Source organism: Sander vitreus, chromosome 7 (assembly GCF_031162955.1).
Source record: "Sander vitreus isolate 19-12246 chromosome 7, sanVit1, whole genome shotgun sequence".
NCBI classification, from domain to species: domain Eukaryota; kingdom Metazoa; phylum Chordata; class Actinopteri; order Perciformes; family Percidae; genus Sander; species Sander vitreus.
The window spans coordinates 12,864,289-13,152,646 of record NC_135861.1 but is presented as its reverse complement, the minus strand read 5'-3'; the positions used below and the strand labels follow the sequence as shown (position 1 = coordinate 13,152,646).

Sequence of the window (288,358 nt, the reverse complement as noted above, 5' to 3'; positions counted from 1 at the left end):
GATTCACATAACCATATACATGAAGGGTTCCTTTTTTACCTTGCAAAGTAGAGACTCCTAGCATTTCTGTTATATTATTTTCAAACAAAAACCTAAAGATCTACTTTTCTCCAGCCACTGAGGCTCAGCCATCTCCAAAACCAGTCCAGTATGTTGGATTTGCAGTGCATTGACATTTGTTTAAATGTGTTTTTTGCATTTGTTTTCAGCTGTCCAGTTTTATTTATATATTTTATGTATTAACTTCAAAACTGTACATTATTGTTTAAGTGCTTCTTAAGCCTTATACAATTTTTTTACATTGTCAACAGTCCTGAAGTTGATACCTTAGGTTGTGTGTTTTATTTATCTGTATGCATGCGAAATTCTTAAATGGAATCCAAAAGTCATACTTATATAATGGCTGGGTCTCAAATATGTACTAGCTGAGATAAATAAAGAAGAGGAAAAAGTATTGATGTCTGTACTTAAATAAATAAATTTGGCTTGATTTCAATTTTTACAGCAGTTATTCCAGTATGAAACCACAATCATACTCGCTAAATGCCATTCCCCCCCTTTTTGTATGCGCATTTTCAATTTGCAACCTGAGTTGAAACAGTGAAAATAACTTTACAGTTACTTGAAAGAAAACTTGGTTTATCGATAAAAACAGAAAGCGACAGTCCAATAGAAACGCAAATACTTTTGCGTGTGTGGAGCGATGAGGAGACTGTAACACTGCTTTAGATAGAAACTTGACTACTGATTAATTCATTTTAACTTGTTCCTGTTTATCATACTTCCTGATATTACCTAAAACGGTTCTTAATTTAGCAGAAGATTGCGTGTTCATGTTGGATCCAATCACTCACAGAAAGAAGCTGATTGAGGAAAAAAAATGTTTTGAAGGCCTTGTTTATCACAGAAATGTTGTTTGGGAGTCATAGTTGACCTTAAGTTTTTAATCACACAGGCTTGTACCTTTGACTGGTTTTAAGAGCCAGATATTTTTCTAGCACAGCTGCTTATTCAACCAGGACAGTTGGAGTGTTCCAACTATGAGTCAACTTACATTGTTTATGCAGAAAATGAATGGGACTGTTACTACTAAAAAACCTAGGCATCAACTTTACCAACCAACCATTCAGTGTAATCAGCATTGTTTTGTTAAAAGGGAAAGTGTTGTTGCCTCACATGTGAAACTGTTCAAGTCTGTTTATTCAGTTTAGAGGAAATGTCATCTCATGTTGCCCCTTTTGTATTTAACTCAGCTGCCATGACCCAAATCTTACAAACCTACCGCTTATGTAACTTCAGTCTTCTTCGTGTGACCTGTTTCCTTGGCGTATCTACACACGCGCAGGCACACACACACACACACACACACACACACACACACACACACACACACACACAGTCTTACACTCCCTTCCTCTGTCTTTCCTCTCACCACCGAAAGCACGTTTCTAAAACCTGACTTTTTGTCACACATCACATTATATCACATTGCATTTTGTCAAAAAGTCATCCATGCCTATCAAGTAAACCTTATATAACTAACCTCTTCAAGTCCAGGATGCTGCACCCTACGTTAACTACCAGCAGCAGCCGCTACCATACACACACATAAACAGTATCTACTGTACATACCACACGTGCATGCATAAAGCCTCATATCTAATAATAACTGTGTAAAAATGGTTGTTTGACCTTATTTTTCTGCGACTTAGCTCTTAGTCTCCAGTCTTTAAAAATGTCACTGTAAAATCAGGGGGCATTATGGGAAGTGAACTCATACAGTAGAATGTAAAATGAATGTTTGCAGGTGCATTGTAGTCTGCACTCAAAATGATATATACAGTGTCTACATGCATATGTACACACATTCACACTCCTAGTCCAACAAAAATAAATTTCCATTCCCTTCTCTATCCATCCATCTAATGTGGTAATAAAACTTGAAGATTCTGTTGTTATTTAATTAGATAATTATTAAATAGTTATTAGTTAGTTCATTCTTTCATTATTAATTTTGACTGCAGAAGTGTGAATTACAATGTCATTATTTAATAACAATATGATTCTATTGAAACACAAAGAATGAGGTTTAATTATTACCCCAAGGTTTTCTTAAACATTGTCCATAAAATGTATTTGATTTTTTTTAAACCAAACTTTTTCCACATTCTATGAGCTACATGTCTGCATAATTAAACACTTACTGGAAGCTAAAATATACAATGTTATTCAAATATGTTATCAAATGGAAATATCTTAGTGTTTATGTGATTTATGTAATTATTCTGGAGAGGTCTTCTTCAGTGTCCTTCCAACGTTTCACACAAACACACGCAGACACACTCACACACAATGCCGTGACGGTGTGATCCATCAGCTACTAGCAATAAGCTCATTAATCAGGCAGGGTTAGGAGTGGGTGGAAAGGAGGACACAGCAGTGAATCTCATTATCTTACTTCACAGCACTGCTAATCAGTACATTTATTGATGATGACTATTCACATTCCGTGAGGGGATGTAACTGTGTCCATAACATGTAGGAAAGAAGGCATTTGTACTTATGTATAGCTTTCTGGGTGGAAGTTTTCTCCTCTCACTACACAATTACGCACGCACGCACTCTTTCTTGAACGTGTACGTCCTTGCAGCTACAGTCATGTGAACAAATTAGGACACCCATGCTAAAGTTGACTAAAAAGAGGAATAAAAAAATCAGACTCAGACTGTTGACGCTGATCATTAAAGACATAAGGAAATTAATGTTTCCTTATGCATTGTTTGGTGTCCTGGAGTTTCAATCAGTTTGGGTGAAAGGATATGATGAGGAAAACAAACTCCCCAGACCATCCTAGGAATAACACCTAAAACCCTTTATGACAGCCTATGACTCCACAATAAGGGGAAAACATTTACCAAAATTAATGACATGACCAAATTTAGGCCAATAGGAGATTTGAAACGTCAGCATTGGTAACTTTTCGGTACATCCCCCGGCCCCAACAGAGAACACAAACTCCTTAAGGTAAAAAGTGCCAGAGTATGCAAAGTCTGAAATACACAGGCAATGTGCAGACATTGCAAGTAGTGCACAGGTGTGCAAAAACTGCTTGGGTAATACAAAAATAGTGTGTAAATAAATAAAATTAACAAAGAGTAGATAGAGGTTAGCAAAGTTAGACGGGCTGGCTGCTGAAGTGACAATCGGACTCAATGTTAGTGATCCAACGCCACCTCCCACAGGAAAGTTTTCAGAACAGATGGTTGCCTTTGTGTGCCGAGCTGGTGGCAGTGCTCCTTGCCTCTTTTATCACCCGACTGTTGCGCGTTTCGTTGATGGGCAGCCGCATGCAGCCAGTGACCCGCTAAGTAGAGCAGCCGAAAAACTGCTGAAGCTTTTCTCCAGGAGGAGAAGGGCGAGGCAGAGGTGGACCAGGCTGTTATGATATGCTAGAGACAGAGAGAGAAGGTGGTTATTTGTAGGAGAAACAAAGCCAGTGTTGAGCAGTGAGAGCTCAGGAGAAAGAGCAGAGAAATATCTCCCATCCCTCTGTCTTCCCCCCTCCTCCTCCCCAGTGGTATTAATTAGCAGCAGCAGATGAGTGGAGAACGGGAGCCTGAAGGGAGAACAGGTTCTTGTCAGGTTAGCCTGCTCTCTCTCTCTCTCTCTCTCTCTCTCTCTCTCTCTCTCTCTCTCTCTCACCCTTTACTTCTTTTCACATGTACACAACACACCCACCCACACACAATAGGAGGTGTTACAAACTGTGAAAATGTCAATTTTCCTTCATTATGGGCCAAACTATTAATTTGTTATATGCCTCAAAAATTGTGTAGTTTTTCAAAGCCCAATTTAAAACCCTTTTTTTAGCTTTAATGCGCCTTTTTTGCATATTTAAAGCCCCAGAGCACCCCAGCCTGGGACCGCTGACACTCACACCCCCTCCTCATTGACATATTGTTGCCCCAACCTCCCTCTGTCTTGTTCGTCTTTCTACATTCAACCGACATTTTCTATCGTCAGTTTGTGGTGTGCCTGATGAAACAGATACGTTAGTTTGGATCAATACATCTGTCTACATCTGCGGCATAACAGCTTGCATTTCACTCAACATGGTGCACATTTGAAAGTGGAAGGCTGCTCTGCTACTATTACTAATGCCACATTTCCGCCGCATGGTACGGCCCGGCTCTACTCAACTCTTTTTTGGTTTTCCACTAGCAAAAGTTGTGGATAGCACTTGGTACTTGTTTTGGTACCACCTTGGTCGAGATTTCCAAGCGTGCTGAGCCGTTACTAGAAGGTGGAGTTAAATCACTGCAGACCACTGATTGGTAACAGAGAACTGTCACTAGCACGACTAGGGACATCCTGCATAACCTGCCATTTTGAAATAGCCAAGCTACTGTCAATAGCAACCACAATTTTTTTGCCCCAGATTTAAAAAAAATGGAACCCCCGAAAAACTATGGTGTACACTACGCAGTACACTACGCCGTACACTACGCTGTACACTACGCTGTACACTACGCTGTAGAGCTGTAATCGGGCCTTAAAAGTTAGGCCCGAAAAGGACCGAGCCCGACAGAATTTGGCCCGAGCCCGACAAGTACATTTTGATTGACAGCTTTTTAAAAGCCCGAACCCGTTTACAGCCCGACTGTACAAAAGGCCGTCTATCAGCAGTGATAGACGGCCCGAGCCCGTGTAAAATGATAGAACTTAAGACCGAACCCGAAAGATCTTCAGCTCTACTACGGCGTACAATTGAAGTGCAGACATTGTTGCCGATGAAAGGATCCAGGGAGTGTCATGTCGAAGATGGTGTCATGGCAGTTTCCTGCGGTCTCGCTATGGCGATCAGCTGAGAATCCCACTTTCACAGAGGGGGTGTACTATCTGCAGTGGAAAACGAAATAGAGAAAAGCACCTGGTCCCAAAAGTGAGTTAGGTTGAGCCGAACCATGCAGTGGAGATGAAGCATTAAAGTCAGAAAAAAGAAATGTTTTTTGATTCTCTCCTATCCATTCATTTATCATGTGACCCCTCAGATTTATCTTGTGACCCATCTGGGGGTCCTGACTCCCAGGTTTTGAACCACTGGTATAGAGGACAGAATATCCAATCTCTCTCTTTGGAAAAAAAAGTGCTGTTATAATGAACACTATAGACTGGGACCAGAATCAGTTGATAGTATAATAATGTGACTGTAAATATAATGTACTTGTTATGAAAAATGGGTTTAGTGTTAAGTTACTCTAACAACTGTTTATCCAGTTTCTTCTTCTCTCATTTCCCTTCCTTTCTCTTTGTCTGTCTCTTCCTGCAGAATTCTATACGACACAACCTGTCCTTGAACAAGTGTTTTCTCAAAGTGCCTCGCTCCAAAGATGACCCTGGAAAAGTAAGTATTTCCTGAACAATGTAATGCGACGGAAAAGCTCAGCTTGAATTACGGTTCGACACAGAATGAGCGTTCAAGCCTATTTCAGCAAGCTTATAAAAATGGCAGCGGCTACAGCTATTACTTTTCACGTGTTTGGTCGCCCTTGTGCCGCATGCATAAGTGCACCCAAAGAGTCAAAGACCACACTCCCCTGTTCTGATTCTTTGACACACACACACACACACACACACACACACACACACACACACACACACACACACACACACACACACACAAATAGTGTCTCTGAACTTAAAAGCAATTTGTAGCTCCATAACCATCTGAATGCCTAATATCGCTTTCTCTGTTTTCTGCGGCTCTAAGGATATTGATTCTGCCAAGTAATAATGTGGTACAGAGAGTAATGAATAATAAGTATATGTAGGTACACTCCTTCAGATGCGTGGCTGTTCACGCATCTGTTATGCTTATTAGGCCCTGTTTCTCACACACACACACACACACACACACACACACACACACACACACACACACACACACACACATGTTCCATCACTGCTACTACTGTGGTTGGGAAGCAGAGTTGCCACGGCCACTTCAGCAGCACCAGCTTGAAAACAACAAATTGTCAACTCCTTGTTTGTGCTGAATCGAAGGAATTGCTCAGACGGGGCAAGTATACAATTACAGTTATTCAGAGAAGCTTGCCCTAACACGATTTTTTTTATAAACGCTCAAATGTCCGCATTTCAACTCATCACAGGGTTAATGTGAGAAGCAATCCACCACTTTTACAAAAACTGACAAGCCCAAACTTTTTATGGAGCACTCAGAACTCAGTTGAGGAGGGAGTTTCTTCAGGCTGCGGGGATTTTGGAGCCATTGAAAAATGAATTAGGGGGAAGAAGGTTTAAATAATTCAAACAAAATTCTTGGGCTTGAGTAGAGGCATATAGACTGCAAAGAGACAAAGAGAGCAGCTCCCCCCTGATTAGCCTGACTTGGACCTGACCAGCACCTTAATTCACACCGTGGATCGAAGTGGTCGATACCTCGGCATGGGGGGTGTAGGGGGGTCATCTGTGTGTAGAGAAGTTGGATGTACATGCTCTGTTTGAAGCCATAGAGAGAGGGGAGAAGCTAAATCATGCATGTGCTAACGTTAATTGGCTGTGTACTGTTCACTGATGTGGGACTGAGAGACAGGGGGAGGAGAAGAGGCAAGGAAGGGGGAGGGTGAGGAGGCTAGATGTTCAGAGAGGAGCCGCGTGTGTGTGTGTGTGTGTGTGTGTGTGTGTGTGTGTGTGGGCCTACATCTAGATGGACCTCCTGAATTAAGTCTGCAGCTTTGGACCTACCTGGGGAGGGAGAATGAAAAATGAAAGGGGGGAAAAAAACTGACCGGGAGGAAATTAAGGACCTAAGAGCAACTGATGTCCTCCTCTCTCATTGATTGTCTCTATTTTGGAGTCTGCTGTGTTTTAACATTGTGTATCAAAAGAGGTTGCAGTGGATTTTCTGGGGAAACGAAGCAGCATGCACCACAGGGAAACTAAACCCACAGAAAACTGATTGGATACAGAACTGGAAAAACAACAGATACATTGGTTTTATCAGATGCAAGGAAGATCCATCTTCTGCACTTTATCAATCTATAAATTGCAGGAACGTCTGTGTGTGTGTGTGTGTGTGTGTGTGTGTGTGTGTTATGCGCATATTTCTCGAACCGTTAATCCGATGGATTTCAAACTTCATCAGTTTTCATCAGACTCACCCTGGGTCGGGTTAATTAAGTTGCCAAAATACCCCCGCGAATCAAATCCCCTACTCCACTGTTAACCGTCAAGATACTAAACCTGTATGGAAATGAACACCTCTGCTGAAATGTCTCTCTCTCTCTCTCTCTCGCTCGCCTGCGCGCGCACACACACACACACGGTCCGGTTCTGGTGGTTGATGAACGCAGATATGTGCTGATTAGCTCTCAAAACGGGCCGGGTGGGTAGCGCGCTGCCATGAGTCCATGACGCTAATGTCTGATTACTCCAAATTTTCATTGTGATATTTTGTGATTACATTCTGAATCTGCAGTGGTCTCTGTCAGGTAAATACAGTAGTACAATGTCATCCTCTGATGTAGAAGTAGCCTACGCTGTAAGTCAGTAGTAGGCTATACAGTGGAGTTGCATATTAAGTGGTTTGGGGTCCTTCTGTAAGTCATTTTGGGGTACAATTTGGTTTTGATGAATTCTGCAAGCAGCAATACCACAGGCCAAGTAATCGCCCGTTCCAAACAGGCACATTTTCAACGGGCACTGCACTAGTGCTGTTTAATTACACTTGGTGCCCTCATTAGAGGGACTGAAACAGCTTAAATTAGAAGAAGCGAAGGGGAAAAATAAACTTAATAGTATCCACTAAAGGAGGAGATACATCTGAAACAAATGGAAATGTTGTAAAGGATGGGATGGATATCACTGTAGCACACACACAATAAACATTTTAATGAACAATATAATATTTGTGTTCAAATGAACCACCCTAAACAAGTGTGTGCAAATGAGTAAAAAGTCAAATCAAACGTTGAATAATGACAGCACAGCCAAGTCAAACAATTTAAGGGTTGAAATTATTTCCTCATAATATCTGGGGGTTCATATTGACATGAAATTGAAGTGGTCAGACAGTCTGGGTTGTGTTTCCGAAAGAAATTAAAGTCCTTCAAGGTCAATAAGAAGCTTTAATTTTTTTTTTTTTTAAATGTGGCCAGTGCAATGTTTTATGCTGTTGTATGTTGGGGTAACAGCATTACTGCCAATGATAAGAACAAGATTAACAAGTTTATTAAAGTTAGGTTAGATCTGTAATTGATTTGATTGATTTAGTTGTCTTTTGTATGTTGCCTACCGTGACCCGTCTGACCTGTGTCTCTTGTTATTTGTCACTGTGCATGGGCAACTAAAATAGTTTACCTTTTGGAAATTAATAAAGTTGACTAAAAGGGGTGGGAAACAGCTAATTACATTAACTCAACACCGTATAGGCAGTTTTTATTTATTTTATTTTTAGTTATTTTTAGTTATAGTTTGAGTAGTTAGTAATTACTTGCTACCTTTCAGATCTGGATTTTACATTCAAAACACAAGTTTATCTCCTTATTTCTTTTTTTTAGTTTATCTACTTGTCTAAAAAATTATGCGCTGTAATACTATCCAACAGTACAATTAAATTGCCAGATTTAACACCACCTAAACCGCCTACAACAAAAAAATTCTGTATTTTTTATTTTTTTTAAGATTATTTTTTGGGCTTTTCCACCTTTTTATTTGATAGGACAGTTAGGTGAGAGAGGGGGAAGACATGCAGGAAATCGTCAAAGGTCGGATTCGAACCATGGACCTCTGCGTCGAGGCATAAACCTCTCAGTATATGTGCGCCTAATCTACCCACTGAGCAAACCCGGCCACTAAATTCAGTATTTCGAACTCCTTTTATCACACAGAAATAATTGAATCATATGATAAGTATCTTTAATGTTTGACTCATGTGGTGTTTTTGTTTGAAGTGATTAATTGAGGACTTTTCCACCACTGTCTCCTTACTATAGAAAGAGAAAAAAAAAATATAAAAAGTGTACCTAAACCAACCGAGCAATCAAAAGCAAAAAGCAGTGTACAAATTCACAAACGGAGCAGCTTCCATCAAACACAAGGCTTAACTCTGTTTTTTTTGGGTCACTCTCCAGGGCTCGTATTGGGCCATAGACACCAATCCTAAAGAAGACACAGTACCCAGCAGACCAAAGAAGAGACCACGCTCTGGAGAAAGGGTAAGTACTTTTGCCATGCCTTATAAAATCCTCCTTTTAACACTTAACACCCAGTTTCCACCTGGCATTAACATATGTCCTGAGTGATCAGATCACAAGTGGACAGCTCTAAGTACAGGTGAAAACTCTCTCAGGACGCATTGAGGACGCATTGAGATCAGATCTCAAAAACTACATTTAGAGGTGGTTTGAGCCACATGTGTCCACATTCTAATAGCAGTGAGAATGGGAATGTGTCCTCTGTCCATATTAAAGACCGTCTACTAGGGTTGGGTACCGAACTCTGTACTTTTTTGGGTACTGACCGAATTATGTTGGTACAACCGAGGACCGATTCACGTTAAATCAAACGATGCCAAATTTTGGTACCAGAGAGGGCTTAAGCCCGAGCTTATCTGTCCTCTCTGCATGTTGACAGAGAGCGGAGCTCTGACACACGCACACACACAGAGGTGCGGATGGAGCAACCTCAAGCAAACTACGGCGTCGCTGCAGTTTTGTTTAAGTCACAGTGAGTCACGTCAATGCCGATAAAGCAGTGGTTACAGTTTTCGAAAACGTCAAGCGGACATCGTTCGCTGCGATATGCTATTAATGGCGATGCGAAAGCGGTCGCAGTGCTGCTAACGTTCACTTTCTCTGAGACAAGCAGGCACAACAGTGGTTTCTATGCCCTGGTGGTGGACTGACAGGCTGAGTTGGTAAGGCAAGGCAACTTCATTTCTATTTCAGCAACAAGGCATTTCCAAACGCTTTACATAAAACGTTAAAGAGACGGTAAAAACGGTCAGGAAAATAAAACAGGCTAAAATAGAATAATATACAAATACAAGAATACAAGTTACAGTGCTGTGCAAGAAATTAATAATTATTTCATGTAATAGGTTGTAGGGACAGGTTTGGGTGTTTTGTTTATTTTGTGTGAGTGTAAAATGTTCTAAATAAATAACAAAATGTTCTTAGTAAAAAGGATAAATACAGTAGGTTTGGAATATTTTTTACAACTGAAATTATTTTTTGTTATTACAGAAGTAAAGTACTGAAAAAAGGTACGGTTGGGTACCGGAAACCGAATTTTAGGTATCGGTACCGATAAAAATGTGAACAGTACCCAACCCTACCATTTACTTAACTCTAAGGAACTACGTACTCATTCAAAGTATTTCTCATGTCAGAGAAACCACTGAGTGAATCGTGTGTTTTGGATGTTTCTGTTCCTGTGCCTGCTCTCAGCTGTCAGAGTTATCTGCAGCGCTGCTGCCGGTCTACAATAACGTTATTTATAGTTTCATATAATGTCCCCGAATTCACGAATATGTAGGATATTACTACAAAACATCCTGCTCTTATGTCGTCTCCTTCTGTAATTCATTAGTCTCACAGTGCCAGAGCTACACAGTGCGGTCGGCGAACTGCAGCGGCTGAGAAACAGTTGCATTTCCTATAAGTTCTTTACAATAAAAGTCCCCTGTTATTTTGGTATTTAAATGCTTTTATTATGAAGTGGAAACATCAAGAAATGTTGGGTCTTCATCAGCAGTGATGTAACACGTGTGGCTGCTGTGCTCCTGACGACTCCTATAAGCAAACGTGAAACGTAAAATAAAGCAGTTAGAATATAAACTAAACTTCAAACCACAGAGATTCGGTTAGAAGCTTCAAATGTACTGAGAGCTGAACAAAGAGACTTTTAAAAACATATTTTTTCTCCAGCACAGGTGCCAGCTGCCCAGTCTATGGTCTGCACACAAACTGTGGCCAGCACTTTTTAATTTTTCACTTGATTTATGTGAAAGACAATTGACATTATAAACACACACAACTAGCCTATATGCAAACAGAAATGATGTTTGTGTTTATTTGCATAAGGAGCGGGGAAGTGAGATCCGATCACAAGTCTGGTCAGTCAGGACACATTTGGAGACACATTCTACTGACAGGTAAAAACACAAGTACCTAGAGCTGTCCACTTGTGATCAGATCACTCAGGACGGATGTTAAAACCAAGTCAGAACGGGGAGCTTGTTGTTTTAAAAAGACCAGACCTTCCTTCACAACGCTGCGGAGGAGGGTCTGGCTAGTCCACATAGCATTCCTGGATGGGAGAAAAACATGCTCTGGTTTATTGGCATTTCTTTAAACCAATCACAATCGTCTTGGGCGGCGCTAAGCTCAGCACGGAGCCGCTGCAAAATATCCTCGGGAAGGAACTTGTTTAGGTGGAATGTGTACATTCAAAAGTTGTTATAGTCATGTGAGAGAAAACTCAGATTGGACAGATAGTTGCGCTAGCTGTCTCAATTTACCATGCAGAGATCTGAGGAGCAGTTAATCATAGTCCTCATAAATCCACTGGAGTTTAAAATTCTAACACAAAGAAAGCAGAAGGAAACGGACATCAGTGAAAAGACATGCATCCGGCAGAATATCCTGGGCCACCGGAGCAATCCCGGAAGTGGAACGTCGGGATATGGACTAGAATTGAACTGACATCTCTACATACATCGACAAAGTAAATAAAGGTGTAAAACACTTGAGTTTTTTGCTGCCACAAAACAATAATCTCACCTCTGTTTTGTTAGTTTCAAATTTCTTAATTATTTCTCTACACCAGTTCACTTGAACTGGTGTAAAGAAATAACACTTATCAAAGTGGCAAATGATGTAGCATTGTGAGGAGGCACGTGAGCAAAAAAACCATAGATTGAGAAAAAGTTTCTCCGGTCAACTGAGATGCTACAGAAATGTGCCTGTGCTATAATGATGCCAGGTTAGACCTGCAGGCAAACAATGTCTGGAGTCTACAACCAAGCTAGCGGCTCTGTGTGGTGTAATGACCCATTTTTGATCATGTCTTACCATAGGCACGTGGTGCTCCTGCATCGTGGTTTAAAAGGGTGTAGGATTATGTGCTAGATCAGTGATACCAAGTGAAAAGCCAAGAGGATCTGGTGACTGGGCAAAGTATGGTTTATGGGATGTATCAACCACTCCCGACTCCACGCTTCACAAATTGACACTGTGCAATTTTATGTAGAGCAAAGTTAAATCTATAGCTACATGGTCAGCTACCTGCCTGACTGTAGTACAAATAAATCTCTCTTGCTGCATGTTGTGCTTGTTTAGAAAATCTCTATCAATCTAATCATCTATCATAGCAGAAAAAGACTTGGTCAGACTTTGAATAGGATTGTGTAATTATTACTCTTTAAAGCCACAAAAATAGCAAAGACCTCAATTACATTGTGCACCTTTTTCCTGTGCCGGGTTGAATAGGCAGGGTTATTCTTGACACCAGATTTGCTTTGTGCCATTTGATTGATATTGAACCGCTTATTACTGGACCTCTCCTACTGGCGAAAAGCTAGAAAACGTGCCTGTGTCTGTTAGAAATACCCATCTCCAGCACATGTGCCATTTTCTTTGTATCATGTGCCATAAGAGAACCGGAGCTTACAGTCTCAATTAAACAATGTCATGTATGTACAAACCCAGTTCCCTTTTTTGAATTGGGGTTTGTACATGTTAGCCACATGACTCCTGGATTTGCAGTTTTCAAGATGCCACAGAAACAGCAGGAACAAGCTACAGAATAGATGTGAGAACACAGAAGCAGGTATGAAAATTGGTTTTGGGAAATTGATTGACAGCTGCCGAGGCTATAAATATATGTAACCCTGCGTCAACCCGGGAGAATGCGGCTTCAATCAGCAACTTGAGGATCCGAATACAAAAGCAGTGAGCTCCATGATGTATTGCAGGTCTTGTATCACCATCAGCCTTTTTACTCTGACCGTCTCTGTATGATACAATAGTGTGCTACAGCTAATTAGCACCATCACCTGACCATCACCTCAGCTGAACTTAAATGCACCAATAACTGTGTTCCGTGCCTGACAAGAGTACACATGCTATGTATCTTTATTGGAACAAACAATAGTAAAAGTTCTGCCGTAGCAGCACACTTTGATGGCATCAAGTTCCTCTTTAAAAGGTTAAAGAAGCTCCGGGTCTCGCATTGCCAGACCTTCCTCCACAGCGCTGCAGAGGAAGGTCTGGCTAGTCCACACAGCATTCTAGGATGGGGGAAAAACATGCTCTGATTTATTGGCATTTCTTTAAACCAATCACAATCGTCTTGAGCGGCGCTAAGCGGCGTACGGAGCAAAGGAGCCTCTGAAAAATAGCCTCGGGAAGGAACTTGTTTTGGTGGAACGTGTACGTTCAAATGTTGTTTTAGTCTTGCAACAGAAAACTCAGATTAGACAAGCTAGCTGTCTGGATTTACCCTGCAGAGATCTGAGGAGCAGTTAACCATAGTCCTCAGAAATCGACCGCAGTTTAAAATGCAACACAAAGAAAGCCCAAGGTAACGGATATCCAGCCTAAATGAATGAAATCCGGCGGAATTGGAGCAATCCCGGAAGTGGAATGTCGTGGATATAGACTAGGCATTATATTATTACACCTGCAGAGTTGACATGACCAAATGCCAACTCTGCACGTGTAATAATGTAATGGCTAGTCTATATCTATTCCAGTATGCAGGTACCATTCTGTTTCTTATTGTATACTGTAGATCTTTGTATCCAGCTACTGAGGTTTTTCTGGATGTACACTTGACTATGTCTATTGTTACATTAAAAACCTTTCATCATGGTGCAGCACAGCTGGTCATCTCCCTTCTTTTGTGTCTCCGTCACTGTTTGTGTATCTTGATCATTATCTTTCCATGCGTCTGTTTGTCTGCCACTCTTTCCTCTGTCTCTCCTCCTCTCTGCCTGTGTCGCTGCTTTAGCCTTCTCCTCTCAGGGGAACTCAGGCAGGCGTGGAGCGGCAAAGTGCACAATCGCAGTTGCTCATTGGAAAAAAGAATTGAGGTAATAGTAAGAAAAGAGGGAATGGGGGAAGGGGGGGGGGCGGAAGCGGGAACAATAGAAAGAAGTGTGGAAGTGAAGATGCAGAAAAAAGAGAAAAAGACATCAAGGTAGAAAGAGCAGTGAGGGAGTTCAAGCTGCAAGGGGAAGGAGGGAAAATGGTAAAAGGAGTAAGATGGAGAGGAGGGAGGGTATTCTAGGCTTGTGTTCCAGTTAATTACCACAGAAGGCCCCGAGGCTGCCATTAGACATATTTTCTTCACCATTTTTTTTTTTATATTACAAACATTAATTAATTCAGAGCCTTGTCATCTCGTCTTACATGGATGGGCCCTTCGACCCCTTTTCGTACGCCTCACTTGCACTGCTGGCAGACACTGTGGGCTGTCACATGGGCTAAGGAGAAACAGGGAGGTTTTAAGTGCTAAGATTTATAGCAGTGTTGCCGTCTGAAAAAAAGGTGGGCTGAATATGTTGCACTGTTTTCATTGGGGTTTTGTTGCACCTAGGCAGTCAAAGTCTTTAAAGTCTCTTGATGACAGCAGCTGTGGAAATGAAAAAGATTTGAAGTTGACAGCGAGGCTAAACGTCAGCTGCATAAATGCATTGTATAAATGTGTAGACAGGCAGTGTACACTTAGCCTGGGCCCTCAGCATCACTCTCTTTCATTTCCTGTATGCCTCTCTGTCTGCCTGCCTGTCTGTCCGTCACCACTTGATTATCTCTCTACCTATTCTTCCTTTTCGCTCCCCTTCTTCCACAAGCCTTCCTCACTCCTCTCTTCACCTCTCCGTTGTCTTCTTTTTTAAGTGCCTCCACCAGGGAACGGACAACCCGTTTCACTTGGAGTTTATCATAAATTAAATATTGCATTGTTACCAACCAATCCTCTTACTGTAAGCAGTTTGGGAAGGCGGGCAAGCTGTCTTGAACCCTGAAAGGAGTCAGACAAGGAAAAAAATATTGTCCTCATTTTTATTTTTATTTAATTTTTTCCACTTTGCAGGCGTCAATTTAGCTCCTCATAGATCTTTGAATAGCTCCTCATATGCCCAGAGTCCGTTAACCCTACTTTAACTCTTTGTAAGGACAGGGGAAAATGAACTACGGCTGAATACAATTTAGATACTTGAATAATGCATGAGGACAGGTTGATTTATCTTATCAAGTGCAAGTGATGTGTCCACTTTTCAGGCTGTGTAAGTGTCCGGCAATTTTAAATGCGCCTCAACTAGTTCCCATAGTTGTGGCCTGGGGCATGGCGGTGATTCAGGAGGCTCAGTACAGAATCATGAACTTGCAGCGTTCAGAAATCTCTCATAACCTTTGTCACATTTAATTTCCTTCCTCATTTTTTATGGTTACTCAACTGTGCATATTTTCAATCAGTGGAGAGCTTACTTGAAAACCTTCTGCATATTAATTAATATGCAAGAAAACTTATTTGTACACCTATTCCAATTGACTGGCTCTATATCAGTATAAAGAAAACTAACTTAAAGGAAATACTACATACTCTACATTGCTTAACTTAACCTTTTTTGTGGTTCTTCACACCTGTGCTTTTCTACTTTGATATGTCAAAATGTGTTCTGTGAAAAAGGCCTATTGCTGGTGAATAACTGGAAGCATGGATTCATTTTGTGTCTCCATCCTCGTTTTCAGTCCTCTCTTCTCTACTTTCAGGCATCAACTCCTTACAGCCTGGAGTCAGAGTCTCTGAGAATGGACTGCATTATGTCAGGAGGGGTGTCCCCCACTCTGGCCATCAATGCTGTAACCAACAAGGTATGAGACCAGCTACTCGGTTATGAAAGTTTGGTTTGATACATCTTTAATTCACTAGCCATTAGTAAAAACTAAATACAGCAACAGAGCGGGTATAAAAGATTTATTCCACCAGACACGTAGCTCAGAGAGCAGTGCATGTTGTTTCTTCTTAACTAATACTCATTCAGTTGTAGTCAGAGAAGATACGTAACATGTGACCTGCTTGCATTTGAGAAGTGTTTGGCTGCTTACGATCACCAGAAACCTTTAGTTGTACATGCTTAACAACTGTTACTGTGTTGGCATGCTGATTGATTTAAAAACATGCCATGCTGAAAGCATCCAACCTAAAAGTATTACCAAAGAAGTATTTGTTTACGGTTGACTGCAGAGCTGCAATGATGAAGTCAATTATTGGTGAGTTGATTGACAAAACATTAATCGGCAGTAATTTTTCAAGCAATAATGGCAACCATTTCCTGTTTCCAGCCTTTCAGATGTGAATATGTGATGCTTTGTGATTGGAGTTTAAAGGCATTTGGAATACATCCCCTTTGGTTCGTAGAGTAAGGTAAAAATAATAATAATAATTTCAATATTGGAAAGACTGCTACTTAGTGGCCGTCTCATGAATATTCATTTCTTAATGATGGGTAATGATGGTTTTTGACTTAGTCAAGAGAAGAATGTGTCTTTTTTTTTTTTAGGCTATAATTAATACTTACTGGGAATAAGACGTACTTGACTGAAAGCTGTAGCAGAAGGAGTCTTTGTTTTTCTCTTTCACCATCAGTGGCTGTTTCACAGGTCCTCACTTTCACACACAACCTTATGCAATGACACACACACACACACACACACACACACACACACACATGCTGACTAAAAAGCTGAACTGGGTGTGACTCTCTGTATGAGGGTCAGAGATCAAGCAGCGACTGGGACCTCTGACTCCTGTCTGATCTGACACACACACACACACACACACACACACACACACACACACACAGAATGATGATGTGTGGTACGTGACCTCTTCGTCTGACCCCGACCAAAGAGAAAATTTGTCCCACAGCAGCAGCTCACATAACTCTTGATTGTTTGGTCTGGAAGTGATGTGAAGGTCTGGACTTGGGAGCTTCCAGTTTTCCATTCTGCTTTTTTCACACATCGTGACTCCCCATAATTTGCCAATATTAAACACTTTTGACAGTTGTATTAGATCCACAGACATAAAGAGTGTTACAAATGTGACAACAGAAAGCATGAGGTGAGCATCATTAAGAGCCAAGGACGTCAAGCCTTTTACTGTTTCCCAGGACAGTTTGGTGTGTCACGCAGGCAACGAGCAACAAAAAACTGTTAATTTACCTTATGCATGTCAGTTTGCATTAATTCTGTTTCATTAAGGGAAGACTTGACTCGTCTTAAACATCACTATACATTTTTAAAACAATGAGTCAGAGCAGGGAGAGGAAGACCTTGATGGTAATGATGCTGATTTCAATGTCAGTGATATCCACCCACATCCAGACAGGTAGCGTCCTGCAGGCACAGCAGTGCTTCAGAGCCTCTTCAATAACAATTTGCTCACTAATATTCTTTGCATTGGAGAGTGCATGCACTTCTGAAAAAGACATTCCTATAATATGATACTCGGAGCTTAGGATAACAGAAAAATATTTTCCTTGAGAGAGATCTTTATAGTCGTCATTACATTCCGATGTTTCTAATGTTTTTACTTGAATTCCTAAATTGAAGCTCCGCTAAGTCTAACAAAACAAAAAGTTAAACCCTTACTAGATACATCATGAGGTGTTTGGTCATTATCCGTTTTTTTCTTTTTTGAATGCACAGATGTAAACTTCCACTGTTCTTGTAAACCACATGATTATGTCCTTGTTACTATAGCAACACAGCAAGGAGAATTACAGGTTCACTCACATGCCACACGCCAAATACACCAAAACAGAAAAACGTTCTACTGAACAAAACAAGAGAAACCTGATTCAACATAATCCTGAGGCATTTTTTTAAAAAGCTTTGTGATCTGTCACCACAAGACGATATACAGTGCACTTCCTCTGAAGCGCAACTTTTGTCTTCATCGCTGCCAAACTCTGACAATAAAGTCATTTCCGAAGTCCAGTGGTTTCTGGGTCACGGCATTTAATCCAAATCACATTAATCATTGTTTAAGGAAGAAAAAAAAAATCATCATTAATTTAGGTCTTGTGCTGTTATGCCGGAGCAGGACCAATTTGCATATACCAGGACATTAATTTCAATATTTCCTCATGAGTTGTCTCATAAGTTAATGGTGCATGGTTAACTTCTTAAGGTGGACAGTGTTCACTCTAGGATATTATTCGGAAAAGGACAAAATGAGGGAGAGTAACAAAGTGGGCGACAAGTAACAAAATTATGAATCACTACTTTTGAAGTTTATATGGTGCGTTGCCTCAACATTTGGCCCTGTGTAGTCTCGGTTTGCCACACCTTCCTCCACAGTGCTGCCGCGGAGGGTCTGGCTAGTTCACACGGCATTACGGGATGGGAGAAAAACATGCTCTGGTTTATTGGCATTTCTTTAAACCAATCACAATCGTCTTGGGCGGCGCTAAGCTCCGCACGAAGCAACGGCGCCTCTGCAAAATAGCCTCGGGAAGAAACTTGTTTAAGTGGTTTTAGTCGTGCAAAAGAAAACTCAGATTGGACAGATAGTCTAGCTAGCTGTCTGGATTTACCATGCAGAGAACTGAGGAGCAACCGCTCACCATAGTCCTCATAAATTGAAAGAGAAAGCTGAAGGTACCCGACGTCTGGCCAAAAAAAAGACATCCGCCGGAATTTCAGGCGACACCTGAACAATCTCGGAAGTGGAACGCCGTCGATATAGACTAGGCCCTGTGTGACTGCCTTTATTACCACATTAACATGGAGTGTGTGTGTGTGTGTGTGTGTGTGTGTGTGTGTGTGTGTGTGTGTGTGTGTGTGTGTGTGTGTGTAGGTAGCACTGTATAACCACGAGGCAGAAGGCAGTGAGAGTCCTGGGAGTCTGGGCAGCCTGAGCAACAGTCTTTCAGAGCAGAGTTTGGCATCCGTCAACCTTAACAACCTGAACACCACCGTCAGCAGCGGCAGCAACGTACACAGCTACACACCAGTAAGACCTTTTTGTTATTTGTGGTGACAGTCTAATGATTGCTGCAGGATCATTTCTCAACAACGAGGACGACAACATTTGACCTGACAAACAATTGTTTAGGGACACTTCAGCAGGGTCAGCGCTTTCTCCCACTTCTGCTTTTTTTTTTACATTTAAAAAACCTCTGTCTCTGTGTTCACTTGATTCTCACATAATCTGGATGATTCAGTCACCGGTCCAGACACTCTGGGTCAGTCGATACAGAAGGTGTCTGCTGCACCCTTAGCAGACTGAGGAGGTGGTAACCAGCTAACGGAATGTACGCTGGATCTGCTGAAACTCTCATCTTCTCTTTCATGTTCATACTTAGCAAGCAAATATATTTTCACTTGGCTTTTGCAGAGCACATTCAGTGTGCTCTGCAAAAGATGACATTATTCTGTACAATATCAGTACAGTTAAGCAGATGGCATGAACAGACACATTCTTATGTCTTTTTAAGCTGCAAAAATCATAAATTTAAGTTGTGCTCTCTTACTATTAAATTTAACATTTCAGCTAAATAGCCCTTTTTATTGCTGTTGTTTTACTTTGACATGCAGAGTCGAACATTCATAAAGGTAATTTCACACTGTTTCTCCAATATAGAGAATTTATTTGGGCTCCCTAAACAAATCAAATTGCCCCCACCCATAAATATTGTTTTGCTTATCACTTATCACATAACTAAAAGTAAAGATTGATTGAAAACTGTGTTGCTTCTTGTTGAATGTTGCATTCATGTGCGCTGATCATCTAGCTTGTGAATTGAATTTTTGCTTTGCAGCCGACTATCAATTCTGTTTGCAGCCTCTCACACCCCTCAGGGTCAACCAGCACAAATACATTCTAAACCTGTGGGAAATGCTGCTATACTTTCATAGAATTGCCTCTATCGGGCACAACTAAAACAGCAGGAATCATCAGAGTCACCCCTTTGTGTTTACAGCTCATATTATTTATATATATATATATATAATATGTGATGCCTGACCACTCCAGTATTAACAAATTTGAGACAAAGGGGGGACATTGTATACAATTAAAAGCAGATTAATTCTGTTAGCCAGCAATTAAACACTTAGATTGTCCTGTCTCTGTGCCATTTCTGCACACACACACACATGCACACACGCACGCACACACACAAACAAGTTTATTTAAATCAAGGCCGTCCCATGTCGTCTACTGTTATGGTGCCTACGGTCTTGGCCGGTGTAAAGTACACCCCAGACTTGGCAGGCAACAGATATACTGAGACATATTTGGCCAGATTTGGCCAAATTTAAACTGGCTGTTTAAATGAGTTCTCATATTTAGAAAACAAGGTCTTTGGGCTATTTGAATTGATTAGTCTCAACCAGTGTGTGTGTGTGTGTGTGTGTGTGTGTGTGTGTGTGTGTGTGAGAGTGTGAGAGTGTGAGAGATGATAATAAGTTGCCGTTTTATGAAGGAGGGACCAGATTAACCAACCTTTCTGTCAGCAACTAAACTGTCCCATGCTGCGCAATTTAGATTCGGAACAAAATATTTAATGGAACAACAAACTGTTCATCACCAGCCGATCAGATGCAGAAAACATGGCCAGAGCAGGAATCCAGGACATAAGAAAGTCTTTTGACATAAATAATAACATTGATCTGACCTCTACATTTGAGATGTCACAGGTTAAGATGGAAACATGTTTTACTTAAATTGGCAGCTGGACACTCCTGGCATATAGACTATCAAAGAAATCAATATTTTACATTCAGTCATCCCTATTTCTGGATTTATTTTCCTAAAATGCTGTTGACAGTTTGGATGCATTTCACCGCACACTATGAATGAATAATGAATGAATGAGTATACATATGTGTTCATAAATGCAAACATAGTACACATGTAAATATATTAACATTCATACCAAAGTAGTTGATATTCATTTACGAAAAACTTTTAAATTATATCTTTTAAATTGAATGCAAGTTCAATGTGTAAAACATCCTGCCATTTCTTAAAGCTGTATGAACATTTTTTCCCACCTAATAGGCTGAAAACAAAAGTTGCCTAAAGACCTCAGTCAGTCAAGTACTTTGGTCCAGAGCAAGATCACTCAACAACTAAGGCCAGAATCCCTATTAAATTGGAAATGTATATTCGTGGTCCACAGAGGATGACTTGCTTTCATAGAATTGCCTCTATCGGGCACAACTAAAACAGCAGGAATCATCAGAGTCACCCCTTTGTGTTTACAGCTCACCTTTTATTGTCTCTGAGATATATATATATATATATATATATATATATATATATATATATATATATATATATATATATGTGATGCCTGACCACTCCAGTATTAACAAATTTGAGACAAAGGGGGGACATTGTATACAATTAAAAGCAGATTAATTCTGTTAGCCAGCAATTAAACACTTAGATTGTCCTGTTTCTGTGCCATTTCTGCACACACGCACGCACGCACACAAACAAGTTTATTTAAATCAAGGCCGTCCCATGTCGTCTACTGTTATGGTGCTTACGGTCTTGGCCGGTGTAAAGTACACCCCAGACTTGGCAGGCAACCGATACACTGAGACATATTTGGCCAGATTTTACACTGGCTGTTTAAATGAGTTCTCATATTTAGAAAACAAGGTCTTTGGGCTATTTGAATTGATTAGTCTCAACCAGTGTGTGTGTGTGTGTGTGTGTGTGTGTGTGTGTGTGTGAGAGTGTGAGAGATGATAATAAGTTGCTGTTTTATGAAGGAGGGACCAGATTAACCAACCTTTCTGTCAGCAACTAAACTGTCACATGCTGCGCAATTTAGATTCGGAACAAAATATTTAATGGAACAACAAACTGTTCATCACCAGCCGATCAGATGCAGAAAACATGGCCAGAGCAGGAATCCAGGGCATAAGAAAGTCTTTTGACATAAATAATAACATTGATCTGACCTCTACATTTGAGATGTCACAGGTTAAGATGGAAACATGTTTTACTTAAATTGGCAGCTGGACACTCCTGGCATATAGACTATCAAAGAAATCAATATTTTACATTCAGTCATCCCTATTTCTGGATTTATTTGCCTAAAATGCTGTTGACAGTTTGTATGCATTTCACTGCACACTATGAATGAATAATGAATGGATGAGTATACATATGTGTTCATAAATGCAAACATAGTACACATGTAAATATATTAACATTCATACCAAAGTAGTTGATATGGCTGAAAACAAAAGTTGCCTAAAGACCTCAGTCAGTCAAGTACTTTGGTCCAGAGCAAGATTACTCAACAACTAAGGCCAGAATCCTAATTAAATTGGAAATGTATATTCATGGTCCACAGAGGATGAATCATAATGGTTTTTGGTGACCCCCTGATTATTATAAACATGTAAAAAGGCCCCTTTGATTAACACTTTAGTCCATGACAGGGTATCTCAAAAATGTATTTTTGCTTTCTCCATAAAATTAGTTTTGGATATTTATGGTCCCCAGAGGATAAATACTAATGTTTTTGGTGTCCCCATGACCTTTCCTGTAGTTCCTCCATCAGTCCAAAACGTGTACACAACAAACATTAAAATGTGAAGGGCAGTTGCATTTATATTTACCTAGCACATTTGTGCTCTCAAGAGGATGAACCTTTCCCTTTTGGACACTCTTTTAGCTTTCCTTTTCTGTCATTTACAATTTCACCTGGTTATGAGTATATTCATGCTCCCAGGGGATAAACCTTTAGAAGCAGAAAGTTGCTTGAAATGCTGCTATTTTCATTTGTATATCCTTTTATTTCATCTATTTCATTCCATATTATTTGATGCTGCTCCAACAGCGTGATTTTCTCATCGTGGCCATTCAAGTTCCAATCAGTATAATCTCATTATAAGGACTTTTGATAGACTTGTAGTGCATTTGACATGTTTTTCAAAGTGTTTGTATCTTTCCCTTTAAACCAAATATAATAGAATTTGAAAGGCCAGTCATGGCCCACAAACATTTGGTCCAAAATTACAGGAGCGCTGAAAAATCCCAACTCTTCATTATTTTTCCCTTGTAACAGCTGCTCACCTTTTTACCATCAATCACTATCCGCCTCTCACCTCCCACCTGCATTAGCAAAGGTCAATGCAATCTCATCTCGTTAACCTCTCATTTCTAGAGGCCATCTTTTGTTTTCCTCCTCCCTGCATCGCCTTCTCCATCCCTCGTCCTCCTCCTCCTCCTCCATCGCTTCAGCCCTCATCTGCGGTCTGGTCCAGGGGGATCAGGGTTAGTTCTGCCTCATTACCTGGCCCAGGTGATACCCCCTTAACTGACGGTGATTACTGGTGGCACCCCCGGCAGAGATCTCAAAGACACCAAGGAAGGTGATGGAGAGGCAGCCATTACTGGGTGGAGGTAGATGTGTGGGGGGATGTGTCATGCTAAGTTGGCTTATATTTGCGGAGGCACACTGATCACAGCAAGTTGCTTGTGTTTGCTGGGTGGATGTTGAGGAAGATGACAGCTGTGATGAGATGATTGAGGGTAGAGGAAGACAGGCTGCATTCACAATATGAAGTACAAAATTGAATCAGTGGATTTTGTTTTTGTGTGTTCGTATGAAAAGAGATGAAGTGCCGGCAAAGAATTCCTTTAATTGCGTGAAATTGAATTTGGTATGATCATTACGGTAAATAATAACAAAAAAAAGATTCGTAGAAATAATTGATGTGACAATTTAAATTGAATGGCACAATTGGAAAATAAATTACATTTCTTGAAACGAAATGTGATCATTATTGAATGTTACTTTTCATCTATTTTACAATGCAGCGCTCCCAATTGAAATTCAGGTTTCTCAATTTAGATTTCAGATACTAGAAACACTGTTTTCCTGTGTGACAGGTAGCAGCCCGCTCCAATGCTGTTAGTGGCCTCACAGTGGCTAGATTCAGATACCAAAACACAGCACAGTGGCTCCATGATTCTTTTTATCAACGTTTGTTGATAGCATATGAACAAAATTTAAAAATCAACACCCAAAACCCAAATGAAACACACACACACGGGGAAGAGGTATAAATGTGACTAAAACCCATAAATGCCCAGTAGTATGCATACAAAAATAAATAAAAAGACAAGAAAATTTATAAATACAAGTAGAATCAAATTGGGTTCAGATATTGCAAAAAGGCACCCCAAGATTTATTTTTTTTACCATTTATGCTGATGTTTTAAATATTTAGTCCACAGTTTCTCCTGGTGGATCACCTAAACAAGTTCACGTAGCCAGTTTCTGAAACAAGGTGGATTTCCAGTCCTTGAGAATGAGTTTTTTTGGCTAGAACCATGCCCATCTATAAAGCTGTTTAAATGTGTAGAGGGAGGATTAAAGAGTCCCCTCAGCATCCAAAGAGAGCCAAGTATCTGTCAGGAGAGAGTCTTATGATAAACCCCGGAAAAGACAAATGTTCTTTACCAGAATGGATAAATGTAACAGCACAGTGGTTTATAATACTGTGAGAAATTTTACAATTGCGATTTTGGAGTAATTAAAATTACACTATTTACAATAATTCATTGTAATATATATAATTGAGCCTCGGTGTAGTTATTGTAGTCTATAACTACATTAATGTTCTGTATACCATCCGATTCCACTGTATATGTCCTTGTCCTATCTCTAACATGTCCATATAAACATTTGCCACTCATTAAATCTGCATACCAAGCTGCCGCAACGCTACCTGTCTTCTGCAATTTAACTCTTTCCACCTCCACAGACTCCTCCTGGATTTCCTTTAGGTGTTTCTCATGTATTTCAAATAAAGTATATGTTCATTAAATGTTGTATAGCTTTGCCAGGGGGCTGTTGTGAGGTCAGGTTCAGTCTGTTTCAAGCTTGTGGTAGTCTCGCTTTGCCAGACCTTCCTCCAAGGCGCTGCGGAGGAGGGTCTGGCTAGTCCACACAGCATTCCGGGATAGGACAAAAACATGCTCTGGTTTATTGGCATTTCCTTAAACCAATCACAATTGTCTTGGGCGGCGCTAAACTCCGCACGGAGCCGCTGCAAAATACCCTCGGGAAGGAACTTGTTTTGGTGGAACGTGTACGTTCAAAAGTTACTTTAGTCGTGCGAGAGAAAACTCGGATTGGAAAGATAGTCTAGCTAGCTGTTTCAATTTACCCTCAGAGATCTGAGGAGCAGTTAACCATAGTCCTCATAAATCCACCGGAGTTAAAAACTCCAATAAAAGAAAGCAGAACGAAACGGACATTGACGAAAAAGACATGCATCCGGCGGAATTTCCTGCGGCACCGGAGCAATCCCGGAAGTGGAACGTCATGGAGATAGACTAACCTTGTGGTGATTTGTTTCAGAGCATCACTAAACTAAAATGCATATTACTGTTACTGTTACACAGTTACCAGGAATGTGCAAGCATCGATATTTTATTTGTCAATATGGTACTTTAATGGATAATGTAGCATTTTGTTTTGTTAAAACCTGAGCCAGGATCAACTTTATCACTTGACGACTGTTTTTCCCCCAGTACTCCCATTGTACTAGCCTGGATGCCAGCCGAACTTAGCCCCGCCCTCAACATTTGAGGTTGGGAAGTTCGGTCTGGACTTGATCCGTTGTGGAGCAACTATGCTCGAAATAGAGCTGTTCGGACCAATCAAATTGTCAGGGCGGGCTTTATACGATGATGGACAGATGATCAACAATAACGTAAAGCCTGCCTTTGACTTGCAGCCTCTGTGACGTCTGTCTCCGTTGCTCTGATTGGTTGTAGGTCTATCCAATTGAGTGCAGAGGCTTTTTCTTTCCTGGTTTGGTTGAAACACGCCCCATAATCACAGCGCAATGAAGCAGTATCAGACTCATATTCTGACTAGAATCTGAGTATGACAACATCAGGCTACCATTGTACCAGCCCTGTGGCCTTGTTGGTCTCATTGACATGAATGTTGTTACGGCATTTACACTTTCAGCTGTAGTATGAAATTAGCCTTTGATGTATTTTTCTAAAACCACTACCTTCATTGATTTCCCGTTTGTCTTTTTGTACCTCTCAGTCTGTCCGTCTGTTCTCTCTCCTCTCTGTCTGTCCTGAAGGGGAGTAGCCACTCAGAGCCTTCATCCCAGTCACTGAGCCTCCAGCAGCCCGCCCAGCCGCCGCCGCCTCCACCGCCACAGCCCCAGTACGGTTTGCCCGTCCCGGAGTTGCGGGACAAGCAGCTCTGTTTCTCGAACTTTGAGGACCTTAGCGCTTCTTTCCGCAGTCTTTACAAATGCGTCTTTGAGCAGTCCTTCTCACAGCAAGGTGGGTGTCGACCCTCATTTTGTATGTGGAATATTGTGCATTCGTTCATGTGTGCCTGTCCAACATCTTAATTGACACGTTTGCAGAAAAAAAAAAACTTGTAAACCTTTATGTCAGGCTTCATGCACATAATTAACTGTCAAGCTTAAGCTCCTAATGAAATGGAAAGATTTGAACATTGCTCTCATAGCAGTAAAAGCATTGCAGTATTAACCTCCACCACACGCTACTCCTACTCTATTGTATTCTAATAAACAAACAACCCGTTGTTCCGCATATCTGCATTTTACGGCTCGCTCAGTCAAATGAGTAAAGGCAATTAAGAGGAAGAATTCAACCGAGAGAGAGAAAAAAACTCTCAAACCTCTGCAGTCGAGCACAGCAAAGGGTTCTGCAGCTTTGATAGCAGCTAATTAGATTGGTTCTAAAGTTTGTGAAGCATCTTGCTAATTGCTTCCTGAAGCTTTCAGGTCACTAGGCCCCCTTCCACTTCGACCCCCCACCGTCCTCCACCACCCTCCTATCACCTTCCCTCTCCTGCTGGCTTCTCTCCGCACACATCCACGTACGTTCTGTAACCGAGGAGATTGATGCGCTCTGTTGAGCTCTGCAACTGCTGCTTGTATTCACCCTCTGACAAGGTCCCCTTCGATTTTGGTCAGGGGTACACTCGCAGAGATAGATAGATAGATAGATAAGACGATGTGAATACTAGTTGGGGGGTGTGGGGGGGATATGACACAGACGCCTAGAAAGAAAAGTGAAGATTAAGCGGATCCTTGAAAAGGTCTCTTAAGGCGCTGACACACCAAGCCGATAATCGGCCGTTGGTTGGACAGTCTGGTGAGGTCAGTGACTCGAGTCTGTTCGGTGTGTTCCGTGCCGTTGCCCGTCAGAAGGGCCGTCGGCCTTCATTTTGGCCGATTTGACATGTATAATCGGCGGGGCGGGACTGCCGGCAGTCGGACTCAAATGACCCATCTGATTGGTAGAGTGCTAACCCGGAAACGGGGAGCGGAATGAGCATGACTTGAGTCTCTCAATATCTGACGAAAATCTTTTAAACTGACCTTTGTTGATCTGAAATGAAGACAGATTCAGCAACTGCATGGCCTATTTCTCGCTTAAAATGTTTTCAGAAACACGTTTCGGTGAACTATTTTAGTACAATATGAGATCGTATTCTGAACAAGCCGTCATGACAGTCTGTCTTTGAATTTCCGGAGAAACCAGACCCACGTGACGCGTTTGTCCAATCAGCTGCCGGTTTTCATTTTTGGGCAACAATACCGATTAGCGCCGCCTGCTGTTATGGAGACGTATTACGTCTCGTCACTTTGGTTCGTTCCGAGGCACTTTTTTGACCAACTCGGGGAGACTGATCAGTCCAACTGCCTTTTCTGCCGAGGGTCGGCCATCTGGTCAGTGTGTCTGCAGCTTTAAGTGTAGCTTAGCTTAGCAGGAAACACTGTCAGCGGTCATTGTATTTGAGAATTTGAGTCACAGTGAGTCACTCAGACAGCGGAGTTTCTCGTCTCCTTTGAGAAACCACAGTTGACCCTAATCCTAAAACCACACCCCCCCCCCCACTGTAAGTTACTCGGGTGGTGTCGGAATAATTTCCTGAGGGATCTTCATCCTCATAAATTACAGGTCAAGCAATAGAGAAAAAAATCAACATTAATTAATAAAAAGCAAAGCTGGGTGTAACATCAACAATTTGTTTTACAATCCAGATTTAATCATACATCTACTTTCCCTTTTGTCACATTAAAATCAAAGAGACTTAAATGGCATGTTTCAATGCAATCCAAAACACCTTTATTTGTTCCTGTAAGACTTGTCAGCTCTCACAACACCCATACAATACAACCAAGACAGTTAAAAACTGTGCATAGACTTCCAGTAAATCATAAATAAATAAACAGATAAAACAATGGCTACAAAGCATTTTTCAGAAAGCCGACACATGGCAGTGGGAATAAAAGAATTGGAATGAAAGATTATTTTGCAAACGCAACGACTCCCTGATGGCAGGAGTGAAAATTCTCTCACTAGGACGTGCTCGGTATGTTCATCGATTTCATTATGATTTGTTGGTCAGAAAAAGTAAAACTGTTTTGCTCTGCTGATCTTTGAAAATATCTTAACAGTACTGTTCAGACAGTCTCCATCTTTCAGTGATAAGCAACGAAACAGCAGATAAAAGAAAAGGTCAAAAGAATTGACAAAAGGGAATAAAGTGTACTTAGGGACTGTTTGTTATTTATTTAAGGGGCCACCGGAGGAGTTTTGGGACCTTTAGCCAAAAAAGACATGACCCTCCCATCGCCAGTAAAAAAAATTCTATGACCCTTCAAATTGATTTGGAAAAAAGGCATGACCCTCCCCCAACAATTTATCAATACGTTCTGTACTGGTTTGCGTTTGGCAAATATATACAGATTTCCATTGTTTTTTTTTTTTTTATAGCTGACATATGAGACTAAACCTCTGCATTCTGATCTGACGCATCCCACTCCTCTGTTATGGTGTGGTGGCCATTTCAGTAGATTTACTCACTAACATTGTTGTGGAAACAAAATAAGCATGGAAACTAAATGCACAATTCCTGCATTACTGCATTACTTCAAATACTAAGTTACTCCTCTAGTAAACTAGTATTCACATTCAGCAAGGCACTCTGGGTAATATTCAACACACAAACTAGTTGCTATGGACTCGTCACTAGGCTTTCTCCACTTCGCCGTTTAAACAAAAGTGGAATAAACGTATAAAAGTCCAAATCTACACAAAACCCGCAATTAATTAGTAAGCTGACATCAAATGTGGCATTTAGGAAACCTTTATTGCAACCGTGGCATGGTAAGATGTCCAGACATAGTACAACAGTTATTTTCGTTTTTTTGCGTCCTGCTGCTCCCATCGTCAGCCAGGTAATATTTTTTTTTACTAAAGCAGTATATGAAATCTGATGTATTACCTACCACTATTTAGTTGTTTTGTGTTATTTAAGATATTTATAAAATATCTGATCATGCCAGAATTATTCCACTCATTTTTTAAACAATGCAATTATCCGTTTCAGTCACCAGGGGGGCAGGTCCTCCTGCACCATATGTCTATGCCCTGCCCCACAGCAAACTCATGGGTCAGACCCATCTGGTAGCAAAGGGGGGCCGAGACTGAGAGTTTCATGTAAAAATATGCACCAAACAAGCCACTTTGAAATGTTGCTGTTTCATGAATACAAAAGTTGGGTGACCCCCCCTGGACTGAAAAATGTTGGATGACCCTCCCCTCAGCAAAGAATAAAAAGACACGACCCTCCCCTATTTTCCTCCGGTGGTCCATTCCATAAATACAGAACGGTCCCTTACAGGAAGGAATTAAGTTTCTGGCGAAGGTGCACTCTCTACTAGCCACACTTAATGGTCACCTTTGTCTTTACAGCCGACCTTAATTGATTGTTGAACACTGTAACAAAGTCCTTGTGAGAATAACTTACATTTAACTCAACTTACATTACATTAAGAAAAATGTAATTGTCGTACTATGGCCCAAACGCACATGTTCAAGAAAAGACAACAATGCAGCAAATGAAAATTTAACAAGATAGTTGCCTACTTTCTGCAGCTGTCAGTGTCCATGATTAAAAGTAAAAGAGATAATACACACTCTTGGGGTGAACCATTCAAAAAAACTGCCATTGACAGTCTGTTTGTCAGAATATCTAAAATCCACAACACACTGTAATGGTGTGTGTGTGTGTGTGTGTGTGTGTGTGTGTGTGTGTCAGAAAGAGATTGACCTGAAACCATTACATTATACAAGGTGTACTGTGCGCCCATTGACTATCTTAAAGTAGTTAGTCTCTGAAAAGAAGAATTAAAAACTTGAGGCAAATTAGTGTCAACTACTACTTTGTGTTTATATGTTTGCTGTCAGTTTTGTGGTTTAAAAAAAAAAAAAAAAGGACTTAAAATACTTGACTAGAGATCACTATACCTTCTTCACTATCTCTTCTCTGTGGCTGGTGACAAAAAAGCTGGAAAATAATGAGTCAAATGAAAAGAGCGACATTTACATTTTTGTGGTTTTCTTGTTTGTTGTCCACACCTTTTCATATTTAGGAGGTTTGATGGGTATGCCCGGCGATTCCAGCCAGCAGGCCCGGACCGCCTGCTCCTACCAGCACTCTCCTGGTGCGGGAAATGGTGGCGGCCACCACCATCAACACAACCACGGCCAGGCGTCGCACCACCCTCATCACCCTCAGCAGCACCTCTCCCCTCACTCCACCCACAGTCAGCACCAGGCGCGCGGTCAGCATGGCCAGCACCAACAGCACCCGGCTCATTCCCAGCAACACCCATCTCTCTCCCACCAGAATCACACTGGGCAGACCTGCCCCACAACAGGTGAGAACCAAGCCGCAGTTTCCAGGTATAAGGTGAACACAAGAAAAACGTATGCCTTCCAATATTTTAGAAGACGCCATAATAACCAGTTGCTGGCAGTTTAACAAAATAAAATCCATCATCAAAACTCATACCGTCAATGCAGCTATTTCTCTACTCTGCTGGAACCCACAAAGTGTACAGTATAGTTTACTGTTTCATATATATTGATGCTGTTCAGCACCGAACAATGATTCTACTTCTCCTGACTCCCAAAGCAACATGGGTGTAAATACAATTCACCTACAGTAATACATCCGACTAGGCCTGTCTTTGCACAGACTCATTGCATTTATATTATACTCTTTCCCCTGTAAGGTCCCAGAGCATTGGATTTTATGAGGCTAGACTGATACAGACAGGCATCTCCAAAGCTTCACCAAGGCTTTTCCTGCTCACATTCCCAGTCTTGGTATATTTTCCTTTGTGTCTCTGCAACACAGCTCTCAGGCCAAAAAAGGGACTCTTCAGACATTATTTATCTAGGTTAGTATTCCCCTCAACCAAGCAGAGGATGAATGAAAGCAATCTCTCCCTCTGTCTTTGATCTATGGCCTCAGAATGTGTTTTTGTTTAGTTTATGGCGGTGAAGGCGGTGAAAAGCATCTTCCCTCTTTTTTTTTTTTTTTTTTTCATTTTTTTTTTTCAAAAGCAGAGTCGTGGCTGGAATGTTTCTGTGTCTATGTCACACCACCTTGTGGTTGACTGCAGAACTTTACTGAGACAAATTTCACTTGTTAATCTGGATTAGGACTCATCGTGTGTGTGTGTGTGTGTGTGTGTGTGTGTGTGTGTGTGCGCTCCCAGACTGGTACCCCAACCTGGACTGGCTGAAGGAGAGCTGCCGCATTGCTACCAGCTACAACTGGGCTGACGTAGACCTCTCCCCATTTCAAGGTAACACACACACACCACTAAGAGTCCTGGTGTCATCAGTGTGAACAGCATCTGAAATGAGCATTGATAAAGCTGTCTGCTGCAGCCTGTTTCAACACAGTGAGAATTGATAAAATGCTTATTATGCTGATCAGTTACTTTGATTAAACCATTACGATTCCTCTCTGCGCTTTCATATACACTCGCCCTCGAGGCACAATATTATAACATCCAGTGTCGTAATAGTACTGGCCTAATAAAAGTCATTATCCTGCATCTGAGAGGTTGCCCTCTCTGTTTCTCTCTCTCTCTCTCTCTCTCTCTCTCTCTCTCTCACTCACACTCACACACACACACACACACACACACACACACACACACACACACACACACTGTCTCCCTCCCACCCAATTGTATGATGTGAATAATCCAATTAGGCCCCAGCTCAGTAACAGCCTCTTATCACGGTCAGCGCACAAAGCCGGCAGCATCCACACACGATGGATGACGACGGCTGGTCATCTAACACACAGGCCCCACTCCGACTCTCTCGCTCTCTTTCTCCTCCTGCAGCGCTTGACCTCCCTTACACCGTCGTAATGCCATCCTCCACCATCTCTGGCTCACCTCCAAAGAGCAGGGGCAGAGCCTCTCGTCTCTATCGCCATCAAACACAAGCCATTTAAATTAGTTTTTGGGGAATATCAGACGGCAGGTTGTGAATAGAAGCTCAGGTGTGTCTTTGTTTGAAGAAAAGGAGGTGTTATAGGTGTCATTGTCTCGTTCTATGTCGCCAAACGTGAACAGGCATGTTGTCAGGGGAGTGATGGTCTGTGGCTTGTAATTAAGGTGGAACAATAGTGACAGTAAAGTCATAGCGGGGGTTTTATCTTGGATGTGACTGCACAATGATATATGGTACATGTTGCATTTGTTGGATGTATTTGAATTGAAATGAATTAGATTTTCTGAGTTTGATATGATGTTTTTCTCTAAGATACTTTGAGTGTGTCTCTGGAATTTGGAAAGACTGTAGCATTATTAAGTCTAATAAAGGAAATGTAACCATCAATGCAAGATATGATTCAAGGCAGAATGAGATTGGCCCCCATTCATGAATCAGTGCGTACCTTATTTTCTACTTACAACAGTGTTAATGTTAGCCTGGTATTTCATCCTAATTTTTTATCCTCACACATCTTTAATTCTCCCAACATTACCCTTGTAAATCCCAGACACCCAGGATATGCACTGTTCACACTCAAAGAACATTATTTTCCATTATAGTTAAGATCCTATGAATAAAATGACGTGCAAGACAATTATAATTTTAGATTTGGTGCAACTGTGCAGCCGTAGTAAAAGGCAAATTGTAATTAACTGTAATTTAAATTCACATTTAATAAGTGTGACGTGACGCAGCTTCAGTGAAGGATTGTAACAGGCAGATTTTGCTGGTGAAGTTGTTTTAAAACAACCAAACGTTAGATAAAGTTGAAACGTTGAAGCTGCTTAAGAGGAAATGTACTGTATGTGACACGTGGAACATTCCGGTCCCTCTTTGCCTCCTCCGTCTGTCTGCCAGGTCTGAAGGAGAGCATGCAGCAGGCTGAGCTCAACAACTGGTCGCTGGACGCCGCCCAGATGGCCGACCTGTGTTCCTCCATTAACCAGTTCTTTACCGCCACGGGGGTCATCCCCCCGCAGGGTGCCGCCCACCCACAACCTCAGGTCCAACACCCGACACCACCAGGAGCACCGCAGCACCCGGCTCAGCCACACGGAGCGATGCACCCAAAGGCCAGCCAGCACAATCAGCACGGGCAACACAACCAACATAACCAACACATCAGCACGGGTTCGTATATAGGACAGTGTTTTCCACATGTTTTACTGCACTCAGTTGTTAGTCCAGCTGTCAGAGATAATGTAAATAAATACAACATTTCCCTCTGAAATGGTATTTTAGAAAATGTCCTAGTTACCTCCCACCTCTGAAAGTAGGTGTTCAGAGTCTTGCTCTCATTTCTGCAGTTGTCTGCTGTGACGGGAGTTGAATTACAGTCACTCTCCATCACTGTGTCATTGTTTGTCCATTATAGATCCACAAGGGAATTATGGATGTTGTCAGCTTTATGGCAATCAGAGTTAAGATATAAAGACGAGGGGATATTTCACCAGTGGGAAACCTGCACATTCTGTAGGATTTCTCAAGCTCTCAATATTATTATATTATGCTAATATTGCAGTAAAACTGTGCACACGATAGCAGCTTGTGTTCTGCAACGACACATAGGCATGTGTGAAAGTCTGGATAGTAATCTGACAGGGTAGTCCTTGCCCTTTTGTCTTTTCTCCCACAGGGAACATGTACATAGACTCGAGACAGAGCATTTCCTCTCTGATGGGCCCACCAGGATACCCTCACATGCCTCCCATGAGCAACACGGCTCCCACCATGACAGGTGACTCCTCCATCGCTCTCTTAACAGGTCAGCAGGTGGAAATGCAGACTCTATGTGTGTATGTAGCAGGTTTATATCCATCAGCTGTGTGTGTGTGTGTGTGTGTGTGTGTGTGTGTGTGTGTGTGTGTGTGTGTGTGCTTGTTTAACTATATTAGTGGGGCCCAAAAACCAGGAGTCCAGTATACTTGTGGGGTCCCGACAGCTTTGTGGGGCCAAAATGCTGGACCCCACAAGTTTAAAGGGCTGTTTGAGGGTTAAGACTTGGTTGTAGGATTAGGGATATAATTAGGTTAGGGTGAGGGTAAGGGTTAAGGTTAGGCATTTAGTTGTGATGGTTAAGGTTAGTATAAGGGGCTAAGGAATGCATTATGTCAATGACGGGTCCCCACAGAGATAGTGCCACAAACCTGTGTGTGTGTGTGTGTGTGTGTGCGCGCGCGCAGTTGGGAGAGAGGTTTTAGAGTGATAAGGCTGCCCATGGTCAGGAGCTATGAGGGGTCCAGTCCACACTCTGTACTTGGGCCATGCATAACTTGAACCAGTCAACCTCCGGTTCCCAAGCCAAGTCCCCACGGACTAAGCTACTGCCGCCCCTCAATAGTAATAATATGGTACTGCTATGACATCATATATATGGATATTAGAGGTGTGAATCTTCACTGGTCTCACAATTCGATTACGATTAACCTGTCAACGATTTGATATCACGATGCATTACAATGCATCACGATGCGTCACCTCCTTAATATTATTATATATTGCTACACATGGTTTTCATTAACAAATTCAAGCAGTCAGATATATATTAACTCCCTTTTTTATTGTATCTGCTCTTAAAAAAGACACTTCCTGAATGTAGCGGAGTCTGAACACAGCGGACAAAAGGCAATAACAAAAAAAGCAGCGACCGGAAAATCAACAAGTAATATCAGTAGGCAATAATGGATTATGGTCGGTCACTGCATCGATTAATATATATAAAATAATGTCACAGACTGTCTCAAGGAATGAAATACCAGGTAAAATTAAAGACTTGTTAAAGAATTTAGTATTGCACTTTTTCCATAGTGAGTTGAAGGACTCACAATAGACAGATTTGATGCTGCTGAGGCTGAGACATCCTGTTTTTTAGTCTCCAGTATGGGTCAAACTCCAAAAACACTGGATCATACATACAGGCCAGTAGTACTAACCATGACCAGTAAACTCATCTTCATGTACACAATGCGATTAAGGGCCAAGCATCGCATAAATTTTTTTTAATCGCATGCCGCCATTTATTAATTTATTTTCACTTCACTCGGCTTCGCACCGTGCCTAACAGGCTACTATTTAGACCCTTTGCCGTACTTTGCCATACTTCCTCGTAACACATCCTGCTGCTGCAGGCATGATGGAGAAAGACAGCAGCAACACAATTCTGAATGGCGCTTTTATTTTCCAAAACTCCCGGACGGGTCTAAAGCCATATGCACATTGTGTAAAGCCGAATTAAAATATCACCGAAGCACGTCGAGCTTGAGCTAGCACCTACGAGCTAAGCATCGTAGTACAGTTAACGTGACTCAGGTTGATGCTAGCGGGCTCAGGCAAAGCACTATTTTGGAGAGTGCTACTTGCCGACCTATTGATGAAACCAAATCCCAAAAAAATTACTACCACTCTTGCAAAATGGGTGGCAACTAACTGCAGACCTGTCAGCATCGTAGAGGACCCGGGTCTTAAATACTACGGTTAGCATGTTCTGACCCGTCTTATACATTGCCGTCGACGGGGACAGTAGTTTCACGCACCCATACACAGCCTGTACGACACGGAGAAAGCAGCCCAACTGGAACTGCTGCAAAGTGATGCAAGGTGATCACTGGACGTCAGTGAGTAATCTAAATTATTTAGGAGTTACTGACTAGATTCAAATGTGTGACTAGATTCACAGATTTTTCTTTTGTTTACAGTAAATAAATAAACAAATACAAATCTTAAAATCAAGTTCATAAAGTCACTTTCTTTGCATTCATTTGATTCCCAAACAAGATACACTGGTAAGAATTGCTTTCCATTGTTAATATGTACTTAAAAACAGTTCTGAAATGCAAAATAATAGAATTTTAATCATGTGATAAAACATGTGATTAATCGCGATTAACTACAGAAATTCAGCGATTAATCGCCATTAAAAAATATGTATCGTTTGACAGCCCTAATTACAACACATTTTATCCTCTATATTTATTTTGAAAGTTAAATTACAACAATGTGTCATTAAAATCGTGGCACCACAATAGAACTGTCACTTGTTTTTAGGTGAATTAGAATTTAAGGCATGGCAAATTGTTTGATGCTGTTACCAGGATTTCATTGGTTTGAGATTTTGACACAAACTGTTGCTGATGCCCGCGACACGATCAGCAGCCAGAATATTTACTATTCAAAACAACTGTTTCCTATTCTTCATCCTATTCATAAATAAATAATACCAACATATGAAACAGAAGTAGCATTAAAAGGTCACTGTGTATGTGGTCTCGCTTTGCCAGACCCTCCTCCAAAGTGCGCTGAAGGAGAGTCTAGCTACACCACATAGCATTCGGGGATGGGAGGAAAACGTGCTCTGGTTTATTGGCATTTCTTTAAACCAATCACAATCGTCATGGGCGGCGCTAAACTCCGCACAGAGCCGCTGCAGAATAGTTGTGCGAGAGAAAACTCAGTTAGTCTAGCTAGCTGTCTCAATTTACCATGCAGAGATCTGAGGAGTAGTCAACAATAGTCCTCGTTAATCCACCGAATTTGAAATTCCAACACAAAGAAAGTGGAAGGAAACGGAAAATACATGCATCCGGCGGAATTTCCTGCGGCACAGGAGCAATCCTGGAAGTGGAACGTCAAGGATATAGCCTACTGTGTGTGCAACAGTATCTTTTTTTGTTGTTATAAGGCTTCTGCTCTTCTTCCATGTTCAGGTCATCTCAGCCAGCTGAGCCAGCAGCAGCAACAACACAGGCTGCCTCTGGGACACTTCCAGGTGAGACGCATGCTCGCTGCAGACGACATCCAGGACGACTTTGACTGGGACTCCATTGTCTAAACTGAGCCGTTGGTGGAACAGAGGGATGAAGAGAGAGACTGGAGATGAGAGAGAGAGAGACATGTGATGACAGGTGAGGTATGGAACTAGCTGACCTCCTTTCACCTGTGTGAAAAAAACAGAAGACAATCCAACAGAAAACAGGAAAAATGGAAAGTCATTTTTCTGATCTTGCTGTCCTCCCCCCCCCCCCCCCCCGATACAAGTGGATGTCGAGTCTAAAGACAATCATATTAAATGAGACTTACATTGGATTGGACCAAGCCGAGATGTAAACATATCGTCCAAAGCAAAATGACATCTGAAGCTCTCTAAATTGTCTAATGTTGTGTCCCCCAGTGCCAACAGGGTTACAAGTCGCCAAAATGTTTGTCAAATCGTCTGTGAATTTCTAGTGAATTTTTAGTTTTCTTTTAGTTTTCTTAAATATTTTGTGTTTCCTGCTACAACGTGTGTCCCTTGTCTACAAAGTTCCAGCGCCTTTGCCTGAAATGAATAGAAAACCTTGTCTTCTCCAAACTTCCTGCATCCTTTTCCTTCTCAACAACGTGTGGCTGTGGCTTTTTTACAACTACGGTTAGAAGGAGGATTTATGAAGAAGAAAGTAATGACAGTGTACCTGTTTAACTTGAATCAGCAGTAGATGTGTGAAGCACCACCTGCTGGTTAAAACAGGCACTATCACTCCTGTTGTCCTCGGGTCAAATTTGACCCATTTTCAAAAAGTTTCTATATCAGAAATGTGTTTTTTTTTTTTCAACCAAACTGTCAAAAGAAATAACATGGATGGTTCCGTACAACGCTCTTCACAAGTAAATTAAATGATCAGCTCGCTACTTTCATTGAATTTGGGTGTTTTAGTCAATTTTATAGCATTTGAAAAAAGAATAATAAAAGAACGTCAGAAAAAGCACCAAAAAAAAATCCACAAAAACATCAGAAAAAGTGACAAAACTTAGAAAAAAGTGACTTAAAAGTCAAAACATTTCCAAAACATCGGGAAAAGCGACAAAAGTGTCAAAAAAGATGACCAAAACATTGAAAAAAGTTTAAATTTTTACACAGAAAAGCAAAGTTGATCGGTCGACAGGAAGACAACACAAGGGTTAATAAACAAGGGTTCTTTCTTTATGTTTGTTCTGTCACATTGGACAACAATCCTAAACCTCTATTTTATCATTTTAAATGTTATTGTGTGTGTGGAACAGTCCATGGTGCCATGTTCTCAGGGTGTTACATTCATATGCCATGCCAGACCAACACAAAGCTATTTACATCTCTGTACATGTACGTGAGGTCACTGCATGTTGTTCGGTGCTGTCAGTGTACACTTCCTGTTGGCGGACAGCGAGCCTCCTGGTGACTGTGGTCAAAATTTAAAATCTTCATTTGTCAGTTTATAAGCTAACTGATAGAACACACTGTGGAATAAGCTTTTCAGTAGCTCAAAGCAACAGCCACCAATTAAGATTAAAATGAGATGCTGGCTAGACTTGGACTTTGTCAACAATAATACATAGTTTTCTGAGATATAAATCAGTTTTATTTTCCAATTTTGGGAAAGTGCATATCAATTATGACCAGGCAGAGAAGGTCGGCCGTGATTTCAAGATGCCTCATGTAGAAGACGACGAGCAGTTTTTGCACAACACCAAACTTGATAGCATCTAGTGAATGAGAGAAATAAAAGAAAGCCGTGAACATTTTATTTCTTTGTTTCAAAAGACATTTAAAAAAGATCTATCAGCAAAGGAGCAAAGAATAAACAAATGTTTTAAATGCTCAACTTTTCTTACTGTGATGTTTAAATTTGTCTGTGTGTACAAGTGTGTATAGTCCTCTCTGAATTCCTTTAGCATTCAGCTCAAAAAATACACATAAACAAGTAATTTCTTTGTATTAAGTGGGTACAAAGTGAAATATGGGACCTTAAAGTGCTCTTTCGTTTGGAAGATCTCAGTGATTGTTCGAATGGTCTAAAAAAAAAAAAAAGAAAGAAAGAAAAATACTCTTTATTATTGCCATTAAATGCTGTATTACAGTTACCAGCATATATATCTTGTATGTTTGTGTGTTGTTGTTTGTGTCTATGTAAATAACGATATGTTACTCCTATGTTTGCCCTTGAAAAACACAGACTGAAAAGAGAAAACAGCAAATGGAGAGAAAGTATTTTGTTATTTGTCCTTCAGGAGACACAGTATGTACATATTCAGTATATTGTAAATAGTTGATGAAAAAAAATTGGCATTGGCGTTTTGTGTGTTTTAAATAATCTGTGTATGGCAGTTCAACAGTTAAAATCTGTTTCAGTGTTTATTAAAATGTCGTTGACCATTTTTACTGCACTTTCCTCACATCTGCTGTCGTTATTTCATCACCTGTCAGCATGTTCACATTAACAGTCTTAACATAAAACTTTAAATGATGCTGGACAAGTTGCTCTAGTGCCAGACTCTAAATCTAACTCGCTGCTCCAGTCTTTTGGAGTTTGTAAAAAATTAAAGTCTGATTATTTAGGTAAAACAAAACTAAGAAGAGAAAACTAATAAGACTTCATTTTTGGCTATTGAGATAACTTTTTTTCCTCCTTGGCTTTGTGCTGCTTTGACATTGGTAGCTTGTTGTCCAACAGGTGTCAGCCTAGTGCCAAGCAACAGTTTGTTTGCCTTCCATCTGCATGTAAACTCAGCAGACCACCCATGCTTGTCTGGGTGAAAGTCACACAATGTTCTAACTGTATTTACGGCTCCTTTTCACTGAGAAAACCTTTTTAAAAAGCAGCTAGTGTCTGTCAGCCACAGATGTACGCTGCCACTTCTCTTTGTGAGAACGTTGATGATCTAGAAGATCAATACAGATACTTTACAGATTCTTGTTTCATTCACTGTTTGCTTGTAATAGTAACATCTAGTGGAGCTGTGTTCTGTTGCAGGCACTTTCTTGGCTCTTAACTCTGTGATTAAGGATTATTTGAGACTGCTCAAAGCTCTGTTTACATCTCGCTCCATTCATTCTGAAAGCATTTGAAAAGCCTGTTGCTTTAGCTTTCTAATTGTATGAGATGGTCAGTTATAGTTTAAAGTGCCTTTCTTGTCTTGATAAATGACGGTCTATTTATTGGTATTTCCAAGTGTGTGTGTGTGTGTGTGGTGCTGATATTGCAGGGTTTGCAAACAGGAAGGCTGGCTGTGCACCAAATGGAGAGCGTCCTACACGGGGCTGGACCACGAGGGCTGAAACCACCTTACTGCCCCTATCCGGACTCCCTCCTCCCAACCCAACCTGCCCCTTGCTCCTCTACCCGCCCAGCCCACCACCAGTACCAACACCCCTCCTCCACTCTGAGCTCAGTCACTCACACACTCTCTCTTTTCTCTCTCCTGCTGTGTGCCAGTTCCTCTCTCCCCCTCGACTTCCTCTAAGTGGCCACAACTCCTCTCTTTTCTCTTGTCCTCTTTACATCCCTCCACCACTCTCTTTCCTACTCCAGCTATCGAGAGCAACCCGGCTCTGTCTGTTCGTCTTCACCTCTACAAGTTAAACGGATCTCAGGCTGCTACTTTCACTAACTTTCCACTGAAGACTTTATTTTCATTCTTGGTCTTTTTTATCTTTGGTCCTTCAACCTTCCCCTCTGGAGAGGCCGGTTGTGTGTCTGGCGTGTGTGCAGCAGCGTGTGCGAGGGCTCTGGTGTTGTGCTCTGCCCCAAGGGAGTCCATAAAGGTTGTGACTGGAGGAGAAAAGTTTTCACCACAATGAATGTTCAGCTGCTGCTCCTGTTGGCCCTGGTTGGCCCTTTCTGCGCCTTCACACATGCAAGTAAGTGAACCCTCTGCCGTTAGCACACTGTGTCCCCTCGCTCCCTCTGCCTCCATGTGCCACCCGACACCACTCTTTGTCTGTTTTAATCCCTTTTGATTGAACAATAAAACTCTAGAGGCTGGTTTTATAAGGTAAAATAAACTCCATTTTGATTTGTCTGTTAATTAACTAATCAATGAATGTTCAACTAATTTTAAAGACTTGTCATATGTTTTAATGTTTTCACTGTTAACTCATCACTGAAAACTGCGTCCCATGACTGCCGGCTGTAGTCTGGCCCATTTGTTCTACCTTAGCTGAGAATCCCCCTGATGGAGAAGCTCAACTATGACCGAAGGTGCTGATTTAACAAAGGGGGCAACTGAAACGGATAGTCTGTTTTGATTTTAAAATTTTTACTCCCTCTGTCTCGCTTTCTTCGTCATTTTCACACTACTCTTGAGCTTTGGAGAAAAAGTTAGATTTGCAGACAAGAAGGGGAAATGTGATGTAATAGCAGGAGCTCTGCTGCCTCGTGTCTGTAAATTCACTGGCAAAGAGAAGAAAGGTATATCCTTTGGAAGGCTCCCAAAACAGTGCTCATACACAGCGAGGGAGGGATGGGGGCTGTAAACTGTAACACACACCATACACATTTATCTGAAAGCTTATCCACTGTCTCCTCTCACTTCTCTCATTTCTCTCTCACTGTAACTACTTTAGTACTCTTCCTCTGTTTTTCTATTGCCTTTCTTTCTCACTGTTTGCATGTTTTCCCTTTCCTTCTTTGCCTTGACCAGCAGTGTTTGCCCAGGGGAAGCAGCAAGCACGGGGGTGTGGCTGAGGCCTTAGGGAACTGTAGGGCAGGGCAGGGCTGGTTTGCGTGCATGTATTAATAGAGAGACGCTCTATATTTAAGAGGGTCATATGGATGAGAGAGGAGCAAGCGACGAGAAAAGAGAACACCCGGTACGTGATGAGCTTTAAGAGGCGCCCCACCCTCTTTTACCCGCATGTTGTTAGACCATGCAGCACGCCGCCCCTTTACCCATCTTTGGTGGGGTATCAAGCTTTACCACTTAACCCCCCCTCCCCTATCCCACTTCTCCCCCATTCTCCTAACAGTCCTTCAACTCTCTGCCCCCTTCCCCTGTTCCAGCTTGATGAGTCTGGACCCTGGGTGACAGGGTTAGTGTAGGCACAGGGGGGGCAGAGTGGGGCTGGGTCTATTTTTAAACAACAACCTTTACCGGTCGGAGGCGACGTGCCTGCCCCATTTCCATGGAGATTTACTCTGGAGAATAAGTCCTTAAACTTTCAGAATGAAATCAGTCGTCTCAGTTTTCCAAAGAAAAAAGGGAAACAGAGAAATAGCTCCTTCCACATGTTTCACAAATGGGGGCTTTTAACTTCCCCAGTCCTGCTCACTTAACTAGCAAACCCCATGTATCCTGTAAAACCCTCCACCTCTTTTCTCACACTGCTGCCCCCCACCTCCACCCCCTCCGCTCTCCTTCTTAATGAGTTTTGTCTACCTCTCTGGGCCTATAACATCCCCATCACATCTGGCTGCTGAAGGGAGAGGTCAATGCCCTTTGTCCATGCCCACTTCTAGAAATGACTCCAATGTTGCGCTCCTACTCCAAATATGAGACACATGTTGGTAAAGAGGGACTATGAGGAAAGGAGCACTTCTCACGTCAACTGAGTCTCATTTTGAGTAGAAAAAAAAAGCTCAGTCATACTTCCAAAATTTTCCGCAAGGAGAAAGAAACATCTGTTTATGGAAGGAGTCTGAGGCCGTTTTAGCCGGGACCAAGCCCAAGCACTGAAGACTCAAAACTGTAACAGGGCGTCAGAGTATGGCCCAAACCTCCCTGTGGATTTGTTTTTTGGTGTGTGTCTCCTCTGTGCACCTACGTGTGCTGCAGGGTGAGACACGGTGCAAGAGAAAGTAAGAAAAAAAATTAGAGCTGTTGCTGACTAAGGAACACTTACACAACTGGGTGGGCATTTTATGATATGGGAGTTGGATTTGAAGGTTAGCGAGATTAGAAATACATTAAGAGGCTTGCTTGATTAAATTAAGTTAAATCTGGGGTGTTTAGTTTAGTTTGAAAGAAAAGAAGAGAGCTGGAAGGCTTAGAGTGATGCCACAGCATGATCTGTTTATTTTGTTATTTTTTACAGTGGTTGCATTTAATGTCATCCCTGTCCTGATTTATTACATTTTAGGAATTTAATCAGACCTGTTAGGCCTAAGATTAAAGACCCACTTGATCTAGCTCTGGACCAGTTTCTGCCCCTGGCAATAGAGTCCAGATGGGACCTGCCGCATGTCCTCCTATCTAAGTTAGAAAAGCAGTTAGTGTACGCTGTGTGTTGCGTCTGTGATAAGACTGTCTGAGAATATTCCACTCCAGCCTGTCTCCTACTTAAAATCCCCAGTGTTCAGTGAATGGCACACCCCAGTATCTCCACAGCTGACCGCAACTGGTTGAGCGGGGGAGGTTACGCTGTGCAGCATTTTGCCAAAGTGCATTGAGATGGGCAGGGCGCCTATCTCTCTCACATTTCCCTCCTCCAGTCCTGCAAAAACATTCCTGGGCTCCAAAGGTGGACACTTTCACACTCCCTCACATCGTCCACACAGACCCTTTCCCTCCTACACCGGACTGTAAATTAGTACCTCTCTCACACACACACAAACGGGGGGCCTCAGTGACAGCTGATTGTGATCGTAATGGATGGAGGATGCTACTCCCTTCTTTCCTGTCTCACACTGTATATCGTTTTGTCCCTCCCTCACTCTTTCACTCGCTGGAGGTTTTTATTTATGCCATGCAAGAGTGAAGCCCCGCATGGGTGCCTCCACCTCTTTCTCACAGCTTTTTTGTTTGTTGCTGTATTCCTGTACCATTTCTCTAACTTATAACTCTTTTTGCCTGCCTGCCTGCCTTTTACACTCCACCTCTCTGCCCCTCCCTGTATGTTGACATCCCATCACTAAACCTTATTTTAGGGACATTTTAAAACCAGTGTCATTCACAGTTACTTTCTGAAATGTGTATTTACAGACAGTGCCAACAGTTGTTTTCTGCTTGTACTTACATGTACATTGTTTAACTTTTACATAATGAGTGAAAAAATTGAGAAGATGTGTATTTCGGTGAATCAAGCCTGTAATGCTCAGTCAGTGGCTGAGACAGCCATAGGTTTACATACAAATAAACATAGGCAGTTTGAACTCACTGGCTACCGCATGTTAACTAGCAGGATGATTTCAGGCTGTTTCATGCTTCACATGGAAATGGTTGTGAGAGAGCACTTGTGGTCAAAATGATGTAATCGTGGGTAAAATGACCCAGGTGCACCACCGAACCTTTGGAATAATAAGGGCAACGCCACAGTTACGTAAACCTTTCTCAGTCTTGGATTGGAAGAATGAAAAAGAAACTTGAACTGCTTCCAGTTCTTCTGCATTTTCTTTTTTCTTAGCGGTGAATAGATCTGAGTTTCCTCGCAATGCAAAGGTTCTGAGGTTTTAATGAGTTTATATGGTGCTCACATATCTAGAGGGTCACTAACATACATGCCAACAACTACATACAGGCCACATCTGAGCAAAGACAGAGAAAGACCATGTTCACAATGAAATGACTCTTGGATGTTCCCATAGAGCTCCCCTCCACCCTTCTGCACTCCCTTTCTTTCTCCCCAGGGATTCAGCCTTCTCAAAGGTTTCAGCAGCAACAAACCTATCCTTAGGGAGTGGCAGGGTCATGGAGAGGAAGGCGGACGAGAAGTTATAATAAAAAATAAAAAAAAAGAGAGGAGAGGGGATGTAGACCGCTACAGTCTTACTGTGTTACTCACTAATGCAGCTGTATTAAACCAGGGTAGTCAGCACAGTGGGGAGGAAATACTACTCAGAGCTAATAGTGGGAACTGTACACATAATGAAACAATTGTTAGAGGGGGTTGAGGGGGCGATTACACATAGCATACGGCCATACTCTGTGAAGCATAGACCATTTTATCATCGCTTACAGACTTCCAAACAGTCTGAGTCGTCTTTTGAAAACCCCCCTTTCAGTACTCCACAGTGGGAACAAATGTTTTGTTATATTTATCCCGCCTGTTGCTAATGAACAAGCTAGCCAACACAGAATAACTGCACCGGTTGTTAGACCATTCAGAGTTATTTTTACCCTTGCAAAGTATTTTCTATTATTTCAAGTATTTAGAACAATTGGAGAAAACGGAGATGGAGAAAGCATGATGTCAGACACTAAGTTTAGAAGACTATTGAGGCTGGTTCCTGGTCTCTACAGTAAGAATGTTTTCAGGGAGAAGTTAAGTTTTTTTGTTTTTTTTTCCAAAGAGAAGAAGCGCCAACATCTTGTCAGTGGAAAGTTAACTGTAGACCGTAATTTTGGTGCCACACTGAAATCTACCTCCTTAATTTTGAAGCAGCGCTGTCCAGGCTTAAGCTTTCAGTTGTGGCTGGGAGGATGTTGAACATGGGGAGATGGAGCTAGGGTTATTGGAGGGACATGATTAGGTTGTCTTCATAGTCCAGACCTAGATGAAAGACACAAGGATAAATACATGTCTTTTTGCAGATGGTAAATGCAAAATGGGAGCCTCCATTTTACTGCAAGCACAGACGGTCTTTTGATTTCTGACAAAACTTGATTATATTATTGATTTCCTACGTCTTCCCCCTCTCTCTCGCTCTCCTTTCTCACCTGTCCTGTCCATTAAAGGCGGAAAAGCCCCAAAAAAACAGAAGCTATAGATGCTTTCAAAATATGTTACATACATTACATACATTCTATACATTTCCTCAAGTTGTTAAGTCTCCACCATTTCATCAAAACTGAACAAAACAAATCATCCAGCTGTGGTGCGTCTCTCACACCCTTCACATGTTCAGCGGCTGAGGGTTAACAAGCCTCGCAGACAGCTCACTCAACAGGAAATAAGGCAGAGGATGTGGCATGCCGGCACGCACACTCAGAGCCTTAAAGACAGGATGGAGGACTGGAGGGTATTTTATGAAGTCATGGGGTGTGGTGGTCATTCTGTCATGGTAGCCATGTGCTGGTGATGACAGAAGTGTTACGAAAGAATGTGAGAAAGAGGAAAGGTCATGTCATCACATCATTATGTCAGGGTGGAATCTAAATATGTATCTTATGGGTTTTTTTTACCTTTATTGTACCCATCCTGACAGACTGGGGGCTTTTCTGTGTTTATCGGTGTTTTTTGCCCCCAACGGCTCCTTCCACTAGGATTAGGCAATGGTTATGGTTAAGGTTAGGGTTGGGTGCCTTGGAGGCAGCGGTCGCAGCGCTGCCTGGAAGGAGCAGTTGGGGGCAAAAAACACCATCGAGCCTTTTCTGTGTCAGGTGCCGGTCTGGACTTAATATAACTGGCCAAGAGGTACAACAATGTTTAAGCACACTGTACTGGCTCATTGTGAAAAGGGCACGGTAGGACTGAGCGATCATTTAATATTGTAATTGATTGTCTCTTTCTATAATAAAGGGAGTGGTTGTAAAGTTCCCATATCAAGATATACCAATAATTTATTATAATGAAGTGTTGTCTTGTCTAAATAAACTATAACAAGTTAAAATGTAATGAATCACATGTCACAGCACCAAATCTGAATTACAAAATACATTTTGAGAAGATCATAGAATTTTGTGTTCTCGGAAAACACAACACACATATTAACTCAATGTGATAAACATTAATGGCAGGGTTGGTAACTATTTCCAATATACTGTACACAGATTTTTTTTTTTATATTGTTTAAAATGGTCTTTACACCCCAACAGCAATACCACATACCTTATGGGCTCTGAAAAAAATTTTCATAAAATTTAAAATTAGATTTTTAATTCTTTAGTAAATATTTTCAACATATCTATACATGTATACAATTACAACAAAAATGATCCACAAAAATGGCGCCCTAGCAACAGATTGTATTCTTACATTTGTACCTGCATGTGAACCATCTATGACCTCTCTCCCCAGGCCCCACAGAGATCCCTCCACACCCTGATGATGAGATCACTGAGACTGTAGCAGACATCATCTCTGAGGCCACCGAGGCTCCAAAAGAGGACCTTACTGTTATCACTGGTCCTCCTGCAACTCAACCAGCGGCGGCCCCTGAAGAAGCCGCAACAGAAGTGCCTAAAGATTTCGCAGCAGACGTTGTCACCGAGGCGGCCCTTCCTGCCTTTACTTTCAATACTGAAGAGGCTGTCGTCGAGACAGAAGCCCCTGCTGCTGCTGCTACTGCAGCAGCACCAGAACCAGAACCCCTTATCACTGACGCTCCTGTAGTGGAGACCAAAGCTCCCGATGAGTCAGCTGAGGTAGAGGGCCAATCTGAGGTGACGGAAGCCGCCAAGACGGTTGAAGAGGTGCTCGTTGAAGACAACACAGAGGGTGAGGAATGTATGGGTTTGGAAGCTGGGTTAGCGTAAAGGTGTCAGTTTCGAGTCAGGTGTTATTATTGACTGATATGATACTACAGACCCTCTGTGAGCCTAACGTGGAGGTTAGTGTGTTTGGCAACAAGGGTTTAAAAGTCATATGCAGGCCTTTAATCTTTCCAAATATGACTCTCTTTCATGTTTCACTACTGTCATTCTGCCTTACTCATAGATGGATGGCATTTTAATTCATTCTAAAGTGTGAAGATTATGTATTAAACTACATATAACATGACAACTAGTAATGTACTAGTAATCAAACTGAATTCTGAAAAATGCTCTACCTCTTGTCTTTCTGTCCCACAGAGGGCTTGAGTTCTGGCCAGGTAGCCGGCATTGTGATTGGCGCTCTGTTGGCTGTGGTCATCCTCATCGCCGTGGTGATTGCTGTGGTGAGGAGGATGGGAAAATACTCGTAAGTACCTCATTTCTACTGGTGGATACACAGACGCAGAGCTTGAATCCATTTGAATGCAGGCAGTTATATTGATGTTGTGCAGTGAGTCATCACTTTGGGCTTCCTCTACGTAAATATGGAGCGAAAGAAACAGCATGAGCTTTAAGTCATCACTGACACATCCTATGATGAAAGAACACTACTAGTGATGTAATGGGTTTTGGAGAGAGTGTTGTTCTGTGTGATAAGATGACCTGGCATGCCCAACACAAACTGCGTAGCATTTCGACCATAATTAGTCTCTGCAGTTACACATATTCAACCATCAACCTTCCATGATGAGAGTAATAGAGGTCCCATCCAAGCGACAGTGTTCCCATGACCCACACCCTCCCCTCTGAGAATACAGTCATGAGCTGCATGTCTTGCTAATGACGAATGTTTTTTTGTGTCACAGGTCTGCCAAGAGCAAAAAACCTGCGAAAAAAGACAGCGTTATGGTTTCTGTAAATGTCTCTATTTCATCTTTTCAGCTAATCACTTTAACCCCTTTAAGCCCATCATGACCCTAATTCACAGATGTAATATAACAGATGTCTTTTCCCCCAAAATCCACCGACAAAGTTGAATGCGTGTTGCTGCTTTCTGCTGACACAGTCCCATGGCCCCAAGTAGGAGAATTTTCCATTCATCGTGACAAGTGGCTCTATTTGATCTTGAAATGAGCTTCTTTATTGACTCAGTGTCCATCTATGTGGCAAATGGTCATCAAGCAGCCTGAATTATATGGACCGCTTGATTTGATCCTCAGAAACAGAGGGCTTGTGTTTGTTAGAAGTGGAGCAGCAACACAAAAGTTGTCATCTTCTGTTTGGTTTTCGTCTCAGGAACTAATTATCAGTCTTTCTATGATTGTTGGTCTATTTTTTTAAAAGGTTTATTTCACAGTATACCATCTAAGGATCTTCTCTGTCTTAAGTTACATGTAGTCCAAAGACTAATCTTGTCAACCTGGCTTTGTAACAAAATGTCACCCTTTTTAAGGTTTTCATGAACACACCTCTTATAATAATATGTTGTTTCTTTTTTGTATATATACCTACATATTTAATATTTTAATAAAATCTATAAACCAGCTTTTTTTTACCACCCATATTGTTGTCAGTGCTAAATAATTGTACACCACTGAATGACACTAAACGAAATAAGTGTACAAATTAATAAGCTTAAAAATAAATTGAACCTCAGATACAGATTAACTACTGTAGATACAAAATTCATCCTTTTTTCAACCACTGACTGACTCTCTCTTTTTTTCATCCCACAGCCCTTGAGGAAAAAGTCTGCCAAGCAGCAGGAGCGCTCAAAGTTCTGGAAATTCTGAACTACTGAACTGTGACGTCTTTTGCGATCATCAAAACAAGCACGATACCAGAACTAAACTAATCTAACCAGGACTCTGGACTTTTGCCAAAAAAGAGGGGGAGGGAGGCTTGTGTGTTAATGTATGTTCTGTATGAGTGTGAGACAAGAGGGGTACAAGAGCAAACATTCCTCCCCCCCCACCCCCCTACCTCCCTGACCCCCACAGGAGCCGCTGATATGAAAGGTTCTGTCCTACCCTACTCCCTCGGAGCGAACAAAACACGCTGACAGCAGGATGTCACAAAGAATTTCAGGCCTTTTTAAAATGCATTTTGTTATTAAAAAAGAGGGAAAGAAAGGTCCTTTAAATGAAGAAGATGACTTTAAATTCTCTCCTTTAAAGAATGACTGATTTAGATTTGCATGGACGTTTGAGAGGACATATAAATTGCCAAATACTGACAAAACAAAAGGAAATCAAATACACATGGAAGGTGGTAGCAGGAAAGAAAGCAGGAGAGACCTTTACAAATTCCACAGGAGGATGTATATACACAATGCAAGGGGTCTACAGTACATAATATACAGCTCATGAGTTTCTCATATGTTGCAGTCAGGGGCGTAGCACAAAATTCTGGACCCTGTACACAGGCATCCTCTATGGGCCCCTCCCCGCATCCACGGCTATTCATTATAGTATCTTTGTGGGCCCCCTTCTCATATGAGGGCCCTGTATACTCAGTCCCCTTTTCCCCCCCAGTCCAACGCCCCTGGTTGCAGTTGCATAGGCTAGTGTTTTATTATGGAATACACAGTACATACAGAAAGCCTTAGGCTATCGTGGCTAACAGACCTTTAAAGCACCCCTGAGCACCAGTTAAAACATTTTCTCACTTAGCTAGAATCCCTGATATGTTGGCCAACTGTATGAAGCACCGTGTGCAGAAGTTGTTTAGACATAACACACCCATGAGCTCTGAGGGCTAGCATGGGGCTTACAGAAAAGAAAAGGCACTCTCATTTGCAAGAGTAACGTGACATTCTGCCCACTTTAACACTGACATATAAAATCCTAATACATATCTGTGAAATTTAGCAGAAGGGTTTGTGCCACTGTCTCTGGTATTCTCTAGGTAGTTAGGGGGATTTTAACTTTTGAAGTGCATTATTAATGTGAATTGACTGTACTTTTTAACTGCCACCCATTCCAAAACAAAACTGCTTCGATGACTTCTGGCTCGTTCCTTATGAAGGCTTAAACACAGCCAGTGGTTATTAGACATAGTGATAGCATTGTCCTGACAATTTATTCATAGTTCTTCTGTTAATAGTTAGATTACCAGAACAGCCATCCAGTCTTTAAATTGAGCTAACCCCAGATTGCGTGCACAGGATGACATTTTATAGTTGCACTTAGTTTTAGTGCACAGTGTTAGGCAGTAATGCCCTATTTTGTTATTTTTGCAATAGTAAGTGTGCTAAATGGGTGTACAAATAATGAAGTCTCAGCTTAGCTCCGATTGCTTTACAAACTCGTTTAATATGTGCACTGAATGAGTGATGTAATGTTTAATGAATAGGCTTTAGACACTGCAAATGTTTGCAACGACATGTCTTTGTTTCCTCTCCTCTGCTTTGCCACATATTATCGGTTCTTAATTTGTGCCATCTGATTTGTTTGAACCTTTTATTTAATTGCAGTGTTTTTGTTCATACTGTTTCAATAAAAAACTGAAAACACTCTGAAAGCTCTCATTTGTCTTTTGTGCATGACATTTTTTCTCAATAGCGTTTTCAAATATCTGTTCATTGTCCTAGACATTTCCTATCAATTAGATTACGTCGTTACCGTGGCAATGCCTCAAAGTCAACACATTCTCAAGCAGCACTGTAGTCAGTCTTCTTGAGTCAGGCCAAAATACTTGTGACAGTTAAAATCTCATCACACTTCTTTTCTATTTGCAAAGGCAATTCACAAACATTAACACACTTGCACAGGGGCAGCATCCAGTCCACTCTGATTGGCCCATTCAAGTAATGCTTCAAATTCAAAAACAAAAACCTTTTCAGCAGGGAGACAAACAGCACCGAATATGGAGGAACATATGGCCTCCGACCGTTGAGTCTGTTGAGCCCTCTGACAGTTAGGTGTGTTTTTTATGTCATGTTGTGGACTTTTCTTACAGTGCTGTTAAGCTGAGGCAAGGCTCCAACAGTAGACTGTGAGTTGCACAGAGATGCTCTGTGTCTGGCTCCCTCTCCTCCGTGTGGTTTTAGGCAGAGGCCCAACACCCACCACCCCAGCCTCTGCCCCACTGGCGAGCTTCATAACTCTCTTTAGCTCACTCTCTCGCCTCAGACTACTGGGAACAATGGAGTCTTTTGAGAGTGGCAGATGGAGAGGCTATGGGCCGTGGCTGTGAAGCTGCTTGCCAGCAGCTCCTTCTCTCCCCTTCAGCAAGGGGGGATTTCTGTGCATCGCTACAGGGTGGAGTCACTTCCTGGGTGGGCCCAGCATCGATCATGTGCCTTTACACACATACACCCACATACACCCACACACACCCACACACACACACGCTTAGAAATAATCTAACAGAGACCTAAATCACTGTGCTCTCTTTGCAGATGAACACATGTTAAACCTATCATAACAGCCATGTTCCAGCTAAAAAAGTCCCAGCAGAGGCAGCTATTAAGACACACCATTAAAGTGTGTGATTCACTGAGAGAGTCTTAGTCAGCATTATGACATACACACACAGGTCTATGTCTCATACTTAATTATCAGACTCAAAACCGCCTGTTTATGTAGTGTCAGTGTGCAGGCATAAATACGAGCTGAGTGTGTGGAAGCTCTGCATATTCACGTGTTTGTGTGGTCCAGCACATGCATGTCTGGGTTGTGCATGTTATGTACTGTACTGTATCTGTAAATACATACACGATATATGAATTTGTATACATGTCAAAAAATGTAGTAATGGTTTCATCAGAATTTAAACCACTACACACATTTCCTGTGCTCTTCTACAGGTGACTGAAAAAGTGTCTGAGAGGAAGGAAGAAACTGCTCAGCTCTGGCAGACAGATGGATGAGGAAATGTCTTTCCCTTTAAATAAAACCACACCGGTGAATTTAAGAATGTGTGTTTACGTGTATTTTTCTCTTTACAGTAGCAACCAGAAATACCAGGTCACTTACGTATAGCTGACTCTGAGCTGCCTGTTTGGGATATCTTCCACACAGAAGAAACCTGTGGTCCAAAATGGTCACCATTTTTATTTGTAGGAAAACTGTTGGTGCCCACTCAGCAAATTATAATCCTACCCATGTAAAGAAAGCACAGATTGTATAACAATAGAGGAATGAGGTTTTCCTAAATGCAGGGCTTATTAAAATAAACACCAGGCATCAGGCTAATTCTCTTACATTTGTTTTTGGCAGATGACGTTGTCTGTCCTACAAGCTATTTAGCCTTGTAGCCTCTCTTTGCTCAACAGATAATTGCAAGGGAAAAAGTTAAAATTGAAACAAAATGCAACATCTTCTACTGTTCATCACATTGGATGTTTTCGTACAGTCTCTTTTTATTTTTACAGGGTTTTTATATATGATATGATTACAGACAAAATATGATACTGCACCTCACCCCATCCAGAAAGAAATAAAAATGAAAGGAAACAAATAATCTAAAACAATGAATACAATTCAGCTCGGCATTATATATCTTATATATAAATATATCTTAAAATATAAATATATTAGTGGTTTTCAAGTAAGTTCAGTTTTGGTAACTTTTGTACTTTTTACACAATGCATAATCTCCATATCAAGGGTTAATTGATTATAATTGTTACTTACATCATATAAACTTGCAATAAAACAGTGGGTGGTGGCAGTGTAGTGTTAAGTGGCTCCAGTTCTCCCTGCTTTTAAGTAGCTCTCACAACACCACTACTTAACTTTGATTAAAGAAGAAGTTGGGTTGTTCTTTTATCCATTGTAGGTATATCTATTATTGGCAACTGCTTAAAATGCCTTTTAAGCAAACATATGGAGAATCTTGCCTACACAAATCAAGTATACACAACCGCATCGATTCAATTTGTTCCAAAGAATGTCCAATTTGTTCCAAAGAATGTCCTCATCATCTCATTGGAATATTATGTTACATCAGATACCAGAATTCCTGGGGGAAGAAGCAGGAGCATATGGAGGATACACATACTACTAGTACTAGTACTAAAACTGCCGCTGGCCAGGGCCCAGGTCGTTCTTGCTATACTATAGCAGTCATGCAGCTTACAGTTGGCTGTATCACAAACAGTTTGAAAGCATCAAATTCAATTCTGTGCCTTTATAAAAAACACTATCTGGGGCATGAAGTGCCGTGAAGTGTTTCGCTCGCTGCCCACACTTGACAGCATCGCCTCATCTCGCTACCTCAGCAGAGCAAAAAACATAATAATAATAAATAATAAAGGACTCCTCTCACCCAGGCCACGAACACTTTCAGTTACTCCCCTCAGGAAGGCGTTACAGGTCTGTCAGAACCCGCACATCCAGGTTCAGAGACAGCTTTTTCTCCACAGCCATCACAACTCTAAACATTCAATTACAGAAATAGGACTTCATCATGCTGAATGATTATCTTGCCTGTTTTGCACTTTTCCAGTACTGTGATCTTTTTTTGGTGTGAGAGTACGGCATGAGTAAGTGTATGAATGTATACTACTATGCACTAGAAGCACCTGTCCCATTATGTGTATGTGAGGGTATGGTTTGTGGAAGGGTATGGCGTGTGCGTATGAATGTATACTTCTAGGCACCAGAAGGAGTAGCACTTAAATTTAACTGTGACAATGTTTTACAAGGTTTTACAATGACAAATAAAATGATCCTGATTCTGAAGTGAAGTGTTGGGCAGAATGCATTTGTGGTTTTTAGTGGATGCTTTATATCTACAGCAAGTAGTTTGATTGTTTGATTATTGTTACAGATACAAAAGAAGTGTATGTAAGAACAAGTATATATAGTATTTTATACTATACTGCTTTATTTCTCCTATAGGAGACAATAAAGGTGTATCGTATCTTATCAACTATATTACAGACAAGGAACTAGTGTTAACAAGCAGCAGTTTTCTCCATGTGTCATTAGTTTATGTCTGCTCTCTGCAGTATTCATCTCATGGTGTTGACATGAATCCTACGATGATTGGAGTAGCAGAGTGTATGTCTAAGTACGTGCGAGGATCGCCACAAGTCAAACCTGTAGAGTGCAGGGGGTTTGTGATGTCATGAGATATCAGCCCATACTGTAGGCCTGAAGGCTTTGAGTGCTGCAGACAGCTGGGTGGATGGAGAGGGTGGGGCGGGGGTGGAGGGGAATAAAGTTGGGTGACAGGCACAGTGTATTTGTGGTCGGACACCGTATGAATGATGCAAGGAATACCTGAATTTGCTTGTGTGTGAGTGTGTGGCAGCCGAGAGTCAGAGACAGTGAAAAGGGAGAAGGACTGATGGGGTGTGTGTGGTATGTAAGTGTGTGTGTACAGTATTCTTGTACTGTACATATGGCGAGCTACTTCATGGGGGTCATGGTGCAATGTGTGTATGCAGAAGTGACAAGGGGCAGTGATTCTGGAGGGCACATGTGTGTTTATTGGACTTTGGGGGATTATTAGCATGGGTGTGGTGTGTGTGTGTGTGTGTGTGTGTGTGTGTGTGTGTGTGTGTGTGTGTGTGTGCTGACAGTACATATACAGCACAGTGGGCTACAGTTGTGTGCACGTATGTACAGTATCATGTGTTCTGCAATGTACAATTTGTATTTGTGTTCCGACATGTTCACATTTACATGTTCATTCCTGCACATCTGGCGTCCCACAACATGAATCAGTAACATTTTATTTCTTCCCAGTGACATAATATGTTGTCTGATTACAGGCAAGGCTTTGTCTGCCTTGTGTGGAACACATCTTCTATAAGGGCCCCTTATTGTTTCATGCCTAAGCCCCGCTCACTGACCCGCCTGTTACACAGAGATGTTGTGGACCACCTCTCCCTCTTTGTCTCTCTTGTCCTATATGTTCATGTGGATCATGAATGTTTCATTGTGCACAAAGTCATTGGCACGAACCGGCGCCCACTGCCACAGGATACTCTACCTTGCATATGGTCTGGGCCACACTTTGTCTCAGTTTCTCTCACAATTAGTCAGTTTCCTGTTTGCTTTTAAAGTTGTCCTGTGCAGAAACACACAAGTTCCTTCCCGAGGCTACATGTTGCAGCGGCACCGTGGCTCCAGCCGGCGCTTAGTGACGCCCAAGTTTAAAGAAATGCCAATAAACCAGAGCATGTGGAAATTCACTTGGAGAGAAAAGGAACACAAATTTAAAATGGGGGAAAGGACATTTTCAAAAATGTATACACAAGACATCCAATGTTTTATCACAAAAGTGTCAGTTGCCTTGACCCTACTGTGGAGAACAATACCTCAGGTATCTATTATGTCCTCAAACGTCATTTTGAGCTTTTATACCTTTATGAATGTCCTCTGAATTCTTTAAAAATGTATTTCTGAGTTCAAACATAAAGTACCAGGGTTATTTACGGTTAAACCAAGTGAAGCATCACATGTTGACCTTAAGTTGGGCAGTTAAGCAAGTTGCCTATTTGGGTGACATAGTAGAGGATGCATATCCTTTACATGTGTGAGCAACTTTACACACATTACCACTGTACCTCAGCTCAGCATGTAAAGTTAGGGAGTCTGAGGGTCACAGCTTTTGCAGAGATTTTTGTCGATGCAATAATGATACAACAAAGTACAGTTTGTTCTCTGATAAAGCTAATGAATGGCTTTTGGTTCTAGCAAAACTCACACCTACTCTATGACAGACCTAGACTGCTTAGCCATGTGTGTGACATGGCTTCCAGGCAATCAGCACCTACTTATAAGTTAATTGGACATATGTGTCTGACCAGTAGACCCAATCGTGAACTGCTCATCATAATTCCACAGCTGCACTTGCCATCAACTGTGAAAGTCATACTGGAGCCGTGGGCATGCCCACAGTGACGCTTAGACAAGCTATAAATAAACATAAACATGATCTAGTCAATTCAAAACTAAAATAGCAATGTGTGGGAATCCTATACTGTTTAATAAAGTTTGCTCCTCAAGGTTAACATAAGTTCAACACACACCACACGGTCAGCAACTTTACTGCAAAGTTTGGGAGGTTTAATATAAAATACAGAGAAGGAGAAAAGCCTGAGTAGAGAGAGAGAACTGTTGTTTATGATCTTTCATTATGGTTCGCAGAAGTCTGGCATGTAGTTTGATAGCGAAACACCACTCAGCCCACATACAACATTACAACAAGAGACATACCATGCATGTGCCACGAGAACACCGCCCATGTGCTGCACAATGTCACAAATGTACATGTGGGGTCTGGTGAACATCTAGATCCTCTCAAAGAAGTTCTTTTATGTCTATTCTGGAGGTTGAAATAATGCTATGTGAAAACAGATGGTAGCTTTCCATCCGTGTAGGTGTAAGCTTTATATGAACCAGTGCCTTGTGATTCAATTGACAATTGTTGGACAAAACAGAGAGCTGGTCAGGGGAAGAGAACAAAATGGCTACTACTGCACATAATAAATCTTCAACTTGTCAGCTTAGTTTGGCTTCTGTTTTCTCAACAGCTGTGAAGCAGAAACTACAACGCAAAGTCAGGATATTGAGATATGGCCTGGCTATAAAACATTATATTAATATTGCCAATGAACTAACACATTTTCTTTTTAGTTAAAAAAGATAAGAGGTGTACTTATTGTAGATTAAAATAAAAGCATATTGTTTTTTAAGTAACTTTTTTGCAGATAAGGTGACTTTAATGTGTTCATCTTGTTGTCTATCATATTAAAAACAATTCTCACACTACTACTGTATTTAATACAATTGATAACAATAAAACCGTTGCACATATTATGCTCATGCCGTGCAAACAACATAGAAATATCTTTGATGTAAATTACCAAAGTTACTCTATATTCAACAGAAGTGCACTAAAGTTATTGCCAACATTTTAAGATTGAGACTATTATATGACGCCCTCTACTGGCTAATTTAATACACTGCAAGGATATAATTTGTTCAGAAATAAAATTAGATATGGCTGTGGTTTTAATATACATTTATGCGTATTTGTTAAACCCCTGACTAACGAATAATTGAAATGTGTGTAGTTCATTTGAAAAAATCAAATGTATTTTTGAGAATGTGAATAATTTGTAGATAATCAAAATTAAAAACTCCAAATTAAAAGTGTCAACATGTAGCCTATAGGTAAAGGTAGGCCTATCTGGCCCTGAGTTTATATAGTTTTACAATTTGGAGTCCTCTCACAATTGAGATAAATACAACATTCATTATGCCTAGCTAAAGAATGCATGGATATTTTTTTATAGCTTAGCTAGATTTGTAATATGTTAGCCTACAGCATTCGATTTATACAAGAATTTGCAAAAGCTGGCATTGATGCGCTAATGTTCTCATTTTTGTCTGAGGTGACAGGGGTTTTATTATACATCCATTGGTGACAGCAATGTATAAGGTATAAACCACAGACAGTATATAAGAATGGACCAACAGATCCCGTTGCTCTGGACGGAGACTAGTGAAGGCCATTAGAAGCACTTTTCCGGTGAGCGCTGAGCGTTACTGCGCAGCCTCCAACTGAGCTTGAAGACGTAAATGTGACGTGTGCAACCTGTCTGAAAGTTGTAAGTCTTCTGGTAGCTGTGCCAAGAGAAATCTCAATCATTCCCAATCTTGCAGAGACGGAGAGCGTAGGTATATGTAAGGAGATAACATGGACACATGTTAATTACTGCTAACTAAAATGCTAGTTAACATTAGTAATTAAACTTAAACAGCTAATGTAAGTCGAAACTGCCTGCGAGCTTCTCCCGTATTATACGGTAATTCCTCTACTATGCGACAGTAAGTCGCGTGGTTATGACACAATCGTTAGCCTATTTTTACAAAAACGTATACTACGGAGCCATAACGTGAGGTACAACGTAATTGAGCCTTTTATACATTGTCGTGTTTCTTAAGAAATAAACAATGGACAAATAAAGTCTTTAAACGCTTCAGATGTAAAGTTATTCGCTGTCAAAGTGACGTCAAAATGAATGGCAGTCAATGGAATGCTAACGTCGGGTGATCGCTTTGTAGCATCAAAATGGCGCCATAGGAGGTTCGAGCTCTGAAGCGAAGCTTACACCCTTGGTATAAACAGGTGACAGCTGCCTTTTGCTCCGAAGTTTTTTTTCTCTTTCCGCTTTAACAAACCTGTTGCTGATTGGTCCAAATTTGACATTCACATCCACTGACCAATCAGAACGCCATAATCTTGTTGGTACATTGGGGTAGAAAAAAACCCCCAACTGAACACAACCTGCACGAGAGGAATAAACCGTTCTACGGCAGTTTGTTTGGTTCTAACGCAAGTATGTACGAAAACTGTGGGGTGCGGGTTTGTATAACGGTCAGTGTTCGTAACGGTCGTGTCGGGCATTCTATCCTGTCTAAATGTAGCCAGGGTAAGCTAACGTTATAGCATTGCAGCTAGCAGTATATTGTCAATGCTTTAATGGCAATAACAGCTGCTTTTTTCACTTGGTAATTTAAGCCTCGTATCAGGACCTTGACGGTTATATGGATTTAATTTTGTGGGCGGCTTTCTTGTATCAGGAAGACAGCGTAGGTTATTTTAGAGAAGCCATCTGACCTTTTAGTAGACGAGCTAGCAGCCTCTGTAGCATGTGACGACGTGTTGTGTGACCAGCGAGCAATGGTGCACGGACGGGGGAGCGTCATCACATCAGGTGAAGCAGATGCGTATGAACCACATTCATGGTATGAACGCACCCGAAATCCTAGTTGTAATGATAATATAATACAGATAATTAATTGGGTTATATATCTATTGTGAGATAAGTGTAAAATAAGCCTGTTGCAGATGGATGGAAATAGAAGTTGGATATTACAAAACTGGCTCCAATTATTCAGTATGTAGGCCCTTGAATTTAGATTCTGCTAATATGTTATCGTGACTGAGTCAGTTTTTTATGCAACAGGAACGCTCCACATGATTGTCTTAAAATAGTTGAATGATACCGTGAAAAAACATGAGCTATATAAGTCTTTGTTTACATTTCCTCTTGTGCCTACGATTGCCTGAAAAGTGCTGGTAATTGAATGGTTATGTTGGATAAACAAATAAAAAATAATCCGTGCAAACCAAGCAAACGTATAATTGAAGAAGCAGTTGATTTTGATGCTATATAAGAGCTCATGGCCGTAAGGAGCAGGTGGAAGAGCACGACACATGATGGGCCTGCCATTTTGTCCTCCCAAGCAGTAGATGAATGTCAAAATGCACAAAGTTTACGTTATTACAGGTTTTCAAATAATAATTGAAAGGTAGCTATGAAAAAGATCATGATTGAGGTGTGTGGCAGTTGCCAGGTGTGAATGTAAAGTAATCAGTGTAGCAGGTAGTGTAAGGCAACCATACCAGGGTAAATAAAAATAAAAAGGTAATCTCGGTACAGATTAGCTGTATTTTGGGACGGTACTCACTGTAGGCAACAAAGCTAGTAGATAAAAAGAAAACGCATATATATACACATATGCTTGAGGGGCCCCAAGGTTTATTCAGCAGCCAAATGACAAAATGTACAATAAAGTACACTGTGCTCAACCACTCCCACATCACAGCTTTTCACTTTGATCATTTTGTGCTTCTTATCATTCAGTAGTTTTAGTTAAGTGTCATGCTTTATTATGGAATGGGTTTCATAGTTTTTTGTAATTGGTGCTTTGTTTTCTTTCTTCTTCCAACAGAAAGGTGAACACACAGGATTCTCTATCAAACAAAACATGCCTTCTACTCTGCACTGACCATTAAAATGGTAAGATGGTGTGAAAACAATTCTTTTACTTTTATTTAATGCCGACTTACTGGTTTATTCTTTAAATGCTTAGGAAATGATTTATGGTTAAATGTATGTACAGTGGCTTGCATAAGTTTACACACCCATGCTAAAGTTGACTAAAAAGAGGACTAAAAAAACATCTTTTGGAAATTGATCTTAAAGGAGAATTCCGGTCGATTTCAACACGTAGCTCTGTTGTTTGTAAATTTGGAATGCTGTTAGTAGCGAGAAAAACGAAAACAATCGGTGCTGCCTAGGCCTGCACGATTCGGGGAAAAATATGAATCACAATTTTTTTTAGCTTAGAATTGATATCACGATTCTCTGCCACGATTTTTTCCCGTCGAAGTGTAATGTTTATTGCACACATGAACCATAACAAAACAAATTGGCAGTACCAAACATAGATTTTTTTTGGCACATTGCACATCACCACAAGCCTGTAAACATAGATGCTTCAATGAATAAAGAAAATAAAGTACATACTGGCCATTTAAGTACAGTAGGCTACCAAAAATAGTGACATATAACACATTGAACTAAATATGGCCCTGATACAGGCTCTATCTGAACTCATTGAACATGTCTTTACATAATTAAAACATGTCAATCAACATGCTGCAGCTAAAGCTTCAGTCTCTAGAGAAATGGAGTTTGTCAATTGCCAATTTAAGTACAGTATCAACAACAGAATGATTTCTTAGCACATTTTTTAACTGCTCGCCTTTCATGTCTTCAGCTGTCCTATCAAAATAAAGGCCGAAAATCTATCTATTACTATTTTTGAAAATATTTTTCTATCTCTTTTCGGTGTTGTAGTTTGTAAATGGTCCCGAAGCACTCGTCTTGCCGTCTCAACAGCGGAACTAAACGGAGCTGAACTAGCACGACTTTCATGCATTTCTTTTATCTACTGCAGTCAGATTCACTGTGTTCACTCGGAAGGAATCACTTCACATGGTTAGGCACTTTTAATGACATTTTGAACATGTTAAGAGGCTAAGAGCACATTTAAAATGTGCCCTGTTTCAGTCTCCTGGGTGCAAACTGTAGCAGGAGGATAACACGGTGTAGGCAGCACCGATTGTTTTCGTTTTTCTTGCTAATGCCAGCACTCCAAATTTACAAACAGAGCTACGTGTTGAAATTGACTGGAATTCTTCTTTAATGCCTTAATAAAAAAAAAAATTAGGAAAAATCCAACCTTTAAGGACACCAATTTTTTATTTTACATTTGTATTTTTTTTTAATTATCATAAATAAATGTTCTTCCTTAAAATACAGGGGGCATAAGTGAGTACACCCCTATGTTAAATTCCCATAGAGCCAGGCAGATTTTTAGTTTTAAAGGCCAGTTATTTCATGGATCCAGGATTCCCTTGGTTTTTGGAATTAAAATAGCCCCACATCATCACATACCGTTCACCATACCTAGAGACTGGCATGGTTTTATTTCAGTTAGCCTAATAGCTGGTTTGATTTGCATTGAGAGATGATTTTATGGAAAGTACCCCATGCCAATCTCTAGGTATGGTGAAGGGTATGTGATGATGTGGGGCTATTTTAATTCCAAAGGCCAAGGGAACTTTATCAGGATGCATAGTATCCTGGATCCATGAAATAACTGGCCTTTAAAAATAGAAATCTGCCTGCCTCAATGGGAATTTAACATAGGAGAAGAACATTTTATTTATTTATTTACGATACATTATTCATTCACAAAGAAAATTGGTGTCCTTCAAGGTTGGATCGTTCCATTTTTTTAAATTAAGGCATGAAGACCAATTTCTGAAAGATGTTTTTTTTATTCCTCTTTTTAGTCAACTTTATCATGGGTGTGTAAACTTATGCAAGCCACTGTAGATCGTAACATATATACGCTACAATAATGTTGAGGGCTGATGCAATATGTCCAAACGAATAAAAAATGGACTAAAAAATACATTATGTTATGATGTATAGGATTTATACAATATCTGAATATGTACAATGTAATACTATTCCAATACAATTGTAATACAATTCAGAATGTCTGGGATAGTGGCATTAGGTGGTGGCAATTTGCTGTTTGCCAAATTGAATGAATCAAAATACAATAATTATTATTCCTATCATTAGTAATAATTGCTATGCATAATAATTTGATAAAGCAGACAACTGAAACCATAGATAAAGGTTTGGATGTGGCACATGAATTGTATGTATTCGCATGATTCTTGCTGTTTTTGGTTGGTATGATTGAATTCAACGTATTGTATGTCACTTTGGATTAAAGCGTCAGCTAAATGAATGTAATGTAATATTGATTTGCATCACAGTGTAAAGTGTGAATGATTAGACTGCAAAGTGTTTATAATGGATGTTTATGTTCATTTGATGCCATAAATAAATGGCCCTAGCTGGCCCTTCAGCTATATTATGTGTGGGTTTGCTTAATGACAATATCTTCTTTATCTATTCAATAGATGTGACAACCGTCAACAGTCTTGTGTGACAGACCTCCTTCCGAGAGCTGAATACAACCTCCACAAAAGATGGAGGACTCGTCTCACTTGTACATCTCTGAATTTGGAGACAATGAGGATATGGAGGAGGAAGAAGAGGAGGACGACTACATTTATCAAGAGGAAACTAACATGGAATCAGACATGATTAAGTCACTGTACCCAGATCGCCATAAACATCCAAACCAAGATAATGAGAGAGACTGGAACTCTTTTCCCTGCCAGCACTGTGAGAGACATTTTACCAGAAAACAAGGCTTAGAACGACACATGCACATCCACGCTTTGGCGAACAATGAGACACACGCAAACAAAAGCAATAAGAGCAATACATCTTTTGGTTCAAATCTGGGTCCGCTGCAGCATGAGAAGATGAAGCCTCTGGATTCAGTAGGCTCCGTCATGCAGCTTCATACTTCATCCCCCACTAGCTCTAATACTTCCATTTTGTCGGCTGGTGACCACACTGCTCAGCCAGACAAACTGGGAGTATTAGAGGGGCATCATGCTTGCAAGTACTGTGAAAAGATATTCACTACACATACCAACAAGCGACGACATGAGCACAGGATCCACGAGCAGCACCTGCAAGTCACTGATGTGGAAAAAACCCAGCTGCCCCAAGAGGAAAATCTCCAGAGGATACTCAGTGAAAAATCTCAACAGGAAACAGAGCTTGGTGACAATACAGCACCTGCAGCTGTTGTGGAGAATATAGTGGAACATGCAGAACAATACATGCTAGATGTCTCCAGCAATATTTCAGAGAATCTGAGCTTTTATATTGATGGAAAGATAGTGTCAACAAGTACAGTCAGTAGCTGTGAAGCAGCTGAGGTTCATTCTGGGTCTTCGGCTATAGTTGGGCTGGATGCCCTGATTCTAGACCCCACTCAAATCAGCCAGGTTTTAAATACAGATTCAGGAACAGGGAAAGAGATACCTGGTCAACCACTGGCCAAGAGAAGAACTGCAACACCACCTCTTTTACCACAAATTAAAACTGAACTGGAGTCTGAGGCGGTTGTGTCGTCTTCCTCATCTTCACTCGTATCTTCTTTGATAGAGAATCTACATCCTCAGAGTACAGAGTCTACAGTTGTGCAGAAGGAAAGAACTGTGTTTCTGTCTCCAAAGCTGAAGCAGCTCCTAGAAAAGCAGGATGGCCTTAAACCTACACTTGCCCTCATTGCAGATGGCCAGAAGCCTTGTTCACCTGTCTCTCTCGCTGCCCTGCCAGCTGGATCAGGAAGGTTTAAAAGAAGGACTGGATCTCCACCAAGCTCTCCCCAGCAAAACCCAACATCTAAAGAAGAAACACCAGACACTGGATATTGTGATGCTGCAAGTACAGGGCAGATGGAGACCCAACATAGTTCACCTTTGCACCAAACAGCCAATGTGAAGGATGACACAACTCCACCTGTGGAGGAGCCAGCACTGACACCTATCGTGACAGAGAGCTGGCCCCCCGCGACAGGCGGTAGCTCCTGTAACCAGCAGCCACTGGATCTCTCTAATACAGTCAAAAGCAGTGGAGATGTAGCTGTAGCTGATGCTGTGCTGGATTTGAGTTTGCAAAAAAAGGCCCTTTGTGATTCTGAACCGACATTAAATTTAGTTTCACAGGCAATTTTGAAAGAAGGAAAATCATGCATGGTGGAGACAGCCTTGATGAATATTGGAGAGCAAAATGTAAGCCTAGGGAATCTTGAGACCCCTTTAGTCACAGACTTCACCATATTTACAGGTCCAGATATGATGACCCAATTGGAGCCTATGGCAGAAGGACTTGTTTATGGACTTGCACTTCCCTCTGATTCTCTGACTCCATCACCTGCCTCCGTCCCTCCCACCCCTGTTGCTTTGCAGCCAGCTTCACCATGCACAATAGCATTTGCTTCCCCAGCCTCACACACAGCACTCCCTACTGCTCCTTCATTAATCACAGTTTTGGCACCACCACATATTTCTAATCCTTCAAGCCAACCAATCCAGGTATTAGCCCCAAATATATCTTCGGAGCCCCTGGTAATTTGCACCGAAAATGCATTACATTTTTCAGAGTGTGATTTAACTACTGCATTTTCCACCGCAAATTCTGCAAACCCTGTTACTCTCTCCCAGTCCTTTGATCCAAATCTAAATCTACCTGGCCATGTGTTTCTCTCTGATCCACTAGCTCTTAATCCGCCTATAGTTGAGTCCACTCCTATGTCAGAAGTGCCATTCACGCCCACTGTAACTTTAACTGATTCACTCATCAACTCTTACAACATTACCAGCAACACGGTGTTGATAGAGTGCACAATAGCTCTTGAAGCCCCAGGGAGTATAGTCCCTGCTGCAGTTACCTTACAAGAAAACACTGCTGAGTCTCCAGCACCTACACAGATGGTTGTTAATCACATAGAACAGCAACAGATTGTATCAATGCCCAATCCTCAAACTGTGGACCCCACTATTCTTATGTCCTCCATCTCAGAATCAGTAACTCTATCCACCACCGCCTCAGTGATATCTGATTGTCCTACTGTGGGTGAATCAAGTCCTGACCCAGAGCCAGTTGTTAATACTGAGTCACCAACCATAAAAGAGGAGGAACCTGCTGACAGTACTGTTTCCATACCCGAAATCTCATCTAAGACCTCACCTTCTTCTGAGAAAGCTGTAGAGGAGGAATCTTTAAACAACATACCAAGTGATGCACAACAGCAGACTTTCACTAAGAATTTTATCTGCAATGTGTGTGATAATCTTTTCCATTCGATGAAAGAACTGGGCCATCATGTAGGTGACCATGCTGATGAATGGCCCTACAAATGTGAGTTCTGCGTGCTGCTCTTCAGCAAACCCTCCGCTTTGCTTGATCATCGATTAAGCCTCCACGGCGTCGGCAAGACTTATGTTTGCAGTGCATGTGCAAAAGAATTTGTCTACCTTTGTAATCTGAAACAGCATCAGGAAGAATTGCATCCTGGCCAGCAGTGTACGCACACAGAAGATGAAAAGGGAAAACTAAGACCTCAGAACTACAATAACTCAGCAAAAGTCAACACGCAGCCCTCGGTGCCCGATGCCGCAGAGGAAGCCAAGAAGGTGGTGAAAAAGGAAGAAGGTGAAGTAGATGTGGCGGCTGAAGAACTGTTTACAACAATAAAAATGATGGCCTCAGACGGAGCCAAAGTCAAAGGGCCTGATGTTCGTCTTGGCATTAACCAACATTATCCCAGCTTTAAGCCCCCTCCATTTCCTTACCATAACAGATCACCTGCTGGCTCAGTGGCTTCAGCCACAAATTTCACCACCCACAACATCCCACAAACCTTTAGCACGGCTATTCGGTGCACCAAGTGTGGAAAGAGCTTTGATAACATGCCAGAGTTACACAAGCATATCCTGGCTTGTGCAAATGCCAGCGATAAAAGGCGATACACGCCCAAAAGGAATCCTATCCCACTTCGGCACTTTGCAAAAACTCAAAATGGAGTTCTGTCTACCACCAATTCCACTAACGGACTAAATGCTTCGAACAGGCCCAGCCAGTCAAACAGGTCCAAACCTAACCAAGAATCACCGGTGAACGTGAAGTTCAAGGTGTTGAACAAAAAGAAGAAAAAGTTGGTCCAAAGGGTCATGCCACAGAGGAACAAGCCAGTCCCTTCATCAAATAAAATGTCACCTGCACAGGTGGATGAGCAGCAGGAGATCTTTGTCTGCCCACACTGTAGCAGGGAGTTCACAATGCGTCGCAGCAGAACCAAACACATGGCAGTCTGCCCCAAGAAACCGAAAGAGGTGAAGAAAAGGAAAGAAGGAGGAATCTCCGTGACAAAGGAAAATAATAGACACCTGCATAGAGGGGTTGAAGAGAAACAACAAGCCTCTCCTCAGCATAAAACAAGACTCCAGACTTCTGGCCCTGCTAAAAGGTCCGCCATCCTACCAGTGCAAACTGTCTTTTCAAACAAAAGAAGTAAAATAATTATAAAAGAGAGCATGCAGCCAAAACAAGAGACACCCACGCTGAATGAACTTCCCATTGTTCGCACTTTCAACCCCTCTATGCGCCAGTACAGCAGAGTGCAGCATAACGTCAAAGGAATCCCCATTAAAATCACCATAGTGAAACCGCAACAGGCTGCACCACAGAAGGATGAGCTGCCTCCCGCCCATAGCCAAGAGGAGGCAACCGGAGCCGTTACCAACAGCTCTGAGCAGAGTCCTACAGCCTGAAGACTACTCAGCTACCCATTGGGGATCATCAGGTAGTTAAGGCACATTTAAGTTTACTTGCAAAATGATGATGATAATCACGTGATGTTTTTACAAAAGAAAACATCACAAACAAAGAAAAGACATGCACAGTAATTCCTCATTTCGTCCAATCGAGCCCGTCAAGATGATAAACAGTATAATTGTGCAATTAAAATGTTTGACACACCACCAATAAGATCTCAGCACTGCCATGTCCTTAAAAAAAGCTAACGTTATGTACAAAGTGACAAATGAAATAAATAAAATGTCTTAAATTACAAGCATAAATGCAACAAACAGATGATTGTAAGCAACCTCAAGTCAATATCTTTTTCAATATTTTTTTTCAGGACCCTGCTGTGTTGAGCTCCTCATACACACGTGTCACAGTGATACTACTGTAAAGGGAGGTAACTGCTAATCACACTGTAAACCCCATTGACCCAAATTGCATCATACTGTACAATAATAACTGGATTGAGGATGGATAAAATGGACGATACTTAAATGAGTGGATGTATTTAACTGCGTATTTGAATGCTTTTGTAGTAGCTTGGAGTTTTGTAGATTTCTCCTTCACTTCATACACTTTCTGTCAACGGCGTGGATTTGCACTTTGAAGTTAATCTGAATGCTACATATCACAAATTGGAAAGGAAGTGGGAGGGATAGAGCTGGAAGTCTGCTCTCATTTCCTACTTGGGTGGGTTATTTAGAGAGGATAGCAGGTGGCAGTCATTCTCAGCATGCATTTGCACTTTTCTTTATCTGTAGTCTGTGGCCTTTTGGTTTAAACTCTTACTGCATGCTTTGACCTTGTACTACAGTAACATTAAATTAGGATGGATTATGTTGATTCAATTAGGCCTTAAACACTTAATCTGATGTTTAGTCTGATTGACAATAACCAGTGTAATTACATAATGGAAGACGCATCAAGATCTAAACGCAAGACTACGGAATCATGGAAAAGTAACACTCTATAGTACAGTGTAACGTTGTCCACAAGCTACCTATCAAAACGCTTAAGAATATCGACACTGTTGATGAAAGTCGGTGTTTTCAGTTTTGGAGGGAATGTACCATTAGTCGATATATTTAAAATCAAAATTGTATATAATCTGGTTGGCCCAGTTGCTTTGTATTTGTATGAAAGGTTGAGAATAATTCCTTGAATGTGCCATCAATTGTATGTAATATGACTAAATATGGCACAAAGACATTAAAGAATAAACATAATTTGCTGTTTTTTTCATATGGGATATATTTGGCACTGCAATTGCAAACAGAAGTACTATAATCTGTAAAACCTGAATGCATCATTGACACCTTTACAATAATAAGAGTTCAACTCTAAACAGCACGGAGCCAACTTCTGGAATCCTGAAACACTGAAATAGTTCCAGTAGTCCAGTAGGCTTTATTTTTTACCCGTTTCACAAAATGCTTGTCAGAAATATGATTTTGTGTTTATTTTTTCCCATTCAATGACTATAACTCATCATATTAGATATTCCTTCTGTTTAGGTCTTTGTCATCTGTAGCATACAGGCTTATAATCTGTCAACAGTTTATTGTGTGAAGTGTGTATAATAAATTCCAACTTGTATAAATCACAAAATGGAAATGTAAGATCAATTATGGGGTACATTTTCGCTGGAACCCTGTAGTGACATGATTGTGGCAAGTTGTCACTAATCTCAAAAAGTGAGTGTAATGAATTGTATCTTTTGATTAGAGAGAGAGAGAGAGAGAGTTTTATTGCCTTTTCAACCCTCGCTGGTAATATCATCTTCATTCAGATGGACTGCAATGTGTTGGATGTACAGGGTGGTTTGAAAGACTGTTATTTAACTGTGAAAAGTGCTTGTAGCATTTCAAAGTATAAATTGAGTCATGTTTATTTATTAATAATTTAAAATCATGTTATCAATATCTGAACAGGTCCTCTGTATGATTTGCACTAAAGTTTTTTGAAGCGAGTGTTCAAAATAAATGGAGGATGTTAAAAGATTATATGTGAAGTTTGTGTGAAACTTTCTTTATTAAACAAATCAAATTAATTCATTATGTAGAAGTCAGTGGATTTCATGTTAGGAAGTTATACCATAATCTCAGTCGTTAACTCTGTTAACAGAATTAGATTCCAGACTTGCATGTAGCCTAAGCATTATGTGCCTTACACAACTGAAAAGTCATATAATGTCCATGTGGGGGCACACTTTCCTTACTTTAACCACTGGAGCAGTAGATTTAATAGAGAGGGAATTTTGTAATACCACTGCATCTCTTCTGCACTCCCACTTTCTGTTAGATAATCCATTTACAGCAGCACATGTTTTCTATTTTTAAAGCATTCTCTCTACCGCCAGTATCTTAACATTTGGAATCTGGATGCAAAAATGTCTCAATGCAAAGCTATCCAGACTAAGACCTGTGTTCTGGGAAAACGTTGAATCATTTTGTGGAGCAGCTATTAACTGGATTTGTTTGTCCCATTTTCATCCTTTATATTTACTGTAATATCTACAACAAAAGGTTTAACAAATATTGCAAAACAAAGAGACAAGTGACAGAGACATGTCTGTACGTTAAGTGCAGAGCTGTGGTTAGCCTAGCTTAGCATGAAGTGAAAAAACATGCCTAGTAACACTTCTAAAGCTGACTTATTTACACATTACACAATGGTTCTAGTTTTCAGAAACTCATTGTGTGGGTACTTGAGGCTGAACAAACGCGTTGAATACATTTCCTTCCTTATAAAACATTTACAAAGACAACTTATTGGAACATTTAAAATCCTGCATTGTTTCCATCCATGTTTTCTTCCCTGTGTTTCTTGGTGCGTTATCGGCATCTGTAGATCAGCGGAACAGTGTAAAACTATTAACAGGAATGTGTCAGGCGTCCTCGTGTGCATATGCGAGAATAAATAAAACGGGCCCACTCTAATCATTTAGTACTCCTGTACAGCATAGAAATGATTATTTTTTTACCAAGATAAGACATCTTTTAATGGCAGAAGCCTTGACAGATCAATTCACCCCTTGACTTTAATTTAGTAAAACTAAGAAATGAATGACCAATACTGTCTGTAGAGACCAGGTCCAAGTGCCGGCCTGGGTCGGCACGCTCTCTCAATCAAACATTAACAGATGAAAAGTAATCTCTGCCTAAAATTGTTCATCAACAGGCAGCACGGTGGGCATGAATTTAATTGTAATTTTGGCAGTTATGCAGAATATTTTATTTGCTACAGGCAGACAATAGAAGAGTCCAGGGGAAAGATGATGATTATGATTCTTCAGTATTATGAAAATGCATTGGAAACAGTAGCTGTGCCGTACATCAGTCTGTGACATTGACATATCACCGTAATTTCCCCCCATCCCCTTGTGTCATGGTTATATAGCCAACACTGTAATACAATGCAGAGGCACACGGGTGAAGCGAGCTGGTTCATTCTGCTGTGTGTTCTTATTGAAAGGCTTGTGGGTTTGTTCTCCCCCCTGGTGAAGCTTATGTTTTCACTCTTCAGAAGCTTTTGTGACAAATCGACACAAGTGGTTTGGATTCTTTGGATTTTCCTTCTCTCTCAGACAAGTTCAAAGTTTGTAATTGAACTGAGGAAAACCAGAAGCTGTCAGAAACTCACAGGAGTAATTGCAGATGTGTATATAAAAAAAGGCATTTTAATGCACCTCATGTCCTTTTTAGTGATTCAAAATTCAGAAAAGTCCAATTACAGCTTTTGGGAGTAAGGGACCAGCCTTCAGGTGCTTTAAGTAGCAGTGCCTGCATGGCAGAGGATTTTTAGTGACTAATTGTGCCAGTGTACCTAAAAGCGACAAACCACAGCACTGAGGTACAGGATCTCCCAGAGCTCACAAGCTCAGCAATAACTTCAAACTGCCAGGCTGCATTTGTATGCTCAACACAACTCGGGCTCTTAGCCCAGGGCCATGTTGAATTCTCACAGGAAGTTCTGATGAGGAGTGAGGGCACATGATCCGAGATGATCGAAAACAAAAACATTCATCCCAGAAGTCTGAAGAGAAACCTTTGATCTCCTTCTCATTAATTTCGTCAGCCGTTTTTTGACAACTTATTTAAGACTGAGTTCAAAGAAAAGACGAACCCGTCTCTGGTATTATGAAGGTAACCCCCTCCAAGCAGCACTGGGTGGAAGCAATATTGCAAACAGAATACTGGGATAAAGTACTTTTGTACAAGTATCTTCTTCCATCTCTGCATGCTGTTCAGGAGCCGAACAGACATGGTAATGAGGACATTAATAAAGTATGTGGATCCATTTTTAATGATCCACTGGCCCCTTTAGTTAGAAACTGATTTTCGTGTCCATGATTTTGAGTTTTCTTTGAGTTTTGCTTTGAGCGGGACTCGTGTATGTGCTTTTTTTTTGCCTGCACAAGCAAATTGCTGCATAAGACCTGCAAACACCTGACTGTTTGTGTGTGAGTGAGAGATAGAGATGCAGGATCAGTCTTCTCTGTCTATATTTGGAGGATAATACTTAGGTAGGGAAGTCAGGGGGGAAAAAGAGGGAGAAATAACTCAAACTTTATTATCCTGAAGGAAATTTGGGTTGGAGTCATTAAACACACACAGTAGATCACAGAGGAGAGAAGAAAAGGTTAAAGTGAAACTCTCGCCAAAATGCAACCTAGGGTCTTTTTGTGAATGTACCCGAGTCAAACTTTCATTTAAAAGCATATTTAGGACGGAAGCGCCACTTTTAAGATTTACAGTATTTTCGGTCAAATGGCCTTTTGAATGGGAGTAATAGGGGCACTTTTATGCTAGCCTCAAAATAGCTATTTTTAAAACACTAAGAAGGCTCGACACAACATGAAACTTTTCTTGAAGTATCACCAGGGGATCTACACCTTAACTACACCGGTGCACAAATGATATACTAAATCTGTGGCTACTTGTTTTGATTTAGACTCGTTTTGACTGCCGAGGTGGTAGTGGCCGGAAACAACAAGACCTTTATTTTTAGTAAACTCTGGGTACACAAACAATGTTGTCAATGCTTTCGTTAAGGTGTAGATCCCCTGGTGATACTTCAAGCAAAGTTTCATGTTGTGTCGAGCCTTCTTAGTGTTTAAAAAATAGCTATTTTGAGGCTAGCATAAAAGTGCCCGTAGCACTCCCATTCAAAAGGCCATTTGACCGAAAAACAAAAATACGGTACATCTTAAAAGTGGCGCTTCCGTCCTAAATATGCTTTTAAACGAAAGTTTGACTCGGGTACATTCACAAAAAGACCCTAGGTTGGATTTTGGCGAGAGTTACGCTTTAACACCAAATCAAAATCTCGTGACGGGTATGAGACCTTCATTTGGCTTTGATTGTCACAATGTGTGCATGCTGGCAAGCCAATCAACAAAGTCATGGTTGTGTCAGTTCATTTTTAGTTTGTATCAACTGTAGGTTTAGCTTTTATTTTTGAGGAATTGCAAGTCCTGTTTCATTTTCATTTTCATTTTTCGTTTATTACACAGGAACATTTTTAAAGTAACAATAAGTTACAATATAAACGAGCCTGACTCAGTTTAAAAACTGGTTTGCAGCAGGTTCCTGTTCTGCAGAAACATAAAACATTGAACATAGTTACGGCACATGAGGACAGAAACATTTGTACAGGACATTAGCATGGGCTAGACAGATGCAAACACATAAAACAACAATACAAACAGTGCAAACAAGACTTGGACAATACATGAACAATCAATGTGTGCAAGTGTAACTGTTGAGAAGGAACAGTTTGTATGCCTTTTTGAAATATGTGATGGATGGTAGTGTTCTGATGTGATGAGGAATGTCATTCCAAATTTTGGTGTATGTATGAAAAAAGGATTTCTGACCATAGTGGTTTTTGTATGGGGGGACTGGAATGAATGCCTGTGAAACTGACCTAGTAATGCGTACTGGTCTCATATTGTGTGTCGGGAGAAGTGCAGCAAGTGTTGGCGAAGTGCAGCAAGTGTTGCTATTTTGAATCTGAAAATAAAATGCAATAGCGTGGCTGTTTATGTAGTTCTGGTAAGTCAGAGCTGTTTTCACTCTCTGTGAATTCCAAGCTCTCATATGACTGCTAGTGAATGAACAGACCTCAGGCCACATTTGAGAGTATGCTGGTATTTGCTTGCAGCACATATTCAACAGTTTTCTGCCTAAGTCACATCTTGTCATGCTTATCTGTTGTGTATCTTGTCCATTTCCCAACATGTATGCCTGTCAACTCACTGTAGAGGAGTCAGATTGGATTAAAAAGAGGGGAGATAAAGAAGAGAGAGGAAACCACAGCCAGAAACTACAAGCTGCAGCTACAGTGTTAGAGCTGGCCATACACACACGTACACACATGCACACACAGTCATCTCTATTCTCACTTTCGTCAGGGGAGAGAGTCTGTCTTCTCTCTGCAGCAGGCTTCTTCTCATCGCTCTCTCCCTCCCTCCCTCTCTCTCTCCCTCTCTCCCTCCCTCTCTCCCTCTCTTGCTTTGTTCATGCTGTGTTTTCTGTGCTCTCTGTCTGAAGCAGTGCCACACTGGAGCACTAATGAGCAGGCTGAAAGCAACCCAACACAGATCTCCCAACAGCTTAGGAACAGCAGCAACTCTGACGGCATCTGAGGCTGCGAGAAACAGGACTGATCTGCAGTCAGTGGGGAGGCGGTAAGGCATAGGAGAGGTCGTGAAGTAGGCAAATTAGCAGTTGAGAGAGTGAGAGGAGAGGATTGCTCCAGTGCAACAGCCGACCTTCTCCACACTCGGAGGCTGACCCACGGTGCACTTTCTCTTCCTGAAGACGAAGGACCTTTCCCCTCCTGGAGGAGTTCAGCCATGGAGGAGATGCTCACCTGCAGCCGCAGCCCTTTCTCCCAGGTGTTTGGGCGTCAGGGTCAGCTCATGCAAGCCAGTGAGTGTAAACAGCCACCTAAAGTCTGCAAAATATCAAAGTTTTATTTACCTTGCTTGATCCTGATTTAAGTTGTTTAAGTTTATCTTGATTGCATGAAGTGTTTCAATAATGGGCGCACCCACTGTTCTTTTGTATTTATTGCTAAACTCATTGCTAAGAGTGTTTAAAGAAGACTGAATAGAAATTAAAATCCAGCAATATTGGTATGCAAAATTAAGACATTTAGGGAGGCAACAGTTGAAGATGCTTGTCCCAGTTTCACCCAAAACCGTCAGGTAATAAACTAAATGTATATCACTTTGCTTTTAAAGCAGCTTCTGGTGCAATTTATCATTCAGTTCTCTCAATATTTGTAATCATGTTTCCCTTTTATCTTTTATAAGGTTTTAATATGTTTAGTCTGTCTTCTGAAATCACTGTAAAAAGACTATATGCATCATGGCTTTCTCAAAACCTTGGGTTTTACATTTTTCAGACGAAACATGACATAAGAAATTGTGATTTTTACATCAATATTGAATCATTTCTAGTGCAATGCAGTTTGACACAGCGATGTGTCAATGTTAAATAGACTGTGATGCTCCACTACGCACAATAGAGATGTGAAAATATGTGCACTGTGTTATAGAGAAGTTCATTTGTTTGTCCAGCTGCTCGACAAATCATCAGAACGCAATGCTGAGTCCCAGTAAACTACGAATTTGCATGTTTTATTCAATTTCAATAATTTCCACAAACAAATGCTTCTGCATTAAATGCTGCACCAACACTACACATTCATTTTTTGTAGATTTAGTCTTTGCAAATGTCTGGGAGTTAATTAGCAATGAAAAATAATTGATGTTTGCATACTTTAATGAGGCTTTTTATTATATTATCAATATTTGAAGGGGTTTTCTGCAGTATGTGTGTCAGACACCCACAGCCCCCATGTAAACTCAGCTTATGTGGTTGCATATATGCATTATTTATAATTTGTATGTGTGACTTGTGTCAGTGTGAATTGTGTGCATGAGCTTTGAGGTCCTGTGGCTTTTTCTTTTCAGGATCAAACCTCACAGCATGACACGATCTGCCTCGGGTGTTCTGTCACAAGTTGTCACTTAATTCCTAAAACAGAAAATGGCACCTTTTGGCCAAGGCTGACTTGATGTGAAGCATAGTGAGTTGTGATTTTTCACAGGTTTGCTGCAGATTTATAAAATTGTATAAACTTGCTTATATCTGCTGCTGGGCATGTTCATTCACTGTGGTACAGAAATGGATTTTCATTTCTTCAGTTCAATTGCCATATGAGGCAGGACCTTGAACTTTTGTTTGCATTGACTTAAGCTGTAACTTGTCTGATTTGATTTTTTCCTTCATCAATAATTAATGGTTTGCTTTTTGACGCTTTAAGATGGCCTGTTCCTGGCCTTCCTCGGCAATGGAAAAGCAATATTTCTTTCCATAACACATTATACAACAGAAACGTTTTTGAATGGTTTTTTTTCATAGAACCGCTCCTCTGTGAGGTGTTCTGTTGTAGGTTAATGGTTGCTGTTTGTTAAAGTCTTTAGTTGTATGAATTAATTAGATTGGTTTCCTGATTTGAACGACTGAAATAATTACTCACTTCACATTCAGACAGAGTGGAGAACGCAGTAGGCACACACCGCGGATAGTCAGCGGAAAAACATGACTGTTTAAATGTTTGGAGGCACGTCAAGCTTTCTTTGTGCAATTTGTTTTTGGACTATCACACACTGAAAATACACTCACACTCAATATTCAGTCTTTGTTGCACATTTACTTTACATATGCCCAAGGGGGATGGTTGTGTTCCTTCGCTGTTGCTTTCCCCCATCCAAGCGAGACATAAAGACAACTTGAAGTCAAACTGTGGTGCTCATTCACAGTGACTCCCCTCCAGTGCTGATTACTGAATTAAACCTTAAATGTCTCTCTCTGGTTGTGAAAATGACAGTATCATTGCATGTGTTGTGCTGAATTACAGTCAGTCTTGCGCTCCCCAAGTTATCTATGCTCTTTGAAGCTTGTGCTGCATGTCTGCAACTTTGGATGTGCGAGAGAGTGAAGGGAAAGGGAAGGGAAGGGGGAGATGGAAGGAGAGAAGAGGAAGAGGAAGGGAGGGGATGGGGGCAAGAAAGTGAGCAAGCTGCAAATTGTGTGAATAAGAGATGGGTGTTTTTTTTCTATTTTTAGCAACAACCTTACATACTGTTATACAGCTGCTGGAAGACTAATCCACAGTAGCGCTGGCTCGCAATATCTGAACAGTAATTATAGAGGATTTTTTTTTTGTTATCTTTGGCTGTCACCCATCATTGGATCCGAAGTCCCTCAGCTATATGCAAAGGCCTGTCTGAATTGCAGAGAAAAAAAACATTACATGAGTGTTGCACATGCCCAAAGACTTGAATATTAACAACCTTCTGGCGGTAAACCTGGCAGAATCAACACTTGATGGATTTTCTCTCTCTCATGAATCACATTCACGTGGCAGTGCCAGGTGCATAATCCTGCTACAATTCTCTTACTCCCCACTGGTGGTGTGATCTGTTCTGTGTACTGTGTTGTGATGAGTTGTCAAAAATCCCTCGGCAGCCAATGCTCCCGTTTTTGGGGGAAGAGTGACAACTCAGTTCCCTTGCTTTGAAATCGTTAAAGTAATTTATTTCTTGAAAAAAAAAAAAAAGCTTTCAAGGTGAGTCCATTATAGGTAGAGCATAATTCCTACCTATTACCTCTTGTGTATGATTGTAAATTCCGCATTTAAAAAAAAAAAAAAAGTATCTTTATTTGTCAGGGACAGTGCATATTAATAAACTTTTCTGTAAATATGCCAGAATTAACCAAAAGGCTAGTTTTCATCTGAAGTCCCTGGCCATATGTTACAATAGGCTTCCTTAAAAACAATGATAGGCATCCTTATATGAGCATGACATTAGACATTCTATATAGCATATATTCCTGTCAGTCTGAAAATAAATCAGCATGTAACATGATAATTCTCCAACACGAATTTTGACTATTTTTGCTTTCCTCTGTTATGTACTTAGTTATGTTTAAATCTGCAATTACACTTTAGTAAATGGCTTCCTAATAATTTTCCACTATAATGTGTTAAGAGATACATACTTTTGCTTATTATTTGAACACATGTAAAGAACAGAGCATCTGAAAAATGTGTGGAAAAAAAGGATCTGATGATTACTTGAAGACCGTTGATTATGAGGAGAGTAAATATTTTTCAGTTTAGCAGTCAAAGTTGGATTCTTTCCTATCACTTTACCCTTGAATATCCCGTTAATACCTCAATCAACCGTTGGTAAATCCCTGCTCAGGAGTGGTGAACGTGATTTGAAGTTTTAATATGTGACCACAGCAGGTGTAGATCATATTTTGGTCTTCTTTGAAGTGATTAATTCCTCTCCTGCTTCCACTTGCGTTATGGTTCCAGCACACTCACACAGATTCCTCACACCTCCTTACCCAGTGGGCTTTCCTGCAGTAAGAGATTAGCTTCATGCTCCTGGTGTTGCTAATCATGTAGAAGGAGTCACGTTGCAAGAGGTTTGCCGGTACAGTCAGTGTGTAAGCTCAGCAAGGTAACATCATTTTTTTTTCTCACGTGGTGAGTCACAGATTTGGGAGGATTTCGAGATATTCGTTTGTTTATTTTTTTCGTTTTCTCTTAAGGGAAACTGTTGATCAGTGAGGATGGAATGCCATTCTAACTGTGTCTCTACAAGACCTGGGCATTGATCCTATCATTCACACACCCTCTGCTGCCATTTGGATGTGCATTCAAATATTGTTAATTAAAATAAATGAAGCCATGGGAGTTACATTATCACTCAGCTGGATTTAAAATGATCTCACACAATCTCAGTCAGTGAAGGAAAAAGTGTCTCATCACACTAGAAAATAATTCCTGCACTGACAGAGGCCACAATCATGACTCCTGAATAATGACAAAAACACGCTGTGCAGTACTTTGGGGCACATGTTTCTGCATAATCAGGATTACCGCACTTTGCTGGTAGTTTTTTGGTATGTTGGGGTAATATGTGTTTTTAGTTTTTAGTTTAAATGGGAAGGATTGTTGTGTGTGTTGTAGAATTTAAGAAATACATGAAAGAGTGCATTTTGCTACATGCTGTGTTGATTAGCACTTACCCTATTAGCAGTAAGCAAATTTGTGCTGGGGTATATTACTTATTTCACCTTGTACAGTACTGTATTGAGGTTTGGATATACCTAAGAAATATGTTATACTTACATAAAACTGAATATACTATAGAAAATAGTATATTTGTTAATATTTAATCTCTATTTAAACTGTGTTAACATGTGGCCAAGATAGCTCAGTCGGTAGAGTGGGTGCATATATATATATATATAAATATATATATATATATATGTGTGTTTATGCCTCAACACAGAAGGTCCAGGGTTCAAGTCCGACCTGGGACGATTTCCTGCATGTCTTCCCCCTCTCTCTCCCCCTTTCATTGCTTTCCTATCATTAAAGGTGGAAATGCCCAAAATATAATCTTTAAAAAAAACTGTGTTAACATCACACTAAGTGCACAGTCTACAAAGATAATAATACAATAATGTTATGCCTTGTGCTCACAAACATACAGCAAGTTAGTAAGGATATGGTGTTTCTCTGCAGTATTTTGGCTTATTGCAGCATAATATTGTTACTGTAAAGCACAGACTATTTTGGGAATGCATTTTCACCTCAGTGGATCTGTGGTCTGGATTAACAGTAAATGCATGACCCCAAATGTAACTAAATAACAAAACCAGAGGAAAAGAAAGAAATTATAATTATGTAACACACCCTGATGTACTTTATGTCTAGACCTGTTATTGACAGTTCAATCACAAATGAATGCCGGTCATTCGTCTGCACCAGTGGACCTATAGTCTTTCTCACATGAGTTAGAAACCATGGTATTGCCATCTGTGAAGCTAAATCACATCAGAATCACATGTGAAATATAGGCTTGCCACTGTGTTCACCCAGCCAAGACTATGAACTATGAAAACATTTTTTGTTTTGGAATTGCTTGTACGTAGGTGATGAAACTCCTCAAATGTTTCCTCAGTGGCAGCAAAACATTTTGTGTCAAGTTGTTCTGGGAATCGTTTTATAGCAGACAGCTACCGAGTTTTCTAAACTCCTTACAGAGGAAAACTGCTGTCAAGGCAGTCATTTGAGTTTAAGCAAGGGACTATGGAACACCTGGCACACTCTGAAAAAATTTAAAATGCACCCCCCCTCCTACCCTACTAGAACTGGACATCTCCAACTTCCATTAACCTTCAGATAAATGAGCACGCTGCCAGAGGAGCCTGATTGAAAACACAGTGAGGGTCAGCAGCCGTTGTCTCTGCACGTCCTCCGCCTCATCCTACTTGTCCTGTCTTCTATCCTCTACTGAACCACTTCTCTAATATAAACTTCACTCTGAATACAGATTACGTGTGTTTAAAATTGTTGTCTTCTCTGGAGAATTTACAAGAGATATAGGACCAGTAAGCCGGGTAATAAAAACACTTCGGCCTACTGATTTTATCTACAGTGCAATATAACCTATAAAAATTATTTGATACTGTAAAAGTGTGGTACTGCAGAGGGTGCTATAGTAAAACCATAACACACCTTCAAGGACATTGCAGTAGATGGTAGCTGTGCTTCGGAGCTTCACACAGATGTCACAATTCATGAAAAAAAAGGCTTTCTGTAACATTGTACTTTTCTCTGCTTGCTGCTCCACTCGATACCATCTACTTTGATGTGTTTATAGATTTTTTAACAGCAAATCAATAGGCATAAATACACAATATTCACTGCATCTGAAGCTGTTTAAATCTGGTAGTTTACAGCTTGATGAATGTGGAATGTTTTAAAGGAACATTTTGCCATCATTATTGCTGTTTTTTAGATCAATTGTCAATGGTATATATATATATATATATATATATATATATATATATATATATATATATATGTTTTAAATACATCAAATAAAGGCCACAAAATGTATTTTTTACAGCTGAATTTCAGCTTGCTTTAATAGGTCTTACTACACAATACTGTACTATTCACTGGGAATGTTGTTTTCTGTCACTTGTGGTGTTAGTCATGTTCATATACATCTGCATGTCAACAAGATAAAGCACTGCAGTATTTTTGCTACATTTGTGTCAGATTAGATTGCTGCCTGACAAATGTAAAAAAAATATATTGTAATGTACTATTACAATACAAAACAACTGAACAATGGCCACGTTTTGTGTCTGGGGATCATCCAAAAAATAATGGCAGAAAACAAAAAGTGCAAAGTGTGTATATATTCTTTTCTTTATTTAGAGATGGATTAGTTAATGGTCAGTTCACCCAAATTCCAAAAGACCTCACTGTGAAGATCTGTTTTTGGAACTACTTTCTACAAAATAAATAGTCCCTACAAAAAATGTTGAGTTTTCCTGTAGAATCATCATCATAGTAGCATATATCAACCCAAATGACAGGGATATTTTCTCTGGAAAGAGATGTTGCTGTTTAAATAAGTAAGTTGCTACAAATTATCTTTTAGTATTGTGAACACCACATATAAATTTAATTCAATTCACCTTCACTATATTCTTTCCTTTTGATGTATTGCATTTTTTGTGTGTTTTGGTATTTCAAACATCCTGCTTTTACACCCGCCGCCACATGTTGGCGCTGTCGCACACACGGATTACTGAGCTGCGAGTCCCCCGGTGTTTTCGGACAATTTTCAAATAGTGTGGACCGAACCCAAGTCCGTGGAAACAGGCTATGTAATTGATATAGTCATTGTAAACTACAACAACACAGGGGAGAATGGGAAAAATTACATAAACAGTGAGGCAGCGAGAGAATGACTGCAACTTTGACGTTAGCTAGCCCTGCTAGCATCAGGAATCAATTAACCTGCATCTGCTCCAGCCAAGTTAACGTTAGTCAACAGTTAGTGAGCGCCCATGCATCTTCAAAGGTGGGACACCAAGATGAGTCTGGTCTTCAGTAACGTTACAGAGGAAAAAACAAAACAAACAAACACCTGATTTAAGGTAAGACAGCTTGCTCTACTACTAGTGTTATTGGTTTCAATTAACAGTGTGGAGATCAATGATCAAGGCGTTTGCTAATTGGTAAGAGTGTCATTCAGTCCCAATAGGTGGCAGACTGAATTTAGATGGAGATTACAACATTGTCTCATGATTTATCAGTCACCAACAAGTTAATAGTGAATGATTCACAGGTATGTAGCCTACACAGCTTTGTGCAACTGTTTTAATTTCACTGATTAAATGACATGTAAATGCTGCATTGATGCATGCAGCTGTATGAGTGAAGCTTTGCTTGTATGTTTTTGCACTAGCGTTACACATCAGAAATGTATGTTTTATTTTGGCAAACAGCACGATTTGCATGCAGCCTTTATGGGTTAGGGGGTTTCCTCTGTGTGAAGTCGTCTGTGTTCTTAAGACGTGGTCAATGGAAACCTCATCTCTTATGGACACTTGAGATGAAGTGGGGAGTAGAGAAGCAGGAGTTTGTCTGTTCCTCTGTGTGTGTGTATAAGTTCAGTATTGTCACACGTTTAAATTGCTGGACATATAAACTATTCCCCTTTCCCCCTATTGTATAATGAAGCACTTCTGGTTATTATATAAGGACATAAAACATTAAGCAGATCTACATCTTAGAGTCTTAGTTAGGAAATAAATTATAATATGAAGTAATATTATGAACCCAGAGGGCTACTTTAAATTAGACTGATCAAATACACTGATATCTGTTAAAAGGAGCTGTTCTCTGAAATAAATAATTTTAATAAATATGATATGAGCAGGCAAGTTACCTTTTGTCCAGGCTTTTGAGTAAGAATGTGAATGACTGAATGGATGTATGTGTTATTCCTGCAGGACACCCTTGTTACATTTTGCTGCTGATAAAAGCGGCATTCACATTGTCACATACCTAACTGCACAGGCAAGTGCTAGGGTACATGTGATTTTTAACTGACCCTTACAAACCATCCAAAAGTATTTTTATTTTTCATGGGCGAGATTTGGACTTGTCACAGCAGCAGGACAAGCACAGGTTATGGCATGGCAAATTTCTGCCCCTTAAAAGGATTTTTTTAGTCTAATTTTACAGATTTGTGTTCTCTCAAATTGCCCTCCCTTGGTGGCAGATCATTCTATAAATTGGGCTATAGAGTCTATAGTAAAAAAAAATGTGGTTACACATTTGACAAATACTGGCGCAGTTTTTCCAGAATGTTCAAGAGTGAAGCCTGAAGGCACAGACTGCACTGGGAGTGTTACGTCAGATTTTCCCATCCTGCTAACAATAGAATTATGGGATTCAGATTAAAATTGAACAAGTGTCAGTTTATCTCTATTTGATTATGGGGATTTTTTAGGTGTTTTAGGGGCAAATACTTTCTCTTCTGGCTCATCTGCAAGACAACTGTAATCCTCCTCACTAAAGTTCATTGTGTTTGCAGTTGTGATTGTTTTGCAGCGTGTTCTGTATTCTTTGGTATTCAGATGACACGTGTTTCCTTTCCTGTGTTTTTTCTTTCTGTTGGCTGCATTTATCTGCAGCGGCAAGTGGATGATGCGTCAGCAGCAGCGTGTGATTTTTCTGCCAATCACGTCAATGCTAGTCTCTAATCCTTCACTTTCCTGCTTCTAAATCCTCACTACAGGCGTCTGTGCTCTCCCATCTAGACAATCCATCTCCGCCAAGCTTTCCTCTGTGAGACGAGAGATCATTGATGAGAGCTAAAAGCTTAGACTTTTAATTCCAAACACATACAGGATTGTAAGTGTTGCACATTTTGAAGTAAAGCAATAGTGCCTGCTGTGACTTTGAGAACACAAGGTTGGAACTTTTTTAGTTCACTTGTAAGTAATAATTATTCAAGAAAATATCCAACCACACTGAGTAGTACGGGTGTTGAAATTAATCAGTGCATCGATGCATCGCGATGCGGACCTATACGATTCGCGATGCAGTGACAGACCATAATCGATTATTGCCTACTTGTTTTTGCCTTTTGTCGTCTGTTGTGTTCAGACTCCGCTACATTCAGGAAGTGTCTTTTTTAGGAGCAGATATAATAAAAAGGGGGGTTCATGGATACCTGACTGCTTGAATTTGTTGATGAAAACCACGTATAGCAATATATAAGTTGAGCCAACACTGCTCAGTTCACTAACTGTTGAGACCTGACTCATCTTTGGGGTCAGCTCAATCTAACAGCTCTGTGTGCTTCTGTAACCCGCTGCTATGCCGTCCTAACACCTCAGCCAGAGTGAGATTACTCCCTTAGGCAGCGGGGCAGTTCATGTGTACCGGACTGCTTGAATTAGTTGACGAAAACCATGTGTAGCAATAATAACATTGAGGAGGTGGCGCATCGTGAGGCATCGGGATATCGAATTGATTCGAATCGTTGACAGGATAATCGCAATCGAATTGTGAGACCAGTGAAGATTCACACCCTTACTGAGTAGTTTTCGAATACACTTTGATGATAACAACTAACAGGGCTAATGCCGTAACTTCCTTTTCACATGTAAAATATTTGCTACAATTTCAGCCAGTAAAACAAATAATTCTGAGTTCATTCAGAGCATGGTAAATTAAACTTCAGTCACAAATGAAAATTGTAATGCATGCATTCACAAATTACGTTTATAATATTTAATTCACCATGGTACAATCGTTACCCTTACATCCAAGTGTTGGGAAATGAATGATGAAACCCTGATGAAGGAAAGTGGCTGAAATGCTTTTACCTCCTGCTGGGCATTCAATAGGCATACCAGTTCAATATTTTTGTAGTGCAGCCAGAAAGTTCTCTTTTTTTGATCCTCAATGTCACACACTATCTCCTAGAACAGGGGTCTTCAACGTTTTTTAACCCAAGGACCCCTAACCTAAAAGATAGACGAGCAGGGAACCCCTACTACATATATTGTATTGAGTTGCATATTAAACTAGGCCTAACATAATATGTAGTGTAACCTTTTATAATGCGCTCCAATACTAAGCTACTATTTATATAGTCATATATCGTCATGTTTAATGTCAAACATACATGTGGAAGGCACAGTGAATCCTTAAGCTTAACTGTATATGGATGGCTGTGATAGTGGCTACCTTACCTAGGCCAGTAAACGTATCATCAATGTTGTTGAGGTTGTTGCTTTTTTTTTTTTTACGAATAGGCCGATCTATCTTTTCCAATAATATGTTACATTCATGTTAATGTATATTTTCCGCCTATTTTAATTTTTGGGGGAAAAAACTTTCGGCCCCCCCTGCAATGACTCTGAGGACCCCCTAGGGGTCGCGGACCCCCTGTTGAAGATCAGGTCACTTTAGCTTGACGAGAACAATGAGAATGAGGGAAAGAAGCTTGGAGTCCAGTTCTCATTAATCACTGAGAACAGCATTGTGAATGGAGAAATGATGCTTATCAAATGTTATGTTCTTATGTAAACGTTTATTTAAAACACAATACTCAATCAGGGCTAATTGAATTAGTTGTTTTTTTTAAATCATGTATCAGTTGCAGGTTATCGAACAAATGGATAATAAAAATAATGTAATATATCATCTAACCAAGGCCAGAGGAGTATGTTTCATTCTCCGGATGTGTGAAGAGGCTTACAATCTCCCCTTCCACTGTAATTATCAGAGGCCCCGCTGCCTAAGGGAGTAATCTCACTCTGGCTGAGGTGTTAGGACGGCACAGCAGCGGGTTACAGAAGCACACAGAGCTGTTAGACTGAGCTGACCCCAAAGATGAGTCAGGTCTCAACAGTTAGTGAACTGAGCAGAGTTGACTCAACTTATATATTGCTATACATGGTTTTCATCAACAAATTCAAGCAGTCAGGTATACATGAACCCCCCTTTTTATTGTATCTGCTCCTAAAAAGACACTTACTGAATGTAGCGGAGTCTGAACACGACAGACAACAGACAAAAGCAGCGACCGGAAAATTTATTTATTTATTATTTATTTATTTAAAACTTATATTTATTTCGTAAGCTCCGAAATGTTAGCGTTGATGTGACTCTGATGTGAATGTTTTATTGAATCACTTCTTACTTTTACCTTTGTGAGTTGGTACGGTTTACTGAACCAAAAAGTTAAAAACCGACTCCAGGGGATAGTGAAAGTGTGTGGGAAAATTGCAGGCACTACTCTGACCGATCTCTCCACTTTTTTAAAGCGAGAGTTTTTAAGAAGGCAGAGTCATTAACACGTCTTGTATTTGTACAGAAACTGAAGCGTATTTTTTCCAAAATATTGACCTTTTCCTTTTCAAGGGGCATTTTCTTTACTTATGCACTTACCAATAGACCTGTCACAATCATACATTTTTCTGGACGATGTCTTGAAAAACGATGAATAAACCATACACCTAGCTGTGAAGAGTTCTTCAGTGATTTTTTTTTTTTACCTATGAGTTAGTCTGTACTAGAGCCCAACTCACACATTAGCATCGACGATGTCACCATGCGATTTTAATTTGATATCAGATATAAGCTATTCGTGTATCGGTGTATGCCGCTTTGCCAGACCCTCCTCCAAAGCGCACTGAAGGAGGGTCTGGCTACTCCACGGAAGTGGAAGGAAACGAAAAATACATGCATCTGGCGGAATTTCCTACAGCACCGAAGCAATGCTGGAAGTGGAATGCGAAGGATATAGACTAGCTACAAAGTCGTATAGTGCTACATCTGCCAATTATTTTCTGGTGGGGGGGTGGGTGGAGACCTAGGCAAAAAAACTCAAAATTCTCTGCATGACTAGATACCATGAGAAAGTAATACAGTAGGGTTTTTTTTTTTTATTATTTGGGTGACAAGAAATGGCAATATCACAGCAATTTAATGAGCATTTCCTTAAGTTGGTAGTGCTCTGCAACCATTTATTTCTCATTAAATTAGACACAGGTCCACTGAAGCCGTTTCATTAAATGGAATTTCCCAGATGAAACGCAACATTCAGTTTGAACTTAAACACTAAACCCTGACGGAGGACTGTCATTATACATGTAATCCCTCTTGTTTATGTTTTGGCAGCAGCTTCCAGCCCCCACAGCCAAATCAGCAGGGATGACAGTGAAAGGAAATGGTCTTGTCAAGTGTGCTTCATGGGGGGTGGGGGATGGGGTTGATGTGTGGGAGTAGGTTGTTTTTTATATAAGAATATTAAGGCCAATGTTTCTAGTTGGACTCAAAAGTTCCTTTGTTTTCATTTGGCGTAATGTTTTTGCTAATGCACTCTGCATTAGCCATTAACTCTTCATCCGTGAGCTCAGAGAAAGTGCATAATCCTATTATAGAGCGTTTGAAATCATTTCACAGCGAGAGCATTTTTGTCTTTAAAATTCACACCGCGTTGCAGAGAAAATAAGAGCGCCGCATTCAGAAATCCTGCCTCGTGAAAGTGAGATGTTCGTGGAGTGCTCAGAAGTTCAACTTTAAACTTCAGTTGGAGGTGTTTATTCTGGGATTCACATTTTAATCATCAACGTCGGGCAGATACAATAAACAAATAGAAGTCTGTTTTTACAGCAAACACCGGCAAAGATTCCTCAGCCTCTAGATACTTGGCCTAGATCCAAACTTTGACAGCATCTACAAAGACAGTTCCTTCCCGAGAAGCGCTGCGAACAGCACACTCTTAGACCACCCAGTATCTTTGAAAAGACTTCACAAATGTTTTCAAGACATACAAGCCAGACAGTTTTGAGTCAACATAACCGTTTAATCTCATCTAGACTTTGGCGGTGGGGTCTGTGTGTTGAATCCTTCCTGTTTGTGTAGAGCTTTGTGTTGAATGTGACCAAAATCAAAATTGACTAGAGACAACAGAGCATTAGACATGAGGCTTTTCCTTTTAACTTTAGAGCCCTGAGTCTGTTTATGTGCCGACAGTGTTTATGAGGCTACATCATTAGAAGCTGAAGTTAATGTACAAACAGCATTAGTCCAATTATGTTGCAGCTGCTGTCCCTTTGTGCTCAGACATCAGATACGTATTTTCATTCTAGCTCTCTGTAATAAAGTGAGCGCTCAAGCTGCTCTGTAATCCATTCAACAATTGAGGATGTTGTTACAACTGCAGCAGAAAAACACAAGAATGAGGGCAGAGAGAAGAAGAGAGCTTCAGTCATGTAAAGCTCAGCAGAAACAAGGGAAACATCGAAGGGGATGCATTCTCTGCTGGAGGGAGAAAAAGACAGATATGGTGAGCTAGCACTAGATTTTTCACACACACACACACACACACACACACACACACACACACACACACACACACACACACACACACACACACACACACATGTTTTTAAGGGCACATAGCTTACCACCTCCAGGAAACCACATCCAATGTCTGCTTCTCTCCCTTTATTCCGCCCATTACAGCGGTAACAGATACGATTAGTGGAGTTTAATGAGCGCTGCAGAGATGAGAGTTCTGCTTGCTGCTCTCTGCTTCACAGCTACAGAACCCCCGGGGTTCAGATCCACCAAACAAAGTATGTGTGTACCTCACTTCATACCTTCTCTGCCTCTTGAAAATCTCATGCTGGGACTGTAGGTGGGAATTGTGGTGGCATGATGTGCATTTGTGTACATGCCTGTAAACATGCATGTATGTGCCACCTGTTTCTGGTGTTATAATGTACTCATGACGTGTGATTTATTCAAGAGTGTCGATTTCTGTTCTATGCCGTGTTTTATGGGTGCATGCAGAGTAGGGCTGCAAATAATGATTCTTTTCAGTGTTCAGCTTAAACAACTGGTCCATAAAATGTCAGAATGTTTGGGTTAGCAGCAAATGCTCACACTTGAGAAACTCCAACCAGGAGATAATTCCCATTTTTGCCTGATATAAGACTTAAACAATTCATCAGTTATACAAATTGTTGTTGATAGACTAATTGACCTTAATTTCAGCACTAATGTGCACGTGTGTCTATATGTGTCCTTATGAGTCAGATTGTAGTACATCCTTTACCGGGTAACTTTTCTTTTCCACTCACGTATCACTTTGGAGGACAACCGTATTCATGCATATTGTATGCTGATGCTTGTTGTGCCATGTTTTTAGTGAAGGTGTTTGGTTCCTTTTGATGGCCCACTTTCATATCTCCCACCACCCTCGACACTTGAAAAACCCCAGAGAACTTTTGAAAACACTTCAAACGTCATGTGATCACACATCAGCTGTCGAGCCGTTATAACATCACTTAAGGCGATGTGATATGCAAAGTATCCTTATGAGACATTGCCAAGCATGAAAACATCACCTCCCTATCAGGTCATGTATTTTCACTCTAACAGACAAACTTAAACTTGATATTATTTTAAGGATTGTTGTGTTCTCTTTTATCTTCATCTTTTATGACGTGAGGCCTGGGATTGTTTCTCACCACAGTGATTTCATTGATTTGCCTTTATTTCACAGTGTAATTAAATTAAGTGGGAGGGCTGTAAACCATCCGACAACGTCAGCTCACAGGCATTAAGATTAGCAATAGGCCAATAGACCTTTCTCACGGCATACATGTTGACATGTCATAGTAGGAAAAGCACAGGTGTATTCAAAACCATTAATGATGGCTGCATTCCACTTAGGAGAGGTCCCTGGTATTGTGCATGCTGACTCACTGAAATAGCTCACTGGGACACTTGATGGAATTGAGCCATCGTTAAGGTTATCAATTTCAGCTGTGCTTTTCCTACTACGACAAGTCAAAATGTCTGCTGTGAAAAAGGTCCATACTGTGGTGTTTTATTTATTGCCATCATTAGGGGGCAGTGTTGTATAGCACTGCTACCAAGCCAGATCATTTACTTTGTCGAAATGCTTTTAGATGATGCATTCCCTCCAGTAAAATCTATGGCTTTAACTTTTCTGATGTTTACAAACCACTCCAACCAAACAACACAACCAAAATTTTATGATTTAAATGGGGAAATATCTAAACTTAGAATAACTACCGATATACAACAAAATAAGAATCTGACTAAGCATTCAATGTCAGGTTTTCTTACTTACGGTGATGCTTGACAGTGATGCAGACACATTTTGGTTGATATTGAGATCCAATACTGAGCCCATATATATTCATCACCTAGCCACCACCTAGCCTATTAATCTCCAATAGCCTCCAAAGAGTATCAGTCAGTAAGTTTACATGCACACCAATATTCCACTATTATTCCGAATATGACAATATTCCGAATTTGATACCGGTCATGTAAACAGCATATTCCGGTTGGATATTCTGAATAAGGCCTTTTTCCGAATATAGCATTTTCTGATTAAGACATGTGGGATATTCCGGTATTATTCGGGTGTTAGAGGCATTCTTTGGACATATACAGCGCATTCGGAATATGCGTCTCAATCAGGGTTATTACCGCAGGCTTATGGTCAGCTCAGTGCGTTGCTATGGTTGCAGTATACAAACCAACCAGCCAACAGTTTGCAAGGCTGCAGACCCGATAAGAAGGAGAAACACATCTACTTTTAAACATTATCAAAGACTTGGATATGCGCACACATTGCTACGCCGACTTTTTCAAGAAGTTGGTTGAAGGAATGAAAGAGGGACGCTGTGTTCGTCTGTGCGTGTCAACAAGTCCGCCACCGCTTTGAAAAAAAATTATATTTTGCACAGTTACATGTAAATGGGAATATTAGTGGAATATTCACTTTCATTAGTCATGTAAACAGCTTAGTAAGAATTGTGTCTTTTTAGGAATAAAGGCAAAAACCGGAATATTATGTGCATGTTAACGTAGTGAATATTCCAGCAACACCTGTAGTATTAAAGGGGTGATAGAATGCAAAACCGATTTTACCTTGTCATAGTTGAATAACGACAGTTCGGTGGGTAAATAGGACATACATAGAAGCTCAAAATCCTATTGATACCCCTTTACTATGCAAATCTCACATTTTGAAACTGCCGCTGAAAATGGGCGAATCTGAACAAAGCTAAAAGTTGACGTAAGCATCTCAACTCCTAGTCTTTGTCACGCCCCAACATTTACATAGGCTACACCACTGACCTGAGGTCAGCTTAGTCTTCTGAATCTAGCTAGGTCATGCAGATCTCCAGAGGTCCACTATTTAATTACTAAATTCACTTCTGAGACTTTTTTTTGCGAGAAATCAACTATGTAGAGGTCAAATATGGGCCGTTTTACGAAAATTGATGGCTAATTGCAAATTTTGTCCGATAGTGTGTCGCAGTTCAGCAGGAGCTCGGCAGGCTACGTGACAGCGGCCGGTGCTGCCTCGCCGCCCGGCGTGTCCTACTTCATAGACTCCGGCTCGCTGTGAGCTAGCTGGATCGCCATCACGAAGGGAAGCCCGCGGCGCTCCATACCCGTGCAAAGTCACCGTTTCTGGGTTACTGGACTACAAAATGCCGAGGCCCTGATGGAGCTCCAGGGCCTGCAGCTAGCCGCGATCTTTACCCATAGGAATGAAGGGACAGTAGCAGCTAACGAAATCCCTAATGTTCACAAAAATGTATTAAATTGAAATCGGACACCATTGTTAGCTTTATAAGACCTTGGGGTAGATGTTATATTAGTGGCGTGACGAAATTCAAACTGTAAATATACTTGAATTATGCCGAAAGTGAAGCTAACTAGCCGCGATCTGTACACATAGGATTGAAGGGACAGTAGCAGCTAATGAAATCACTAGCTAATGTTCACAAAAATGCATTAAATTGAAATCGGACACCATTGTTAACTTTATAAGACCTTGGGGTAGATGTTATATAAGTGGCGTGACGAAATTCAAACTGTAAATATACTCTAATTATGCCGGCCCATATTTGAGCTTTATATAGTTGATTTCTCGCATAAAAAAGTCTCAGAAGTGAATTTAATAACGAAATAGCAGACAAACAATGTATAACTTTGCAGTGTCTGAAATATGAGACCTGCTGTCTAGTCTCCAATGGATGTGTATGTGGTTTGCTCAAACCAATCAGCGCGCAGCTCATCTAAATATTCATGAGCATACCATATTTGGAAGAAAAGCTCTTGTTACAAATAGGGCCATATTCACAGGGTAGTTAAGGAATAAAATAGCATTCGAGCAATTGTCAGCCCAAGCAATGTTACATACCCTATTAGGAGACCTAAAGGAACAGTGTGAAATACCCTATATAATCATTCTATCACCCCTTTAATAGCAACTTTATCATGAAATAATAGTTTCTTAAAAAGGTGGTTACCCAGTACTTGAAATGCTGGTGGAGCTTTGATACGTCAAGATTGTCAAGTTTATTTCATCCATAGAAATGGAAATTACAGTGCTCATACCCGCCTTAATGCCCAAAAAAAGAGAGCATAAATACAATACAATAAATACAGTACAGAAATTATAAAAATGTACGTTTAAAGTGCTTGTTGTGCTGTCTGATAGCCTGAGGTATAAAAGAGAGAGCATACCATAGTTTGTGTCACAGGAGGCCTTAGCCTACCACTACGTTCCATAACCCTACCAGTCAAATTACCATGAAGAGGGTGACCCAGGTCCCTCGTTATTTTCGGTGTCATTTTTGCCAGGCGGTCATCATAAACTTTATCCACTGTATTTAACTGACCCACCATTTTTCCAGCTCTTTTAGTCACTGTATCAATCCTGGCCTTCTCAGTTGCCCCAGCATTCCCACCCCAACCCACCACATAGTAACTCCAACTCCAAACACTACATATCACTGACATAAAAAACATTCTCACCACATCAGTATTCACCTTAAAAGACTGCAACTTCCTCATACAATACACGTGGACCTAATTTTTCCATCAATAAGTCAACATGATCAGACCATGTTATTAAAAACAATGCCCAAATACTTGTATGTGTTCACCCTTTTTCCTACTGAACCTTTGATTTCCACTGCCCTTTCCGAATCGCCTCGCAATTAGGTGAAGTAGTGCCAGAACCCTACTCTAAAGAATACATTAGAATAAGAAATGTATGATAATGTTATTCATAAGCTGAACTGAAACGTACACTACTTTCTACAAAGGGAGTAAAATGTCCCTTCTTTCAATATGCATTTTAGTTAATGAACATGATACTAGGGGTCGACCGATAATGTTTTTTCAAGGCCGATACCGATTATTAGTAGTTATTGAAACCAATAACCGATATTTGAACCAATATGCATTTACAGTGAAAATGAAAATCTTTGTCAATATTAAGATATTGGAATGTTACAAACTTCCACACAAAACTGTGTTTAAATGCTTCAAGCAATTATTTAATAAATTAGAAACTTTCAACATAATACACAGTAAAAGATAGTCAGTCAGATAGGGTTGTGGGCGGGACATTAAATCAGACTCAGTTGTGAGTGAAATCGAAGCAAAGGGACAGACACAGCGCTGTAGCGGAGCCAAAGTAGCGCACTTTTTAATTAATTTACTTTATCGGTTATCAGGCAAATAAAACGCTGATACAGATAATCTGCAAACTGCCAAAAAACTGGCCGATAATCGGTCTATCACTACACAATACACAATTTAAATTTACTGTAGAACTACAACTGCACACTATTTCACATTGCGTACACATTATGTGCAGTGTCAAGTGAAGTTTTTTAAAACTACAAACCAAAATAAAGAACTTCAGTGAGTATGACCTTGTACAGCTCAGTGCATAGCAGCAAATGTAAGTCTGACATCAGAAACCCCAGAAATTGATTTTTGGCTCATCTCTACATATTTCTCAACATTTCTCCAAAATTCCCATGAAATAAGCCCCTTTTATCTCGACTTTAGCCTGCACCTTATCCTATTAGGTTTGCTGCATACATTCTTTCAAACATTTTTCATCGGTAGTGATCTTATTCCCCCTGGCACCTAGAGTTCTTCCTCCTGAACAGATACAGGCCTGACGGGGTACCACTGTGGCCTCTCCTCCTCACTTGTTGTGCTGTTCTTGCTCTATAGGAGGCCATGTAAGGCACTTTGAGATTTGACTATATGCTGGCAAGTAGGGCTGGGTACCGAAATTCAATACTTTTTAGGCACCGACCGAATTGCCTCTAAAGTATCGAGTATCCAAAGATGCCTTGTCATGCCTTGGAGTAAATCTCATCGAGTCAGTGAGCCAATAAGTATGCAGCATGCTTCTACCAAGACTTATAATGTTTGTGATTGGCTGTCTAATGTTACACGTCGTAGAGGCACGCAGGAAAAACTCTACGTACACTGAAAAGTAAAAACATTTGTGCAGTAATGTGTAATGTTGTAACCTCATTTTTGTTTAATAAAATTGGTATCGTTTAGGAACTGGTATCGGAGTCACTGTATTGGTATCGGTACAGGTATTGAACATTTTATAACGATACCCAGCCCTACTGATGAGACACCAATGGAAAAAAAAGACAGATCACAGAAAGAAGAAAGGAGACAGTAAAAGCGCAAGAGGTGAGCTGGAATCACAATTTGATTTTCTTTCCATTCATTGTAACCTAACTACTGCAGTTTAAGCTTTCTTTTTCCCTTCCCACCTCCATACCCCTGCCTCTGTTTCATCAGCTTTCAGATTTCCTGAATGGAAGTTGTATGAGAAATCTATTTCACTTTATAGACAAAGATTGTTGAGATACATGGAGGAAACACACCTTTTAAGAAAAGTATTAATTGTGTGCTCCTTAATAGTTTGTCTATGAAATGATGAGTAATGCTTCCAAACTATTTGTTTGTACCTTGTGTGCTTTAAAGGCTTAATGATTGCATTATTGGAGACTGGAAAATCAATATTTGATGTTAAACAGGGTAAAGGTTACTGTGTGTGTGTGTGAGACCCATTGTACTGCAGCAAAAATATCTATATTGATTTCAGTGCATAGTGTAGCTTTCATGATTAATGGCTATGGACTTTAATTGGTCAATGATGTTTACACTACAGTGGCAATCTGTTTTAAAACGTCTTCATCACTCATACTACAATGAAGCCTTTTGATTTGTCGTGAATAGATAACATGATCACACAGTCAGTTATATTTAAGTTTATGACATAAACTCAGTTGCCACTTCATTAGGTACATCTGTAAGATCTAATGCAATCCAATACAACAGCTCAGCCATCAATTCTACCGTTACAAAGATAATAAGCTTCGTTTTTAATTGACACTGTGAGAGAGGTGTTAATTTATGTTTATTATGGAGTTTGCAGTGGTGGTGAACTGGACTAAATTTGAGAATAAAATTGAGAGTGGGGCTGCAACTACCAATTATTATTTTCTTTATTGCATTATATGCTGATTATTTTCTTGATTAATGGATTCATTGTTTGGTCTACAAAATATCAGAAAACAATGAAAAATGTCCATCAGATTTTCCCACAGCTCGAGGTGACGTCTTCAATACGCTTGATTTGCTCGAGCAGAAGTCTAAACCTTAAAGATACTAAATGTATGATGATACCAGCAAATATTCCTATTTTAAAAAAAATGACTTGCATAGTTGCCGATACATTTTTTTGTCGATTGACTAATTAATTGATGCTTAGACTAATCCAATAATTTAATTGAGGTGTTTTTAATGTTTTGCCCACCCCAGTTTACAACCATTAGGGGGGAGGGATATTGGAAACACATTTAAATTGAATGCAGTCAAGTGCAACACCACTGCAAACTACACTTTTAGGTTTCAGTTTATTAGGTACACCTAGCTAAAACTAAAGCAGCATAACCTCAATAATAAACCTATTTAAATGAATACCTCTCAGACAGTATCAATCAAGAATTAACATTATTATCTTTGTAAAGGTAGAATTTATTGCTGAGCTACCGGGGTACCTCATAAAGTGGCCGCTGGGAGTTCTTTTTTCTTTAAACATCAAAGCCGGGCACCTGGGTAGCTCACTTGGTAGAGCTCGCGCCCATATATAGCGTTTTACTCCTCGTCACAGCGGCCGCGGGTTCGTCTCCGACCTGCGGCCCTTTGCTTCATGTCATTCCCCCTCTCTCTCCCCTTTCATGTCTTCATCTGTCCTATGAAAATAAAGGCCTAAATGCCCCAAAAAATAATCTAAAAAAACAACAACATCAAAGCCCACCCTATGATGAAAATCGGTGTATTTATTACTAGGGTTGGGTACCGAAAAGCGGTGCCAATAAGGACAATAGAGACCGAATAAGAACGAAAATTTCGGTTCCTCATTTCGGTGCCTGACTTTTTTTTTTGTTTTCAGAAGCATCGCTGCACAGGACTCTATGTTACCTTTAGCTAGTAGCTGGATTAAACACAGTGGTTAAAATGCTGACAGCTTACGTTAAGCGGTGTAAAGTGTGACTGTATTTCCCTGTAGAGGATTCCAACACCGGGACGTAACAGTCTGACTGCAGCTGCCGGAAAAACAACACACACTTGAAACTCGCCAGCCTTGTGGTGCATTTTAAGTTATTGTAAAATACCGTTTTCCCATCTGGTGCTTGTTTTTGTCATTTACCAGCAATTTACTGGTGAAATAAGTCATTGTTATAAGTTATTATTACATTATTAATCAATCATTTCATTTTGACCATATGGTCTTAGCAAAAAACAAGCTGTTCTTTAATGTCGCCAACTGTCGTTTTGTGCTCCTTTTTTATATTTTATATTATACACATTATAAATATATTATATATATTTCGGTTCAGGCACTGTTTAGGCACCGGCAAGTATCGATTTAGCACCGGTATCGGAAAAAGCCCAAACGATACCCAACCCTATTTATAACACAGTGTGGAACATGCTTCTGGTTATTCAGAGCGTAGATGGCTGAACAAGCTCTACAAAAAATTATCCAAAGCACACAACAGTATTCCACCCCGTTCTTATCTGCTTGCCCTTCTTTTTTTTTTCAAAGAGAATTTTTTGGGCATTTTAGGCCTTTATTTGTATAACAGCTTAGACATGAAAGGGAAGAGAGAGGGGCAATGACATGCAGCAAAGGGCCGCAGGTTGAGATGAACCCACGGCCACTGCGTCAAGGACTGAGCCTCCATATGTGGGTGCACACTCTACCAGGTGAGCTACCCAGGCGCCCTTGCTTCTGCATTCTTTATGTTTGACGTCAAATTATTTCACAAGCATCTCAAAGCTGTGCTGCCTTGCAAAAGCCAAACCTATTCAGTGTTTGTGTTCTCAGGATATATAAAGATATATTAAACAGTTTTGGATTCACAAGTGCCTGCATGTTCATTAATTGGCCAGTAGAGGGCACTAAGAGTAAGCAGCTTAAATCACATCTGCCAAAGGACTGGAGGAGAGAAGAGGCTTCATACATAATTGCTAATGTGCTTCTGTGTTGTTTCCACTTCAGAAAAGATATGCTGAAAGTAGCAGGAAGAGAAAATGTGGCTTTTTGTCTTTAAATCAACCACTTTTGGATATAAACTGAATAAATGTGTAAGAACACTCAGCAGCTTACTGTAGTCCATTATTAGTTGAGACTGTTCAGAGAGGTGAACTGGCTGCAGAGTCTGTGAACTCAGACGACAACCAGGCCACTCATGTATTCAAACATCTGATGTCTGCTCAACTCTCACCTCGAGGGGACACAGTCTTCCTCTTCAGCCCCCTCTTTCCCTTCTTATCTCTGCTGCCTTCAGTGCCGACTTGTCAAATGTTCTACTCAAAGCTTGTTTGCTTGGAAATGTCAGCCACGGTGAAATAATTTTTTGGTTATGTAATATATTAATCTATGCTCTCTTTTTTTTTTTTGCGTAGGCTTTTGTGTGTGAAAGAGGCTTTATATTTGCATCCTGAAAAGACCCTATCCAGATCCTTGGCCTAAAAATTATCCTACTCAATGTGGATTTTGCACGTTGCCTATATTAATTTGGCAGAAATGTGCCAGTGCATGATTGCAGCAGAACACAAGATTTAAGGTTTCAGAGTCTGTATCAGATAACTTAAGGACAGAAGGTCAACCCTTGATCAAACCTCTGTCTCCCTTTATAAATGACAAAGTTTGAGGTTTTAGCGAAGTTTAAATGCTGGAACGGTCGATAATGAGACATCAGTGGTTATTGTAGCAGCACATGAAAAATACAAAAGACACTTATGCTAAAAAAGGCACAAAAATATGGAAATTGCTTTTCTCCCACTAGGAAATAGTTGTGGTGACCTTTCAAAGACTTAGTGGGATTCATGTTAAATGGAAGCGGATTGAGGGTGTGTGTGTGTGTGTGTGTGTGTGTGTGTGTGTGTGTGTGTGTGTGTGAATGAGGAAGTACAGTATTTTTTTTATGTGGAAACCTAGCTGGAGAGGAAACCTGAAAGGAGAAGTTTGCCAGGAACACACAAGGGCAAGAACAGGGAAACAAAAACAGGATGGCTCTCAGGCCGACATGGAACATTCTGGAGCAGAAAGGGAGTTGACAGAGAAAGTCAGTGACAGTGTGACAGGAGGAAACCGTGTTCTTCCACTGTGTTATCTCTGTTGTTCCTGCTCAAAAAGAGGCTGGCAATAGATCCACAAAAGAAGAAGTGTGTGTGTGTATATGTATGTGTATGTGTATGTGTGTGTGTGTGTGTGTGTGTGTGTATAAAATTGCGCTCTGGTATTGAAAGCATTTTATGATGCACTTAAAGGGATACTTCACCGATTTAGCATTAAGCTTTGTATCAGTAGAAACGCGGTAGTATTTTCGAATGACCGTGCTTCTCTCCCTCGTGTCCCCCTGAGGCGAGAGATCTCTGTATTGTGGGTCTGGAAAAAATCTTCCGATGACGGAAAACAACGATTTTTGCGTCATCGGAAGATTTTTTGCCCAGAGGCAATGGACTACAGCCATTAATAGGAGCTACTTCCGCATGTTTTCAACCCGCCCATAGGGGGTTGGACTGTCATCTTTACCCGAAGGTTGCCGAAGCAAAACGAGTGTCAGCCATCTTGAAGCTTCGCTAACAGGGAGCTCCGTCTTTTCAGCAGAAAACTTTTACAACAATTATGTGCATTCAAACTACCGCAAATGTGTACCACCGGGATACATTTGTACAGATCGGAGAATATGCAGGAAACTTTATTACAGATGGAATACTCAACACACTACGCGAGCTTCGCCTGCTACGGAGACCAGCACCTCAGCCTGCGGTGTCGCCTAATGCTACTAGCCGGGGAAAGGGACCTCGACAGCGGTGTGCAGGAGTGGAAAGCAGCTAGGTGGAAAGCTAACACTAGCCGGCCACCTGTTCCATCAACCCTGCTTGCAAGTGTCCACTCATTAGACAACAAACTGGACTATATCCAACTTCAACGAAACTCCCAATGCGAGTTCAGAGACTGCTGTGTTTTTGTTGTTGTGGAAACATGGCTGAACAACAGTGTGACAGTGACTATCTAGCTACCAGGCCTGCTGCTCTGTCGCCGGGTAAGACTAGTGGAGGTGAGCTGTGTTAACACGGACTGGTGCAGAGATGGGGTGATTTGTATCCAACTAACTACTAACTGCTGGTGTAGTTTGTGACTGTTAAATGCCGACCATTCTACATTCCACGCAAATTTACGGCTGTGTCACCAATTTCTAAAAAACTTTCACATTTCTACTACATAAGTGACCCAATTTAAAGATATATTTGTCTTTCCAACAGTGAAATATCCCTTTAAGCCTGCCTGCACTCTGATAGGGAGGGCATTTGTAATGCCAGTTAAATTCACCAGATAAATGACTAATGTTTTAATGACCACATCAAAATCCAAATGGAACAAATGCTCTGTAAGTTAACTGACTTTTTTTGTGTGTCTCCCTCTAGCTGTGCAGTCTCTGAACAGCCTGAATGACCAGATTGCAAGCATCATGGTGACTGGACCCAAGCCCTTGGAGCAGGAGCAGCCTGTCTTTCCTCCTCCTGAGAAGGAGCCACTGCAGAAGTCCATGACCCTGATGAGGCACCTCCTCGTGGATGCACAGGTTAAAGTAACAGTACATTAATTGGCTCACAAGAAGGCAGGTGGCTAGAAAAAGAGAGACTCATCACTAAATAGTTGTTGGATACAGGATGGATGATGAGTTGAAGGGTGGCTGGTATTACTGGTTGGTCACGCCAGCATGTATAGTTTCTGAGTCCTAGAAATGTTCACCAAAACTAATTAATTTCAATGAAACCATCACAATCAGTGATGGTGGTTAAGTACATTAGTGCAGTGCTTATGTGAAGAGTTTAACTTTGATGTACAATTATACATACACATGTATACAAATTTGGGCTGTTGACCAATTGCATCTGTGGAAGCATTCATCCTAGCTCTGCAGTACGTCCTGGATGAAGTCACAATGGTTGCATCTCATATCTCTTTAATTGCCTCCTTGAGTCCTCCATTTCCTCTCTCCTCCCATGACTTCCGAAGTCAGAGGCAACGAGCAAATGTGTCTTTTTTTATAGATTATTTTTGGGGCATTTTAAGCCTTTATTTCTGACAGGACAGCTCAGACTTGAAAGGGGAGAGAGAGGAGGAATGACATGTAGCAAAGGGCCGCAGGTCGGAGTTGAACCTGTGACCGCTGCGTCGAGGACTAAGCCTCTTTATATGGGTGCGCGCTCTACCAGGTGAGCTACCCAGGCGCCCGCAAAAGTGTTTTAAAGAGATGAGAGGTCCTTTCCTCTGAAGTGTCACATGAATTTGTTGGGCGTTGTTAGCAACTCCTTTAGCTGCACGGCTTCCAGGCAGGCTGCTCTCGTGTATCCTCACCTATAGCTCCTCGATGATCCCTCCTCGATCCTAGCGCCTCTGTCCTCGGGGCAGAAATAAGGGCTTTGAGACGGCCTTCACAGAGGAGGGACAGAACAACTTCCCGTTCAGCCTTGGACCGAGGAGTTGAGGAGCTATCAAATAACGGTAATGAGATGCAGCCAATGTCCCCACCTTCTAGCACCATCTATTTTGAGTGAATTCTTGCTGTGCCACTTTCATGGTGTGATCATGGCACTAATCTTTATGGTGTTAAAAAAGATGTCTGAAGTGGTTGACATATATGTTATTTGAAGACTTCACCTTGGGCAAGTTGTGATGGGAATTCTTTTTTTGTTTCTTTTTTACTATTTTCGGACATTTTAAAGACTAAGTGATTGATTGCTCGATACATCAAAAAAATAATGAAATAAAATAAATAATAATGGATATATTAATAATGGAATAAAATAATCGTTAGTTGCAGACCTTTATGCAATGCTGTGAGATTATCTCGGACTGACGTAAAACAAGACACATGTAATATACCTTATAAATTGCTGGCTAATGCGATCTCGGAGAACAAAAGTCAGAAAGACACTTGAGTTTATGAAACTACGACAGATAACACCCTAGTTTGTGCCAATACCTGGCAGCCTCGTGGTGTAGGACTACACTTCATGCTTCATTTTGCACCAGCGCAAATTGTTTGCAAAGGCACAGAATGCTATTTGTGAGCTGCTCCGACAAAGGGCCTCAGATGAAATGAAAATATTGACTTTGTGTAATAGGGGTGCAACAACAAGGTTACATTTCCTCCATCAGATTCAATTGCCACTTAAATTCCCTCAGTGTGATGACGATCCACTGAACAGAACATCGGGCTAGAAAGTATTCTCACAGTTAATGTGCTTTTTCTTGCCCCCCTCCCTCTCTGTGACTGAATTATCCTCCAAGTCCTCTTATTCAGATGTGACCCCAGTGTCCATAAAATGAATTTTCAATCACCCAAGTAAGCAGCTGTGAAAATGTTTGAGGATTGATATTTGTGTACCGCCAGCGTGGCAGCTTTGGTTAATAAATGAATTAGCTGAACCCCTATTTTTGCATCAAATGGAGACGATGGGGACACGACATCATTGGCACCCTCTCTCCTACATCTCTCTCCCTGAGATTTCTCCTCTTGTTTCGCTCATGTTCTTGCCGATAATTTCCCATAACCTTTGTGAGGGAAGAGGAGGAGATGAGAGGCTGGATTCCTACGAGCTCCAATTAGGGGAGGGAGGATGCAGCCTGATGAAGTGGCAGTGTCAAGAGTGTGATTGAGCTGTTTGTAATTTAATGCACATATGCTTGTTGTGTTAATTGGTTACAGTGTCATTTGTATTCCCTCACACAAATACAAATTAATTTGTGCTGGAAAATGTACTGTATGAGCTACAGTGTAACAGATGTTGCTGCATAAAAATGGTCATGAACTAGTTAGCATTTCTGTATCTTTGATTCTCTAAGTCTCACGTCTATTTCTCTGTGAGGCTAAAAAAAAGTTTGTTTAATGATCAAAGCACGAGGAAAATGCATTTGCACACCAGGACAGGGGACGTAGAGACAACTGAGTGACTGCTGACTGACATTGAATGCTCCTTTCTCCTTCTTTTTTTTTTTTACTTTATCACTTTATCTCTCATTCTCCCTCTAAAAGACAGGTAGCCATCTTTCTTTTAACAACACAGCAGACTCTGTCTTGTTAATTTACTCACAGTCCAGGTACTTCTCATCTTTTGAATGTTATTCTTTTCATTTTAGTCATAGCACGAGCGAAATGTCATGAAGCAGGTGTCAGAATCAGACTACTGCCCCTTTTTTTGTTTCCTCAGAACAGAAGCTCAGGTGCAGTATGAAGTGGCTGATGTGTCAATATGGGGAGCATCAACAAAAATCTGTATATTTAATTTGTCAGGTCCAAACTGTAGTATGTAACACATGGTGATGGCAGAACAGAAAACATTAATGTCCAAAACATGAGATAATTGAATATTACATTAATTTGATGGTTTCTTTGGTCATGGAAAACCTCAAAATGTGATCTCCAGACATTAGATGATTGGACAAATAATCCCTGGCATTTTTTAAAAGTTTGTTTATAAATGTTCATGGACATTTTCTGTTTAATGCCACACCAAATGCCAAATCCCTGATTTCTCAAATCCCCAAGCGATAACCAACTACTTTGAGAAAACACTCTGGCTAATGAAAATATTTGTTTAATAACAAAATAAAACATTTGAATATAGACCCACGTATGTACGTGGTGAAAAAGAATTATAAGACTAGACAGAAAATAGTTTTACACTAATTAGATAATCATGACTTTTGGCTAAAATAATGATGAATAATTAAAAGTATATTATAAGTTTTTAAAAAAATCGATGTTGCACAAGAGCTATACATACAGGGCTTGACATTATCTTTTTTGCTCACCAGCCAGTGTGGCTAGTGGTTTTCCAAAAGCTACTAGCCACTCAGCATCTTTACTAGCCGCTATTTTGTGGAAAATTACGTTTTATTTTAATGAAGTTGACTATAATTTGCTACAGTTAACTTGAAGAACCAGATTTGAGCCCTTTTAAATGTTAATGAGCACTATAAACACCTAAATCAAGATAAAATATATAAAATATAACACTGCAGTCATCAAATATTCAGCTCAGATAATATGTGTAAAGATCATTTTTGTATGAAAACATGCAACTGAGTAAGACGCAGACATAAAAGAGTAGCTTCTGATGCATTGGCTAGGTGGAGGCAGGAGTGTGGAAGATTAGTTGCAAGTAGTTCAAAGTGATTTGGAGCGCACTCGCGTGTCACTAAGCAGCCAGCACGCGCCCTCGGTGACGGGAAGCGGAGTGCACAGAACAAATGTCCTGCTAAATTGTCCTGATGCGCGCTTTCTCTGTACCGCTTCTGCAAACCTATACCCAATACAGTCTATGACCTGTACAGACGCATCTGTTGGCTCAGCTTGCCATGTCGCGTGAACGGAGCTCTGGGGGATATTTTAAGGAATCGCAGCGGCTTGCTGGTCTGGTGTGCCGTACGGGCCACCATATTCCGGCCATGGGCTGCCGCTGCACACTGGGTCACAGCTGTATTCCTGTGTTGGGCGGTGGCACAGTAGGCTTCTCCACCCACCAGTGTTACAATAAAAAGGCATGCCACCCGCCAAAGTGGCTAGTGAGAGTCACTGTGTTATGGCGGGTGCTAATGTCAAGCCCTGGATACATAGACTTAGAATGGAGAACTGGAAAAAACACATGGATGATTTTGGTAACACTATGTGATTTATTTATTTTTGTCAAATCCATTTATACTTATGTATGATATCATACAATGAGTACCAAAATTGCAACAGATTTTTTGTGTATTTCTGGCTGTGATCAAATGAAATTGGTTGCCACTTTAATTAGTTTTTCTTCCACCTTGACGGATCACCTGCAGTTCTGCAGTGACTGAGGGGGGCGCACCACACCAGCTTTGAAACAGTGACTTAATGGGCCCTATTTCAATGATCTAAGCGCATGGCGTGAAGCGCCAATCAGATTGTCATCTTCCATTCCCTTTAAAAGCCAGGCGCGTTTGTACCTTTGCTATTATGATGGCGGATTTGCTAAGCACGAAGGAGAGATTTTCAGGAGAAGAAACTGATCTGCTCGTGCGTGAAGTGAAAACACGCGAGCAGATCATAGAACATTGTAATATTTTTATTTTTAATCTTTCGCATGTTTGTGTGCTGCTGCGCGTCCCTGTGTGTGTAACAAGCATAGTGCGCGCGCTGAGCCTAGGCACACAAGAAATGCTGCGTTAACTGTGCGTTGACTATAGACCAGGATTTTGTTGGTCAATGGCACGATCACTTTCCGCTGCCTCAAGATAGCAATACGCCAAGAATGCACCTAAACACACCTCCCTGTAAGACCAGCACGCCCATGGGCGCACAGATGGGCGCAAGTGCATTTGCTATTTAAACGACGTGGGCGCTGGACGGGAAATTGACAACCGCGTCGGTCTTTGCGCTGTGCTGCTCTGTGCCGGGTGCAAGATAGGGCCCACAGAGGTAGTTGACCACAAATCTCTGAAAACCTTCAGGTTTCTAAATCTTCCTTCACATTTTCTCAATTTTACCATGACATATCGTTAGAACATGGCAATTTTAACAAACCACTGCTATTGTCCTGCAACAGACTGCTCACTGCAGAGGAGCTCCGTGTGGATCTTTCTTTTTCTCCAATGGCCCATATGTTGTGTATCCTGCAGTCAAGCTGGGAGGAGATTGGCTGCTGAGCTTTTGCCACCGACCCTCTCGCTAACTCCCCTTCCCGTGCTGTACCCGGCTGTGACAACATTAGCTGTGCTGTCAGTCATCCGTGGAGGGGAACGGGGGAAGGAAAGAGAGAGTTTGAGCACAGAGGGGACATGGACGCAGATTGGAGGCCATTAAAAGTGACTTTGACAGTGACTGAGTGGTGACACTGATAAATAAGATCTATCTGACCCTCTCCGACCTCCACTCTGCTCTAATGGTCAGCGCAGAGCTACAGGCACATCTGTCACTCTTACAGAAAGAGCAAAGCAGATTCATGTCTTTCTTTACTAGAACAAAGTTGCACAAAATTTTAGAGCTAAAAACAATGAATATAGAAACATATCGGATCAATATTTCATGTAATGAAATTTTCACAAAAAGGCAGTAATTGTGAGCCCTTTTTAATTTGTATTGACCACAGAGCAAATCAATATTGCTGGCATTGCCGGCTATTCTGAGAGGATCAATGTTGTATGGCTGTAAAGTGTACAAACTTAACTTCACAAGTAAGTATTGTAGAAGTCCTCATTTTCTGAACTCGGTGACATGATTACAGTATTTATTTGTTATTGTGGGAATTTTAACATACAGCCACACTATTTTCATAGTAATAGTAGGTCAAATGATGTGTAATGTAAAAGGGTGTCACTCGTAGTGATGAACCCACAGACAAATTGTCACCCAACTCTGTAGTTACCCTCAGCTCCACGTAGCATTTTTGTCTTCATGCTCATTGTTTTGGTTTGATAGCTTAGTCTCAGTGCTCTCATCAACCTCATTTCCAAAGCTAATGTTGCTCCATGTCTGCTCCATGTAAATAGGCTTTTCTAACATGTGCATGTCATACATGTGCAGTATATTCCATGTATCAACTTTTAAATTGATAAAAAGTCAATGTTGTGTTTACTGCTTGTTCTGCTACCCCCATGTGGCCAAAAAACAATTAATACGGCTTACATGACAGCATATGCTAATGTAATAATCCCCGATATCTACAGTTAATGTAGATATCATATACCTCAGACTGAGACTGTATACCTCAGTCAGTTGTGTCAAATCAAATGCCTATCCTGTCTCCAAATTAATATTTCAACAAAAAGGACTGACTTCCATATATTAACCACTAGTGCTGGACCTGTGCCCAGGGTCATGGAAGAGCGCAGGCTGCCCACAGTCTCCGAGGACTGGGAGGAGGGGCTGAGTGTGCGATGGGTCTGGCGGGGTCATTCTGTCTCTCTCCGACTAGGGCCTCAGCTGGCCCTCCAGAGCACGGTTCTTACCCATGCATAATACATCCCCTTAGTCCCATCTGCCCTCTCAGCCCGTCCTCTGACTCCACCAGGCCTGTCTAATAGGCCCGGCTCCAATGAGCGACAGCCAGATATGCTGCCATGTGCTACTATGGTGGTGGCTTATTGTGGCCCAGCTCAGTCCCAGAGTGTGACAAATGAGAATGGAAATTGGGTAATTTGGTTCAAAGAGTTTTGTCTTCATCTTCTGTTGGAAATAGCCAGAGTGTTTCCTGGGTTTAACTCTGCTGTCAAAACATCCAGCAGTATTTTCATAATACTCAAATTTACTCACCCAAGTTCATGGTCTCAGTGTGTTGTTTGAATTTGAAAAGTGATTCTCTCATATCAAAGGCAGGAAGCTTGAACTTGAGGTAATTTGTAATTTGTACATTTTCGATTAGTCTATTTTTATTTCTGTCTGCCTTTCCTCAAAGTTATAATTGCCCAAACTCTGTAAATGTTATTAGCAGAGATGGTATTCATACAGACAAAGTCCAACCACTGCCATTGTTAATGCTGCTGCGGTCAAGAGCGTTGCACTTAATGAAATGCTCAGGGATATCTCAATAATTGAGTAGATAGTATCCAGAAGGAATACGTAAAACTGTCTTAAACTCTTTATCTGCTACTTGCAATCTTTCTCTTTCTTTCAGCACACAAAAATGTAGTTGTGGGTGCGAGATGGATGATATTACTCTAGCTGGTGGACTTGTATGTTGAGCGGATTGAAAATTACGCCTTATCTTGTAAGGAATAAATTGAAAACATATCATTATGAGAATACAGTTCTGAATTTTGCCTGCAGAGAAAAGAGCTCTCTGACATAGTAAAACACTAATGGTATGATAATTGTCATGAGTCAGTAGGAAATAATATAATGTAAGAAACTGTATCCTTAACTTCTACTTGAACTCTGATAATCCATGTGGGAAGTCACACGCATTATCATTAAATGTGTAAAAAAAGGAATGAAAATCTTTATACTTTATGTCCCCCTTCATGTGTGTTACCAGCTGTTTAGATATTACAAGGAGCAGCATTGATGAAATACAATATAAAAGTTGAATTTGAAGGCTTATTAGATGCCACAACAAAGCACAGCAGTTTATAATAATAAGGAAGGATTTTACAACTCACCACAGCAGTCCTTTTATCCTCTGTCACAGTGATTGTCAGGTAAACGGGAGAATTGTGGCAAAAGTTGAGACAGGTTCAGAATTTTGTAGCTGGAGCTGCAGCAGCATCTCATTGGAATGAATGAGGTCACTGCTTTAAATCTTGCTGACCTGACTCTTAAAAACTATGGATTTCTAAAAAAGCATGATATTACATGATCGGAAGCCTACATCGACAATGACCAGTTAAAAGTCAATTCACATACTGTACAGAGAGAATTAGACTTTTGGCTTGCATTAAAGATTATTCTGATAGATTGCCTCAATATTTTCTGTAACCTGACATGTATGGTAATTACTTCTCTCAGCTTGTGACCAAATACACTCTTTTTGCAATTTGCTTCCTAAATCAGAGTGGGATTGTCATCAGAGTGAAACTCAACCACCAAACATTGCTAAAGTCTCAGAACTAACATTGAGTGAATGAACAGGCAACACTTAAAGAACAGTTGCACAAACTAAAGATACACAGATGCACAGTAGAGCCTGACGGCATGAATCGGCAGGGAATATACAGTATATTGGCCCCTAATAGTTTATGGCTGATGCAATGAGAAACAAGAAAGGTTGTCAATCACGGAGTAAATTTCTTTCTTTACTATAAAATGCCCTGCTTAGTACATATCTTGGTCATAATTTCTTCATAACCAAATGTATGGGATCCTTCATTTTTTTTCTTCATTTCATGTTATATGCTAGCCTAGAAATATAGACGCATGTGCGTCTAGGGTCAGTCTAGCAACTCTCCGTTAGCTTGTGAGCTGGAAAAACCAAATTCTGGTTAGGCCAATCACATCGTGTATAGAGTTGGTGGGCGGGCTTAACAAAAGGGCGGCAGAGTTACGACGGTTCTGCATGAATTCCCTGCTACTTGAAAGCAAAGAAGATGTTGCTGCTGGCGAACAGCGGTCTTTCGAATCGGCTTTGGCCGCGACTCTGGAAGACTTGGAGTTAAGCACTGAAGTCATTCTTAAAAAAGGAAGATGTGTTCGGAGTTTTGCTGACCGGATACGGCAAAGGTTTAATCTATCAACTAGCGTTGCTCTGGTTGGTTGTAGCGCTATCCTATTGCGTGCAGAGGGAATTTGAAAGACAACCGTTTATTCCGCCCCTCGGATTGAGTCCTGCCAATTGTGAGTTCCCAGACCCAACATCTTGATGTGGGTCTGGCTTGTCAGGCTAGTTATATGAACTACTCTAAATTAATTTGAATAACGTGTCTTTTGTGCTGTTTCGAAAGTTCAAAAAGTTGTATAATATACTACATATACTATACTGTTTGGGGTATATGTTAGTGTGTTTGCACATGTGCTAACATCCTTGAAAACACTATATCAGTAAATAGTTTCCCACAGCAAAAGTCTTTGGGGACACAGATCATCTTTCCACTCAACTTACATCTAAAGACCCATTACATGGAATAAATAATGGCATGTTTCCAGCGAGCTCTCTGCATTGAAAACTGAAAATGACTAGTCTATTGATTTGGGAGGTGCGCTTAATGGAGCAAGGGAGAGAGCTGATGATTGTGCAAGCCTTTAACACACTGCACAGTTCCAAAGCCCTGCTCTCAACAAGCTTTAACCCTTTCCATCAGAGGTCAAGGTCTGGCTCTAACAAAGACATGCACAGCACCACAACATGGCTAATAGTCTGCATTGATCCAGAATGCAGTGCTTGAGATTCTGTGACTACCACCAGACCTCTGAGCTGGTCTTTGAACACAGCTGAAGCAATAACCATCTGTCCTTTCTGGTCTCCTGGGATAAGGAAAGATAAATGTGCATCCTTCATGGTGAAACACAAGCGTGAGGTTACATTTGTGTAAATAGCTACTGTAAGTCAGACAAGTAAGACATTTAACCCAGAACAAAATGTTTTCATAGATTCGACTTGACTGCACTTGTCCTCCCCAGGGAAATGGCTTTATTGGTTCCCTAAATCAGTGGTTCCCAACCTGGGGTCCGGGGACCCCTCAGTGGGGCGGCAAAGATCACAGGGGGTGCGCAAGTCTTTATCTAGTTTGATGTTGAGGTAAAAAAAAAATATTTGCACATGTTAAACAAATTATGATAATACACTAGAATATATAATGTATACAAAAGTCTGTATAAAAACTATATTTTTTTGTTCTCGCTTAAAATTGTAGGCAGTCTACTTAGTAGGCTAAACCTCCGGGACCTCTTAACCTGTGGCCCTTGCTGTCATCAGGTCAGCTGCTAGCTGCTATCATCCTCATTTTTCCTGCCTCCACGGCATCGCTATTTTATGAATGAAACATAAAGTGAGAAGAGAAGAGAAACGTAAAAGTGCTGATAACTCCTCTGCATCAAAAAAGAAAGTAAGGCTCTATCTCGAGAGTTACCTCAACTTCGGTTTCGGAGGGGGCTCAGCTTTTCTTAGACATAAGTAGGAGGGGGGGCGCCAAGGAAAAAAGGTTGGGAACCACTGCCCTAAATCATTAGGCCCCGAGCACGAAAGTAAAGAGAGAGAGCATGAAAGTGCGAAGGAACATTTTTGAGAGGGTTAGAATGCACGAAAACTCACAAAAATTTGCACACATGTCACAACTGGTGAAAATTGCAAAGATTCAAAAAAATTACACATATCCACCACTAGGTGGCACTATTGCAGAAAATAAAGCGTTTGGCCCTATAACTCCCAAACCGTACATCTCCCATTCAAAAACCATATATTTTCGCGTTCCCTGGATCCAGCTGAATCTCCTGATATAGGCCACGCCCATTTCCGCCTAGACTTTTATGCGTGAAAAATCGCGATTTATCGAAAACCTACTTTGCCGAACTCCTTCTGGACCGTGTGACTGATCTCCACGAAACTTGGCAGGTAGCATCTCCAGACGGACTTGACAAAAAGTCATCCAAAGAATTTTATAGGATAAAAATTGCACATACTACTCACAAACAAATTTAAGTATGCAAACACCAACTTTGCCATATCTCGACCAAAATAATTGCTATCAACGCAAAACTTAAGATTCTTGTTTGTCATGACCCTCTGGAGATGCCTCACACATTTTACGAAAATTGGCCACTAGGGGGCGCTACAAGTACATAAAGTTTATAGCTCATGAACGGCTCATCCGATTTTTTACAAAATTTGATGGGTACCATCTAGGGCCACTCATGAGGCCACCCCTACAGTATAGTACTGATTGGTCAAAGTGGGCGTGGCCTATTGGACCCTAATTGTTTTTTTACATTTTTGATGGCCTCAACATATACAAAAACTCACAAAAATTGGCGCCCACATAAACACCTGGGAGCTTTGCGAGACTGTACAGCAATTTGGCCCAAACCGGTAAGTGGGCACCATAGTGCCCCCTAATGCCTGGAAGGCCTTAACTTCGACATAGTTACTCCGATCTTCACCAGATTTAATACCCACATTGCTCTAATCATTGCGGACATATTTCCCATTTACCTTCATTAGCTCCGCCAAACCGGAAGGCGGCCATTTTTAATTATGCATTTTTCATGTGTTTTATTATAATATTGATATATGGGAAATCTACTCTGTCTAACTGCTCCTGGGGCGTGAGTCTGATCGGCACGAAAACTGGCATATAGACTCGGAGGACCCTCATGACAAAAAGTTATCAAAAGAATTTTAATAGCTAAAACAATGTGCAAGTTACAGAGGACCAACTTCCTGTAGGTGGGTGTCGAAACAGGAACAGTTGTGTCTTGCACACGGCTATTTTGATGGACACAAAACTTAAGACAATTGTTCCTTGTGTGCCAATGAGGCTGTGTGCCAAATATGGCGTCAATCGGCCTTTAGATGGTGCTGTTTTCATTTTTTTAATTAATTAGCAAATTCCCTTTTAGTGAAACCTACTTTTTTTTTTAACTCCTCCTAGAGCGTGAGTCCCATCTGCACAAAAATGTACACGTAGACTCGGTGGACCCTCATGACAAAAAGTTATGAAAAGAATTTTGATCGCTAACACAATGCGCAAGTTACAGAGGACCAACTTCCTGTAGGGGGCTGTCGAAAAAAGGAAGTTGCGTATCTTACCAAGATTTATTCCGATTGACACCAAACATGACACAGCTGTTCTGCATAGGGCCTTGAGCATCCATGCCAAATTTAGAGTGAATCGGCCACTAGATGGCGCTGTTAGAATTTATTTTATTAATTATCCACATCGCGATATATTGAAAACATACTTTGTCTAACTCCTCCTGGGCTGTGAGTCCAATCTGCACGAAAACTTGGATATAGACTCGGTGGACCCTCGTGACTAAAAGTTATTAAAAGAATTTTGATAGCTAAAACATTGCGCAAGTTATGGAGGAACAGCATCCTGTAGGTGGCTGTTAAAACATGAACGGTTGTATCTTGGCAAAAGTTATTCCGATTTACATGGAACTTAGACTGTGTGGTCTACATGTGATGTTGTGTCTGCCAGTACCCCGACTGCAAGAAGGCAAGGGCCCGTTCATCGCTGCTTTCAGCTTTTAATTTTAATTTTTTAAGTTTGATTTTGGTATTGAGTGATAAGGCTGCTGCAGCTTGATCTGGCTGTATCGAATGGTTGTGAACCCCATTAGGGATACAGGACCTTTTTAGGCTGTAAGTTGGTACAGATAAAGGGGATCACAATACAGGGTTTCCGCGAGGTCTTAACAAGTCTAAAATTTCAAAATCAAAATGTAGGCCTTAAAAAGTCTTAAATTATCTGAAGTATTGTGTTCTAGGTCTTAAAACTTTTAAACAGGTCTTAATTTTCCTGTGTCCATGCAACACTACCTCTAATGCTCTTGTAGGTCTTTCTTTCGCTAGTCCAAATATAATTTCGCTGTATTACGACTACAAATCAGACCAACATGCAACTTATATTGCAGCAAATCAGCTTTCATAAGTTTAGCGATACTTAGCTTGAAAAAACTGTTTTTTAGGGCTCAGTTGATGTGATAACGGTCTTAAATTTCATTCATTATGGTCTTAAAAAGGTCTTAAAAAGTCTTAAATTTGATTTGGTGAAACCTGCAGGAAGTCTGTAATAACTATATTTAGTATATCCACTACACAGCTAGATAAGTGGCTCATAGATGACCTTATTTACAGGCAAAATACTGTAGAAAACCTTTATCTTTTGATGAAGATCTGACGCATGCTTTTTATTTGTTCTGGCTGTGAAAGCATTTGGTAGCTATTAGACTAGACTGTCTAACAATGCATATATTGTTGTTTGTAATACCCAGAATACAGAACTCAAGGGAAATTCAATCAATTCAATAACTTACCAAATGGTACCTTTTTTCAGTACTTTCCCTCTGTTATAACAAAAAATTAATTTCAGTTGTAAAACTAATTTCAAGCCTATTTATACTATCTACTTAGAACATTTTGTTATTTATTTAGAAGATTTTGCACTCCACACAAAATAAAACCATTCCCTTTCCCCTCCTAAACCTGTCCCTACAACCTATTAAAACAAATAATTATTAATTAATTTGCTCTGCGTGCGTGCGGCAGAGCCCCGATCTCTGTCCTCTGGTCGGTATCCCAAAAAGTACTGTGTACGCACAAGTAGTCTACAGGATGACTGAGTTAGTAGCCTGCTGGTCATACTGGCTGAGTGCTCTCCCTCTTCATGTGGAGAATAGTTTCTGTCTCAGTGAGGCCGGCCCACATGTGATACAACACGCTCCTAATCTAACTTGCTCATCTATTGATGCAGGCTAAGTGAAAACCACAGTTGATGGGACTGCTTCCTCAGGTGTGTGTTTGTGAGTGCACATGAGGTAGTACGTTACTACGGAAACAGGCCATCATATAAATCATCAAATAAACATAGCCAAAGCTTATTTATTTGTTAGTCCCTCTTGCTCTGTGTTGTTGCTCCCTGTTTCCTCCTTGTGTTGGATTCTTAATATTATCTTGCAGAACCAGCTATCTCCCAAGATCAAAGGCTTTGCCCTCAATTAAATGGCTTTTCAGACCTATGTTGGGCTGCCTCTGACGCAGATGTGTGCTGTGTCCATAGCTACATTATTTAGTGGAGGGAAAGTCATGACCCTTGGATGTGACTCGAGATGAAAATGCTTTAAAGCATTGTCTCATGTATATGTGCGAACATACATGTGGAGTCACCACTGTCTCCATTTCTGTAACCTTCAACAAGTGAACTGCACCACAGATTACTGTTCTGACCTGTTCTGACCTTGTCTTTATACTGCCCAAAATTAACTTGGAAAATTGACTTTGTATTTAACTGTCAAGTGCAGCGCAGCACCCTTGGTAACAGCAGGTCATATCAAAGTTAAAACCTCAGGAGGTGCAGTGTAGGTATGATTGTAACGTTTGAGATCTGCATTATGAATTAGTGGGGATCACCAGAGGCCTCACGATACAATATCATCATGATACTTATGTCACTTTTCTTTTTTCCCCCACTTAAAATTTTTCCTAATTTCAAATTATGTCCCCAAAAGGAAACTTTGTCAACAACAGATGTTCATCTCACTTCAATTTTATTGCTGCAAAATGGGATTGTCAAGCAGACAGACTGACCAACACATACTGTAATAACAGGTCGATACTTGTCGTGTATCGATACAGTATTGCCACGGAAAATGTCGCAATACTATGCTGTATTAAATTTCCCCCCCACCCCTATTATGAATGAGGTGGCTCATTACAATAGCTCTTTTTTTGCCCCTGCACATGGGAGTCATGTTTCACGCAGTTACTTTATACTTACATACTTTATTGGCTTGAATATAAGATGATGCTTATTACAAGACAACACCTCCACACTGCCAAGGCCAGACCCACACAGCATCTCCCGTAAGCGACCTCTGTGTCGCTTTTTAGATCAGAGCCAACACAAGAGCAGAGGTGCTCTGGGTCCTCTACATGGTGACTAGACACCAGTCCTTTGATGCAAGTGAGGAAATGGGGGAATTGTTTCAGACAATGTTTCTGGACTTTGACATCTGATGTTTTTTTTGTTTCTTTTGTGATATAGGTCTTAAATTTCATTCATAATGGTTTAAAAAAAAAAGGTCTTAAAAGAACTGCAGAAACCCTGACTACAGTTCCCATAATTTGGGGGCCTTGAGGGTTATAAACAGGAAGTATAATGCTGCCTTGTAGTCAGTGAGTTTGCTTTGGGGTTACAACTTCAGAGCCTTTTGGCCTATATTTATTTTTACATTTTGGCACCAATAAAAGTATGCCAACTAATTAGTGACCCCCTAGGGAGGCATGCCTCACAGTTTGAAAACCTCTGTTACATTGAAATGAAAAAAAACCAAAAACAATATAAATACATACAAATAAAATAAAAATTAACTTAAAATAACTATAATAATAAAAATGAATGCCTTGTTTTCGGGGGGGGAATACTCATGTGCACATACAGAGAGTTAAAAAAACACAGCGGCTGCTGCAAAAGAGAGAGAATTTGCGTGGGAGAAAAGTGCTGCTAGAGTAAATGCGTATATTCCAATATAGTGTATATCATATTTAATCATAAGTAGGCTATAGCCTAATATTACTGGTGAAATTATATTGAACCTATAATCTATTTAATTTAGGTGCAATACTGCGGGCAAAAAAGTACTGCACCTACTAATCCCACTCAGCAGCACCATCATTAACAGAATTATAATTCAGAATCTTTTATTTCAAAGGGTTTACCTCATTCACCTGCAATCATGTGGAACATATTTTTAATGGCTCTTACTGGTTTGTGTCCAGGGAACACTACAAAAACATTTTAAAACTTGTAATAAACCAACACTGTTTTTTTATTCATGCCAATAACAAACTGCACTAAAATGCGCTCGATACAGACTGAATGAATGAATGAATGAATGAATGAATGAAAGAAGGCCGTGTCAGAGGGAGGAGACTGAGAGAAACTCAAGGTTTCTTGAAGAAAACCTGCTCCCGCCCAGGTTAGGTTCACGAGGTTAAGTTACCTCTCTTTCTGAAACAGAGAACCCAGAGTTTCCCTCATCTCAGGGTTAACAAACTCAGAGTTTTCACTAAACCTGCTTTCTGAAATAGGGCCCAGATCTTACTGCACTCTTTTAAACACAATAGGAATTGTTTAGGGACTGTTCGTTATTTATTTAAGGGGCCACCGGAGGAGTTTTGGGACCTTTAGCCAAAAAAGACATGACCCTCCCCTCGCCAGTAAAAAAAAATTCTATGACCCTCCAAAACAATTTGGAAAAAAAGGATAATTTATCAATACGTTCTGTACTGGTTTGCATTTGACAAATATATACAGATTTCCATTGTTTTTTTTTTTAACAGCTATGACATATGAGACTAAACCTCTGCATTCTGATCTGACACATCCCACTCCTCTGTTATGGTGTGGTGGTCATTTCAGTAGATTTACTCACTAACGTTGTGGAAACAAAATAAGCATGGAAACTAAATGCACAATTCCTGCATTACTGCATTACTTCAAATACTAAGTTACTCCTCTAGTAAACTAGTATTCACATGAAATAAAACAATAAAATATTGAGACCATTCAGCAAGGCACTCTGGGTAATATTCAACACACAAACTGGTTGCTATGGACTCGTCACAAAACCTGCAATCAATTAGTAAGCTGACATCAAATGTGGCATTTAGGAAACCTTTATTGCAACCGTGGCATGGTAAGATGTCCAGACATAGTACAACAGTTATTTTCGTTTTTTGCATCCTGCTGCTCCCATCGTCAGCCAGGTAATATTTGTTTTACTAAAGCAATATATGAAATCTGATGTATTACCTACCACCATTTAGTTTTGTGTTATTTAAGATATTTATAAAATATCTGATCATGCCAGAATTATTCCACTCATTTTTTAAACAATGCAATTATCCGTTTCAGCCACCAGGGGGGCAGGTCCTCCTGCACCATATGTCTATGACTGAGAGAGCTACATGGAGCTACATGAGACAATATGCACCAAACAAGCCACTTTGAAATTTAGCTGTTTCATGAATACAAAAGTTGGTGACCCCCCCCCTCTGGACTGAAAAATGTTGGATGACCCTTCCCTCAGCAAAGAATAAAAAGACACGACCCTCCCCTATTTTCCTCCGGTGGTCCATTCCATAAATACCGAACGGTCCCTTAGCCTGAAGCTGCTCATTTCATGTGGGTCTTAATGAAAATTAAACCAGAGTGGGAGCACCGCTTTGGACTGTGCTGCTGATTGAAAGATGATAAAACATTTTGAAATATGTGGTTATGGTGAGGAGGGGGTTGTCACGTTGCCGACACATATCACTTTAGCCCTTGTGTTGTCCTTCGGGTCACCGGAATCCGAAGGACAACACAAGAGTTAACTATACGTTTATTTGACGTTTTGTATGTGTGTATGTATTGGCCTGGTGTTGAGCTTCGGGGGTCCCCCCCCCCCCACCCCCCCCGGTTCATGTGAAATGACATCACGTAGTACGCGAGGGTCACCGGCGGGGGGGCCCCGAAGCTCAACGCCAGGCCAATACAAAACGTCAAATAAACTGGACGGGTCCCGGTGACCCGCAGGACAACACAAGGGTTAGTAAACATGGCTAGGCGAGTCAGCAGGAATCCATGATTTGAAAAGCACTGATGCAGTCATCAAAGCCCTCCTTTCACTTTGGTTTCTTCTCTTGTGAATGAGGTTTAAAGGAATCAATAAATAAAGACTGAACTCAACAATGCACGGCTCAACTGTGTTTAGTTTTGGAATAATCACTTTTTCAATGAATCATAATGAAAAAAATAATTAAGGGTTGTATTATCTTTGGAATCATTAACATGTTGTGCTCAAGCATGAATTGAGGCCAGCCCTCTCCATTGCAACAGTTTTGAAGAATTTATCTGTGGAGTGCAGCTGTGAGAAAAGCTTATTGGATCTCGTGGAAGCCTTGAGATAAGAATACCCAGTGCAACACTCGGACCGTGGGTTATAATTGTGGTAAATGAATTTAAATTCTTTCATTATTGGGTGGATTGAGTTCTTTTCCAATGCAATCCATCTTTGTGTTGAAAGACCAAGCGATGTGTTGAAGGCACTCAGGAGCACACAGGAAATAAGTCTTTTATCACACAAATAAAGGAATACTTTAAAATGTAAAACTATAAGAAAGAAAAGAAACCTAAAATTAAACATTTTAACAGCACTCCTTGTATTATACTCATGGCGAGTAAGCTTATGATTACTAAAAATCTATTGGCAGGTTTTATAGTCTTCAGCCATAAATAAATAAAATCTTGCCAGTGGGGCAACTTAATTTGAATTCCATTCCTCACACTGGCCACGCAAAGCTCGGCATTTATCAATATGGACGTGAGCGGAGGCTACGATCAAATCTCACTTCAAGTTTAAGCTTGTGTACTCAAGTTTTCGAGTCAGCATGGACTCGCGGTGCAGCATATAATCAGTGTAACAGGAGAAGGAGAAGTCATCAGTTGATCACTGATCAGCAATGGTAGATCTGGCTCTTTAAGAAGACCTTTATGCGCCGGTACAACAGTGCTCCAATCCATTGGATTGATTAAGGGCAGATGGCTCTGTCTTGCATCAGCAGGGGGGACCCTACTATCCATGGCAGAAAAAGCCTGTGGGGTTCTGCACAACATCGCGCAGGAAAACACGGTGCCATAAATGTAGTGATGGAGCCAGATGACCCGATGCCAGAGAGCAGTGTCCATCACAGCCCCAACTGGGGGCTATACAAAGGAGACAGGATATTATTCCTCACTTTTAAAAGGTATAGTTATGTTTGGGAATGCTACTCAATACAGGAAACATGACGATGCACAACATTTTTATTTATTCTTCAGGTTTTCGTTTCCCTTTTTAAAGTGTCGTTAATGGCCACAAGTGAACGAAATATTTTGGCTTGTTTTTCCAGCCCCTCTGCTGTCAGGAGATAGGGTCGGGATGATGGTTCAGCACGGGGGGGGCGGCAGACACACGCTCTCCCTCACAGCTCACGGTTGCCTGGCTCTGACTCATGAAAAAAACATGCATAAACTCCGCTACTGTGCGTTTATTTAAATATAGGTACACCATGTAGGCCTAAGAGATTGCAAAATACGCCTGTATATTACTAATAGGACTATAGCGTACATATGTCAAGGATGTATCAATTAAATAAACTTCAGCTGGAGTTTACTACGGCAACACTGTTGACTGCATCATTGATCTTTCCATTCCGCATGTCAGGTTTCTGTCAGGAAAATGCGAGGCTTGGACCCAAATGCAGAGGTAATTTATTAAACAAAAACAGTCAAAATAAGGTGTCCTCAAGAAGGCAGGCAGGCAGGCACAAACGAAGAATAACCAAAAGATGACAGGGAACCAATCACCAGGAGGAGCGCCACAGGGACAACCAACAAATGACAATAATCCAAAACGAGACAAGGAAAGCACAGAGACCAAATACACAGGATAACGAGGTAACAAGGGACAGGTGACACAAGGGAAAGGAACAGGTGAAATACATTAGGGCTGGGCAGAAGAATAAAAAAAGGCGGGAAAACACAAGGCAGGAAGTAAAACAAGACTACCAAAATAAAACAGGAAACAGAAACATACACAACCATGACACCACATTCTTTCTACAGCCTTTAATACCAGTTTCTAGGCTGCCAAATAGTACATACGTTAGTGCAAATGAACCTGAGATATCAGGCTTTCAATCTTCACCTCTAAAAAGTGCCGCTTCTCAGCCGGATTTCGTCTCGCCATGTCGTAAATTGTAGGGGCGAGGCCTCAAAACCGAGAATATATTGGGGCGTGATATTTAAATTACGATCGTTTCCAGCCGCTGCATGTACGACCATTCTTACGCTCTGATTGGTGTGATTCGAACATTTCATGAATCACACGTGAAGCCTGTCGTAAGATGATTTCTGCGCTCATATCTGCACTGGTTTCTACGTTAGGTTGATAAATGAGGGCCATTATGTCCATCCACACAAAAACACAGAGTATATCTTCATAGAAAATGAGGAAATCTAATTAAATTACCCTGTGTGGTACTTACTCTGCTCATCCAATCATACACAGATCTAAGACACTGTACGGCTCATGTCTCTAATGCAGATACTTTTTAATTGCAAGACTCCAAGGTCAAGGGTGGTACGCTAAATGGTGGTATTATCCTCGTGGCAAATCAGCCATCCATCCGAAAATGAAATGAAACAACTGTAGCTTGTGGAATGCACTCTAGTATAGTCTTAGTGCAAAAACAGATGCTTCCAATATCTCATATCTACTGTTTGATTGCCATAACACATTTTTGACACAGTTATAATCATACAGCACTCTCAGAACCATTAAGTTTGTGTGCCTGCCCCCTTGAGCATATTTCTCTTTCAAACCTCTCCCTCCCAAATATGAAAAAGCTGCCCACTCCAAACAGGTAAATGGTTGCCTTATAAAAGTGGTCCAAGCTCTTCTGTTTTCGTTTTCTCTTCTTTTTGTCATCTTCTGTCTTTTACTATGCTTTGGAAACATTCTGTTAGTATTAAGCCTAATGTGGAGGGATATCAGTCTTATCTTTGATCTTGGGCAGTGATTACAGACTGTAAAAGTAGACAGGATAGATCTCCTTGTGGTTAAATACCAGAGTAAATGGGATTAGGTTTTGGTTTCCCATGAGGCATACTGAGCCTTCCTACAAAGCTGACACACTCAGGATGAACACAGTGCTGCCCAAGTAATAGATAACAGCACCTTTCCTTTGCTCCTAGTGCCACTGTATTTGCATAGCTATCTCTTTCTGATTTCATTGAGGCATTTTCCAATGACTTGCCTGGACAGTAGACTGGATTTTGGATAAAGTACACTTGCCATTGACAATTGATTTCTGAAACCCTGGGCAGAACAATGAATTCAAATATTTTATTGAAGGAATTTAGTGAGAGCTGCTGCCAGGTGCTTCTGATGTTTCCACAGGCCTAACTATTAAACCTGTTTGAGTTGTGACTCACTCTGATCTTTTTTTAAATTTATTTTTCATAATTTGTAGTTTATTAATGTTTGACTCACTCAGATCTTTAACCCAACTCTTTAAATTAACTCATGAATCGCGAGTCTCTAGTATCATTAACTCGGATCAGTTGAGTCCTACTACAGTTCAATCTAAAATGATATAGCGCCACACACAAACCTCTTGCAATATTAGCTACTACTAGTCCTAGCCATCTTAGCTGCCAAAAGCTTTATAACTTACAATTTCGTAGGCATCAACTCCACAAGTCAATTCAAGTGACTTGAGTAAGCAGAAAGACAGTCCGAGACAAGTTATATGAACTTCCCGACCCACAGACCCAGAGCCGGAAACATTGCAAGCTTGCAGACCACTCGAGAACTCACGAGCCCTCGACGACCCACGAGTTCTCGATGACTCACGAGTCCTTAACGACCCGCGAGCTCCCGCAAATCAGAAGCGGCACTTTTTAGAGGTGGAGATTGAAACCCTGATATCTCAGGTTCATTTGCACTAACGTGTGTACTATTTGGCAGTCTGAAAACTGGTATTAAAGGTCCAATATGTAATATATTTACTGTAATAAATCCAAAAATGACCCCAATGCGTCATCAGATATTAAGGAAACATGCTAAGTTGAAATACTATCTTTTCTGACAGTATGCCAGTATTTTCTCCTTTTGAAATTTCCGTTCTGTGATGGAATTTCTGTTTGTGTTTTGGCCTGTTAGTTGTCAGCCAGTAAAAACGTAAACCCAGCGCGCTACAGCTGTAAGGTTAGTACAGCCATAAAATCAGCAAACAAACGAACAGGATCAACGGAGATTGATTTTACCCGTCAAAAAAAACTGCATGTTTCTAATAGTTGCGTGACCAGAGACGTAACAAACTCGTCTGGGTAAATATTGGAGATGTATTTGAAAGATGGAGACAGCTTGAAGCCCAAAAGAATGCAGAGTTGGCTAATTTCCTCCTGAACAGGTAAGCATTAGCTTCAGGCTAATTTATCACAGCTACTAGGGACAGGCATTTTATGTCATTTCAACATTTGTGTAGCTACTCACATTGAATTATATAGCTAGAGTACCCGAGTTGGTTATTTGCAAAAACAATTGAGACACAGCCAGTGAAGTGATCCCGACTGGTCCTGGCTAACGCCGCCATGCTAACCCTGCTAACGGCTAACGTTACCGGAGGACCAGGCAAGCAACCACGGCTGTTTACAACGTGTAGCCTGTTCAACAGCTGTAACCGACAACGGTGAGTTATTTGAAGCCAAGAGAGGGGGGCTGTAAATCGGAAAGAGAGGAGCATGAGTTTGCAGTGTGTTTAGCGATTGTTGCTGTAATTCTTAGCCAATAAAGTGTGTTCAGTCGGGTGGTAAAGGACGGCAAGGTAGTGGTATTTTTTAGCGGTTCCTATCATAATTCTAAGCCGAGGAAGTGTGTCTGTCTGGCGTATGGAGAGGATGGCGAGGTTGTGGGATTTTTAGCAGTTCCTACGGTAATTCTAAGCCGAAAAAGTGTGTCTGTCAGTTGGGTACAGAGCACCACGTGAGCACGGGCTTTTATGACTGTCAATATAGCCAGCATCTAACGTTAGCTACTCCGCTGTGCTGTGAAGTAATGTCTGGCTATGTGAGACAAGCGTCTAGCAACATTGTTGTGGATGCTCTGGTATCAGCCTGGCAACCAACGTGAACTTCGAGTCTGGGGAGGAGGGGGCGGCGGGGGAGACGACTCTCTCCAGTATTTTGAATTTGTACTGCAGTAACTATTTTAAACACTAGCTGTCAGTATTACATATTGGACCTTTAAAGGCTGTAGAAAGAATGCGGAATGGAAAGAGATCAATGATGCAGTCAACAGTGTTGCCGTAGTATATCGGACTCCAGCTGAAGTTTATTTAATTGATACATCCTTGACATATGTATGCTATAGTCCTAATAGTAATATACAGGCTTATATTGCAATCTCCTAGGCCTACATGGTGTACCTATATTTAAATAAACGCACAGTAGCGGAGTTTATGCATGTTTTTTTCATGAGTCAGAGCCAGGCAACCGTGAGCTGTGAGGGAGGCGGAAGACACACGCTGTGTCCTCCGCTCCCCCGTGCTGGACCACCACTCCGACCCTGTCTCCTGACAGCAGAGGGGCTGGCAAAACAATCCGAAATATGTCGGTCAATGGCAGAAATAAATCGTTCACTTGTGGCCATTAACGACACTTTAAAAGAGAAACGAAAACCTGAAGAATAAATAAAAATGTTCTGCATCGTCATGTTTCCTGTATTGAGTATCATTGCCAAACATAACACTATACCTTTTAAAAGCGAGGAATAAGATCCTGTCTCCTTCGTGTAGCCCCCAGTTGGGGTTGTGCTGGACATCGGGTCATCTGGCTCGATCACTACATTTATGGCACCCTGTTTTCCTGCCGGCTACGTTGTCATGAGTGGATCAGTAGCAGACAAGCGAGTTAAGTCTCTCCTCGAGCTCAGGGTAAAGCAAATCCACAACAAAAGGCATTCTTTCACTTCTGAAATAACGTACAGTGTCTCAGCACGTAGCCTAGCTACGCCTACTGTAGGTTTGGTGTATAAATGTAGTATATTAAAATTAGGGCTGTCAGCATTAACGCGTTAATCGCAATGCGATTAAAGGCCGAGCATAATGCATTAATTTTTTTTAATCGCATGCCGCCATTTATTAATTTATTTTCACTTCACTCGGCTTCGTGTCTCAGGTTGATGCTAGCGGGCTCAGGCAAAGCACTATTTTGGAGAGTGCTACTTGCCGACCTGTGGATGAAACCAAATCCCAAAAAATTACTACCACTATTGCAAAATGGGTGGCAACCAACTGCAGACTTGTCAGCATCGTAGAAGACTCGGGTGTTAAAGACGTACTACGGTTGGCATGTTCTGACCCGTCTTATACATTGCCGTCGACGGGGACAGTAGTTTCACGCACCCATACACAGCCTGTACGACACGGAGAAAGCAGCCCAACTGGAACTGCTGCAAAGTGATGCAAGGTGATCACTGGACGTCAGTGAGTAATCAAAATTATTTAGGAGTTACTGCACACTATATTGACTCTAGATTCAAATGCGTGACCAGATTCACACATTTTTCTTTTGTTTACAGTAAATAAATAAATAATAAACAAATACAAATCTTAAAATCAAGTTCATGAAGTCACTTTCTTTGCATTCATTTGATTCCCAATCAAGATACACTGGTAAGAATTGCTTTCCATTGTTAATATGTACTTAAAAACTGTTCTGAAATGCAAATTAATAGAATTTTAATCATGGGATAAAACATGCGATTAATCGCCATTAACTATAGAAATTCAGCGATTAATCGCGATTTAAAAAAAAAAATTAATCGTTTGACAGCCCTAATTAAAATGCAGTTAGGTCGAGCAGACAGTCCGAAACATTGCAAGCTTGCCTCGGCTCGCCTCGCAGACCATGGACTCGAGTCCTCGATGACTCACGAGCCCTCAACGACCCACGAGTTCTCGATGACTCGTGAGCTCTCGCGTGAGTCAGTCAGTCGTGCGAATCAGCCGGCTACGTTGTCACGAGTGGATCAGTAGCAGACGAGCGAGTGAACTTCATTCGAGTCAGGGTAAAGCAAATCCACAACAAAAGCCATTCTTTCACTTCTGAAATAACTAGTGCTGTCAAACGATTAAAATATTTAATCGCGATTAATCACATTAATGCCATAGTTAACTCGCAATTAATCGCCCATTTTTATCTATTGTAAATGTCCCTTGATTTTTTTTTTTGTCCCATTATTTTTTCTCATTTTAATGCTCTTATCAACATGGAAAAGTGGATCGGCTTGCTTTGTGCTTTTGTCGCCTGGCTTTGACGAGGGGGCGGAGAATTCGCATCAGCTGTGTGCTTGGCCATTAAGTGGTATTTCAGACTGGACGTGCTGCGATGATAGCTCAGTTCACAACGACAAAACGCACAGATCACTTTCGTCTTGTCAATGAAACCATTTGGCAACTTTTTAAAAGTAATCTTTCCATTCAGAATCTTATTGGCATCCATTTCGGCATCTCGCGCTCGCCATCCACTCAAAACGTAACGTTAGCCTACTACTCTTTGGCCAGCTCGCAAGCCCAAACAAGTGTGTGCGGCGTGTCTGTTGTTTTGTTTCCGGTCTAGAATAAATGTAGTATATTAAAATGCAATTAGGTCGAGCAGACAGTCCGAAACATTGCAAGCTCGCCTCGTCTCCCATATAGATCAATACTGACTCAAGTGACTCGCACAACCCGGATCAGTTTAGTGAGTGACTCAGAAAAACCAGAATCCTTAAAAGGAATTGAGTTTGCCAGGCCTACTAACTATACATTTTAGTTCAGTGAGCTTTGGGTGTAACCCAGCTAGTTTCATGCCAAAATACCTCTTTGTGGTGTGCATTCTTTATAAAGAATTTTATTTAGAAATGTCTCATGATATATTGTCTCTAGAAGTGTATTATTCAACTTTTGATTTTGTTAAAAAAGGGAAAAGAAAATTTCAATACTATTGAATCGCAATACTTCTAGAATCACAATGAATGAAAATCACAATACAAATCAAATCGGCACTCATGTATCTGGAAAGAAACAAATCGGGACAAAGGCATATCGTCCCAGCCCTACAGTCTGATAAATCTTATCTGATAAGTCTTTTTCTTGGCTTGTGTGGAAAATAAGTTAAAAAGTGTGAGTTCACCAACAAAGCTTTGGCAGTGTTTGGTGTTTGACTGTTGGAAAGTGTCATCGTTGTCATGCTAGCCTCATGTTAGCGTTTAAACTGTGCACGGTCTCCAGGCTTCTGGGCACAACAGACTGATAACGACATTCTTCTATCGCAGCACTACTGCACTCCATTAAATAATTAATTAAATAATTTCCCCCTGGGATTATTAAAGTATTTCTGATTCTGATTCTCCACCATCTGCAAGTAAAACAGAAACGTCTCAGCCTGCCAATTCATAAACTAAATACTGACATTGCCACCAGGTGGAACAGCGCATATGATATGGTGGAGAGGTTTGTAGAGCAACAATCTGCCATTTGTGCCACCTTGCTGTCTCCTGAGGTAAGAAGAAACAGAGGTTCCAACCAAACAGAAGTGTTAAATGAGGACGCTGTGAAGGTTTTAAAGCCAATGAAGGATGCCACTACGTTGATGTCAAAGGAGAGCAATCCAACTATTGTCTCGGTGTTACACTAAATGCACCACTCCTCCAGAACATGACAGACACCACTGGTGACTCACCACTGACCCACAAGATCAAGCATGCCATTAAAGTCATTGAAATCTCATTAAGCGGTACAACAGTGAGGCAGAGAAGAACATCCTTTATACAGCCTCTGCCCTGGATCTCCGTTTTTAAGGGACTGCCTTTCTTCACAGAGAGGGAGAGATTGGAGATCTACAGAGGAGTGTCTAAAGAGGCTGCATCTTAGTTTTTGTTTTGTTTTTGTTTTACCGTTTTCATGTAAAACTTGTCAATTGAAATGTAAGAAGAAACTTATTTATATATTAAGAAAACTTATCAACTTGTAAAAAATGTGTGCATTAGGTAAATTGTTATTGAATCATGATTTGATTTTATTTCATTAGGATCCCCATTAGCTGATGCAGAACATCAGCTACTCTTCCTGGGCTCCACATAAAACATTACAACAGATAAAGACGTTTTCAGACAAAACAACCACCACGTGAGGCGTGTGAAGATTCACACCTCTAAGCCCTGCTGCCATGTTCATATGTTGCAAATCTGCATCATTCTCCTGCTCCCTTCCAATCGTTCACATATGGCGTTTTCCCATTACATGGTACCTGCTCGACTCGACTCGCCTCGACTCTACTCGCCTTTTTTGTTTTTCCATTATGAAAAAAGTACCTGGTACTAGCTAACAGGTAGTTTTTTTAGTATCACCTCCATCGAGGTTCCAAGCGAGCTGAGGCGATACCAAAAGGTGACGTGAAAACCTGCGGACTACTGATTGGTCAGAGAGAATCGTCACTAATCACTGCGTCATCATTGCTAGCGACAGACGGGGTGTCCTGAACAAAACTGTCATTTTTAAATAGTTTAGCCAGCAGTTTTTTTTGCTGCCTCCAACTTCTTTTGAAACAAAATGTGTCTTCTGGCTGTGGCAACCGCCATATGCCGAGAATCAAAAACAACACACCTTCGACGTTCTGTGTGTGTGTGTCGCGTTAGGTCACAGCAGTTTCCTGCAATATCGCTATGACGACCAGCCACGTTCGCCTCACGCATGAGTAAATCTGCAATGGAAAATGGAGGACGGGGCACCGCGGCCGAGCCAAGCAGAGCTGGTACTAGCAGTGGGTAAGCGCCAATACGCACATGAAGTGTCCCTGTCTTTCTCCAGTACTATTTCTTCACTTTCTGTTTCAGGGTCATCAGCGCTGGCTGTTTTTCTGTATTTTTTTTGCTGACTGTCTGGGCACGCTTGGGCATCTTTCAATTTAGCTCCTTCTGATAACTCAGCCTCCTCCAATAGATAAATATTAAATTAGAACAAATTACTGTCACTTCTCAGCAGGCAATCGTGTCCCTGAGGCCTTTAGCATCAGCTAAACAAGCACTGCTGCAAACATTGCTAAATGCACCACATTTCTTTCACTGAATCTGCATTTTTGAATATTACTAATGTGGAGGATATGATTTTAGATGAGCTTTTTAAATTAAGAGAATGTGCTTTGCTGGAATGCTTTTACTTTCACATAAGTGTCTCATACATATACAGTATACTGAAATCGTCTTCTTGCAAATCCTTTTCATGTTTGTTTTTAGCACAGATTCTAGGTTCCGGGTAAGGTTGTAATCCTGTAAGCCTGTTTGAGTGTGTAACATTATTAGTATAACATGGTTTGGATGGCAAAAGACAAGTGAGTTTGATTGGGTGTCTCTCCCGGGGGAACACTTTTGGATGAAGGCAATATTGTGCAGCATCTCACTATCTGGCACAAGTTAGATGGTTTGTGTGATAGGGACGTGCTGCCATGCTGCTGCAGATGGCTCATATCTATCTGTATAGCAGCAGCAAAACCTCAACGTGGAGCAGTGAGAGCAATATCCTGAAGCAAGTATGCAATTTGCTCTAGCACTGTTGTTAAAGCTTTAGCGCATAACATTTTGATATTATTGAATGTCCGTTACATTCAAACCATTGCCAAATGAGTTGCTACAAAGCTAATTAAGACTATCAGCTCCACACAACTCTCTCTGTATTTCTCAGTATGGCGGTGTTCAGAAGATTGTGTCGTCCGGCAACTTTCCCATCCAGAAACTCGAGTGAAGATAATTACCTTTTCTGAAGAGCCCATCATGTTTTTTCAATCCTCCGTGTCCTTCTCGGCTACTAGCAACTGTGTGGAGGAGGGGTGTGGGCGCGTGCACGATCACGGAAGGATTGTATCATGTGGACATTACATTACATGTCATTTAGCTGACGCTTTTATCCAAAGCGACTTACAATTGCTACATATGTCAGAGGCCGCACGCCTCTGGAGCAACTACTGTTAAGTGTCTTGCTCAGGGACACATTAGTTGATGTATCGCAGTGGGAATTGAACCCAGATCTCCCACACCAAAGGCATGTGTCATATCCACTGCGCCATCACCACCCATGGACGCGCCAACAGTGTTCCTTATGGGGGCGACAGAAACGCACTGTAGCTTTAAACAAATCTTAATAATGTGGATATACCTAGCTGTCTGCCGGCCTATCTGTTTATCTGGCATAGTATTGGTCCATTTATTTCTTTTCCTGAATTCTTATTAAACCCGCTTGCTATCTTTTTGTTTAATATATATTGATGATACTCTAGTATAGTAAAGTATTTATAACTGTCACTGTACAGTGTGTATGTGAGTGTATGTTTATATACTGAATAAACACACATAACCCTTTTGTAGTAATCAGTGTCAAGGTTAAATAATGTGCAGCGTGAGTCAACCCCAACTAACATATATACAGTACAGTACTTTACAAAAGTAAAAGCAACGGCATGCATTCATGGTACTAGAGGATTTTGGGTCTAAAGCATCCACAAAGTAACAAAGTATGTGTTACAGTTAGGGAAGAATTAAAGGAAACCAGTGTTAACTATCGGTAGGAAACTGAAGGTAAACCCAAATCAATGATTCTTAGTGTTAAAAAAACACCACTCAACTTCTCGATGCTGCCATTGCCAGTGTTCTCCTAAAATTGGGTGCCACATGATAAAATACTCCAACGGGTCATTTTGGAAAGAACCAAACTAAATAATTCCTTGTGTAGTTTGTAAGACTCCTGTTTTGGCACTGAAGGTAAACATGGGTTGTTATAAGCTGTTTGACCAATGCTGTCATTCTTCTGGAGAGGGCAGTCTCTTGTTGGCACAATGAATTTGCAAATTCAACTCCAAAACCTCTATGCCTGACACCTTTATAGATTTGAAAATAAATATAATAGCTGTTTATGTCATTTAATAATATAAGTAATTTTGAAGGATGAAAAATCCACAGTGAGAGTGCCCACCTGGAGAGAATTGGGTAATGTTGCTCAGCACTGCAGAATCTGTCCTCATCACATTTAGCTGCAGTGTCACCTCTCTGTGAAGACATCGCCATTCATTATCAAATAAGGGTTAGCTAGCGGTCTCCTGTGGTTTGCATATGGATATTAATGGCTTGCAGTAATTTACATTTCAATTCCAGACACTATATGAGAAATTAGTCGGACACAAACCATGAGCTGGTGAATTGTGCAGGAAAATGATTGACATTTTTCGATTAATACTGGAAGATGAATTTAATATGTTTTGTGCATTAATTAACTGGAGAAAATGGAAATGACCCTAGCTAAAATAGAATTAGTATGATCTAGGCACGGTTCTGCTCGGGTGGATTACCTAGCTACAACCAGGAGAGGAGAAAGAATTCAGAGTCATTTTTGATTGATGTTGATTCATATTCATTTTGATGAAACGGTCTGATAACTTCTATCAGACTGAGCTCCTGCCAAATTAAAAAAAAAAAAAGGTCAAGAGTTTCTATGCCTGAATTCCTCCCTTTGTTTGCAAAGGTCAGATGATGACAGTATGTAAACAGCAGTGTTATAATGGAAGAACCTGCCTCTCCTTTGATGCATCACACACAGCTGTATGTTGAGGGTATTTCCTGGCTCAGAATGAGCCTTTGGGGGGGACACATATTAGGTGGGGGGTCTCGGGGTCCTCCCTCAGGACATTTTGAGCGTCAAAGACTTCATTTCCTGCATTCTGATACATTTGTAGGCACCAATTTATGGTGAAAACGTCTTTATGTCAAGGAAAAGACAAAATTCTGGTGACAGGTAACAATTCAAAATATAATGGAAAATAATGCAGTAAGGGGGCTTTCCCATCCGGGACTTGGGCCTACTACACTTGACCCCAAAGTCCAGTTTGTTTAATTAATATGAACAGAGCTTGACGGTAACTTTTTCCCAAGGAGCACTTTTTTTTGCTCCTAAATTGAAAAATTTAGGAGTGACTTACATGAACTGCTATTACTGTTGTAGCTAATTTGTACAATAATACAATCGTGTTAAGAATAGCCTACAAAACGTTATGAAGTGTAATGAATTACATTCAATTGATCAATAAATTATCAGTGATGTTGAATATACAGTAGTGTAACGGACCAACACGGTTCGGCATGCAAGTGAACCGCCGATTGGCATCAGGTGTTAAAACCAATTGTACAAAAACACGGAACTGTAATACTATTAACGCGACTATGAGACGTTTTTAACCGATTATGGAACTGTCTCAATTTAATACTGATGTCATCAGAGGGCAGTGCAGCCCGCCACGCAGACAGACATCAGTCGGAGCTCTCGGCCATCACCAGCGGCTTCTCGCTGCGCCACCGATCCCCAGAGCAGCATGGTCACCGAGAGAGTCCGGTACAGCCTGAATCTGCAAACAAAGATCCAATTAGCGCTAGCGTCACAGCAGAGCTTTCAGGTCCAGTCAAAACAATGCAGCTTAGCTGGCTTATCAGCGTCAGCCGCATGCGTAACATATAGCAGCTGTGGATGAGAGAGAGGCTGGCTGCTGAAAATCAGTCATTTTGGCGCTGGTGATTTTCCTTTGGCGCTGGCTATAAACCTCTTTGGGGGGCTCCAAATCTTTCTCTATGCAGGAAAAACCCTGTGTGTGTTATGTTGTCACTTTTCAGAAAGGATGCAACGTTGTTTGTGATTGTGTGATTTACTAATACATTTTAATATGCATTTCCTGCATATTGTTGAGTTTATGAAAGTGTCCTGACTGACAGTTATACTCTTGACATTAAAATGATATATTCTTTCTATTTATTCTTCCTGCTTTTCCCTATATCATTCATCTTGAACTATGAGATTCTGCCTCAGCACTATAAATGATGCTGACAATTTTTCTCCTAAGTTTTGACGGAAAAGAGACTACGACACGCCGTTCTGATGTCAGAATGTGTGTCACTGTCATGAAATATTCATCCTGTTTGCCGAGAGTGTGTGTTAAGTTTAGAATATGAATAGCTTAGAGTTTTCAGCAGCACACATTGATCCAGGCTGTGTCATTAGTTGAATGACGCATCACAGAAGAGTGTCGCTGAATATTGATCATTCACTTGACTGAGCCCTGCAGAGCACACTTCACAATCTTTTCTCCTGCCTTATTGGAAAAAAACAGCATTGTGTTCTACACATAATTGCTTATTCTTTATTTAAGTTTATTTACAGCTGTCTAAATTCACAAGGAGGAAATAGTTTTGAAATATGTGTGTTTCACCATGTTTCTCTATCATGTACTGTCTGACTCAGTTTATTGAACCTTTGTGTTACTCTGTGGACACACTTATATTGACACAAGGATAGAATTGCAGTACTGCTCCTTTTCCTCTGCCTCTCTCTCCCTTAGATAATTACATTTTAGCTATCTTTGATTTCCTCTGTCCTCATTGGGATGCTCCCACGAGTTACCTTCTATCTGGCTCTGCTTTTGACTCAGGTGGTAAATAACACTGAGAAAGGCCATACATCATGCTAATTCTTCCTCCAGACCTCTCATCCAGATTAATCACCATGTGTGCCTTTGAGGTCCACCTGTGAGTCTTGTCCCACTGATATAAATTAAGTAGAATTATGGGAATTATGCACAATAGCAACCTTGTGTATCTGAGTCAATCGGCAATGGATGATGTGTTGAGGCATGGCATAAAAGCCTTTTTAAAATTAACTGTGAGATCCCATTTTTAAATAACATTTTAATTTAAAGATGGATTAAGGAAATATAATTGATTGTTTTTTAAATGCATAATTCAAATGCATATATAATTAATCAATGTATGAATATGTATAATCAGTTTATTAATTGATAATAACACTGAAAAATTCTGCAATTATTCTGGTGGCCTACGCCCGGCAGTGAAGGCTTGACTGTAATCATCAACTCAGTGCACAGTTGCATTGAGTAAGGCACGCATCTAGTAAGGCATATTAATAAGATACATTTGTAAAAAAAAAATAATAATTTGACTTGTTATGAATTTTGGCTGGAGGGTGGTTTAGTCAGCAAGGAGAGTGGAGGAACCTCTTAACTGAAGTGTCCTTATGTCAGACACAGAAGCGCTGTGGACCAGGGGGCAAGCAAAAAGAAATCAATAAAATATCACATCAGATTAACTTCCATGACATGATCCTCAGATGCTGCAGTTTTCAGATGGCACCAAGGTCCTCATTTTTTTTTCTCACTTTTGACTCTTGAAGTAGAGCCACACACAGACACCAACACGCACATATATACATACACACAGCTGGCGAGCTTAATGACTGACATGTTAATATTTACCTCACCTTGCGCTTCCACTTATTTCACTTCTTTAAGACTCCACCTTTCCTATTATAATTGACTTCACAGGGGGGCTCACCGTGCTCACTGAGTTGGAAAGTCATATTTAGATGCACAGCTTGCAAAATAATCCCAACCATGCAGAATTCTGGACTTGACTGGTAACAGTTGCAAGGCATCCTTAAACACTGGTGCTTCATCGCCCTATTGGCAAAACTCAGATTAGTCTCTGCAAAGAATTTTTTTAATCACACTTTTGAGCTTGTCTTTCACTACCCTTTTTTGCATTTGCTTTCTAAAACCTGCTGTAGAGTGCTGGAGAATGTTGGGCCATGTGCTGCTCTGTCAGCTCGTGCTCAAACAGAGATGACCTTTTATCTGGCTCTGCATAGACAGGAGGAATTACTTTTAGATTTGAACAGGATACTTAAGTAATTTTTTATAGGCAGAGCTGGCAAAAACTAAACGTAAACATGTACCTGAATTTGCCACCATTTGCTAAATGCAGTCCTTCAAGTTCAGTTTAGCATTTCACACCTAGTCCAGATATTTGAGTCTGTGGAGTCATTACTGCTGTTACTACTTACTTACTATTACTATTACTACTACTGTTTGTTTTCACAAAAGAGAATCGCTCCAAACTTTTGATTGGTTATGAAACATGTATCCATGACAGCACTCTACGTCACCATCACATCTGTGAGTGTGTGAGTTAGTGGCTTGTCATAATGCAACAGTACCTATAAACAAGGTGCATTTTTAGTTTGATAAGGTTCATAACACATAATTTTCCTATAAGGTGCATTTCACCCCCAGTGATAAATAACCTTTTTTTTTATCTTATTGACTGAAAAAAAACTCTAAGTTATGTATTTACAAACAAGGTACAGTATTGTACATGGCAATGGATGATATTATTGTCATGTACAGTATATCAGTCATGTTCAACTACCAGTATAATAAAGAGTTGGCTTTAACATTTTAACAACAAAACAAGAAAACTCAACATTCATCCACGATGTCACTGTGTAACTATTGCAAAAAGGCTGCCCTTTTATTATCGTATTTTTAATGAACACAGCCCAGATTCTGTCCAGATTTTTTATTCTCATTTTCAACCCGAATCATAACAAACATTACAATCTTACAACACCACTCATCTCAAAAGGAGTCTATTAAGTCCACTGTGAGTCTGAACAGTAGAGCCGTTCAGTTATCAGCGCTGTGGCTGATTCATCGTCTCCCTTTATGTGGTACGATATTCAGTACACAGAGTGAAATTTATCAATTATATCATATTTAATGTTTTTCATCGGGCCTGTGAAAGTGTTTTTAGAAATACATATATAAAATAAGGATTCTTGTTATTGATAAACAACCTAGTATCCTCAGTCACATCAATATGGATGTCTATCTTATGACCAAGGACACTATGGGGCACATATATTATTTTAGGAAGTTCCTAAAATAGTTCCTAATAGGAACACTTACCTCTCCCATAGAACAATGCATAAACACTTCAGCTCCTACCACACTGCTACAACAAGTGCTGGTTTTGGCTTGTCCCTGCCTCTGCGGCTCAGGCTGTAATCACAAAGCACCCATAGGTGTCCACGTCCCATTGTTCTCATAATCAGCACTTAGGCTGTCGGTAAGCACTCTACACTAATTTAATACTGGAGGTAATGAGTTCATTTGTAAAGATCTGCATATTTTGAGGAGAAGTACAATGGAAAAGCTGATTCCTCATGGTGTTTTAGAGGCTTCTCTCCCCATTCCTATAATGGATTTCTGTTTCTTTTCTGTAATCACAAAGACAATGGGAGTCTGCTTATTTCTGCTGCAAATTAATCAAGTGTAAACATCATTAGGTATTGATATGAATTGCATTAATTTACAAAAAGAAGTTTAGTATGCTTCACTAGATCAACTCATTGGCACTGAGCTGAATCCAGATATGAACATTATAGGAAAATAGACTGTTAACCCGACTTTAGCCGTCTTTTCCCCATCTATATGATAGATGTGGTTATGGCAAATGACCAGACCGTAAACATTCACAGCAAGGAGTAGTCCTTTGACCTCAGCACTCCATATGTTACACCATATCATGAATCAAATCATGGAGTAACATGCAGAGTTGAAATCACAGATGGTACAAAACAACGGATAACATCTTCGGCCCACCAGCTGATTAAAAGCCTATTCGACAGCTGGAAGTAAAATTATAAACAGTTTTTATTCCTCACCCATACACATAGTGCACTGATCAAATTACAGTACCGATTTTGTCAGTGGTACCAAATATTCATGGCCTAAGGAGAAAACTAATGTAGGGTGCGCTGTCTCTTCGGAAAAATAAAATGCTTTTTTTTAAGTCCTTCTTTTTTGGTAATTGCAAGTCTGATCAATTAAGTTCACAAGTCAAAACAAATGGAAAGAATATAGACCCAATCACAATGTTTGCATCCTGTACATACACTTTAACAGCGCTGAGCAGACAGGGACGAGGAACAACTGGATATACTCTCATCTCATTCATCTAAAATGCATGTTTGATACTTTCATACGTCAACACTTTCACAAACGGTAGGTTGGATACCTAATTTACTTTTTGGGCCACAGACTAAAGAAAATGACGCCACCCAAAACTAGCAGTTGACCTGCGGTGAGATTCCGCTGCTATAACGTGTATCAAAGACACTAGCAAAGCAACACAGTTCATAAAATAAGTACAGCAGAATCGTCAGATAGGTCGGACCTCCGTGTTTAACTATATATCTTGCAGTTCAAAAATGATAGAAATAAACAAGGTTGCCGATTTCACATATCTCCACAGTACAAATTCACAGTGATTCGGTCTATACATTATAAATTATATTCTTAGCAACAATACATTTTAATTTCACTTTAACTTTGAAATGCGCTGCTGTATATTTGGATGGCTATAAACTGCATCCAAAAAAGAGGTTTTCTGCAGTATAAAATCTCTTCCTCTCATATTGTCACAAATAAAAGAATTTATTTTTGGTATATTTTTCACCACCTTTGTTGTTGGTGAAGTGTAGGAAAGCTTGTCATCCATATGCTGTGCCTTTTAAAGGAAAGTGGTTTTGAAAGGATGCATCAAGCCAGGCAGCATCAACTCCCCCCACCCCCCTACAGCACCTAAACAGAGCTCCTCTCAGTCCTCGTCACAGAGATGACGGCTGCTGAATACTGAGCAGAGGAGACAGGAGCTGCCCCTCAACCTGAAACACACAATTCTCTCTCTCTCTCTCTCTCTCTCTCTCTCTCTCTCTCTCTCTCTCTCACAAAGACATACACACGTGTATGCATACACACACATGCAATTAACTTCACTAAGTGAAACAGCACACACCTACGCAGGGATTTTAGCTCTCAGAACACTAACAGCATCAGGCGTTCAACCACACACTCCCTTTCGAAAAATGGACCATCTGTGAGCTCTTCAGGCCACCAGCCAGTGACATTGTTTAGGACTCATTTTAACAGCAGTCGTGAACTGCATTTTGAATCTTTGTTCAGCCATCTCCAGCATTTGGTCTTCGAAAAGCCTTTTTTGTTCTTGTTGTTTTGCAAACATCTGTGTGTGGATGTGAAAAGAGCCACTGTGAAAGAACTAAGCCTCATTTCTCAGCTACTGTATAATAATGTAAACTACAGTCATCTTTGAACACATTTATTGAGGTGGTAAAAACATACTCATCATGCTAGTAAGGTTTTCTTCTGATACTGTATTTTATGTGGTTGAATATTGAGTTCAAAGAAAATGCAATTCTCCATCACCAAATAGCTAGTTTGAAAGGCTATTTCTTAGAGGGTCATCGTCCTCTCCTTGAGTATATTAAGTAGAGATTTTGGCTCAGATCCTAATTCGAGTCCTTTAATATTGGGTATCTGCTAGTTGGGGTGCATGATTCAGAAAATGTCACGATTCGGTTCCAGTTTTTAAGCTCACGATTCGATTCAATATCAATTCTCGATTTAAAAAACGATTCACAGTATGTAAATGTAGTTACTTTTCCCATGTGATTGCAGTAGTTATACAATTTAAAAGAAAAGAAACACAAATATATACAAAAATAAAAACTTTTGCAACTCAAAACTGCAAAAGTGCCAAGCTTTGGCCAGCTTTCAAATACATTTAATTCAAGTATAAAACTGTTAAATAAAAAGAGCTTTTACATTTAGCTTTAAAGTGCTGTACTCAGATCAAACAAAAACTAAATGTGGTTTTCAGCTACCAGGTTGACAGTTGAAATGTGAACTTGACTGGGCACATTGAACTTCTTAAAATTAGGCCCTTTCTTTTTAGAAATGTGGCAACTACAGTCCATTCAACAGAACTTTTGTGATGTGTCAGAATCACATAATGGATACACATTTAGGTGTCTGTGTGTGTGTGTGTGTGTGTGTGTGTGTGTGTGTGTGTGTGTGTGTGTGTGTGTAACCAGTTCATAGCCCACCACTGACTGGAATCTGTACATTCTTTTGCAGAAACAAAAGCTGGTCTACGTGTTTTGGAGTGAGCATGCTCCGCTGTGCAGTTACGATGTCTCCGGCAGTTGAGAACACTCTCTCTGACGCAACGGTGGGAGTTTAGAGCATTGAAAGAGAGCGCGCTGGTTGACTGGCACGGTACTTTAGGTTGTTGTTCATCCACGTCTTTAATGTTAATCTCCGGGTGATGCCGTACCATGTGAGTTCTCAAGTTTGTGGTGTTTCCAAAATACTTAACTTTCGCTTTGCAAAGCCTGCATATAACACGATTCCTATCAAGTTCTGTCTTCCCCTCGAGGTTATAAAAGCCAAAATGTGTCCAAACTCTCGCCTTCAATGAGGATGGAGCAGGTTGAATATTTCTTTCTGTGAGGTTTGCCATTGTTTGCGCCGACTAAACTACTTCCGCTGCACTCGTTCTTCTGATTATGACAAGAGTGCCCAGGCATCAGTGTGAATTCGACGCAGCGCCATCTATGGGAATGGTGAGGTAATGTCATTTCAGGACAATAGTGTCAAAACGAAAAAAAATAAATATATGAATTGATTTTTGGAATTCTATGAATTGATTTTTAAACCAGGGCACGTTTTTCTCCCATCCCGGAATGCTATGTGGAGGTAGCCAGACCCTCCTCCGCTTCGCAGCGTGTGGATGGTCTGGCAAAGCGATACTAGGGATCTGCCAATACTTATATTTACTTAAATGTTGAGTAAATATGTGTTCCTGACTCATTGAATAAACCACTGTTGTCTACTTTTTCTGACACACTGTATTTTTCACAAATAACTTCATCTAAATACTAGAGGTCTTGGTTCCAAACTATAGGTATATGGTTGCATACTACATGAATCAAAGTTTAACTGGGAGAATGTGACTCCTGAAATTGACATGATGTGTTACATGGCTCGATTGATTAGAGGAAAAACGTATCACTGTGTTGGAGTTCTTGGAAGCCAATAGGCTAGCAGGCTAAGAGCATCTTATGAGGCTCTGTAACCTGCAGGAGAATGTTTTTTTTAATTTTTTTATTATTATTATTTTGGGCATTTTCGGCCTTTATTTTTGACAGGACAGATGAACCTGGGCCCGCTGCGTTGAGAATAAACCTCTATGGGCGCCTGCTCTACCAACTGAGCTATCTTGGCGCCTACAGGAGAATGTTTTTATTGTTTTTTTTTTATTCTATACTTTTATCATTAACACTGATGTTCTTTGTTAAGTGGTATTTGATGTAAAATAAATGATAGTTTAAGTTACAAAAAAAACCCCGAAACTAATAAACACAAATTATTCAACAATTGACCTCTTTTGGCCTAAAATATGTATCTCTTTTGGCTGAAATGACACTTTCCTGATGGAATATAAGTTTCTGTAGCTTCTCTTTGCTTTTTATTTGTTTGCCACAGGCAATACAGTACGTATAATACAGAAATCATGACAGAATGATATTCTCAACAGATGACCAGGCATGTTTTTTGGAACTTATAGGAAACATAACTGCTTCAGTTTAAGTTTAATATGAGTTTAAGAGTAACGTCTGCCTCATCAGCAGCTAAATAAATTAGTTTACTTCCTTAGACTGACTTTCACCCAACGAATATTATTGGGAAACCAGAAGTTAGAACTCCTGGATGTCAGAGAGTTTTACATTTCTGATGGATTTGAACCAATGTGGCTTGGAGAACGGCTTCTCTAGACTATATATGTCTATTCAGAACAAATAGTTTATATTCATATCATATATGTAATGTCTAATATTTGTATGTTGTACTGTATTTTTCTTGTTTTTTGACAATGAAAAATTTATTTTGGGTTTTTATCATTGTAAACATGGTAGCATCCTGCTACATGTAATTTTGATGAATACTCTTCACCTCTAGTATTCAGTAGAAGGTCTTTTAATAGTGAGTTTTGTTTTTGAAGGTTAGGCTTGGGCACAAAACCCACTTCCATCTGTTACACAAACACAACCTTTGCCACCTTCAGTGCAAGGTGATTGATGATATTGCACACAACCAGATTCAGAACGACAAAAACATTTCTCTCTTTTGCCTTCAAACCAGTGTGAGATCTTTGTTCCTTGCTTGTCTCATTTAAAAGGAATGTGTATCGTAATTCCCATCAAAGCCCGCAAACCTGTTTGTGTCTGAGATTAGCCTTGGGCCTTTACCACGGAGCCAGGGTCCATTTGATGGTATGGCGTGCCCAAAAAAGTTTTGTTTGCCATCGCTGTCTGGATCTGTCTCACGCTGACAGTGGCCATGTGAAAGTGGAAGGATGTGAGCAAGAACTTAGCGTGAATGGAACAAGAGATTTGAAAAATTCAGTTGGGATGAGGATACAGGAAATTCCAATAACACACTCCCCACATCTAACCTCCCCACCCTTGTCAGACAGAATGGAAAACTTATCTGTGTGTCAACAAACTGTGTTTACCGGGTGTGTTTTATTTCTTAGCCTGGCACTACATGCAGTGCAGACGGCGGCAAGGACAGCAGAGGCATTGATATCCACTCACCGGGAGCCTGTTTGCTGCCTGACATGAGGTGCTAATGTCAGTGAGGTGATTATAAGTATGGACATTCTTTGGGATAGAAAGATAATGAGGAACGAGGAAAAGATGAAAAATAGAAATAAAAACAAGATTGAGTAAAACCTAAGGAACACATTGCTTTAGAGATCTAAAGTTATACCCTGACATTTTGAAGTTATTTTTCAACAAAGAAATTTGATCTTTTGTGTTGTGATCTTGGACTAATACTAGTGTACAAATGGTGACTTTTAGTTATACAACTGTCGATATAACTCCTTGGGGTTCAGCAGACAGTTGCCACTGCACAGATCCATCTCCCTCCAGTCTTCCAGCTGCTCAGTATTATCCATTTCCAGATAGTTTAAACAGTGAAGGAAGAGGAGGGTTGAGAATAAACAGATTAGTGCAGTGAACATAATTCTGTGTTTTCATAAGACTCGTGTCTGTTCTTTGTCTCGGTTTGACCCACCCCGGTGGAATGAGCTCATAAATCGTCTTGTGTCACTCAGTTACTTGTCCACTCCCTCTTTGCAAAAATGATCCTTTATGCATAATGGCATCCTTTTATTGGTATGGAAAACTGCTTTTGAGAAACTTTGGCTCAAAGGAGCAGAGTATCGATATGCACGCGAGTCATCTGGGTTGTGTCTTGTATGAGTAAAGCCTGTGGATTCAAACTCATAGTAAAAGTCGGTCTTCTCTTCATTACCAGACTAACTTAAGTGATGTTCACTTAATCAACGCATTCTCGTATGATATCTTACAAAATTACAGCCACAAACGACCGGTCATGTGACGAAGTTTCACCGACTGGTCACATGGCAGTTAAGTTTAGCCGACAAAAGGCGACTCTGAGCCGGGTACCGGTTACTGCGACAGCGTCCGTAACAGACAAACGACTAGTTACAGTTAGACACCAACTCTGCTCCCCCTGCTTGAAAGCCCTGTGTTTTATGACATCATCCATTGGACCAACGCTAATCCACAAAGTCATAACCCAGCAGGAGCTAATTAAAATTAATGCATCAATAATGGCGTGCTTGGATGAGATCCTGAATAACAAACTTTTCCTGGGAAACACTGGGTTGTTTGGTTGTAGTAGTGACTCATACAAGGAATAATACAATAGTTTATGATCATTCTGATCCTGTCAGGCAGGATCTGTTGCCCCAATGTAAGCTCTCTATTTGTGGAAGGAGCCTGAGGGCATGCTCGGTCTCTTTCCCTTGGGTGCTGTCGGCAGCCTCTACCCACAAATGACACAGACCTTGTATATGCTATAGGAACATCTCTCTACTCTCAGTATCTCTCTTTTCCTCAATGCCCACCCCCACACCTCTATTTCTCCCCTGCCACCACTGTGTGTGTTTATTTGTGTGTACTGTGTGTTCAGACTCTGCAGAGAAAGAATTTCTTACCGAGTCCCATTCTCAGCTAAGATAAGCTGATCTTTATAAGATATCAAGATAGCATTCAGCTACAAAAAAAAAACATTTTCTTACGCCTGTGGGGACATTAAGACTGTTTCCTTTTGTTAAAAACAAAACAAAAACACAAGCAACCCAAGAATTCACATAAGCACAGCCCTGCATTACAGCACCTTTTCCACCTCATTGGCTGGCCTTTCCAGATGCTATCAATGAGCAGGTGATTTTGGTGCAGCCCATACATTCTGCATTGCAGAGGCATAGTCTGAATCACTAAATACAGCTTGTGGTGTACATTGTTTTTGGATTATCTGCACCGACTGACTGCTGAAAGTGGAAAGTACTATAAATATAATGCATTCACCTTTCTAGAGGTAAACAAAAAAAAGAGTTTGATTAGTGTCATATATGGATTGTACTGTTTCTTGTCATATAAATGATGCTCATTAAATTTATTCTTCACTATCAGACCAACAGAAGATTGTGTATGAACACACACATACAGATGAGTGTTTCTGTGTCTCCTGCATGCTCAAATTGTAAAAGTTTCCCTTGGGACCATACAGTGATTCATTATTGAAGCTTATCTTAGAGGGAAAAAAACGAAATAACTTATCTCAATCCGTGGCTGTCTGTCTGAAGGTCTTTGCAATTTTACGAGACGGCTCAGAAAGAAAATCCCATGCCCATCATCTTGTGGACAAGTCTGTGACAGACCTAACACATATAGAGAAATAACACTTCTGCACACATGCTACTGTAAGCTTTAGTAAAAATCCTTCTCTGTAGATAACCCCACTTTGTATCATGCCAGCTTCTCATTTGTACACTTAACCACACCTTACCTATTAACGTCTAGTTTGAACAACTGTAAATAAGATAAGAAAAAAACAAAATACATCTACAGTACTTCCTAAATTATACTACTAATCGTAATTGTAGTAGTTTCAATTGCTCAGTGTTTTCCGAGTGTAGTTTTTGTAAATAATGCTTTTGGATGGGAACACAAAAATTGAACTAGCATAAAAAAAACATATAAAACATTAAAAAAAACTAGCAAACAAGAAGTTAAGCAAACAATTTGTAACAGTGAAAGCACCACTGCTGCTGTTTTTTTTGTTGCCAGGCAACAAATACTGTCCCAGTGTGTACTTGAGTCTTGACTGTTATTGCTTAGCAACACAATTCCGCCCTAGTAATTAAAAAATTAAATCAGTGAGAGTTAAAAACTACTGTATACAGAGCTCAGTGCAGCAACTTTTTTGCATTACTTTAGTTGAATGCGGTGACTTGGCTGCAGAAGGCCTGCCACAATGAAGAATGGTCACAGAGCACTGATCCCACTCCCCACTGTCTCCATTCATATGCTAATCCAAACCCCCAGCACACCCACTAATTACTGATCCTCAGTCCGCCAGTGGGTCCTGATTCTCTCCATTGACCAGCAGACTCATTCAAGACCCCAAGGGAGGGACATAATTTATGTGATGTACTCACATACATGAATCAAGTTACAACTCGTGTTCACGTTTGGAGCTTAACTCGCAATAAACCAATAACCACTCTATGTTGAATTGTTGGAACTAAGGATTGAAATCTGAACAAACTACTTAAAACATCTTCAAAAATATTTCAATAAGATTGTTCATTGTTTAGCTGCTGTTACAAAATAACCAAGGGCAACAGCTCTGGTTTATTGGCATTTCTTTAAACCAATCACATTGGTCATGGCAGCGCTAAGCTCCACACGGAGGGAACTTATTTTGGTGGAACGTGTATGTTCAAAAGTTGTTTTACTCGTGCGAGAGAAAACTCAGATTGGGCAGATAGTCTAGCTAGCTGTCTGGATTTACCCTGCAGAGATCTGAGGAGCAGTTAACCATAGTCCTCATAAATCCACCAGAGTTTAGAACACCAACACAAAAAATGCGGAAGGTAACCGACATCCGGCTGAAAAGAGTGTCACCCGGCGGAATTTATTATAATAGCAATCCCGGAAGTGGAACGTCATGGATATAGACAACCAATAGCGTGACTTCAGTACCTGTTACTAAACGAAACAAATGACATACGTTACAAATTATGGCACAAATCTTTTATTTTTATTTTTTAGCTCCTACTATTTGAGCCGTCTCTGTGTAACGTCAAGTTTTTCCTGATGTCTCTACGATGTGGAACGTTAGAAAGCCAATCACAGACATTATTAGAGCTTAGATGCCGCATGCTTATTGGCTCACTGACACTGATGAGATTTACTCCTTAGATATTGAAATTTGGTATTGAATGGCGAGGCATTTTTCGGTCGGTGCCTAAAAAGTATTGAATCCGATACCCACCATTAGTCCCGTGTGAAACTAAAAGTCAATGTTAACTTTTCTTTACACTAACTACTTAACTTACATTAACCAATGTACTTATTTTAACCCAATCCATGATCTTTTCCTATCTTAAACAAGTAGTTTTGTTTGCCTAAACCTGACCAAGGGTTACTTATGGTCATTCTCATTACGTGGTGGGCTATTTATACTCCTTTCCATTAGATCGCGTTGCCCCTGAAATATTATCATATACATAGCCATAATCAAAACTCGCCAGTGTAACCCTTCCCAAAAAAACTATTATAATTTATTTTACACAAACAAACACATTTGCACCATACATTGATGCAGAAAGGGTACAACTTGTGAAAATGAGACAATCAAAATTTCAATTTTGCTCAAAAGTGGAGATCTCATCCCCCAACCGAAAGTACAGTTCTGTCAAAACTGTACTTCAGTGCATACATTTATTTATTTATTTTTTAAATATTTGTCCATTTCTTACACTGCACCCTAACTTTCATTCTTGTCTTTTCTCATTTACCTGTTTTTATATTCTCTTTTACAAATGTTTGAAAATGTTTTTCTAATGTTTTAGAAAAAAGAAATTCCATCTATTTTGCAAGACACTATAGGGTAAACATGTAATAGGCTGATAGATATCACCGTGGAACTTCCCCAGTTGATTACTTAGCCTCAAGGGTGTGTCATTGTGTTCAACATTGGGTGGGTTGAGATCTCTACTTTTGAGCAAAATTGAAATTTTGAGCGTATCAAACACCATAGTCCTCATAAATCCATTGGAGTTAAAAATTCCAACACAAAGAAAGCGGAAGGAAACGGACATCGGCGAAAAGACATGCATCCGTCGGAATTTCACCGCAGCACCGGAGCAATCCCGGAAGTGGAATGTCATGGATGTAGACTAGGTAAATGTGAACTTCTTGAGGAAAAACTCTGTCACATGTAGTTAGAGGCTCTAGGATATTTTTTGTTTTATTATTACTTGTGTTTTATCACTATGACCCACATTTCAATGTTCATCATATGTAATAGGGAAAACATCAGATTTCGTCGTGGTCATAGTTCGGTTAAAAAAATCCTAGCACACCACGGAGCGTCTCTCCTGCCGGGCTGCTGACAGCTGTCAGTCGAGGAGTCAATCACACTGGACAACAGTAGAGGAGGTTCTAGCATCGTCTCGTTCCAAAGTAGTTTAGCCGACTTTACTGACAGTCATCACCAAAGCTGAAGCTTCGGAGCAGCCAACAGATTTCAATCGTGCTGCCCTGCCTCACACTATCTGCCTCACGCTGTCTGCATCATGCTGTCTGCATCATGCTGTCTGCATCATGCTGTCTGCATCATGCTGCTGTCTGTTTCCATTATCCTTCTTTATCTCCATCCAGTTAGTTTTGTGGTGACGTTATTTTGTGATAAGTTTACAGCCTACAATGCTCCTCTGCTTGCATTGCTCTGTGTACAATGACACAGCTAAAAAAAAGGGGGCAGCCCTAGGCAAATGTGTATACCAACATACAGTATATGCAGGTTTGCATGATCCATACTCCTGAGAAAAGACAAACAGTGTAAGAGTAGGATATAAGATATATAGATAAAAACAAATCCACTTACACACTTAGATACTACAGCATCTTAATTACCCAGAAGGGTCCAAGAGACTTATGACACCTGACAAGAGATGAATTTCATTAGTGAACATCAAGTGACTTTGTGATTATTAGTCCCATAGAGAGAGAGAGAGAGAGAGAGAGAGAGAGAGAGAGAGAGAGAGAGAGAGAGAAAGAGTGTGTGTGTGTGTGTGAGAGAGAGAATGAGTTTACAGTATGTGTGGTGTGTCTGTGCCTGCCCTCCCCTTTGACTAATGTATCATATGCAACAGCAGGGTCGTCTATAAATAACAACATGATGCTCATTTACTGAGGAGGAGGGTTGACTTGTGTCTGGGCAGATGGATGTGTGTGTGTGTGTGTGTGTGTGTGTGTGTGTGTGTGTGTGTGTGTGTTGTTCTCCATCCCCTTGCTTGCATGCTGTTTCGGACATTCAGGTTTTATTTGAGACAACAGTGTGGAATATTACGCCCGCACACTAACAGAGTAACTGAGGCAACAGCAACATTTCCTGGGAGTACACAGCAGTTGCTTGCTTCCATGTGTAGTGTGGTCCGATCTGTGCTTACCACATGCAGGATGGGTTGGGGTCTGACTTCACATAACCCTGGAAAACAATAACAACTTAGCTGTACTGCGGAGTGAGTAGGCATGTTTTGACAGCCGAATGTTAGATTATAGCTGAGAAATGCAGGATTAAGTAGGGGCGTGGGGTGGGAACTGGGGTAGTTTCCTCAGCCCTGGAGAGAAGATGACTCTACAGACTAGGTAATTATAAACCAACCAACCATTTTCAAGTAACAATTAAGAGTCTATACTGTCAAATGTTTTTCCTGGGCTTTGAGATTGGATACTGAGAACAGACTCTAGCTTTCAATGATGTAGCAGTATGGTATATTCAGCTTGTCAACTAGAAGTCCTGGGTTTAAGCTCCCTGTCCTGCACAAGTGTCCTAGTGTCCTAACCAGAAAGGTAGTCTCTACCAGCTCTATGGATAATGATTTGTAGCTGACCCTGTTGTTTGTGGAGGAGAAATTCAGCTTTTCAGCTTGCAGTTCTTCTCCTTTAAAAGTGTATACCAAGATCCATGTCTTGAACCTGCATTAAAAGATTGTTTTGGTCATTTTGGGGCAGCACAACAAGCTGTTAACACAACATAAACATATTTTCACTTTATTTAAATTACAGTTGCCTATTTAGTCACCCATCAGATGCAGAGAAACAGAAGCATTAATTAGGAGTTTGTGCTAGCCTGTTGTGCAGGACATGTACTCTTCAGTGGGTTTATCAGAGCTTTTTTACTGAAAAAAACTGCCTGATGATGCACCATAGGCCTATAGTATTTCAAATGAATCTGAATGCAGACACAAAAAAAAAAATCCTCTAAGCCTTGTTTGTATCTGATGCATATTGACAAACATGTTAATTCTCTGTCAGCTCTACAGTCTCAGGAAGGAGCTACTTTGTATTCATCACAAGGCTTTTCTATTCTATAAGCATCTAGTATCCATCTGTGTCTTATTTGATTTATGGGTTATATTTGACATTTGGAATGTCATTGTCTTGCAATGCATCAACTACAATAAAAGCAACAGTTTTCACATCCTTGCTGCAGATACTTAAAACTTAATAATAATAATAATAATAATAATAATACATTTTATTTGGCGGACACCTAGATACACAAGGACATTGTACATGTTTAAGAGGGCATAAAAGAAGAAAATACAATAGAATACATTTAGCTTCATAGAAATATATTTAACAAAATAGACAACAGAGGAGGGTTTCTATGGTGATGCAGTACTATGAAGACTTAGAGATTAAAAGCTTTTTTGAAAAGGTAAGTCTTTAACATTTTTTTTAATTAATTGACTGTCTGCCTGTCGAATGTGGGAGGGGAGGGCATACTTTCTACAATAACTCTCTGTGGTGCTGCAAAGGTGCATAAGGAGACTTAAATGTTTCATTCACTGTGAGTGACTAGCTTTATCTGTAAATAGGTGGCAGTCACTGTGTCTGCTGCCTGAATTTAACGCTTCTTTAAAGAAAGGAAAAGGGAAAATCAGAACAGAACTTAGGAAGGGTTGTATAAAAGATATACTAAAAGAGTTACATTGTAGAGCACATCCTTTGAGGTGTGATGGCAGCTATCTGTACGTTTAGAGAAATGGTTTGTTTCACCAGCCTGACTGGGTCCAGTTAGGAAAAATGAGTGAGCAAAATCTTCCCCTTTCCCAAATTGAATGGGGCACATGCTTGCATTCTACTAAACTAAATTGGACTTCCCCAAACATTCTTAGTATAATAATGAGCATCCTTTTGGTTTTGATCATTATCCTCTGGGCTGCAACTAACAACTATTTTCATTATCTATTAATATTTTGATGGATTTTTTTTGGTAATCGTTTCTTCAATTACATTAGAAAATAGCACAATTTCTCAGAGCCCAAAATGAACAAAATTGCTTGTTTTATTCATCCAAAACCAAAAGATATTTAATTTCCAATTACATAAACCCCATAAAAGCAGCAAATTCCCACATTTGAGAGGCTGGAATGATTTTTTTGTAGAGTGACTTATCAACTAATCACATAAACATTGTTGTGGTTATAATGACCCTCAAAATGTTCAGTTTTAGAAGAAGCAGAGCTTTAAAAACGCACCTGTAATACTGCAATAAAAGCTTTGTTTGCATAACTATTATTGTTTTCTACCAACAACTGCTTCTTCCTCAATCTAATGATTTCCTTTCCTTTGTCCATTAGTCCATGTAGGGAGGTGCATGCAGTGTACACAGACAGAGAAAGAGGAAAAGCTGCAGTTTTTCACTGAAGACAGTTTTCACAGGCTTAGTGAAATATCTTGTGTGTCAGTTCAGTCTAACACACAAAACCTTACAGCATTATCTTGTGAAGAGAGCTGTGCTGAGGACCTCTGACTTCCATGTGCTCATGTGGTCTAGCTCACTCCTCCCCCCCCCCTGACTTTCTCTGTAAATGGTACAGTCCATTTAAAAAGGCGCTTGTCATCTCTCAATGCTCTGTGTCCTTTCAACAGTCAGCTGCAGGGAGCACATTTCACAGGGGCGGTGCTGGCTCTCTAACACACACACACGCACACACACACACACACACACGCGCGCGCGCGCACTCATACACACACACACACACTCACATGCTGTTTCGGAACTCTCTGTCACACACAGGCATGCTTGCGCACTGACAAGTTCACACCACACATACACCATCTCCAAAGCGTACACTACTAATAGCAGATACACATTCCCCTGAGCTGGATACCTCTGTTTAAGGGAAAGAACAAACTGCTTTGAGGATTTAACTTCCTTATAAAAAGGGAGCGAGAACAGACAGAAAAGGAGAAAGAGGAAGGATTTATTTGGGGACACCGTCCTTCACAGGAGATGTACAACTTGTCAGCATGACACCTTGTCTGGATTCCACTCTCTTCCTCAGGCAAAAATCCTGAAAATGATGGATGACAACAAGCAGTTGGCACAGCGCATTGATGGGGCCATTCAGTCCGCCAGCCAGGAGGTGACCAACCTGCGGTCAGAGCTGAGCGCCACCAGCCGCAGACTGGCCGAGCTGGGGGCAACCGATTCAGCCAGCGTGCTTGAGACCCTGCAGCACAACCACAATGGTAGGAGAGCCGCTTGGAGAGTGGAGTGCGACTAACTGTGTGTTGAGAAGCTGTGAACATGTGGACACTCTGATGCAGCTGTGTATCATCTTGCTATGTGTGCACGTGTGTTTCTGCATGTCATGGATAATGTCCAAGAGTGAGTTAAAAAATCCTCCACTCATGCCTTCACCCATGAGAATAAGTGCATATTTTAAAGTCAGTGAGTGAGTGGATGAGTTAAACAAAAGAGGTGAGGGGTTTCTGCTGGCTTGTGTCCACTTTCAGTTCTCCTACAAATCCCCTCTCATGTTGAATAATTAACCTCCTGAACCTTTAAGAGGGGGGTAGTGCTGCACTTTAGTAAGGGCAGAGTGGGTAAAGTTACAACCTCTTTTCACTCTGTCTGCTAGTTCATTCGGTTCTCCCTAACTGGGCAATGGATCTGTGTCTCTTGAGGAGGAAGGGAAAAGGGGGCTGGTTTTAGGGTTGCTGTGGGCTACTGTTACCGAGAGCTGTTTGAATGGCTGCCCAGTCTGTAGAATGCTGTCCTGTGTGTGTGTGTGTGTGTGTGTGTGTGTGTGTGCGGGTTCTGCAGCTGGTCTGTTTGCCCTTTTCCAACACTGATTGACATATAGATAGGTAACAGATGTTTGTTTTTGCATTTGTGTACATGCATAAGCATGGGTAGCTGCAATATCATGTGTGCCCATGCTGTCATGTCCTTTCAACTTCTGGCACACACATACTCTCACACTGGTACAGTGAGCTGTCTGATAGAATACGTTTTCTCTTGGCTTTGGGCACTCAGCTTTAAAAACCACATACATGTATCTCTCAGATACTTCCGAGATCAAGGTTAGAAAAAGGTCTGCTTTATTTCCTCTCTTACATTCACAAGGAAACATTTGTTGGCTAACTCTCCCTTTACAATGACAAAGAGTAATTTAGTCCTCAATTGACCTCTGTAGTGTTTTTTTCAAAGAGGAAAGTGTGAACGCAGGCTGCCTTACACAGCTGGTCAGGAACAGTTTGGTCATGTGTCAGCATTGTTTTCAATGGACTGCCCCTGTCGCTTTGTTTTTCAGTTATTTCTTTCTGCGTGTGTGTGTGTGTGTGTGTGTGTGTGTGTGTGTGCGCTTTGCGGTATCCCTATAACCCCCATGCACGCTCACACTCCTGCTGTTTCCATAGCTGTGTTTGTGCCAGTGCGAGTGACGATAAGAATTCCTCTGGGAGGGTTTGAGCACTGATGTCATTGTCCCTTGTGGCTGCCTCTCTGCTCAGCTGAAATGATGCCTGAGGTGTGTATGTTCAGTGGTGGAATCACATTTATCTGTAGAGAAGATTCATAAAACTCACATAACTAACATCACCGACAAAAACACTTTCTGACAGGTCGATTCTTAAAATGTTTCTGAAATTATACATATTAAGAAATGTACACCTATCTGTAGATCTCTCTCAAGATGGATTTTTTCAGACATAATTGTCTTGAAATACAAGGCTAAGTGGTTCTGAGTCCCCTTTTTTCTAACATCAAAAATGACACACGCACACGTCCTTTTGATACTGAAGATTATGGTTGCTGATTCCTGCCTTTGTTTGGCCTGTATATCTTCCCACTGTCATTGTGTACCTGTCAATAAGTCTTTTTTCCGCTTCACACCCACCTCTCACTGTCTATTTGAGCCCCCTTTCTCTCCTCCGAGCTGTTCTTTACAAGCCCAGGGTGTATAATAGAAACGGCTGGGGATAGTGGGATTAGGTAATTTATCACTAGTGGCTGTGTTGTGAAGGGAGGTGTGTGCTAAGGGTCGCTGGTTCATTGCACAGCCGGCAGAGTGGGAGTCCTGCGGGAAGCTGTGCTGGGGGTGCTACCTGGCACTTTGCTACCAGCAGCACTAACCTTACTAGCAGGCTAGCTTACCTTAATTGCATTTCTACTGCCTGGGGGGGTTAACATTTGCATGTTAAATTCATCCAAGCAAGTGCAAACGTTGTGATAAATGGGAGTACTTCATGTACAGTATTATCTTTCTTTGGTGGTCTGTGTAGAGGTATATGCTCACAGTCGTTTCTAAAACATATATACACACACACACACACACACACAATATCCAGCCTCCACATCTCTCTCTCCCTCTCTCTCTCTCTCTCTCTCTCTCTCTCTCTCTCTCTCTCTCTCTCTCTCAAACATCTTACACCTTGTCTATTCTCTGAGCTCAATAGTATCCTCATGTGGTAGTTCATGAGCTTCCCCTTAGACTTAAATGGACTACATTTAGCTTCACTGTGGTGCTATGGGGGCTGCTTATATAGAGAAATGCTGAGCAGCCATAAAACTGGCTCAAAACTTCTGCCTGTGGCCCCAATTCGTGCCGTTCTCATTTTCTCTTTGTATATGGGAGAGAATGTCACGTCCAGCTCCTCTCTGGAAATTGTAAGAGTGAATGAGAAGCCCATTCTAGTGCTCATTCTGCCATATATCTGCCATAAATGTCTTATAGCTAGATGTACTTTTGAGGTGTCTTTCATTTTACTTTTGTAATGTAAAATTTTCAGTAATGGCTGTAGTGGGACAAGAAACTTTTCATTGAAATTGTGTCAGAGTTAGAATGAAATGCTTCTTACAGCCTATTTCGTAGAGGTGCATACAGGTGGAAAAAAAACTGTTCTATCTGCAGTCTCTAGTTTGTGTATGACTCACATAGTCAAACCACAATTACGCACGCCAATCCACTGTGGTTACCTTGATTAAATCGGGCGCAGCCAACACAGAGCAAGCTTCTGTGCTGTTTTGCTCATCGTTAAACTGGTTGTTATTTCTTTGTATTCTACAGTCTACTCAACAGGATTGTAAGAGATGGTGACATCTCCAGCACGCATTAGGCCTGTGGCTATGATGAACCACATGCTGCTGTAGAGCAGAAATATGACTGCTGAACATATTGTTTTGGTTAAGAATTTGCTACTAATAAGACATTTATAAAAAGAATGAAATTCACAAATTCTGTCGTTTTTTATTTATTTTTTAATTTTTTATTTTACACCATTATTACTTAGCTGTGTCAGATTTACAGATACACTTTTAAATGTTATGATTATCTGTTTTTATGTTAAGCACTTTGTGTTGCATTTTATGCATGAATAGTGCTATATAAAAATAATAATATTATTATTATTTGGACCGACAGATTTAAGATCTTAAACACAGTAATCAGCAATTTGACAATTTGCTGCATCTCACAGTAGCAGATGAAATGTACTACGTTGTCATGGAGATGCCTTGGTTGCCATGACATGTCATGTCACGAGTTTAATCACTCCTTTCAGACCTGCTCAATATACATTAAAATGCATATATCTATAATAATAGATACACATTAAGTGTTCATGTTCTCATTTTTTTCAATTAAAGGTGAGTTTACCAGGCTGTAATAGCATCCACATGCTAATGAAGATCGCCTGGCTCTGCTTGTGGCAAACATTTGCTACTATATACAATACTGTGTTTAATACGGTTACAATTACAACCCATAAATCCACACTTTATCATGATAAATGTTTAGTTTAAGGCCTGTTCTGCTGAAAACATGGGGAATTAGCTGACTCATGGTGAGGATAAGAATACATTGTTGTGCATTAATGCTAATTTAACCAATTCTCTTTGCATAAACAACATCCATTCTCAATATGAACTGCTGTTTTCCGTAAACTTGTTGAACTTGTGCAAATCGTACAGTGTCTGTGTCAACTTGAAATGATACATTGATGAAATGATGTTACCAGGACACATGACATATAAAATCCTTCACCAACAAAAAAACTAGAATTGTAACAAAGCGGCTTTTAGTCTGTTATACAGTCATAACATATATAAACATATACAAGAATCTTTTTAATGGAAAGTGCACTGCTGAATGGATATACACTCACCTAAATGATTATTAGGAACACCTGTAAGATTTCTCGTTAATGCAATTATCTAATCAACCAATCACATGGCAGCTGCTCTGTCCTGGTCTAGACAATCTCCTGAACTCCAAACTTAATGTCAGAATGGGAACGAAAGGTGATCTAAGCAACTTTGAGCGTGGCATGGTTGTTGGTGCCAGACGGGCTGGTTTGAGTATTTCACAATCTGCTCAGTTACTGGGATTTTCACACGCAACCATTTCTAGGGAATACAAAGAATGGTATGAAAAAGGAAAAACACCCAGTATGCGGAAGTCCTCTGGGTGAAAATGCCTTGTTGATGCTAGAGGTCAGAGGAGAATGGGCCGACTGATTCCAGCTGATAGATGATCAACATTGACTCAAATAACAACCGAGGTATACAGCAAAGCATTTGTGAAGCCACAACACAAACAACCTTGAGGCGGATGGGCTACACCAGCAGAAGACCCCACCGGGTACCACTCATCTCCACTAAAAATAGGAAAATGAGGCTACAATTTGCACAAGCTCACCAAAATTCGAAAGTTGAAGACTGTAAAAATGTTGCCTGGTCTGATGAGTCTCGATTTCTGTTGAGACATTGAGATGGTAGAGTCAGAATTTGGCGTAAACAGAATAAGAACATGGATCCGTCATGCCTTGTTACCACTGGGCAGGCTGGTGGTGGTGGTGTAATGGTGTGGGGGATGTTTTCATGGCACACTTTAGGCCCCTTAGTAGCAATTGGGCATCTTTTAAATGCCACAGCCTACCTGAGCATTGTTCTGACCATGTCCATCCCTTTATGACCAGCATGTACCCATCCTCTGATGGCTACTTCCAGCAGGATAATGCACCATGTCACAAAGCTCGAATCATTTCAAATTGGTTTCTTGAACATGACAATGAGTTCACTGTACTAAAATGGCCACCACAGTCACTAGATCTCAACCCAATAGAACATCTTTGGGATGTGGTGGAACAGGAGCCTTGTGCCCTGGATGTGCATCCCACAAATCTCCATCAACTGCAAGATGCTATCCTATCAATATGGGCCGACATTTCTAAAGAATGCTTCCAGCACCTTGTTGAATCAATGCCACGAAGAATTAAGGCAGTTCTGAAGGTGAAACTGGGTCAAACATGGTATTAGTAGGGTGTTCCTAATAATCCTTTAGGTGAGTGTAGTCCTTGAAGGGTAAAAGTAAAGTGACAGGAAATTGGGCAACAGACAGAGAAGGATAGAAGGATGACATGCAACATAGGTCCCTTGCTGGATTCAAACCAGGAACATTGTGATTACGTGTTTTTATTTTTTTGCAAATTATAATAATAATACTACATTTTGTTTATTTTGACTATGTCTCAATGCTTAATTTACCATACAACCAATGGTTTAGACAGCTTTTTTATTTTTTAACATAGTTAACAAATTAACTGTTCACCATGAGGACACGTTGGGCTTGTATATACCCACGTGAGGAAACATCAGAGGGTAATCAACTTAAGCAATGTTGAAAATAATAACACCAGTAAATAAAATAAGATAACAAAAGTAAATAAACAAACCAAGATCTACAAAACATGGACTCAAGTTATTTACATTGGTGTCCGGGGGACCGACATGCAAAGGGACAGCACAGGGAATAAAAAAGATCAATAAACAATGCCATGATATAATCAATAGACAATTCAGTACTACATGTCCAACACTGCTAGCTGCATGTACCATAATCTTCACTCAGCTATAAAGTCATTAGGGGCTAAAGCATCAGGACGACTAAGGAAAGGTTGCCATATCAACATAAATTTGTCAGCTGACCCCTGGTTTAGACAGCTTTTAAAAGTTGTAAAACCTTTTGGTCAGCTACTCTTTTTTTGTATTCTTTTCCCCCCAAAAAACGGTGACAAGTAGAAGTAAACAGAAGTAAATTGACCTACTTGATATACTTACTCGTGTTTAGAAACCTTGTTAACTTAGCACTGCTGCTCTTCCATGCTTACCTGAATGTCACTTATGACTTCTCCAGAGCTTACTTTGGGTCTGAGTGTGAGAATATGCCGATACTGTTATTAATGCAAGTTTTTGGATAAAGCGTTGGATATTTTTCTGCAGCTGATTGTATTCTAACCACCTCTCTTGGGGGATGATACTGTTTATTTATTCAGCATTCAAAGTTTATGAGAGAAGGTCAGTTCTATTGCGTATAATGACTCATCCATTCTTGTAGTTGAGAGTATTTGAGATAAGCGTGGTTGGTCAAGCATTCACAAGGCTATTGACTACATTACTGCCTAAACACAAAGGGCATGCATTTCTATCTGAACCTCATTAAAAAGTTTTACACAATGTCTGGGTAATGAATTGAGTTAAACACAGATTTTATCCTTGTGATAATTAAAAACACAAACGTATATTAATCTTCAAGGAGGGGTTAGCCAGAAGCTCAAGAATGAGTTAGGCCTATTATATCATTTAGCATGGATGATTTGCTGTCTCTGTACATCTTTAATGAGCAGACAATCTCTGCATGTTAAATTGCTACTGAGACTACAGTGTGGTGGTGTTCTGTAATTCTGTTCACGAAAAGCCTACTTGGCCATTGACATTAGATATTAAACAGGATTAAGAATATCGGGAAGCTATTTGCTTAAAAAGTAGCTTAGAGGTGAAGAGAAGGGCAAAGTAGACATGACAAGACTACTCATGTTTTTACTATTAGCCAGGGCTTGAAGGAGCCAGTTCACCAGACCAGCATCTGCACAGCAGGTCGTATTTGGTTTAACCTCTATTTCACAAGCACCTTAAAGTAGGACAGCCCACACCTCTCTCAGACTGGCCCCACCTGCAGTCTCCAGATCGATGCAGTATTGTGATGGCTGGGCATTCATCAATATAGGACTTTGAAAGCGAAAGTGAGAGGCTAAGCTTTTCTCTACCAGTGTGTGTGGCAGAACCAATTGGCATCTTACAACAGGAGAGGGGCGACACAGTTCTGCGTCCTCCTTGTATTCTTGAGTACCAGACAGTTCAAAAACTGCTACAGAAATGTCACACATTGTGGCCGGGTTGGCTCAGTGGGTAGAGCAGGCGCACATATACTGAGAGGTTTATGCCTCGACGCAGAGGTCCAGGGTTCGAATCCGACCTGTGACGATTTCCTGCATGTCTTCCCCCCCCTCTCTCCCCTTTCTCACTTAGCTGTCCTATCAATTAAAGGCGTAAAAGCCCAAAAATAATCTTAAAAAATAAAATTTAATTAAAAAAAAAAGTCTCACATCCCTCTGTTTCACTTGCTGTGGAACAAAAAGACACTCACTGTCTGCCTGTTCCCAACATTGATTTTCCTGGTATCACTCCTCACGTAATGTGGCATTTTAGTAAAATGACTTTCCTCCGTGGTTACAATTTTAATGCGTGCGTTCAGATCATCTCTGCTCAGTGGGGCTGCTGTCATTCTGTGTACAGCGTTAACATTCAATTTTCTGTAAATTAGAGAGACACTACTTGCACCATAAATGCTTCATTAACATTGAGAAGAGCTTGGAAATTAGTATTCCTGCAGTATGCAGCATGCACACAACATGCAGACACATGTCACGTGTACTTCTAATTCTCACCATAACAATCACATGTATATAGAGCACTTACTAACTAGTAATCTACATGGAACATGCAGCGATCAATTTTGTTCCACAACTCATTTCTTTAACACGTAGAGGATCATCCCAGACCTACTTATTTATCTGCAAAACTGTTTTTACATTTAATTTCGAAGTCAGTATAAAATAAATAAGAATGCAGGTTGTCTCTCCTCAAAGGCTCAACTGTTTTAGACACACCATTAATTCCTGATTTACATTTTATGAAATAAAGACAGGATTTACATTATTTGGAAAGACACTTTTATGTCTCAGCTATTTGAAAATGTCAACAGGCTTTCACTAATATTCTACCCTCTTGAATTAGGGTAATGTATGCAAAAAGGGGTCTTTGGTATGCATTTTTCCAGAGTTGCTTCAAATATCACTGTACTAGTACGATTTGAGTGCTTGGTTAGTCACATTATACTGCACTCATGTTTATAAACACATCAATAGTCCTGGAAATATATTGTACCGTAACAAATCATAATTATTTCAGAGGCTTTCAGTCTGGTATGCAGTCATAATATATAAACATAAACAAGAATCTTTATAATGGAAAGAGTGCAGCGGAATGGGAACGTGATGTCTTCGTCAAAAGGTTTTCTTGCTCACCAACCTGCATGTTGGACATGACATGAAATCGCGCTGTGCCTTTGGTGTATGTTTCATTAGCCTAGAAATCTAGACACACCCAGGGTCAGTCTAGCAACTCTCCGTTGGCTTGCGAGCTGGAAAAACCAAACTCTGGCCGGGCCAGTTACATCGTGTATAGAGAGTCAGTGGGCGGGCTTATGGCTGCTGCTGCTGGCGGACAGCGGTCTTTCGAATCAGCTTTGGCCGCGACTCTGGAAGACTTGGAGTTAAGATTTTCTTTGAGAAAAGAACAAAGAACGGCACTGAAGTCATTCTTCAAAAAGGAAGATGTGTTCAGAGTTTTGCCTACCGGATACGGCAAAAGTTGAATCTGTCAACTAGCTCTGCTACCTTCTTTGTTGCTCTGCTTGGTTGTAGCGCTATCCTATTGCGTGCAGTGGGAATTTGAAAGACAACCGTTTATCCCGCCCCTCGGATTGAGCCCTGCCAATGGTGAGTTCCCAGACCCAACATCTTGATGTGGGTCTGGCTTGTCAGGCTAATGTTTCATAGTAAAGTGATAGGAAATTGGGCAACAGACTGGGAAGAATAGAAGCCAAGGATGACAATTCTACATAGGTCATCTGCTGGATTCAAACCAGGAACATGGTGGTTACATGTTTTCTTTATAGCAAATTATAATAATAATACTACATTTTGTTTATTTTGACTATGTCTCAGTGCTTAATTTACCATACTATTATAATATCTAATGCTGTAGACAACTTTTAGAAGTTGTTAAACCTTTTTGGTCAGCTACTCTTTTGTATTCTTTTTCCAGAGAAGTGGAAGTTGAAGTAAGCACTGTAAATTGACCTACTTGATATACTTTCCTAGTGTTTAGCAACTTGTTTGCTATATATACAGTACACCTAGTTATCAATAATATATCACTACCTCAACTAAATATTTGATCCATAAAAACATTTTTGGAAACCAAGCTGTGTGTTTTCTTTTATATGTTTTATTTAGAGTTGCTTAAATTTCTGAACACATTTCCAGATGAAGCACTGAACATTCGATCACTGCCTTTGCTGCATCAACCGAGAAGTGCAAAAATATAATTTCCACCATTATTTTCCTTTATTGTTAAGTTGTGGTCATGTCAAAATCCTAGCAGAGGCATTCAAGTGTAGAATGTCCTCACATAGATTACAGGTTTTTCCATAAATTGCATGTCCTGCTGTCTTTTTGACAGATGTCTGGAAAACCAGACATTTTGCAACACGCCATTATCCTTCATACCCTTTCACACTCCCTGTCATTGATTGGATGATGAGGGATAGGTGTAAAGCTGCTGTCACTCACACAGGCATTTGGTGTAGAATGCTAGCTGGTTGACTGAAAAACAAAGAAACAAAAAAGACGATGAAGAAGACGAAGAAGATATAACAGGGGTAATGCAGTCGTAAAAGACTGCAATCAATTACCTCAAGCTGTGAAAATGGCACCAAATCTCATTAGTGTTGTTTTGTAGATGGAGATGGCTTGAGTCCCTTTCTGTCTATGGCAATGAGAAATTTAATGACTTGTGTGAGGCAATATGATAGTCCCCCTCAGGTTTCATGTTTATGGCATGTTTTATGGACATTTACCCAACAGATGGTTACTCATCAAAGCACTCCTCAAAAGTGCAACAAAAATTGGAAACGCCACAATTGCCTTTGGCAAACTTCATTTAGCTCCTCTGCTGGCGTCAACTGCAGTAACTTTCCTAATGAATCACAAGTTTAGAAGGAATCACCACCCACTGGAGGTTGTATGTCAAATGGAACGACCCATGTCGGTATAATTTATAAGGCTGAAGCCTGAACATGTGGTTGAAGGTAGTAATTACTTGCCTATAAAGTATGTTAATGAGTGATGTTAGTCTATAACCATATGCTTAAAGGTCATTCATTTATACATGCAGTCATCAAGTGAGTGAGGGAGCCTTCTGAATTAGATTGATTACAATGTAGTATCAAGCTAATATACATACAGTGCTGCTGCTTATGTGTGTGCTACAAACACACACACACACACACACACACACACACACACACACACACACACACACACACAAATCTCTGTGGCCTTGTCATAAGTTATTGGGCAGAGAAGGAAAATGTTTTCCAGACAGTCATCAGCTATCTACAAGCCTTGACACACTAGCAATGGTTTTGTTTGACATTACAACTCTAATACTAATTAACTTGCACCCCCACTACCACACACATATTCGTTATTCTCTACCTGAATAGACAATTCGATGCCCTTCCTAGCATTTGGGTAGGTCAGGTCTGTAGTGCATATTTGATGTTTTGGGTTGGTCACAGTATGCATTAATGAGTTTAAGTGTCCCTCGGGTATGTAAATGAATGTTGCCCTCTGTCCTTCAACCTCCCTTTCCGGAAAACTGATGCTAACAGCACTCTCACGCAATGCAGCAGATGGCGTGAGCGAGTGTGCTCTATAATCTGTAACATTGCACATATATATAGATGCCATGAAGTGCAAATGCTAAGCTGTGTCATGCAAAACTGTGGAAGAGGAGGGTAAAGTGCTTTAGTACAGCGTAAATGTCACTTTTCCTACAGAAAGACATTTTAAAGAGGATCTGGAATTGTCTATAGCTCCATGAAGGTGACAGTCCTGTATAATGGATTGTGCACCATGTGGATAGACTACTGTGAACAATGATTAAAACTCTCATTAATTTGATAGCTTCATTAGCGGATGGTGGTGGGCATCATTGTTTTCATACTGCACCCACTAAGATCCCCCATTAGTCTCTAGATGGCCTTCATTTTATATGTTTGCAACAGGGCCTACCTCAAACATATTAGAACAAACTTGTTCCTCCAGATAATGGTCGAGAAAATTTGTAACTGTATCGTTGCCAGTGATCATAAAGGAAATGAAATGAGAAATTACAGCAGCTGGATCTATGCAAGGCTATACTGCAATTACATTGGATGGGACACGGGCGTAGATACCTGCACAGTGGAAGCCGATAGGTTTGCTCTGTTGATTCAGAGAATGACTCTTAATAGGCTGAGATAGGATATGAGGAAAGTGTGTGCTCGTCAGGCGCAGTGCCCTCCAGGGGTTTTTGAATTATGTGATGTGACACGGACTGAGGAGGAAGAGGAGGAGGGGACTGGGCAGGAGGAGGTCCTCTGTGGGGTTTACTAAGATTTTGTCAGCAATTATTCGCAATGAGGTGCTGTCAGACGATCGGCTGTGGAAGCGGCAATGCTGAAATGACATTGCCTCTGTTCATCTCACATTTCTGACAGTGGTAGATTAAAATGATGTGAGTTTTGCCTATTTCTGTCCTCTGTTCCATTTCTGTGAGGTCAATGCTGTGGCGTACATGCGTTTCAGTATTACAAAGTGCTGCAGCACTGTGTGGAGACGTTTTTCTTTTTTCTTCCTCTGCAGGTCTCACAGTAAAGTGTTAAAGTATTTGTAGTATTATGTTTTCAAAAAAGAACTTTATTTCATTGTTAGGCCTAATAATTATTGTATCATTGTGACATGACTAAGCATTAAATCTGAAATACTGCCGTATAGAGTAAATTGAAATAATTCAACTTTTTCATGAATGACATTTCAATGCAGAGCACTGTTCATCTTCTTCTACAACAGGGTGTTAATTTTGGATCCTAGCTTGGGAGTACATGCAACCCAAGATGATAAGGGTATTTTGGGTCTAGGTATTGCTGAATAGAATTACTGCATAGCTCTGCAGATGCATTGCCTTGCCTCTGAGCATTTTTTAAGACATATGCACTGGTCCTGGGTCGGATTTCTCCTCGCACAGATCCCACTGCAACCGTTTAGGAGCTGACAAATTGAGTAGGATCTCGGATCAGTGATTTTGTAAAGCCTCTACTCGTGTGTCAAACAGCTTCCACCAGCTCATAAGGACCAGTCAAGGGAGCTGTGAGGGTGTTTCAAAAAAGTTTGTGAGACATTGCCTTGAAATTGCTACATCGCTCTCAGAAAAAGGGCACAGGATGTTATGTTCTTGGGCTAAACCAATGACGTTTAATGTTTAAAGACAAGGATCAGTGGGAGTGCAGAGGTACTCATGTACACCAGACACTAACATAGCTAGTCAAGTATTAAACACTCTTCCACCTCCCACAATTTGTACTTGACATGCTGCTTGGAATGAAGCCCTTACATCTTGTTGATGGTGTTGAGTCTAGATAACTTCACTGTTGAGGTATACCAATAAAGGTTACCTTCATCTGTTGATACTTTTTCTGTAATATAATTTAGGTACTGATTATGTTGGCTTTAGAATGGCTTTGCCTTTTAAGTCCTGTCGTTAGAGGTTACAATAGAACTTTTGGAATTGTAGTCATCTGGTACTGTAGTGTATTGTCTATACTTGAGGCCAGATTTTATTTTGTAGGCATTGCTCTTTTTTGGCTGTGATCACATTGGACACCTGTGCTTAAACCAAATGTGCAGCTGTGAGTGTTGCTAGTGACGGGAGCCAGAGGCCAATGGGTGCAGGCACATTACATCATCATTGTTATTGCTATGCAGTACAAGGTCTGATAAGCAGGAAGCTATTCAAGTTGCATTAGCTAGCTAAGTTGAAGTAACAAGTTAGTGATTGCTTTTCTCACTGTTGATGAAAAGTATGTTTGTGGAAACATGACGTGGCGTGACTGAGAAGAGAGAGCCTTCACTGTTGTTTTATTATGTTGTTTTACAGCTGCCTAGGTAATGCCCATTTCAAAGTTTCCGCATGATAAGTCAAAGCTATGTTTGAGACATTTTCTACTTGGAGATCCCTGGAGTGCACCCCAAATGCAATGTGTCCTTTGTTTGCAAGATACAAAAAATATATAAACTGACGAAGGCAAAGATTCATAAAACTTCTTTTCTTTTTATGCATTTCTTGTTATCTTACCTCATATTTTCTCTTCAAATTATCACATCAACAATCAGCATACACAGACGCAATGCTGTTTGTTCAAGTCAGTTAGTCAGGCCTGGCTGTTGTGAATCTGAGTTATCGTTCAGCCGACAATTGTCCGTCTATCAGCATGCAGGCTGTCCAGCCAGCTGGTGCCTGCTGGGTTGGAGAGGCAGATTGGGCAAGCCTGGATGTCACAGTGGGGGCAGGTGGGCCCCGCCATCAGGTACCGTAATGCCCTCTGGCACAGACGGGGCTGTCTCAGAGCCACGTGATGGGGATGGGACGTGTGGCAGAGGAGAGAGAGAGAGGCATCCTGAGCCATGTGTATGCCAACCCTGACAAATTGGATAAGGCCTCTAGTGGATAGGAAGGGAAGTGCCAGTGTGAGGCTGACATATGAAGTGGACTGGCACAGTAGGTGGAGTGGGCAGAGAGTGGGAGGGGTTAGGGTGGCAGAGAGCAGATGTGTGTGTCATCCCAACCCTGGCATCAGGCTGAAGGAGAGGAAGCATTACTTGCGTTAATGGACGAAAACAGACGGATACACACATAGACAGAGCAATGAGAGAGAGAGACTGCCTGCCTTTCTCTAACAAGGCCAAAAAGAATTCTGCCTATGGGTGTGATACACACATACACAATGTCTGTCTGGGGATACTCTTTATCCTCTACCTCATTAGCTTTGTCATGTGTCATAAACCCAATTTATTTTGCCTTTCTGTTCGTACCTAGTATGAAAAATGACCTAAGAGTCATATTTTATCTGCTGATGCATTTGTGCTTTGAAAATCCCCAAAGACTTTCTTGCAGTGTCAGGTTAGCTGCAGTGTTTGTTCCATCAGAATAACAGACCATACAGTGGACATTGTTGCCTGAAGGTAGTGGAAGTACTATAGAAACATGCTTGTCTACATTTGATGCAGTTCAATTAGTGTTATTGTTATGTTGCAGGGAATAATTGGACCCAATTGCAGAGAGCAGGCAGGTAGGCAGGAGAAAGTTGGAGTTGAGGATTTATTAGACCAAAACACAAAAATGAACCAAGGGAGTCCTGAGAACTGCAGCAGGCAAAATAAGATTCCAGAATGTAGAAAAAGGAATCCAAAAACAAAGGAAAATACAAAAATAGGAAAATATAGGAAGCACAGAAACTGACTAGCTGACACGGAGAAACACGGCAGGAGCCAACACAAACACACACACAATGATCTGACACAGGACAAGGGGAACACAAAGACTAAATACAGACGGTAACGAGGTAACAAGAGGCAGGTGTCACAAGGGCTGGGAAACAGGTGGAAAACATCAGGCAATCACAAGAGCGGGAAAACACAGGGAGTAAAACTACACAAGACAAGACAGAAAACAGACTCTATCAAAATAAAACAGGAAACAGAACATAAAACAAGACAAGACCGAAAATCACACAATCAGAAGGAAACAAGACATGACAGAAAACCAGGCTACCAAAATATGACAGGAAAACAGACTACAATAAGACAAGACGAAACACCAAAACCATAACAGTTATGCTGTGAATTAGTCTTTATATTGTATATACTGTAAAAAAAAATGTCATGTTAACATTACACATTTACTTACAAAATCCAAGTGGCTCCAAACTAAATTAGATACTGCTAATAGATTTTATTGTAAACACTCCTCTTGGTAGTTTTATTTTTGTATAGTGTGTGTGTATAAATTACTATGTTACAATGATGACTGTGACACTCAGGCTCAGTTATTACCAGACAACCAAGAATTAAAGTCCACTTATAGTACCAGTAAAAACAGATGGGAAACTTAAATTACAGGTGCATTGAGTATATATCGCATCATTACATCAGACCTCCATTAGCAAGCTGAAGCAAAATTGCTCATTTACACTAAACTAAAGCCATTTAAAGATTTCTCACAGCTGGTTTCACCTCAGAAAAGTGGGGATTAACTCAAACGTTTCTCCTAAATTGTAAAGACTAACCTTTTCTTGTCCGTCCTAAAGGTTTCTTATAAATGATGAATTGGTTATTCAAACTCATTTACTGGCTTGACAAAAAATAAACCGGCTGGGTCTCCGTAGCCTTGTTGGCAGACAGAGAACTGTATTTGCCTTAACCCACTTATCCTGTCAATCTCTTTAATTGTATTGATCGGAATAATACTGCAATGACCGACTCGGTAGCTTACTTGAGTGCAGCTTTCATTATGTAATGAAGACATTTCACAGTAAGTAAGAAGATATTCGATATGTTGAGAGCAATCTGCAATCTCTCTGAATTGTTAATTGAATTTAACTGCCATTGATTATTTGAACTGACCCAGTGTAAATGGCCTCTAAGACTCAACAAGCAAGGGTGTTAGTTTTGAGTCAATGCATCATTGAGCCCATTTGACCCTTAACTGTAGACCACATGACCTGCAAAACGAGGATATGGTGTCCTCGTCAATGGAAAGTGTTCAATACGTCACCATAAGGGCTGAAACGATTCTTCGTGTACCGTATTTTCCAGACTATAAGTCGCTCCGGAGTATAAGTTGCATCAGTCAAAAAATCCGTCATGAAGAGGAAAAAACATATATAAGTCGAAGTGGACTATAAATCGCATTTATTTAGAAATTTATTTCACAAAATCCAAGACCAAGAACAGACATTTAATCTGGAAAGGCAAGTTAAACTACACAATAGCACACAGAACAAGGGGCTGAATACGGTAGGTGTCCGGTATGTTAACGTAACTGCACTGTTGACGAGCCTCTCCCAGCAGCACGTTGTTCAAGCACCCATCTGTGGACTCGTTCCTCCAGCTCTGGCCATCTTGATTTCAGCGCGCGACTAGCTTTCTTTGTTTTCTTCATTGCAGTAAGACTAACCTTTTCGCCAGTCCCTCACAAGTTTCTCACTCACTCCAAACTTTCCTTCTGCTGCTCGATTACCGTTTTCGGCTGCGTATTTTACTACCTGCAGTTTCTTTTCTTTCTCAGTTGTCTTTAGGAGCAGCATATAGTTGTCACAAGCCTAGAGCACCTAGAGCGGTTGTAGATGGTAATGTTTTCAGCATGAAATAACATTTAAAAACATGTTAAATTATATATATTTTGATATATAAGTCGCACCTGACTATAAGTCGCAGGACCAGCCAAAGTATGAAAAAAAGTGTGATTTATAGTCCGGAAAATACGGTAACTCGAATAATTCGATTACTAAAAATCCTCTATGCAAAATTCTTTGCCTCGAAGCTTCGTTTAATCAATGTAACTAACGTTGTACGGCTCACTGTATTTCCGCACGGATGACCATTACTAGCGCACAACGGGCTGACGCTGGACACAAGACTGATGCATGGATGTATTAAGAGAACTGACGGCACAGATTACAAAATGAAGGAAGACAGCGAAAATAGTGAGGGGTTAAGAGAAGAGACAGTCAAGAGAAAACGGCAGAAGGTTTGGGATCATTTTAAGCTGCAAACATGCTGCTACATCATCTCTGTAGAAAACATCCAGTCTACTCATCCATTCCACGGAACGAACCCGACACAAGGTAGGCTAACTAACGTCTGCTGCTCTCATTCACCGCGCTGTTTTACGCATCCAGTCTACAACATGCTACTCTGCAAATAGCGATGTTTTACAAACGAGCTAAAACGAAAGCTTCCAGTTTGTAATCTAACTGTTTATTAGTTTGCTACTAATCTTGACATTTTGACAAATTTCTGTAAACTTAGCTGCTGCCGGAGACAAACCAGCCCCTTCCCCCTGCAGCGGTTAACCTCCTCATGGCTACTTAATATGCACGGGAATGACATCATCGTCATTTCTCCTCACTCAGTATTAGCCTTCTAAAAATGTGTCCCACTGAACAGTGTAATTGAATAGCCCTGCTGTAAGCTTTGTACAGTCACATTTACCTGGGCTTAGTGAACAGCTCTTTTGCATATCCAGTGCAAAGAGCCAGAGGCAAGAAGGGGAAGGGGGCGGAAAAGATTTACATTTGGCCCACCAAAAATGTACTTTTGCCAAGAGAATAAGGGGCTTGGTGGCCCATGCTGCCTGTGCTTAAAAATATTAGCATATATCCCTGTTATTGTATGCAATTTAGGCAATGAAAATGGTTGCTTTTTCGAAAAAAGGAAACCTCTTTTGTATATTTGCTATTGCTGTTTACTGTAAAGCAAAAGTATTTCTAATCCGATTACTCGATTAATCGAGCACTAGTCACTATGTCTGTTTATGGCCCATTGAATCTTTATCAGCAGGAAGCTAGGCAGATGCCTGATCAATAGGCAGGAGAAAAGGAACAGAAGAGACACTACTACCAAATGTTTTTTTTTTGTAAGCAGTCACCGAAAAAAAGTCTGTGACCTTCTCTTTTTGAGCCATTGTTTACAAGCGTCAGGCTCAATGCCTAACTTTTTGATATTAATGAACGTTCGTTACATTCAAGCCATTGCCAAATGAGTTCCTACAAAGCTAATTAAGACTATCAGCTCCACACAACTCTCTCTGTATTTCTCCGTATGGCAATGTTCAGAAGATTGGGGCGTCCGGTGAATTTCCTGCGCAGAAACTCGAGTGAAGATATTGACATCTTCTGAAGAGTTCATGTTTTTTAATCCTCCGTGTCCTTCTTGGCTACTAGCAACTGCGTGAAATAGGGGTGGGGGTGTGTGCGCGATCACAGAAGGCTGTATCATGTGGACGCGCCGACAGTGTTGTTGTCATTACTTAGAATTCCTCATGGGGGCGACAGAAACTATGCACTATAGCTTTAATGTTACTAATAATCTATAATATATTTGGGATGTTTGCCATTTTGGCTTTATTACTGATGTTGTTTACTGAGAACTGATGTTCTTTTTCTGTTTTCTTTTTCAACTAAACTGAACTAGCATTATTATTTGATCGTAATACTGTGCGGGGTATGGCAGGATTCATTATAAACACCAATTATATAATGATTACTTTACTCATTGCTGAGATTTCTGGCATTCAGAATTGCACATTATGGCCAATACTCTTGTAAACAAACCCCCACACCCAGTGATATTTCTCCTCTTCACAAAATATTTGAGTTAGCCTACATCTCTGATTTCCTTTGCTAGCTTGCTCAGTGTGGTGTACAGATGTGTTCTGTCCATTACCTGATGTGTTAATATTGCATTTCCTTAGTTGCAGACAGACATCTAAAATCTGTAAAGTGTTTACTTAACATCAATTTGTATTTTTGAAGTTGGTTCTTATCTGAGACATAACAAAGAGACAGGTACTGGCAGCTGCTCTGTCAGTCTAGAAGTAGTCATGGCACTTCATCTCTTCTCTTGCAAGCGAAGAGGCTTTGTCTCGTATCTCCCATCCAAACAAGGAGAGTTCAGCCAGAGTTCAAAAGGAAGTTGAGAGGGAGAGCGAGGTTTTCGCTTCCCCCCTGTGTCAGTTACTTCCAACCTTTTGGGTCTCTGGCAAGAGAAATGTTGGTTTGACAGCTGGTTGGTTGCAGATATGCAGGGCGAAACATATTACTACCAGCCACGTTTGAAACAAGTATACTGTAAAAGACGGCTTGTCATCTTTCAGGGAATATTAAGAGAAATCTTTGACTCAGCCATCTTCAGGGGAACACTTTTACTTTTCAAGGATACAGATTGTGAAGAAATGCTGTACAATCCATTTGGCCAAAGAAACACACACACACACACACACACACACACACACACACACACACACACACACACACACACACACACCAACACACACACGTTATTTGCTTTGTGCAGTGAGTGATCCATGTGTTGGCATGCTCTGTGACCATTAATTGATGTGGCTAGCTGTGTGGACAGAATTTATTTCTGGTACAGGCCATAAAGCACAATGTGTTTCACTGTCAGTATCTACAAGGCCATTACCTTGAAAGAAAGTTGATGCCAGTGTTGAACAGATTCATGGATAATGTGATGGCTATAGTAAAAAAACAAACAACCATTATTCCACAATAACCTACTGAGCTATTATGTGACTACTGTGCCAACTCTATCTCTAGTGTGCCAACTTAGTACTCTCGCATACAGTACGTGTATAATGGCAACGTATAATGGTAATCTTGCCTTCTTGCTTCAGCCAAACACTTTAATTGGTCAAAGAAAAGCTTAATTACACATCATCATGTTTCACTTCAGCTGTACTAACTGAAGTGGTTATTATGGAGATACCTGGAAATATTTCTCTTTACCAATTGAAACTGAAAGGAGGTGATTCGTTCATAGCTGTCAGACCGTAAATGTAACAGTCAGTTCATGAGTTGCTACCTGCTTAGAAGTCCTAATGCCTTGAGGGATGTTGTTTTCTCAAATCTACCATTGCATTCATAATCACAGTAAAACCAGTACTATTGTTATAATAAAGAGTAGCTTTAGACTGCATAGAACATCATGTTGAGGGTATGTGCCTGTATCTATATTTGGATCCCTCTCATACGTCTTGTTATTGTAAGACTATCCCCGAGATTGATGTCTGCATGTATCTGGATCTAAAGCAATAAGCTGCTTATACTAGAATTTAAATCCTTCAGATCACCAAACAACATCTTAACTTTCGTTCCACAATCCATAATGAGACCATTCATTGACACAAACTGTATTTGGATGCTCCAAAATCCACTGATGGATTGCCAAAACCCTCAACCTCATAATGTCCTACAATTCTGCAGCTTGTAATGCAATCAGTGTTTTCCTTTGCGTATCTCACATGGATGGATAGGTGGCTCTCGGTGACGGGTGAAACGGCTTGTGAGGAGGAATAAAGTCTGATGCCTCACAGACAATCGATCTTTGTCAGGAGTGACGTGCCAGCCTGTGCAGTGTCTGTCTCCCTCCACAAAACTGACTTACATTAGACTTAGCACTCAGATATTGCTCTGCTGCTCAGGGTGTCAGAGAACCTTTCTCAGGCTTATGCCCCAAACTGTGATGCCAAAGTGTCTCATTGATATATTGATTATCTGCCTCTTAGAATTCTTGCTATTCAGTACATCTGCTGAACACAGTGTCATTGTCAATGTGGTTCAGGGTTTATAGAGTTTGCATCAAAGTATAGTTTTGGGCCGTTAAATTATTGTAAAGAATACATCTCAAATGTAGGTATTACAGGAGAAATTAATGTTTTTCAGGTTACCCTCTCAGGCAATAGAAAGTGTTCTAGTTTTATGATTGATGAGCATGTAGCTACAGCTACAGTCTGTAATTCTTTAACCTACTACAGCCAGTTGTGAGTAAAGGACACATAATTCTTATTAACCAAAGACTTTGTTGCTCTGGTGTTTGCCCAAGAATAATGTTCTGCTCAGACAAAAGACTGTTAAGTGTCAAACAACTTTTAAATTTGGTAGCTCTGCATAGTAGATTGTTTTGATATATGTTGACCTTGAATTTTTGTCCGATTGTTTTTAAGTTGGATTAAATTCAGTTTGTTGTGCGTCACTTAGAGGCAGTCACTTTGTTCAACGAAAAAAATAAAAAAAGGTTTTGTAGAGAAACTTGTTAATATTGCTCAAATTAAGGTATCGAAAAAAGTAAACACAAGCATCCTATCGGCACTATTAATGAAAACTCAGCCCTAGCCCTGGTGTCACTGACTCAATATCACTCCAGGTGTAGGATTCACCTATATTGACAATTCTGACAAATTGAAACATCAATGTCTCAAGAAAAAATTAAAACATTAGAGTGTGTTTGAATACATCTCGTCTATTGTATTGTCTGCTTAAAATGTCAATGTTTTTGAGTCTTGCCCCTGCTGGTCAATTAATCAGAATCAGATTACCTTATTGATCCCCTCAGGGAAATTGTTTAGTTGCAGCTGCAATTGCAAGAGGTTCAGTGGAAGGAGGGTAAATATGGTGTATTTATAAGAAATGAAAGAGGAAATTGAATGGTGATCATGCCTTGAATCTGTGACAAGACATAAACCTTTGTGGTTGTTCTTCAGTGTTTGCCATTCCTGCTGCTCCTCTCATGTCACGTTATTACACTGGAAGATGGTTTTACAACTACAATGTATTGCTGCTGATAACCGGATACCATTGTTTAACACTTAATATTGTATAAATATTTCTGGAAAACAGAAATATTCATGGAAATATATTTCTAAAACCTAGCTCTGTGAAGCCAACATTCGCCATTATTTTGATTGAAAGTATAATGTAACAAGCCGGATCACCAAATAACATAACCCCATGCTGGCACAACCTTGTGGACTCCCTTAACTCTTCACATAAAGCTTTACACTGTTTCTAGGCTGGTGAGGGCTTTGCCTTGCGTTCCACGATCATATCACAGCCACATGAACAAACACTATCAAAGCTCATGCCCACGCTTTAGCATGAGTCTGCACCTGCCCTTTTAAGATGTTAACAGCTCCATGAATTAAAGAGAGCCCACGACCATGCAAAAAAAGCTCAACTGTGTCCTCTCGCTGTAGGTGTGCCTTATGGTTCCACCTATGTGGAAGCTCAGTGGCAGTGTCTATGTAGATGTAAAAATAAGAGTGCATGGCAGCATGCTTGCTGAGGGCACTGAGAGAAGAATTGTGAGTTGTTTCTGCTCATTAGGATTCTGCAGCGGCCGCCGAAGTGAGGCTTAGATGAGAAGAACTGATGAGAGGCGAGGCAGCGGAGGGCCAAAAATAGATCAAAACCAAACTGGAGTCCAGAGCACTGGTGGGCATGAGGAGGGAAAGAATGTTGGCCCTGTAAGGCTGGACACGCTAAATGGAGCTGTCTGACTAGATTGCAGATAGAGAGGCGCCCAGGAGAATGATGGCATAGTGAATGAGCTATAGCTTGATAATGATGGGAAGTATTTAGGAATGCTGATAACAGTAAGAAGAGGTCTTGGTTGTGATTGGGAAGGATGGAGATTATAGAAACCCTAAAGCTCTTCTCTGCTGTCCCTTTTACTTTCACTCCATCTCTTTCCTCTTCGTTATCTCCCTTTAGTTTTGCTGTTCTGACTGTGATTAGTAGAGAGATAAGAGGCTCATGATTCTTCTATTTTCTGCTCCATTAGTCTGACTCACTTTGTGCCGTTGGTCTGTGTCAGTGGCCGAGTGGCTCTCCGTCCTCTTTCCTTCGTTGTCTTTCTTTTTTTTTACTTGGCCTCTCACTCCTCAGACTTTCATCTGATGAGCCACACATCCTTTCACTGTCTGGTGTGTTTGTGATGTTTCTGATTCTGGAGAAGTGTCAAAGATATGCGCTATATGAGCGGGTCCGGCAGGGTCATTAGCAGATGTTCTAAGCTGAATTCTCTGATTACTTAAAACACAAAAGCACATTCCAGTTTCTGTCATAATTCTTAAACATTTTAGTATGAGCTGTGCATCCAATATCCAAATAAGATATAGCTTGTTAAAAATGTGAAACTCAGTTTACTGTCCCACTCCACCCCTATGCTGCTCCCTTCTCTCCAAACAGCCCATTAGCACTGCGCTGGCCGTTCTGGAGTTCTGTGAATGGACGACATTTAAAAAACATCGCCTTTAGTCATTTCTCTTCTTCATCCTCTTGTCGGTTAACCATTCTCTCTCCCTGTTTTCCTCCCTCTATATTCTCATTTCTCACTTCTCTTTCTCTCATTTGCAGTACTTTCCTCCGGTCCTTCTGTGACTTGCAGTTTCATTCAGGCAAATTCTTATTTTCTTTGTTTCCCCTCTTTTAGCTCCCCTTCTCTCGTTTTGTCTCTCTCCCTTGTATTTCTCCAGACCCATGAGTGGAATAGAAGCAAATAGAGCGATGCAGCGAGGTAGAACCCACTACCTCATCCGGTAATGAGCCTGGAAAGTTCCCAGTCAAAAGTACACCGTCTCCGTGGAGACTGAGATGAAGTTGCTGGCACTGCCTGCGCCTGGTGTCTTTGAAGACCCCGGCTTGAGTAAATAATGCCAAGGTCACTGCTCCTATAGGGGTCTGTTTCAGCATCTGCTACCACAAAGACACACCGCAGTCTTTGAGGACATGGTCGTGGGTCGTGGGAGCTTGTTTTTTTTTCTTCATCTTTTTCATCCAGGACCTTTTCATTGGACTCACTTAGACCACCCTCGCCGTGACTTACCACCCAACTCTCTTTGTTTTTTTTCCTCAAGTACACACCTTGTGCCATCCATGTGTTTTATTTTTTTCCCTAGTTCCAGAGTTAACTTTCTAAATCTCTTTTATATCCAAGGCACAAAGGAATAGCATTCTAATCTCACTACAGCCTCAGCCCAGCATATTTAATGTGAACTTGTTTGTGTGTTCCTTTATTGGATGTAGCTTTAAGGTTCCTATTTAGTCATATTTTTTTAGCACTGTGATGTTTTTTTTTTTTTTTTGTGCTATTGGATGCCCTCTTTGTCCTTCTGCAGCCTGCTGTTCTCTCTTCTCTGCTACCTATCCACCCTCACCCTCGAGCCACCTTCATTTATTGTTCAATTTAATTATTAATGTTCCTAATTCTAGACGAGGGAACAAAGCTGCTGTGTTGTTTATTTATGCCTTTGAGCTCTGAGTCATTCACTTTCTTGCTACCACAGTTGCTGCTGCAGAGTCACAAGTCATTACTAGTTGGCTAATTACATTCAGAGACACCTGCCCACACACAAAGCACAGATGGGTGGTTTGGTCACATTTCGTTGTCTGCCTCTCTTGTACTGTGAGCTCAGTGTAAATATCTGGAACTAGTGTGTGCAAAGCTTTGTGTTAGAAATATCACAACACAGTGATCATCGTAGCTTAGTTGCAACCAGTTTATTTCCACCAGTGTAGACTAAACAGAAATAAACAAGTCACTGTTACTTGTCACTTGTAAACCTGCACGATAACACTGTAACATAACCACATGCACAACTCAGGAGGCAAAACGTGGTCCCTGGTGTCAAAGTCCTGCAGTTTTGTTTGCCCACCATCCACCATGACCTCCTCTCTACAGCTTCTGTGCGTAACAAGAAATGTACCGCTTAACTGGAAGAACATAATCTAGGCAGCAAATTGTTTTTCTATTTGGCAACACACATTAGTAGAATATAAACATAATTTCTAGGAGACAGGGTTGCACTGTATGTGCATGTAAATGCACTTTTTCATCAGGAGATTTTGTAGAGGACACTATATGTTGAGATAAAGTTATTGATATGAAGTTTAAACAAAGGCTGTATGTATTCCAGATGTTGGATAAAATTCTCAGCCAAATTTAGCCCCATACACAAGTCACCAAACCATAGTTACTGGGTTGCTGTTATCAGCTGCTCCAACAAGAAACATCAAAAATGAAAAGCTGAATCCACAAGCCTACACAATCCACAATTTATCAACTTGTGCTATATATATGAGACTAATAATAATTTTGAGGTACCAAATTCTGAAAAGTAATGCTGGCTATAGGGATTAGTTAGTAAACATCACTTTCACATCTGTTCTGTAAAGTTCAGACAAAATGGTAAGTTTTGTTAAAGGTATAGTAAGTGATGTTAATCCAATACACTTTTTTTGTCAAATTCAGTGAATATCTCCTCACAGTTACCTAGCTCTCTATTTTCTGTGTGCGCTGAAAAAGAAAATCCGGTGTTAATACACAGCCCTGGCTGTGTAAATGGAAAACAGAAAGGAGTGCACAAGCCACAAAACAGCATTTGAATGTGCCGGCCAGTAGTTATCTGTCCGTGAATCTGGGGGGGGGGGAGAGCTTCTGAAGGGGGGGTTGTATTTGTTTGGCAGTTCAAATATCAACAATCTTGTGCAGAATCACTTACTGCACCTTTAATGTTTTTGTTTCTCCCAAAGTCTATGTTATAACCAATTTTAGACTAATGTGATGAGACTGAACAGCTACATTGACACAAGCTGTGACACTTCAGCATTTTGCAGCATATGTGACCCTTCATGCTTGTAGCCTTGCAGGTACTTGACATCTTGCCCTGTTTTTGTTTAGATTTGTGCAGCTCATATGCCACAGTGTCCGACGCTGTCCCAGATGTTACAAGGCATATATCTAGCCATTAATTGGGGCTGAGGGCAAATCCAATACAGATGGTATTTGCACTGTGTGATGAGGAGGATTTTCTGGGTTTACTGCAATCTGCAGTGCAGCTAACGGAGGAGAGGGGAGACGAGGAGACCGGAAATTGGAAAAGAGAAATGGGGGAGATGGAAGGCTGAGAGAGGGGCTGAGAAAGAAAGTGACAAACAGTGAGGGGATTGAACGGAGGGATGTGCGGAGAGGAGGAAGCAGGGGGAAATACAGAGTAACAGATGACATAAAAGATACACGTACACAGGAAGAGCATGTACATTCCCTCATACCTCTCTGCTTAAAGCGTCTGGTATACTCGAGCTACGAGCATGCATGGAGATGTTGATGCTCAACATTGTTTGTTGCAGTATTCTCTGAAACACCAGATAGCGTACAAACAAAACAATCTGTGAATAAGCAAAAGGTAGTAGAGAAGAAGAAACCGGAAGTAAATGAAAGTAGGCTGTCTGGCAACAGTAGTAAACCCATCCATGTTAAACACCAACGTACCGCGAAACAATACAATTATCTACTCTAATCGTTAACGTGACTGTTGTTTATCTCCGAATCAAAACGACTGTCTGCCTGTAACACTGTACTCTGTACATGAAGCCGTTTTTTAGCTTTGAAAAACTCTTCAGCAAAATGCTTCTTCTTTTCCCAGTGTGGGCCATATTTGAGCCGTGGTGACGTCATTTCATGGCGCGTACCTCGCGCCGGGAACACCGTGGCGACCATAAATTAAGCTTTGCTCTGTTTGGCCATATGTTATAGTTTGTCCTTCCTACATGATTATTCTTTGTTCACCTTTAATCGATTCCTTGAAATTCTGGTGATCTTAGAACTTAGGCTTAATTTGGAGGCTAAAACGTATCTATACTGTATGGTGTAAAAAGCCAGATCCACCCTGATTTCAAATGCAACGTCCTAGATACATGCCGGGTATGGAGACCCCTATCAAGTAAAGGGTTAACCCACTCAAAATCATACCCCCTTTAAATCCTAGCTCGTCCTATACAGTGGGGCAAAAAAGTATTAATCAGCCACCAATTGTGCAAGTTCTCCCACTTCAAAAGATGAGAGAGGCCTGTTATTTTCATCATAGGTACACTTCAACTATGAGAGACAAAATGAGAAAAAAAAATCCAGAAAATCACATTGTAGGATTTTTAATGAATTTATTTGCGAATTCCTCGGGAAACTAAATATTTGGTGATGATGGTAACAAAGGCTACCATCAGTAACACACTACGGCGCCAGGGACTCAAATCCTGCAGTGCCAGACGTGTCCCCCTGCTTAAGCCGGTACAGTCCAGGCCCGTCGGAGTTTGCTAGAGAGCATTTGGATGATCCAGAAGAGGATTGGGAGAATGTCATATGGTCAGATGAAACCAAAATAGAACCTTTTGGTAAAAACTCAACTCGTCGTGTTTGGAGGGAAATAATGCTGAGTTGCATCCAAAGAACACCATACCTACTGTGAAGCATGGGGGTGAAAACATCATGCTTTGGGGCTGTTTTTCTGCAAAGGGACATGGACGACTGATCCGTGTAAAGGAAAGAATGAATGGGGCCATGTATCGTGAGATTTTGAGTGAAAACCTCCTTCCATCAGCAAGGTCATTGAAGATGAAACATGGCTGGGTCTTTCAGCATGACAATGATCCCAAACACACCGCAACGAAGGAGTGGCTTCGTAAGAAGCATTTCAAGGTCCTGGAGTGGCCTAGCCAGATCTCAACCCCATAGAAAATCTTTGGAGGGAGCTGAAAGTCCGTGTTGCCCAGCGACAGCCCCAAAACATCACTGCTCTAGAGGAGATCTGCATGGAGGAATGGGCCAAAATACCAGCAACAGTGTGAAAACCTTGTGAAGACTTACAGAAAACGTTTGACCTCTGTCATTGCCAACAAAGGGTATATAACAAAGTATTGAGATGAACTTTTGTTATTGACCAAATACTTATTTTCCACCATAATTTGCAAATAAATTCATTAAAAATCCTACAATGTGATTTTCTGGATTTTTTTTTCTCATTTTGTCTCTCATAGTTGAAGTGTACCTATGATGAAAATTACAGGCCTCTCTCATCTTTTTAAGTGGGAGAACTTGCACAATTGGTGGCTGACTAAATACTTTTTTTCCCCACTGTAATTAACACTGATTGAATCTCCTGGAAACTCATTCAACTTTCTAATGCGCAAAGTTAACTTGATGAACGGCGAGCAATAATGCATCTGCACCGTCCATCAGTCACCATTAAAACTGAGAGCTGGCCATTGCATCTCAATATAGCATTATTAGCAGCGGGGTTTCTTAAGAAGATGGAGAACTCTGCATACTAATCCAGACAAGAAGCCTCAGTGTCATGCTGAAAATGAACAGCTACTTCACTGTAAACTTTCTGAATGATCATCAACTATGTACAGTATAATGCTAGTATTTACTTGTACTGATGACTGGGTTGGACTTAACAAAAGGCAGCTGGAGATACTGGAACTCTTGTGATTTCCCACAAACTGTTTAGAGTCAAAGCCTCATATTTCCTAGCTCTCAAGAAAACCACCAGGATCCCTCAGTGGCACACAATTTTGCTCTGAGCATTTATAATTTTTACACATGAAAAATTAGGCTCTCAGGATGCAAGATACAACTTGCATGTCCCACATCAATCACTTTCACTACAGTCACACTGTTTTGTTTTTGTTTTTTTACATCCCAAAATATTGTCAGAAAGGACTTTTCTGATGAACAAACAACAATGTCCTCTGTGACTCACACATGCAGCCCACACAACATCCCACAAATGCATCTCAGTTCGTCATACACGTGATCTTCATTCTATTCTCTCTTTCACCATAGACGGCTAAGATGATGAATGCCTTTCTATTTGACAGCCTTTTTTTCCCTGTTCACTGTTTTTCCAGATTTCACACTTACGTGTGAATTTCATTGTTGTACTTAGAAGCTGAAGCTGTAATGTCGAAGTATACTGCAAACCAACAAAATTGTGGGATAATGTACAGTATATGGTACTGGTAACAATTTGAAGGAGATCGACTCTGTATTCTCTGTCTGCAGGAAAAGCTATTAAATGCAGCAATGGCCCAGAGTAAGCTCGAGAGACATGTTGAGACAAAACACCCAGTGTGTGTTGGTGAGGTGCTGTGAGAGAAAAACTATCCCTATGAAGGAATGCCATATTTGAAAGAAGTTTGTGAACCCAGCTCTCCATGTAGATTCTGCTGCAGTAGTTTTATTATTCATTATTCATTATGTCATGTCTTCTGCTTTGATATCGGGAGGATTTGACTCAGGCCTGTTACATCTCTATAGTGGTATAAATTGACCTTTATGATTCACTAGAGCTAATAGTTGAACAATCTGATCATGCAGGTTCATTGTGTGTTCTTTAAATAGGTTTTTAATTAATTTGGACTGCTTTGAGAGGCTAAAATATAAGGAGATATAATCAGTGGAATTTTTTTTTTTTAAACCATGTATAAAAGTATAGGCGGTATGGGGAATACATAGCATATGAAAGCACTATTAATATTTTTATAGCATGATTTTTTTTTACTACAATTGCATGCAGCATTTTACATAACCAAAAATCCATATATAAAGCTAGATGACCATATACATTTTCTTGAGCATTTCTAGACCTTTAAGCTATTCAATAAATAATCAATAATTTCCTTAGAGCTCTGAGGGTACTATTCAAGAGTGTGATATAGGTGTGGAGACATCTTTTCTATTTAATTTCCTTTGTTAGTTTCGTTATCAATTTGCACTTCATCTTATCCAGAAAATCTATAAATGTAGGTGCATATATATATAATTACAATAAATACAACTTTACACCTCACAGCAGCACCCTTCTCACTTCTGACTGAGCAGGAAGTGTAGCCCATGCAGTTCTTTCTCTTGCAAACATGATGGATAGCAAAGCAGCCATTGTCTAGAAAAACAAAGCCAGCATTTAAACTCCTAGCTGCTCACTGTTCTTTTCTGTTGTCCATGGCATAAATCTCAGTCAAGGCATACAGAGTGCTTCCTTTAAAAGGGGGGAGAATGGTTATTTGTTTCACTTTACAGGGAGTCTGTTGAAGGTGGGTGGTGAAGATTGTCTTTAGGGAAGGTTTCAAAGCCTGATGAAAGAGTAAGGACAGCAGATAGGTACTGAACAGATGTGGTTGGTGATGTGTGATTGTTTTGTGCCATAATATGCATTTGAAAACACTTCATGAGTGTCGGTCTTTTAACATGTTGTGTGTGTGTGTGTGTATACTATTCTTTACAGTTAAATTATACAAACTGTAGATACGATACATTTTAAAAGGATGAATGACAATCTGTCCTGTACAATAGTAAAGTTGTGTTAGTGTGTACAAAACTTTTGGTAAAATGCCCTTAAATCAGACAGTGCATGTCATTTCTCTCTCTCTCACACACATGCATTATCACATTGGCCGATAAATAGGCAGCTTGGGATAGGTTCAACCACAACAACAGCTGCTCATGTTAGCCAGCAGCCAATCATGCAGTCTGTGGATTGACACAGAAGACACATTTTTTGGCAGAGTCTAAAAGCACGTGCTCTGTTTGCACCAAAACACAGAAAAAGATCTTGTACATTACACAACAAGGACACAGGGGCTCTGATTGGTGTATTTTGCAGTAAGTTGTGAATGTATTCAGTAATATTCAGCTCATGGTACAACGCACAATGCAGGGTTCACTTTTCAACACACTTATGATACTGCCATTAAAGTTTGACTGAAAACAAATGACAGTATGACGAAACAAATCTGCGTCTGGAGCTTAGCGCCCAAGACGATTTTGATCGGTTTAAACAAATGTAAACAATCAAGAGCTTTTTCTGGCAATGCAAGACTACGATTAATTTAATAGTTGACAACTAATTGATTAATCAATAACTCTTTGTTTTGGTCATTTTTTTCTGGATATTTGTGCTTCTACCATAAAGGTAAGTAGTCTACATAGTTAAATGGTTTCTTCCATTTATTCCAGTTATGAACGACATGGATAAAAGAATTGTGGCTGTGTTTTAGTTGTTAAAATAGTGTAGTTATCTGATATGCGATCGGGAGTCTGCACAGGGTGTTTAATTGACTGGATACTCTAGCCATTCCTCTTTCTGCCTGACCTGTGCAATGCCACGCTGCATATTTTTAGCAGAGCGGCGAGCCGCTTCTGGGACGCGCGGTCTCACAGCTGGTGGAATCACAAGCATTTTCTTGAGTGGTCGTGATTGCTTCCGGTGGCCACTGTGCCGCAGGGGTAACGGTCTCCAAACATCTAAGGTTGGCGCCCAGCCCAGTTTCAGCAGAGACTCTTAACTGATACTGCTGTTCAGCTGCATTATACAGTGTGAGAAGATACAGCCTGAATGCAAAGTAAATGGAAACATGCAAATGGGGATAAACAGATGTAGATTAGATGTAGAAAATATGCAGTCGCTTAAGTTATTTCAATGAATATCTTCACTTCAGTCTGCCCAGAATACCAGTTTGGGAGCCATGATACACACTGCTTATATTCAGGTTAAATATTTTACATTTATAATTGTTCAAAGAGTGCATTTGAAGAAACACATTGATTGATATTGCTCTTATTGTTGTCAGTAAGCACCATTTGATGAACGGGTGTTTGGAATGAAGCTGAGACCTTCTTACTCATCCTGAATTGTTTAAGGCTTCACTTAGAGGAGAAGGGATATGTTTGGAAATACATTATGACACTAATATTGCACCAATCTCAGGTGGGTGTCAACCTTTTAATCAAGCATCAACACACATATACACATTCCCTGCTTTCACCACTGTTTAGGGAATGATATTACAGCCTTGCTGAATTTAATGTAAGGTAGGGGTGAAGTTGAAATTATTGAATAGTGGATTCATAAGAACCTTTATGTGCTGTGACATCTCCAGATATGCTCCGTATGACCTCAACTTAAAGCACAATGCCTGTCCCCGCGAGTGCTACGTTTGCCGTGTTACTGTGTGTGTGTGTGTGTGTGTGTGTGTGTGTGTGTGTGTGTGTGTGTGTGTGTCCCTTGATCAGGGCGTGTCTTTAGATGGTTATCAGGGGGCCAATGAGAGGATGCCTGGAATGGAGACGCGCATACATACACATTACACACACACACACACACACACACTCAGGCGCACAGAGACACTCACACAGATTAACGGGGTAAGCTGTGCCGCTCATATGGGATAAATGCGGTCAGTGAGGGGAACAGCTGAGCAAACAGCTCTGGCAAGAGGCAGAGAGCAGAGTGGAGAGGGAGAGAGGGAAGCAGGGATGACGAACTATTCATCCTGGCGCAGTGTTGGCGACCGGCTGCCACGTTGGATATGCATCAGCCCTGAACCTGGAAGAATGGGGACCAGTGGCGGTAATGGCTAACAGACACACACATACTGTATACTATATACTCAGCTGCCAATGTGCTTTGTTGTTTTTTTTCCTGGGGCAAACTGCAATGGGAATGGGAATAGGAAGACCAAAGTAGTTCACTGTGCCCTGGAAGAAAGAAATTATTGGTATCCCTTCTTTTTTATACAAATCCAGCACAGGTGCTCTGCAGGTCTATTCAGTGTGTATCAATCTTAGTTATTGCCCCGTAAGAGACTGGCAGCAATTGAACTTAGAATAAAACAAATTATATTATAGAAGATATGTGCCGTCAAAATTAGAAAAATTATAAGGAAGATTTTGCTCTCAAACAACAAAATCTTACACTTTTATGTCTATGTTTTAGACGAAAACTAGGGCTGTCAGCATTAACGCGTTAATCGCGATGCAATACTTAATTGCTGCTGCAGGCTGCAGGCATGATGGAGAAAGACAGCAGCAACACAATTCTGAATGGCGCTTTTTATTTTCCAAAACTCCCGGACGGCTCAGTAGACAAGTCGAAAGCAATGTGCACATTGTGTAAAGCCGAATTAAAATATCACTGAAGCACGTCAAGCTTGAGCTACCACCTACGAGCTGCATAGTAGTACAGTTAATGTGACTCAGGTTGATGCTAGCGGGCTCAGGCAAAGCACTATTTTTTTTACTTACCAAAATGAATGAAATCAAGTGGATGAAAAAATTACTACAGCTCTTGCAAAATGGGTGGCAACTAACTGCAGACCTGTCAGCATCGTAGAAGTCTCGGGTCTTAAAGACATACTACGGTTGGCATGTTCTAAATTGTGCTATAATGACAGATTCACACATTTTTCTTTTGTTTACAGTACATAAATAATAAACAAATACAAATCTTAAAGTTTGTCAAGTTCATAAAGCAACTTTCTTTGCATTCATTTGATTCCCAATCAAGATACACTGGTAAGAATTGCTTTCCATTGTTAATATGTACTTAAAAACTGTTCTGAAATGCAAAATAATTTTAATCGTGATAAAACATTAAGAAAAAATTAATCGTTTGACAGCCCTAACAAAAACTCTTGTTTGAAGTGATTTGCAGCACTCCAAATGTGGCACAATGGTGAATAGAGTAATGTTTTAGATAAAACAGAAGCAGAGGTATTATGTTGAGACATGCACCCTTGTTGCACAGTACATTATGAGGCCAGATGTCCTGGTGCTGATAGTCCGTTATGAACCAATGAAACTGGTGTCATTAGAATAGATAACCGTGATCTGCCACATTAATCCTCCATTACTTGGTCCAGATGAAGGGGAAATACAGCTAAGATAATTGGCTGGGTCACTGCTTGATGCCAAGCTTGATCTTGAATTGAATTGTGGGTTTGTAGGGTACTAAGTACTTAAATGCAAGAGTGTTAATCTTGAAAAAAATCTTTTAGTTTCTTTGTTAGAGAATGCAATGGACTTGTGCAGTTTCTAATTCCTGGGGAGGACTCATTGTATCAGCTACACTTTATTCATCACCACTGTCAAAACAGCCTGTCCCTCATCTATTCATACACAGACAAGTCAAAACTAATAGGTAAGGCTCAGTGCAATTTACGTTGCAAATTGAATTGTGACACTTAAAATCCACTTTCGTCTCTTGGAGGTTGTCATCTTCTGGAGCTATTTTGTTGCCCAACTCAATTTACTCGCACTGAAACCTTCTTTTCAGTGTCGCTACAGGCTTTAGGAATTACCAAGCGAAAAATTAACTGTGATCCCGCAATCTCATTTTGGCACATTGACGTTTCTAGGACGGACTTGTTGTCACTGAACATGCCGTGCTAAAACTGCATGGGCAAAAAAAACTTTGTCAAAAGAATATCTGCTAAAAAAAAAAAAAGAAGATGCTTCAAAAGGAATGTCTACTTGAACGTCTAAAGACATCATGTTCTCTTTTGACATGTAAAGGGTTTGTTTTGTCTGCTTCTCTGCAGTTCTTCAGCCTTTTATGTCCAAAAAAAGTTGACGTCCAAAAACAGTTGTTTGTGTTTCAGAAAAGGCTTTTGTCACCGTCTCCTTCTTGTGTATGAAGACAGAGTGCATATACATACACAGTGTATTAGGCGAGATACTTGGGGATTCTATGCAAACTTTTTAACTGCTTTCTGAGCAAGATGTTTACTTGTTGGTAGCTGGTTTAATGTTTTCATCTATTTTTTTATTTGTTTTACTACTGCTGTTGCATGCCTGCACAGCATACCTGCTTGCTGGGTTTAGTGGGTCAGTTTTAGTCTGATGTGAGCTATTTGTGTTGTGGTATTTGGAGTTTAGTTCAAGATTTAGTTATTTATTATTTAGATATTTGTCAAGCAGGTTTGCATCCTCCTGAAATCCACAACTACAATCTAATTTCTGCTGTTTTGTCTTGGGATGTTGCTTCAGTCAAAGAGTAACAATGTTTTTTTCATCTTAATTAACAGAAGAGCCCTCAACATCCGTAATCTGTGCACTGAACCCGTTAGTACAGTGTAACGTAAACTAGGCCTTTTATTGTGTTCTGACTGAAGTGCAGCCTAGAATGGAGCACAGCATCACATCTGTCAAATATGCAAACTTTTGAAGAAAACAACTAAAAACTCGGTCCTAAATTTATTACATTGATGTCACTGGATATTATGCAAAATGAGGACCACAACATATACAAATTCAAAAGTCCTGAACACATGGTTTGCTCAGTGATGCAGAACACATGGATGTGTACGGGTGCAGATGGCTGTCCATACCTGTTTACACATGTGCTTTTGTATTTGTCCTCTATGGTGTGTACGCATGTATAAGTGTACATGTGTATATGTAGTAACATCAGAGAACCCTGCGTCCTCTTCCTGCAGCAGCAGTCTTGTTGTTTCGTGCAGTCACCTCGCCAGATTGAAGGGAGCAGCTGATTGCGCTTATCAAATTCCCACTGCTTCTCTGTCAGTCTCTTTGCCATTCATGCCTGATGTGTGAACCTCCAGCTGGTGTCTCAGGAGGTTCTCCCAGTTAAACGAAGGTTAAATCAAATCAATTCCCATGTCCACAGGATTAGGCCTTATCCAATTGTTAATTATCCAGAGCATGGGGGAGTTGATGAAAGCAATGGGCAATAAGAGTGTGGCAGGTGGATAGTGGCACTTTGATAGAGTCCTGTTGTGTTATACAGTTGTGCATGCTCTAGTACCAGCTTCTCAAATGTGGGGATTTTCTGATTATTTTCTGTGTTATATCAGGATAAATCAAATACCTTGGGGTTTGGACTGTTAGCAGGTTAAAATATGCAACTTGAACATGTCACCTTGGGTTTTGGGAACCTGTGATAGGCATTTTCACTTTTAAAACTATGAATCCATTAATGGCAAAAATAATCAAGAGTGAAATTTGACTTGTCACTTGTGACACTGGCCTGGCAACTGTGGTTGATGTCTAACAGCCTAACTTTGGTCTAACCAAACCAACTGCTTACATGACTTTGAAATTCTGCCAGAGACTTTCATGTAATCAACAAACAATGTGCTTTAGGTCAACCACTATAACAGTAATGTCAGACCAAGAACCAATAATGTAAAAGTAAAAAAAAAAGAGTCATTTGAAATTTAGCTCCGGTGTATGAGCTTTCTTTCTGTTGCTCTGCCAGAAAATGGCTTTGTCAGGCTATTTTAGCTGGCGCTTCAAAGATTACATTTCCCCAGATTTGCTATTCTGGGAGTAAAATGGCCTTTGCGGTGTAACAGGCTTCTGATGGGAAATGCTACTGAAGGGAGAGCAAGCCCTGGGTCAATGTGACTTCTGGGCCAGCAGAGATGTGGATATACTGCAAGTCTATTTTGCTGTTCAATGTTCAAAGGCCTCCTTTAGCTGTAAGACTCAAACAGACAAATATACATCCACACAAACATCCACTCACTCTCTTATTTTCATACACATGCTGTTTAGTCTTGTCTCTGTGTTTGAGATTGACAGATGAACTGCTCCTGTCCTAAACTTTGGTCACAAATCTTGATAGTGAATTTAATCTACCCACACTTAGCTTTTCCACATAATCTCAAGAACCTTCTTTAATCCGTCTATGTCTGCAAGCTTTCACTGTAAGCCACTGGGAAGCCACAATTTGCATGTTTGTTTGTGTGGTTGTGTGCATGCATTGCCATGTTTCCCCTGCTCCAGCGTATTTGCGGAGTTGACTTTTCACACCACTCAGCAGCAGAAATGAGTATGAGCCTGGTTGTGATAGGCATCCAACAAGCTCCATGCATTATTTAGCTAATGGTCAGGTGGCAGATGCTGGAGTGTTTTGTACTGAGATCAACGTCCCAGTGAGCAAAGGCTGCCCTCCTCCCTGAATAAGATCAGTGATGTTCCTCTATGCCGGTCAGTGTGCTTGCTGTGGTTTTTCTGGTTATCCTCCCAGTAGTTAATGTGGCCTCCCAGGGGCTTATGTTTGAAAGCTTGCAGCCACCCATAGTTTCAAGGGCTAATATCTGCTCTCTGAATGCAGAAATACCCATCATATTTACATGATCAAAAAACAAACAAATCAGACTAGCCATAACAGAAGGCCAAAGCATTTCAGAAGACACTATGTTGTGCTCTGGAAAATTTGTGATGAACATTTGTCACTAATCGAGTAATCAATGAATTAATGAAAAAAATATTAAATAGAATAGTCAGTAATGAAAATTGTCGCCTTATTTGTCTTTGCAGTGTTTCGCCGTATTGTCTCTGAGCACTGTGCTGTGACTATGCCACTGAGGCAGTATGAGGTAGATGGATCGGAGCAAATCGGGTCAAGTAATTAAGGACCTGAGATATCAATCTAGCCTCTCTCATTATGCTGTTGCATAAACAAGCTAAATTATTTGTCGCTAATTTTCATACATTGAGCTATGTGCCCAAAAACCATGAAATGGCTGTCCAACTTTACACCAGCTGAGGAATCTAATGATGCTAATTGCAGTCATTAGCTTGGCTTTTGGGGGAACGGCTCAGATGTTGTTTGAACATGGACATTCATAGTGACACATTCTGTTGTATTGTGTAGTATCATCCAGAGCTAACTAGAGCAACATAGAGTGCTGGCTGGTGTAATTGGGAGATGTTAATTAGTCTATTGGATGGAGCTTGTACCCTCCTGAGTATTGCTTTTGTGCTCTGCCCTTTTCTGTGTACAAAGCCAACCTAATACTTATGTCAGTGTAAATTTCTGAGTGTAAATGTGTGTGCGTGTGTGTGTGTGTGTGTGTGTGTGTGAGAGAGAGAGAGTGACAAATCATAGGACAGTGTGAGTGTGTGTGTCTTTGTTTGTATATATGCACGAGACACTCTGGGAGTCTAGCTAATGAGGCAGTCATTTGTTTAACGTAATCATCCACTAGTTTATACCACCCGCTTTCCCCTGGCACAGGGACAAGTCCTATTATAAAAAGGGCGTGTTTGAATCACATTAGCACGGCAACAGCCACCCCCACCACCCTGTCCCCTCACCCTAACTCCCCAGTCCCATGCTGAAATGGACCATCAATACCCAGCTGCCAATCCGCCAGCAAAGCATTAATGATGCCATTCACTAGAGATGTGACAATGGTGCTATCGGTCTTAACTCATTTTGGGTCCCTGTGGTAACTTCAACTAAAATATGTTAAATACTGAAAAGAGGCTGTTTTTCAGAACGCTTAGCATACAGCCAAGTGCTTAGAGTTTATGCATTCAAAGATGCTTCACATGAATTGCTGCCACACATGAATGATGAGATGTGGTGAGATGGTAATGAAGCCAAATATATCTGAATAGGCCTTTTTTGTTTTTTGCTGTTTCTCTGTAAAGCATGCATTTGATGGTGTTTTCAAACAAACAGTAAATTGTCACTGGCCTTCATGTTGGTTTTGAGCTGAGGGGATTACATAAACATAAACTAAGCTGAAATATTGCATGAGTGAAGTGGCAGACTACTTTAGGATTGGTGACTGTACATACATTAACCCTCAAATATTGCATTTTGATCACAACAGTCATAACGGAAACAGACAGGTTTAATTCAATTAACCCTTTAAGTACCAGCATCAGCTTATATCGGTAATATGCACTGTATTTATAAGCTTTAAGAGCATAGGCCATAGCAGAGCGCTCATATGTGCTGTTCAACTTTCAAAACTACTGACATGTACGATTGGTTTTATGGGGGAGAATATCTTTTTTATTATATTGGTAGTCATGCCAACTTGCCTTGATGACTAGTAAATCAGTCAGAGAAGCCAAAGAAGACACTCTTTATATCAGTTGACAGATGGCCTATCTGATCTTCCAGCTGCCTGCCTGTCTTCTACAAGATAACAAACTTCATCCGATAGGCCGTCAGAGAATCGGCTGCCGCTAATGAAAACAGGCCTTTCATCACTCTTCAGTCTTGGAGTGAAAACACAGAGGCCGACATTTATAAAGCATAAACTTGGCCTGAAGTGCACTTTCCATGTTTTTAATGGGAAAAGGAATAAACACCTGACATCGAAGATATACACAGATATTTCTGGCTGCATCTTTACCTTCTCTAAACAAGTGTTTTGTTTTTGATCTATCCATCATGTTTCAGTGCTTAAAAGTAGGCGCTTAAGGGAAGTGCTGTGCAAATTAAGGCCTGAGTGTAACGAATGGCTTAATCAGAGCAGAGAGGGCTGCAGACATCAGAGGATTGCAGGGCTAATGCTGGAATCATGCTGGAGAAGTTCAGCCACACATTCATTGGTATCAAAACCCAAATCATATTAACCAAAGTTCTTTAACATAGGGAGCAGCTGAAAGTGGTTCAGACATGCAGAGTGCAACTAAACATGTTGTCATTTTTACATATACCAATATTGTGGGGCTTACAATTTTGATGCACAGGGTGAATATAGGCAAAACATTTCCTGCTGAGTGATAATAGTACAGATGGATCATGGTGTATTAATGCCCTTTGTTATGTGGAGGCTAATAAGAGCTAAAGCTAAACAGCATGGAGGTATTCTTAAGAGGGTGTACCAGGGGGTGCACAATAGTGAGCAGATGATTGAAGATTACACTTTGTTGTGTACACGATTATCTCTGGCCTTCCCTCTGTACTAGCAGCACCGATATTAAGCTGAGATAGCATGGAAAGTAATGAGAAAATAGACCTGAAACACAGATACCTGCTGTTGTTCAAGTACTTGGTAGCAATATCAGACAGCATTTTTAATCTGGTCTTCTGAAGCATGACAAGTGTTGTTTTGGCTGTGAAGTGCATTTGACGCAATATGCTGTAAGAAGAAGGCACAGAAAAAGATGGATGTAAAATGTAAAATACGCTGTCATCATCTCTGCTAGACAATCAAAAGGCTTCACCACAAAAGAGGAATTCTACTTTAAAAAATGCTTCTGAAATCAGAAGGGAATCTTAGCCTCTGCAACCGCAGTCATAAACATCCCTATTAAGATGGCTGTGCTTGTCATGAAGGTAGAGTCGGTTTATTGCGAATAATTCATTTGTGAGAGTTAAACTTCAATGATTTTTTTGTCTCTTTGCTCCCTCCAACAATTAGAAACTAGTTGGTGGGCAGGAGGTAATCTGATTATTTATCTTCCAGTAAACTGGCAGATGGCGGCACAGAATTATTACATGTGGAGCCCATGCCCATGGACAGAAACAAGAAATAAAAATATAAATAGACCATTAGAGTGAAACCACCCCAAATGGCATCCTCAAATTATGCAGCTTCTGGAAATCCAGGTGCTTGTCAGTCAAGTTAAACTTGGGGGCACAAACAGGAGGGAAGAGACATTATGTAACCAGATGAGCATCTGGGCACTTTCTTTCTAATTGGAATGATTATTAATGCAGGGGGCCAGGAGGCCAGCTGAGGCCTGCGATTGCCCTTGTGCTGTGTCCTGTGGGAGCCTAACTGTCCCGTGAAGCTGAGAGCCAAATCAATGGCTCTGATTTGGACTGCAGCTGGGTCTTCTCCACAAACATGATCTCCCCCACCGCAGGAGATGTCGGCTGCCTTATTGAAATAAATATCATATTAATAGCTGTAAGGTGCATATGAAAGAGGAAAGCCATGCATCTAAATGTGACAGAGACACATGGTAAATATATAACAGCGTTAGCTGTCATTTACCGTTTGATGATGATCCATGATGTAAAATGTAACAGTTTGACCTGTTTTGATCAGCACCATCTTCTCTCTTCATCTTCTTTCTTTCTCCTTATTTGTCTCTTTATCACATAGATTCATATATGATATATTATCATATAAGAGTAGTAGACATTATCTATAAGACATAAGAGAGTGAAAGAAATGAGGTTGGCTGTATTCTCAGAGTGAGAATGAAGCCATACCGTTTCAATATTTGTGACCTACATTCAGCATGACATACCGTACAGTACACAAACTATTGATAAGTCTTGTTTCATAGCCAATCTGAATATTTTTAGCCGCTCCTACTCGTCTTGTTGATGACTAATTTCATTTTAATCCCACTTTTTGGCCTCCAAACCGTATTTATCACCTTTTTGACAGAGCAAGCATGTTCAGTTTGTTTTATTATTGCGTGAGTCCATAATGTATCCCATAAAGCATTGCCACTCTCATATTCTTTCAACCTATTCTGTAATTACAGGCTAAAATAAAATGGCTCTAACAGTCAACACAGCCTCTAATAGTTGGTGCAGAGGGAGCCAAGAGGCTGCATTTATCATATGTGTAGTACATTGAGCTAGAAAGCAGTGAGGTCACTGTCATATACACCATACCATACCATACCATGTGTAGCCTTGGGGACTATTTTGATATTGATTCTCAGTGCAAAGCTGATGCTAAGTTCTCCAGACTCCTTAAGTTGTCACATGTAATTCTCACCTGCTCAAGACTGCACAGACAGATCAGACCTATGTATCTTTTATGTTTGGCTTGCCTACATTAGTATTGATCACTAATGTGTTACATTGCTCCACCGCAGTGTTGGCATTGAATTAAAAAAAAGCATTTAAGTACACAAGAACCCCATTAAATAGAAAGCTTGTGTCAGTGTACCACCAAACCAGAACAGTTTGACATGCATGTTTATGATCATGTCTGCCATGGCCACTGTCTGTGCCAATATCCTCTGAACAAGCTAATTGCAGCAAACAAAAGCAATCTGTGGTCTGTGGTGCAAATACTCGTACCAACGCCAACAGACAAACCTGAGTTCTGCAAATAATAGAAGACTGTGTGTTTCTTCTGTCCATCAGTCTTGAAGGTGTAATCCAGGGTAGCAATCTTTGTTGATATTGCCAAAAGCAATTTGTTGTACATATTTGCTGCCTAATGAATTTGGAAATGAAATACAAACAGACAGAGTAATTTTACAAGTTACTGTTTGATTACCGGAATGTGATCTCTCTGGGAAGAACAAATCGCTGATATACAGCAAATCAAATATGTAGTTATATCAAGCTTTGGGCTCTAGTAAATAGATTTTTGTTCCTGGATGACTGAGGAAATATAAACTGTTTTCTCTGGAACATACAGTTTCATAATGTGGAATTAATACCAACAAACCAGCTAAAACAATGTTCTCTCGAAGTAGGGAAATAATGTAGAATCCTAAAGCTTTGTAACAGCTTTGTTAGGAAAAGGTTAGATATTTTGAGCTGCTTTGGCAAAGTCACACACTATAGCCTTCCATTGCAGTGTTTTGATGTTTGTTTCTTTTATGAAACCCCCTTGGACCTGTTTGTTTTAAAAAATAATGCCACCTTTTGCAGACACCTCTGACAGGTAAAATGTAATAATATATGTTTTTATATGTCAATCTGTGTCTTCAATTTTTTCCCCTCAGCTAACAGTCAATTGCTGCGTGATGGAGGAAGATTCAGCTTTAGTTCCTATTTAAAGAAAAAGCGGGTTTGGAGTGACTTTTTCTCCATTTCATTTTTCTTCTCACCTTCATCCTCTCTCTCTTCCTCCCCGTAGGGATTGCTGCCTGGTAGAGATGTGATTTTCATTCTCTTCTCAACTTCAGGTGTTTCTTTTCTGCTCTTGCTGTATTGTTTTTTTTGCATTCTCTTAATTAAAATGCCTGTTTGTGTACTTGTTCCTCACTCTTCAGCTTGTTTTTAGTGCTTCTGTTCCAGCCTCTGTTCCTCAGATTTGTTTTAAAGGTTAGTCAGTGTGGGTGGACTGATGTATTTTTCTTCTTCTCCCTTTCATCTCAGACACATGCTTGCCTCTGTGCGATATGTTCCCTTCCAAATTAGTTGGGCTTTGGTGTATCTAACAAGATCCTGTGACATGCTACTTCACAATGTGGCAGCAGAATTTACTACAATTTGAAGCCACGCCATGGCTTATGAGTTGACATGGTTTCTCTTACTCTGCTTTGCCCAAGCTTGCCCTCACCCCCAACTCTGTAATTTGTGGCTGCTGAGATGACAGGATTGTTCCAGGTCAGCCATGGAGCTTTGACCTCTACTACTCTTTGCCTCTTATCCAGAAAATGGCACACTCGCTTGGCTAAGCCAGCTTGATTTCACCTCAGAGCCTTATCCTTTAGTCACGCTCTGATAAGTGATTGACTAAAATAGCGGGCTGTTACAACAAATCTGGGCACTGACTGAACACATAGACTCCAGATACCCCTGTTACCTGCTGATGCTTGGTTGGGAAAATCGATTCAGCAGTAAATCTAGGATTCTGGACAGAGAGTGTGAAATGTGTCTGTAATGGTAATGGTCACTTATATAGCGTCACTGTCTGTTTCATCCCATAATATCACCCATCCCCCTCAGTTGTACTTAGTGTTTAGTGCTAATCAGCAAATGTTACCACGCTAACATGCTAAATTAACATGGTCCCCATAGTAAACATTATACCTGCTATTCATCAGCATCTTAGCTTTGTCATTGGCACCTTCTTAGCATGCAGGCGTTAGCATTTAGCTCAAAGCACTGCTGTGCCAAAGTACAGCCTCATAGAGTAGCTAGTGTGGCTGTAGACTCTTAATATTATATGTATATATACGTGAACAATCTTCAACCTTATGTCCTTGTTCTTTTCACAGAACGAAATGCCTTTGTATTCTCCATTATACTTGTCTGTACTCTGTATATCCTCGAAGAACTCTACCATTCAGAATCCTACAAAACGAGCAAAGCAGTACCACAAAAAAAACTGCTGTATATCTGGTTTAATTGTACTGTTGTCAGTCTTACAATTTTTTTTCTTTTTGGTAAAGAGAATGATCCGAGTTCTTTTTTCTGAAATTAGTCTTTCTTGCAATTGCTTGGCCACAGTATTGGATGGACGACCTTTTGTAACCAGTTGTTTATAGAATCTGAATTCATTGTTGCCTTTCTTTTTTTTTATTATTTTATTTTATTTGCAAAGCTTTACAAACATGTAGTATAGAGTTTGAATAGTTCGGCATCATACACACAAAAATAATCATTTCCAACCAGGGAACATTACAACCTTACTTAATAAAATAAATAATAAATATAATAATAATAATAATAATACTAATAAATAATAATAATAAAATTGAGATATATATAAAATTAAAAAATGGCATTTAATACATAATTAGAAAAATAAATAAATAAAATTAATTAAAAAAATGAAAAACAAAACATAAAATATATTACAAAGGCAATATGAAATGGAATAAAAGCTATATAATCACATTTCCTTGAAAACCTCTTGCAGTAGATCAGCTAAATAAATAGTTTTCTTATTATTAATAGTTTGGATTGACTCAAAAAAGTCCCGAAATTCAATTCTGAAGTGAGTAAAAGCTGGCCGACATTTAGAAAATTTCGCTTTATGGATATGAAATTTCCCTAGTAGAATTAATAAGTTGACAATTCTATGTATTGTTTTGTTTTTGTTATCGTAATTAAGAATAACATATTTTGCTTCCAATTTAATTTCATGGTTCTTTTGAATATTTAAATAATTTTCAATTTTTTTCCAGAACTCCACAGAATACCGACACTCCCAGAATAGATGTATAATGGTTTCTTCTTCAATCTTACAAAATTCACATTTATTATCCACAGCCGCAAATCTTGAAACAAATTTATGAGTAGGATAAATATTGTGCAGTATTTTAAAATGTAATTCTTTCAGTTTATTAGGGAGAACAAATATTGTACGGTAGAAGCCACGTTGATTCCCAGTGAATGTTAGAATATAAAGAGTCCCAAACAAATTTCCCCCGTGGAGTGATTTTCCTTTTACTGTAGAAGTAATTCCTCATATGTTTATTTGTACATTTATTACTTTTAATATTGATTCCATTAACAAAGAAGGTCGGGTCCAATTCTTGCAATTCTTGTCTCACAGAGTGACATTTCATTAGTTGAAGAATTCCTCTAGGTATAACATTTATTACCATTTGGTATTCTTTGTGGGTGACAGGAAAGATTTTAGATCTAAGAAATTCCACATAACTAAGAAGTTGAGCTTCATCATTTTGTAAGTCTGCAAGAAAGATTATATTCCTATCAACCCAGTGTTGTAGATATAAAGACTTATTTTTTCTGGTTATAAACTCATTGTTCCATATAATAGTTCTGTGTGGAGAAAAATTATGTATAAAGCATAATTTTGCAGCGTTAAGTGCCTGCTGATGAAATTTAGATAACTTTTGCGGTAATTTAATTTCATTATAACTGCATTGTAATACAAATTGAAGGCCTCCCATTTTTCCAAAAATGGACTGTGGAATGAAGTACCAAAGGGATTCTGGAGCCTTTAAACATTCTTTTATCCATTTAATTCTAAAGGTATTGTTCACATCCATGAAGTCTATTATTTCCATGCCAACTGCATTTCTCAGGGCCGCTAAAAACTCCTTTTTTAAATGATGGCATTTATTTTTCCAAATAAAATGAATTAAAATATTATTTATTTCTTTACAGAGGGATTGATGGATAAATAGAGATTGATTAGGGTAAATAAATCTAGAGATGCCGTCCGCTTTACTCAGAAGAACTCTACCTAACATGGACAGATCTCTCTGAAGCCACATATTGAATATATTTTTAGTTTTTTGTATTTTGGGCTTAAAATTCTTTTCTTGTCGTTCCTTTAGATCTTTAGAGATATGAATTCCAAGGTATTTAATACTAGTTTTCACTGGTATATCACACATAAGAGTTTCATCAGTGTTATACAGACACAGAATTTCACACTTCGAAACATTAAGTCTTAAACCTGATGCCAGAGAAAAGAAATGTAGTTCTTTGATTTGATTGATTGAGATTCAATTTGTTGTTTATACTTTAAAAAAAGGAACTGTGTCATCTGGTAGTTGAGAAATTTTGATCTTGCTTTCAAAAATCCTTAATCCTTGTAAATCATTACAGTGTAAAATATGTATTGGAAGCATTTCAACAACAATGAGAAATAAAAATGGAGAACAAGGGCAACCTTGGCGGACTGATCTATAAACAGAGAAGCTTTGGGTGGTATTTGGATATAGTATGACACAGCTACTGATGCTTTTATAAAGCATTTTAACACCGGAGATCAAATTTTCCCCAAAACCAAAAGTTTGAAGTGACCTAAATAAGAACTGATGCTCTACTGTGTCAAATGCTTTATAAAAATCAAACGATAATATCACAGCGTCAGATTCCACATATTTAGAATAATCTATTATATCAAGAATAAGTCTAATGTTGCAGCTTATATGCCGATTAGCCATAAAGCCAGTTTGAGTTTCATTTATGATTTGACTTAAGCCTTTTTTTAAACGTCTGGCAAAAATTAGAGAAAGTATTTTATAATCTACATTTAGCAACGTTATAGGTCTCCAGTTTTCTAACAGAAAATGATCTTTATCTGGTTTGGGAAGCAATGTTATTACACCTTGCTTCATAGTTGTAGTCATATCCTCATTATCAATACAATCTTTTAACATGTTAAAAAATGGAGTTTCAATTATGTTCCAAAAACGCCTATAAAATTCAACAGGAAGACCATCCATACCTGGAGATTTATCTTTTTTTCATTTTATTTACCTCTTCACAGTTTTGAGATAGGTTTATCACAATCTGATTTAAATTCATTTGTAATTTGTGGGATACATTCTTTAATTTTGCTGATAAATTTCTCATCCTCCGTTTGGTTATAGTGGGAACTATATAGATCAGAATAGAAACGAGAGGTATAATTTGCTATATCAGACGGATTGGAATTCATAGAGTTCTTTTTTCCAGTGCAAAGAAATAGCTTGTATTCCGCTCACCTTCCTCTAACCATTTTGCTCTAGAGCGTATAAAGGCTCCTTTGGTCATATTAATATACAATTGGTCAACCTCTTCCTTCAGACTTGACATTTTTAATTCTTCCTCTTCAGTAAGAGTTCCTTTATTTATTAAGGAGTTCAGTTCTGCCATAATTTCAAGTTCTCTGATAGTGTTTCGTTTTTTAGCCATTTCTCTGATTTTAAATGTAAAAAAACTCCTATTTTTGAACATTACTAAGTTCATTACAGTTGAAAATGTCACATGCAGTATCTTCCACTGATTTACAAAAGGCTTCATCATTCAATAGATTACAGTTAAATTTCCAGAAACCACGAGATTTCCTGGTTTGTTCTTGTGGATTAGCAAAAGTGACGACTATCAATTTGTTATCTGAAAAAGGGGCATAGCTATGTAATGTTTCAGAAACAAAATGTAAAGTAGAGGAGGATAATAACCATAGATTAATTCGAGATTGTAGCGAGCCACTAGCATTACTCCATGTATATTCTTTTTGATAAGGATGCAAATAACACCAGACATCAATAACATTAAGTTGTTCACACAAATGTGATATAGGTTTAAATTTTGAGTTAGGGGGAATTCTTGCTAGTAATCTATCTATTTGGTCATCTGCTGCGTCATTTAGGTCACCACCAATAATTAAATGAGTATCTTTGTATTTCTCCTTCAACTTTTTTTAACTCTTCTGCTAGTTGGGTAAACATGTTTTTTGCCAAAACATTGTTATTATGTCCATAAATATTGTTTAACAATTAATCAATTTAAGAACCAAAATAATCCATCTACCCTCTTTAGAAAGGTGGGATTCTAACACATCTCCTTTAAATTTATTGAATGATTAGAAGCATGACTTAAGTAAATCTGATCCCCCCCATTGACTTCTCCAGAATTTCCCATCATCATCACATGAGTGAGTCTCTTGTAAAAAAATTAAATCTGCATTAGAGCGTCTACAGAATAGAAAAATAGCCTTCCTTTTAGATATGTTTCACAGAAATCACTTTAAGGTTAATGAAAGAAGTATTTGCCATACAACCAGTAAATGATATGAAAATAAAAAAAGTAAAAACACAGGTTTGATGCCTATAAATAAGGTAAACAGAAGATAAGAGCTAATAGGAACCCTTAACCTTTGGTAGTGATTAGAAATACCCTAAACACTGGGAGTACCAAAAAACAAGATGTTGAACGGTCGTAAGGCCTTATTAACATCAGCCTACTTAATTGTCCACTTGTCAAACATTTACTTGCCTGGTTGTCAAACCTAGACGACAATACTGAGTGAAGATTTTATGCAACAAATTTCACCCCATCGATAAAGGCGACTGGTCCTTGCCATCTGGTCTTCTTTCCGTCCTTACGAGCCTGCTCGACCAGGGGCCACAGCTTGTTTCTGCATTCTCTCTCGGAGCGTGTCAGGTCCTCAGCTATACGGAGATTCAGATTCTTCATAAATTCAGCATTGCGCAAGTCCTTCCAAATCTTGTACCTGAAGGTACGCATGTTGAACTGGATAATAATCGGACGCGGTGACTTATCATCTCTGGGGTGTCCAACTCTGTGTACTGTATCGACCAAGAATCCGAGCTTGCTTTTATCATCAGGTGCAATCTGACCCATTATCTTCATAACTTCCTCTCTTACATCTTCGCTCACTTTTTCAGGAAGGTTGATGAGGCGCAAATTCCATCTTCTGCTGTAGCGCTCGCTTTCTTCGGTTTTCTCTTTTAGTTCTTCAATGCTCTTATCTAGCCTTTTCACCTTGTCTTCCATCTCCTTTGCTTGAAAACCAAGGCCTTTCATCTCTTCTTTTACCACAGTGATGTCTGCAGAGTTTTTATTTATCCGTTGTTCAAAGACGGAGAAGCGCTCCTTCAGCTCAAAAATGGCTTTGAGAATGTTGGCGTTACAGACCTCGTTCTTGTTGGCACATACTTTCTTTGGGTTTGGACTATTAATTGGAGAGTCTGGAAGAGGCGAACACAAACCTATAAAGGTGTCTTCTGGGTCCACATCCATTATCGGTCCTGCTTTTATGCCTGCGTCTCTCTTTGCCATTGTGATCCACGAGCCCCGTGTTATTAGCTTGGTATGCTAGGTACCCGATAGGTCTTTGCACGTGTTGTCAAAAAAGGTTATTTCTGGTCGTCAAAGTTCTTATATTGGTAGTTAACCCTTACTTGTCGGTGCGTCTCTCAAAATCTGATAGTTCAGTAAGTTGCGTAATAACTGGCCTTATTATAAAACATAAGTACTCAGTGTTGCAGAGCTTAGCACATGTCAACCACCACGGTCGCCATCTTGGCCAACCCATTGTTGCCTTTCAGATCTTATTGCTGGAGACCAAATGAGTCCTCAGGCCTTTGATGTTTGATCTTGAGCCTTAACAGATAATAGGCCCTTATTTGCTCCTATGATACACCAGCTTTAAAGCTGATATACAGTATATAGAGCTTCATTCATCAAATCATCTGTCCCCAGACACCCTCTGTCTCCCTCTTTTTCAGAAAAGGTGTCAGCTGGCTGTGGCACCAACGTAATTAGAATCTACACACAAGGCGTCAGATTGACTTTTGACAGGCTCAGTCAGGCTTTCATTTTAAGTCTTTAAATCTGCACAAAAGGAGTAATCTGTCACTTGTCTAAACCATGAGGTGGTGATGCTTGGGAGCTGTTTTGTCTGTAAATCTCCCATAAATTTCACTTATAAATTCAAAGCCAGGGCACTTATCATGCCTGATGAGATGTGCTCATGTTATTGACAGAGTTTTGTGTCATTGTAGATCAGTGATTTAAGTGTTGTCTTTCATTTGATTTGTATGACTTTCGGGGAAAGAGGTGAGAGGAGAATAGGAGAAGCTGTCATTCTCTAATTTGTATGGTAACCTGTCTAACACGAACATGCACACAGGTTGGATGAGAACAGCCTGTTCTTGTTTAGAGAGTGAGGACATAGCAGTAATAAGAGATGGGTGGACTGAAGGTACAAGGGACGATCAATTGAAACAGAGGAAGGAGAAGAGATATGAGGAGAACTGAAGATGGAAGTCAGATGGGGAGACAAAAAAAGGTGGCGACTTTCCTCAAAGTACAGCATGAAGGCAGCACAATAGCTCCACTGACAGGGTATTCATTTATTTTAGTATGAAGATGACGAGCCGATGAAAAGGGAATCTGAACTATGCCTGCTCTGAATCACGTATTGAACTGGTATCAAAGCCCTTCAACTCTAAACTAAAAGCTGCTGTCTTGTCTCTAAGTAATGGTAGCTATTAAACATTAGCATTACTCCATTTACCATTATGGCAAATGTCATCTTCAGGGTAATAGTTTGCAGCATAAGTTCTAGTTAATTTATTTAAATAACTCTTTATCTTAAAGCAACATTGCTTAACATTAGACTTTTTTTGAGATTTGGCACCACTACAGTTTCAGGGTGCAATTCACCTATACACTTCTGTACACACTTCTTTTTTATACACTTCTGTCGTAAATATGGACAGCTGTACACATGCATGTGTTATGATTACATTACTTTTGATAAAAAAACTAGTCCACAACTTTGCTAACACAGCCATACTTGAAGCCAATGCAACAACACACAAGACGTAGCAAGCCAGCTAATAATATTACTAGTTAAACACCAGGAAGGCCAGTTTGGCATCTGTCTTTTTTTTCCGCGAAGCTCTCGTGAAGCATTAGCACCAACGACGTTAGCAACAAGTAAGCTTTATGTCCATCAGGAAACTCCGTCAATCACAGAGAGTCGAGGTAGAGCAGCCGGAGGACATCATAGGGAAAACCAGAAAACATTTTCTCCATAAAATATGATGCAGTTTCACCAAAATGTGAGTGATGTAATTCGTTACTTCTCCCAGGTCAAACCAGCTCCCCAAAGTTACATAGTGCGAGAACAGGTTTGGGGCGCCAGTGGGAATGACAGAGGCACTGTAGCATACTGTGCAAGTCAGTGTAGCATAAAAATGGTTAATTTAAGGTATAATAGTTAAACAATATTGCTTTAATAACTTTATTAATCCCGCAAGGGGAATTTACAATGTTTTCACTCTGTTATTACAGACATTACACACATGCTCAGTACCTATACATGCACTAATGGAGAGATGTCAGAGTGAGGGAGCTGACCATGGAAAGGTGCCCCGAGCAGTTGGGGGGGGTCAGTGCAGTGCCTTGCACCTTGGCAGTGCCCAGGAGATGAACTGGCTCTCCAGCTACCAGTCCATATGGGGACTTGAAGCTGCGACCCTCCACCCCTTAAATGTGTACCAAATGACTTTACAGATAATACAGAGGAGTGTACCTAGATCCAACTAATCAACAATCAATTCTGGATGAAATTAAGCAGTATGTCACGCAGAAAATGAAACACAAGAAAGCAATCAAAGCACAAGACACATAGCATGTTGGAGAGATATAAAAAGCTTACCTAATCTTCATACCTTTGTCTCTCCCCATCAATGCAAGACAAGAACAATGTTCCAACAAAACCTAACCTTATGTAAATACTATAAATAGACAAAATGTCAATGGAAATTAATCTGAACTCCATCAATGCCTGCTCCTACTCTACTGAAGCACTGAGAACATGCAAGGAAAGTCAGAGGGACAGCAAATGTCAACTTCTCCACTAGCAAGGTTAACTGACAGAAACAACAGACAAAGAAACCTTGACTGCCACAAAATGCTGACTTGTTGGATGAGTATCCTTGAAGTGAAGGAGAGCCCGGAGTGACAGAGAGCGACTCACATGGGAGATCTAATGCTAGAGAGGTAGAGCGACAGCCAGAGACACGGTGAAAGAGAACAAGAGATCTAAAGAGAGAGAGAGGCAAAGTGACACAGTAACTGAGAGGACAACAGACCTAAAAAAGAGAGAGTTTTTGGGGCAGGCATGCCTCAGGGCCTGCAAACCTACTGCAGAGGGATTAATGATGCCAGGTCAGACCCTTAGCTTCTTTACAAAGAGACACACAGCTGTTTTCACTATTTACACTCTACAACTACAGTACCCAAAATGCAACCAGAGAGACATACCTTTGAAGGGAGTGTTTTATGTATAACGTAAGTTTGTGATGAAATGACATAAGTTTTGTTTCCATTAAAGTACATTTCAAAATTAAAAACAGGATGGGAATGTCCCCAGAGTTCAAAGACGAATAGGCCTATGTGACGGGTGGGGAGGAGGAGAGATGAGGGGGGTCTCTTGTGACTCTGCGTTAGGTACTCTGGGCTTATTCACTGGACATACTTAGAGCCACCAACTAGGACATAGGTGTAGCGGGTGTAGAACTAAATGAGGATCACAGAGCTGGAGAGTGCCGAGAGGGTGATTTGCTTGTTGTGTAACCTTGACCAAACATGTGGCACTCAGCATTTGGAGGTTGTAGTGAGTGAGTGTCTCTTAGTAAAAACATGGACTGCTTCAGCACTTTGTACTCGACACTAGAGGCTTTTTTAATTCATAAAAAAACCAAACGCACTCTCCAGCGCGGAGTCTGTGTAAATGACACTGACCCTAGCGGCGATGCTGCAGTGTAGTATCCATTACAAGAAGCTGTTTTTAACCAAGAGGGACCCCCTTAATTTAGCTGAGACGCTACTGTAGGTGACCTGTGACCAGACTGCAGGATTGGCCGCCCCACTGTGCTATTTTAAATATAGGACACTATCAAGTCCACTCAGTCCCTTATGTCATACCTCTCACTCTGCAGACAGACTCTGTTGTAAATGCATTACGTTATGTTAGCTCAAAAATAAATTTGGGATTATGTGTTGTAAAATCCTGAGAGGAATGTCTTTTTTTTGTGCATATTTAATTTCCAAAGGATAAATAAATTGTTATTTTCTTTTCTTTTCTTATTCCACAGATTACAAGGCAAAAGTAAACTTTCCAGCACGACTACAAATTTGTATTGCAAGCCTTTGTTTAATACCAATGTTTATTTAGTACCAAATGTTCCAGTAGTAAATGTGAGGTTTTATACCGATCAGTCAATAGACAAGGCCTTTTGTCACAACTCTTTATTTCCCACCAATGTCTAACAATCAGGAAGTTTATCATATAATGAGTGATTATTACAATTGTCAATGAGTCTGTCCATTATTTAGGGATAAATTGATTAATTAGGTAGTCCATAAAATGTCGGAAAATGGTAAAAAATGTGATTACTGAATAATCGTTTCAGTACCATTCAACTCATCCTCGACTGGTTTTACAGTGATAGCTCATGCTAGCTTATATTTAACCAGTTGCAGGAGATGCAGAGTGAAACAGAGAAGGTCTGAAGCCACGAGTGTTTATTGGTGAGACAGCCATGCATAACTCAGTCAGTTACATGTCAGCTGTGGCAGAAATGAGACACATAATTGGCAGGACAAGGTGGAAGCTTGACAAGGATAGTTGTAGAATAGCATGAGGCAAATATAGCAATAGAGCTACTTGGCAGGGTCAATAACCTGGCAGTGTCAAGGTTCAAAGAGCACCAACCTCTGTCTGTCTATGTCCTGCTGTTGTCGGCAGTGTTTACTCAAAACAGTTCTTGCTGGTGGCAACACCCAGTAACTGCAGCAGTTAAAAACTCTCCACTTCTTTGCCTAGCAACACATTGCAGTGGCAGCTTACATCACCACGCATGCTGGCAGAGTCCTCTGTTACAAGCCTCTCAGCGGCTATCAGTAAATGTTAAAAGGCGAAGCGTGGAATATGAAAAAGGGACATGAAAACGCAAAAAAGGCCTCCAGGTGAAATTAGGCCCAATTTGTGATGTCGTTTTTTTCATTTTATTTTTAATTTTTTCTAAACCTGACATGAATTCTTGTAAGTAAATGGTGCTTTTGTTTGAAGTTATGTCTGGAAGAAAAATCGTCTTTTGGTGTGTGTGTGTGATGGCTACACGTACACTTGCATAAGTGCAGTGAACGTTTCTGATGTTCGAGCCAACCAGACAGTTCTGCATGGGTGTCACTATCTGCGTATGCTGGTATGTGATGTAAGCCCTCATGCCATTCAGCCTACAATGTCTTCACTTTCATGCAGCGGCCATGAATTTCACGGTATTTGTCTCTTGTAAATGACATCTCTCATTGTCAATGACTTCTCCATTGGTAACGCATGTCTTGAGAGACATGTATTTATTATAGGAATGGAGCTTTGTGTCATTTATTACATGGCAACAGGGAGCCTAATTATCCCTTATGAGGCTCCTACATCTGCTTTTCACAAGGATAAGAATATTCATTTAGCGGTGAATATGTGTTGTACTCTCATTTATCTAATTTTTCACAGTTATATTTGCCTTGTGTTCTGAGTTTAGATTACAGAATGAACCGCCTTCCTTTTTGCTTTACGTTTCCCTGACTCCCAGATGGCATGAATGATGACAATTTTACTGTATTAGGTATGGCAATTTAACAGTCTCGCACAGAGTTGCAGGCACACAGAGACCTATGAATTCCATCAAGCACACATTGTGCACTTGCAGCTATTCAGTAATACATGGTCACATCTCAGTGTTGAGATTTCAAATAAAATCTGCTATGGAATCTCTGCAGCTGGTAGTAGTAGTATGACTCAATGTCAGTGCAGAAGAACACAAGCTAATGACATTTTTGGCAGTTTCTCGTTGAGATGGTTCTGCACTTGGTACATTTTTTTTTTTTACAAATATATAAAGTTGATGTTTAATGTGTTTTGCAAGAAATCAGACCAAACTCTTAACACATGTAAAACAAGAACTTCAGCGACTAATTGTGAGGCTTTAATTAGAATTTGCTTCGAATAATGAATTTGGACAACATATTATAAAACACTAATGTCAGCACAACATGATTCCACTGAATGCTGATAAGCTCTAACATTGAATCATCCTCCAGCCCTAGTATCTATCACAACTCTGTGTTAATTTTTGTTGATCTGTGGCGACACACAGAAAGGGCTTTGAGCTAATCACACAGCTCCCGACTGCTGTGACAGTAAATGTCAAGTGCTTTCACTGTGATCAAACCCTTTTTCAGTTATTCAGACTGTTAGCCTACATTTGCCTTTTAAACTGGTTATGGCAATGTCACCTCTAAATGTTGCGTGAACCACAGATGTAGATAAGAAGCATGTTTGATATGGGTTGAAAATGTCAGCTATTTCTGTCCTTCTGTGGTTGGGATATACTGTATTCAACCAAATGCCTGAGTCCTACAGCCATTGTCAGCTCCTACAAAGATAAGTCGGAACAGTTGCATGCATAATAGGCAAATGTATAAATGTATATATTTCTCCTCTGGATGCCATTACACTGTCAACACTAGTACAAAGATTTACGCATACCACTGTTTAAGGGTTATATGGGGACGGTGGATGTTCCAGAGTTTAGGGTTAATGCCCGGTCTTGTTGTACATTCGTCTTGCTAGAAGGAAAGGTTTTACAGCCACTGAGTTTTCCACTCCGTTCTCTCATGGCACATTGACTAATGTGACCGCTCCAGTGCCAACCCCCAACCAATATGTCTCTGAGGAGCTTGTTAGCCACGGACCTGCAGTGACCCAGACGCCCTCGCCTGTTGGAAAAAGTTACTGATTTTCTTTTTCTTTTTTTCCTCACAGCCTTTTCTAGATGGGAGAACTCAACTTGAGGCGACAACCCGTTGACCTCTTGGTTGCTTTTGCAAATACACAAATAAATAATGTGGCAATTTAAGTAGATGAACAGGGAGTATATATTATATACAGTATATGTAAAATTTTAAATGACACAAACTTTAACAAAAAATTTAGTTTAAATGCCTTTAAGCATGTGTGCATATTTAATCAAATGCTGCTAAAGACTTATACTCCAGTTTTCGACTTTTTCATTAGTCCATCCATCAAGAAAGAGAGACAGGGAGCATGCTAGTATGGACTTAAGTGTAGACATAAAAAAAAACTTTATTTAATCATAAAGCCAATTGCTACTCTACATTTCTCTGGTGTATCCCTGAACACTAGAGACGCAAGTCTTTACTTACAGTGACTGCTGACTCATGAACGGGTCTAAAGCGAGAATGCGCATCATCAGGTCCGCGTTATAAACTGTATTGTGTCGTGTATGAAATGTCTGTATCATCACTGTGCTGCATTTTTGATAAACTATGATAATCTGGTCCTGGATCACATCTTTCGCTTTCGCTGCACGTATCAATCCCTCTTCCTCTCCTTAAAAAAAATAACGATTCCAATAATGGTAAAAATGCTGAATATTGCAGCCCATATATTGGCTTTAGAAATAACTTTTTCTGTCTTACTTCAGAAACATTTTGAATAAAAACTCTACAGTTACTGTAGTTGTTGGGAAAGAAACAATATATATTTATTGTTACCACAGATACTGTACATAAAAATATATGTCTGCAGTGTTGGTAAGCACACTGTGTGGATTGACTCATCAAGCATGAGAACGCTTCTGAAGCTTGGATGCTGATTGCTGCTGACTGTTGCCCGCCCCAGCCCGTTGCCCCCTGCTGATCCCCCCCCCTTCTTCCAGTCCCCTTCTTTCCCTCTTAGCCAATCGATAAACCTTCTAAGGCACACCTGAATAGTTGCCGCCTCAGTGCTGCTGCTGAGTGCTTTGGTGGAGTGATGAAGAGGAGGGTTTGTTAGGCTTTATAGAACCTAACAGCCATCACACATCTGGAGATGCTGTGTGGTGATGGCCAAACCTTTAAGCAGGCTATAATAGTAATTTCTTTGTGTGAGTGTGTGTGTGTGTGTGTGTGTGTGTGTGTGTGTGTGTGTGTGTGTGTGTGTGTGTGTGTGTGTGTGAGAAAGGGAGTCAGAAGATAAAAGAATAATGAGGCAGCCATGTTTGTCATTGTTTAAATCCAACAGGACAGTTTTATACCCATGACTAAAGTCATTCATAATATTCATCTCCTCAAAAATAAAAGTAAAAAATAAAACTTAAAAAATAATATATATATATTATAAGAAATAATAAACAAAAATGAAATTTTGGCATAAAAAATGTAAAGCATGGCTAGCGAGAGATGGAAACTAGAATAGTTTTTTCCGCTGTCCATACCTCATGTCCTCCAGATGAGGGAATACCACAATCATCATTTTGTACTAAATGATGCAGGAGTTTTTCCCAGTCGATGACTGAAGTGCTGAGTTGTAAAAAAATTTTTTTTTATGTATTACATGCCTCAGGGCCCACCAAAGTTTATTTATGATAGTTGGTTGGCCTTGAAGTGGGTAAGCGATGCTTTACTGGCAATTTGTTTTGCAGTCTGAGGCATTGAATAGGTAGCGTGACACTGGGCACTGTCATGCTCCGTGAGCTTTGTGGAACTTCGGTAACCTGTTTGATTTGTTGTATCTGCACGGCTTTGAGGAGTGTGCTTCCCTCCTTCTGAGACCAATGTGATGTGCATCTTGACACATAATCCATCTATGTAACTAAGATAACTTTTCAAGCAGCTGGCAATTCCAAATGATTTGATTCAGACTGCGTCATTGCTCTGCAGTGTGAAGCGTTACTTTACAATGCTGGAATTTGTTTGTGTAACTCACAGGTTGCGTTTACCATATTGGTTGCAGAAAAGAATCTTAAGGCAAAAATGAACCCAGATACACCCAGAAAACAAGTAAAATTGCCTTCAAATTTTACAACCAGCAATACAGCCAAGTCAAATTAATCCTTTTAAGCTGATCATTGTAATCATGCCTTGCTGCTCTGTTTATACAGTATGCATTTGAAATGGTTTTGATAATGGATTTTGTCCATGCATAGCTATTTTTGAGTGGAACAGACAATGCATGGCAACAACAGGCACATGGGGCAGCAGAGCACGTAGACATTTCTGAAACTATCATCTCTTCTGAGAACACTGGTACTCTGATGTACCAAATGTATCCAACAGTACGTTGGTTACATTTGGGTTGACAGACATTTCTGTCTTATTCAGCTTTTCAAATATAGACAAGCATGCATAAACATTTTTGTTAGCTTTGGCTCAGCTGTTGAAATTGATGCAGCCATATTCCACTCATTAAGCCCATCACTCATCACTACAATACCACATGCAGTATAAATCATCACTGTTGTACAGCGTGGTTCCTCTGGTGAACACAATAGTATACATATTTTAAAACCACACTCAAAGTACACAGTCATCAAAGTAAAACCACGAAAGATGCACATACAGTAGCAAAACAGCAACATCCAATTCATGAGTGCATACTGCTGTTTTGTGTATTGAGAAAATACATCACTCACAGCAAGAATGAATACGCTGAAATCCCTCTTGATCATTTTTCATTCTGAGCCAAGTATGTTTTCTGTTGGAGGTGTTTGATGCTTCATTTTCTTTATTGTATTTTTATTAAATGTTTGGCTGTTGCAGGACCATGAGCAGATAGCTATTATCAAACTGAATGAATTGAAAAACAAAAACACTGCTCTGTGACTTGTGACCTAGCCAAGCCAGAGTATGATATTAATAATAAGCTAAATATATCTATGCACTGCTCAAACAATATGAAACAAATAACACTATGTAATAAAACAAAAATCATTAGAACAACAATAACCTGTCACTTAAACTAACAATAAGCATTTAATGATTTGGATGAACAGACATGTCCAAATGGGCATACATGTTGAACCATCATTCAAACAAATGCAGTGTTTAGCCCAGTTTAAAACACCCTGTTGGACCATAGCAATATAATGTCGAACTGCATGCTTTGTTTGGACGAGTCCAGACTCCCCACTTTGCGAGAAATTACACAGCTGACAGTTTAATGTCTTCAATATGGCATCCAGTCCTCCTGCCAAAGACATTGCCAGCCTAGTTTTCCTGGGAGTTCCCCAGTTTTCACTGCCCTCTCCTGGTGTCCTTCACCCACAGTCCAAATATAAACTCAATAAAAGTGCTCTGAGCAGACACGGCCAAAGTCAACATCACCATGATGTTTTTGCAAGTTAGTTCATTTTCATACCTTCAGTCATTTAGATTAGAATGCATCCCATCATAATGCAAACTAGGGTTAGGTATGGACAACAGGTTTTGAAATGGAACTGTTTTTAATTTAAGAACTGAATTTGTCGCTGTTTGATGCCACTTACCAATTCCTGAAAACAAAGTTCAGACCTACTTTGTTGCTATTTACATTTCCTCTTATGTAACAGTGTGTTTTCTGCAAATGCTGCAGTCAATCGGGAGATTGGGGCCACTAATGGACACTATGTTGCATGCTGGAAAAGCACAGGCAGAAACACAGATGTGGTTGTCAGTAGCAACAGTGTCAAGAGCCATAGAAAATTCTCTGATGTCCACAAACTCTGCATTGGTTCACATTTTCCACAATATGCCACCCCTCTGCTGATAAGTATGAACATTACAAGAGAATCCATCATTTTTCCAGCTTTTCTGTTCTTGTCTTGTTCACATATTGTGTTGGTGTTGTTTTTGTACTGGGATGGTAGTTAACTGTCAATCCTCAATATTGGCTTTTGATGCTTGGCCTCATTTCCTAAAAATTGCCTGAGACAGAAGGGGTGTAAAATATTGGAGATAAACAGACTGAAACACATTTTGTGTGTATTTTTCTGTTAGAAAAGGCCGAGGAAGAAAGGAAAAAAAAATGAATGGCCTCCTGTAAGCCTCTGTGGTTCAGTCTGCTCCAATATTACCCATTATGGTTTGTCACATTTTTAAAAAGACAAAATCAGAGAGCAAGTTAGAGGAAGACAGAAAAGTGAGCGAACAGACATAGAGACAAGCCGAGAGTGAGGGTGAGAAAAATGGATGAGAGAGGAGGACAGAGAGAAGATGCAGAGACCTACAAGGAGACAGGGAATGAGCCGAGTAGGGGAGGTGCGAACTGGGATCCTTCGGTGAGCAGGAGGAGAGTGAGAGAAATGATCTACTGTCAACGGACGAAAGAGAAAGTGTGGAAACAGAGATGAGTATTTGTCAGGTGTTAGTGAATTTCAGAGCGAAGGGAAACAGTGGAACGGAGAAGAGCCTCAGCTGATAGCCTCTCACCAGAGAGGGATAGGAGAGTTGTTACTGCCTGGGATGAGTTTGACAGAAGTGGGTGCTTTCTGTCATAATGGGAAGCTTGTGTGTGTGTGTCTTTTTTGATACGATAGAATTAATTAGAAATAATAGATGACAGAGTAGTTGTTGTGCTGATAGATTTGACTTAAATGTAGTAAGACAAGACAGCAGGTAAACATGGATTAAGTGTTGAGGAGGCTTCTTACTAAAATCTAGAATCTAGAAATAAAGGCCTGTTTCTAATATTAACCTATTTCAACTAAAGTTCTGGTTAGCATAAAGTATTAACAAGTGCAAGTGGACACACACTTTCCCCTGGCTACAGCATATTCAGATGTGAGAGCTTCTTTTTTATTTGTCTCTTCCTTTGTGATCTTTCACTCCATTTCAGCAGCTGAGCCCTATCCACCATTCCTACCCATTCTGTAATTATATTATGCCTTTATTGGGGAGATGGAAACTTCATCAGATTGTCTTTATTTCCTGCCATCTCTCTCTTTTAACCTTCCTCCTACTTGGCTGTTACGCCCTGTGTCTCATTTTCTCCTTCTTCCCTCCTCTTCCCCATCTCTCACGCTCTCACTTGACATATTTGCGTTCATTTAATCTCTTTCTCTTGCACTCTTCCTTCTGTCTGTCCCCTTCCATTCGCTGGCACACTAAGCCTCAGAGCAGATTCCCTCCTGCCCTTCCCCACATGCCATACGCTATCATATTGAAGGAGAGAAGCTGACGTAGGATCACATTTTGTGACATGGTGGTATTGATTATGACAGACTGGGCTGATTCAAGGAAGGATCCCCATATAAAGATATTATATGATCTTAAATTAGATGTGCACATCCTTGCCCTGAGTGTTGATGCACAAATAGCTCTCTAAAACAGCAGCAGTTCGACAAGGAGGTCCTCCTCGTTCAGTTGTTCTGCCTCAGTGTTGGGTGAGGTCAGATATATATTTTACTGATCATAGATTTATTATTATTTATGGGATCATAATTGCCACCCATCATCAGAACCAATATTGGCATTTTTTTATTTTTGCTGTGAAATACCTACAATAGCTTCCTTTTGTGTACGTAAAGTAGAACTCTTTTGTTTTTACTCTTGACTACTATTTTCTGGTTCTTCTGATGTCATGATATCAGTTTAGAAAAACATTAACAATAGGAGTAGTTGAATTGGTGTGTAGACTTCTTGATGCATCTGACACTGAATGTCTACAGAATAGCTGTATGGGATGACCTGTAATGTTTTAATGTAGTTAAGTGGCTTTTCAGATGAAATGTTATGAGATGCTTGCAGATTATCATATTATAAAACATTACACTCAGCAGCACTAAAAAATAAGCTGCAAACAATGCACATAACACTGCCGTTCTTTGCCAAGGGGATATGAAAGAAAAACAGCCTCGCAAGGTCCTTTAGAGAATACTACACTTGAATAATTTTGCACTGCCTTTGAGTCATAATTGCTTCTAAAAGCTGCTCATAAAACACATTTGCTGTAGATGGTATTTATTAAATTGATTCTGAACAAATTGAGGGACGCTGAAAAGGATTTATTTTCAATCTTACCTTCTAGGTTTTTTGCATATGGCAATTGCATTTGGATAATTATTCAAATATCTTCATTTTCATTCTCAAGGCACATTTCAAATCAGTTTATTAAGTATCCACAGTTTCAGTTTTTTACTATGACAAGGTTGGTTAAAGTAATGTGGTGTAATACCGTGTCCCAGGGTGACTTTTGCTAATATTGTCAGAATATCATTAGTTCAGTATTATGGTTTGTCAAAACGAACATTTTAGATTCAAAGGAATAACCTTGGGAAATACACACTTATTGGCTTAATGGACACATGAAGATGTTATCAATCTGCTCATCTATCTCTCTGCCATAGAGCGAAAAAGTGCATTACCTAAAATGTTGAATTAGTCCTTTAAGACAATTTAGAAGTGTGCTTTTCTCCTTGCCATTTCAAATACTTGTGATAATAATGTTTGATCTATGAAATTAACAAAGTGCATTCTAATTAATCCCCATGACAACTTTACACCATCTTATCGAACAATGGATCTTCACACATGAAGACTGGCAGGTCAAATAACAACAGCTGTCTACGTTTCTAACAGTTAAAGGTGACACATGTCATTACCGTAGCCACTTCTAATTTCTTATTATCTCTGTATACATAATATAAACATCCTCACAGCTACAGCTACAGCAGGCTGGGGAAGAGTGTCAGTAAAGATAAGAACATACTGAAGGTGGAATTCATATGTTATTTAAAGCCTATCAAATGGGATATAAATGCAACATGTTGGCAAAGGACAAGTTTCATCACTATTCAGTTTCCTGATAGAAGCTTTCCTATAGCTCTCCAGCTCCTAAAGTGCTTTGATTCCAGGGATAAATGTGGTGTTGAAGTGGCCGTGCTCAGGCAATTTTAAAGCTGTAGTACTTGCAGGCACCTGTCTCTGGTCTGCCATGGAGCACAGCAAATGGGCCATTTGTCACTCTACATACAGAGGTGATGTGTTCATTCCTCTGATGGCCACTGTGAAAATGACATTCACGGACTGACAAAAGCCCGCTTCTCCTCGGTTTAGTCTCTCAGACTGCAGCTCATTTTCTCCCGAGTCCTCCTTACACCAACTAATAACGTCCCCAGCTTATAGGCTTCTTTTGAATGGTCTGCCTAGCACATTCAGCAGCCTTTCATTACAATATGAATTGACAACGAGTCGTTTTGAGATCGCCAATGGTTAGCGTGGGTAGCTAAACGTTAAGTGCTAGCTCCCCAAAATCACACCCCTGGTCCATTAGTTCCATTTATCTGCAGTGTATTTATAGGGCACCTTGAATTGGGGTCTTGAAGCAGGTGATGCAGGGGGGAAAGGCCTGTCCTGGCTGCTGGTGATTAATGCATGAATACGCAAGCTTTATCACAAGGCTGACAGCCTCGGGACCAGAGAATGTCAGTGCAATTAAAGGCGGGTGGCAGTTGTAAGAAAAGAGAGGCAGTTCCTATCTGCAGATTGCAGACTAAGTCGGGGAACATGGGCGGCTCGGTGAAGGTTCCAGCAACAGCGCCTATTCATTCCTTAATCACCTCCACTACTCATTAGGGCCTTCTTTTGTTCCAGCCATCGTCTTTTCCTGTGCTGTGCCAGCAGATAAAATATGGCCGCCTCAGAAGAGTAAAGAGCTTGGGGAACCCCATTAAACAGTGACAGAGAAAGGATAGAAAATGAGGAGGGGAAAGGAGAGGTGATGTTGGAGTGGTGGAGTCAGTCAGCTAAGGAAGAAGAGAGGACTCGAGGGAGAGGGGTGGTGACAGGAATGTGAGAAACAGAGAGAGAACTGTCCGACCATGAAGACTAGTTATTCATCTCGATCTTCCCTTTAGGACTGTTGGAACATTAACCAGAGGAGCGTTACAAAATGGCAAGTTATATATCATAATCATACGGAGTTCAGCTCATTACAGCTGTGACTGCTTGAATTACCTCTACAATAATCTCCAAAACCTGTGAATGAACTCTGCGTGGATGTAGAGTTCTGTGTTCTAGTGCAGTAACTGGATATAATTGGTTGTTTTATTCAATCATTCTACTTCTTAATAGAGCATGGGAGTCCTCTTCCTGCTATGTAAAGGTATCACGGTCTCCATAAGATAAAGTCTGTTGTTGTTGTTGTTATTATTATGCCTGGTTAATTGAAAGTAAAGTCATCCTGTGTGGTTGGACTTGTCACAGCCTTTCAGAGAGAAAAAGAGAAGCATGTGTTTATGCCAACAGCTGAAAACCATAACAGCAAACTGGTGTTGATATAATGGCTACAACACTGATCACTGCGGTGTTCATGGGCCAATTACAGACAAATACACTATGATGTACACATTGCTGTCAGTTCATCCTGTAGGGAAGGTCTTATGGGTCTATGTAGATGAATGGTACTACCTCCAACCTTTGTTCAAATAGAAGATGAATGAAGACAGCCAATAATAATAGTGCATTGGGAAACAGAAATATTAAAAGAGACCTATTTTCAGTGGCACTCTCAGTAACAGCAACAACAACAATCAAACTGACGCAGCGTGTTGCAGCCTTGTGTACCTGAATATTCCGGCTTTATATACTGTATATCGGCTTTAAAGATTACCTTTTGACCGACTACTAAATATTTGGATCCCCTCAAGCAAGCGTCTGAGTTTTAAAAAAAAATGCACAATGAAGTCTGTAGTTTGAACTCAATCTTCCTTTATACTCTGTAGGGTAAAGGAGGCTCAGCTCCCTCTATTTTGAGGGAATAGTTTATTTTGGGAGATTCATGTCTCACTGACAAGGATTTTGTGTTTCATCCCCGCTGAGAAGAGGAACAACACGGGGCTCTTGTTGACAAAGGCTGAGTCCTCCATGTAAGTTGTACTGCAACATTGTAAAGGTTAGCAATAGACTCCCATAGGAACCCACAGTCAGGTAGGCAGGGTCACTGAAGACACACTTCTGCTGTATAACAGTTTTCATAGTCAAAGAACAACAGTGACTACGTTTACATGCACATAATATTCCGGTTTCTGCCCTTATTCCGAAAAAGATGATATTCTGACTAAGCTGTTTACATGGCTAATGAAAGTAAATATTCAACTAATATTCCCGTTTACATGTAGCCGTGCAAAATACGATTTCTTTAGAGTTTACCAGTGGTGGCGGACTTGTTGGACCGTGCAAACACAGCGTTCCTCTTTCATTCCTTCAATCAACTTCTTGAAAAGGTCGTTGTAGCGATGTGTGCGCATATCCAAAAACCTGTTGATATCCAAGTCTTTTATAATGTTTAAAAGTAGATGTGTGTTTCCTTCTTATCGGGTCTGCATCCTTGCAAACTGTTGGCTGGTTGGTTTGTGTACAGCAACCATAGTAACGCACAGAGCTGACCATAAGCCGTAAACAGACAAGAGGTCATAAACCCCGACTGAGACGCATATTCCGAATGAGCTGTATACATGTCCAAAGAATGCTTCTAAAACCCGAATAAACTGGAATATCCCACATGTCTTAATCAAAAAATGCTATATTCGGAAAAAGGCATTTTTCAGAATATCCAACCGGAATATGCTGTTTACATGACCTGTATCAAATTCGGAATATTGTCATAGTCGTAATTAATAGTGGAATATTGGTGTAAATGTAAACATACTCGGTGTGTTAACCAGCGGGAAAAAGGCAAATTTGACTATAAACATTTTCTAAATGAACTCAAACCTAGTTCAGCATTTCTGTACCCCAATTTGTTATTCTTTCTAATAACTTACATACATAGATGCTGATATATCTGCAATAAGCTGATATTGGCTAATATATTGGTATAGCTCTAACCAGAACTGCAAACATCAGCTCTGTATGTACAGACATACCTGCAGACTAAATGCATCAGTATGCTTGACACGAAACAGGTCGTATGATGTGTCGTCGGACATCATCATCGGACAACATTCAAAGGAAGGAGCTGTTTCAAGTCTAGAACAACTGTCTGACAAATTTCTTTCAGTGCAAGTAGACCATGTTCGGTGGGGATACAATGATTTGGATAATTTCATCATAACAAAGCCACATGGGGTACAACAGTTGTTTTAGTCTCTAGGCCAAATCATTATTTATTTCATCACAGCAGAATTACCTGTCTCCTCAATTGTGTGCTCGGCTGGTTAAACCACTTATTATTGATAAAGTGAATAGAAGAAGAGTTTTACTGTGAGGAAATTAGAACCAAGCCATGAAGTGTGATAAATTCTCATCAGCGTTTAAAAACAAAAAAAAGCTTCTACTGCAGTGCAGTACATTGCTTTCCCATGAAAACAATATATCTTGCAAAAGTATTACAACCCTTGTCTTCACTGCTAATGTGTATATAAACCTTTCCACTGAGACAAAAACATATACAAGTTAATGTGAGGAAAGAGTGGGGGCTGATAAAAGTGGTGTGAACTTCAAATTATTCCCCACAAGCCTTCTGTTTTCTTTGCAGCTAAAAAGAGAGGCTTAAGACAGCTGAAATGTGGACGATCTTTCCATGTACCAACCTGCTGTATTTCCATCTCTTGCGTTAATCACCTCGTATAAAGTATGCATTGTTTTATGTTCTGCAAACATACTGATTTTCTAATTTAATGCCAAACTGAAACAGACATACACACTTGCAGTGAGATGATAATAGAGCTTGTGTCTTTGTCAGATAATATTCCTGCTGGCATGTGAGGAAAAGAACAGAGGAAAGGAAGCAGAGAGAGGAAATGATGATCTTATCTCAAATCCGTAATAGATCACCCCAAACATGACTTGTACAACAAGCAAAAGTAAAGGTTTATAGAAAGCTTCACTCTTATTCAAGGCACAGTGTAGCAGGTAGCAAATGCAGAGAGCCAGAGCACCAAAAGAAGAGACGTTTTTGATTGTTTCTACAACTCCTCTATATTATCAGCCCCTGATATCTCATCCAGTCTTTTTCTCCCACCCACTGTCTGTCAATCTTCTCTGTGTGTCACTGTCTGTAGTGTTTCTTTGACTGTAATGAGCTGAGATAAATACTTAAAGATCAATATGAGGCAAATGGACCTTGCCAGATTCAAATATTCAGTGTGTTAAAAAAAGGACATTGATTCAGAAGCATGGACAGTGACCCAGAAAACATTACAATTACCTATCTAGATAGCGCCTTATTTTGGTTTCAGCCTAACTTCATTGCATATACACTAAACAAAATGTCAAGTCATACCTGAGCTCAACTCTGCAGCATATCCCCCTGCTCTCCTCCATATTTTTAGTTTTACCTCTCCATCCCCATCAAGCAACCAGCATGGCTTATTCCTTTACATGTATTCCACCACACTCATCCCCTTTTCCCTTGGTAAGTTACTAAATGTTGGTGAGGGCCTGTCAAGTGCACGATGCAGGGCAGCAGACACTTGAAGCTATAGCAGATAAGTATGCACTGTGAATTTTAACATTATTCAAAAAACTGAGTTCCTGAGTGAGGAACTGTGTTCCTGGTGCCAAAGGCTGTACTGTGGGCAAGTTTGAAAAATTATAGATTTGCAAGCCCTTATGCACTCTTACCAATCACTTTAGGTGGGGACAAGCTGCCAAGCTGTTATTTGTAGCTCTGTAAAGTCCATCTCGACAAGCGTGATGACTAATCTCGCAATAATGACAACACCACCCCATACCTCCAGCTCTTCACCCAGACACATATGTGCTCAATTACTCCAAATAATTCAAACAGTAACAGGGCTCTTTGTAGGTGGGTGGTGAACTGATGGCAGAAAGAACAGGAAGGGATGAGGAGCAGGAGGAGAATGCCAGAGAGGAGCAGAGGTTGAAGAGGGAAGTGGAAGAGATGGAGTTTGCTGGGAAGTAAATTTAACTGTGTGTGTGAGCAAAGCAGAATCTTAAATCCTTTAATGTTTTCTTTGCCAGCCTCAGGTGACTTTCCTTTAAAAAGTGGCACTTTTGAGCTTTTGCAAATTTTACTTTGGAATGAAAGCGTCTGTGGCTAGGATGGGAGGACGGCAGAAGTGGACTGCAAATGTTGAATTGACAACGTGTTAAGCTCTGGGAAGTTGAGGACCCAAAGGCAGAGAGCAGGCAGGCAGGCAGGAGAAAGTTGAATTTGAGGATTTATTAAACCAAAACACAAAAAAATAACCAAGGGAGTCCAGAGAATAGCTGACGCGGAGAAACACGACCGGAAAAAAAACACACACACATACAATGATCTGACACAGGACAAGGGGAACACAAAGACTAAATACAGAGGGTAACGAGGTACCAAGAGGCAGGTGACACAAGGGCTGGGAAACAGGTGGAAAACATCAGGCAATCACAAGAGCGGGAAAACACAGGGAGTAAAACTAGACAAGACAAGACAGAAAACAGACTATCAAAATAAAACAGGAAACGGAACATAAAACAAGACCAATAATCACACAACAGAAGGAAACAAGACATGACAGAAAACCAGGCTACAAAAATGACAAGAAAACAGACTACAATAAGACAAGACAAAACACCAAAACCATAACACAACGTCATTTTAGCAAAAACATGCATGTGAGTTGACCTGGAGCATTGCATTCAATATGCATTATTTTCGTGCTACTGGTGAGTTTGGCCAAAACTGTATTAGAAACCACTGAACCTCACCAGAAATCAAATCACACTTGGTCATAAAAATGCTAATATTTATATGCAGCAGTCTCTCAAAGTAGCAACTGTGTTTAAGCTTGTCTGCTTTTACTGCAGCGTGGTGTTCACGCTCTCCCCAGAGACAGTAGCTGTGTTGATGAATGGTGAGGTACTGCAGAGTTTGTACAGTGTAAGGAGTGAGGAGTAAAAGTTCATTATTTGTGTATTGAGAGGGTTGTGTGGTGTGCTGCATTAATCATTTTGTTTCCTCATGCATTCTGTGCATAGAGGAAAACTCGCACTGATGAGGACTTTAATCTATCATGCATTATCATGCAGTTTGGGTGTACACAGGCTTTTTCTCTCTTTCTCCTTTTGCTATTGCTGTCTGTATAGTCATTTTAAATTATCATTAGAAACACATTTCACAGCTCCATTTGCACTTCCACATGCTTCAACAAACATAATCCACACAAACATTAACCCAGATTAAGATAATAGTAATCTGTGAGATACATTTAAATGTCAAAGAGGTCATGTCCTTTCTCTTTGCACTTACTTTAAATTATTTAGTATTTTCACATGTTCTTGATACACATGCTTGAGCTCAAATCTCATTTCCAAGAACACTGATGAATTCCACTGTCTGTCTATCTTTCTAAATCCCTTCACATGTTGTCTTTTAAGTTAACCTAATTTGTCATTTGTTTTTCTCCCAGATCCCTCTTCCCACCCGAGGCAGAAGCCGCTGGCCACTGACCTCTGCTACAAGACTGAAATCAGCAGTCTAATGGACTTCAACTCCCCGGATGCTACTCTGGACAAAGGTAAGACCTGAACAGTTCTGTTGGACCAGAGCTGGTTGACTTAAAGTTTTTCTTCAGTGCCACTATAGGAAGATGTTGTGGAGGATGTTGTCGCAAGGCATACATATGTATCCAAAAATGTACCTGCAAATACACAATCCATGAGAGCGAGATGAGCTAATAGTAGCACCTCTGCATCAATTCCTCTGCCTTCTCAGTATTTGCTGCTTGCACGTTATTGGAACTATGAGCACCCATTTCACATATTATTCTAGCTAACGAGGACTGCCTGTGATCCAGGTTGCGTATGGCTGCTAATGAACCCAGCGAGTCTTGTGTTTAAAAAACATCACACAGCTTTTCAGCTATCAAACAAAAGCTGCTTCTTAATTCAGTCTGTGTTCACGTTGAACCAGGAACACAACAATTACCGACAACAATTTGCTCACATTTTGTGCAGTTTGTATTCTTTCAGTTTGGCCTCTTGTTGCATGCTTGGATGCACCAGCAGGGCAGAAATTATACCGCCTACTGCAGTATGTAGCCTACAATAACAACACAGTGAGTAAATAATCCTGGCTGAAATGTTCTCAGTATGTATTTAAATACATAAATTGTATTTGTAAGAAGAATATAACTCAACTCAAGGTTTACAATATATAACCAGTTGAAAACATAGTTGTAATTGCTGGTAAATGGAATATTGTGATTGCATTCATAAGCAATTTATTGACATTTTACAAGATTGTATTTACATTTTATTACATTTTTAACCATTTAGATTTATTTATAGACATTATAAATACTACATCCTGTGATTACTGATTTACCATTTAATACTTAAAGGTGCATTATGTAAGAATCAACCACAATTCAATGCTGTTAAACTAGGGGTAAATTAAAGTTTGTTTTTATGGTCAATTTGCACTCAAATGTTATCATGGTTTTTGGTTGACTCTACTACAACCACAGTATAATGTTCTGTTACAAATTCATCAGATAAATGTTTAAATTCAGTGAGCTGAGTCAGTAGTTGCCTGAATTCTTACAGTATGTCATGGCTTGCAGCTAGTGGAGACAGTTTTATGTTTTTTGTGGATACAGTTTCATGGTTCTTATGCAATCTGACAATCTGAATTGCTATTGGTTTTACATTTAATGCATTCATACATTCTCTAAACTGATGCTACAATATGGCTCTGTCAAAAGTAAATACTTTCATGCTCCATAGTCATCTGTGTTTACAATTGTGCTGTTAGTCACTTGCGTCACTATGAAGGATCCCCAAAAAGCAGCCTATAAACCTTAAGATCTCTATTTATTCACAGACTCTTATCTAACTGGGTGGTCAGACGTGTCTCAACATAGGAGTCATCAGCTCTCCAGACAAACACAGTTACAGTTGTTTAACTGTTTCCATGTTCCAGCCCTTTCATGACAAAAGCTTCTTTCAGGAAGTTGGAGTCTTGTAAAGAGGATTAAAGTAGCTAATGATGGCACCAGTACAAACGCATCTCTTGGATTGTGGATCCTGTTAGGCTGCCAACCCCAGTATGGATCGCTAGTGTCACGTAAGGAGCCCTCAGGGGCCCTTTCCTCATTAGAGTGTCCTGCTTAGGGGTCTATTTGGCTGCCAGTTCTCTCTTCTCTCCTGTTAGTGTCTGCCGATGCCGTGATGATACTGAGAGTGCTTACAAGATTGTTTGGAGAAAAAAAATGGAACCCTGTTGCTGGCTTTTTGGTTACTGTGGTGCATTAGTTAAATTCCACCACTGCAGATCAGTACCAGATAGGGTAACAGGTTTGTACATTTACTCAAGTACTGTACTTTAGTACAATTATGAGCTACTTGTATTTTACTTGAGTATATAAACTAAATTTACGGAGGAAAATATTTTAGTCTTTACTATATTTACCTAGTTACTAGATACTTCTCAGTTCAAGATTGTATAGTAAAACATTACGTTATCATATATTAAACTACCCAACACTGTATGAAGTTGTAAAATTGTCAATGAATCTGCAGTAATAGTAAAGCAGTAATATTCCAATATATATACAGTATATGATAAATATAACGCTAAATATAACACTGCCTTTTATATAATGAGTCATTTTACTTTGGATAATTTAAGTATATTTTTTCCTTTTCATTGTGGTATTACTACTAAAAGATTTCAGTACTTCTTGCTCTACTGCTGATCTGGAGTCAGCCTTTTTTGTATCCAACTGATGAAATTTCAGAACATGCTGAAAGATTTTTAGTTTTTGGGAGTCATTTGGATGTCAGTAGAGCAGATCATGCACGTGATAAGGTTAGTTATATGCATATTTCTGAATAAACATTTGTAAGTGTATGTTTGTGCACACGTACACACTGTCCTTCAGAACAAACCAGCTGGTGCATTGCTGTCGGTCTGTGGTCGTTTCCTGGGTGCTGTAAATGTGCAGACTCAGGAAAAACATTTACACGCACACCAACAACCCCTGCAGTGGCCAAGGCCACGTATATCACCACAAGTTTTATCTGAACAAGAATGAGGAACTGAGGGGCTGTGTTATCAGCAAATTCATCTCAGGTCTGCAGTAAGAGAGATACATAGAGAAAAGGAAGGAGAGGGGAAACAAACGTAAGCAGGGAGCACTGTATCATTATGGAGGCAGGTGCAGCTTCTACACATAAACTGGCAATGCTATCACTAGCTGGGTGAAGCTTGGCATGTGGGTTGGTTAAAATAGGAAGGTCAGTGCAAAAACGTCAAACAGGGCATCCAGAAAAAAATAGGCTTAGGAGGGAAGGACAGACAGAGAAGGACAGGGGGATGGGAATGTGAAGAGCACCATGAAGAAGAGGTGAGAGATTGCCTAAGGACATAGTGTTGCCTGCGAATGTACTCTGATTAACAAGAGAACATGATACAGCGAAGGGGGGAGGAGAGAGAGAGACAGAAATGAACAAAAGAACAATAAAGGAAGGGGGAATGTGAAGGTGTATGTGTGGGTGTGGATGCATGGGTAGAGTGGTCTCTGCTGAGCACTTCCATTTTTCTCATGCGCTGACACTTTCCAAAACACCAACCAAAGCCCTCATAGCCATTGGGAGGGTGCCTGGATATTGTTGCCTCCAGCAACAATATCCAGGCCTCTTTACTGTAATTTACACACTTTAGAAATAGCTACTCAAAAATGCTCAGACACAATGGCTGAAGTTAGGTTTTTTTATGTGACTCATTATTTAGCTATGCCAGAATGCAATAACTGGACATTGTTTGTATTGTATCTGTATCTTCAAAATCACACTTTGAGTATTGACATAATCCATTCAGACTGCTCATCTCTCTAATAAATCAGGGTGTGTGTGTGTGTGTGTGTGTGTGTGTGTGTGTGTGTGTGTGTGCGTGCGTGTGTGCGTGTGCGTGCGTGCATGCATCCGTGTCTTTGAAATATCCCATTCACCTTGGTTTCCTGTGTACCCAATGAACTTAGGGTTTGGAATTTGGACAGTATTGGACATTATTAAACTGTGAATTAAACTAAACAACTGCACAATAACGGTTGAGGAAAAAAAGCGCTGCCATAATGCTGGCTCTTCGGTGTCTACCCTTCACACTAAAGGTCTAGTTTAAATTTACTCAGAACAGTTTGCTAAAAGGAAACTCAATAAAAAGGCGTTTCTACCCTTCACAATAAAAGCCCAGCTTAAATTCACTCAGAGCATTTTGCTAAGAGGAAACTCAATAAAAAGGCATTTCTACCCTTCACAATAAAAGCCCAGCTTAGATTTACTCAGAGCATTTTGCTTAGAGGAAACGCAATAAAAAGGCATTTTGCCGACACTAGATATCAAACAAAAGCCAGACACTATATTGTATTAAGGTGCTGTGAGCTGTGAAATTCACCACTTCTAAGTACACAGCAGCAGAAGATAACTTCATCTCAGAGCTGACCTGGCAAAGAAAGCTGCCATGAGTCCATGAGGCAAATGTCTGTGATCACTGCACATTTTAATTGTGACATTTTGTGAGTAAATTCTGCAACATTCTCTGTCAGGTAAATGTAGTAGTACAATGTTTTCCTCTGATGTAGGAGTATGCAGTAAGTCAGTAGTAGGCTATACTGTGAGGTTGCATATTATATGCTTTAGGGTCCTTCTGTAGGCTAAGTAATTTTGGGGTACAGTGGTTCTGGAGAAAGCTACCAGCAGCAATACCACAGGCCAAGCAATCGGCCCGTTCCAAACAGCCACAATTTGAACGGGCACTGTACTAGTACGACCAAAGACAAGAAGAGGAAGAGTAATCCAGATTTGAGATCACAGTGGACATTATCATCATAAACATCTAATGGGAGATTCACACTGTGGATCCACACACATGATCTCATGAAATCTCAGGAGGTCTCAATTGTGCCGCAACAATCATCAGGGGGTTTTCTGTGTGCTGGTGTGCCTCTGTCTTCTGGCCTTTTCATTAAAGGCCTCTGAAAGGTTGAAATTGACAAAAGGAACAGAGCAGCAGTCTGATTATCAGCCGTCACTTTCACTTTCATACCGCTTCATTAAAGAAGACTGCTGACTGCTGAAGTGTAACTCAAAGGTCATAAAGTCAAAAAGTGAACATTTTAAGGGGGCCAGATTTAAGACTTAATTTGAGAAATCGTCAAAGGAAACATAACTTCCTCTCTTCCTCCTCTGAGCCTTTTCCAAATGCTCCTACTGTTTTCTTCTCTCTTATTTCCTTAGAGTCCATTTAGAGGCAGGTTGCACCACTGAAATATTTACAGTATAAATATATTTTCAAAGTGTTAGGCCTTGCCACACACTACATTCTGTTCTAAATTTAGATCTGGAGCTGTGCTGATCAATTAATCAATCAAGGCTTTTGTTTACATACTCTAGCAACTTTCAAACTAAAAATGCAGAAAAATAGAACATGTCGAAGCACAGGTGAATCCAGCACAACACTACGTGTCTTCATTCATTTTATTACAGTGACGGTTGCTAAGCAATGTGCCTACTTCAAAGCTGAATGCGTGTGATGTGTACTATCAATGCATCCAAAATTGCCAGGTCTCAGGCTGTCTGAAATTCTTGTTGGCACGTCGCTCTCTCTCTAGTAAATGGACCAGAAACAGCAAATGTGCATTCAGTGACCTTCGTCTAATAGCTCAGCAAGCCTTCAATCTGCTGGTGATAGTATCCCCAAGTCGCACCAAATGTATTTTTAAGCACACACGGGAGGTCAAAAAAAGTAAATAAAAACTACATGTTTATGTGTACTTTCTTAAAATGTACTTAATACCATGTGAGTGTACATGTTGTGCTTTCAAACATATATTAAAATTAAATTGAAACCTCTTGGCTATACCCGATGTGTTTTACATTGTCTTTAAGATATGGTTCAATATATGTTTTACGTTAAATGTATAAACATGAATATATGAATGGTACAATAAAAGACTTTCTTTCTTGTTGTCTTTGTACTTTGGATATATTTTTCATGCAGTGCAATTGTAGTTACATTAAATTGTTAGTGTTTATATTTAAACATTTTCCATCAAAACCAGAAATTTAAACCTGTTATTTTATTAACCCCTTACTGATCTGCATAACCCAACCTAACCCCAATAACTTACTGTTGGACACCTGTGGTTAAGGAAGTAGGAGGGCTTCTTAAGACTTGGTTCCATGTCAAGTCTGTGCTGGTCATGAAGTTAAGAAGTAGTCATGGATTAAAAGTGACCAAGAAATAATGATGGTCGATCCAAGCCGAAATAACCTTGCTTTACATGGTGTCTTGGTTAACCCTGATGAGTTTAGACATTCAGAATATATATGATGCTCTCTGCTGCTGTTGCTTTTAATCAGTGCACTAAACAGTTTTTACAGTACATCGCTTTTCCAAAATACAACACTCTGGATGAAACATTTCTCCATATTCTCTTCACATTATATATTGTGTTTTGCACGCATCTGTTTTGCAGTTTACGAGACCATTCCAACATTTTCACTTACACATTGTTAAGTTTTGGATTTACACCCAGGCACCAAGTTGCTACTAGAGGTGTATTTTCTATTTCTGAATTCCACCTTGGAGTCTGACACGGTACAACCACCGGTTGTAATACCTTCTGCCTGCCCTTCAAATGGCTGTTAAAAAGGCCCACAGGCAGCTAATTTGAGCTGGCGTCTAGCTGTAGTGAATTGGCAGCGGAGGCGATGGTGGAAAGGGATGGTGGCTTTCGGAGCTGCCAGATCTGGAAGAGAGCTGAGTGGCACCTGGTGGCTGCCGGTTTCTTTTCACTGATTACTGAACATGAAGGTTGGAAGGTGGGAGAATAGAGGCAAATAAACTAGCTGATGATGGGGACAAAGAGCGAAGGAGCCGATCTGAGGTATAAATGTAGGATGCACAGTATTAGTAGTGGTGATGAGTAGAGAAGAAGTAGTAGAAGTCTGGAAATCCTGACGAGTAAGCAAAAGGGCAGAAGATGAAGTGCAAAAAAACAGATACTTTTTAGACTTGCAGTAGATCAGCAATATACGGTTGCACACCCTTAGGTCTCATTTCAAACAAAAGACTTTTAATGTTGACCCACCCTCCACATGTATGTATGTGCTTTGCCTGAGGAGTAAAAATGTGGGTTGGTTGCGAAGGAGATTATGGGACATCCTCTTGAAGGGCATAACAAATCCGGGACCTCAACATTGTTAAACCGCTGCAGTTACCAAAATCATGCACTGACATGTCATCACTTAAAAATGCAATAGCAGGAGTCCGTTGACATCTAACGCTGTGTTCAGATCAAACAACACTGCGACAAAACAACATTCCAAACACACCTCAGTCATTTTAGTCAGACAACTGCTTTGGCACAGAGGAGGTCCCTGCACAGAGGGCTCTGGCAAAAAAAAGAAAATGTAGGGTTGTCTAACAGAAAAAAAATGGGTCCACTTTTACAGCAACCTATGCCTTGAAACATAAATGGCAAAATTGCACTCTTAACCTTGTAACTGTTGACGGAGAATGGAGTGATTTATGGTCTGACTACTTTCCAGAGTATTATAAAGTGCTCTGCCATGTTTGACACCTGATAAGCGCTCAAACTAATGCATGTGTTACTCAAACTAGACCTCCTCATTTGTATTACATGTATTTTCAGCTTCATGTACTTAAAGTATCAAAAGTAAGTATAATGTAGATTGGCTCTTCATTTTGTTTTTATTCTTTAATTGATATTGATGTAAACAGTTGTAGTTGGATCTCAGTTGAACTGTTTTATATACTATTGGTGTGTTTAGTCATACTGTATGTTAACTACAGTATAATTTCTGTAAAGTTTAAAGTTAAAGTAACTTGTGTGCTAATATCTGGAATAAATGTAAAGCACTAAAACGTATATCTCCCTCTGTAGCAGAGTATAAAGTAGCATAAAATGGAAGTGATCGCGTATGTGAAAAATTGTACTTACAATTATGTGAGATCTGTACTTAAATAAAGTATTTGAGTAAATGCACTTAGTTACTTTCCACCACTAGTTTCCACTAACACACCCACGCCAATGCTACCCCTTTGTTTTTAGTTTTTTACGCAGCGCTATTCTTGTTCTAAACTGCCTGATTTCACGATAGACATAATATGAACTTCAATGTTGATGATATCCCTGTGTTAAAATGCAAATCAACACCGAATCATATAGAGCAGAAAAACGACTTTTCCTTTGACAGCTGAACACATTGGCTTGTGGCTAAAAATGCAACAGTCATGAAAATTCAAGCAACAGTGAACATTACAGCAGTTTTCTGCTGTATGTGATCCAGACATGATTGACACTTGACAGTGTTGTACAATTACTTGGACTGCCATTACCACTACATGACATTTCCCTCCTTCCATTTTTTTGTGGTGAGGTAAGAATAAATTCCTTTACGGACCATTCTTCCTTTCTACTCTGTCATCTTCACAGTTCACTGGCTATACTTTTTTCTCTCTCTACTAGTTCACACGTTGTGACCCTGATCTTTTGTATGGGGTGGTTTTAATGTTTGCCTGGGCAAGCTGTAGTCAGTGTTGGAATAATCATGGGAACGGGAAAACAGGAAAGTGTGAATTGATGAGGAGAGGGTGTCCATTAACACGTGCATTGTGTGTTGTAACAAAGGTGCTGCAGACAGGAATTAAAAAGATGGACACGACTGTGTTCACAAGCCACAGAAAAGAGCTGCAGTGATTAAAAAGGTTGACCATCCATGCACACACATACACACAAACGCACATAAGTTGAATTCATTTTTAATCTTTCTCTCACTGTCTCTGTTGTGCTCTTATCTCTTTGTCACATAAACAATGAAAGGTTGACGTCTTCTTGGCAGTGCGCATGGTGCTGCTGTCCTTTTAAAGGGAGATTGTCTCCTTTTAATTGATTTTCATTTAGGGGATAGTGCTCTCAACTCATCACCGCCAGGCATCCCAGAACTTAGAAACACGTGTGTGTGCTTGTGTGTGCATCATACAAGGTGAGCGTCAGCAATTTCACCGAAACTGCTATTACACGCAAGTTTTTTTGTTTTTGTTTTACAATATCATCATGCATTCTAAGCCATACATGTCACAGAAAGCTAATTTCCTGTTGTTCCCCTGCCCCTGTAGTGTGAATGATGCTGACTTAATGTAGTGTAAATAGCCATCACGTGCCAAGTACGTTCTTTTAATTAGGAAACCCAACAGACCCACTGATTAGCACTTCATCTTCATAAGTGTCTGCGACTGAGCTGCATCTGGACCACTTCCTAGGTACCTTACACTCCAGCTAGCATGTCCCAACAGGTTTGGAGCACAAATAGCATAATTAATATGATGTAGTCTGCCATCCGAGCAAGCAAAGATAGTTTGTTAATGTGGTCTAATGTACTTTGCTTGTAAGTTACTGTATTTGTTAAATATGCAAGCTTTTACTTTTGCACAGTTGGGAGCTTGGTAGCCCACAATGATAGCATGAACTCGTTTTAGATGGCAAACCCCTTTTCACAAAAATTACCTTCTTCCGGGAACTGCCCTGCAATCATTTCTCATCCACTCCAGCAGACTGTTTGACCTGCACAATTTCTTTAAATAACTTTATATCCCACAGCATTACATGATAAATGGCACGATTGTGTTTTTTCTCAGATTCTCTTTCTGAGTTTCTTTTCTCTAGAATGGGGAAATTGCTGAGTGATCTCTCATCCTTGGATTTGTAATCTTAAGCCATTGGGTACTAGGCAGAGGCACACCATGTGCTTTAAAGCCAATATAACTACTGCAGCCTTCCTATTATTCATAATAATAATTCATAATAGGAATAGGAATAACTTTTAATTATCATTAAAAGGTTTGTTACTGTTTTATGAAACGGCCTTGTGACTGTAAGAGGAAAATAAGGTCCAACAAAAACCAATGACTTGATTCCAATGGTGTAGTAGAAAATAGCTCAGCAGCTCTCTCCTTGCTATCTGCTGAGCATCCCGTGTGTTATCATGAAGTGAAATCATCATATACTCGCATGAAGCTACATGTTCACAACACAAACCCTCACAGTCATCTTGAGCCTGTCCCTTTAGCTTTTAATCTGCTGCGGATCGGTTGTGCTGCAGACCTGCATGGGCCACAAACACTCCTTTGAGTAAACAGTGTACAATTGCCTCACTTTGTCCAATATGCATGGACACAATAGACCTGAAGAGATTATTTTCTTTAGCTGTTTATTGTCTCGGAGAGAGGGATGATACATTGAATGATTATCAACTCTGCAGAGAATCCAATCAAGGTTTCTGGCATAGTTATTGATTGATTTTGACATAATAGCAATAGGTATCACAGACACTTTTGTGATGTTGGTTCATTGTACTTATCAGGGGTCAAAGTGTACTCATGGCCTTTTGATACCAACATCAGCTAGATATTAAACAATAAAAACTGCATCAACTTGTCCGCAGTTTTGTGAGTTGCCATGTTTGAGCCTAGAACAAGCTTTTCTGGTCAGTGGGACATTATAGAGGCTACAATGAGCCATGTAATTAAGAATAGTTCATTATTAATTATTGCTGATGAATTAAAAGATACATAATTCAATTTACATTCAAGACCTGCACTGTTTTCTACACTGTTATGAAAGTAGGTTCTAAAAGAATATTTGTGTAAGGTTGAGTCTAAAGTGCCTGGTTGATTAATAGAGCTTGAGTGAATTTGTGCAGCAGCACACTGGCTGTGTGGCCCACATATGTAATGTAAGATAAGACAAGAAAACTTTATTGTACGTTACATTACATGGAATGGAAATTTGCGTTTGGCATTCTGGCAACACAGTGTAAAACATACAGTAAAGGGCAGCTGAAATACATTTTTAAAGCTAGTCTGCCTTGCCGGCAATCAGCACAACCTGGAGCGGGAGATCAACAGGCGGATTGGTGCAGCGTCTGCAGTAAAGCAGAAAGAAGCCAGCTGAGGTGGTTTGGGCATCTGGTAAGTGCCTGTGCGCCTTCCATTGGAGGTCTTCCAGGCACGTCCAGCTGGGAGAAGACCACAGAGTAGACCCAGTACTCGCTAGAGGGATTATATATTTCATCTGACCTGGGAATTCTTTGAGATCCCACAGGAGGAGCCAGAATCCGTAGCTGGGGAGAGGGACTCGACCCGGATCAAGCGGATGGCGATGGATGGACATTTTCTTTATTATATCTCTGTTTAGGATGGCCACAAATTACATTTTGTACCCATTTTTCCTGGCTAGTGGGACCTTGAGTCTCCTGCCAGATGGCAATAGCTGGTATGACTAATGAAAGGGGGTGAGTGGGGTCATGATAAACCTGGGTTACTTTTTGTTATGAACTATAGTATAGGCACTAAAGTAGCAATTGTTTATTTCCAATGTTCTTGCTGGCCTGGTTAACCACCTAGGTCAGCTTGTTGCTGTGTCTACCTGAGGGGTTCCCATACCAGGAGATAATGTTATAGCTGCCAATAGTCTGAGTGAGTGACCTGAAGACCATGGTCAGCTTGTGTTTGCTGGCATTGAAGCTTCCCACTCTCATAAGGAGAGAGAGCTGCTGCCTTGCCTTTTGGTAGATGTGGTCTGCATTGGTCTAAAAGTGAGTTTATTGTAAATGATTGTTCCCAGATATTTAAAGGGAGTGACCTGTTCCACATCCTGCCCCTTTATAATAACATGCTTGAAGACTTCTACTCCCATCCTCCCTCCCAGACACAGATCCTTGGTCTTGACATTTAGGCCAAGGAAGCTGCCGTTGAACAAGGGGGTAAGGTGACCCATGTGCTGAGAGTAGAATGGGCTGTTGGATACTGTACAGAGCAAGATGCTTTATTTGAAATGATTACAAGCATTAAAGGGAAATAACTTCAATATACTGTATAATTCAATCATTGTTTGATGAGGCTTTTAAAGTTGCTGTGTTGCCTTTTTTTATGACTTATTCTGTATGTGCCACACTTGTAGGGATTACATTTATGGTCTGACTCATCATTCTGCTTAGTTTAAGAGTTTTTATCTTTGTCCTTGTAGGCAGATTAATACGGCTTAGTTAATGCATATAGGCTTATCACCTTTGTTTAAAAGTAGGGCTTCTTCTGTATGACTACTTGCACCTGATCATTAATCCCTCATTCACCTACCTGCCTCGGACTACATGTCACTGCAGGGGTGGTTGAATAAAACAAGCATTGTGTGAACAAGTTATATGCACCTGTGTCTGCACTGATAGTGAAAGTCTGATTGCTTACTTTCCATGCCAACCAGATAATTTCTTTTTTTTTGTAATGAAACTAAAATGTAGAAGGCTTTAAAAGATAACTTTTGCAATGAAATGTAAACATATCAAGTTTATTACAATTTAAAAGTGAGCTGTATTTTAATCCACTGGATGATGACAATATCCTGTGTGTATCCCATGGTTGTAGTTCTAAATCCACCCATTATTGTGGTGCTTTGACTTACTTTACTCTTTATGACTCCCTCCCACGGTAGTTTGTTCCAGTTACTCAAAATATGAACTTATCTCCTTGAAAGAAAACACACAAAGACATCAATCTCAAAACCTTCTTTTTAATTTACTGATCATAAATGCAGGCAAAAATAAGACCAAACGTCACAGTGTTTTTTTTGGGCAAGTGTTCACCATTGCAGTGGTCATTTTCTTGATACCATAGGTGTTGTTTTAAAGGTTTTGTTTTAAAGGTTACTGAGACCCTCAGGCAAGTCAACAGTTGGGAGACCTGTTGCTGTGTTGCCTGCCGGTGTTAGACTACACACACACACACTCACCTGCCTTCAAGCCCACACCTAGGCTGGGCTCCTCCCCTAATCTGTGTGTGTGTGTGTGTGTGTGTGTGTGTGTGTGTGTGTGTGTGTGTGTGTGTGTGTGAGCAATGTGGGAAAATCATAGTGACAGCTCCGCTGAGCTCCTCCTCGTTACTTAGTAAACCATTTGAGTTAAGGGGGAGGGGCTGAGTGTACTGTATCACTGAAGCCGTGGGAGTTGCCTTGAACAGGTACACTCAGAGAGGGAAAAACACAGCGGCAGCTCCTGGATGTATTTCCTGGTGTCAACTGAGCTTGATTTTAGTGGGAAACATTTTAAAATGGATGTGGTTTGAGTAAGAACTATTTGAGAAAGGAGGATTTTTGGAGTTTGTCTTCTTGTCTGTCCTGAAAGTCTCCCAGCACACACCTGACAGATCCTGGAACCCTGGAATCCTCTGGAAAACTCCTCTCGGAGGAGGGGATGAAGTCCGACGGGGAGCAGGGACGTTCTGGTGAGTCAGTGGAAAAGACAAGTGCACCTGTGTTATTAAGACTTTAGTATGATGTATGTTTCAGTCCTACACTTTCAAACAGTAAAAAAAAAAAGAAAAAGTGAAGGTGTCTTATTCAGTGTCTTTCTGGACTAAAGATCCCAGCAGGGGAGATATGTCTGCTTCAAGCTTGAAAAGTGACATGTTCACATGTTGGCTGGACTCATGTCTGATAGTGGATCACCCAGTCAGTCACCTGATTTGGTGCTGAGCCGTTGGGAGACTTTAACCTGCACTGACCTCAGAGTAGATTTTGAGTAGAGACTCCACCATTAATTGATTTCCCCTGCAGTCAGTTGTCTTTAATGTTAGATTGAGCGCTCTCTTTCCCCAACTGACATGCAAAGAATCAGCTGGGAGAGATGTAGAGACAAAAGATTGTTTAATATGGCCATGATTCACACTTTGCTGAGCTGTTTCAGGACAGAGGTGTCATAGTGCAGTGTAGTATTTGTTCTGAGTAGGTTGTAAGGGAGTTTGGCTACCCGTCAGTTAACAGATCACAGTCTAGGTTTTGTGTGGTGAAGTTTGTTTACAAACAACAGTGTTTTTATGGTCATGTAAAGAAGGTGTTGTGTTCTGTTTCTATTGTAAACACTGTGGTCTGGGGTTGTTGGCTGCAGTGTTTATCCTGAATGCCAGTTTTACATTCACACAGGGATTTGTGCTGCGTCAGCCAAACTGGTTTCATAACTGAAAAGCATTCAATTACAACAGCTGAGAAGTGTTGCGATTGTGAGAACAACTGCTGTGCTTTTTTACTTCCAAATACGTGCATTTTATCTATTTACTGGTACTTCACCTGCCCTTCAACCTCAGACTAAAAATAACCCAAACACAGAGGTCAAAGCTCACAAAATTCAGATAAACCCTGTTTTTTTTGTCTGTGAACGTTTTGCAGAAGTCCAATGTACTAGCAACCCAGAAATGTAGATTTAAATTGGTCAGTCTGTATGGTTTTGAAGCATGTCATACAAATCCTTCAGACTTAACCCTGAGGTGTGGTTGTGACGCAATTAGTGCTTTCAAAGCAAAACAATCACCTGGAGGCTATGGATGGCTGTCTTTGCATAACCCTTACTATCCCAGGTGTGGTTATGTATTTGCAATTGTGCTCAGTTACTCACCTTTCCTTCTCACATTTCTTTGACAGCCTCTATTGTTACCGTTTAGGTAATTTGCGGTCTGTCTTTGCAACTTTGCGGTCTGTCTTCGTACAAGATTAGTTATACAGCCATTTGTGCTTGTAACCATAGCAGCCGATTATGTATAATCATACCTGCTGTTGATGTCTTCCAAGCAGCATACCGGAGAAATGTGCTAGTTTTGATCTTCTCTGTGTTGAATTCACATCCAACATCAGTTCCTCAGCTCTGCCAGGCCTGCATCGACACCCTAAATCATTTCAGATTACATTGCTCCTTTATGTCTCATGGCTGTCACTCAGAGAGAAAGCAGTGTCTCCAGATGAGTGATATGATGTCAGAGAGGGTTTAGCACTGTGGATTAACACATTCTCTGAACCAGGCTATAAAACAGACGCTGTTGTTTGTTTCCACTGGACAGCCTGTTACTGTCTGACTGACCTGACACTAACTCAGGATCAGATCAGGGGTCTCATTTATAAATGTGGCGTACGCACAAAACGCGGCTGAAAATGTGCGTATGTGCCACTTCCCACGCAAAAAAATTGACGGCAGAATGTGCGATCCTCCACGCAAAATCTGACTCAGGCGTACGCACATTTTGGAGACAATGGGAATTGGCGACGCAGATGGTGAGGTGGTGAACTGATGTCAGACTGCAGAAAGTACATGTGGGAATAACAATTTAATATTTTCAAGTATTGATGCCTCACACATATTTTTCACTCCATTTCATCCACGTTACCATGAAGATTAAATCCAGCAGTGCTATTTGCGCTTGTAGTGAGTTAGAATGTTTCATAAACACCTTGTAAAATCCAACTCAAATCTTAAATAAAAATTTGTTCTTAATGTTTAATCGGCGCTGTCTCACCGTCACATTGTCCGCTAGGAGCGCTGGAGGAGGAGATGGCCCATCTGCATGGAATACAGGATAACATCAAATACCCTAGCATTATAACGGCAGAACACAGTGTAAATAATGGAATATCTGTCTTTAATACTGTGCATATATCATCAAATGTCAAAGTCTGGATATACAGCCTCTAAGCTCTCGTGCAATCGTTACACATAAGCTACGTTCACACCGCAAGTCTTAATGCTTAATTCAGATTTTTTGCTCAGATCCGATTTTTTTGTTGTTGGGCTGTTCACATTACCTTTTAAAATGTGGCCTATATCAGATTCCAACTGTTTGCGTTTCGAACTGACCCGCATGCGCAAAAGAACAATAACAATGACATCAGACGCAACACGCTGTTGCACTAAAGTTAGGGAGGTTATGGAGGAAGCATTTTCCCTTTATTTCAAAATGTTTGTGTAATGGCAGCTATAACATTATGAGCAGGTACTGAGGAGGAGAAGAATGAAGAGAAAGAGAGACAAATTGTCTATGTTGGCCTTTTGCGGGGTTATGGCTGAAAATTCACTACAGAGGTCTGTGTGACCGGACGACCGATTTGCACGTCAGGACCGCTACGGGCCTCCACCAGCGTTTCCTCTGGCTTCGCCCTTCCCAGGCATAGTTCACCATCTTTCGGGTCCTATTGCACGCGCTCACGCTCCACCTCCCCGACAGTGCGGGCGAGACGGGCTGGTGGTGCGTCTGACCCTGAGCCACTGGGATCCCACCTCAGCCGGCGCACGCCGGCCCTCACTTTCATTGCGCCACGGGGCAACCCTCTGACTCACGCCCGCGTTAGACTCCTTGGTCTGTGTTTCAAGACGGGTCGGGTGGGTTTGCCGACATCGCCGCAGACCCCTGACGCCTTTTACGCGACGATGCGGTTGGGGCGCACTGAGGACAGTCTGCCCCGGTTGACAGCCGCACTGGGAGCAGGGGGCCCTGCCCCTCCCTACGGAGAGAGAGGGTGCAGCGATCTGGGTCTGATTCAGGACCACATATGGAAGTGGCCTGAATCTGATATGAAAAAATCAGATCTGGGCTAGATTTGAGTGTTCACACTACTTCTGAAGAAGTCTGATTTGGGCCACTTTTGCCTGCAGTCTGCAGTAGCCTTAATGTCCTCGTTATCGGTCCAAACTTTAATACTGTTTGTGACCAAACCTGCATGAAGAAAAGTGTGTTTGCCTATTAGACTTTGTCTTCAAATTGTATCTCGGGGTGGGGGATACCACTAGTTGATGCTGTGATTTTGGCAAGGTGTTAACAGTCACAAATTGTTGTAAACATATAAATACTGCGGTGACCCCCGTGCGTAATGCTGCATGATGGCACTGCTGGCCCTGCAGGAGGACTACGGTAATGCAAGAATCAGGAGAGAAAGAGACTTCAGGGACCATGACGATGACTGGCTAATATGCCGATTTAGATTCCCTAAAGCTGTGCTCTTGGATCTATGTACTGAATTGGGTCCAATAGAGAGGGCAACGCGCCGGAACCGTGCCATCCCGGTCCAAATACAGGTCCACGCCACTCTGGGGGAAACCTGCTGTTTCCAGAGGGAAATGGCAGGCAGCTAAGTGTTTTTTTAAAAATAAATATTATAATCTTCACCTTTATCACTAAGGCTTGTTTGGATATAATATATAGTTCTGTTAAATCTAGGTCTGGTATATCAAAACTGTCCCCGAGTGCCGTAATGCCTGCTGTTTTGGGCGGTATTATTAATATAGGTGGTCTATAGATCAGGTTTCCCTACACTATGCGAGAACAGGCCGAAATTTGTAGCAATTCACCAGCGTCTGAGAAGTTTTTTGTTTTTCCTCCGCCAGTCATCATGATTCGGTGTAATGAAAGAACAACTGCCAGGGTCACTGACATACTGATCAGCATTCATGAGGTGCTTTGCATTGACTATTTATGGTTAAAAATGGGCGTGTACAGGGCGGGATAAGAGGCTGATTCACATACACACACTTGTGGGTAATCTGTGATTTATAAAGGGAACATTGCTTACAGGTGTGCGTACGCACAGTTCTATAAATCTGAATGTTTTTTGGTGTACGCCATTTTTGGCTTTTGGGCGTACGTACACGTTTAGTGTACACACAGTTTTATAAATGAGACCTCTGGGCTGTACGTGTGAACCTTCATTTATATGCATCCAAATGCATGCACATGTCCATCTGTGCATATATATGTCAATCAACCCATGGATGAATGTGTTTGTGTGTGACTGTGTGTGTTTCCAGCAGTTTGACAACATAATTGCGCGAGCATTTGAGTTTGGTCTGGGCTGCGTAAATGCCTTCTTTTAGTGACTGTGCTGCAGGTGAATGCAGTGAATGTGAATCCCTCGGGTGCTAGCTACTTTCTTCCCGTTGTGGCAGACATGGAAGGCAATTTGGAACGACTTATAGATAATCAGCTGCCTGTCAGAATCAAGTCGGGGATAGTTGTAAAGCAACTGTAATAATCATGAGGAATGCTTAGTCAGATTTGTGAATACTTGTTGAGAGAATGGAGTAATTTTGTATTTTAATGAGGATATACTGATTGGAGCTTTCTGGTTCTATCTATCTCTCTCTCTCTCTGTTTGAAAACATCGGCCCCAGTCATATTTATTAGAAAGCAAAATCTCAGATTAATTTGGCTGCTTAATTTGTCACTATCACAAATCAGATTTTCCCACTGTTGGCTGCTGTTTTCAGACACTGTCCATTCCTCATCAGCTTATCAAATATACATGGATGGATGACAGAACTTGCTCTCTATAAGTTACTGAAAAGGTAACTCCCATTTGCAGTGACAGACTCTTCAGTCTTGTAGCTTTATTTACTGAAGCTGTCAGCAGACGCCCTGCTCATTTTGAAAACTGGGAACAAATGTAACTCTAAAACCATTAGCTACAGATTTCAGACCCAGAATCTTATTGAGTATCTCAAGAGGCAACCAGGATTGTTTCAGCACCGCCATACTCTAATTTGTCTGCCAAATCATCATTGTCACCTTGGCTCGACTTTTCCAGGTGGCAATAATTAATTTTGGCAACAGAGAATGTTTGTTGATGTGTTTGTTTGTTTGGTTGATTTGAAGGAGTGCAGGGTTTAGTCAGTGGTATGAGCCAGCTCATACAGGTACACTGACTCTGTGTGTGGACTCATCCACAGTTTGACAAAGTATCCATGGTGACACAGTATCTGCCCTCCCATTTGGCCCAGACTATAAATAACAGCACTGTTAGCCCTAAGCACCAAAGGTCATTTCTCAACTATATACACACAAATACACGGACACGCATGCATACACACCTGCTTTGTCACACAAGCATGGACACATATCCAAACACCTCTTAGCCACCTGTCTCAGCTAATCGGTTCACCCACCTAATAAAATGAATCAGTTGAATTTGAATATGTTTTCTGTGCTGCCATTGGCATAAGGCCCTGGTCATACTCACAGAGATCTCTCTCTAAAACAGAGCTTGTTTATTGTTCCTATTGCATCAGAAAGTGTTGCTTTGTTATCTGCTTGACTCCCAGTCATGCACAGCAAGACTATTTTCTGAAAATATCTGTTTATTTATTTGCAATATGCTTAATAGCAACACCCGGGGAAATTGAGGTGAACATAATAGCACAATGTTAACAATGCGTAACAATAAAATGAAACCAGTAGGAAAAGCCAGTGAAAATAGATGTTGTAAAACATGTTGAATGTTGATAGCTTGTGTATGCTATTTCATATCACAGCTGAATGAATGTTCTTACCAGCACAGCTCACCAAGCATAACCAGCAGCATTTATTGTCTGGCCTGATGCAACCAATTAACATTCTCATCATGTTGGGTGTAAGATGTCCAGAATAAAAGCACAGACTCAAGCTTCTATCTGGAGGAATAACCTTAATATTAATACAATAATGATACATTTGATTTATAGAGCCCTTTTCATGGTACTCAAGTTAAAATGATCCTAGAAAACAACACACTAAAATATATATAACACACAGCATTAATCACACATTAAAATTGAAGTGATTTGAACATGGACAAATTGGTGCAGCCTGGGATGTGTTTGGGGAGAGAGTTTTTTAGGGAGGGGTCTATGGAGAAGGCTCTGTCGCCCCGGGTCTGGTGCTTGGTCCTGAGTGGTGGAGACAGGGGGTTGGCATCATCCTAGCAACGCACCAATTCATTAGAACACCAACTCAGACAGCAATGTAAAGCATAATTAGTTATCCCCGAAATAGGCAAATAGTGTATACTTCTGCAATAACAATATCCTAGAATTGGCTCTGTGTGTATTCTCGCAACATTTATTTGCAACCTGAATGCCTACTAATACAAAATACCGGAGGATGATAAATCGCATGGAACTAAGATCTCGAAAGAGGATAGTTGCCAGCCTGCACCTTCATTATCACTTCTGTGGAAGGGCTGCCATTTTGGCTCATTTGCAGTCTCTGACTCCTACAGTTTTATTTTAATGGCTCCATCCATCCATCATTGTATCTACCAGATATCTTATCTTCCATCGAACCGTTTGTCCCTTAAGACCTGAGCAGCACCTCTTCCAGTTTCATGGAAACTCTGTTGCTAATCTCCATGACGAAGAAATTCGAAATGCCGTCCAGTATATCTGTCCATCTGCAGCCTAAGAACAACAGTAATCTCACTGTTTGTGGTTTTCACGTCATAGATGGGAGAAAGACTTTAAAACAAATGCATTTGTTGACGGATTACTGTCAGTTCAGCACAAGTACAGACTGTGAAAATGTGAGAGAGGACTGCTTATGTAACTCTGTAAAAGGACACCAAAATAAAGATGGTTTTAAAAAACTTTTTTGTTCTAAAAAAACAAAAAACAAAAATGCAAATCTGTACTTTATATATACAGTACATACGTGAGCTCTGTTTGCATGTTTGTGTCATTCTGAGAACGCAATGCAAGTTCTGGCCAGTGTGGCTAATACCATCCACAGACACACAGGAGGGTTTTAAGCCAACGGACGCAGATTGTGATAAAATGCAGCGGATTTTACTGCCTATCTTTCTCTCTGATCAGTTTTTTGCTCACTGTCGAGCTCTGTTCTAACCCTACTTGCGCAAGTTCAGCCCCCATTACTCCAAGGACCTGAAGCATGAAATAGGCTTGCCAGCATATGGATGTCAGATTCTGTGATGGTAAAGCGTAGACCACTTGATCGACACTGGCTGACTAGAAGGGAGTGAGTCATGCCGTGAGTGACATCGTCATTTAAATGCCTTTGATGTGAATTAACGGTGACAGCCTTGAATTCTGTGGAATTCAGGTTGTGAAAGCATCAAGTCAAGAAATATGTCTTTTCTGGTTCCAGATTTGCAGTTTTTCTCTGCTTTATATGATTGTTAACTAAATATTTAGTTTTTAGGCCCCATGTCAGACCAAACAAACATTTTGAAGATGTGGAAATTCCTAGGGCAGTTTTACAGGCTAAATTATCCCATACCTTCTTTGGCATGTTAGAAGCGACATCTTCATATTCTCCTCTTTATAATCCTCCAACTCCAGAGCAATCACAAGTTGATATGAGGCTAAAGACCATGGGGACTTGAGGCTTTCTTTCACACTGGTGTGCTTACCAATAAATAGCAATCCATCCCTGTATGTGTTGTCCTGAATACCAATATCTCTTCCTCACTGTCTCCGTTAATACACATTAGAGTATGATTTCTGTGATGGAGTGCCCCAAGGCAAGATGTGTTTTTTTTCCCTTTTCATCAGGCGTGACCCTGTCATCTCCTCAGGCGACGCAGGGAGATTGTTCTGCTCATGAGAATTGACTAGCTAATCCAGAGCAAAGTACTTCCAGACAGAGCAGACACTGCAGGCTGCCTTCATCAGTCAGAGCTTAGGCGTTACTACTGTCATGAACCACTGATGAATTTGCTATCAATGGTCCATAAAGGTGTGTGTGTGTGTGTGTGTGTGTGTGTGTGTGTGTGTGTGTGTGTGTGCGTGTGCGCGTGTGTGCGCAAGACAGAGAGAGACACACACACACACACACACTCTTGACTTTTATTAATGACTCCTGTATCTCATTCGAGATGAAAAACTATGAAATATCTTTTGGAAAACTGCCCTAAATGATTTGTGCAGGATCTGATGTGAAAATGTGCTTTCACTCTCACGAGGACCTGCATGTGATGCATTTCACCTTTGCTGCCCTTCTGACTGCGTGATTTTTAACACCTCAATTGTACCTGTGACAATCACTCCCTATCTCTGTTTAGCACTAGAATAATATAAGTAGCTCAAATCACAGGCAGCCAGTTACAACCAAATTAAATAACCATATTAGTTTGCATGTTATCAACTGATTATGTGTGTCGATTTATGCTGACGATTTTCAAATGGATTTTATACAGTTTTTAGTGGGACACCAATCCAGACAGCTCTGGGTTTGCATTCATTTTTGTACGATATGAAAATCAAGCAGCAGATCCTTGAAACTTGTGTAATTCATCACAGTGAGTCTGCATGTTTTCAAGTGTTACAGTTGATTTAAAAAGGTCAGCACTGCATTACCTTACTGTGCATTACCTTAAGTAACTTTAACAAAACTGAAAGCAGACTTGATGTTTGCTGTGATGGAAATCAGTGAAATTCAAAAAATACTGTCACATTTCTAAAACACAGCAGCGTCATTTGCAAAATGGTAAGTTATGATGGAAAGTAGCCTATACATAATTGGTTTACATCATTGGTATGGTACTTTAAAGCTGCCATGCAAAACTTTTGTCTGCTCCCTTTGGCAGAGAGTGTAAATACGGGGCGGCCTCTAGCTCACCCAGTAAGAGTGTTCACCCCATGTAGGCTGAGTCCTGCAGCGGCGCAGGTTCGAATCCGACCTGCTGTCCTTTGCTGCGTGTCGTCCCCTGTCTCTCTCCCCCTTTCGTGTCTATCTACTGTCACTGTATAATAAAGGGAAAAGCCCCCAAAAAAATTATCTTTAAAAAAAAAAGAGTGTAAATACACAAACACTGTTAAAGTGTGCTTTTGACGTATACCTGCAGGACAGCTCGTTGCAGAACTGGAAAATCCTCCTGCTTCCCTGTAGTCACCGTGTAGTAACATTTAGCCTCCCCTGTGAGAGAGTTATGGAAACAGCTCGCTCCCCCGTCCCCCTGGACGATTTTTGTTTTTACTTCAATCCTTCATCTAAACGGCTTTAAAAAGTTTCTTTTTTATTTGGACCATCTGCTCCAGAAACAGAACCAACTAGTATTGAAACTTCTCCAGTCAAACAATAACTGCATTTACCGCAAGCGTTGTTTGATTTTATGTAACGTGATGGGCCCACTACTGCAGCAGCTACAACCCATACAGTCTGTGGTGTGGTGTGGTGAAGCTCGGTGCGGTATATTTGACGGAGTTGGCAGTTCAGAGTGCTGAGATGCTTCCATTCACATGATGTGTATTGAATTTAAAATTCAACTATTCTACTATTGGAGTAGAAAAAAGGTATCGGTATGACTTTAAAGTGCTTATATTATGCTCAATTTCAGGTTCATAATTGTATTAGAGGTTATATCAGAATAGGTTTACATGGTTTAATTTTCAAAAAACACCATATTTATGTTGAACTACACATTTCTGCAGCTACTCTCTTTTTGAGGTCTCTGTTTTAGCTACTGAGTGAGGCATCTCACTTCTGTTCCATCTTTGTTGGGAGTCGCACATGCGCAATAACTAGGTCAGCACTACAAGCCAGTCAGAAGCAGAGTATGAGGGCGTGCCACTGTAGCAGCTAGGCGAGCATTATAACGTGTGTTACAAAGTGATGCACATTCGTCACGGAAGTAAAGGCTGGACTACAATAGAGCTTTTTGGAGCAGTTTGTGAATAGTGTTTTCTGTTGGAGATTGTAAGTCCTTTTGGGGTGGAGTTTGGGCTTTTTCACTTTGTAAACCTATTACATGCACAAAAAAGATATATAACACAATAAAGGAAAGGGAAAAAGCTAAAAAGCGCTGAAAAATGAGCACTTTAAAAGGTACTGGTATTAGCACTGGTACATTTTTTAAACGATATCCAGCCCTAGACACCAGACACCACAACTCCGGTATTCTGAGAAATCAGCATTGTGTGAACTTGTTTGGCAAGGGCTTGAGTATAACGGACAATCATTTATATGTAAAAGTCCCTCACTCAGGGCAAATTTACAGATAGTGGCATTAACAGCCAAAGTAGAAAAAGTTTCTATGTGTAACATCATTTGCAATTCGGTTTGTCCAGTGAGTTTTTTTTGTCCTGAGGACACAAACCGATTCCCTTAGCTTAAAGGTCAGATAATGGCTGCTGTTTGCATACATGTCTGCAAAGGGCAAACATTAATCAGTCCCCATCATGCATTCAGTAATGCATAGGGGTGTGCACATACCTATCTGAGTGTGTGTGTGTGTGTGTGTGTGTGTGTGTAGGAGAATGTTTCACGTGAATGAAAATATCTTACCGTTCTGAGAATGACGAGTTTAAATAAGAAAGAAAATGTAAAAATTATTAGATTAAAAGTTGATGTTCTTGAAATATAATGTATTTTTATAAAGGCATCCATAATACTATTGAGTGTATAGAACTTTAAATACCTTTATGTGTCATTTTTCTAACATTATAGATTGTGGATAAATCCACGAAATTCATGTGCTTCCTGGGATATAATCATTACAGGGAAATGGAACCATATTGGAGGGGGTGTGTGGTGCATTAGCCTGGAGGCTCTCTGTAGTTTCCTACTGAATAACACTGCTGATTATAATGGATTTTATAGGAGTCTAGCTGGTAAAGTGCTGGCTCGGTTGCTCTTTGCTCCGTCACAAAGACTGTAGAGGCAACAGGATGAGAAGAGAGTCAAAATACCGACTGAACCCGAGGACCCTGGCTTGAAATGTGTCATTGATAAGCATCTGCATGTAAGGAATGAAAACAGAATATTCATTTAGGGATAAATACAATTCATATTCATATAATTACAAAGTACATCATTACAGTTCTTTTATCTCACCACTGTAATGAAGCACTTGTAAATAGGTGACATTGTACAGGTTACGCTTTAACCCAGCATAACATCTCTGAGTTGTGGTTTTTAGAGAGAATTGAATGTTATTATTCAAGCTGGGTCACAGCTGAGTTGCCAAGTCTAAAACAAATGAGAGTATGTGATCTGTCGCCTTCTCTCATGAAAGCACTTGCTGCTCAAATTCTTGACCCTGACTGATCTTTCATCCCGTTTTTTTATTTAATACATTCCTGATTTGGGTTGTTCTGTCCTCAACAACTGCGGTACCATATGCTCTGCATTCAAACTGCGGATAAGGTTTAACTGTTGTACATAGAACAATTCATCTTTGCTGGAGAAATGCTAGCTAGCTAGTGCTGCATTTCTTTACAGCATTGTCCTGTCATTATATCTAACATTCTTCGTGAGGATTTATGTTCGAATAGGTAGGAAATTGATTATGTAGCACTGTAGCTGGACTCGATATGCCGTCTCATGATTTGTTGGTTTTGTTAGATTGGGATATTATATTGCAGTAATTGAAGCCGTACAGCCACATAATGTGTCTAAATCACATTATTATGTGACATAAATATTTAGGTTAGTGTGCCTGCTCCATTATTTATACATTGTTAAGAAGACTGCAAACAGTATGTGCACCCATGATATAGTAGCAGCCATCAACTGCTCTATACTGTGGGCCTGTGCTGTATGTCCTCACTTTGAAAGCTGGCTGAAGGAGAATTGTGTGGGAACAATAGGTCTGTTAATTGATTTTGTTTCCAGTAACAGGCAAAAATTGAACCCCACTCTGGCTTTCCCTCCCACTCACTCTGTAGAGGGAGAACCAATCTAAAAATGTACCCCCTCTAGACACTTACTGTCATTCCCTATCAATTTTTGACCTCCAATCCCGTTCCAGCCAAGTCCAATTTCAGCTGCCTCTTGGCCACTGGCTTCTCTGACACATTGCTGGACTGTTTGCAACTTTGGTTTCTTAGTCCTGCTGTTTTTGTAGAAGTGGGAGAGGAGGAACTGGAAGAAGGAAGACCAGTGCAGGACGAGAGAGATTCTGAGAGACACTGAGAGTGACATGGAAACACAGACAGAGAGAGGCTATTATGTGTAAAGGCTCTGACACACCAACCGGACAGCCGACCGTCGGCAGAAAAGGCAGTCGGACTGATCAGTCGGTTCCCCGAGGTAAAAAAAGTGCCTCGGAACACATCGAAGCGACGCCGACTTGAGCGTACGTTCTGCGTGTGTGCAAGACATAATACGTCTCCATAACAGCAGGCGGCGCTAATCTGTATTGTCGCCCAAAAAATGAAAACCGGAAATGACGGAACATCTCTCTAGACCTAGTAAACACAGAGCACGCTGTCGTCAGTCATTGTTTTCATCAGCGAGTGTTGATAGTAGTCAAGAAGGATCGTTGTTGTCATTACTCGCTGAACGGAAGAAAATACGATGGCTAGTAATAAGAAGATACTGCCGTTGTCAGCTCCGGTTTTCTCGTGCACTGATTCGCTGGTCAAGGGCTAGCACTCCACCAATCAGACTGGTCATTGAGTCCGACTGCCCACCGGCCGATTCAACAAGTCAAATCGGCAAAAATGAACGCCAACGGCTCCTCCGGCTGACAACGGCACGGAACACACCGAACAGACTTGAGTCACCGACCTCGCAAGACTGTCCGACAGCCGATAGAAAAACTGAGAAAAATGTATGAGTAGTCTTTGTGGACCCAGAAAAACAGCAGATTTTAAAACAAGTGGTCAAAATGTAGGGTCTAAAATGTGTTAAAACATAGTAAAAAGCTTTTGTCATTTTTGAAAAACACGGTGGTTTGAGGTTTTCTCTTCAAATGTTGAATCCCTTTTTTTTTTTCTTTTTTTTTTACAATTGTTACACAAGGGTGTAACAAAAGACCATGTCATTTTAACATTTTTTAACCCCCCAAACCCAACCCTGCATTGCTCAGGAAAGGAAATAAAGTAGTAATGGCAATTGCAGTTATAACTCAACCCCCATTAAGTAGTAATAATTAGTAATGACAGTAGTGTTACTAGTAACAATGATAATGCTGATACAAGGCAAGAAAAAAAAAAAAAATACCCTAGGAATTCCAGTCGAGCACAGCAAAGTCAGGGAGCTAAGGCACTAATAGTAGCAGGGTGAAGTGAGTTACTTCCTTGCCTATTGTAACAGCAATGGAAGAGGCTGCCCAGCAGGCTGGAGCGTATTATTAAAGTGCCCATATTATGAAAAAAACACTTTTTCTGGGATTTGGGGTGTTCTTTTGTGTCTGTGGTGCTTCCACACGCATACAAACTTTGAAAAAAATCCATCCATGCTGTTTTGAGTGAGATACGGTTTCTGAATGTGTCCTGCCTTCAGTCTCCGGGTGAGCTGTTCAGAATCGGCACGGCTTGTGACGTCACAAGCCGAAACGAGCTGGCTAACCGCAACCGTTAACTCATAGCATTAGCGTTAGCATGCTAACGCTAATGCTAGCATGCTACCTCGTTCTCAATAGCAAAGCACTGCTACAACACACACAAGTTCACCATAATCTACAAAAGAACTACTTACATGTGCGCCCTCATTTAGAAGTCTCCCAGCTAATCCTGCCTCATAACTGACCGAAGTTGGAGAAACAGCCTTTCTTTTACTGTCTATGGAGCTAGCTAGCTGACATGATCTACATCTGAGCTACTGCGCATGTGCGAGTGCAAGCAAAGATAGTACAGAAGAAGAAGAAGAAAAGAGGTCTCACTCTGTAGCTAAAACAGAGACCAGGTGAAAAGAGGATCTGCAGCAGTGACAGAGAGCTGTGCAGTACAACAAAAATATGGTGCTTTTTGAAAATTAAACCATGTAAACCTATTCTGGTACAACCTTAAAATACAATTATGAACCTGAAAATGAGCATAATATGGGCACTTTAAGGTACTGCCTAAAGTCCTTCCAGCAATTTACAAATAGATGAGGTTTCTTTTTGAGATTAAAGATAATTTTTTCTGAGGCCATATAAGAGGTAACCTCCTTCAACCATAAGGAGATAGGAGGGGGAAGTTCGCTTTTCCACATGATAGCAATGCACTTGTTTCCAGCGATCAAGGCTAGTTTGATGAAGCGTATATTTTTCCTCCTATCAGCTGGCAGAGCTGTTGTGTCCCTTAACAAAACAAGTCTTGGCAAATGAGGAATTTCGACTCCTATGACCTTTTTAAGTATATCCAAAATGAAGCCCCCCAAATAGTGTGTTAGTTTTGTACAGCTCCAAAACATGTGCATCAGGTTGCCTGTGTCTGTCTTGCACCTAGGGCAGGTTTCTGACATAGCACTGTTCATTCTATGAAGTCTTTCTGGTGTGTAATAAATACGATGGATAAGATTAAGCTGTAAGAGCTTATGGCGGCTGTTGTAGGAGAAGTTTTGGGCTTCTGCACATATTGCCTCCCAGTCACTATCCCTAAAGGTGTGATCCAGATCGTGTTCCCATGTGACCCGGGATTTTATCACATTATTTGCCAAAAGATCCAACATTCTACCGTAGGTTAGGGACACAAAGCACCTTAGGTTTTGGATGTCTTTTAAGATGATGTCATTTGGGGGAGAGGCAGAAGACGTGAAGTGCTCATTCTTCTGTGAACTAATAAAGTGTCTGATCTGCAGGTATTTAAAAAAGTGTGTTCCGGGGAGGTTAAAGGCACTTTTTAGCTGTTCGAAAGATTTAAGTATGTTGTTTTCATAGAGGTCGCCAAATGATTTGACTGTTCATAAACCATATCCTAATCCCTTTTTTGTACTATTAAGTCCAGGAGATGACAGATTTGCAGAAGTGCTGATATTTTGGAAGAATTTTTTGACTGGTTTCTAGCATTATGAAGCTGTAACACAAAGGCTTGCAGGATTATTTAGGAAGACGGTTTCAGCCATTTTGCTTAAATCATACAAATAGGAAATGACATTAATCAGATTCATAATTCACTGGTACCAACTGCATGTCAGCTGATGCATGGCCACTATTATGCAAATGCACACATTTAAGCCATTACATCAATGGCCGGGGATGGAGATTTTATTTACTGTTTTGATGAATCATAATAACTAGAGGCAATCCTGTTTACGGAATTGGAACGGAATGGATATGAAGGGAGTGTCAATAAGTGCACATATTTCTTCCCCATCAAGTCAGAGACAAAGATCAGTCGTCATTAGCCTCAACTTAATCCCTGTGGGACTTCCCAGTTGCAGTCGGATAAACACATTAAGCCTGTACTATTTAAAAAAAAAAAAAAAAATAACTCCCTGTTCACAATTTTGTATATTTCTGGGTATTAGGAACAGGTAGGATTTTGGTGAATGCTGCAATACAAGACCTTTATTGATTATTCTCTTTTTATTAATTGTTTCTTTATCTTATGGTGAATTTGCTTCACTTTTTATTGTAGCTTTATTCTGCTCGTAGTAATGAACCTTTCACCGGAATCTGCAGCTCCTCTCCTTAAGGAGCTTTACAGTTTTAGCTAATGGTTTAGCATATAATGCCTTTTAGTGTTACTATACACATGTACAACGAGATTAAAAGCAACTCCTTTTCCAGTGCCAACATGTACGTAAAAGAAATGTAACAACATGGAATAAAATAAGTAGTGCAAAAAAAAATAACGTAAGTAAGGGTAAGGTGCACACTTCTGAGACGCTATATACATATATAAAAAAATTAAAAAGATAAATATGGTTTTATATACAGTGTGATATGCAGTGTGAGTAATGATATTGCACAGTATACAGATATTGCACAGTAATGAAATTGCACAGTATTATCAACATTATCAAAAGTATTAAATATTAAATATTGCACAGTACTTGGGTAGAAGAAAGTCTGGGGGTTGGGGGGGTAAGACTGTGAAGTCAGTGCATGTGTGAGTTCAAAGTGGTTATTATGTTTATGTTACCAAATGACAGACTGAAGATTGCAGATGAATATTTTGCCCAGAAGAAGAGACATGACTCTAAATAAATGACAATGTTGCTCCATAACTGCTAGATGTGTCAATAAGCAACAAATTTGCCATATCAACTTAAAAGGTGGCAATATTTTAACAACTTGTTTCCACTGCCCCAAGTGGCCAACAAAATCAGTTATTGCAGTTTTAAATGTTTAAAATCATCATCATCCTCATCATCACAAGCTACAGACTGACATCCTGATTCAACTTTAACCTACTGTACTTTAGTAGTTTGCCGTTACAGTGTTACTGTGCAATAAGGGGTTCTTACACACATATAGGGTGCTCTCATAGTTGGTTTGACCTCCAGATAAAATGGTTTAGATAATCTGGTTAAACTATTGACTTGTTTACACCCTGTCTGATTGTTTGGCTACTTGTGTTTCTTGTTTTAGCGATATACTGTGCTCTCAGATCTTAGGTGACTACAATGCTATCATAGTCCATGGTTATAATGGCCAAAAAAAAATTAAAAACTTTATTACTTTTATAATTAAAACTGTAGTAGGCCTATTGGATATGCCCTTTAAAGTGCTCATATTATGCTCATTTTCAGGTTCATAATTGTATTTAGAAGTTGTACCAGAATAGGTTTACATGGTTTTATTTTCAAAAAACACCATTTTTTTGTTGTACTACACATTGCTGCAGCTCCTCTTTTCACCCTGTGTGTTGAGCTCTCTGTTTTAGCTACAGAGTGAGGCATCTCACTTCTGTTCCATCTTTGTTGGAAGTGCACAGTAGGACAACTAGCCAGTCAGAAGCAGAGTATGAGGGCGTGCCACGCTAGCAGCTAGTCGAGCATTATAACGTGTGTTACGAAGTGATGCACGTTCGTCACGGAAGTAAAGGCTGGACTAAAATAGAGCTGTTTGGAGCAGTTTGTGAACAGTGTTTTCTGTTGGAGATGGTGAGTCCCTTTGGGGTGGACTTTAGGCTTTTTCACAAAAGAAAACCTATAAAATGCACAAAAAAGATATATAACACAATAACGGAAAGGGATAAAGCCAAAAAGCATAATATGCACACTTCAAGTTAAAATCTTAACTGTATGTCTGACTGCGGTAGCAGCAGGAGCAGAAAATATGCTGCCTCCGTCAGGGGAACAGGTGGTGATGAAGGCTGAGCTAACAGCAGAGAGTCAGCAAACATCCGACCCTGATACATCCTCTCATCCCTACTAGTACCAAGGTTGTGATGGCAACAGAGTCACACCACTGCGAACTGAAACACAACCCTGTGTTGTCAAACTTTCCGTGTGCTCACAGTCCTACACACTGACAGAAACATCTCTTTTTATATTTGTCATCTCTTTTTTTTGTTTGGGAAGAGATGTAATTAAAGTCAGAAGTTTCTTTTGACAGTTGAGCAGTAGTGCAGCTAAAAACAGCAGCCTTGGTTGGCATGTGTGACATTTGACTGTGGTTGTTGTGCTGAAATTATTTCATGAATACAATCTGAAAAACATATTCATATTATTTTTCTACTTTATATCTTTTTTACAATTCACTTAAATCTTTCAGAAATTACCCAAGGTCCATGTTTAATATGAAGCTAATATTGTATTTTGTGATATTTCATGCTTTCTTTCAGGGCTTTTGCATTGAAGTTGTTAGTCCCCAAGACGTCTCCATCAATACAAAATACATGATTCTCTATATACATGTGCTATGAGATGTTTTACAATGGCTTTTCTCCACCAGATGTGTTACACAAGTCATTTAATGGATTTAAATCCAAAGAAAATCAGAAAGACTCAATGGCTGCAATAGTGCACAGTATCATATACAATTAGCAAGAATGTGTTTATTTATTTGTACAAAATTAAAAAAAATAGCAAATAAGATATAAAAGTAAAACAAATGGGAGGCAAAATGTAATACCTGAAACACATAACAAGATGAATATGTTAATTTGCATATACATAAGCATGCTAAATTATGAGCCTCACACCTTCCATGATAGAAATGTTGGCAGACAGGAGGACCCTCCATGGGAATGAGCTGCACGGAGTCCTGCAGGGGAGAGCAGGGGAGATTGCACCTATCAGAAGGCTCCCACTCTGTCATTTGTAATGCAGAGCTTATAGCGCATGCATCTTGCCAACCTAGAGACGATGCGGACATTGAAAAATAGGTGGCTGTCTCCGCTCCCCTCCACCACACCATCCCCCCAACCTCTGATTTTTCTTATCTTGTCTTATCTAGTAAGCTCCAGCACTGAGCTCACCTGCAAAAAGCTGGAAAGACCAACATATCTGTTTCCACCTCGCACACTCTGCTAATAACTTACACAGTTCATTTTGCATTTCCTATCGTAGATGCTGAGGGTCCTCTTGCTAGTAAAGTGCACATATTGAATCATCGCTGCAAACCGTTTTCACGAAGACCTTCTGGTTGTCTTATTCAGTGTTATGACATAAACACCCTGATCAAGTGTTTCATTTAAATCGGTATGAGGATGTCAAATCTACATCTTCACCATATTTAACATAGGTTTATTTTTAGCATGAAGCATCTGTGTCCTTGTGAGTCTTTTGAGAAGAGGTGAGAAGTGGTATACTGTATATGTCTGCAACATATTCTCTTAATCACCCAAACAGTATGCACAGCTATATAAATGCAGTCCATTATGTACACATCAACACCTCGGTCTAACACTGATGTCTAAAGGACTACAGTAGGATTTAACATGCTCTTGTAATTTGCCATAGATAGGCATGACATTTAGTAAGGCAAGGCAAGTTTATTGATATATTTTAATACACAAAGTAATGCATAGTACTTAACATAATGCCATAAAACATTCAACACTAATTTAAAGGACAGAAAACATTTTTTTTTAAATTACAAAGACTAAAAAAGTAACAAATAGAGGGTAGTTCAGGTAGAGCCTTATATCATCTGGACGTTTGTGTAAGCTTTATGTTGCATTATAATTAATTGCTATTTTTCTGTGTTTGGTTTTGACCGTGAACGGTTAACAGACAGCTACCACTAGGCAGCCAATGTACCATGTTCCCTGTCTGTTACCTTGTAGAAATGGTTTTTATTTACAGTTATGTGATGTCCCGCTATAATAAACAGCAGACAGTGTAAAATTGCACCTTAGCAGTTTGCAACAAGTGAAGTTTCCCCTTTTTGTTGCAGCGGTGAAATCAATTTTTATATAATTGTGTTTTGTTCAGTATCTATCCTTCTGCAGTGATCAATCACACAGCTGGCTAAAATGTTTTTTTATGGATAAGTTGTGGTTATTATTTTTACAGCTTACTGTGGGAGGTTTTATTCAAAGATTTGTACCGGTGACTTTATCTGCACATTTTTAAACATATGAGGCCTCAGTTATCAAAGAAGCAACTTTATTCTATAAGGGTATGAGCCATAAACCAAAATTGTTAGCCAGCATTTATAGGTTGGCTATTAAAGATATACAACCCACATTTTCAGTGTCCATGTCCTTTATTTATGACTCTGTTTTGCTGCCTTTGCACAATCTATACATGCAAGCTTAATGAAAAAGTAATCAAATTGAGTCTGTGACTATTATATTAGATTTTATATAGATTTTTAAACACCAATGAACTGTATCTTGCAGTCGGTGGTTTCCAAAACGGGTCAGCTCTTTGGTTTGCCAATAAGGGTGTTGCTGCTTGAGTTGCTCCGTAAAATGTGGTTCTATTATTGGGCCCATTAAGTATACCTCTGTGTAATGACACTCCACTCACCAACGTTTTTCTCTCGACCCTTCTCCTAATGACCCCTTTTACATTTCATTTTAGTTATTTAGCGGGTAGCTCTTATCCTCAGCACATTTAGTCAGTGAACACAAATTAAAGGACTCAAGCAGGTGCACGTTGTACAAGCAGTGAAATGGTTTTAAAGGTTCATTTAGTTTCAGGGGAGAAAAGGTTTGAGCTAAAGTGATCCATATGGTGCTAAAAATGCATCAGAGCAAGGCTGCATACACCACATGTCCTCCATTATAGTTTGTTGTCACAGTTTGTTGTAGTGTTGAACCATCTCCGCTGTCCTCATGTCGACATATTATTCACAACTGTGGGTGCCGGAGGGGAAGATGGGAGTATCACACCAGGTCTGCTGTAAGAGGAGTGAACTGTTAGTGTCATGGCCGAACCGCAGGATTAAAAATACATGTCATTCACATAGTTGACAGCAAACAACATACAAAAACAATGAATGTGTCACAGGTGACACATTCAGGGAATACACAGAAATACTGGCTTTGTGAAGCTTATCTAGGTATTTGGTTTTTGCATTTTGTCTGGAAAAAATAAAAGAAACACCCCCTGTAGATGGGCAACATGGCCAAAGTCTTCTATACCGATAAAGGTCAATTCATATCTCGATAACAATATATATATATATATATATATATATATATATATATATATATCACAATATAGCATGTTTTCTGGATATTCAATAAATAAATAGTCTATATGAAATAACTACATGGTAAAGCCTATTTTTTTGAACGTTTGAATGAAATACTTGACAAAGGAAAAGTGCTGAGTATTTTTTTTTATTAAGAACAAAATGATTATAACGTGCAAGGATCAGTAGTAGTAACATAAGTGTTGTCCAAATTATGTTAATATTGCCATAACACAGTTTGGACACTTATTTTTTTACATACATCACGATAGAAACGATATAGACATAGAAATGTCTGACAGAGATAGACATTTTAATATTGTTTTGACAACCCTAATCTGTGGTTCCGGGACCTACAATCATCCTGTTGACTGACGTACTTACACTACACAAAAATCCTAACTGTAGGATAATGCAATGCTTTTGACCAACATTTCCATTTTTCTTTCTACATAAGGTCTCTTGAGCTTTTTGGATTACTTTTCGGAGTTACTATGTAGAGATCATTTCCAGTGTGACCTGTCCAATTTTGTGACACTAGAGGTTAAAAAATATGGCCTACTGCAGCTAAAAGATTCAAAACCTTTATTGTCTTATGCACAGAGAACTAGTTGCACTATACCAGGACATTCACAGAGTACTGTCCTCTCTAAGGTAGGCTCAATTATTGCTAATTCTAAGTGGAGAATACTGGACTGTAAAAGCCAGATTGTTTGGTGGAAATATAGAGTTGCTTAATATTTTCTAAATGACCATATACAGATTTCTTAATCTCAAGGATGGTGTAATACTGGTGAAAGACACCATAAAGTATTAAATGGGCAATATGGGCAAACGTACTGTGTGAGAGGATTATTTCCACTGATGCTCTGCAGAATGCAAAGCAACTGAATTGACTAACATTGCTGTAAATCCTCTTCTAACTCTGTATGTTGATCCTTACTATACATTTCCACACTGCGAATTAATCATACTCTTTACTAAAAAGCTAAAGTGCAATCTGTATTTTGTCTTGAATTCTTCTGTTCCTCTCGCAGCATTTTGGCATATTCAGTCTCCTATTCTCAGTTCTCCCATTCATCTCTGATTGATTTTATTCTTTCAGACAGTAATATTGGAGCTGGGATGTGGGAGTATCAAGTGTGATTTATGGGCGGCACTCGATAGTGGAGTCATGCGAGATGGGGCTGAGCAGTTTTCCTCACCCCTACCCCTCCAACCCCCTGCCCTGAGGATGCATGAAATTGAACAGAATGACTCTACTCATCCTTATATAAATTACTCTTCATATGCTCCACCTAAACAAGCACATTCAGTGTGCAGAACAAATGACATATTTCTAGATTAAGTATTTCTTTTTTTGAGGTTTGATTTGAGAACTTAAAGTGTGACATTTATCTGTTTTAAACTGGGTGAAGTCCTCTCTCTGCTGCTGATTCTTTGAGAGCTTTTCCAGTGAGTCAAATTGTTGGAAAAATCTATTTCTCTGTGCTGTTTTAATTTTGTAGTTTGCGTCTTTGTGTCAAAGACGGGGAGGAGCGCTTTAAAGCACCAATCACTGAATATTGAATGGATACACCTCTCTCTGTTTTCTCATAGTTCCAGCCAACACGGAGCAGGTTCAACAGGCAGCAGCTACGATAAACTTTGTTATAATATCTATGACTTGTCTTTACTTATCCACTGGACCTCACCCATCCCTGTGATGCTTCTTATCTCAATTACAAATTAAACCATAACCTCCTATGGTTATGTTAAATCGATTTTGCATTTCATCTCTGCAACCCTTCTCCAGCTTCTAGAATTCCGTTGTTACTTTGGTTTAAAAAAACTGACTCACTGCTCAGGCTGTCTGGCAAAATCAAAAGCACTCACATTTTACCAAGAATATATTGGGCCATGTTTTGATGTCAGCTTGCTAAAGCTCTGTTTTGTCTCTGTGTGTTTTAGTCCTGCTGCGTGAGGAGGTGGCCCAGCTCCAGGAGGAGGTGCACCTGCTGCGGCAGATGAAGGACATGTTGAGTAAGGACCTGGAGGAGACCCAGGGCGGCTGCTCGGCCGACGTGCTCTCCGCCACCGAGCTCCGCGTGCAGCTGGCCCAGAAGGAGCAGGAGCTGGACAGAGCCAAGGAGGCTCTGCAAGGTAAGGAAACAAGGAGCTGTGTGTGTGATTTAAAACACTGACAACGACAACGATGCTGCAAGACATAGAAGGCCAGTAGTATTAGTGGATCATATTAACAGTTCAGTTCAATGGTTTGTGAATGGTAAAAGAAATTATAATTCATTGTAATGGGATTTTTTTATGCAGTTAACATAAAGATGCCCCAGTGGTCTAAGACTTGATTCAGGCTGCATGGGGACCACAGTTGTATTTCATACATCTCTCTCTCTCTATCTCTCCACATGTGTTGTGTGTCTTTTCTTACATCTGTCAAATAAAGCGAAAAATTGTCCTGAACGTCTTAAAAAAAAAGGAATAATCAGTTGTGACCATAGTGAATGATAGGCCAATTTTCTGATGTGCTCTCTCTCCTTAAAGGAGAATTGACCCTTTCGCTAAGCCCCGCCCTCCTTAGTTACTGTTGCTACACCTGTCAAGCTTTCGTGCCTGGCACGTCCATTACAGTATGTATGCACCGGTGTCAGACATACCCGAGGAGATAATTAGTAATTTTTGGCGAACAGGTGAAATATCTGAGAGAGCAAGACAGAAGGGACTGCTCTCTCACTGCATTCGAGGGATATATCCACGACATAATATGCAACCGATGAGAGAATAATTTCATCAAAATTGAAGCTAAAGCCTATAGGTCATGCAATAATGTGAGTTGCCTCATACGCTGACCATTCAAATGGGAAACACACAAACTGAGGAATAACTATGTTCATGCACAGCAGGGTAAGTGACATTTGAAAATAATCTAATAATTATAATAATTATAAATCAAACAGATTATCCAAAATTTTGTGGAATAAACACAAGACATTAGCTTGAACACTTTGCAATGATAACATTCTCCTGCTTATATTTTTAGCAATTAACAAATGCTGAAATATATTTTAAAGTATGTCAGTGAGCCTCCGTCTTACCTTTAATCATCTTAAGGATGGTTAATAACAGATGTGTACCCACTCTGTCGTTCTCTGGGACATGTTTTCATGCTAATCAAATGTGTTTGGAGCAGGAAACAAACTATCGCGGACCGCTGATTAGCTTACAACGCTTGTATTCGGAGAAGAAAGACAGTAGCTCCCAAGACGGCGACCGCCTGTATACGAGAACGCGACTGTCTTTATAATCAATCTTTTTAATAAACTCTCTGTACACTTACAAAGTTTTCAATGCTTCGGTTAACATTTAGGGACCCTCATTATGCTACCGTTGAAGTGTGGTGATATTTTGAGCCTTTTTAGTGGTATAAAAATATAGTGGTATTTAGTGGTTTTTACTTTCCCTGTGCACCGAATACTAGCGTTGTAAGCTAATCAGCAGTCCGCGCTAGCTTGAAAACATGTCCCAGAGAGCGACAGAGTGGGTACACATCTGTTATTTAAACCATAGGTTCGTTTTGCGCTGGAATTGTCTTTATTTTACGTTCAAATATATGCATTATGAACAAAGAACCGTCATTATTTCCAAGCAATGCTGTGCTGAGTTAGCTAGGTAGCTAGCTAACATTAGCATGTTTTTGCCTTGGAGCAAACGTATGTGTTTTTGTTAATACTGTCGACATTTAGCTAGTTGTGAATGGGGCCTCCCACACTGCTTGATCCACGCCCGGCCTTTCTCCCCTTGGGTTTTAGGTTTCGGGAAGGGAAAAATTCCACCACCCCGTCCAAACTTTTAGGATACCGGGTATCGGATTTGCACAACGCTTCGGCGTACGGTGTTTCCCTCGCTCGAAAGCTTGACAGACCTCCCGCGCCTAGTTACGGTTGCTAAGCCACGATTGGCCTGTGGCGGTTTTCGGGCGTGGCTTAGCGAAGGGTCAATTCCGGCCAATTTTTACGTTAAACTTGATCACTATAGCTACGCGAGTACTTTCAATAGAAAAAAACCCGATCCGAATCAGTGCAGACAACACGGAGTAGCTGCAGCTAAAACTTCAGTTGTCGGGGCAAGTTTTAGAGTGCCTTTGTGCCTCTTAACAGACACAAAATGCAATTAATATGTCTGTGCCACATGAACAGGGCCCTTATGTGTCAACAAGATGCGTTTTCAACTCAGACATTGTTTAAATTCACCTACCCTGTCTTGATCCTGCCGGTAGGTAGCTTGGCCTGTTAGCTGCTAGCTGTTAGCTGCTATCTGCCGTCCGTGATAAATGTGTTCAGCCAGGCTTTTGTAAAAAATCATCACGCAGCAGTTCCATGTGTATTTGTAGCTCATCCATTTTGTGTGTGATCGATCTGGTGTTGGTAGGTAGGAGGCTTGTCAGTGTCGATCTGTGTGGTAGCTAGTTCCCTTAGCCAGGCAAGCAGCCTTTGTCCCCCTCCCGCAGCCGACAAAAATCCCCCGAGCGCCCGGTGGTCTGGTGGATGTCCTCCAGAGGACAGATCATGCCTTCGCAGCGAAAGGTTTCGTTTATTTCCCCCTCAAAAAATAGGTAATTGAGCATTGTAGTGGTTATGACCATATCAGTGACTATGTAACTACATGGAAATGGGATAAGCGATATCTGTGGCTTGCACAGTAATAGCGTTACTGAAGCTTAGCTGTAGCATCGCACTGTCTCCTGGGAATTCAGTTGTAGCAGGAAAAGGTAAAGAGTAGTGTGCAGATCGGAGCGTAGTGTGTGAAGAGCAGAGTTGTTTACAAGGGAAGAATCTTGGAGTAACGTAACTATGGAGAATATAGCAGATATACAACACACGGAAGAGCCTTTTGAGTTTGATGGTCCTCCTTATTTATTTCCGAACCTGAGTATACAGACGAAGAACTAACCTCACAAGAGTTGGAAAGAACGAGACAGACAGAGGAGCAACAGGCAGATGAACTTGCTGCTCCAAGCGCAAGCTAAAGTTAGCCTTTAGTAACTGGAGGACATAGCCACACCACTGCCGCTCCGTGGATTGTTATTGGGATGGCCGCTCCATGGATTGTTATTGGGATGATTATCACAGAAACCTGTCTGAATACACTGACGGCAGCTAGCAGCTAACGACTATCAGCTAGCAGGGCAAGCTAGCTACCGGCAGGATCAGGACAGGGACCAGGGTAGGTGAATTTAAACAATGTCTGAGTTGAAAACGCATCTTGTTGACACGTAAGGGCCCTGTTCATGTGGCACAGATGCATTAATTGCATTTTGTGTCTGTTAAGAGGCACAAAGGCACTCTAAAACTTGCCCTGACAACTGCCGTTTTAGCTCAGGGGACGCTTGTACATGTAGCTGCAGCTTCTCCGTGTTGCCTTCACTGATTCGGGTCTGGGTTTTTTCTATCGAAAGTACTCGCATAGCTATAGCAATCAAGATTAATGTAAAAATTGGCCGGAATTCTCCTTTAATATTTTTGTTAATTTTGACATACTGAAAGGGCACCTTTTAAAAAAACAAAAAAAACGTGCGAAAGAGCTTATCAACAAACATCCATAAGACAGTTCAGTACACACACAGACATAAAGAAATTATTCAATTATTACAATTCACAAATGACAATTGAAAGATCAGGGGAAGATGTGATTAAACGCACTTCACCTAAACCTTTCTGCTCAATGTTTTATTACACTTACGCTTAAAAGCTGTTCTTATAAACCATCTGTAGACTTCAGACTAAGACTTAAATTATATTTCACAGTAATAGGGACTTAGGTCTTGACTTGGACTTGAATGCTGTAAAAGGACTTTATTGAGACTTGACTGAGATTTGATTTAAAAGCAAGAACATTTAAGTCTTTAACTTGGCAAAATCAATGAACAATAATAAACATTCAAGACAGTAATAGGCAGGTAATAGCCATTTCTAGACACCTTGAATATTCAGTTATTAGAGCAATGCATTGAAAGGACTTTTTCTCATTACATAGAAACAAACACCTAAAAGATTACAAAGGTAAATGTCGTGTCATTGAAATGCTCAGCATTCAGAGAATTAATTCTTGACTTTGAACCGCACCCAAAGACTTGAAAGTTGACTTTGACTCAGTCTAAAATAATTAAACAACTCTGTGAATTAGCATTGTATTTTATTCCAAGTTGAAAAAGACTGCTTTTTTACCTGATTAGAATAATGTGTGAAATATGTATGTTTTATTCTTTTGCACAGATAGGAGGAATATCTTCAATAATACTTTCCTTAAAAAGGAAAAGTTATTGTCTTAGCTGTTATGAATAATTGGTTTTAATGTTCAAATACTGATTAAATGTAATTGCATATATATTAATCTTGTGACAACAGGACACCAAAAAAATACCATTTGCAAAAGAGAGCAATTTGGATTATTCTTTCAGAACTGATGAAGTACCAATGTATAGTACAGATTCCTCTCTGTTAATGATCAACAACCACTGTAGTTTTAAGCATGAGTGAATGCGAAATGGGAATACACATACATACATATTGCCTTCAGAGACACAGGTTAAAGTAATGAACAAGTTCTGCTAGTCAGTGCACAGTGGATTGCAGGGCATCAAGCAAAGATGTCATCAGCGTGGCAGTGAATCATTCTTTTCAAAGACGAATCGCCCATGGAATGAGGCAGAGCACAAAACCACCATTTGGTAATAGACAAACACATGACATGCTGTCAGGGGATTTTGTTGCTGCGACATTTCACTTGACACTTGCAGCCTACGCTTTTTGGAAGAATTGAACAAAAGCAAAACAGACTGCGGCAGAATAGAATAGAGCAACATAAAATAAACACTTATCTCTTCTTCAGCGGGATGTTTGGCTGTCTGAACAGACTGCACACAGGCTTATACAGTCAATTGTATGACTCAGGCCTGTTAATGAAGGCCAAAGCCTAACAGAGCCCAGCAGGCACTGACAGCAATCAGTGGCAAATGAAAGATTTATAAAGGGGGACTTTGGTTGGCTTACGAGGTCCAGAAACGTTAAGCAGGTTGGATCTGGTCTGCAATTAAGATGGGATATGTGGAAGGATAACAGGAAATTGGCTGTTGTCATATTCAAATTTGGTTCTGTTGCAATAGGGTCAGAGAGGCAAATTCAAGCGAAGACATTCCTGTTGCTATCTTTTAATTGTTTTTGCTCTTAAAGCTTTTTATATAAGAAATAAAGCAGAAGTTGATGTTTAAGTAGAGCTTTTGGCCAGAGAGTGACCAATGGATTTTATATATATATATATATATATATATATATATATATATATATATATATATATATATATATATATATATTAGGCCTGCACGATATTGGAAAAAACTTACATTGCGATGTTTTTTTTCCCTGCGATATATATTGCGATATGAAAAAAAGACTCATTTTTACAAGAGGACATAAATAGCCCTATTTAGAAATACTAAATCATTCTCAACTACTGGGATGATTTTGTAGGGGAGTGCATCTACAAAGAAAATAAAAATGAAAAAGGAAATTTTCTTATGTGAACCAGTCTTTGTTGAACTTTAATGCTTTACAAAAACCAAAGCAAGTAAGCGCTGTGATTACTCTTCTGAAGTGATTTTGGAGAGGGAAATTAGGAAGAAATACACTGGTTGACTGACATGACATCATTGTACTCATATAATATCAATCCAGGCTAAAGTGAATATTAATAATGCATGTTGCTTCCTCTAAATGTCAGGTTGTGGTCGACTAGCGGGGCCTGCTTTGGTTGTTTGATAAACATGATTGGTTTGCTGTGCATGCAGAGCCTGTATGTCACACTCTTGCAACAGACTGTGTATCCAAGAGCACTTAAATCAGTGTAAATCACGTTATATCAGACACAGACTGCTGTTGTAGATTAGTGTTAAGTTTCCAGCGTCGCAGCTCCGAACCATAACGTTAGTTGGGACAGACGCCTTGTTTCTTTAGGCTAACTATGTTGGCTTTAGCCTGGCTACTAGCAGCTTTCTGCGGTGAAAAATGGCCGGGATATGTCGTGATTACGTTGCATTAATCAGGTGATTTAGTTTGTCTTTGCAGCGAACATAAAACACTGACTACTGTAACTTCACTACCCATGGAAAAGCATGTGCATCACTGTCAGCAGCAGCTGCCGCTTACGGTACTTTTCTACACACGGGAGAGCCTCACTTCCCATAACAAACCCCCCCTCCCCCGTCCGACTAACGTTACGTCACATGACCACCTGTCTTAAAGGGGAAGGGTCGGCCGGTAACAATCATGGAAAAGGAGAACGGTGAAAGTTTACTTTTTTATCAAGCAGCAAAGAAGTTGTAGCGTCAACATCGCAACGTCCTGCGATGTGACTATCGCGCATGTGCACATCGCGATGTAGACGATGAAACAAAATATCGTGCAGCCCTATATAATATCATAATATATATATATATATATATATATATATATATATATATATATATATATATTATGAATGCATTTAGTGGTGAAAGCAGCAATATATCTGAATTATTTATATTTTACGTCGTTATTTTTTACATGACCTGGTCTGTACTTCCAGGCTGGTTCCCGTTAGTCCACGGTTGTCACACTCCATCTTCACACACTGACAATGTGGCTCGCTCAGACTCCCAGGATACTGTTTTTTAAGACAGCTATGAAAGCCAGCAACAGTATGAGCTAGCTTTTTGCTCTTTGGTTGCATGTGGTGGGTAGCAGCCAGTGAATTTTGGCTTTGTCCACACAGCAATATTTACTGTTTCCAAGCAGAAAGTGGAAACACATCTGTCATCTAATTTTCTTGTTTGTGTTGCTTTTCCAGCTTCTTCTACCAAATGCATTCGTGTTCTGTGTTGTAGTTACTTGCTGGCCAATGTACTGGACAGTACTGGTGATAATTGACAGCATGCAGAGTTCTTTTTGTGTGTATTTACCGTATATGTTGGTGAGAAAGCAGAAAAATATACTAGCTAGCAATTCCTTTTCTTTATTGGACAGTAGGTAAGTATCATGATAAATACTTTTGAGGCTCTTGTAGTGCACTGTGGGCCAGATGTAAAAAGACGTTTGAGTCCGTTTTCAGCATGTTTCTGGGACAGAACAAGCTGTAAAAACAGCTGCAGATTTATCGTACAAATGGGGATTACACTGACTTGGCCTTTTGGTATGATGATTATAGATTTAAAGCATGTACAGGGTTGGATTGTTAGGGGATACGTGCTAGATAAACTTGGAGATCAATGTCTAATGGTGGGCTTGTTCACAGGTCCCAGCTCTAGTCTTGTTTATACTGGATCACACAACTTTCTTGGTCCGGTGACCTTTTATGTTTGAAGGGTTTTTAGTATAGCAACAAAAAAGACTCATTCGTTTTTAGGGTTGGAAATAGTTGGGTTTTAAAGCGGGCAAAAAAACAAAACAGGCCAAATGTACTTGTAAATACCTCATTAACTACCGCAATTTCCATATGCTGCCAATTGATTGGAGGCGTGATGTCAACTCTATTTGATTTCCCCCAGTTTTCACAAGGCTGGCATATTGTAAACATACCACCAGATGCTTTGTGTTTTCCTCAAAGAATGAGAGCTTGTCAGTGATGTTTGGAGAACGTGAGCTTCCTGGGGTTTTTTATTGAAGTGCTACCAACAATTATTGTGAAGCAGAGTAGCTTTGTGTTTATTTATTACATTTTTTGTGGTTCTGCTTTGGATGAAAAAGCAAAAGGCTGGAGTTATGAAGTTGCGTGAATAAAATGCATCATCCCCTTTTTACTCTCTGCCTCTCGAGATAATACCTGTTTACTTTGGGAATGGTTCACAGGAACTCTGTTGCCACTCCTACCTCCATTCAGATGGTTTGCGGGTAAATTACATGCAGATTTTCTGGTGCCTGTGAATACAAAATGGAGAATGCAGAGAGGAAGACTACTTTTCATTCTGTTAGTCTTCATTTTCTCCCTCGCTGTCTCTTCCTGTGTTTCCCTCTCTGCCTTTGTTTGGTGTGATGCCCACACCGTTTTAATGTTAAGGCTTGAGCTCACTCCCACTGTGTGCCAGACATTAGCCTGTGAGCACTATAATTGTAATCGTGGATAATTGCCAACCTCTCTCAATTGCAGGTTTGTTATGATGCCTGTGGGCACTCGATCCAACCTAAACACTGCTGCTTGGTGTCAGCTTGGTGGGGTGATTTCATCCCCCTGACATTAAAGTACACAAATGACGATGAACTACAAAAACGTCTTGGCGATCTCCAAAGCGCAAAATGAAGAAACAATGAGAAAATAAACCACACTTTGACTGATGCAATTGGACTGTTCTCGAAAGGTGTTTATAAGTTTACTCAACTATTATTTTGGACTTTCTCATCAAAGTTGTGTTCAATGGATTTTCAAAGTAGAGTTGGCCCTTTCTGCTGTTTTTAATTAACTATTTCCGCTTTGGCTAATTACTATCACTGAGGGACTCCTAGTCAATCCAGAGCTAAAATGAAAGCAGCACACAGCTATGTATCGTCAAAGCGCAGTCTGCCTGCTCTGTTTAGTGTCATTTCACGCTACACCGTCCTCAGAAAGCAGCTCTGTCCTTGTCTACAAGGCCTCTTCCTTCACAAACCAATACACACATATACACACACACACACACACACACACACACACACACACACACACACACACACACACACACTCAGTGCAGCCAAATCTCATCAGGCTACTTGACCTGATTACAATCAAGTAATTGCAGCAGTTTTAGTGCTGCCTTTTATTTTTCAACAAATGAAGGCTTTTTATTTTTGAAAAAAGATTCCAACTGAATTTTGTTAATCCAGAAAAAACAATTGTCTTTGCTGATTTAATTCCTCAACACTAGCAGCAGCTTCATGATAACAGGTAATTAAGACGGTTTTGCTATTAGATTTTGTGTGAGAACACGTGTTTGGATCAAGTAGTTCACGTAGTGGTAATCAAGTGCACCTCAGTTAAACAGAGAGACATTTTGCAAGTACCATTGTATCAGAATCTACGTCACACTTGACCTAGTCTTTGCATTCGCCTCTTACAGTGGTGTTACATACTTTAGCTTGCACCTGAACAATTAGGCTCAGCCTCTTTAAAGATTACAGCCAGTAAATGTTGTTTTGGATCCAGTGAAGACAGAGAGGTGAGTAATGAGGTGCTGTTATGGGATCAAAGTGTGATTCTCCCCCTGATTCCCTGGTGTGTCAGTTCTGCTGCATAAATAGCTTGTGTACACACTAATTCACACACCCAGATCATCTATTAGTGTGCAATGCTTGATCTATTTTTAATGGCTAGCTTCTAGGTTGTGCATCAACTTATAAGAGTCAGATGTCATTGCTAAGGTTTGTACATTCATGATAACATGTTAATTAACTTTAATTAATGTTTTTGAGTAACAACACGACTGCAAAGAAATCTGATACAGTAGTAGCATGACCTGCTCTACAATAAGGACTGCCTTCATTAACAAGGACCAAAGCAGATCAACTTCATACAATCAACGAGTGTGTCTTTACTGAGGAAGTGAGGAGGTGAGCACACTGTGCAGCTCTGAGGCTCCTACTTCATTATTCAGCTGCATGGCAGATTTAAAATCCCAAACCGTGAACAATGGACTCCCTCCAATGAGCCAATGTCTCTTTTGTTCTCTCCACCAAATAATTATGTTGAGAGCCGACTAAAAGCCTGTCCCTTCTCTTCAGGACTGAAGTTATATGGAGTTGTGTCAGTTTAGAGTGGTTTCATTCATTAATATGAAGAGCATCATTATCTGAGGAGGTGTTGATAAGTGGGTCTATCTTTGTGATCCTGTTTTCTGTTGTTGCAGGTGAACTGAACTTAGATTGCAGTCTTTGCTAAAACACAGTAATTGATTCATTGAAATGCATAAAAGATTACATTATATGCTACAGACATTAATTCCTCAAAGACCCCTGTATTGTTAGCATACACTTATACTTCTTCTGTTAGAGACCAAAGGGATTGTTAGAGTGAGTTGAAAACCAAAAAGCAGAAATATATTCAGCTGAAATCATGGCTGGGATCTTGTTATATTTGTACCATAATAGATGGGTCACTGAGGGTTGCTATTTAACCAGAGAGAAGCAGTGAGTGGGATGTGAAATGCGTGCCACAGTGATAGGTAGGAACCACAGGTAATGGTTGAGGTTGATGGCTGAGTTTGATTGAGTTTCTTCACAATCAAGGATCATCAGAGAGCCTTTTGTCCTGGAGCTGAATAACGTTTGACACTTGATTATCCCTGGAATTACCCACAGAGTAGTTGGCCTTATAACAATAAATATATATTCCTGTAGAGTTTTAAAGTGATAGCCCACCAAAACATACCTTTGAGAATCAAACAATGACCCCTCCCATAGGCTTGAAAGGCAGCTGTAAACAGTTTGTAGTATGATTCTTCACAAACAGCAGCAGCTCTGGTCAGTTTGAATTCTTGTCACTTACAAAAAGGCTTCCTGTGGTGACATGGTTTCACAACAAGAAAAAAGTACCAACACATACAAGAAATGTCTCCTCTTGTATAATGTGACTGGAACATACCGTAACCCTACTACTACTATACTAAGAGGAAGCAGACCGGCAAATTATACACCCACAACACTGACTAATAACAGACAACAAAATAAAAAAACTAAATCAGACAAATCAACACATCAATCAACATAAAAATGACTTGTTTAAAAAAAATAAAGAGTACAGCTCCTCAATTAGTAGCCTCGCATTGCCAGACCTTCCTCCACAGCGCTGCGGAGGAGGGTCTGGCTAGTCCACACAGCATTCTGGGATGGGAGAAAAACGTGCTGGTTTATTGGCATTTCTTTAAACCAATCACAATCGTCTTGGGCGACGCTAAGCACCGTACGGAGCCACGGTGCCGCTGCAAAATAGCCTCGGGAAGGAACTTGTTTTGGTGGAACGTGTACGTTCAAAGGTTGTTTTAGTCGTGCAACAGAAAACTCAGATTGGACAGATAGTCTAGCTAGCAGTCTGGATTTACCCTGCAGAGATCTAAGGAGCAGTTTACCATAGTCCTCATAAATTGACCGGAGTTGAAAATCTCAACACAAAGAAAGCGGAAAGTACTGGACATCCGGCCGAAATGAAAGACATTAGGCGGAATTTCCGGCGGCACCTAAACAATCCTGGAAGAGAAACGTTGTGGATATAGACAACTCAAATAGTTACCAGCCATGTTCCCGCATTACCTCTCTCTGACAGCCATACATCCAGTCATTCATTGTTTATCCATATCTATGCAATATAGATTTAGTTTCTCTCTATTTAACTTATATATTTATCTATTTATTTAAAGGAATAGTTTGACATTATAATGTGAAAGTCATACAGCCGTTGCCAGGCAATCAGCGGAGACTCTAGTGTTTCCATGTTCTGTGCTAGGCTAAGCTAACCAGCTGCTGGCTGTAGCTTCAAAGTTAATGGTACATGAGAGTTGCATCAATCTTCTCATCTAACTCTCAGAAAGAAAGCAAATAAGCGTATTTCCCAAGTTATTTTTAATACAAAAGTGACTCCAGCCAGTAGGAACTCCCTGGGGAGTCCAGTGTAGTGACTAATGAGCTGCTCCACCAGTAGCAAAGAGTCATAGAAGAGTACAGCAGACAAAGGCTTTCAGCCCACTGCAGTAGTAGATGCAACACATTCAACTACTTTAAAGCACTGTGCTACCAGAAGAGCCTTTGTGTGGTGAGCTAAAAACCACTTATGCAGATTTTAGAGAATGTGATACAGTGAAGTGTTTTTGTTTTTAACATTGAGCAGTGGGAACAGTGGTTTGGACTTTTGATGGTGAATGTTTTGAGTGTTTTGCATGAGTCCTCATCGGCTCTTCTTCTTCTCCCTAAACAGGCTGGAGTAGCTTTTTATTATATAAATGGGCATGCAGGCACACAATTTTGCACAAAGACAACCACTGATGCACTTTGTAGACAAAGAGGAAATCTAGATATGGAAAAAGTATCCAAATACACATAATATATTCCTTCAAAGCATGGCAAGACAGAAGATAGGTGCTTACACGGATATTATTCCTCCATGAAAAGACTATTAAATTGAAGCCTCTTCAATAGCTTCCTCTCCATGTCTTCCTCCTCCTTCAGCTCCACACACATTAGCCTCAGCTCTGTATGGTTCTCAAGTGGTTCCCTCTTGTTTCATCTGGTAATAATTCTTAGAGGTTTGGACCAAGCCACAGAGTATGTTAGTCATTAATATGGCTGTCAGCAGAAGGAGACATGCTCATGCCTCCCCATCTCACCTACTGTACATTTTTAAGTGGAAGGTAACTGCAGTGAGCCTCAGGACCATCTTTGTTTATTAAAAGTGCTCTTACATAGGTTATAAATGGTAAGTAACAGTGCTAACTCTCCACTGAATCTAAATGGACCCTTTTACCGAGTAACAGTGAGGGCTTTCTTGTATCCGACACCAGGAGGGTTGATGTTGCCAAAAGGTCGCAGGTGCAGGATGTGAGGCAGCAGCAGTGTTTTTGGCTCATCTCAAAGACGGCTTTGATTTCACTTCCCGAGGCAGGTGCTGGGAGGTTTCCTGTTTCTCTTGGCCAATGAGAGACGTTTCTTGTCTTCATTCGCCGGCTAGTTTGGCTTGAATATCGCTTTTGCTCTGGAATTCCACCTCTGAAGAACGGGTGAAAGGGAGAGATATGAAAGGGTGACAGGAGAGGAAACGAGAGGGTGAATCTGTCCTTGTAAAACTGCACTTTCCATTCCACTTGGCTGAGCATGATCACCTGACACAACTTGTGAATGTCACGCAATTAACCAGGCTGTGATATAAGTTAATTAATGACACACAGCTGGCCTGGACGGGGGGGAAAAAAGAGGGAAGAAAAAAGAAAGGTGAACACATGATAACAAGCATTAAGTGGGAAACAGAGGACCGTGTGATGCTATGAAATATCCAGCACTCAAAGCTGCTGTGCTGTAAGAAATAGATGCCAAAGTGAAGAAGACAAAGGTGGACAGACACAGTGAGAATACATAAAATGTAAATAAAGCATATATTGTCAGTTTGGGAAGATGGCTGGAGGGGAACTCAGCTTTAAGCAGATGTCTAGGAAACAGCTTTGCCTGAAGAGGGATAGAACATCAAGAGAAAGCGGGAGATGGATAGGAGAGAAAAATAATGTTTTCTTTAAGGAAATTAGAGCTTCTGTGAATAACTATGCTAAACCATATTCTTTATCATGATGCGTGGGTGAGGTGCCAGAGGATTAAAGAGAGTGTGCGGCAGAAAGATAGCTGAAAAGAGCCTCTACAGAATCCAGCAGCAGAGAGGAGATTGACAGAAGGGTTCATGTGTGATTCACCCCTTTATCAACACACAGCCACGCAACATTAGACCAGCAGGTGTATTTAATGTTTTTACTTAAAACACTTCATATCTGAAAGTCTTATATATTGTTCATGAAGAAACTGCTATAATCTGGACTTGTGGACACCACAGTTAAAAAATAAGAATGTTTAGTTCTCTCAATCATGGTGTAAGTAGACTTCGAGTCCTTGAAAAGCGCTATACAAATTAAATTTATTATTATTATTAAAACACTCTTGTCAAAGCATAAGAGTACTATTTTTTTCTAACAATTTGTGTAATTTCACTAAACATCAGCAAGCTACTTAACCCATTGGGCCGACCATAGATATAGAACAATTATGTTTTATATCTATGGGTCAGACGCTGACTTTAACGCACATCCAAATGTTGCTCAGTCTATGATGCTAATTACCAATAATCACTGATCTTGTTCACAAAACACCCACCCGTACTCTCAGGTCTCCCACTTCCATACACCTCACTCAAACCTCCGTCAGTTTGACCATCTTTGGGCTTAGAGCCTTCAGTTGCTCAGCCCCCTGCATCTGGAACTCCCTTCCATTGAATATCTGCAACACTGACTGTCTTTCCAGTTTCAAAACTCACCTAAAAACACACCTTTTAAACTGGCTTATTCTCTTTGATCACTGTATATATGTTCACATCAATTGCTGGTCTGATGTTTTGCTTTGTAAATATGTCCTGTACCTTTTATGAACAATTGTTATATTGTTTTTAACTTAGTACAGTGTTTTTTCTTGTTTCTTGTTATTATTATAATTATAATCCATCCCTTCTCTCTCTCTCTCTCTCTCTCCGATCCTTCCTCCGCAGCCATGAAGTCAGACCGTAAGCGTCTGAAGGCTGAGAAAGCAGACCTGGTGAACCAGATGCAGCAGCTTTATGCCACACTGGAGAGCCGGGAAGAGCAGCTCCGCGACTTCATACGCAACTATGAGCAGCACAGAAAAGTATGGCACCCATGTTCTGACCATAAATAGTTGTACAGCATGCACAAAAAGATCCATATAAAAAAAAAAGTATTTTCTTGTGTAACTGTGTTGGTTGTATGCACATTAGCACAAAAAGGCCTGTCCAAGCAACAGTGACTGGTTTTATAAATAAGTGAGCACTTGTATTGTTCCTCAGAATGAGTCTTAAAAACACAATGTGTCTGCATGCTGTAGATAGGAGAGATAATAGAAATAAGTTAACATAACTGTTACACTCTCTGTGAGGATGTTTACATGACTACCAGTGAGAAGTTTCTCTTGGCATTAAGATGATATGTTCAGGTTTGTGTGTTGCTGTTGTATTATATGTTGTCATTCAAGCATAAACAGCAACAGAACATCTCGATGTATCTGTGACGTTACATATACAGCAGGTTTAGGAAGGCTGTCGAGCAAAGGGACTGTTTCAGCCTTAATGTCTCAAGCAAAACAAGACAACACAGGAAGTGGTGAAATTAGTAATGTAGACCCTTCTATTTTACCTGAATGTGGTTCAGTGCCATTGTTTAGCAGGTTTGACTCATTCTGTTTCAAAGGTGTGCTATGCTAAATGAAATGTGAACCAATCCATCAGGATCTCTGTGTCTACTAGGAGAGCGAGGATGCGGTGAAGGCACTGGCTAAAGAGAAGGACCTACTGGAGAGAGAGAAGTGGGACCTGCGGCGGCAAACCAAGGAAGCCACGGAGCACACGGGCATGCTGCGCTCCCAGCTCGACCTCAAGGAGAACCGCATAAAGGAGCTGGAGGCTGAACTGGCCATGGTGAGACAGAAAGGAAAAAAAAAGGGGGGGGGGGGTGGGTGTAACTAGACTGACAAACAGGCAGGCAGGTGGAAAAACAAACTCTCTGTAATGTTAAAAAAAAAAAATCATTTTATTTCATTCTTTGCCATTGTACACTCTGATTTTTTCCATGTTTAGTAAGTGGAATACAGTCACCAATAAAAGAGCCAGAACAAGGGAAAGAAAGGATATGTAATGCATACTCAACCAAAGTAGAGTTGTCAAGGCTCAGACACATATTTATCACGTGCATATTAATAGCAGTACATACAGCTACAGATAATAAGAAAGCACAAGTTACAGTATATGCCTGTCTGTCACTATGCACTATTTTGGGTGTACTGCATATGATCAAACACAGAAAGCCTTTGAATGTACAGTATAGCCATCCGCCATGTCTCCAACCCCCCAGATGAGTAACTGTGTCAATCAGAGAATGGAGTACCGGATGTTTGAGCGGGTTCCGGACAGGGACTACTCGCCTAGGGTCATGGCGGTAAGATGGGCCCCCAGCTTTAAAGTGCTCATATTATACTTTTTGGCTTTTTCCCTTTCCTTTATTGTGTTATCCTTCTTTTTTGTGCATGTAATAGGTTTACATAGTGAAAAAGCCCAATGTCCACCCCAAAGGGAGTTACCATCTCCCACAGAAAACACCGTTCACGAACTGCTCGAAACAGCTCTATTGTAGTCCAGCCTTTACTTCCGTGACACGCGTCATTTTGCGTCACTTTGTAACACACGTTATAATGCTTGCCTAGCTGCTAGTGTGGCACGCCCTCATAACCAAGCTAGTTAGAGCGGAGGCCCGAAGATATTAGGGACTGCGCATGTGCGACTCCCAACAAAGATGGAATAGAAGTGAGATGCCTCACTCTGTAGCTAAAATGGAGCGCTTAACCCACAGGGTAAAAAGAGGAGCTGCAACAATGTGCAGTACAACAAATATATGGTGTTTTTATGAAAATGAAACCATGTAAACCTATTCTGGTACAACCTCTGAATACAATTATGTACCTGAAAATGAGCATAATATGAGCTCTTTAATATTTGCTCTTTCTTGAACCTCCTGTCACTAGAAATCACTGGAAATCACTCCTACTTGTGACATAATTGTCATTTTGGAAAGCCCCCCACCTCAGCTGCATGTTTTTGACTAATCCACAGCCGACCCTGTCTGATCCCAGTGATCCCACCGATTCCCGCTGTGATTGATCTGAATGTGTTTTTAATTGAGCGAGGGGGGAGGGTGGAATATTCTGGCAACTAATGTTTTCTCCAAAGGTTTGTGATTGTATTCTGTCTTGCATGTCAACCACTATGATTGATAATCGTTTTACGGCTGGTAGGTAGAGATGATTGCAACAGAGCTGATTGGGCCAGTGTTGATTTGCAGTCTGCTGTCGCTTGGCATGATGATAAGATTCACACATTCACAAGATTTCAAGCATTTGTGAAACACCGATATGTCAAGGCTAATCAAAAGACATACACACAAAAAAAAAAACACAGAACTCAAAATACACTTGCACAAAGACATCTCCCAAGGCTCCAGGAGCTCATTGTGGTTCCTGCTACAAAAAGGTGAATTGTGCTTTGTGACGAGGCTCTACCAAGCAAATGTATTCATTAAACGTCTAGAAAAGTGTTTACATCCCACCAGTGGTGGAATGTAACTAAGTACATTAACTCAAGTACTGTACTTAAGTACAAATTTAAAGTACTTGTACTTTACTTAAGTCTTTTCTTTTCATGCCACTTTCTACTTCTACTCCACATTTCAGAGAGAAATATTGTACTTTTTACTCCACTACATTAATCTGACAGCTTTAGTTACTTTACAAATTAAGATTTTTATAAAATATGATGTTGTATTATAAATTAAACTACCCAAAAATATACAGGCCTACAAGTACAGCTGATATGATTAGCCGATTAAACACTTAAACACTTAGTTGATTGACAGAACTGTTTGGATCGTTTCCAGTTTCTAAAATGTGAGGATTTTTCAGCATTGAGTACTTTTACTATTAATATTTTAAGTACATTTTCCTGATAATACTTACATACGTTTACTTAAGTCACATTTTCAATCTAGGACTTTTACTTGTAACAGAGTATTTTTACAGCGTGGTATTAGTACTTCAACTTAAGTAAAGGATCTGAATACTTCTTCCACCACTGCACCCCACCAACCCGTAACTTCCTCCCCTGACAGGAAGCAAACAGCAAAAACCTCCTCCAGATATTCTTCTCCTTCTGTTTTCCCCCTTCTCTGTGCTCTCTGGAGTGGTAAAAACTGATTTTCACACAACAAAAGATGAACATAAATACAGCTGCATTTTTCATGAGACAACAACCACATGAGGAGCCCAGGGGAGAACTCGCTTGTCCACATGCACTTAGAGACTTAGTAGTAGAATTCTGGGTACACAACTCAACATGTACAGTACGCACACATATGACACATAAATAAATAAAAATGATAACTTATTTAAAAAACAACCCAGAAACATTTTCACCGTTTTTATGTGATTTTGCTTTCCGACTTATTGTATCTGTCTGTCTACCTTCTTAAGGCCAAACAGTCACTAGCCACCCTGACCAAGGACGTGCCCAAGCGTCACTCTCTGGCCATGCCCACGGAAACGGTTGTCAACGGCAACAACCAGGAGTGGGTGATGCATGCTGACCTTCCCCTGACTGCTGCCATCAGACAGAGTCAGCAGACCCTCTATGTCCACACGGGGCATCCCACTGACAGACAAGGTAGGAAGGACAGGAGCACCCCTACCGTAACACACAAGGTGGTTTTACCATCATTTAGCCTCTGCATGATCATGCAAACCTGCTTCACACACACTCACTCCTGCCATTTGCTCAGTACGACCACATTGTTGGCCACTGATGTCGCTCCGATCGTTACATTTCATGCGCTTTATGTAGCAGTTACAGTGAACATATCTTTTGCTTTGCAGCTTCCATTTGTCTTTGCCACACACAAAGGTTCCCGATGTATTTGAGAATTGTGGCAGCGAAGGATCAGTTGGTTGTTAAGTACTGTTTCTGTCGGGTTAAATGTCTGAGATGTTGCAGTAAATTGACACAGGTTCTAAGGGAAACTTTTTTTGTCTTGTTTATGTTTTGCTGATTTTTTTCACCTGAGTTTTTTGGCCCTTATTTCTATTTCTATTGTGTGGACATACACCACAGGTGAAGGAGGAGAGACAACATTGTCTGTCTGTCACTACTTAAGTGAACCATGGCTCATCTTACAGGCAGACATTTGCAGCTGAACTGCAAAAGCCAAAGCATGAATAGTCATTGACTCCCATTTGAAATTGACAACACAGTAAACGGGCAGCTTTCCCTTGCAAAAAGCTCAGCTAATTTTTTTTTTAAACATTATTTTTGGGCCACCTTTTCCACCTTTATTTGATAGGACAGCTAGGTGAGAAAGGGGGAGACATGCAGGAAATCATCACAGGTTGGATTTGAACCCTGGACCTCTGCGTCGAGGCATAAACCTCTCAGTATATGAGCACCTGCTCTACCCACTGAGCCAACCCAGCCACAACTCTCAACTGTTTTGACTTATGTTACTCCTTGTCGCTGGTAAAAAAAGAGCTGCGTCCTTTCTTTTCCTGTGTTGCATTGCAGCAGTACAACTAGCCAATCGTGGCCCTCCCTGATATGAGATGGGGACACAGAAGTCAGTATGTGGAAAATTAAGTGAGCAACATAGAGCAATATAATTATTATGAAATAGCTAGAGCCTGGAGGTAACATTATAGTCAGTATAATCTAACCCCTTAGAATCTGCGCTTGAATAGTTAAGATTCATCGAAGTGTCTAGACTCTAGGCCAACCACAGCTTCATCCAAAACTTCTGAAAAACATAAGACTAAACATTTCTAAACCTAAGTGCAAAAACTGCACTACTGGCACCTCTCAGCCTACAAAGAAAGATAAGCTTGCTTACACCAGAGTAAGAGTCCTTGTCAATCTTCCTAGAGCTTGTTTTAAAGGGCAGCCACTGGTTCACACAGGTTGCACACTAATTGGGGACATCTGGAGGAAGAAGCAGACAAAGACACAAAAACAGGGAAAACGTGTGAACAGTCACGAACCCCCAAATTGCTATGCAATTTGTTGTTCTGTATGTATCAGTCTCACTGATACACTCACATGCTAAACCTCTTTGAAGCTGTTTTCACTGTTGCTAAGCAACTGCAGATAATTGCAAATCATTTCAGGCTTTTGGTCAGGGGCTTTTTTAAATATATTTTCAATTAAGGATGTTGTAGAAAGAGAAAAAACAATTTTCCCTGTTCCCTTCTTTTGGTGCCCAAACACACCCCAAAAGAAAAAAAAACGTATATCTGTTTTTCCTCTCGTCCCGTTTAGTGGCTGCCGTGCGGGTGAGCCCATGCCACTTGCGTCAGCCTTCCGTCATCTCCGACGCCTCGGCGGTGGAGGGAGACCGGTCATCCACACCCAGCGACATCAACTCACCACGCCATCGGACTCACTCCCTCTGCAATGTAAGAGCTGCCCACCCCAGCACCCTCCCAAGTAATCACCTCCTTTGTAGTAACTGCCGACTGCCCTGCTCCCTGGCCGCTGTCGTTTCTTTCCGCCATCGTTCTGGCTGAATTCATGTTTGCCCCCACGCAGTCTGTCGTGTACTCACTCTGCAGCTGTGACTTGAATTTATGTGCAAACCAGTTGTGGTTGTTGAATAAGTGCATGCCTGGCAGCATGTCAAGTGACACCTTCCCTTTGTGTTGTGATCTTTATCTTTCCTGTTCTTTATCGCCCACTCTGCATGACTTGACTGACTTCTCCGCTCTTGTATCTCTCTGTAACTTCTGCCCATCTCTTCATCTCCGCCTTCCCTCTGCTCCCTCTTTCTCTTTCTTCCTTCAGTCCCTAGAAGATCTGGAGGAGGCGAAGCGTAAGAAGAAGAAAGAGAAGATGGGGCTGGGCTCTCTGTCGCGCGTTTTCGCCCGGGGAAAGCAGCGCAAGTCCCTCGACCCTGGTTTGTTTGATGGTACTTCAACGCCTGATTATTACATAGAGGAAGATGCAGACTGGTAAAGCACACACATTTCCCAGAGAATCACCTGGGGAGCCTTTGTGGCAGTTATCAGAAGACAGCATTGTGTTACGTGTGAGAGTGTGTGTGTGTGTGTGTGTGTGTGTGTGTGTGTGTGTGTGTGTGTTTGATGTCAGTGTGTACATATATAATAATGTGTGTGCCTGCGCAGTCTCACACTCATGCATACTTGTGTGTGTGAGAGTGTGTGCATGCGTGTGTCGTCAATGGTCAGAGGCCATGTCAGGAGCGGGAGGCGCGTCTTGCTTGTGTGAACCTTAACGAGCAAATTGCACCTGTATGTATGTACAGTTCTGTAAATATAGTGGACACTGTGACACAGCGACCTCGTGGATATGTTTTATTGTATCTGCCCTCCAAAACGGCTGTGTTATTGGATTTTTGAATTGTGCATTACATTTTGACTTTTTGTTTTCACTCAACTGGAAACTTGAAGGACTGCTGTACTTGTAAATAACAACAGTTGATGTACACTTTGTGCGTGTAAATGTCTCCTTGTCCTGAATGCCTTTTGTTATTTTTGACATGTACTCCCCTCCTCTCACTACCTTTTAACTTGAACTCCTCCCTGTTTATTGTCCCGCTTGGTCCATCCCCCTCCTTCCACACTGCCATGATGAGAACAGTTTCCTGTCGGCAACATGCAGACTCCACAAATCCGCCTCTAATTCGGTTGAACAACACATCCCTCAACCGCCAAGAAAACTGTGCACACCTTGATGTTCGCTCAAATGAGACTTCAAAGACGCTGCTAAGCGAGGAATAAACTTTCTATGCAGAACAGTTTGTTCCACGGCAACATGAAGCCAAACAGGAAATTTAAGAAATGTGTTTTCTATCTGTTAAGATAGAAGGTACATGCCTGAGGTACATGTGTGACATGCATGCACTTAGTCCCAGTCCCCAAATGCATGTTGAACCAAACCCTATGAAACAGAAATGTTTTTCTCTGGGAATGTTGTCAAGGAGATGTTTCAACAAAAAAAAAAAAAGAGAGGTCAGTTACTGATTTCATTATGTTTATTCGTAGATTTAGAAAATAAAAGCATTCTGATAAATGCTCAAAAGCTTAACATCCCCAAACTAAACATCAGCGTTTTAATCTGCTGCAAATTACATTTGAAATATTAAAGGTCAGCCAAGTCAACAGTCTCAAAGAAAACCCAGCACTACACTTTGAATGATTAAATAATTATTCCACTTATTCATGAGGCCTTGAACAATTTTTTTTCTGTACTGGATCGTACAGTACCTTGTAGCTATCATTTTAATAATACTTAAAAAGGCTGCTGGGAGTAGAATTATTCTGGGAAAAAATATTCTAAAAAAGAAAGCTATTATTATAGCATAAGTGAGAGCATAGACATTAGTTATACTAACATTGTGGATATTAGACTGATGGTCAAGGCTTTTCCAAACCTCAGGAATTAGGTCATTTCACCAGAAAATCGGAATCTCAATTTAGAGCCCTGAGCGGAGAGCCTACATTAAATGAACTGGTATAACAATAACGAGTGCCAACCCAGGAGGTTAAAAATCAGATTTAAGCAGGCTAATCAAACTGAAGCAAATGCATATCTTCTCTCATGACCCCCAAATTCTGTTTCAGAGTTCAGGCTATTGCTGAAAAAAAAAAAAAAAAGCAATTAACTTGATGCCAAAGGTTAGTAGTGTTTCTTTAGGCAAAAGAATGGCTACAGATGTTGGATTATTTTCATCCTTTCATTGGCTTGAGCCGGAGTCTGCACTGCCACCCCCAGGAAATCTTTTCTCTCCCTGATATTCAACTAACACTGGGTATTTGTCAGTCTCATCTGAAACACTATAGAGTCACAGATTACATTGGAGCTACACCACAGTGGTTGTCAAAAGAGCATCCATGTAAGCAGCCAGGGGATTAGCTCAAACTACATTTGGGCTTGCAGATATTGGATTTAGAGGCGAATCACTAAGGTAATTCATAGATAAGTCATCATGTATTAAATTGTATGTATAGGAACAACAACTCAACCAGTTTATTTCATTAAGCATTTGATGAAATGTATGAGAATCTAGGCTATTTTTTATTTCTTCATCTAACCAACTTCTGCTTATGGGGAAAAAAACATATCAAATGAATAACATTGTATAATTATATGTTTTGAGCCACGGTCTCTTTGTCCTTTATTTTCCACAAGTATTTTACTTTTTTGTAAATGAGATAACATTACAGAAATCTAATTATTATTATTATTATTATTATTATTATTATTATTATTATTAAAGAGTTTTTATTTAAAGTCAAAGATGTAGGCCTCAGTGGAGGACTTCTATTGTGAGGTCCTGAGATGTTTAGAAGTGGATAGTAGCGAACTTTTAAAGGCATGGCAACAAAATTACGCTCAAAAGAACTAAATGAGAAGATAAGATTATTTTAAAATAAAATAAATAACGTTGAACTTCCATGTGGCTGTCCTCTCTTTCCCTGTGTTATTGTTCGTGTGTTTACCTGTTCATTTGTCGTGGTATTGCTCTAACCCTGATTCACCCCTTTATGCTGGGGGGCTGCTGCCATTTTTAACCTATGCGTGAGCCTCCCTCATCCCTGCAAGTCCATCTGTGAGAGGACAGCATCCCAAAAGCTTCCAAATGGCCTCCTTTCCTCTCTCTCCCAATTTAAACTCATTCACCCTGAGAAGCATTTCTGCCCTTTCGATATTGAAATCAATAATCAGAAAACAGAGGTAAGGGAGGGAAAGGAAGCCATGTGAGATTGTTGGAACAGAATGTGTCAGCACATGGTGTCAATAATGTTCTGCTTTGATTTGACCCCTGACCCTCTAACACTGACCCCTCTTGCCTGACCTCCACCGGACTCCCAACACAGTGAAGTGACCCAAGAAGTAATCAATCAGACTCAGTAAGGCCAAGGTACACAAGTTCCATTTGCTTTAAAAATGAGCTGTGCTGGGTTGCAAACTGTGTTTGCAGATGCCTTCTAACTCTCAAAACTACATCACAAAAGGACCTCAGAATATAGCACTTCTTCAAGTTCAATCTAATTCTGATGCAAATCATCCGAAAACAATTGAGTGCTACCATATACAGTATGATAATGTAAGCTTTCGGGGGCAACAGCAAGTGTTTTTTTCTTGTTTATTGATAATACTCCAACAGCATCCCTTTGAACTGAAGTCTCTTACTTCAACTTCCTATGACACATTTATATTAGTTCAACACAGACTTCAGATAGACTTTACAGATTTAACATTTTGGGAATACACATTTTCTTTCTTGTGGAGAGTTAATACCACATTCATATCTGTAAGCTAAATATGAAGCTACAGCCAGCAGCCGGTTAGCTTAGCTTAGCATAAACTGCAAACTGGCTGTAGCTTCATCTTTAGCGCACAGACATGAGAGTGGTATCAATCTTCTCATCTAACTCGCGACAAGGAAATTAATAAACTATTCTTTTAAAGCTTTAGTGCGTAACTTTTTGATATTAATAAACGTCCGTTACATTAAAGCCATTGCCAGATGAGTTGCTACAAAGCTAATTAAGACTATCAGCTCCAAACAACTCTCTCTGTCTTTCTCAGTATGGCAATGTTCAGAAGATTGTGTCGTCCGGTGACTTTACCGCGCAGAAGCTCGAGTGAAGATAATGACATCTTCTGAAGAGTCCATCATGTTTTTGAATCCTCCGTGTCCTCCTTGTTTACTAGCAACTGCGTGGAGGAGGGGTGGGGGTGCCGACAGTGTTGTTGTCATTACTTAGAAGTCCTCATGGGGGCGACAGAAACTACGCACTATAGCTTTAACGTCCTTTAACTAATTTTCAAGTTACAGCCAAAAGAAAGCGAATAAGCACATTTCCCAACATATAGATGTGTTCCTTTAAGGAACTTTACCTTCTAGTTAGATCGCTACTAGGTATAATGCACCAGGTTCATCACTGGCTAGCTACCTTGGGTGTATTCATTTATCTTAAATGTCCATGACAGAACACTACATGCTTCTCCATTTCTCATCTTGAGTGTGACATAACATCAGAAACGCTGCAGTGTTGTAGCGATAACATCCATTGCACCAGCTATTGAAGGATGTGTTTAAGGATTGATTGCTTAAACAGAACAGTCTCTTGTGTCTTACAGTATGTCAAGTGTACACACTCTATGTTTCTCCACACAAAAGGACTAATGATCCATCACAGTGTTTACAAAACAACGCCTGACACTCATGGCATCAGATAAGGGATCAAACCTCTTCACAGTTGTATGACCGCAGCGCTGTACGATGTTCTTCTGACCCTCTCCGCCTTCAGTGGGATTTTTAACCCCACAGGAGGACCCGACTCTCAGGTCACACAGAGTCCAGTCTCCAACAGTTTGGTCTTCAACTGGATGTCAGACAGCCAATTCTGCAGTTCTTTAGGCAACATCCTTTCGTAAGGAGTAAAAAAACAGACCTTGTATCTGGACAAGAGTGCACTACTCTCCAAAGAGCAGATTTATCCAGCTTAATAGGAATTGCTCTCAAAGGGACACTTACAAGTGCACCAGTTTATGTAGTGCTCTTAGGAGGGGGCATAAAAGCATCCGGCTTTAGATGAATTACTAAAGTGTGATAGAAATCAGTTTATTTGGTTCCTGCAATCATTCAATGGTGAATCTCATTTTGACTAAATGCACAGTGTTGCAGTAAAGCATGCCATCAAGTAGGGTTTCTATTTGCTGTCTTTGCTGAATACAAGGAGACATAAAGAGACAAAGAACCTGTTGAGTTAATTTTTGGTCTGTTTTAGGGTTGAAGGGGCCAGGCAACATTTCAAACTGGATGACTCACATAGGGAGTGTCATTCAATCTCACATTTTTATTTTTCAATTGAAATAGCAGCAATGTTTGTTAGTGTTGCTGCACAGGCAGGGCTATTTGTAATTTGGGCTTTCTCTCCAAACAACACCTCAAGCAGATGAGCATACTCCACACATGCATGTGTCGTGAGTAATCAGAACAATGATAGTATGTCCGATATTGAAAGCATCACATGATGCTATGTCAACTGCTGAGCACAAACCTGGCACTAGGTTGCCACCTGCTGGTAAAGACAGAATATTGGTTCTCAGTGAAACAAAGTGAACTGCATTGTTGGCCAATATATTGAAATCTTGAGAAAAGGGTAAACAGGAAACATTTGGCTGCAACGTAGTTACATAACAGGTAAGCAATACAAGACTATAAGGAATAACTTAAGGAGCATTTAAAGGACAAATTACAATTCCAAGGCACAATTTACTCCATAGTAAATAATACTAATGTGAGGCAGATTTCATATTGCATCAAAATGTAACATCATTTTCCAAATTGCAGGCATTTTGTTTTCAGCGAGCTGCTGCTGCAGGCTAATTCAAACAGATGAGTCATGTTAATTCAATAAACAGCTGGCTGTTTAATGGACTTCTTACGTGATGAGCAGCATGTTTATTAAAGCTGCAACTTTGTTTGCAGCATCGCTGGCAAACGCTTGGCTTGTTGTCACGCAGCCAAAACCTTGGGATGTTGTTAAAAGCGTGATTGTTTTGAAGAAATAATTCACCGTCTAGTTCCCTTCCGCCACTGAGTTGGTTTTATGTCAGTGATTTTAATTTGTTGCAGTATGTTGGAATTAACGTTTAGTTTTTTCATTGCTCACTATACCCACTACCACCTCTGCCTTCACTCACACCCTCAACTACATCACCCACATGTCCCCCCCTCCCCTTCCCTCATCCACCCACCCACCCAGACTCAGACAGCCTCTCCAGCCCCACCCGCCACAGCCTCAGCCTGTCAGACGGGTCTGAGGACCAGCTGGACCGCCTCCAGCAAGTAGAGCTGGCTAGGATGACGCCCATGTCCCAGTGGAGGGCAGGCACTGTGCAGGCCTGGCTGGAGGTTGTCATGGCGATGCCCATGTACATCCGCACCTGTTCAGAAAATGTCAAGAGTGGAAAGGTAGGATTAAACCACTGGACTCACTTTGCATTTTACATCAATTATTGTGCACAAATATGTAAATTACCAACCTGTCACATTTCAATCCTCCTTCATTTGTTTATAGGACACTTTGTGGCTTTGGTTGCAGTAAACTGTATCACATTTTGCAGGTTTTACTTGGGCTAACAGATGAAGACCTGGAGCTGGGTTTAGGTGTCAGCAGTTTAATGCATCGCCGGAAGCTCCGCCTGGCCATTGAGGATTACAGAGATGCTGAGAACGGTAGAGGGTGAGGAAGGGAAACAGAGTATTCTTGTAAAGACTTGTCACCTACATTATGTGGTAATGTAAGAAGGTTATCTGATGGTGATTTATAGTAACAACATTTTTAAACTGCAGTGTGGGATCATCTTTTTTCAGTCATAATATGGACTTTATATAGAGAGATACATGTTGAGACATAAAGCTCCAATAAATGCAACTGTTTCACTGTTTTGAAAGTTTCCCCCTTTGAGATTCAGATTAATGATATGGAGGTCACTTAAACTGTAAACTATGTGTCTGTTAGCACAGCAATAGGATGGTGATCCGTCCAGAGTGTTTCCCTGTCTGTATGAACAGCAATATTAACTACCTGTGAATTCACCAAAATCACAAAAGTATATCAATATTTTCTCACTTACCATATATGTATACACCATGCAGCTACTGTAGTTTGGGTTTTGAGTTCTGCAGCCTCAAAGCATTGAAAAAAATGACATTTGAAAAAATCTAAAGCATTGCGCCTTTCCAAAATCAGTGTCCCTGATACTCTGGAGTCTGGATAGTCTAAATTCACATCATCATTTTCATAAACCCAGGTTGAAATCTTCAGTTTGTTTTGTCTGATCAACAGTCTAAAACTACATATTAATTTTACTGTCATAAAGGACTACAAATAAAATTATGCAACTGACAATTTTGTCTGTTAAGATTTTTAGCTGATGATAGTGTTGGTGAAATAACATTTCACTGGGGTTGTACCTTGTACGAGTTCAAATTGATTTATTGATTCATTGAAAACTTACCACTAAAGTTATTATAATTCATCCTAAAAGTAACGTGAACATCTGAGCCAAATTTGAGAAATTTCACTCTAAATCTAAATGTCACAGAACATCAATGTTGTAAACATTTACAATCTTTATAAATATAAGGGTTCTATGTTTGTCAGGCTGTTTTGGACTTTTTCTGTCCCCTAGTGACCAAAACCACAAAACAAACAAAACTCCCACACGATTATGTGTCATTATGATGTTTGAGCAAAGGTTAGGGGATCCTTAAGTCAGTAGGAGTAATCTTCTGGGAACCACAACTGTATGTACAAAATTCCATGGCAAGCCATCCAATAGCTGTTTGGAAAAGGCTGGACCAAAGTGCTGGACTAACCAAGATGTAATACTGGTATGTTTTCATGGCTATATAACACAAAGAGCCTTTAACAACTTGTCTGTGTTCAGGCTGTCCAAGGCTGCAGATATGGACCACCACTGGGTGGCCAAGGCCTGGTTAAGCGACGTGGGCTTGCCTCAGTACTCGCAGGCCTTTCACAACCACTTGGTAGACGGACGCCTGCTGAACTCCCTGACACGTCGTGACCTTGAACGTCACCTAAACATCACCAAGAAGTTCCACCAGGTCAGCTTGCTGCTGGGCATCGAACTGCTGCACTTACTCAATTTCGACAAGGAGGTAAGTGAGATTCTGCACCGTGTTCACAGGCAGAGGACGGCAGTGAATACACTTGGGTCTAACAGAACAGTTAAGTAAAAGGTGTTTGTTAAAATGCTTTCCAGGCACTGCAGGCTCGCCGGATACAGTGTGAGCACCAGAACGTGGATCCGTTGGTGTGGACCTCTCATCGGGTCATGAAATGGATCAAAGATATTGACCTGAAGGTGGGGACAGAGAGAAAGAGAATGCAACTTTAAGAAATGTAAAACACTCAGTTCACAGGTCTTACTTCTGTGTAAACTATATGTTATCCTTTCTAAACTCACATCTTAAAACAAAAACTGAAGCTACAGTCGTTGCAACAAAGCCAATATTTTGATTAAATATTAATAATCAAGAGATATTAATGTATTGGGCATTATAAGAACACTATCGGGTGGTATTGTAGATGATCGAGGCTCTTGTGTTTACTCAGCACTCCTTATCTCCACAGAGTGATAGAAGGCCTTTGTTATTGTATTTGTAAGCTGCTAGTTGGTTACAAAGCCTTTCAGATTTCTGCCGCTATGGCGATGCTGCAATATGAATACATCCCCAGTCAACATTGTCTACTGTCCTGGCATAAGACAACATGTTTCCATTATGAGGCATGACCACATTCAGGGTGTTTAGAGATAAGGCTGTCTGGACTGACATCCTGTTAATATCCTCAGGGAGCGTGACTTTATATTGATCAACAAATTAATCAATGTGTTCTTTTTCTCGGAGCAAATTTAACATCATTAATGAGAGGCTGTTAATATCAGTGCCTTTTCCTTTAGCCAGTAATGGGCACAGTATTACATGAGAGAATTTTAGATTTGATCTTATGAATGAAAATTAGTCACTCCTAGGCTGTCTTTCCGCCCACATGTTCAGGAGTTTGCTGAAAGTCTTCTAAGCAGTGGAGTTCATGGCGCTGTCATGGTTCTTGACCCTACGTTTAACACTGACGCCATGGCAACAGCACTGGGGATTCCTATCAACAAGCACATGGTTCGCCGACACCTTGTTGAGGAGATGAAAAACCTGATTGGCCCGGCCAGGTGAGACAGAGCCCACTATAGAACCACTTACTGTAGCCTCTGTTTATGTGTAACTAAATTAGATAAGAGATTCCCTAACCTGAAAGGGACAATCTCTGATGATACATGCTGTATATGTCTGTAAATGTTGCACAAAGGTGTATTCTAGTATCTTTTAAATTTTTGGCTGTCCCCAACAATCTGCTCCTTCCCATGTTCCCTTGCAGAACGGATGCCAAACAGGAATACGAGCGTCTTGACCTGGGAACCCCGCCAACCCCCCTTCGCCAGAACTCCCTGGGCCGACCGCCCAGCTCTGCCAGCCGACACACTGATGACGAAGGCTCGCTGAGGAGGAGGGCTGTCAAGGTGGGGGGGGGTGGAATACTCTTCTTGAAACTTTCATGAGTTGTTTCTCTCAATTTCAGCCTATATTTTGATATAAGAATCAAAACCAGGCTCTGTCACTTCCTTGTGGTGCAGAAGAAATGGAGCTCAGTGTTAACAAATTACAAGACATTAGAAGAATGTTACATAATAGGGATTTGACACAGCAGGTGTACAACATTAATGAGATCAGTGCAGACAAGACAATCTGTATGGCAGCAGGCTGAATACAAAATAGACACAAACTACAACTAGGCTGATGAAATAGAAAACTGTGCTTTAATTACACAGAGAATATTTCCTCCATGAGACATCTTGCCATCAGTAGCACCAAGTAAACAGGGCCTCAAGGCTCAAGCTGACACACGTTGGTATATTTTTCTTGGTCTTGCCCTATTTATTTAGCCTGGCTCCGCCCTCCTACGTACTTCCGCTCAATTTTCATTTTCCTTCAGTACTCAGTCTGGGTTTGCGGTATAGTCTTGGGTATTCTCCGATCAAATATTTGGCGGTCCAATCAGCGAACAGAGGGAGTGGCTGAGAATGATGACGTTGAGGTTGTGACGTGCGCTAGTTTGAGTTATAATTCCGTAATGGCGGCGGAGAAAGATGCGGTCTGTTGTGGCAACGCTGCCGAATATCCAGAAGTTAAAGCCCGAGCAAGAACAATCTTTGCTGAGTTGTGTTGGTGGCCATGATGTTGTGGCCCTCCTCCCCACGAGGTTCGGGAAAAGTTTGATTTTCCAGCTCGCTCCGTTAGTGGTGAAGGAGTTGACTAAGGCGAACGCTAGCGATGCCGATAGCTGTTGTTGTCTCCCCTCTTGTTAGCCTGGTCCTAGCAGACAGTACGTAGGAGGGCGGAGCCAGGCTACTAGAGTGACTCTGGGCAGATCCAATAGTTTTAAACTTCGACAGAGTACCCACCTTCAAGGAAGTTAACACTTGTCAATGGAGAGTGGCCAGACTCTCTGTACAAATGAAATGTACGAGAGTCTGGTAGGACCAGGCTACTATTTATTAAAGGCCTTTTTATAACTTTTTGTAAGCAACCTTGAGTGCCTGGACATGATTCTTTATGACTTTCTTGGTCATCATTTTTCTTCCATTTTGTAAATAGGGCCTTGTTCAAGAGTATTTGTAGTAGAAATAAATGTGTGTTTCTGTTTCAGCCTCCAACAGGCTTCAGCCCCAAAGCCCGCAATGGGCGAGACTTGAGTTGCCACAGCAGCTATGGCTCCCTGCCTCGGGAGGGTCGAGACCAGACTCCGCCCAGAGCTGAGGGAAGCCCGATCCACGGTTACACCAGCATCGAGGTCACCAACGTGTGAGGTCATCAGAGTGTGACACCAGCTGTCAGCTTCATCACAACTAAAGCTACATCATGGACATTTGTCATGTGCACCTGAACATGGGATGGTTATTTTTTCTAAAGATGAGAATTTAGAGGATAGATTGCACTTTTAAAACGCGACAGGATTCTTTTTTACAAGTTTCCTGGTTTAAGAAAACATTTCATTGTGAGCAGGTGATATTTTGATGTTTTTGAGGGCAGTTATTTCCCTTCCACAGCGCCAGAATCAAGAGATGAAGGACTCTAGCTAAATGATTATTTTTCTATTACGTTGTGTGTAAATGGTTCTTTGTGAATCAGGATGCAATTTGTTTTTGTTGACTGGTTACTGTTTTTCCGAGGAAAATTAAATTAAAAAAAAAAAGAACGGTTTGCATAATACAGGGTACTTGATGACAAAATGAAAAAATCTTTCATATCAGTGTAAACTGCTCTTGTTTCATTCAACTCTGCTGTTTGTGATGCCTTGTTAATGTAACTGAGGACAGTGGACAAAAAAAAAAAGACTTGAATTGAATTTTAAATTCTCAAGTTTATGTTTGATAGTCATTTTTCATCTTGCACATTTACACAGTTGTGTCTAAACAAATGTAGCACCCTCATTTGATGTTTTATACTGTGCAGTAAACATGGTAAAATATTTGAACAATGCCAACAAAAGATGACCGCAGAGCTGTATGTCAATAGAAGCCTCAGGGCTGAAAGGTGTGAGGACGCAGAAATGTGAAAATGAGAGTTCCTTAAATGAAATAAAGATAACATCTCAAATCTGATAGACGTGTTGCGCCCATCTTCAGCATAAAAATAAAGATAAACTTACTAAATGTAATGTGAAAGGGATTACGCACAATTAGAAACTTACAAAGATTCATCGACCAACACTGCAGCTGCTCTATGCACCTTTTTTTAGCCTTTTTTAGTTTGTTGTTTTGGTTTTACACTATTTAATGTTACAGATCTCAACAACCCTGTTTTCAACAACAAAAATCCCAGCCTGTCTTGCACCAAACAACAAAGTTTGTAACTAGCTGGTAAAGACAACAACAACAACAACAAGTGAAAACAGACATAGCATCTTTATAAATATAAGGGTTCTATGTTTGTCAGGTTGTTTTGGACATTTTCTGTCCCCTAGTGACCAAAACCACAAAACAAACAAAACTCCCACACGATTATTGCAGCTTTAAAGATAAATTTACAACTGATTAGTTTGTAGACAGTGAGAAGAAAGTTAATTGGTTAGACTGGTGAATGCAATTTGTGACTGAGCTTGTGAGAAAGAGGAAATCATAAAAACACTGTAAATGTTTGCATAAAGGACGACAGCAGGTCATGGGAATGTAAAAATCCACCGTCGGAAGAATTCAAGAGTAAATGTGAGAGAAACAGTCTTCCTTATTGAGCTCATTTGCATAAGGAAGTGTGTGGTTCACTTCCTCCACTGTAATGCAAATGAGGGGTCCATTCTAAACTCAGTGGTTACCGCAGTGTGATAATACTGACTCTGTACACTTGATTGATTACTTGACAGTATTTTGGTGGGTCACTCCAGTAATCTCGTATCTCTCTGCTCCCTCTCTGGCATGTTAATTCAAGTCTCTGTTTAGACCTCCACGCAATACAACATGGTGCAACTTCCTCCTCTTACTCACAGTAACTCGATCATTGTGGCAAGCTAAGGATGACACAGCACCAAGCTAGAGAGCCAGCTACACTACCTCACTTAATACCTTGTCTAGTAATCCACCCACAGTTTGATGCCCATTTGTACTCTGAGATTTCAGAGGTATGACGAGGGAAGATTTGCAGGCGAGTTCCACTCTACTCATCAGGGAAACATTCACTGAAGACATGTAATTACATGCTCATGTAGCAACCATAAAACCAAGATCAATGACATACACGTCAGTGTATGAGAAGGAGCTTTCAAATTGGATTGCACAACAATAGTTATTTTATTTAAATTATTTATGATTTTATTTGTAGGGAAAGGTACACTGCATTGAATTATTTAATGCCACATTTATAAGTGAATTTGCTTACACTTAAGGCTATGAGGCCATGTATATCAACCTTATCTATTACGTTTACTTAATTTATGATTGGACTGATAGCTGTGTGTGTGTGTGTGTGTCAAAGCTTAGGAGGAAGAAAACCTCCCAAGACCCTATAACAACAGAGTCACTCAAAGGAAACAATACAGTGGTTACAGAGGCCAACAGAGTTTTTTGTCATTTACGTGAACTAGTCCAGTCCTCATTCTAGCAGGCCGATACATAGGAGGACTCTGAGACAAGAAACTGGTGCCAAGTGGAGCCCATTTTTTACTGTCTTGGGTAACTCTCTTCTAACATGTAAACTAGATAGATACAAGCACAAACACAGAGACGTCTGTGCTCAGTAAATGTGTCATGTGAATGTTATGAGGGTATGTCCTTGTGGTTGGTTCTGTCCAAAGGGCTAAAAAGGAGTGACAGTAGTATAGGTTGTAAATTTACAAAGAGGAAGCTAAAATCTGCTCGCATAAGCCTGATATGAAACTCTTTGACTTGTCAGTGTTTACTGCATGGGGAAGGATTAAGTACACACTGAGTCTGTGGCTTATTTGTTATTCATGGTATAAGACAGAAGGTCACTAATTAATCATGGACATCAAAACCTTTTCCACCATTTTGTGGTGAGATTTGACTCAGAAGATATTTGTGCCAATCTGTCTAACTGTGGTGAACACCAAAACAATAGCAAGTAGAGAGAAAATGACTGTTACATTACATTCAAGTAAACTCCACCATGTGTTTTCTCAAGATCTTTTTTGATGACCCCTGCTGGCCCTCAGACCTCACTTTGAGAATTATTTGGTGTACAGCAGTTGGACTCAGAATGAAGCCTGGCAATAAACAAAAGGATTAATCAGTCTGATTGTATAGTTGTCACACACAATAAACACATTTTCATTTAAGTCAGTTCCACAACAAAAATATTTCACTCTGGGATTTTCATTCAGTTCGTTACATTCCTCTGTTCATATCCAAAATACATGTAACCCTTCTAAATAGATGATTTCGTCAGGTCTTTGATGACTACATAATGTGTCATCATTGAAAACAGGGCATCTTGTCTTCTAGTGACAGTGGTGAAATATAACTGAGTACATTTACTCAAGTACTGGAAAGTGGACATAGCATGAAAAACTCACTTTTCCCAACATGGCATCATGACTTTGCATGAAGATACACGCCACTTTCCTAAAGCCAAATGGCGTGTTATCTCCAGTGCTTGTGCACATACTGTTGGGTATCTGGAGTGCCTACCAACCCACGTACGGTGAAAAGAGACAACCCAGTCAATTCTTTGTGGGCTGCCTAGATCAGAAATCATGGAATTCATTCAGATTTGGATCCCCTTCCTATGTCACAAGCAGGCTCATTAGAATATACTGCCCCAATCTGAGTATCTCCACCTACAGCTTGAGAACTACCTTTGCAAAGGTGCACCATATGTTTCTCGCAAGCCAATCAGAGCAGACTGGGCTTTTGGGAGGGGGGCTTAAAGAGACAGGCGCTAAAAGAGAGCATTTCAGACAGAAGGTGAATATGTTCAGACAGACAGTATGAAATAAAAAAAACTTTTACTCTACTTGAGTATTTCCACTACATTCTATTTTATACTTCTACTCAACTACATTTTGGAAGCAAATATATTACTTTTTACTCCACTACATTTATTTGACAGCTTAGTTACTAGTTACTTTGCAGATTTTAAAAATAAATACAAAAATCAACTAATACATGATAAATTATTGTAGGTTAAGCTACCCATCAGTATATAAAGTAATTCCAATTAGCCCCACCTTTAGCTGCAACATTAAAGTGGCTTCTATATATAATTATAATCCAGTAATATAGGCTAATATATATTATTCCAAAATGTGCCATTCTGCATAATGAGTACTTTTGGTACTTACGGACTTTTACTTGTAACAGTGTATTTTTTTACACTGTAGTATTGCTTCTTTTACTTAAGATCTGAGTACTTCTTCCACCACTGTCTAGCAGGAACACCAAATCATGTAACTAACATAAAACACAACACACAGTCTCCATACTGCATACAATACACCAATTCTAACTGTGTTTTGAGTGTCTTTATTGTTATCCCACCAGAAGAAACAGTCCTTTTTTTCCAGGGAACATTTTGGCTAAATAAAATAAGGTATAATGAATGACGGCTGAATTCCATTTAGCTGCTTCAGTGCATGCTGGCTCATCAAGTCATGGCTTAATGGGCACTTGAATAGAACAGAGCCATCGTTAATGTAATTAGTAACACCTGTGCTTTCCCTGCAAGTCAAATGTCTGCTGTGAAAAAGGGCCCATGGTGGTAGTCATGTTGGATGGTGGACATTGTTACCTATGTTCAGTTTAAAAGCAGTTGTTGATTTTCATTTAAATCCAATTTAATCTATTATTCATTTGTAATTAAAAACTTTATTCTTCACATGTTGACTTGTATGCTGATTGCAGACAAATGTTACATTTTTTCATGTTCAGCTGGCTGTGCTCTGACTAAAGCCTCTTTAGGGTACACTATCTTAGCATTTACTCTAATTAGAAATTAATACTGTTTCCTAATTTGCATACAATTTGCGTGAAATTACATTATTTACAGGAATGTCCCTCGGATATTTTTAGGCACTCTTTTCTTTTATCGTCATAAGCTATTATAACTCGTAACTATTACTGTTGTGTATTTTCCCGGCAGTTTACACTGCAGCACAAATAAAGGGACCGGTACAAAAAAGTGAAATTCACTGCAAATCATCTAGCGTTTTTAAAGGTTAAATACTAGCTTGTGTCTACAGATGCTGAAGATTGAAGACAATTGGACTATAGCCAAATACGCAGAGGTAAAATAACAAAAATATTTCCCGACATTATTCATCTATCGACAAGCCCGAGAGTGAAAGGGTTAATAAAACTGGAAGTGCAGCAATGAGCCCCCTCCCTGCTCTCTCTCTCTCTCTCTCTCTCTCTCTCTGTCTGGGCGCATCCGTCTCAGAAGCAAAGTTCCTACTAACCCTTGATAATTTAATTTGCTATTTATCACCAAATTATGCCACATACTCATCCTGTCTGTGTCGGCAGAGTTTGAAAACAAATGTCACACTTTCCAGCTTGGAGAAGAAGAAGCGAAGACTAGCATATCAAAACGATGGAAAGGTGAGTGCAAAAAAACAAAACATTTCAGCGATATTTATTTGTATCGCTGAAATGGTACTAAAAGTAAATGCAGTAGCCGAAGTTCTTCAAGGTTCTGGGAAGTTTTTGTTGCGCTGCGTTACGTATCCTGCTGTGGTCAACGTAAGCAACCCGCCCAGTATTGTTTCAGTCCAACGGGCACTGCACGGTATGTGTTAGCGAAACAACGGTGAAATAAAAATACGTTTACTATGAGAATGTATTGCTCAAACAGGGTCGACCCTTACACTTAAACAGCCATGTATTATCGTTATATCAAAATTTGACCCAAGCGATACTGGTTAATAAAATAATACAAGACTACTTTAGAGGTAGCCTAAACATTTGGCTCCAGGGATATTTTGACAAGATCACACACCTATGACGTACATAGCTTTGTGGAAAGAAGGTTTCTGTGAGAATGTCAATGTCTTACTTATTTACTGTAAAACCTGACGTGGTGAAATATAACCTTATGGCTGGACTGTAATATGTGACATCTTAAACGTGCCTCTGGATTGCACAACAGGCTTTTGAGTGATAGCAGGACCGTTTGTGTGTGTGTCCAGCTGCAATGACACGCATAACTCGGTCTCATGCCATGCATTCTTTAGTTAGAGGGTATTCCTAAATGTGAGCTGGGGTTTTCCTACTTTAGACTGTTTCTCCCTCATTCCCAGCAGGTTTGGGCATGTTTGCAGAGTAGCCTACTTTGTGGGTGCATTATTAAATGGTCTCAAGTTGATTCCTTGGACTTTTGTCTGAGTTTAGTTACAGTTCCCAGCAGTCCTCATCTACTCTCAGATCTAGTAAAGATAGTAGTAACACTGCAGGATGGCCTTGTGATCAATGGCATGTTCTAAGTATGCAGTGTGCAAGTATGCATGCTCATTGCATTTCGGAGAATAATTTTAGTGTGTGCAACAGTTAAATGAATGCTAAACTAATATTTTTTCCTTTTATTGTTTGGTTTTGAATTTGCACGAAAGCACATAATGATCAATACAATAGATTTAAAATATGGAAAGAGAAAGTAACATAGCAAACCTTTATATTTCATAGCCAATGTAATTTTCTATAGTGGCCATGGCTGTCTTTATCTACCCTTGTATTGTGTTGACATTGGCTAACTAGTGACTTTGAAATGCATGTCTGCTATAAATTTTTTACCATGCAACACACCTATTCCCAGAAGCCTCGACATGGGTGCTTTTAGTTCTGTGAAATGTTTTATGTCATTTTCACTAAAATGGGTTGGTTCTCTCATAAAGAACACATTTCTCAGCGGCAGTGACATCGTTTTCTCCA

General features: G+C 40.3%; 6 protein-coding genes across 13 annotated transcripts in view; all 6 read left to right on the top strand.

Moving 5' to 3' along the window:
* The window catches only part of LOC144520734 (forkhead box protein J3-like), a 74,036-nt gene extending 34,412 nt beyond the window's left edge, over window positions 1-39,624 (top strand). For 3 of the 5 annotated variants that reach the window (XM_078254701.1, XM_078254699.1, XM_078254700.1), the window contains 10 exons: window positions 5,330-5,404; window positions 9,153-9,236; window positions 15,801-15,902; window positions 18,895-19,050; window positions 26,178-26,385; window positions 30,519-30,806; window positions 31,653-31,742; window positions 33,307-33,579; window positions 34,085-34,213; window positions 37,152-39,624. In XM_078254701.1, coding sequence (XP_078110827.1) covers window positions 5,330-5,404; window positions 9,153-9,236; window positions 15,801-15,902; window positions 18,895-19,050; window positions 26,178-26,385; window positions 30,519-30,806; window positions 31,653-31,742; window positions 33,307-33,579; window positions 34,085-34,213; window positions 37,152-37,276 — 1,530 coding nt within the window. In that variant the 3' untranslated portion in view covers window positions 37,277-39,624. The remainder of the gene's footprint in view (window positions 1-5,329; window positions 5,405-9,152; window positions 9,237-15,800; window positions 15,903-18,894; window positions 19,051-26,177; window positions 26,386-30,518; window positions 30,807-31,652; window positions 31,743-33,306; window positions 33,580-34,084; window positions 34,214-37,151) is intronic. The other 2 variants (XM_078254702.1, XM_078254703.1) reach the window with 2 other exon arrangements.
* A 983-nt stretch (window positions 39,625-40,607) lies between these two features.
* pdpn (podoplanin) lies at window positions 40,608-51,101 on the top strand. Its single transcript, XM_078254698.1, has 4 exons — window positions 40,608-41,098; window positions 47,132-47,551; window positions 47,905-48,013; window positions 49,323-51,101. The coding sequence occupies exons 1-4, from the start codon at window positions 41,035-41,037 to the stop codon at window positions 49,327-49,329; spliced, it is 600 nt and encodes a 199-aa protein (XP_078110824.1). The 5' UTR covers window positions 40,608-41,034; the 3' UTR covers window positions 49,330-51,101.
* Window positions 51,102-58,780: 7,679 nt separating this feature from the next.
* Window positions 58,781-69,159, top strand: prdm2a (PR domain containing 2, with ZNF domain a). Its single transcript, XM_078254697.1, has 4 exons — window positions 58,781-58,891; window positions 60,291-60,358; window positions 62,848-67,154; window positions 67,494-69,159. The coding sequence occupies exon 3, from the start codon at window positions 62,917-62,919 to the stop codon at window positions 67,120-67,122; it is 4,206 nt and encodes a 1,401-aa protein (XP_078110823.1). The 5' UTR covers window positions 58,781-58,891; window positions 60,291-60,358; window positions 62,848-62,916; the 3' UTR covers window positions 67,123-67,154; window positions 67,494-69,159.
* A 4,704-nt stretch (window positions 69,160-73,863) lies between these two features.
* On the top strand, window positions 73,864-273,782 carry LOC144520730 (kazrin-like). 3 transcript variants are annotated; one of them, XM_078254693.1, is made up of 11 exons: window positions 73,864-74,091; window positions 98,978-99,135; window positions 147,520-147,706; window positions 215,537-215,644; window positions 250,925-251,116; window positions 265,259-265,395; window positions 266,033-266,200; window positions 266,634-266,717; window positions 268,801-268,990; window positions 270,629-270,765; window positions 271,151-273,782. In XM_078254693.1, the coding sequence occupies exons 1-11, from the start codon at window positions 74,016-74,018 to the stop codon at window positions 271,319-271,321; spliced, it is 1,608 nt and encodes a 535-aa protein (XP_078110819.1). In that variant the 5' UTR covers window positions 73,864-74,015; the 3' UTR covers window positions 271,322-273,782. The 3 variants fall into 3 exon arrangements, with proteins under 3 accessions (XP_078110819.1, XP_078110820.1, XP_078110821.1); XM_078254695.1 differs by having other exon boundaries at window positions 73,906-74,091; window positions 266,030-266,200; XM_078254694.1 differs by lacking the exon at window positions 266,634-266,717 and having other exon boundaries at window positions 73,892-74,091; window positions 266,030-266,200.
* A 1,094-nt stretch (window positions 273,783-274,876) lies between these two features.
* LOC144520731 (kazrin-A-like) lies at window positions 274,877-282,550 on the top strand. The gene is made up of 7 exons (XM_078254696.1): window positions 274,877-277,316; window positions 277,469-277,587; window positions 278,798-279,029; window positions 279,134-279,235; window positions 279,930-280,096; window positions 280,303-280,444; window positions 281,632-282,550. Exons 1-7 carry the CDS (start codon window positions 277,206-277,208, stop codon window positions 281,788-281,790), a joined length of 1,032 nt encoding a protein of 343 aa, XP_078110822.1. The 5' UTR covers window positions 274,877-277,205; the 3' UTR covers window positions 281,791-282,550.
* Window positions 282,551-286,853: 4,303 nt separating this feature from the next.
* Window positions 286,854-288,358, top strand: part of tmem51a (transmembrane protein 51a) — a 6,295-nt gene continuing 4,790 nt past the window's right edge. For both annotated transcript variants that reach the window (XM_078254690.1, XM_078254691.1), the window contains exon 1: window positions 286,854-287,032. The gene's annotated coding sequence lies outside the window, so the exon portion shown is untranslated. The remainder of the gene's footprint in view (window positions 287,033-288,358) is intronic.

What these genes read in the sequence shown, in the direction of transcription:
- pdpn (XM_078254698.1), top strand. Translation starts at nt 41,035, where the DNA reads ATGAATGTTCAGCTGCTGCTCCTGTTGGCCCTGGTTGGCCCTTTCTGC. An exon ending in CTGCGCCTTCACACATGCAA is followed by an intron (nt 41,099 to 47,131) that starts GTAAGTGAACCC and finishes CTCTCTCCCCAG; the next exon opens with GCCCCACAGAGATCCCTCCA. An exon ending in CGTTGAAGACAACACAGAGG is followed by an intron (nt 47,552 to 47,904) that starts GTGAGGAATGTA and finishes TCTGTCCCACAG; the next exon opens with AGGGCTTGAGTTCTGGCCAG.
- prdm2a (XM_078254697.1), top strand. Translation starts at nt 62,917, where the DNA reads ATGGAGGACTCGTCTCACTTGTACATCTCTGAATTTGGAGACAATGAG.
- LOC144520730 (XM_078254695.1), top strand. Translation starts at nt 74,016, where the DNA reads ATGGAGGAGATGCTCACCTGCAGCCGCAGCCCTTTCTCCCAGGTGTTT. An exon ending in TGGAGGCTGAACTGGCCATG is followed by an intron (nt 266,201 to 266,633) that starts GTGAGACAGAAA and finishes CCAACCCCCCAG; the next exon opens with ATGAGTAACTGTGTCAATCA. An exon ending in GCATCCCACTGACAGACAAG is followed by an intron (nt 268,991 to 270,628) that starts GTAGGAAGGACA and finishes CGTCCCGTTTAG; the next exon opens with TGGCTGCCGTGCGGGTGAGC.
- LOC144520731 (XM_078254696.1), top strand. Translation starts at nt 277,206, where the DNA reads ATGACGCCCATGTCCCAGTGGAGGGCAGGCACTGTGCAGGCCTGGCTG. An exon ending in TACTCAATTTCGACAAGGAG is followed by an intron (nt 279,030 to 279,133) that starts GTAAGTGAGATT and finishes AATGCTTTCCAG; the next exon opens with GCACTGCAGGCTCGCCGGAT. An exon ending in AACCTGATTGGCCCGGCCAG is followed by an intron (nt 280,097 to 280,302) that starts GTGAGACAGAGC and finishes GTTCCCTTGCAG; the next exon opens with AACGGATGCCAAACAGGAAT.